General features: G+C 37.3%; 8 protein-coding genes and 1 long non-coding RNA gene across 16 annotated transcripts; 5 read left to right on the top strand and 4 right to left on the bottom strand.

The window, feature by feature from the left end:
- Positions 1–8693: 8693 nt before the first annotated feature.
- On the bottom strand, positions 8694–58218 carry LOC134661386 (protein Wnt-5-like). The gene is made up of 8 exons (XM_063517451.1): positions 57906–58218; positions 21190–21271; positions 19292–19445; positions 11260–11476; positions 10854–11129; positions 9866–10028; positions 9458–9711; positions 8694–8976 (listed from the first exon to the last, which is right to left on the bottom strand). The coding sequence occupies exons 1-8, from the start codon at positions 57977–57979 to the stop codon at positions 8799–8801; spliced, it is 1398 nt and encodes a 465-aa protein (XP_063373521.1). The 5' UTR covers positions 57980–58218; the 3' UTR covers positions 8694–8798.
- Positions 24541–25607, bottom strand: LOC134660978 (uncharacterized). Its single transcript, XM_063516866.1, has one exon. It carries the CDS (start codon positions 25555–25557, stop codon positions 24541–24543), a length of 1017 nt encoding a protein of 338 aa, XP_063372936.1. The 5' UTR covers positions 25558–25607.
- An 11606-nt stretch (positions 58219–69824) lies between the features above and the next one.
- On the bottom strand, positions 69825–81779 carry LOC134660970 (transcription initiation factor TFIID subunit 6-like). Of its 3 annotated transcripts, XM_063516855.1 has the most exons (12): positions 81349–81779; positions 80306–80594; positions 79277–79428; positions 77040–77219; positions 76779–76948; positions 76531–76687; positions 75301–75473; positions 74665–74831; positions 73363–73478; positions 72421–72492; positions 71081–71209; positions 69825–70010 (listed from the first exon to the last, which is right to left on the bottom strand). In XM_063516855.1, the coding sequence occupies exons 1-12, from the start codon at positions 81583–81585 to the stop codon at positions 69909–69911; spliced, it is 1944 nt and encodes a 647-aa protein (XP_063372925.1). In that variant the 5' UTR covers positions 81586–81779; the 3' UTR covers positions 69825–69908. The 3 variants fall into 3 exon arrangements, with proteins under 3 accessions (XP_063372925.1, XP_063372926.1, XP_063372927.1); XM_063516856.1 differs by lacking the exon at positions 72421–72492; XM_063516857.1 differs by lacking the exons at positions 71081–71209; positions 72421–72492 and having other exon boundaries at positions 81349–81778.
- A 2393-nt stretch (positions 81780–84172) lies between these two features.
- On the top strand, positions 84173–138682 carry LOC134661371 (E3 SUMO-protein ligase RanBP2-like). 3 transcript variants are annotated; one of them, XM_063517410.1, is made up of 13 exons: positions 84173–84346; positions 84424–84649; positions 110499–116011; positions 116702–116844; positions 117335–118569; positions 119251–119441; positions 126062–126202; positions 126321–126518; positions 126880–127200; positions 127582–127902; positions 135028–135225; positions 136791–136913; positions 138143–138682. In XM_063517410.1, the coding sequence occupies exons 1-13, from the start codon at positions 84278–84280 to the stop codon at positions 138188–138190; spliced, it is 8727 nt and encodes a 2908-aa protein (XP_063373480.1). In that variant the 5' UTR covers positions 84173–84277; the 3' UTR covers positions 138191–138682. The 3 variants fall into 3 exon arrangements, with proteins under 3 accessions (XP_063373480.1, XP_063373481.1, XP_063373482.1); XM_063517411.1 differs by lacking the exon at positions 126880–127200; XM_063517412.1 differs by lacking the exon at positions 127582–127902.
- Positions 128559–134804, top strand: LOC134661397 (uncharacterized). The gene is made up of 2 exons (XR_010097951.1): positions 128559–128998; positions 134272–134804. It is a non-coding gene; the product is annotated as an uncharacterized LOC134661397 (long non-coding RNA).
- Positions 138683–146351: 7669 nt separating the features above from the next.
- On the top strand, positions 146352–192375 carry LOC134660667 (uncharacterized). The gene is made up of 14 exons (XM_063516444.1): positions 146352–146417; positions 147378–147582; positions 151089–151250; positions 164129–164268; positions 165675–166072; positions 169946–170115; positions 172145–172253; positions 172609–172782; positions 175254–175358; positions 182034–182200; positions 184245–184361; positions 189206–189376; positions 191545–191854; positions 192186–192375. Exons 1-14 carry the CDS (start codon positions 146352–146354, stop codon positions 192373–192375), a joined length of 2484 nt encoding a protein of 827 aa, XP_063372514.1.
- Positions 151262–154451, bottom strand: LOC134661390 (uncharacterized). Its single transcript, XM_063517455.1, has 2 exons — positions 154158–154451; positions 151262–151817 (listed from the first exon to the last, which is right to left on the bottom strand). Exons 1-2 carry the CDS (start codon positions 154294–154296, stop codon positions 151273–151275), a joined length of 684 nt encoding a protein of 227 aa, XP_063373525.1. The 5' UTR covers positions 154297–154451; the 3' UTR covers positions 151262–151272.
- A 21369-nt stretch (positions 192376–213744) lies between the features above and the next one.
- Positions 213745–227738, top strand: LOC134661393 (methionine-R-sulfoxide reductase B1). 4 transcript variants are annotated; one of them, XM_063517461.1, is made up of 5 exons: positions 213745–213931; positions 214070–214174; positions 214252–214413; positions 226948–226960; positions 227541–227734. In XM_063517461.1, the coding sequence occupies exons 1-5, from the start codon at positions 213829–213831 to the stop codon at positions 227602–227604; spliced, it is 447 nt and encodes a 148-aa protein (XP_063373531.1). In that variant the 5' UTR covers positions 213745–213828; the 3' UTR covers positions 227605–227734. The 4 variants fall into 4 exon arrangements, with proteins under 4 accessions (XP_063373531.1, XP_063373530.1, XP_063373529.1 ...); XM_063517460.1 differs by lacking the exon at positions 226948–226960 and having other exon boundaries at positions 213746–213931; positions 227541–227738; XM_063517459.1 differs by lacking the exon at positions 226948–226960 and having other exon boundaries at positions 213746–213931; positions 227505–227738.
- An 8261-nt stretch (positions 227739–235999) lies between these two features.
- On the top strand, positions 236000–263163 carry LOC134660666 (dual specificity protein phosphatase CDC14B-like). Its single transcript, XM_063516443.1, has 14 exons — positions 236000–236478; positions 237184–237359; positions 237450–237594; positions 241284–241413; positions 243072–243197; positions 243787–243839; positions 246540–246733; positions 251006–251084; positions 255455–255599; positions 255924–256013; positions 256567–256717; positions 256928–257164; positions 260065–260228; positions 263116–263163. Exons 1-14 carry the CDS (start codon positions 236099–236101, stop codon positions 263161–263163), a joined length of 2118 nt encoding a protein of 705 aa, XP_063372513.1. The 5' UTR covers positions 236000–236098.
- Positions 263164–265176: the final 2013 nt, after the last annotated feature.

The following is a 265176-nucleotide window of genomic DNA, read 5'->3' as shown; positions in this document are numbered from 1 at the left end:
TGATGTTCATGTTTGTTCAGCAATTGCAGAAAAACAAAAGACTATCTCGGTTCGAATTATACTTTTTTTTAATGTCAATGAATAAACCTTAGCGGCCAGTAACGAAAGAAATTTTAGAAGAGGTCGTAAGATATCAATACCGAGAATATTTTGAACGCCCCTCGTAGCTATTATTGCACACCAAAATCAGAGCTCTATAAATTGCACACCTTCAATTGATTTTACAACCACTTTGTTGCCCATCCACTCCCACACCCACCGCTAAACAGCTGCCAGGCGCCCGGATTAATTAATAATGATAGTATGGCACACTAACTAGAAAGATTTCGTTGCTCTATATATGCAAACCTATTTTGGTACTTTTTCGCGAAATCTTGTAAGTAACCTGGCACTACTTTCCCCCCAATTAAAACGCCTGGAATTTTTATATTTGAATTAAATACATAATAAGCTATTATATCACACCAAAATCAGAGCTCTATAAATTGCACACCTTCGATTGATTTTACAACCCCTTTGTTGCCCAACCACTCCCGCACCCACCGCTAGACAGCTGCCAGGCGCCCGGATTAATTAATAATGATAGTATGGCATAATAACTAGAGGGGTTTCGTTGCTCTATAAATTGCATCCCTATTTACGTGGCTAGCTCTTAGACCACTAGTTACTACGTATCCGGTGCGATCAGTGAAGATGATATGTACCTAAATGCATCATACAGCCTTACATAAAAAAACCTCTATAGACTCTGTGCGGAAAGAGAAGAGTCGTGGACTCTGCAATTTCATGTGATGTTAAATATAAAAATTCTATGTCTATGTCTATGAATGTATGGGGCCCAATACAATCAACGACTTCTCTTTCCGCACAGACTCTAAGCAATAGTTTTGGTCCGTTATGGTTATGCCACTTATGACTTTCTTCCATTACGCAGTTTTTCCTTTTTTGTGTTTTTTTTATTATTAGTTAGGGGTATTAAAGGAGAACGAAAACTTGATTGATGAACGCAAATAGCGCTACTAACGACGCACGGCTTAAGAGATGCAGCCCTATAAAGATTTCTGCATGACTTAATAACTTCCTGGTGAAAAAAGAAAATAAATCTTTATAGGGCTGTACCTCCTATTTAAACCGTGCGTCGTAGCGCAAAAATAATCACATTTTAGTTCCCCTTCAACACTCCACGCACTGAATAACCTATCACATTAGGACATGAAACAATCATCATCAGAATCATATTGTTATTATAATTTCATTGCAAGTTTGAGAAAAGCACTATACAAATCTCGGCGAGAAACGGGGTTGCCAGTCGCATATCCCTATCCTACTTGGCCTGCAACCCTTCGTTTCCCGGCCTGTACCTACTTTACAAGTTTGGTACCTAAGCTAAATCAACGAACCAGCAGTATAGTGGTTAATTTACAATATTCGAGGTTCCGCAGGTTTACTACAGGACGCTACAAATGTGCCTAAACTATTGCGTAGAATTCAGCGTAAGGGATACTGGAGACTTGAGGAGACTAATAAAAGCAAATATTCTAAGTACGAACTTTATTTACAACATATCGATCAGATTGGAAGTGAGACATTTTTTTATTTCGCTGAAAATGATGAGTGACGCCAAAGTTTACATCTATCACATAACCCTAAGCATTACGCGTAATACGTATAGGTATATGCTTAAATATGATGCCAATAATAATAATAATAGCGAAGAGTCTCGACCAACATCTTAAGAGACTCTCGCTAGGTGGTTGGATCAAGGGCCAGATGCAGAAGGCGGTGATCTTGGACACGGCGCGGATAGTCCGCCGGTTCCTCTCTCTGCAACCCTGACCACCGGCAGCTTGGGCCTTGCCCCGCTGCTGGCGGCACCCTAGGTTAGGTTTTTTATAATGTGTGTATATGTATTTTGTATTGTTTTGTGTTTTTGTATTTTATTTTTATATCCATATTATAAAATAACCTAACCTAAGATCAAAAATAAATAAAGGAAATAATAATAACATCGTTCTAAATCCCTTAAAAAATTAACCCTATTTCTAGGTCAAATGCCATATATGATATAATTTGGTAGCAAGAATCCTGGAGCGGACTGAAAATTGGCCAGGTAGATGGGTAGGTAACCGTCTTCACTGTCTTCAGGACTATTCAGTTTGTTCGGGTCACTAGCATTTAGGTATGTACTTTAATATCTTGATAACGAATAAAGCTGGAGTATTTAAATAAATTGATCCTTATAGACAATTGAATAATTCTTAATTACACGTATATACAAAAATATAAACTTATTGATTGACATAATGTAATGCCATGAAAAATTGTATTTTATGCAACCGTTGTTTAAGAGAGGTCAAAAAAACCGGCCAAGTGCGAGTCGGACTCGCGCACGGAGGGTTCCGCACCATCAACAAAAAATAGAGCAAAAAAATCGTGTTTGTTGTAAGGGAGCCTCCCTTAAATATTTATTTTATTTTTAGTATTTGTTGTTATAGCGGCAACAGAGATACATCATTTGTGAAAATTTCAACTGTTTAGCTATCGCGGTTCATGAGATACAGCCTGCTGACAGACGGACGGACGGACAGCGAAGTCTTAGTAATAGGGTCCCGTTTTTTACCGCGAGTATTTTTGACTCAGTTAAGAGCCAACAGGAGTGGTCATTTCTCCATACAAACGTACTCGACTGTTTCCTCCCTGGGTTTTGAAGATAGAGCAATGATTTTTTTCAACACAGATTAATATTGTCAATATCTGTGTCGGACCGTTTTGTTTTTTTTGATATTTTTGTTTTGGAGTCGAAAAAAAATTAAACCAAACTTATGTTTTTTTAATGAGAACTTCTAATTTTCGCTACTGTCTTTGTTTATATCCCGGTTATCCAGTAATCATTATTAATTCATTATGTACGTAGTAAAAATATATCTCTTACACTCGAGGAATGTACGAGAAACCTCAAGATGCTGGAAGATGGGAGAGGCCAGCGAGCGAGAAACAGCAAGAATAGTCGGTGTATCGTTGTCAACTGTTCAGCATGTTCGTCAGCGATTTCTACAAACTGGTTCGAACCTACGCAAACCAACAACAGGCAGAAAACCCGGTGTACGACGGCACGGGAGGATCGATATCTAGTCAACACCCTGCTGCGAAATCGATATCTTACGGGAACAGCATTGCACATTTTTTTGGGCTTGGTGTAAGCAACCTTACTGCCTGGACTGTAAGACGGCGACTTAGAGACCGTAAGTAACTTGAAACCACTTAGACAAGCAAATTGTGTTGGAAAGGCACCATTGTACAGCAAGACGAATTCATGCACGCGAACACTTAGATTGGACGACTGAAGATTGATCAAATGCCATGTTCTCTGACGAATCAAAATGTATGCTGTAGTCGAAGTCAAAGATATTTTTACATTTTTCGCCTTATTACAAAGGAGAAATATGCAAAAGTGTAAACATGACGTCGACTGAACATGACGGAAGCGGAAGGGCAAAGGTGTACAGAAGACCAGGAGAAAGATGTATTTAAACTACTCGGTTATCAAAGCTAACCTAGATCCCAGTGGAGCCTGTATATAAATTATATCACAGGTATAAGTGGTGGATCTTACCAAACTTCCTGAATTGTGTTCGATCCACTGGTGGAGCATATTAAAACATGCAAGTATCACAGGATCCACCCACACCACAGTGAACTTTAGCATGCTATTAAATCCACTGGTGGATCGAGATGGTGGAGCCTACTGGACAGAGGGGTTTACTTTTTAGGTTAATGTCGTGTGCCCTTACAGGGCGTCATGGTCCGACTTGTATTTTTTAATTGAATAACATCTCAATCATCAGTAATGTATTTTATTTTAGTAACATTAAATTCAGTGGCGTAACTAGGGGGGGGCTGGGGGGGGCACGTGCCCCGGGCGCCGTCCAAGGGGGGGCGCCAAAATGGGCAAAAGACCTCCCATAGAAAATGGACCAGCCAAAATGTAGGAAACAGTCAAATTTGTTTTTCGCGACTTAGGGGTTGGTCTCATAGTAAAAATTGCACAGTATAATCCCAAAACGTCCCTGGCAACGGAAATGCAGTTATTTTTTAGCCACCCTGTATACAGGGTGGTCCAAACCTTGACGTCCAAAAAATTTTTTTAGAATCCTCGTCTTTGGTTATCAGAATATACCCCATGTATGTTAGCCGATTTTTCGTAGTTTTCGAGTTTAACTTTTAACTTTGTTAAGATATTCCGGGGTGAAGCTTTGCGTTGCTTTTATGCTTTCTAATAATTGTTCGTGGTATTTGCACTGATAACATGAAATAGCGATGGGGAAGTGATCCCATAAAATAATAGTAGAAATAACAAAAGAGGATTTTTGTAATAAATTACTAATTTGGAAGCTTTCCACTTCAGTTCCTTTGACCGGCGACTCTGACAAATTATGACTATTAAGTATTAGGTATCACTTTTTTGACCTTTTAAAAAAACGTAGGGTCTAGCAGTTTCTAAAATAACCAAAAGTCCTTGAAATCGCTTGTATTTTTTATTTATTTAGGTAGGTAAGGGCAACATCTAAGCTTGACATGCTTGAACGTAAAACTTTGTCTTTTTTCCCAACTCAGCCAAGTGAGGATGCTGATTTTTTTTAGCAAATGCGCCGTTTGTCAATGATTATGTTACAAAAAGAAATATTCAAAAAAGTTCAATATAGTTTTTTTTAAATAAATAATTGCTTCACCCCGGAATTTCTCAACAAAAGTTAAAAGTAATAAAAATAAAAATCATAATTCGAAAACTACGAAAAGTCGGCTAACATACATATTCTAATAGCCCACAGCGTGAGGAATCTAAAAAAAATTTGGACGGCAAGGTTTGGACCAACCTGTATAACACATGTCGTGCCAACATCGCTCGTTCTGTGATACTAGAATGCCGTGAAAAACCTGTGTCTGGTATTGAGAGCATTCTAGCCAGAGTTTCGGTGTGGGATCGGGAGAATTTAGTCCAATTCAATCCCACCAAGGCTCAATTTTGCGCGTTTACCGCTACCTTTTTCAAGGCACAACCCTTCCCATGTCAGGGAGTACTGGGAGCCTCGGTGTTGACAACTCCATCAGTGACGTCCAATAATTTCGTAGCCACCTTGCTGGGTAGGCTGCGCTCGTATCCAAAAAACTCGGTGTGCTTAATAAAGGGAGGCGATACTTTACTCTGGGGCAGACAGATCCATAGGCGTACCTACGCAAGGCAAGGTGGGGCAGTTGTCCCACCCTGGTCTCTGACCATAAGCTAAGAATCTCTGTTTCAACCGTACCCTGTTACAACGTCCCCAGCCTCCCCTACTTTTGCCCCACCCCTTAAAAAATGCTGCGTACGACCATGGACAGATCCCATATAATGAGTACTGCTGTCACCTTTGGGCAGGAGCACCTAGATGCCACGTTGGTCCCTTGAAATCAGTCCAAAGGCGCGCTATGAATAGTCTACGATCTCAAACTTACAAGCGATATTGAATCTTCAAGTCTAAGGAGATCTCCAAAAAAGAAGTGTATAAGTTTTAAAATGGTCGGCAACGCGCATGTAACACCCCTGGAGTGTAGACGTCCATAGGATGCGGTGACCGCTTACCATCAGGTGAGTCGTAAGCTTGTTAGCCACCGATGGACTAAAAAAACACTTATTTGTCTAAATCAAAAGTAATCTTTAATAAGTAAAAAGTAACCCTTTCGTTAGTGTTAGTTCATAGGGCGCAAATTTGGTGCCTGCCCTGGGCGCCATATCCTCTAGCTACGCCACTGATTAAATTGTCTATAGGTAATTGTCTATATAGGTTCAATTAGTTTCAATACGCTAGCTTTATTCGTATGTTAGTGACCCGAAACTATTGCTCTCGAGTCTGTTACCTAGTCTTGCCATACATTCTGTAAGTTAGGTAGGTATTTTAATACAGTAACTTTATACATTTGCGTCAAATTCGGTAGTTCGGATTTCTTGCAACTTGTTTATGATGTTGGCCCAATGAATATTCCAAGTTTGATACCTCGAGCGCCGAACGCAACTATTATAACTTGCCTTAGTTGCTAAGAGCAGGAAGAAATTTAATATAGCATAGATTGGACCTAGGGAGCCGACCCTTTCCCCACCTCCCCCTTTTTAGGGGTACCGTGCCTACGGTACGATCTCGTAGCTACCGGGCCAAATAAGCTTTGTTTGACCTTAGGAACAATCGTGCCAAGCGGCATCGTCTCGTCTGAGACAAATGTGCATAATACTCACTACACTCACTTAGCCTACGAATTCAATTTCAAAAAATTATAAATATGAAAGGCTTTTAGCTCGGAAACTATTAGAGACAATTCTAGTCTCGTATTACAGCAAATTTAGTCTAGGTACTTTAACCTTTTCCACGCCGTGTCAAACACAAAAGCTGTCACTCAGACGCCACATCATTGAAGTGTCAAAAGTGAAGTTGAACTTTATGTATATGCACGTAGGTCGATGTTGCTCTGTGGTCTGTGACCGATTAATCGGTCTTTGGCGTTGAACCTACGGTGCGGATATATCGGTCATTGGCGTCCAAAAGATTACAAACGTCTTGAGGAGGTACTATCAAAAACTAGTCCTCTAGGGTTATAATCGCCCAAATCTAAATAAATCCGAAATTTTCGGGGCTTTTTCGATTTTTTGTCAAAGTTTGCGTTCGGCGCTCGTTCATTAAAAAGCATGTATTAATGTAGGTACAATATCGAATAACCAGGAGGCAATTTTTATTAGTAACTGGGTCATATACATTTTATGTATGGTTAACTCGTTCGCGTCTTTCCTGTAGACATAGCAAAGTTAAGATCATCTAAAGCTATTTTGTATGCTACACCCTTAAAGTCAGGATTTTTTTTCAGTACTTGAGACTCAAATAAAAAAAAAGCGGCCAAGTGCGAGTCGGACTCGCCCATGAAGGGTTCCGTATTTAGGCGATTTATGACGTATAAAAAAAAAACTACTTACTAGATCTCGTTCAAACCAATTTTCGGTGGAAGTTTACATGTACATAATATATTTTTTTTTAGTTTTATCATTCTCTTATTTTAGATGTTACGGGGGGGGGGGGACACACATTTTACCACTTTGGAAGTGTCTCTCGCGCAAACTATTCAGTTTAGAAAAAAATGATATTAGGAACCTCAATATCATTTTTGAAGACCTATCCATAGATACACGTATGGGTTTGATGAAAAAAAAAATTTTGAGTTTCAGTTCGAAGTATGGGGAACCCCAAAAATTTATTGTTTTTTTTTTCTATTTTTGTGTGAAAATCTTAATGCGGTTCACAGAATACATCTACTTACCAAGTTTCAACAGTATAGTTCTTATAGTTTCGGAGAAAAGTGGCTGTGACATACGGACGGACAGACAGACGGACAGACAGACGGACAGACAGACGGACAGACAGACAGACAGACAGACATGACGAATCTATAAGGGTTCCGTTTTTTGCCATTTGGCTACGGAACCCTAAAAACGAGATAGGTACATAATGTACCAGAGTCGTTAACTTTTAGAATATTGTCCACAGAAGTGACCTTTTTCTAAAATGTGTTTGACCCAACTAGTTTCTCTATTTAATATGTTAAAGTTATTACAATTACCTACAATTAATTCATTGTAGCTTTGTACCTACAGTTAACGGGAGTGACTGAATTTATGGCTGGACTAGGTACAAAATGTAACCCTATGTCATCATGAAATCCGATCATAGTGACAATAAGTAGGTAGTATTTCAAAAATGATTGTATATATTTTGACTCTTGGACACAGTTACTTGAAAGTCGGGCAGGGTTGTGCTGTACTTCTGTATTACCTATATGTATAGATGCTTACATAGAATGGACACTCCAACTAGTTTTCTACGATTATACCTACTTTCTTGCTACCTTGCTTATATGTAGTAATTTATATTTTTGTATGGTTATGAACATGAACGACGGTACGAGATCTAGTTTGAAAGCTATAGAGCGTTGATGGATTTTAAAGCTGATAATTAGTTTTGTAATTACCGTAAAAACTATATTTATAGCATAATTTAATACTAAATATTACAACACTTTAACAATTCTTTATTGTCGATATATATCTATTGTCTAGCCTAATACTACAGAATACTTCAAAGGTAATTTACTTACTTCAAAACTATCTTTTAATCCTAAGTACAGCAAATACTTTGCATCTATTTAAGGTGTTGCTACGTCTTTTACGCTAATACTCGTATAGTCTACAGGGCTATCATATCTTATTATATAAAGTATAAAACAGCTACTTCCTACTAATCTTACGATTTGTATAAGTATTAAGAATTTAACTTTGAAATGTACTTACTTAATACGATGTAGGTATGTACTTATAACAAACATTCTGAAACATGACTAGCTAACATTTAAAAATATTATGGAATTCTTTGGTTTTCAATGCAAAATATTTCACATAATCATATTCAAATGAGTAATATCCATTACATAGTATGATTATTCGCCTGAAGCAACGTTTGACAAAGGTAGGTTAATTAAGTAACGTGAAAAGTACTGAAAATTAACTCGTATATCTTCTTCAGGTATAAGTATAGGTATTTTTTTCAATCTGTCATTATTACTAAAAACACTACGTATCGCACTATATCTAGTAAACGTATGCAAGTAGGTATTTATAGTGTGGAGCTGTAGTGGGTAATTGCCGATGCAACTAGATTTAGACAAGGACAAATAAATAAGACAATGTTTATGCTACGTCTGCTAATGGGAATGATATTGGGTCTTTAATTGCAATAGTGATCCTCCGAGGTGATGCGGCAGAGCTGGCAGTCGACGCGGCAGCACCAGTGGTAGCGGCAGTGGCAGCGCTCGAGTCGGGTGGACCGCACGGCCCGTCGCCCGCGCCCGCAGCACAACCGCCCGCAGCCGCCTGCGGCGTTGCCCGCACTTGCGTTACACCGTCTGTCATGGATTTACAAACTGATTCAGGGCACTCTAAGAACAAATTAAATTAAGTACTTTCTATAAAAATATTTTTATAGATTCGTGTTTCAGGGCACTCGTGTAGCCATAGTACCTACTAAGACAGCAGATCATACATATCTGGATTTCCTACTTAAAAGCAGTAATTTCTCTGCCGGAACGGAAACAGAAAACGTTGCATCGGAATAAAGAAAATCGGAAAAACTAAGTAGAAAAGCTTCGCGTAAGGTTGACGAAATATAAAGCGAGCCGGGGCCCGATTCGGATTTTGAACTAGATATCTATTAGACATCACTAAGATATATCAGTGTCAAAAGTGACGTTTTTGTTTGAAGAAACGTCACTTTTGACACTTGTTTGACACTGACAGATCCTGCTGATGTCTAATAGATATCCAATATTTGACGTATCTTATAGTTCGTATATGGCTGCCGATTACATTTTATTTCGTCAATTTTACCTTCCGTGCGTGCCAAGAGAGCCGGCCGCAGGATCGGGCTCGCAGTAGTCTGGACTGGGTGTGACGTAGCGGAGCCGCGGCTTGGCGCGGCGTGCACGGCGGCGCGGCCGCAGCGGACCGGCACGCGCCGCCTCGCCCGCGAGCGCGGACGCTACGCGCGCCAACGGAGGCAGGGCGCGCCAGCACGTGCGTACCGAGCATGACCCCGACACGCCATGGCACGTGCACTTGGTGCGCATCGCTAATGATACTGCCTGCGTGTACAAGCCATTTGTTATAAAAAATAGTCCATAGTTGGTACCCAGAAGTGCACAGGCCAGTGAAAACAGGCAGTATTAGTTAGGTACATACTCATGTACAGTGCAATACAAAACGTAAAAATAATGTGTGGCGCGTTTTAGTTGGTACCTTTCTGCCAAAACGGACGTTGATGAGATTGGCGGAGGCGATGAACGGGCGTAGGCGCTGCAGTCTCGTGCGCAAGTCCACCTGCGGGTCGAACCGGGGGTCGTCCGCGGCCATGCGGTACTCCAAGTTGCGGTATCTGGAACTCTGATCCTCAAAATCGTATCTGAGAATGACATTAAACATTTGTTAAGTGGTTGATGGCCCATTGATCCGTTAACTTGTTAGAAAGTTTTCAGTGTTAAATTAAATATATACTACCTACGAGTCGAGTATGCTACGAGTGCTACGCCGTAGCGTCTAGCTTGCTATTTATAGTATTTATACATCTATATGTAGCAAAATCATTTACAGAACATGATTATAGCAGTGTGCTTACGCGAAAAAAGTGGGTAAAAAAACTATTTAGCAAGTAACAATCAGACATACTTAGGTACAATAATGTAAGCAAAAAAAAAAACAAGGGCTATGAATATAATGTATAATTAATGGGCATGGACATTGTTTTCCTTATGTACAAAACTTCAGAATGATGCTAAGCCTTTTTCTATTGAACTAAACAGACTTCGTGAAATGTATAAAAATCGTAGAGATAGGTAATAAAATAATAACGTTGGTACTATCATTATTTCTTGAATAAAAAAATTGTAATGGTTTAGCAACTTTAGCATGATAGCGCCTTCCACTATTTGATTTATGAAAAATGACAATGCGCTTACCGCTGTGTTCGACGCGTAATAGAATATATGTATATAGCGCTAGCGGTTCGCCAAAAAACTCTGCAAATGGTGTTAAATGTATGAAAACCGGTACCTACGATTGATCTTTAGGTCATTTGAATCAATTTGACCCGAAGCTCCAAAAAAAAGGAGAGGAGTTACGTCGTCATATTTTTTTTTGTATAGAATAAAAAAAATATGTTTAGAAACCTATCGTGTGTGGTATTAAACGAAAGGGCTTTCTAAGCCGATTCTAAAAAATATATACACACCTTGGTCTGAACCGTTTCCTCGTGGGCCTGCCTCGGCGAGGCGAGCGCGGCAGCCGTTTGCGCCCGCGGCGTCCCTTCTTTCGCGGGCGTGCCGTCACGCTGGCGTTGTCGGGCGCCGGCGCCGGCTGGTCGTCCACGAGGATCACCACGGGCGCCGGCGTGGTCGGGTCTAACGTGGTCGGTAGTTCGGTGGTAGTCGTCTCCACTTCGATCAACTCCTCCAATTTACCATCCCGAACGTCAATCTCATGCATGTCCATGAATTGCTTGGCAAATCTATAAAATCAAGATGAATGCATTAGGTAAGTTTTTAAATAATTTTAAAACATGATCTTCTTTTATATTTCCCTTGACACATTACGGTGTTTAACACATAACAATTTGCTAATATTCTAAGTAAAACTACCTCTCAGCCCACTGAAAATTGTCCCCGCAGCCGCCCCACTTGAAACTCGCGTGCGGCTCGGCGGGCGTGACGTGCGCCTGGCGCGGCGGGCGGGGCGGCGCACGCGGCGGCGCGGCGCACGAGCACGCCGGCAGCGCGCCCGCCGCGCAGGCGCGCGCCACTGACCACGCCAACGCCGCTGCGGACATCGCGTACACGTACGCCTGCTCGCGGGTACCTGCACAATGGTCAAATCTATAATACATCATACATGTCTCAAACACACACTCACAACGAATAGAGGAGCAGATCCATATATCCTTCCAATCACATAAAAGTAAACTCTACTTTTTTGAGTTTACAGACCGCCGGAGCAGACTTCTTTCTTACCTATCCGTATAAACTCATGTCAAGCTGTAATCTAGTTGGGCATAACAAATACAAATACAACTAATAGACGATGGTCATCACCTATTATAATAGTAGGTACATTGTGATACGTGTGTGCTACGTTGGTCATTACACACGAGGTGACATTGTGCGCGCGAGCTGTAAGCGAGCGCGCAATAAGAAAGCCGATGTGTGTAATGACCAATGGACACGCGTTTCATACGACGTATTCAACACACTTGCGAGGAAAGCAAAGAAACTTTTATACTAATCAAATTTTAATTGTTAAAACAGTTAGTAAAACTCTATAATCTGTCATACTGCCTTCCGCCTCTCGACGACCCTGCCGCTGGCGGGCCGGCTGGGCCCCGGCAAGCGGTCGGCGGGGCGCCGGCGCCCGCCAGTCCTTGTTGTAAAATTTACTCGACCAATTTTAAGAAGGTACCTATTTATATTATTAGCCGTGTTTAATATTCCTTTCCTTGTTAGCCTAAAAGCGGTTCAATAACTTCCACGTTACGAGCAAGTGTGTTGAAAAATCCTTTATTCTTAATTACAAGCAATCTAATCTTGATAGAGCCCGCACGCGCGTCGCTAGGCAGGCTAAACAATAGCAGCCGCCAGGCTTTATCACATGGCACATCAGCAGGATCGCGCGCGACTGCACCGCTGGGCTTATCGCGACCCGCCCCCCGCCCGCGCCCTTGCGCTTGATTCATGCGTGTAATTAAATCTTTTGTCCGACTCGCTGTACTCCCACCCTCGCTGCTGATCGCTTTGTAAGGCCTTTTATCGATAGCCTTCTTAATTCAACAGGCTAAAGATAACTTACAATATCGTTTTCAGCAGATAACTCAATCACTATTGTCCATCAGGCTTTACGGCCTGATTGATTTGTCGTACTTTCCTGCCCTTGTGTTTCTCGTAAGGCAAAGGCTGTAACTGCTCGTACAGCAGTTCTTAGGATGAGACATCATCGCATAACGCATAAAGCCACATGTAAGAGAAGCGGCGTTACTTTTATATATTAAATTGGAAATATTTTTGTCATAGATAAATTGAGCATGTGGCATTAGTTTCGTACGTACAAACAGCAACACTCCTAACTGCACATTGGTGGACCTTATTACAAAAGGCATAAGATCCACCGATGTACAGTTAAAAGTGTGGGCGATGGTACATATGCAATATCATGCGACGTTAGACAATGTGGCATTTTACCGCTAGTGAGCTAGGTAACGGATTTTTAATAGGTACGTATATACCTATGTAAATTGTTTTTTGTATCTGACATTAAACGGATTATTCATTCAATTTTACTTTACAAATTATCAACCATATGTCGTGCGAGTGACTAAAAATACACGAGTTAAACTGTAGGTATTACATATAGCTTTTAGTATCCTTCGTTAGCCCTAAAACAACTTGTTTGACCGGGGAATAAGCCAAACTGTATTAGTAACGATGAGTCCGATGACGTGACTTTTCTTTGAACCTGTCTTACATTTCATTTCAATTAGGCTTCTCGATAAACGTTTGTCATCTTCGTTACGGCCCCAGAGGCTTAATTCTTACCTTTTTATCTAGTTTCGTTATACTCATTGATATGTAGGTAAATATACGAATTTAATAATTTTAGGTACCTACTGTAAAGTAAAGTATACTTACCTACCTTAAAGCAGTATTCTTCATTTAATCCACTCTATAAAATGTTAGAGCTCGGCTTGTAGCAAGTTTGTAGGTTCTTTCTTATAACGGTTCGATGTTATAGTCCGTCAACCAAATCTTGTCAGTAGCAATGTAAAGCAAACTAAAGTAGGGCAACACTCAAAGAGCAGTATTGCGCTAAGAAAAGCAGCAATGTACATCGAACCAACAGATTTTTTTTTCTGCTGAGCGCGCCCTTTGTACGTCAATTCAAATTGTCACTCGCGGTTTATTGAAAAAAATTGAAACATGGACGGACAATTTAAAAGCGATGTTAAAACAATGTTAATCAAAATGATGAACAAATTTGAAGATATCAAAAACAACTGCTTATATTCTCTTTGTTCCCTATCTATGTCTTCTAAGTTTACAAAAATAAAATCATATCAAAATGCAGATAATTAGATAGTGCATATATTTGTTATTTACAATATAATATGCCACTTGTTAATGTAAATTAGTGTACTGTTCTGAATGAATATGACATACCTGTATAATTTTTTTGATTGGTATATATTGTACAATATACATATTAAAAATGAAACAACTGATATTTGGGTGTTTATTTAATTTAAAGGTAAATAAGATAAGGGTCACTTTTCGACTTGGTTGCGTTGTACACGTACATAAACCGCCATAGGTATTGTCTGAAAAGATACTACCTACTACGAACGCCTTATATTGGGCAAGATTTAATCCTGCAACAAACATGTATGGATTAGGTAGATATTGCGAAAGAACGGCGATATAATCAAGGCTCTTAATACTGTTTAAAAGGTTTACCTTTGTAAATAGTCACAACTGCTGAAAATATTAGACATGTGGGCCTATGGACGGTTTCCAGGACACAATTTATGGTCTTGTTGGATAGATTTAGGCATACGTTTTAATTTTATTTATGCCTTTTAACCCTAAAACAAAAAACTGAACATAATCTTAAAAGTTCGAAAGAATTCTTCCAATACTTGTCATAACCTCAATTTTTAGTAATGTTTACCATCAACGCCAACGAGCATGATTGTACATTGTAGGCCCCTTAGCTTCGCTTATTCTTATTTAATGTATTAGTATTTAATGGTGACAGCAGAAATATCTCTTGAAACAGAAACGATTCAGAATGAAAACCAAATGAAAACAAATAAGGTGACGGCTGTCATTCACGATCCACATTCCACAGATAAAACACAGATGACACGCGTTTTGGAATTATTTGAACACAGTGTTGCTAACCCGCGATTTTTCAAATTTGCCGCCTTTTACTACTGACAAGATTTGGTTGACGGACTTTATTTCAACGTGTTAAGACTGTTAAGTAGATGGTAATTTGTTTACCTCATCATATACCTAATTTAAAACGCCCATACATATCTGTGCACCAAGCGAAGGTCTTGTACACATATGTATACATGTTAACAATTAAAAAAATATTTAATTAGGTACCTAAGCATTTTTTATTCCATACAAGATTATTTTGACTTACATATATAAATTTATAAAATAGTTGTATTACATATTTATTCTTGGTCTAGATTTTTTGTGTGTATGTTATTAGTTACAGTTTTGCAATACCCTAACAGGGTCTCATGTTGCGCCTTAATTTTGTAAGTTTTCACCTGTATTTATTTGTACCAAGATGAACGCAATAAAGATATTATGATTATGATAGTTATGTGTGTGTAAGACCTGCGTTTGGATCGATAGAAAAATTTACCTACATAAAGTCCGTCAACCAAATCTTGTCAGTAGTAAAAGGCGGCAAATTTGAAAAATCGCGGGTTAGCAACACTGTGTTCAAATAATTCCAAAACGCGTGTCATCTGTGTTTTATCTGTGGAATGTGGATCGTGAATGACAGCCGTCACCTTATTTGTTTTCATTTGGTTTTCATTCTGAATCGTTTCTGTTTCAAGAGATATTTCTGCTGTCACCATTAAATACCAATACATTAAATAAGAATAAGCAAAGCTAAGGGGCCTACAATGTACAATCATGCTCGTTGATGGTAAACATTACTAAAAATTAAGGTTATGACAAGTATTGGAAGAACTCTTTCGAACTTTTAAGATTATGTTCAGTTTTTTGTTTTAGGGTTAAAAGGCATAAATAAAATTAAAACGTATCTATGCCTAAATCTATCCAACAAGACCATAAATTGTGTCCTGGAAACCGTCCATAGGCCCACATGTCTAATATTTTCAGCAATCAGTTGTGACTATTTACAAACGTAAACCTTTTAAACAGTATTAAGAGCCTTGATTATATCGCCGTTCTTTCGCAATATCTACCTAATCCATACATGTTTGTTGCAGGATTAAATCTTGCCCAATATAAGGCGTTCGTAGTAGGTAGTATCTTTTCAGACAATACTTACCTATGGCGGTTTATGTACGTGTAAAACGCAACCAAGTCGAAAAGTGACCCTTATCTTATTTACCTTTAAATTAAATAAACACCCAAATATCAGTTGTTTTATTTTTAATATGTATATTGTACAATATATACCAATCAAAAAAATTACACAGGTATGTCATATTCATCCAGAACAGTACACTAATTTACATTAACAAGTGGCATATTATATTGTAAATAATAAATATATGCACTATCTAATTATCTGCATTTTGATATGATTTTATTTTAGTAAACTTAGAAGACATAGATAGGGAACAAAGAGAATATAAGCACTTCTATAGGGAGTTGTTTTTGATATCTTCAAATTTGTTCATCATTTTGATTAACATTGTTTTAACATCGCTTTTAAATTGTCCGTCCATGTTTCAATTTTTTTTAATAAACCGCGAGTGACAATTTAAATTGACGTACGCACGCAGGGCGCGCTCAGCGGAAAAAAAAAACTGTTGGTTCGATGTACATTGTTGCTTTTCTTAGCGCAATACTGCTCTTTGAGTGTTGCCCTACTTTAGTTTGCTTTACATTGCTACTGACAAGATTTGGTTGACGGACTATATTATGTATGTACCAATTACCGAATACTACTTATAACGTTCGGCGTATCCTGTGGGCGTATCTCTACTACTTGCCTAGAAAACTTGGTAGATGAGACAACACTATATTTATTTCGCGTATAAAATAAATGTAATTTCCTAAATGTTCTTAGATTTAGTAGTCCATATCAATTAATTTTCTTAAGAGGGCCTGGGGAACGGAAGTGGCGACCAAAAACAATGGTCGCTATTTCGCAGACGCATCCGGCAATGCCTGCCAACTGCACAATGTCGGCGACCGTGCTCAAACTAGAAAAACTTCGCCATTGTTCGCCTTCTTTCCTTCTATCCCTAACTTTTAGTTCTCATTCGGATTGAAACTGATTGATAGTGGCTCGTCGATTCAGAACTTAAGTAAATTATTTGTGTATTATCAAGTATAGGCGAGACCGAGGTGAGTTAAAACAGAGGTAGGTTGATACAACGTCAATTTTGACTGAAAGATCGCTCGGTTTCAACTCGCTCGCAGATCGCTAGTGTGATAGGGCCCTTAATGACTTCACGTAGCAAAATTTGATACTTCTAGGAGACAGTCCAAACTTTCCTCGACCTTCCCTAGTATTCGTAAATTCGTACAATTAGTAGAGGTACAATAAATTAATTCACAAAGCTTTTGTGGAGCGGATTTTAAAATGAGAATTTTGACATTTCCGTACAAATCTCGGGCCAGCTCTTATGAATCAATCTTATATAGCTTAAAAAATGTAAGTACAGTCGACGTCAAAGATATGTTTACATTTTTCGCCTTACAGGAGTAAGGTGCAAAAATGTACATATCTTTAACGTTGACCGTGCATGTTATTTGTGCAGTGTAGATACAGTCAACGTTGAGGACAGGGGCTATTAGTTCCTAAATAATAAATACCTATCAACATCCACAGTCTATAACTCTGTAGAATTGATTATGGAAGTACAGTAGGTACCAGTTCTACGCAGACGAAATGGCGGGCAGTGTCTATCTATACCTATACCTAACTTGAAATCACTAAATCTTTATAGCTACGAGCTATTTGCAAAAACTAAAAACATACATATACCTATAGGTACCGAGCGTTATTGTTTGACAATGGCGGCGAGAAGGTATTTATAGGAATACTCGTACTATTAAAGTACGCCGAGGCATTTCGTGCCTGTGTGGAGTAAGGAAGCGATCGCGTGACGGGTTCATTTATTCAATAAGGTTCTTCTTTCAGTCCGCAATAACGACGGCGACATCAGCTCTCTCGAAAAAAGGTCGACAGGTAAATTTTACGTTGTTTTGCTAATATTTTACTAGGACACAACACACTATTGTGTTCCAGTAAAATTAGGGTCTATGGGACTTAATACAATCGAGAACATTCTCGGGAACTTCTTGGGAGTGAAGATAAATTTGCCCTATGTGGTTTTCAAATCAAACACTTATAGAATGATACACTAACAATATTTCGTAATTAGGTAAGTACTCGGAAATTTCCGTTTCGGAGAATGAGCCCGAGATCAATTTCGCTATGTTGTGTCGTTCGCAAACGTGGCACATGTCTAGGCTAGTAGCTAGTAGTTTATTTTCCTATAGCTTTTAACATTCTTGGAAAGCATCTATAAAGCGTAAAGCAACTAAGCCAACTAAACAGACTAGAATCGGATGGATACCTTATAAATTAATCCGTTCAACAATTAAACGTTGAGTAAGAGGCGGTTGTCATTATCAAAAGTAATTAGGTAATTATACTGAGCCTCAATGTACACTCCGTATTCACGGTATGATAACAAAGAATTTATGATAATTTTAAAATGAAATAAAATACCCAGAGAGTAATTAATAATCATGGTTGTGACACGTACATAATAAGCGGCGCGCGCGGAACGAACGAGCGCCCGCTGAAAGAAACGGGCGCTGCCGTTCCGTTGGCCGCTCCCGTACAATGCCGCCACTGATTTAAACAACTAGACCAAGTTTCGTTCCCTTATCATTCACATTATTCTTGGGATTTATAACGTCTTCAAAATAATTTACACTACTATCAATGTAGGTAGTTAGGTACCCTACTTAATTATGGTCGAGTTTGAATTGTAATCTTTAATCATTCTTCGCGTTTGTCATTATTTTTATTAAATACAAGCTTTTATCGCTGACTGTAGACTTAGTGATATTTGAATTTTCATATTTAAAAAAAAATATAGGTTGGTATTTTTAACAGACTTTCAAATTTCAAAATGATGAGGTTTTCAATGTCCGTCCGTCCGTCTGTCTGTCTGTCCGTCTGTCTGTCCGAGGCTTTGCTCCGTGATCGTTAGAGTCTGTGCGGAAAGAGAAGAGTCGTACGGAACCCTACACTGAGCATGGCCCGACATGCTCTTGGCCAATTTTTTTAGTAGTAATGATTTATTAAATGCATAAATAAATACAGAGAAACACATATTATATTTTACGTCCTTCCGACATCCGATATCGGATCGGACAATGTGAAAACGCTCTTAAAGTTGTGAAAGAATCAATGGTGGTATCACTCATTTTATAGCCACGAGTAATATTTAAGTAAGTAGGTAGGTACATTAACCTATTACGAAAAGAAGCCGGGTTTTTATAAAGCTACGACGCGCTACAACAACGCTACGACAGTGCTACGGCTCGGCTACGGGATGTGCACAAAGTGGCATCAATTGTAGGCCCGAGTTTATTTATATACATCTTACTCATCGTGGAGGTAGGTTTAGACGCATTATAATTAATTAATTATGTAGGCGTTTGCTTACAGGCGAGCTGAAAATAAACGGAGTTCTCTAAGCTAAACCTACGTCCTGCGAGTAAGTTCGTCGTGTTTCGTCGCTGTCGGCAAATCCGCCAAGGCCCAAGACAGACTAACATGTTTAGCGAGTTTTCGGGCCAAACTTGTATGGGAGCGGAACATCATAGGGTAAACGCTGTATAAGTAGGCACATATATTAGGAGATATTAGGTTAGTAGTTACCGGTGAGCAGGTCCGGCGAGTAGTTGGGCGCGCGCTCGATAGAAGAGCAGTTCCAGCGGTCGCCGGCGTGCGCGGCGAGGCAGGCGGCGCGCGTCAGCCGCGCGGCCGCCGCCACGTGCGCCATCGCCCCGGGTTGCCGTCGGCACGCGCGAGCCTAACACGACATTTATAGCTGGTCAAGCAGATCTTGTCAGTAGAAAAAGGCGACTTTGAAAAATGTAGGCGCGAAGGGATATCGTCCCATAGAAAATTTGAATTTCGCGCCTTTTTTACTGACAAGATTTGCTTTTTACACATTTATTTGTTACTGCAGTTTTACACACTGCTTTTTAAGTATAGATGCCCGAGGAAACAGGTATTCATTATTTCCCATAAACTTGCCACGAAGTGAGTAAGTATCTACACAGTTTTGATCAGCATTCATCATTACTGACTACAAGATTATATTTTAACCTCCTGAGACCCGATCGAAGCAGCCGTTTTGTTTTTAATCGACTTCAAAACCCCACCTCAGAACCCCGTCATTTCTGAACCGAGTTGGAAAATTATTTTTTGTTTGAAAGTCTATAGTGTGGAAAAAATTAATGGGCCCTGCCAGCCTATTATGGATAGCTTTATCCATCTTTATCCACGTGATAAAATAACTGTCACTGTTTAACACCGTGGGAAAGAAAGTGACGGACACCGTTTTATCACGCTGTCACGTAGACAAGAACGACCATCATATCCGTACTGGAGAGAAATTGACATGAAACCTTAAGTTTGCTCATTTAACTTAAATTATTTTATGTTTTTAAATAAATAAAATAAATAAGGGCCTAGTTTTATACTTTTATGGTACAGCAGAATGCTGTAAAAAATATCTTTTATAGCTGTAACCAGGCTTTGTTTCTTTAGGCAACCCTATTTATTTATGTTCAGGACCATATTTTCTTTTATAAAATATAAGTTTCATCCGTCAGACGTATCGGTGAAGGCCGACCATATATAACGTATCTCCTACTACACGGCGTCTCCAAAGTTTTTATTGGCAAGGTGCGAAGTTGGTGGAGGGGGAAGTGGCGCTGATCGTCACAAACACAGGTAATCTTATGGAATGTCCGCCATTAGTACTAGCGGCAGCTGCTTGAACTAATTTTACTCCATAAGATTTAACGTAGAAAGTCCGCCAAAATGAGGGCAGCACCAGTCGTGCACCTAGCGAATATGCGCTAGCAACTATTAATCTTTGTAGCAAATAGGGTAGGTGCGTTAGTTTTCGTCCAGCTCTAGTTTTCGTCCACTTGACGAAATTGAATATAAATCTACATTGCTGCACAAATTTGGACTTAATACAATCCTTAATGTCGAGACAATATATCTATCTACATAAAAAATGTATTTGGCAAGTAGTAAATTAAATATCAAATATGTTATTTGCTAATCTGTCATGTGGACGAAAACTAGAGCATGGACGGAAACTAGCACAATGACCCTATTAGCTGCCGAACCAAGTAATAGGCAGTGTGTTGACGCTTTTAATATTGTCTGTGTCTTTTTATACTTGGTCAACCAGATCTTGACAGTAGAAAAAGGCGGCAAATTTGAAAAATGTAGGCGCGAAGGGATATCGTCCCATAGAAAATTTGAATTTCGCGCCTTTTTTTACTGACAAGAATTGGTTGACCTGCTATAGTAAGTTTTCATTTGTTGAATCTGTAATATTAGTTACTCAAAAAAAGTTTGTACCTACGTGGGGTCTCAAAAGGATAAATTAGGTAGGCACCTAAGAAATGCATAATAACACCGAAACTTGAGTCTTTTAATTTAACTTGTATTTGAGAAATGTTGACTGCCGGTATTAAGTTAAAAGCGAAATCCTTAATTATTTAACTTTGTAGATTGCTGGGTTAAATTACCTGGCCGGCCCACAGCGCTCCATCGCGCCTCGCCGTCGCGCAGTCAGCCTCCGTCCAGTTGCCGTCGCTCTCGTGCAGCGCCCTGTGTCAACCAAACAACGAATTGTGATCTATATGTTAAAAGGCCCTAGCAACAGCAAGGCACGCTTAAACAGGACAGGAGGGTGACCTATAGGTAGGTAGTGATAGGGTGATCTTAGCTAAATTAGCGGTTACTACTATCTATAATTGATGATGCATCCGAATATCACAATGCAGTAGATATATACCTAATCTAATACCTAATTTCAACATAGGCAGCCCGTGTGGATAGGTAGGTATATATACTCAGTATGGGTTTAGTATAAAAAGTAGTACGTTGCAAATGGTTCACACATTTATTATTTGTGTCGTGTTTGTGTCAATTAAAAACGGAAGAGCGCCATCTTGGACGGAGCATATTCAACCGTAGTTCAAATGCAAGCCTTTAATAGTAGGTGCCTAGGTGACTAGTGGAACTAGTGGATATAGTTGGTTAAACCAATTTGCCATTCAGTAAAAACCAGGAAAACTATAGAGACATGTTCTTTTCGTGGACCCTTCATATGTTCCTGAATATAAATAAATAGGGTTGCCTAAAGAAATATGGTCAAGGCCATTTTAATTAATTAAAAAAAACCTTCAAATTTCACCGACTTGTCTGACGGTCGAAATAAGTTCCAATGGAAAGTATACAACTTGTATAATAATATGAATCAACCAGGTAGGTGGCCTATCTTTTCCGGTCATTATTATGTGGTTGCCGTGTTTAAACAAGTGAGCACATAGTTGGACAATACAACATTCCGATTATTATGGTGGATAATCTGGGCCACCACGGCCTCTCATGCAGCCGTAGCGCTGGAAGGATCCCTCGCCACGCCAGCCTCAACGACGTCATCCGAAGGGCCCTTGTCAGTGCCAAGGTACCGTCCTCGAGCCCAACGGTCTGGCCAGGGTCGATGGCAAGAAGCCTGATGGAATGGCCAATATTTTGCCCAGCGGATCATCATTGCTATCCAGCGGGGCAATGGGGCCAGCCTTCTGGGTTCCCTACCGAGCGATTACGATTTAGGCCAAATTTTTTATTTTATAAGTTTTCAATTAAGTATTATTTATTATGTTTTGAAAATCAGACAGATGAGTACAATTGTCGATATAAACTCGCCTTTTTTAAACACGCAACCACATAATAGTGACCGGAAAAAGATAGGCAACCTAAAGTCTATTTTTTTATTTGGTAGACATTTCATAGTATGAAATGAGATTTTATATTCATACTATGAAATGTCATTTTAGTCTACCGAATAATAAAATAGACTTTAGTTAATTCATATTGTACAAGTGAAGACAAAATTATATTGTAGAAGTTGTATAGGTACTTTCCATTGGAACCAAACCAACCCAACCTTGTCAGTAAATAGGAACAAAAAAAACTATAGGTACTCATCCTTTTCTTTTGGGTGCTAGTACTAGTGTAAGACAAAGATACCTAGTATGATTCTCTCTGTCTATGTTTGAAATCAAACAGACCTTTGACACACTATAATTATTTTTTTCAATTTTTTTATTAAATAGACTTGACCATATTTTTTTTAGGCAATCGTATTTATATTTATGTTCAGGAACATGTCAGGAACATATAGAGACTACTCTTTGATATAGAGACAAACCAAAGAAAGTCTGCAGCGCAATAATTTGACATCGAATTAAAAAACTACATATGGCAATGTTTTTAAGCAGTCAGTAAACGTCATGCACTATGGTATATGTTTGTCAAAATCGTTTAAATATTCATTGTGTTTTGTGATGAACGGAATAAACATGGTGAAACCTTACAAAACCGGCGTGCGGGAGTTACTTTTCCGCATGACGAATAATTTTACACTTGTAAAAAGTCAGCACGAGGCGATTCAAGCTGAAAAACGACAATGTTTACAAAATTTGGAGTTGATGACGGGTAAGTGGAATGAAACATCTTAATACTTCACCATATGTACCTACTTAGATAATATAATATTGGTTTAGACAAAGGTTTCACAGCAAATTGAACACACCTAATAGGTATAGGCATACTTATGAACTTCCTCTAACATTTCGAGAAACTCATTGGTACTAGCCGGGTTTTGAGCTCGAACCCACAACCTCCATGCTTATGCTCACGGCATGGGTACCTACTAGTTAAAGCTAAAATTAATTTTTAATATATGTTTATTGTTTTAATGGTTTATTTCGTTTTTCCGAAAACTTTAGTTCGCAAATTGCGGGCAATTTCTCTGTCAATCTAATTACGCCTTAATGGGAGTAAAAGAGAAAGATGCTCGCATATTGAGAACTTCGGTGTTCGCAGAAGGCCCTCTGTACCTATTTACCGCCGTCGCGGATATTACAAAAGCTTATTAATTTTGATGAAGCCAAATGTCACATTCTCCCAATATTATTTATCAATATTAGTATATGTCTACATATTAATAGTGACATCTATTGTTGGAATGAAATTTATTTTACCATAAAAATTAAGCTGTGCATACAGCTTAATTTTTTCATAGACGGTAAATATGGTAGAAATTTCACAAGTATCAAGACTATTTAATCCATTTTCTGTGGTGTTGTCGCATACTGATTTTTAAAAACTACTTTTAATCTAGCGCTGCAGACTTTCTTTGGTTTGTCTCTAGCTGGTCAACCAAATCTTGTCAGTAAAAAAAGGCGCGAAATTCAAATTTTCTATGGGACGATATCCCTTTGCGCCTACATTTTTCAAATTTGCCGCCTTTTTACTGCCAAGATCTGGTTGACCAAGTATATATTTTATGAAAGAAAATATACTTGGTCAACCAGATCTTGACAGTAGAAAAAGGCGGCAAATTTGAAAAATGTAGGCGCGAAAGATTTGGTTGACCAGCTATAAGTTTCATCCGTCAGATGTATCGGTGAAGGTCGACCATATATCCCGGATCTCCTACTTACTAGTGTTTAGAGTTTTAATAAAGGATGAGTATTAAACAACACAATAAGTTTTATAATCAATTATATTTATTGAGCATCATTAATTTCGTTATTATTAAGTTAAACACAAGCACTAGCTGCGAGGTGCAAGCTATTAAATAAGTGCACAAATGGATTAGAATCAATGTTCATGACGATAAGTAGGTATACTTGATCAATCAGATCTTGACAGTAGAAAAAGGCGGCAAATTTGAAAAATGTAGGCGCGAAGGGATATCGTCCCATAGAAAATTTGAATTTCGCGCTTTTTTTTACTGACAAGATTTGGTTGACCAGCTATACCTACTTAACAAAAGCGTGCAATGTAAAAAATGCATCGTTTTTCTAGGAATGTTTTTCTGTCGAGTTTGCCGCAAGCCCGGCGTCGTGGCGACGCGCCGACTCCGGTCTCTGGCCGCGTTGGAATGCCTCGCACATTTCGTACAAGTAATTGGGAAGGAAGTCCGTCGCTCCGCCCTCTCTGCTCCTCAGCATCCTGTAAGCTGCACGTAGCGTCGGCTTCGGGGACAGCCGCAACTCCAACTCAACGGCTGACGGAAAGTGAGCTGCCAATGAGTACACGATCTCCAGATCGGAGGGCGGTGGATTCAGGTGTCTGTAACTAGAAACTTTCTGCAAAAAATATTCCGACATAGGCATCTGATGATTAGTCTCGTCATACTTTCCCAACTTCATATCATACAGGGCAGCCTTTTGCCTGTCAGCCCCCCAAAATTCATCTTCGAACGCCTTGAAAAAGTTGTCTATGTCTTTGAACTCACTTTTGAAACATCGAGCCCACATAAGAGGTACACCTTCGAAGCATGATATAATAAAAGCGAGTTGTTTTTCTTCAGGCATGTTCAGCTCAGATATGTAATACTTTGCATACTCTACAAAGTCCATAGGATGCGTGTCTCCACTATCATCAAAATGTGGTCTCTTATATGTAGAGGCCATAATCCAATCGCTAATATTATCAGATAAGGATTGTATGGTGGCTTTAGCGGAATTTTCGATGTATTTATCATCTAATTCGAGTATTTTAGGGCCACTCTCATGAGTCATGTTAGTTTTATCGAAAACTCCACTTGCTTTACCCAAATTTGGAAGTGACATATGACTACGTAGGCGTGATGAAGGCATATTTTTATAAACATCTTCTTGACTCTGAGAAAAACGAACCCCGAATCCCAACGTAGGCTTGTAGGGCGGGCGTTCGTCGAAGAGCACGGAATCCTCGAGTCGGGGGTGAGCGTCCTTGTGTGTTTCCTTGCCGACCGACGTAGATATTTTATCCACCATCTCCGACAGATTAGACACGGATGTTTTGATTTGGCGCAAATCAACAAACAAGCTCATGATGAGTTCATAGATGTGAATTTGTTATTGTTAGTAGCATTTTTTCATGACCTGTAACAAAATAAATTGAAAGTTACGAAAATTCACGGCTTAATCCATACAAGATATTACATATTTTGAATATCATACAAAGTAACTCTGTCTCTCTGTCTCTGTCTGTCCGCTGAACCGATTTAGATGAAATTTTGGAGATATTTTGAGTCCCGGGAAAGGACAGGATAGTTTTAATCCCGGAAACCAGGGATGATTTCCAGGATGGAAAGGGGTGAGAAGGGGGTGGAATTTATTATTTATATAGGTACCTAGTACATGCATATAATAATTCTACGCAGACGATGTCGCGGGCAGATGCTAGTAATCAATAATTGCTCGTTTATTCTTATGTACATCAATACGCATATAAGCATTCGCGTAAAATAAACTTAAGCTATTGTAGGTAAATAATATGAATTAATGGTATTTTTCAGGACAAAGCAATGATTTACAAAAAAAAATTTATAGCAATAACTATTTTAAATAGTTATTGGTCGATTAGTAAGTTGCCACTCTTAATAATCAGTAGTAGTAAGTAGTAGTAAACTCTTTATTGTACAAAAATACATTAAAAAGAACATACAAGTAGTGAGAAGTACAAAGACGAACTTATCCCTATGAGGGATCTCTTCCAGTTAACCTTTGAGTAGATGAGAGGAGAAAGTGAAAAGAGGGTGACGAATGCAGCAAAATGTACAACAAGGTACCGTAAAACGGGGTGAGTAGGTTTCGCGGGGAGAGGTGGGTTATGAATGGGGCGAGAAGGTTTGAGAGGGGGGTGAGAAGGGATTTTAAGGCTACTGCTACAAAAATAATGTATTCCAATTTAAAATGGAGCTATAGTAATACGCATAATAAAAAAAACGATCCAACAATCTTCCAAAATCACCTTTGTATGAAAACCCCTCTCACCCCAAATACGAGGCACTACGGGGTGAGGTGGGTTTTCCTCTTTATCGTCAAAGTTATGAAATGGAACTACCCAAAATAAAATAAAAACTAAAATACAAACGTCCGGAACACTTATTATATACACCATTCAGTTTTTATATGTAAAAATAAAATGTTATCAAGGTTTGAATTTCAGTTTTGACCCTACTCACCCCATTTTACGGTACCAAAAAGATAAAGGATATAAATACATACAAAATTTATAGGAAAAACATACATATATTACACAAAAATGAAAGGGGGAAAATACACTAAAAATTGGAAAGAATTAGAAAAATATAAAGCAAATATACGATAAAAATAGACAAATTAATCAGCCAAATCAGATAACCATAGCTTCTTTAACGTCTCCTTGAAGGACGCAACCGATTGTGCCTGCCTGAGCGAAACAGGCAGCTCATTCCACAGCTTCACTGGACGCACTGCGAAGGACTTGTTGTATCCTCGAGATATGTGAGGAGGGATGGCAAGTGATAGTGATGAGTGATAATAAGGTTTCAATTGGCTTATTTCTTTCAGATTTGTAAGGAGTGGTAAATTACTATATACTGGCCAATAATGAGTTATTGGCCACTATATATTAATGACCACTCGTGGTAGGGTGAGCCCTACTTATGCAATAATATAATCTTTCGGAATATTAGATCGCATTATTTTTTCTACCTACGTGTAAAAAATATAAATGGAGAAAAGAAAAGAAAATAGTGCAAAAAGTGCGTGCGTAGTAAGTTTGGAAGTAAATCGGGCTTACGTGCGACGACACCGACAGGGCCCACCGTACTACCCGCTACCACCGGGCGGGGAGGCCGTACGTACTTGCCGCTTTTTATACGCTCAAGTTACGGTATCTGGGTTATCGTTGCCGGAGTAATAAATTCCATTGATATTTCGTCGAGCTTGCCAAGGACATGCGTTACCGAGATTCCTATTTCCAATATTCCATAGGACGGGAATTCATTTCCAAGTTTGTTAATTTTCATTACAAACACATAAATATATGTACAAGAAATTGCTCGTTTAACTTGGCTACTGAGTGAAACACAACATATTTCACCACATCAACGTAAGGAAAATAGGTAAGTACTAATTATAAAACATTGCAAATGCATCCATCCATCAAATAAAAGTCAATTAACTCAACCAACTAACATGTGGAAAAACTCAAATATTGCATTAAATTATTTTTCACCTCAGCAGCTCGAACAAGGGTACTTTGATTCTTAAAAACAGTGAGCAAAATGCGATTTTGCTCACTGAGTGAGATAAAATGACATTCAAGTGACCTTTATAGTCAAATGTCATTTCAACATGCGGGGTCTAATAAAAGTTCGAAATACTTGGGTTCTATTATATCTGTCCCTTTCACACTGTTAGCAAAATGAAACAGACAAAAAAAAGTTAAAACGACATTCAACGGTATATTCACGGTTTATAATAGACCCCCGAAAAACTTCAGACCGCATCATTCCAAACCACGTACGAGTATGAATTCTTAATAATTAATTAATAAAAATAATATTTAAGATTTGATAAAATACTATATTTTAGGTATTTTATTGTACAATTAAAATAATGAACTCAAAAAATACACGCAAACTTAATTATTTTACTTTTAGGAATTTCTACCATACTTGACAAATAGTACATATCCGCAATTCGGACCGAATCTTACAAAGATTTTTTTTTACAAAAAAAAGTTGTCGATTGAAGTGTCAGTTAATGTTTGTTAATTCTATATTATTTTACTGGAATTTATTATTACGTTTTGTTTTTGTGTTCCATTGCGGTAATTAAACTTAATTGTTTGTATTTCTTAAGAAAACATGAGTGCAGGTATTAAGTGATGAAGAAGGATTACATTTTTCAAGTTGTCTAATAGGTATGTTCTCACTGCTCAGGTGAAAAATGTTGTGTACTACACGAGATCAAAGTTATTTACATCTCGTGCGCTTTTGAGTCCCTTACTACGCTCTTTCGCTTGCACGGGACTCAAAATATCACTCGAAGAAATATCAAACTTTGATCACTTGTTGTACAAATAACTATTGCCACTCTTGTGGAAAAAATTCAACTTTGACATCAGTTCTTGAAGAATAAACAAGCTGCTCGTAAAGGCTCTCTTTATTCTTCAAAAACTGGTGAAAACGAAATTACAGCAAGATAAAGGTTTAACTATACCAACTGACCAATTCATTAATTAATTAAATAACTAAGTTGCTGTTTTTTTTAAGTTGCTGTTACTTATACTGCCGAAATAAAATAAATAAATAACATAAAACACAACTACTACTACAAAATAAACAACATTTATGATTGTAGGTATTTGTAGTTATTGAAACTGGTCCTTATATATACTTAGGCCAAACTTAATAAAAAAAAGTACAGTGAAACCTGGATAAGTGAGACTTCAAGGGACGAGCAGATTTGTCTCACTTAAAGAGGTTTTCCACTTACCCAGGCTCTCAGTTAGCCAGGTACAAATAAATTTCTGTCTCATTTACAGAGGGTCCCATTAATAGAGGTGAGAATAGAGGATATATTTCAGTTATAGAGGTGGTATTTTGTAATTATCTTTAAAAATAAATAAGGTAAAATAATCCTTGTCCCTAAATATTTTTTAAGTCTGTTTAAATATTTCTTTGAATTTATTTTGAATGATTCTCCAAAGGAGAGATTTTTTTCAATTAAATTTGATACGGACTTCATTGCGTCTTAGAAATTTATTAAATGAAAATTTGTTTATTTGTGTTATTTATCAAAATTTCAGCTTTCGTTTCGATAGTTTTAACTACATAAAGTAACTAAATGAAACTTGAAGTCGTTTAGACACAATTAAGCAAATGCGGAATTTGTGCATAGACTAAGAGTTAGTAAGAATACGGAAATTGATCAATAAAGTCCAAGTTAGAGAGGCCATAGATTGACGTTATCTCAGATACAGAGGTCAATTCCTATAAAATTCTAAAAAAAAAAACAATTAGGAAAATGTAATCTTATAAATATAGTCTCAGTAAAAGAGGTAAAATACACTCTCTGTCTCAATTATAGAGGTAAATGTGACTATAAAATCACAACAACGAATCCCAGTTATAGAGGTTCGTTTTTTTTCACTAACAGAGGTAATTCAGTGCTAAAGTGTCGGGACCGCACCATGAGTCCCAGCTATAGAGGTTTCTCACTTATCCAGGTCTCACTTAATCAGGTTTCACTGTATTATAAATAGAATAAGTTTTTGGCAAAAATTTATTTTTTGGTACAAGCTTTTATCGCTGACTGTACTTTTCTTACGATAGACAACTAATACTCATCGAGACAATTCTAAAAACCCCTAACACAATTAGGTTGCGTTGTTTCATCACAGACTTCCTATGGCCACCTCCTGTCTCCATCATCAGATCAGTTCGACAGTACCATATTATTGTATTGTCATCAGAACTACATACAGCTGCCAATTTTCATGACGCTACGATCCTTGGAAGATGGTTAAATTAGTTACCTTCCATAGTATATTATACAGAGTGCTTCCTGTAACAGGAGCAATAAATTAAACTGTAGGCTGTACTCCTCAAACTGACCAACATTTGTTCAGCAACTTTTGAAAATAACTCGGGTTTTGGTTTTTATTACACTTTGTTTATTCTAAGACGCAATGTATTGCAAATTTTGTTATGTTTGAAGCGTGACAAGCAACGTCAAACACACTGATGTTAGCGTACATTGAAGGCAATATTTATTTTGTATGAAAAAGAGGAAGTCTAAAGGATTCATAATTTTAAAAAGTTGCTGAACAAATGTTGGTCAGTTTGAGGAGTACAGCCTACAGTTTAATTTATTGCTCCTGTTACAGGAAGCACCCTGTATATGATATAGTATTCCATTACATAGTTACATACAGGTCGACCTAATAAAAGCTTGTTAATAAAATTAACTCAAGTAGTGGGGTTTGAGCTGTAGACCTCTTGTAAGCTTAAAAATACTAAAAAAATAAAAGTACCTACCTACCTAGTACCTACTTCCTTGAGTCATTATCACAGCGGATATATAATAATTTTTTTACCTGAGCAGCTCGAACAAAGTACCCTTGTTCGAGCTGCTGAGGTGAAAACTTAATTGTTAATATATCTTAAGACAACATGAGTGAATAGGTAAGTGATGAAGAAGGAATACATTTTTCGGGTTCTCTAAAATATGTTTTCACTGCTGAGGTGAAAAGTTTTGTAAACTACACGAGATCAAAGTTATTTACATCTCGTGCGCTTTTGAGTCCCTTACTACGCTCAAGATTCTAGTATAGAATCTTTCGCTTGCACGGGACTCAAAATAAGCACTCGAAGAAATATCAAACTTTGATCTCTTGTTGTACAAATAACTATTAAAGTAAATTTTCATCATTTTGAAACGTAACGACAATAAAATCTGTTGTAAATAATGTAACTGGGTCGTTCTCGCATTTCGTGCAAATCGGTGTTTTCGGAAATTTACCAAAAATGTGGTGGCGTTTTCAAATATCTGTTAATGCAAGGTTGTAACATAGGGCCTAAAGTATATGTCTCTCCAATGAACAATTCTAAAAAGGTATGTATTTTCTTTATATGTACAATTAACACCCAATTTTTTCATCCATCTCTACATGTAACGCGTGAAGATGTAACTTTCACCTACATTTTAACCTTAAGATACTACAAATAGAAAATTCGTTGTTTGTTCAATAAATAACTTATTTAGTTATGTTTTAAATCGTATAATATTAGAAGCTAGAAATAAATAATAAAAACTATACAGCCTTATAAGTGTATGGTTCAAGTAATTTCTTCATTACCGACGCGAGAAATAGATTAGCTATATTTTGCTATATTACGAGGTATATAGCGCCTACCGCCGATGCAACACATTGTTCGTCAGTCAGTTGGCCGCGTGATCTCGTAGCGGACGCCCGTGTGCTGCTGTTAGCGAAAATATATACGATCTCTCGGGTCGGGAAGGAGTGTGGTTCTCGTTAGTCTTCATCGCCATCGCATGATTTATACAGTAGGGTAACGGCACCAGTGGCCAGCCAGGTACCAGTGGTCAGCCTTTTGAGTCGTTTATCTATATATATAAATGCAAGTGTCCTGACTGACTGACTGACTGACTGATTCATCAACGCAGAGCCGAAACTACAAAAGCTAGAAAGTTGAAATTTGCACACTAGGTTGAATTTATAAAGTGTACAAGAGATAAGAAGCGATTTTGAAAAATTCAACCCCTAAGGGGGTTAAAAAGGGGATGAAAGGTTGTATGGGGTGCAAGTTTTATTTTAAGCTAGGATTTTGAAACTTTGTAAAAATGTACTATATTAAAAAACAAGAAAACTAATTTCTGCGTTTTCGAAAATTCATCCCCCAAGGTGGTGAAAAAGGGGTTGAAAGTTTGTATGGAGATCAAATATTTTTGTGAGTGTTGGACTTGAAACTTTGTATATGGGGATATTATTATAAGACGGGAAAAGTAATTTCAGCGTTTTTGAAAATTCATCCCCTAACAGGGTTAAAAAGGGGTTGAAAGTTTGAATCCATTACAAATGCTTTGAAACTTCTTAGAAAGACATAATAGCCGATGACAAAAAAAAAGGAATTGCGACGTTTTAGGTAATTCAACCCCTAAGGGGGTAAAAAGGGGATGAAACTTTGTCCTGGGTGCAAATTTTATTTTAAGCTAGGACCTTGAAACTTCGTAAAAAGGTATTAAATTAAAAAACAAGAAAACTAATTTCTGAGTTTTCGAAAATTCATCCCCCAAGGTGGTGAATAAGGGGTTGAAAGTTTGTATGGAGATCAAATATTTTTGTGAGTGTTGGACTTGAAACTTTGTATATGGGGATATTATTATAAGACGGGAAAAGTAATTTTAGCGTTTTTGAAAATTCATCCCCTAACAGGGTTAAAAAGAGGTTGAAAGTTTGAATCCATTACAAATGCTTTGAAACTTCTTAGAAAGACATAATAGCCGATGACAAAAAAAAGGAATTGCGACGTTTTAGGTAATTCAACCCCTAAGGGGGTAAAAAGGGGATGAAACATTGTCCTGGGGTGCAAATTTTATTTTAAGCTAGGACCTTGAAACTTCGTAAAAAGGTATTAAATTAAAAAACAAGAAAACTAATTTCTGCGTTTTCGAAAATTCATCCCCCAAGGTGGTGAATAAGGGGTTGAAAGTTTGTATGGAGATTAAATATTTTTGTGAGTGTTGGACTTGAAACTTTGTATATGGGGATATTATTATAAGACGGGAAAAGTAATTTCAGCGTTTTTGAAAATTCATCCCCCAAGGTGGTTAAAAAGGGGTTGAAAGTTTGAATCCATCACAAATGCTTTGAAACTTCTTAGAAAGACATAATAGCCGATGACAAAAAACAGGAATTGCGACGTTTTAGGTAATTCAACCCCTAAGGGGGTAAAAAAGGGGATGAAACTTTGACCTGGGGTGCAAATTTTATTTTAAGCTAGGACCTTAAAACTTCGTAAAAAGGTATTAAATTTAAAAAAACAAGAAAACTAATTTCAGCGTTTTTAAAACTTCATCCCCCGAGGTGGTAAAAACGGGGTTGAAATTTTGTACGGAGATCAGATATTTTTGAGAGTGCGGGACTTGAATCTTTGTATTTGAGGATATTATTAGAAGACAGGAAAGGTTATTTCAGCGTTTTGTAAAATTCATCCCCTCATTTAAAAGGGGGTTGAAAGTTTGTATGGAGTTCAAATTTTATTTTAAGTTAAGAACTTGAAACTTCGTAAAAATATATGTTATTAAAATACAAGAAAACTAATTTCAGCGTTTTTGAATTATCATCTCCTAAGGTGGTAAAAAGGGGGTTGAAAGTTTGTATGGATATCAAACATTTTTTCGAACGCGGGACTTGAATCTTTGTATTTCGGGATATTATTAAAATACAGGAAAAAATAATTTCAGCGTTTTGTAAAATTCATCCCCCAACAGGGTTAAAAAGGGGTTGAAAGTTTTAATCCATTACAAATGCTTTGAAACTTCTTAGAAAGGCATAATAGCCGATTACAAAAAAAAGTAATTGCTACGTTTTTGGAAATTCAACCCCTAAGGGGGATAAAAAGAGGATGAAACTTCGTCTTAGGGTGCAAATTTTATTTTAAGCTAGGAACTTGAAACTTTGCAAAAAGGTATTAAATTAAGATACAAGAAAACTAATTTCAGCGTTTTTGAAAATTCATCCCCTAAGGTGGTGAAAAAGGGGTTGGAAGTTTGTATGGATATCAAACATTTTTTCGAATACGCGACTTGAATCTTTCTATTTGGGGATATTATTAGAAGACAGGAAAAGTTATTTTAGCGTTTTGTAAAATTCATCCCCTAACAGGGTTAAAACAGGGTGAAAGTTTGTATAGGGTTCAAATTTTATTTAAAGCTACAAACTTGAAACTTCGTAAAAATGTATTTTATCAAAAGAGAAGAAAACTAATTTCAGAGATTTTGATAATTCATCCCCCGAGGTGGTGAAAAAGGGGTTGAAAATTTGTTTGGAGGCCAAACATTTTTTTGAGTGCGGGATTTGAATCGTTGTATAAAGGCATATTATTAGAATACAAGAAAAATAATTTCAGCTTTTAAAAAATCATCCCCTAAAATGATTAAAAAGGGGTTGAAAGTTTGTATAGGGTTCAAATTTTATTTAAAGCTAGGAACTTCAAACTTCGTAAATAGGTAGTTAGGTAGTAGGTTTTATTAAATAGAGGACATGAAAATCTTCTTAGGGGGTTTAGAGGGATTATAACGAGGACAATTTTATTCAGTTAGGGGCTTGAAACTTCGTAGGTTGTGAAAGACAAAGTCTCATGCGTTGTATAATATTAATAATTAACAAATGATTAACCGTCCTACCGCAATCTCTTGATTCTCTTGCTGCACAATGTTCTAAGCTAATGTAGAATATATAACCACCAATATACAAATCCACGCGTACGAAGTCGCGGGCAACAGCTAGTTGGTCATAAATATCTGGTATATTCGTTTAAACGAATCGCGAGTACTCAAATAGGAGCTTTGATTCCTTATTGGTTAATAAGTCACACGACAGGTGCGGTGAGGGAACGGGGGGAAGAAATATACTCGTTCATACAGGTGCTGTTTGTCGACGAGTGCAATAGTGTCATGTCCGCCATATTTTTTACTGCACGTGGTGTTCTCTTAACAGGCAAGAAAAACTATGTTTTAATGTTAAAAGTTATTGTTTTTGTTAATGATTGGTTTATTTATTAGTTTATCTATTAAATTGCATTATATTTGAATGAAAATATCAATATTTCACTTATAAATTGAGGGGGCTGGCCACTGGATAACACTTTTTTCCAAAGAATCCAGTGCCCAGCCCCCCACGGCTGACCTTTGGGTTATTCGTTTATTTTATTATTTTCGAGCCAATGCGACCGTTAGGACCGTTAAATTTACATTTTCAAATTTAGTTAGGCATGCCCTAGTCAATTTAAAGTAAAACCCAGTAGTCAGCCGCATTTGAAATAACGTTTTAATGCGGCTGAGCACTGGGTTTCGCGGATCCAGTACTCAGCCATTGACCTTGCTTGGTACGTCACCGCCAAAAATATGTCCACATTTTTAAACCCTATCTCATTGAAATAAGGTTCAAAAGTGTATACATATTTTTGACGTTAACTATACATAACTATCATTTTGCTTTTTCCTGGTCGGTATATGACTTTGTTTATTAATGATAATTAGATCTGCACAGACTCGATTAATTATTTTTTACCGAATACCTACTAGGAACATAATTATAATTATATTACCTGATTTACCTCGTTAATTTTTGACGGATTAATTATTAGAAAATAAATATTGCGATTCTTAGTTTGCAAGAATAGTGTTAGTTAATTAAGTATCTATGGCCAACAAATTTCGTGTCATAAGAATTGTATGTACCTATAAGATTTTTTTTTATTAAATAAGTAAACAAGTAGGTAAGTAATACATATATGCAAAAAAATTATAAACTAAGATTAAAAACTACAACTAACTACAATAACGATAAGTAACAAAAATTATAAAAATATATATATTATAATATCGTTGATTTTGATATATATATATATATATATTAGTGATTTTGATCTAATTATTATGAATAGTTTATATAGGCTGAGTACTGGGTATACAGAGGCTGCTTACTGGATTTTGGAGGCTGACTACTGGAGAAAAGTGCCACTTTTTGTTTAAACTTAATTAGAGATATTATAAAGAGGATTGTTGTTTTTTTAAATATTTTGTTTTAAAACTATGATAAACAATTGATCTAACCATGTCATTTGTTTAATTATCCGACTAATCCTGTAGAAATGCCGAACGTTCAAACTTAAAAAAGTCGTTATAAGGCTGACTACTGGTGCCTTTACCCTACGTAGCAAGTGTACATTATTATAATTATACGTAATGAAGTGTTTTAGTGTCGCCTTTCAGATGGTTTATTCTGCAAAATTAAGGTCTGATGCCAACTGATGTAGGCGACAAAAACTTCCAAAACTTCATTCATATCGGTTTCATTCACTTCTTTTCCTTCCAATTTTACTGGGGAAGGTAATGAATGACTTAAGAAGGTAATTATAATATATTCGAGGCAGTGCATTTAATGGAAAGAGGCTTAGTTATTATAAATATTACGTTGTTATAAACATTTAAAACTGTATATGATAATAGGGGAGCCCAACCGGGGAGCCTTTGTAGTCTAAGATGGTCGACCTTCACCAATATGTCTGACGGATGAAACTTACATATTATGAAAGAAAATATGTTCCTGAACATAAATAAATAGGGTTGCTTAAAGAAATATGGTCAAGACTATTTTTAATTATTTTTTGAAAAAAAAAATTTTTTTCTTCAAATTTCACCGATCTGTCTGACAAACGAAATAAGTTCCAATGGAAAGTATACAACTTGTACAATATAAATCAACTAGGTTGCCTATCTTTTTCCGGTCACTATTATGTGGTTATAGGGTTGCTTGCGAAAATCCGGTCACAAATAAGGGTTGCCAGGCTTTTAAATAAAATAAGAAGGGAAGACTTTTAGCGATAACTCATAAACGGCTTAACTTATCAAGTTTGCTTTAATTTTGTTTGAATGAGTTTATTAGGCACTATTTTTATGATTTTTTTCATATTTTTTGGATCGATTTTTCAAAAGTTAGAAGGAATAACCGTTTTTTATTCTTTCTAAATTATTATTTCCGAAATGATTCACTTTATCAAAAAATGTTGTTTGCAAACTCCTATTTATTTTTAAAGACCTATCCAACGACACCCCACACTATAGGGTTAAAACGATTAAAAAAAATTACATAGGTACAAAACGCGAATGATTTAAATATATTTTGTCTATGCTAATTTTTGAAAATTTGAAAACTATGTTTTATGTGATATGGTGCGCAGATGATCAAACCGACTTAACAAACACTTGGGGTTAACAATCTCGACTTATAATGATGATAAGTAAATGGTAAATGTACCATCTAGCTTGAACATTATAAGTTGAGATTGTCAACTCCAAGTGTATGTCAAGTCGGTTTGATCATCTCCGCAGTGCTTAAGACACATGTTTTTAATATTGTTGATTTTAATTGGTGTTAATTTTCTTGAAATACAGTTTTTTTATGTTCGATTTCATAAGTTTGTTTCATTACCGTCCACTGATAAAATTACCATCTCGGCCGAATTCATTACCAGCGCGTAGTTCATTACCAGTAGCCTTATTAAATGAAAAGTAATAACGTTACAAAGGTGCCTTTAGCAGAAAAATGTTAATAAATGAATCCACAAATTGACGAAACTCAAAAGTTTACCATTTAAAAGAAAAATTACAAATCGAGAGAATCTCACCGATTTGCACGAAATGAGAGAATGACCCAACTATCGAACATGCTTAGAAAATTTCACAAGGAACGACTTGTATTTATGAAAGCATTTCTGCCAAAGCTGAAACGGAGACCTTCGTTATTAGGAATTATTTAAACTTAAGTTTTGTTACTGCGCTACATAATCATGGGCTTGTTTCGAATCATACGTTATTTACTAAATTGGTTTTGTATTAAATTAAACCATTAAGTACATAAAACACATAATTGTAATCTAATCTTACTTCATGGGTAACTAAATTAATATATTAGGTATTATATTAAGTATGTACAATTTGTCAATAAACATGATATTATACAGTGTGTTGCATTACAGGTGAATAAAGTAGCTTAGTTACAGCGAGTATAGGAATTAGGACGGCAGGTAGGTACCTACTTCACGTCATGGACGTAATTGGAACAGGATATTGCTGCAGCTCTATTAATATGACTGTAATTGCTGTGTTTCGCTTCGTAAGCCGATATTCGTGTAATGCGAAGAGGGGTGTAGAGCGGCGGCAGCGCGCACGCGACGTCATGTCATGACGCAAATGACGACCGAAAGAGCTAGCTTCCAGTTCACAGGCTAATTTGGAAACGCGAGCTTTATTTGCCACGGTTGCGCACAGTGTGGCACCGGTGCACCCGAGACCCCGGCCGTTACAAATTGGCATTCAAAGGGCCACCCGTCATAAAGCACATTTGCTTAGGTACGCACCTATCAACCCTTAAAAATGTTTATAGTCGTGAAAGGACGCAATAGCGGTCGGCTCGAGTCACGGTCTACGAGCACAAAGCTTCCGTAGCCGCGTCCATTATGGATAATTCATGCGGAATGTAATTGTTCCGTTGTCCGATTCGGCACCGGGAACATTATCGCGTTCGTCACGGCGCGCACGTGTACGAGCGATCTAATAAAATAATTCCCGTATCTAATTGTACGCGCCTATCTCGATCTAGGAGACAAAGAGTCCGCCGAGGGGCGAAGCGATACGCTCTGTCATAGCTCTTCCTACAATGCACGCGCCACCGATCTTTTCAACATTTTTATTTTACTTTGTGTTTAACTTGTGCCTTTGTGTCTGACGAGGTATAATTGTGTTGCATTCATCATTAACATCGAAATACCTATTCAAACATACATGGCATAATAGTAGGTACCTACTTTGTTAGCTACGGCCACCAACTAAGGACGAAGGAATAATACGAGTACAACTCTATACTTAGATAATGTTGTTAAAAAACTCGCTTAAATCTAAATGAAAGTAAAAACAAAGTAAATGGATTTAGAATAGAAGCATTAGCGCTGACGCGGCTGCAGCGGCTCGGTGGCGGTGCTGATTCCTGTTTAATGATGATTAAATGGAGTATGATTGTGTCGGCGACGTGCGTGCTCGTGCCCGCTGCAGCGCGCGCCGCCCCGCGCCGTCCATTGCAGCCCAGCACAAAATTAGTAGTGCTGGGCGACTGCAGTTTAAAACACTACAGGATTTTCCTTATAAAATAAAACGATAAATAGTCGGCCTCAATTAGTAGCGGCGAAAAATTGCATAGTTTTTTTAACTCGATGGGTATGCTGACGGATGTCATCTCAGTACAATTTTGCGTTTCTAGGGCTCTCCCAAGTAGCATTTCAAGCTGTATAAAAGCTGTATATAAGTTTATTTGTATGCTATAAGCTGTACACTTAGGCTGTACAAAGTCTGTATAAGCGCTTATACAGCCCTTATAAGTTAAAAAAGGGCCCAAATTATACAGCTTTTCGCGTTATTGGAGCTGTATTAAATTGTATAATAGCTGTATTATAGCTGTAATTTGATGTAATGGAAACCTTAACACTACAGATAATATCTTATAAGTATGATTTAAGAATATAAGTTGTAAATACGTTTTTAAAAAGAAATAATTTAAGAAACTAAAATGTCTTCTTGTTCATTCGTAATGGCGACAAATGTTATAAGTGGATGATAAGTCAGGGACTAGCTTTAAATATTAATAATAAAGGACCTTGGGAGCGGATATTATATAGGTACCTAAGTCATCATCATCATCTTCCTCGCGTTGTCCCGGCATTTTGCCACGGCTCATGGGAGCCTGGGGTCCGCTTGGCAACTAATCCCAGTAATTGGCGTGGGCACTAGTTTTACGAAAGCGACTGCCATCTGACCTTCCAACCCAGAGGGTAAACTAGGCCCGTATTGGGATTAGTCCGGTTTCCTCACGATGTTTTCCTTCACCGAAAAGCGACTGGTAAATATCAAATGATATTTCGTACATAAGTTCCGAAAAACTCATTGGTACGAGCCGGGGTTCGAACCCGCGACCTCCGGATTGCAAGTCGCACGCTCTTACCGCTAGGCCACCAGCGCTTCACCACCTTCATATAGGTACCTAAGTGCCGATTAATATTTATTGTGAACCTGTGTATATTTACCGGCAAAATATTCACGCGCCTGCAAAATAATCAAGAGAAACACAAGAAAAATAAAAAAAAGTTATTTTTCTAAGTTAGTGTTTGTTTTTAAGGTTAGAATGTATTTTTCACCTCAGCAGCTCGAACAAGGGTACTTTGCTTCTTCAAAACAGTGAGCAAAATGCGATTTTGCTCACTGAGTGAGACAAAATGACATTCAAGTGACCTTTATAGTCAAATGTCATTTCAACATGCGGGGTCAAGTTCACAAGTTCGAAATACTTGGGTTCTATTATCTCTGTCCCTTTCACACTGTTAGTAAAAAGAAACAGACAAAAAAAAGTTAAAACGACATTCAACGGTATATTCACGGTTTATAATAGACCCCCGAAAAAACTCAAAAGTTCACAGATCATCACGCAAAATTAATTATTTTACTTTTAAGAATTTCTATCATATTTGACAAATAGTACGTATCCGCAATTCGGACCGTATCTTAAAAAGCTTTTTTTTACAAAAAAAAGTTGTCGATTGAGGTGTCAGGTGACGCTCGTTATTTCCATATTATTTTAATGAAATTTATTATTACGTTTTGTTTTTGTGTTCGATTGCGGTAATTAAACTTAATTGTTTGTATCTCTTAAGAAAACATGAGTGCAGGTATTAAGTGATGAATAAGGATTACATTTTTCAAGTTGTCTAATAGGTATGTTCTCACTGCGCTGAGGTGAAAAGTTTTGTGAACTACACGAGATCAAAGTTATTTACATCTCGTGCGCTTTTGAGTCCACTGTAAAATACCTTTTATACAGCTTAAATCTTTTCTGACACCCTTATACGTCCCTTAAATTACTCTAAGTTCTAAATTGGCTGGTATATTGATTTTGCCGACACTTACATGCTACTTGGGCTGTATTCAACCCATATAGTTTCGCCATGGCGTGCGTTTCGCCAACACCACGCCAATCATCGTGAACTATCGTCAAGGTCGTATCAAAACAAGATCAAAACCAGAACTAATTCTTAAATAAGAATCGGTATCGTGGACTACAATCAATGGCTACGACCAAAAAGTAGAGCCGAAAAACAAGCCAAACTACAGTTTGTATCTTGATTTCATTACTGAATGAATGAAGTGCTTAAGAGGGGAGTGCATTTTAAAAATGGTTGATCTCTAACATCGCGCTGCTGCTATCGGAGAAGGCCGGTAAAAGCTAATCGTAGATGGCACTCTCGACGACGAGTACCTAGTAAAGTGTCATTCAATAGAACTTGCGAACTATGTAAACAAAAGTTACTAGTAATTTGACATTTAGTGTCAATTTTAGTATGGCGGTTTGTTTACATAGTTAGCAAGTTCTATTGAATGACACTTTACTGCCTTTTGTACGGATTTTGACAATGCCCTAAATTAGTTGCCTTCCTCATTACCGGTATAGCAATTTCATTTTTAGGGTTCCGTAGCCAAATGGCAAAAAATGGAACCCTTATAGATTCGTCATGTCTGTCTGTCTGTCCGTCTGTCCGTCTGTCCGTCTGTCCGTCTGTCTGTCCGTCCGTATGTCACAGACACTTTTCTCCGAAACTATAAGAACTATACTGTTGAAACTTGGTAAGTAGATGTATTCTGTGAACCGCATTAAGATTTTCACACAAAAATAGAAAAAAAAACAATAAATTTTTGGGGTTCCCCATACTTCGAACTGAAACTCAAATTTTTTTTTTCATTAAACCCATACGTGTGGGGTATCTATGGATAGGTCTTCAAAAATGATATTGAGGTTTCTAATATCATTTTTTTCTAAACTGAATAGTTTGCGCGAGAGACACTTCCAAAGTGGTAAAATGTGTGTCCCCCCCCCTGTAACTTCTAAAATAAGAGAATGATAAAACTAAAAAAAATATATGATGTACATTACCATGTAATCTTCCACCGAAAATTGGTTTGAACGAGATCTAGTAAGTAGTTTTTTTTTATACGTCATAAATCGCCTAAATACGGAACCCTTCATGGGCGAGTCCGACTTGCACTTGGCCGCTTTTTTACGATAACTAGAGAACTGTAGAACTTACAGACCCTTTCACTTAAATGAAAGGTAATTAAATTTGCTACAACTTTATTCATCGCAATATATCTCATAGCATGAGCGGTTGTGCCGATATTTGTTCTGAAATAAAGGAAAAACTAAAAATTTCATTCTAAGGAAAAAAATAGTATTTCTTCGTAGATACGTGGATGTGGACAGACAGATGGCAGAATATACGAAATCACACCACAAGTAATTTACCTCTTGTATATGCAACTTTAAAAGCCATAGTTTACCTAAAAGTTGTAAAATACCTACACAGGGCACAAAACTGTTTGTTCAGTGATGTTGAAAATAAATGCAGCGTCACACCGAAACCCACATCCTCTGGAAGCAGATCACAAGAAGTTAACTAGGTATAATCACATAGAAATTTCAATTTGTTACAATCAGAAGCAGTGGACAGGGGGTTTAGTCCCGCAGTTAGTGTCGCAGTAAACTACCACGCGTCATTACACACCGAAGAATGATACTGTAATTATGAACCATTCGACACACGCTGCCGGAGTAATGAGTGTAATGACTGTTAAAATCAAGATTCGAGGCTGCAATTTATTAAATCACAGAGGATTAAGGGAGCTAAAGTACTTAAGAATAGATACATGTACATTTAAGAATAGATGTAAGTACCTTTATCTAAACTGTACATATAAAGACCTCGTTTTGGCGCACGTATATCCTACAACCACCTTCCAATTGGCGTAAAGCAGTCCGAAATAATACCTAAGTAATACCATACTACAACTTGGACGATTTTATTGGTAAATTATTAGATTAATTTATTGAAATCTCGATTCTTGTTTTAATTAATTATTTGTAACCTCAAAAAGTCACTAATTACATACACTATCATGGAATCTTTAAACCCATTTGTACAATTTAATGTCAAATATACTGGGTCAACCAAATCTTGTCAGTAAATAGGAATAAAAAAAAAACTATACTCATCCTTTTCTTTTGGGTGCTAGTACTAGTATAAGACAAAGATAGTATGATTCTCTCTGTCTATGTTTGAAATCAAACAGACCTTTGACACACTATAGAATAGGTACTGTCATTCTAGGTACCAAAAATCATAAATAATTTCGATCTCAAAAAGAAGATTCAGTGATATTCATATTGGCTATGTGCGAAATACATGGTGGGGGTAAGTAAAGCGATCGCAGCGCATGCGGTGGTTAAAATTGGAACTATAGAAGGATAGAGTCTTAAACATTTCATACAAGTTATATGGCTCGAACTGGAACTTTAATTGACGATTACTCTTGAGATATTCGTTTAAATTGTATGGTGTAACTGTAATGCACCATTGTAATCTGTATGAAATGCTTAATATAACTAACGTACCTAACTATTTTCTAATAATTGATGCTGTATCCGTGTAAAAAGCTTTGCAAATGCCACATACTATAAGATCTTTTTCTAGAAGTTATAAATGGGTATTAAGCTACATGTTCGCGGAATGAGAAGGACGAAGAATCGAGGCGCGTTATTATAAATATAAATACCGACCGAAGGATGACTGACTGGGTGTCGTTGGATAGGTCTTTAAAAATAAATAGGGGTCTGCAAACAACATTTTTTGATAAAGTGAATAATTTCGGAAATAATAATTTAGAAAGAACTAAAAACGGTTATTCCTTCTAACTTTTGAAAAATCGATCCAAAAAAATATGAAAAAAATCATAAAAATAGTACTTGAAAAACTCATTCAATCAAAATTAAAACAAACTTGATAAGTTAAGCCGTTTATGAGTTATCGCTAAAAGTCTTCCCTTCTTGTTTTATTTAAAAACCTGGCAACCCTTATTTGTGACCGGATTTTCGCAGGCAACCCTATGCCACTGTATTCGCAATAAAATTAGCATCATTTTGATGTATAATTCAAGCGTCAGACAGATGAGTGCAATTATCGATAAAAACTCACCTGTTTAAACACGGCAACCACATAATAGTGACCGGAAAAAGATAGGCAAGGTTGTATACTTTCCATTGGAACTTATTTCGTTTGTCAGACAGATCGGTGAAATTTGTAGTAAAATTGTTTCAAAAATTAATTAAAAATAGCCTAGACCATATTTCTTTAGGCAACCCTATTTATTTATGTTCAGGAACATATTTTCTTTCATAATCTATCTATATATATAAATGCAAGTGTCCTGACTGACTGACTGACTGACTGACTGACTGATTCATCAACGCAGAGCCGAAACTACAAAAGCTAGAAAGTTGAAATTTGCACACTAGGTTGAATTTATAAAGTGTACAAGAGATAAGAAGCGATTTTGAAAAATTCAACCCCTAAGGGGGTTAAAAAGGGGATGAAAGGTTGTATGGGGTGCAAGTTTTATTTTAAGCTAGGATTTTGAAACTTTGTAAAAATGTACTATATTAAAAAACAAGAAAACTAATTTCTGCGTTTTCGAAAATTCATCCCCCAAGGTGGTGAAAAAGGGGTTGAAAGTTTGTATGGAGATCAAATATTTTTGTGAGTGTTGGACTTGAAACTTTGTATATGGGGATATTATTATAAGACGGGAAAAGTAATTTCAGCGTTTTTGAAAATTCATCCCCTAACAGGGTTAAAAAGGGGTTGAAAGTTTGAATCCATTACAAATGCTTTGAAACTTCTTAGAAAGACATAATAGCCGATGACAAAAAAAAAGGAATTGCGACGTTTTAGGTAATTCAACCCCTAAGGGGGTAAAAAGGGGATGAAACTTTGTCCTGGGTGCAAATTTTATTTTAAGCTAGGACCTTGAAACTTCGTAAAAAGGTATTAAATTAAAAAACAAGAAAACTAATTTCTGCGTTTTCGAAAATTCATCCCCCAAGGTGGTGAATAAGGGGTTGAAAGTTTGTATGGAGATCAAATATTTTTGTGAGTGTTGGACTTGAAACTTTGTATATGGGGATATTATTATAAGACGGGAAAAGTAATTTTAGCGTTTTTGAAAATTCATCCCCTAACAGGGTTAAAAAGAGGTTGAAAGTTTGAATCCATTACAAATGCTTTGAAACTTCTTAGAAAGACATAATAGCCGATGACAAAAAAAAGGAATTGCGACGTTTTAGGTAATTCAACCCCTAAGGGGGTAAAAAGGGGATGAAACATTGTCCTGGGGTGCAAATTTTATTTTAAGCTAGGACCTTGAAACTTCGTAAAAAGGTATTAAATTAAAAAACAAGAAAACTAATTTCTGCGTTTTCGAAAATTCATCCCCCAAGGTGGTGAATAAGGGGTTGAAAGTTTGTATGGAGATTAAATATTTTTGTGAGTGTTGGACTTGAAACTTTGTATATGGGGATATTATTATAAGACGGGAAAAGTAATTTCAGCGTTTTTGAAAATTCATCCCCCAAGGTGGTTAAAAAGGGGTTGAAAGTTTGAATCCATCACAAATGCTTTGAAACTTCTTAGAAAGACATAATAGCCGATGACAAAAAACAGGAATTGCGACGTTTTAGGTAATTCAACCCCTAAGGGGGTAAAAAAGGGGATGAAACTTTGACCTGGGGTGCAAATTTTATTTTAAGCTAGGACCTTAAAACTTCGTAAAAAGGTATTAAATTTAAAAAAACAAGAAAACTAATTTCAGCGTTTTTAAAACTTCATCCCCCGAGGTGGTAAAAACGGGGTTGAAATTTTGTACGGAGATCAGATATTTTTGAGAGTGCGGGACTTGAATCTTTGTATTTGAGGATATTATTAGAAGACAGGAAAGGTTATTTCAGCGTTTTGTAAAATTCATCCCCTCATTTAAAAGGGGGTTGAAAGTTTGTATGGAGTTCAAATTTTATTTTAAGTTAAGAACTTGAAACTTCGTAAAAATATATGTTATTAAAATACAAGAAAACTAATTTCAGCGTTTTTGAATTATCATCTCCTAAGGTGGTAAAAAGGGGGTTGAAAGTTTGTATGGATATCAAACATTTTTTCGAACGCGGGACTTGAATCTTTGTATTTCGGGATATTATTAAAATACAGGAAAAAATAATTTCAGCGTTTTGTAAAATTCATCCCCCAACAGGGTTAAAAAGGGGTTGAAAGTTTTAATCCATTACAAATGCTTTGAAACTTCTTAGAAAGGCATAATAGCCGATTACAAAAAAAAGTAATTGCTACGTTTTTGGAAATTCAACCCCTAAGGGGGATAAAAAGAGGATGAAACTTCGTCTTAGGGTGCAAATTTTATTTTAAGCTAGGAACTTGAAACTTTGCAAAAAGGTATTAAATTAAGATACAAGAAAACTAATTTCAGCGTTTTTGAAAATTCATCCCCTAAGGTGGTGAAAAAGGGGTTGGAAGTTTGTATGGATATCAAACATTTTTTCGAATACGCGACTTGAATCTTTCTATTTGGGGATATTATTAGAAGACAGGAAAAGTTATTTTAGCGTTTTGTAAAATTCATCCCCTAACAGGGTTAAAACAGGGTGAAAGTTTGTATAGGGTTCAAATTTTATTTAAAGCTACAAACTTGAAACTTCGTAAAAATGTATTTTATCAAAAGAGAAGAAAACTAATTTCAGAGATTTTGATAATTCATCCCCCGAGGTGGTGAAAAAGGGGTAGAAAATTTGTTTGGAGGCCAAACATTTTTTTGAGTGCGGGATTTGAATCGTTGTATAAAGGCATATTATTAGAATACAAGAAAAATAATTTCAGCTTTTAAAAAATCATCCCCTAAAATGATTAAAAAGGGGTTGAAAGTTTGTATAGGGTTCAAATTTTATTTAAAGCTAGGAACTTCAAACTTCGTAAATAGGTAGTTAGGTAGTAGGTTTTATTAAATAGAGGACATGAAAATCTTCTTAGGGGGTTTAGAGGGATTATAACGAGGACAATTTTATTCAGTTAGGGGCTTGAAACTTCGTAGGTTGTGAAAGACAAAGTCTCATGCGTTGTATAATATTAATAATTAACAAATGATTAACCGTCCTACCGCAATCTCTTGATTCTCTTGCTGCACAATGTTCTAAGCTAATGTAGAATATATAACCACCAATATACAAATCCACGCGTACGAAGTCGCGGGCAACAGCTAGTATATAATATGTAAGTTTCATCCGTCAGACATATCGGTGAAGGTCGACCATATATGTGGGAACTTAGACTACAAAGGCATACTCATACGCACAATATCTATTCTAGACAGTAAATAAATAAATAAATATTATAGGACATTATTACACAAATTGACTAAGCCCCACGGTAAGCTCAAGAAAGCTTGTGTTGTGGGTACTCAGACAACAATATATGTATATAATATACAAATACTTAAATAGATAGAAAACAACCATGACTAAGGAACAAATATCTGTACTCATCACACAAATAAATGCCCTTACTGGGATTCGAACCCAGGACCGCGGCTTCACAGGCAGGGTCACTACCCACTAGGCCAGACCGGTCGTCATTAAGCTTAATAATGAAGACAATTGTAGCGCACGTACCTCCGTGGGGCGGCTCATAAAATATAAACCCTCCAAAATTAAACCAAGCGTGAGTATTGCTCTAATTTGGCACAGCATCATACAAAATGGCCGATTGTATATTCTGAACACGCGTACACATTAATTTATATCACGGCACGGCAAATCCCGTTCCCAATTTAAATGTAAATAGCTATCAAGTAGGAAGCCCGAATAATTGAAACAAATGCAGGGATTACTTAACAAATTGTTCAATAGACGGCCGATTTGTCTATGTCTCCTCTCAACATATAAAACAATTATTTTACTACATAAGTAGGTACTTGATTAGGTTAGTAAACAATCGATAATTGTACTTATACTATTTAAGTACATAACTATACAATTATACATATATTTATCAAGGGTTAGTATACATATCTATATTTAGCGATAAAAGAATACTTAGCGCTTTAGTCGGTACTAAGTATTCGCAACCCCCATAACCGAGAGTGCTTGAAAGGAATCGAAACAACGGGATATTAATATGTTTTAGCCAATATAATCATTTATTTACAAACCAGATATATGTACAGTGGTATTAAATCTGACAAATAAGTGTATGGTTCACTTGTTTTTTTTTTTAATTTCATTCATTCATTCATTCTTTTCCCGTCCGTAGCCTCCATTTTTGCTACTTCTTGAATTAAAAATATTTGTTAAATTCACAATTTTATTTCAAAGTAAGTGCTGAAAAAGTATTGTATGCAACGTTGTTTAACCGAGTCAAAAAATACTCGTGGCGTCTTTATTAACAATTTTCGGCTTCGCCTCAAATTGTTACTCACGCCACTCGCCTTTTTTGACCTCTCTTAAACAACGGTTGCATAAAATACTATTATACAGTGTGGAAAGATAACTCGGGCCCTGGAGGGAAACTACCTTAAATCCTTAAGCTGGCTCATTTTAGTTTTGTTTCTTTTTAAAAATAAAGGAATGTCTCCTTTAAGTAAAATGAGCCAGCTTAAGGATTTAAGGTAGTTTCCCTAGGGCCCGACTTATCTTTCCACACTGTATATGAAACATAGGATTCTATGAGACTTAATTAAATACATTCTAAATGCGCACTTAAAAGTCTTAAAACTACATACTTTTATCTACGCACATACATATATCATAAATCAGGCGCCTGGAACCGCTTTGTGCATTTAACTGAAATTTGTTATGCAGTCGTTGATAGAACAGATAGTTGACACTTCCGAGTGCACTTGCTTGGATTATTCTGAGCTCAATCGACTAGAAGTATCATGATTTATTCGAGGATCTATTGTGGTTCCAGCAACGTTTTGTTTATTCGTAGACCGTTGTCTGCGAGCACTAATGCACCAATAAATCACGTCCATTAATTTACGTTACTAACACGCTAACATTTATTTAAGTTGCACCTACAGCAGCTATGGTTTTGCACCTACTTTTTTCTTGCTCTGAAGGGCAAGCGAAGAAGGGTCGGGCGAGGGCTTTGGCCGTGCCCTATCTTTTACGCTGGAGTATTTCTTAAGTAGCCGTAAATGCAGTAGGTACTTACCTAGAGGTAGATAATAGAAGTGGATTTTCTAGCGAGGTGATATTATTATGTTAATACTCGTAAAACAAACGTCACAGAAGCAGCAATTAATTTAGGGACCTCTATAGGTACTTAAACTATTACCTACTCGACACGAAGATTCGATATGAACGAAAAATGGCGTGAAATGTGTTAAACATTGCCGATTAGCTGAGGTTAGTAATTTATCGTTCAAAAGCATTAAACCGTGAAACCGTTACATCTTACCGGTGATACAAAATAAATATTTCCACCCATAAATATGTATGAAGAGTGAACTTGAAATTGGAGCAAATATGTATACATATTTTCACCACACCAGCTGGTAAAGGCTCTCTTGATTGTTCAAAAACTGATAAGATAAAGTTGCATTTTATCCACGTGCGAGGCAAAGTAAGCAAATCCAAATTTTGAGTTAATTTCGTATAAATGATGGTTTAGAAAGATAAATATTTATTTACATACATTTTGAATCGATTTGCTTTCATTTTGTTTGATATTTTACAGTTAGTATTTTCCTTGTGTTAGTGTGGTGAAAATTTTTGTGTTTTAGCACGAAACGTTAAACGACAACTTTGCCCCCTTGTAAAACAAATAACTAGGTACTAAAGTATGTTACAGTTGTAGTATGAAATATATCAGGAATACAAAATCGATAGCTATTTCAACCCTCTTATGATCAGTTGATGGTCACAATAATGAAGAGGAAAATGTTTTTACATTTCCCTCTTCGTTATTGTGAGCAAAGGGATCATTTATAAACAGGTTGTCGGTAATTAAATAAGCTTAGCTTAGTTGAAGCGCTTGAGCGAAGGGCGGGCGGGTGGAAAATCCGGGCGTGAGTCAGCCGCCTTGTCGTCTTGATCTAATCCAAATTTGTTTTAGATTAAAATTGTATTTGATGAACAGTTGGCCATACTCGCACTTTTTTGGTATAGATTTAGTTGAAAAGGGTGCAGAAGCACTAATACTAGTTCTGTATAAATCGTTTCATTTTGAAAATCGGCAGTGGCCGGCGGCTGGCGCGCGACGGCCAGACTGCGCGACGCATGGTTTAACCTCGAGTGTTGTTAACTACACTCGACAACCAACCAATTCTAATCCTCCACTTACACGAGCATTTAATCGTAATACTTCAGTCATACATAATTCGAATGCCATAATTAGATTAAATAATACTTGATTATATTAAGTTGATATTGCTTTGGAATCGTGTTGGTTTGTGTGCACCAGTTTCCGGTAGGCACAAAACGACAATGTTTATTTATTCAATAACAAAGCGAATTACATACATTCAACTCTGCGTAGGGGGCACCACTACCAAAATTTTAGTCAGTAAAAAAAGGCGCGAAATTCAAATTTTCTATGTGACGATGACGATATCCCTTCACGCCTACATTTTTCAAATTTGCCGCCTTTTTCTACTGTCAAGATCTGGTTGACCAAGTATACTTACAATCTGAGGGTCTACCGCAAACGAGAGAGTCGAAATGATTTTATCTAACCTCTCTATCACTCTTGCATATTCGAACGATAAAGAGGCAGATAGGTAGCAAAGTTTAGAATTTCGCGTTTCCCGGTAGACCCTTTGTAAACAAACCGCCTTGATGTATCAATGTACATATTTTATTGTCTGTGGCAATACTGTCCCATTGTTTCTTTAAATGTATTTTACTTAACCATATCTCGAAGTTAACGGAATAAATAAAAACGGTGTATATATATTTATTTATATACAGCTGTATTTTTAATATTACCTCAAATTTTAACTAGACTTAGGCGTTCGTGCTATGAACCGCAAGAAAAAAGCTCGTTAACTATTTTTTTTCCATACAAAATAATTCGGCACGCAATGTATCGCTACTTTGCCTTACTGGCGTGACGGTACAACTGATAAGTAACAGACTGACTAGACCCTTTTCTTCCATGTGTCAAATAAGTGTACGCAATACATTGCTGCTCGATAAATTTACAAAAATTCATTACGCTTTAGTGGTTAAGACTAACTTAAAATTACCTTGCAATATCGGCTCATAGTACTAAAACCTACGTTTGGTTACGGTTTGAGGTAATATTAAAAATACACGCTGTATACAATGATATTATATGATATGTTATACTCATACTTGAGGAACACAAAAAATACTTCCATATTTATTTCTGTGCCTACGAAGAAATCTGTTATTTTTGATTAATTTTCTCATTCCATCCGTCTTTGTCACACTTGTTGTTAAACATAAGGTCGTCTCTTTCTCTTTCGGTGTGCGGGAGCTCATTAGCACGTGCACATTTCTCGCTTGTCCAGCCGCGACTAAAGGCAACTTGTCCAATTTGTCACAAGGTAAGCGCTTCAATTTTGGAACGCCTATAACCTATCTTGAGTTATAAATCATTGGCTGTATATGGATTTAGTAGGTATATTAAATGTAACCCAAAATAAATAGTTAATATTTAACGTGTCGACTTGGCACATGCACCTTGGTTGAAAAATTAGGTCTGTCTAAAGATTTGATGGCCATTAAAAGGAGCCATCGATACGGATGAGCAAGTCATCAGCGGCTACAATAAAAGATAAACAGACGTCAGTTCGCGGTGAGGATGTGGGTAATTTATTGAATTTGTCAGGACAAAGTGAATGCAGCCGTAGTGTAAATAAAGAGCCCGCGGTGCGGATAAATTCGTGTCAGATCAAATGAATCGTGCGCCGCTTGTTGCGCTTATTGTACAAGATGCTCTTTCCCCGAATAAAACATTAAACGCGACGAACTTGTAGCTATGACATTATACGTATTTACTTAAGTACCTACACCTACGCTACTGATCTTACTCCACAGAAGAAATTATATTATATATATAATTTGATATGCATTATAATAAAATACATTCTTTAATATTGGTATTTTTACAAATAGTAACACAAGTTTTTTACTTACTATGAAATGTCATACAGTCAGCAGCAATAGTTGCTATTGCTAAGCGGGCGAGGTGTTCAAAATTATCTTTACGCGACTTTATTGTTAAGAGAATAAGAGCGCGTCAAGGTAATTTTGAACACCTCGCCCGCTTAGCAACTTCTGCTGCAGACTGTACAGTCAAGTGTGTAAATATGGGTGCATATAACTTACTCAAAAAGATGTCCCACAGTTCTTAATTCGCTGACATAAGAGCTATGGGACTATTTTTGAGTAGGTATGATGTGTGCACCCATTAAATGTCAGAGAAATCTGTGCCCAAACAACGCCATAAAATAAATCCAGTAAAGTGGCTCGTATTTCACCTTCGCTCGCAGAAATACCGCGAGCACGTAACCCGGATGAAAGAATTCAATAAAAATCACAATCGTAAAACTAAGACGGCATCCATATAAAAATACCTAAGAAAGCATTAAGAGCAGTCCCCTAATAATAGGTCCCGCCAGATGCACGGGACGGCCGCCTGGAAAAGTCACGCTGGGAACTCGAGCGAGGGAAATCATTTTTTTCGGTCTACCACACACGGCCCTTGCTAACTCGGCGAAACTGAGCCCGCCCGTCTCACGGGAATCACTTACACAAAGGATATTATATTTTATGCTTACTTTGCCAAAAATATTACCTACGCGGGCCGACAGTTATGGAATTTATACCTAGCACTAAGCCTAAACGAATACGGGTAGCTACAGTCGCCATCAGATATATCAGAGTGGCCGAGGTTGTCAAAAATATCTGAACACGTACTCCTCCACGCCTTGATAACAGAGGCGTGATGAGATATTTTTGAGCACCTTGGCTGCTTCGATACATCTGATGCTGATGGCGACTGTACCTGACGGTTGATACGCGTCTAGGTACCTACACTACAATGCACTAAGCAATAAATTGTATGGACACACATTTAGGTATCTACTAAATATAATTTAAAAAAGTAGAGTGCACGTTTTCGTTAGCGTTTAGTACCGTAAACCGGGGTGACTTTCAAATGCAGGGGCGACTTCGATATTTCAGTTTTTCAGCCGTTACATATTTTTATTCGGATTTTTTAGTAGTAGGTAAACAAGTATGTATAATAATCTAACTTGTTACACGAACAGTTCGAGAAAATAATGAATAATGATAATTTAGTGGCAGTTTTAAAACTATCAAAGTATCCCCAAAATTTCCTAAAGTCACCTCGTTTTACGGTATTTTAAACAAGTACCTTTCCCTCCTAACAGGTAAAGAAAAAAATCAAAATAAGATGAATTCGTGCTCGATTTCTATGTGTTTATACTTACATAGTAGCGGCATAGACCATAGACACGCTTTACATACACTGAGCACGTATTATATAGGTGGTGAAGAAAACTAACGACCTCAAGTTTTAGTATAGCTTGGGAGCCCATCAAATTACATTACACCTACCTATTAAATACCGAGCTATTATATACATAGGTACCTATATTTGAATGACTACTTAGATAGTAAACGCATGATTTTTGTTACAGTACAATTTAAGAGTCTATTAGTATAGCTTTTAATTACATTACATTGTTCTAATCTAAAATATTTAGACTTCACCTTAAATCTAGCTGATATCCGCACGGGGAGCATTATTGATGAATTCCTGGAGTGGGACGAGCTCACATTTCCCGCCGCGTTTCAGAGTGTAATCTCGGGCGAATGATTGCGGGTTGCAACGGAACAACGCCGCTCATTAGTGCAATGTACAATTAGGACGAGCGAACGGACACGCGGGCGGCCGCCACCGGGGCTCGTGTTACGGCTTATAGACTCACCTCGCTCGTCCGCTAACGACAATTGAGCTTGCGAAATGCGAGAATTACATTGTTACACATGCCATTTTGCGGGAAACGTGCGTAAACACAATTGTAACGTGGCAGTCTGGGAGTCACCGGCCACTGTAATGTGATTAAAACTGCAGCATATAGGCTGCAACTCAAAAACGCTTTGTTTTTAGCGCTTTTGCGATCAAACTTTGCCTCTAACAACCAACCAACCAACCACCAAATGCGGCGTGCCACAGTGCAGCATATTGGGGCCGATATTGTTTAGATTATAAGGATATTAACAATTTAATACCTAGAGCCACAAATATAATAATACGATACTCTTCACAAACGAAACAACTATCATAATAAAAGAGATGAATAGTGGTTTTCCATGTAGGTAATATTACACATACACTTACAAATGTTACGAAAAAAAAAATTACAATTGAAAAACCCATATCGACTGCTTGTGTAATAAAACAGGCTACGTAGTTTTGTTTATGTTTTGTATCGTTTGCGATCAATTGTCTCTGAAGCGGCAGCAACCGTAGCCTTTCACGGCTATGTATCTTCACAAATTGGATATGGCTTTTATTATGGGGCAATTATTCCGAGAAAAAATGTGTGAGAACATTACGCGAGGCCCAAGACGTAGATAGCTGCAAGCCATTATTTGAAAGAAAAAATATAAATACAGAAATAAGAAAGCTTACAGCTTAAGTACACGTACAGTGCTCACTCCATACGTTAAAAAAAACCTTTTTACAAAAAGTTTAATACGAGCAATTTTAAGTAGGAAATTTTACTTTAATTTCATCTGGGCTGTTGAAAAAGGTCACGGGATCCAGGCACTTATTTTTAAAACCCCATCTAATACCTATTACCTACTGGCCGGAGATTGTCACCATACGCTAGGCACCTGAGGTCATCAATAATCACCAAAGGATGTACACACGGCTACAATTGACGTCTGTGACTTTGTGTTTAATTAAACGTACCCCGGCCCGGCTACTTGTCCCAGCAACTCGTAGTACAAAATATCTAGTATTTATGATATTAGTCCAAACACACACACTGTAGACTACAATTACCGCCCAGAATATTGTGTAAGTATAGGTTTGTTGTTATAAGTATCACCTATAACCGTGAAAAACTCGATACCTAAAACGGTTTAGTTGGGAGTTGAATACGAAAACAAATAGGCGCAACCGGAAAACAATTGTTGATTTATTAACTGAAGTCTACGACGCCTGAAGGCGTAAAAAATAAATAGTCGCAAAGGCGATTTTAAAATTCCGGGAATTTTCGCTTGGCAGGCAGCATAAGGAGTTTGATTTACAGTCGCCTTCAGATATGACGGAGCGGCAGTGGTGTTCAAAGATATCTGAGCACGCACTGCACGCCTTAACAATAGAGGCGTGTTCAGATATTTGTGAACGCCTGGCTTGCTCAGATATATATATGATCGCGACTGTACAGTAAGCTGGAGAGATAACTGACCTCCCCTACAAACAAATTTCTATGTAGGGGAGTCAGTTACCTCTGCAGCTTACTGCACATAAATAAATAGAGAAATCAAACAAACTCAAAATACTAGTACAATGTAGATAAAACAACATATGTACTAACTTACTAAGTACATGTTTAGGTCGTGGGCTATATACCTATTAGTTTACTATAATAATTTATTTAAATGTAACGATTTCTAATCATGCGTCATTATAAGCATAAAAAAACTAGTCAACAAAATACCTACTTTAAATTGGCAAAGCCGGCTAAAGGAAATCATAAACTACGAATAATGAAGTAATTTAGGGTACTTGGTACTTACCTAGTGTCGCTTATTTTTAACCGACTTCAAAAAAGGAGGAGGTTATCAATTCAACTGTTTTTTAGGGTTCTTTGTATGTACGTTACCTCAGTGCTCCGTCATTTCTGAATCGAATTGATTTTTTTTTGTTTGTATGTAGGTATAATACCTATATAGGCTATATAGTCCTTGTGGGTCCCGTTTTTATCAAAATCAAGGAATCAAGGGATCTCTTTAAATCTTATAGGCATACATGTAATCGTAAGTTCTCAAGGAACCTTTGTGTTAAGGTCTAGTTCTGATGATGGGTTCCATGAGGTCCAACTCCTCAAATCTTGGTGGCTTGAGATCCAGACTTTAAAACGAACCCAAAGCCCAAAAATGTTTAAATGAAGTTTGGCCAGACAGGAACGAGTCTTGCAGAATGATGCATACCTATATCACTCTCGTAAGCAGGGCCGGATTAACCCTAAGGCAGAGTAGGCAACTGCCTATGGGCCCCGCCTCGGCTAGGGGGCCCCGACGGCCCCGCGCTCGTAAAAAAAATATTTGTTCCAAATAGCCAAAATTCATTAAAAAAAATATGGTACCTACTCATACCTAATGCCCAATATCAGTTTCTCAGACACAGAAACATTAGATGATTATGAACCTAAATTATGTTATTTTATAGCTTTTAAAGTCTGTAATGTCGAGCTCGAATTTCAGGCTCTCGAGGGCCTAAAACCTCATCAATGGAAAGTCAGTAATTGTCAGTAATTGCTGAGCTCGACCTTCAGCCTCACTTTTTACCTCAATTTTTGGTTTGTCTTCCCAATTTCCTCTTCTTCAGCTTAGCCTTTGGCTTCGCTGCGCCAAGCTCGGCCTGCGGCCTCGCTTTTTAATACAATGACATTGGTTGGCGTCTGTGCTCTAGCTGAGCTTATCCTGAAACACGGCTTTGACCTCGCATGAAAGCACGCCTCACTGGGGAACTTCGGATTTTTAGTCCCGGCCCTGCCTTTTTAACACGCTTTCACGATTATTTCACAAAAAATTTCGCGCTCGCTGCGCTCGCGTTTTTAGCTGCTTTTCAGGTTGACTCTGTACTCTACATGCTAGCTTGACTGGTGAATGAAGTGTCATTTAAACATGGAAAGTCTATATTATTATGTTGATTTTAATCATGTGGCTCGGCGTATGGTCTTATGGTCGGACAATCGCTGTTCAGCCTGGCAAAATATTTAACTACCTATTGAGAAAAAAAAGGGCTCTCCCCACACTTGACGCAAAAAGGAATCGGCAAAAACTAATAGAAAAAAGCTTTATGTCCACGCAATAAGAGCGAAAAAGACATCGCCAAGCATGTTCGGATCGGCCCAACAGACACCTAAAGGTTGAAATTAAAATCGCAAACTTACATCCTTGTACTGAACAACTGAACATTATGTATGTAGAATTGACTGTAAAGGGGCCCCGAGCATTGCACTGCCTAGGGGCCCCGACATGCTTAATCCGGCCTGCTCGTAAAAACAACTAAACATGTTAAATAAAATTAATCTTAATCAAAAAAGGAAAAACCTCAAAAACCGATTTCAAAAATGACAATAAAATAAAATATCATCCTGTTTTATATGATACGTTTGAAGTCGGTGCCAGACCAAATAGTTACAATACTGGTTCTTTCTTTCTCATGGAACTACACCAAGGTTAGCATGCTGGTTGACGGTGTGATTTGGCTTGCCATCGACTTCAAACGTATCATTTGCTAGCGCATATAAACCGGGGTGGTATTTTATTTTAACCTTTTTGAAGTCAGTTTTACCACAGAATAAATAATAGTACTAAAAGTACATAAGACTCACTCTAACAAAACGCGTCTGTTACGATCAGCACAGATATGGCCGCTAGGTGGCGACACCGCCACGCGCGGCTTATGGCTTTCCCCAATATTGGGGCCGAACGGATGTACTTTTAGCTACCTACCTGTAGCAAAACGACGAAATCGCGGAGTGAGACACGCCTGGTTTTACTTTCTTTTTCAAGATTAATTTTGTACAGCTATTAAACGTTGACACTAAGAATAACGGCCACCAAGTTTCTAATAGTAACAACACTGACACCAAAGATAATATTTAGATCTGACACTAATAATAGTTGGTAAGTAATTAACTGTCGCGGGCTGTCTCTTCGTCTTAGTTTTACAGGTGAGCGTGGCCGTTATTAAACTATATGGATTCGTCACTTCTTCAGCAATCGTTTTTTTTGCATTCATACTTCATAAGTGATTACAAAATATCTTAATACGTAGGTATAATTTATAAGTAAAGTTATATATTTCAACTACGCTATCTACCTATGTAATAGCTTAGTATGTATATATATTAGATTTAGTACTTACAGCCATCGAATCGCCTCCGTCGACTTCGGTAAAAACATAAACAAAAGAATCAAAAACACATTAAAACAACGCATTACAAAACAAAATAGCGCATTACAAAACAAAACGCGAAGATGTAACACGTATAATAAATTATTTGGCGGGAATACGTCGTAAAGTAGTGATAGGACCGCGACAACGGCAGCCGTGGCCGAGTGTGCCCTAGCTGCGTCCGCGACAGAATGCACTGGGTCGCGAGACCGCGGGAGCACGGGAGCGCAGCCGTCCGGCGGTCAGCCGCGCGCCGCGCCGTCGCCCGCTGTCGTCCGCGACTCGCGCCTCGCGCCGCGCGGCCACTGGTCGCGCTACGCCACTTGTTCGCCGGCGACCGGCGACGCGACTCTCACAGACTAATGCAGTAATGCCTAATGCACCTATACGATACCTACTCTAATAACCGAATCATTTGTTGCATCGTAGGTACTTATGCGCATTCAAGTGGTTTATTATTTACAACTGATTAGCGATTGCAGTTGCATCGCATGACTTACAAACGCGAAACGGCATTCTTACCGGTAGAATGTCAGTTTTGGAAATTATTAAATATGTTAACAGAAATGTCATAAAGTCGAGCAGTAGGTAGTGTAAGTACAGTATATTATGTTATATTAGGTACACAAATAAGATTAAAGATTTTTTAAACTAAACAACTTAAATAAAAATTGGCCAACGGCGCACGGAGGGTTCCGCACGATCAACAAAAAATAGAGCAAAACAAGCAAAAAATCGGTCACCCATCCAAGTACTGACCCCGCCCGACGTTGCTTAACTTCGGTGAAAAATCACGTTTGTTGTATGGGAGCCCCACTTAAATCTTTATTTTATTCTGTTTTTAGTATTTGTTGTTATAGCGGCAACAGAAATACATCATCTGTGAAAATTTCAACTGTCTAGCTATCACGGTTCGTGAGATACAGCCTGGTGACAGACGGACGGACGGACGGACGGACGGACGGACGGACGGACAGCGGAGTCTTAGTAATAGGGTCCCGTTTTTACCCTTTGGGTACGGAACCCTAAAAACCGAGTTGCAGTTATATTTTTTTCCGATGAAGTTTCTTTTTGGGCAGTTAATTACTTGACTTAGGCTTGTTCTACGACAAATATTATTATTATTATTATTTATTCAGGTAATTACAACACAATATCTAAACTTAATTACAAAAGTATCGGTAAACCAGTAAGGTTTGTCTCGATAATAGAGTGCTCGTGCGAACCGAGAATTACCCAGTAGAGGAACATGTTTGGGGATGCTTCTCGAAGCAGGGTTTCGGCCATTGCACTTGTGCACCGATACACTGGACGCCCATAAAATGATGAAAAGGCATTGTCGCCTTCCGTTTTCAAAAGTTCTCAAAGGATAAGGCTTCTTGGATCCCGCAAGAGAATAATGACCCTAAATGCCGAAGTCAGCACTGTACTGCATGAAAAACTGAAAATGGCGTCGATGTTTTGGATTGGCCCTCACAATCACCCGACGCCAACCCAGTTCAAAATGTTTGAGCGTGGATGAAGCTTAAATTACGAGGAAATAACACTCTTAGTATTATTGACCTAACTGGAGAACTGAAGTCTGTGCGTACGTCTTTACCTTGCATTTTAGCTGAAAATTTGGTCGAAATTATACCTCAAAGATACCAAAGTATTATTCATAATTCAGGAGACTGGACGTTTTATTAAAAATAAAGCATGAATATGTAAATACAATACTCTCATATGATAGTACATATTTGACATGATAACTCTTTACTTTTTTTCAAAGTTTTACCGGTCACGCTTGTGGGACTCCTATTTAGGATTAAATAAATAATTAATCTCATATAGCTAAAACGTATTAATATTTATTCTGACATAACAAGAATATCTTATATTAGACAATTAAATTGACACCTAGGCATATCATTGACTTAGCGGCCTGCTTTCGCAGGCGGAGGTAAGCCAACCGAAAAAGGTTCGCTACATCAGCCCCCCCAGACCTTTAGGGTCGATAACGTAAAGGGAACCAAACCTGACGACCAGAACGGGTCTTCCTAGGTTCGGCGGCAGGAGGAGCAGGAGGAACTATTGCGGGTGCTGTTCTACAACCGGTGCTACCACCGGAAACTGGAGAGGCACCAGAACTACCTGGTTCATCTGACAAGATGTACGCGGGTTTGACTCTATCAATTGAAACAGAAACAGCCTTTCCTGAAATGTCGATAACAAAATATTTATCGTTTCTTTTCAAAACTAGATAAGGACCGGCATAAGGAGGCTCTAGTGATTTGCGCACCAGATCTTGCCTCACAAATACATGCGTAACTTTAGAAAGATCCTTAAAAACAAATACTTTTGCAGTACCATGGCGGGCTACAGCAGACGGCTGCAGTTTTCTAATATGTAAACGTAACCTTGCTAAGAAATCAGTATAGTCAGCCAATCCGCCAACTGAATGCTCGTTGAAAAAGTCCCCAGGGAGTTTAAGCGATTCCCCGTAAACGAGTTCAGCGGTAGACGCGGATAAATCATCCCTCCAGGCACTGCGAATGCCTAGCAGTACAAGTGGAAGAGATTCTGTCCAAGTATCGCTTGCATGACACATTATCGCTGCCTTAAGCTGACGATGGAAACGTTCAACTAATCCATTCGCCGCTGGATGGTATGCAGTCGTTTTTAAATGATTAAAACCAGTTAATACCGAAATCTGACGGAACAAGTGAGATTCGAACTGTTTACCTCTGTCCGTAGTAACTCTATCTGGGCAACCGAATCGTGCTATCCATGTGGTGATAAATGCTTTAGCCACGCTTTCCGCAGTGATGTCTATTATCGGTACCGCCTCTGGCCAGCGAGTAAATCTATCAACTGCGGTAAAACAGTACCTGTATCCGTCTGAACTTGGCATCGGACCTATTAAATCCAAATGCACATGCGAAAACCGGGCTGAAGGTGTTTTAAATTCGTGAACTGGTGCATGAACGTGTCTAGAAATTTTTGATTTTTGACAAGCGATACAAGTTCGCGCCCAAGTGCGACAGTCTTTTCTGACCCCCGGCCAGACATAACGTTCAGTCACCAATTTAATTGTAGCTCTTGCACTAGGATGACTGAGCTGATGAAGAGAGTCAAAAACTGTTTTTCTAAGCTCTGGCGTTATATAAGGCCGTTTTACAGTCCCAGATACGTCGCAAAACAGTTTAATTTTACCAATAGTTACTTGTTTAAGTTTAAGAGATGAACCGGTTTTGATTAAATTTTGCAGTTCTGTATCCGCGTTTTGAGATGCGGCTAAAATATCTAAGTCTAGACCATTCGTTATGGCGTCGGTCCTCGAGAGTGCATCGGCCACAACATTATCTTCGCCAGCGATGTACCTAATGTCAGTAGTAAATTGTGAAATGAAATCTAGGTACCTAAACTGGCGAGGCGAACATGAGTCATAGGATTTTTTAAAAGCTGATATTATAGGTTTATGGTCTGTCATGATAAAGAATGGTTTCAATTCAATCATGTGACGGAAATACTTCACTGATTCATAAATCGACAGTAATTCCCGGTCGTAAGCACTATATTTAGTTTGCGCTACGCTTAATTTTCTAGAAAAGAAACCTAGCGGTTGCCAGTGCCCTTGCACTTTTTGCTGTAGGACCGACCCAATAGCAAAATCGGATGCGTCACTAACAATGGCTAACGGAGCCCGGGGGTCTGGATGGGCTAACAGAGCCGCACTAGCAATACTCTGTTTACATGCGTTGAAAGCTTTTTCCAACTCAGTAGTCCAAATTATAGTGTTGTTGCTTTTGACAGACGTCCCACTAAGCAACGCATGTAGGGGAGCTTGCATTTTTGCGGCGTTAGGCATAAAACGTCTATAGAAATTAATAGCGCCAAGGAAACGCCTTAGATCTCTAAATGTTTTTGGCTTTGAAAAATCTTGAATTGCCCTAACTCTGTCGCCAATAGGCTTTGAACCTTCAGAAGAGACCAGGTAGCCTAGAAACTCTATTTCGGGTACAGCGAACAAACATTTGTTAGGGTTTAGCAGAATACCGTGTTCACTAAAGCGTTTGAAGATTAAACGTAAGTGTTCCTCATGCTCCGCTTCGTTTGTGGAAGCCACTAAGACATCGTCAATGTACGAAAAACAACAGTCGAGCCCTCGCAAAACCTCGTCCATGAAGCGCTGAAAAGTTTGCGCTGCATTCCGTAAGCCAAAACTCATGAACGGGAATTCGAAAAGCCCGAAAGGTGTTGTTATTGCTGTCTTAGGAATGTCTTCTGGCGCGACGGGAATTTGATTATAGGCTTTTACTAAGTCCAACTTACTAAACACTTTACAATTGTAAAGATTATGCGAAAAGTCTGCAATGTTACGTACCGGGTATCGATCTGGTATCGTACGCGCGTTGAGTGCGCGGTAGTCACCACAAGGACGCCAACCTTTGTCTTTCTTAGGTACCAAGTGGAGAGGCGATGACCACGCGCTCTCAGACCGCCGCGCGATACCCGTACGCTCCATATCTTCAAATTCCTGCCGCGCAATTTTTAAACGGTCCGGTGCTAGTCGTCTAGGTCGCGCAAATACCGGAGGGCCGGGAGTTGTCCTGATATAATGCTGCGTGTTATGTTTACAAATACGTTCTTGAGGGCTACCAATGGGCCGCAATATATCAGGGTACTCCGCCAACAGTTTATGATAGGCAGATTTACCCGAGATTACTTTAATTTCCGGACAAGAAACAGGAGCAGCAACCCCGGCTGATGCAAGCGAAGTTGTATTGTCTATTAAGCGCGAGTTTCGTATGTCTACCAACAAATCGTAAAACGATAAAAAATCAACTCCTATAATTGGTTTGCTTACGTCCGCAACCACGAAACGCCAAACATATATACGTCGTAAACCAAAATCAAGTGACAAACTCAAATAACCATAAGTTGCGATAACTGTATTATTCGCGGCAAAAAGTTCGTAGTCCGTTCGACAACGTTTTTGTCCACGCAAAAAACTCACTGGAAAAACACACAAATCTGAACCAGTGTCGATCAAAAATTGAAGTTTAGTTGTAGCATCTGTGACAAACAAACGGATAGACATTGAATGACACTCACCGTTTTCGTCACAAAGTTTACCAGTCGCATGGAGCGACTGGTCATTTAGTTTTTTGGATAACTACATGGTGGGATGCACTTATCTGCTCTGTTACCGAAGGTGAAGTGATACCAGCAATACTGCCTGTCGTTGTCTGCACGGAATCGATTTCTAGACTGGTTGCGTTGAGTAGGACGGGGACGGGACCATGTTCTCGGTCTAGAGTCGCGGCGTCGCGTAGATGTTGACATCGCCTCGATTCTCGTAGTCAAGGCTTCAATTTTCTGGCTTAACTCGTCTACAGCCGAAGGCGGAACAGAAGATGTTGACGCGACTGACGCTTGAGGCGTCAATTTGTTAGTTTCGTAAGCCTTATCTGCCATTTGAGCTAATTTATCTAAAGACACATTATCATCTTGCATGGCAATCAGGCTTTGCAACAAAGAAGGTAGTCGGTTTGACCATACTGTGCGTAAAAATTCGTCTGGATACCCGGAGCCGGCGAGGTTACGCAGGTGGCGCAGAAACTGGCTCGGCTTTCTGTCCCCGAGTTCCTCCGCAGTCATAATCTGTTTGATTTTTTCACTACGCGATGCCGATGTACGGGCAATAAGCTCTCGCTTCAAAGTTGCATACTTGTTGTCGGTCGGCGGACTTACGATTATGTCTTGGACTTCGGTGGCATATTTGGCCTCCAAAACTGATATGACATGGTAATACTTGGTGGAATCTGCAGTGATTCCTGCAACCTCAAATTGGCCTTCTATTTGTGAAAACCATAACGTCGCGTTGTCTGGCCAAAACGGTGGAATTTTCACGCTAACGCGACACACCGCCGACTCGCAGTTACTTCCTACATCTGGCATTCTGTATAATTTGCTAGCAATATTTTATATATAGCACACAATATTCGATAAATTTATAACGGGGTCACCAGTTGTGGGACTCCTATTTAGGATTAAATAAATAATTAATCTCATATAGCTAAAACGTATTAATATTTATTCTGACATAACAAGAATATCTTATATTAGACAATTAAATTGACACCTAGGCATATCATTGACTTAGCGGCCTGCTTTCGCAGGCGGAGGTAAGCCAACCGAAAAAGGTTCGCTACACGCTCTTATGATCACCCCCAGGAACACCTGTTCCAAGCGGTTTGCTTTGTCTCCAAAATGCAAGGTGGTGGACCTAAGATCTCGTGCTATGAGTCACAAACTTGCATATGTGTACCAATTTTCACCTTAATTGGTCCAGTAGTTTCGTAGAAAACATTTTAAAAAAACCCGTAGGGGTAGGGTCAAAGACCAAGTAATTAAGTTCGACTCACGCTTGACTGCACATTTCTAATAGGTTTTCCTGTCATCTATAGGTAAAGAACTATTTTGTGTATATTTTTCAAAATTTTAGACCCAGTAGTTTCGGAGATAAGGGGGGAATGGTCATTTTTTGCCTATTTTCTTGAATAACTGCTAGAAGTAAGACCAAAGAAAGTCTGCAGCGCAATAATTTGACAGCGAATTAAAAAACTATATATGGCAATGTTTTTTAGCAGTCAGTAATCGTCATTCACTATGGTATGTGTTTGTCAAAATCGTTTAAATATTCGTTGTGTTTTGTGATGAACGGAAAAAACATGGTGAAACCTTACAAAACCGGCATGCGGTAGTTATTATTCCGCATGACGAATAATTTTACACTAGTAAATAATCAGAATGAGGCGATTCAAGCTCAAAAACGACAATGTTCACAAAATTTGGAGTTGATGACGGGTAAGTGGACTGATACATCTTAATACTTACCTACTTGCACCATATGTAGATAATATAATATAGGTTTAGACTAAGGTTTCACAGCAAATTGAACACATCTAATAGGTATAGGCATACTTACCTTATGAACTTCCTCGAACATTTCGAGAAACTCATTGGTACTAGCCGGGTTTCGAGCTAGAACCCACAACCTCCATGCTTATGCTCACGGCATGGGTACCTGCTAGTTAAAGCTTAAATTTATATTTAATATAACGTTTATTGTTTTAATGGTTTATTTCGTTTTTCCAAAAACCGTAGTTCGCAAACTGCGGGCAATTTTTCTGTCAATCTACCTACGCCTTAATGGGAGTAAAAGAGAAAGATGCCCGCAATTTGCGAACTTCGGTGTTCGCGGTACAATAATTTTTATGAAGCCAAATGTCACAGTCCCCCAACCTACATATTAATTTAAAAAAAAAATGGTAAAATATGGTAGAAATTTCACAAGTATCAAGACTATATAATCCATTTTCTGTGGTGTTGTCACATACCGATGTTTAAAAACTACTTTTAATCTAGCGCTGCAGACTTTCTTTGGTCTTACTCAAACTATTTCTCCTAAAATAACCGAAAAAAATTTTGAGTTACTCACAATGAGCTCTTTCATTTGATATGTAACAAGATATAGTTTGAAAAACTTTATTTTTTAAGTTTCCCATTTACACCCCAAAAGTGGCTCCCATGTTTTAAATTCATTTGTTTGCGTTACATGGCCGTCTTTGAGTCACAAACGTACATATGTGTACCAAATTTCAACTTAATTGGTCCAGTAGTTTCGGAGAATATAGGCTGTGACAGACGGACAGACAGACAGACGAGTGATCCTATTAGGGTTCCGTTTTTCCTTTTGAAGTACGGAACCCTAAAAAGACTATTAGCATCTAGCATCGAGTAGCGGAACTATCAGTACTACTACTTGACAATAGATGTAGCACCGACCGGAAAGTCTTATGCTGTTGAGATAAGACTTTCCGGTCGGTGCTACATCTATTGTCAAGTAGCAGTACTGATAGTTCCGCTACTCGATGCTAGATGTAGACACTGAAATTAATAGTCTGAACATATGTATGGAGTGAGCACTCTTGTCTTAATTTCTCTATGGTATTACAAACATATACGTCAAGTGAACAAATACCACTATACTCTTAATCGAAACTAAACCTAAGCGAACTCAATTTAAGGTTTATTTTAGATTTTATTGCCAAATATATTTTTGGAGCAATTCCGTCCTATTTTTTTAATTCACGAATAATGAACATTTTTAAATAGTTTAAAAATAATATCTACTTTTTAATTTTAAATCTAGACTTATTTTTCAACTTAAAGTTAATTACAAAAAACACACCTTAAAAAAATATTAATTCTACACTTAACCTAAAATAACCCCCCCTGCATCGTACCTGGCTCAAAGGTCCCCATAATGCCTGCAGCATTCCCCCGCTGAACTGCTATGGAGACCTGTTGGACCAAGTACGACCCAGAACGAGGATCACCACCCCTCTCCCGCAAACGCCGGCCTAATTCCCTAAATAATTGGCGGGCTTCCCTACCCCACGGCCCCGTGGTCTCTACAGCCACCGGCACAAAATCGTACGCCGAAGCCAATGCGGAGTATTTAGCGTGTTTTTGCTTAGCAGCAGTCTCCGCCGCTGCACCAGCACGACGCACGGTCTGCCCCAAATGAGATGCAGCGAAGGTGCTTACGCAAGTGGCATCCCACAAGAGGCAGCGCCCTCTCCGCCACGGAACCAACGTCAGGCCGTCCGACCTCTTCCCATCCGTGCGGCTGAGGCCCGGCGGCTCCAAAACACAGGGCAAGTTCGCAGACACCATGGCCCGCCGCACAATCTCATTGATAGAGTGGTGCCTCGGAAAACGACCAGCGCACCGCCTACAACTCAGGCCATGATGTCCGTTCTCCGCCACCCATGTCCCGCAGCCACAGCGGTGGGGCTCACATACTTTTGCTCCCAATCTGAGTGCCACAGCTATTCTCAGGGAGTCATTATCTAGCATGGTACCTAGCTGAGATGAGGGCAAAGCATGGAGCCACGCCCCTGATTCTGGCTCCACGATGGCTTTGAGACGCGCTAGATCTGCTCCCAAGGCACCAGACGCCAAAGAACTGTACACGTGCTTACTCCACGTGCTTATTATTTTAAATAATACAGCACAGATATAGGTTGATCTACGATAGCTATCACGAATGTATATGAGAAATTGTACAATTATTTAAGAATATCGCATCACCTCTCATGAGTATGAGTTACACTTAAGTGAGCCAAATCAAAAAAGGTGGGCAATATATGAAATAGGGAAATTCCGGCACATGACGATTTTTCCCTTTTCACAATTGACGGATTTGTCCACTCGCTAATTTTTTAAACACTAATTTTAACCACCCATAGTTTCTCACCAATAGATTATAACGTAAAATGGATAAAGAGACCGATAAATATGCATATCGGACAATATAATAAACATACTCATTAAGACCTAACTTACATCGTCTCATCCCGACTTCACAAAACAGAGCAGCATAGGTACTCATCTCGATATCGAGTTCGGAGCGCATCTGAACTTTTAATAGCGTATTTTTTTTCATTTACTGGCGACTAAGCGCTATCTGTTTTTGACTACTGGTATTAAATATGCTCTCTGCTTTATCGATCGAGTCAGCAAGTGCATACTGTTGTTAGAATAGCCACAAATGTTGTTGGACGGATTTGTCCCGCTGACGGATTTGGCCACCCTGACCTGACTTAATACTACGGGAAGTAGTGTGACCCAATGTATGGGAGGTGCAAATTTTGGTATCGGATGAATTCACTTGGCACAGATGTAATATACGTAAAACTAAGCTAATGGAGCCCGGTAGCCATCCGCCATCTGGCAGGACCCTCGTTTGCGTCGCGCTATCGGTTAAAAAGGAATGTCAAGAGATACAAATGAAAAACGACATATCGGTTTTAAACATAGTCGTTTATTAAATTTACTAACAGTTATAAATATGGAGAAGTAAACTGTAGTAGCACGGTTCTGTGTAGATACCTACTATTTATATTTAGGCTTATATTTAGGTTACGCTATTATGCTTATAATAGTTATTTACGATACAAGTGCGGAAAGTAGGAAACTCGCAACGAGTGGCGATAAATGAAAACACGACCGAAGGGAGTGTTTTAAATCGCCACGAGTTGCGAATTAACTATTCGCACGTGTATCGTACAACGTTTTACAGTACATGACCCTTTAAACTTTCGACATATGCACGGAAAATGCTGATTCCCGCAATAGTGCGGGAAAGTAGCGCCATATTTATAGGTACTGTAAAATAACTTTACTTAGAGATAGTTTATAACACTATCATGAAATTTATTAGAAACTTGTTTTTTAAATTAAACCTTTTACAGAAGACATGTGTAACTCCGTATAAGATGAATAAAGTCTAAGGAAAAAACGTGCCTCGGAAATCAAGAAAAAGTCATTCTCGGATAGATGGCCTTTGGCCTATGCTCGGCTAGATGGCGTTGACGACACCGTACATATTTAACAATTTAAACACAGGTATCAGTGACAGGACATAGGTCGAATTTTATAAAAATAATAAAGTCATTTATCCATATATATATATATAGTGTGTGTACTTTTTTTATAGTTTTATACATTTTTATTTTGAGTTTTAATCGGCTGTAGATGGTAGTAAACTTACTGTGACAGGACCCCTCTATACTATCTATTCTCTTTGCTTTTACTTATTTTACCTCCTGCGTTATGGACAGAATAACACATAATTGAAAAACTTGGTTAATCAATTTAACCTGCCTGCCTGGTGTGTTGATATCCGTACATTATAATAGTATTTTGCGCATGTGATTAGTTGACCCGATGAGTACGGTACGGAATAAGGTTCCTTATGATCCTTATTCCGTACCGTATTACTGGTCCTATTATATTTATTACTGGTCCTGGTGGTAGGGCACGTGAGACTCTTGATCATTAGAAAAAATACATAAACAATTTAATCCGCCACGGAGACTACCCGGAAACTACATTCGATAAGTTAAAAAAGCACATAAACCGTTCCCATATGTCATATTTTTTCTTATCTATTTACGTTAGTGTTACCTTGATTTAAAACAGATAAATTCAGTCACTTCATTTATTTGGAATACATTGTGCATAGCTGTGTATGGGCTGTGCACAAATGTAACCCACTTATAGTTGGTCAAACCAATTTGGCAGTAAATAAAAACAAAAAAAAACCATACTCATCTTTTCTTTTGGGTGCTAGTACTAGTGTAAGACAAAGATGATTATCTCTGTCTATGTTTAAAATGAGACAGTCCTTTGACAAACTATAATTGATTATCCGCAGATGTATTACCTATGCAAACGCGTAAAAGGTTGTGCCGTGGCTTCCAACCTCCGTGGCGACCTGACGTAGACCAACTGACTGACTGGCTGATTGACATACATATTTGGAACGACGGATATTTAAATTCAATATTAGACATGTCAACCACACGCCAAAATACCATCCGTTCTCGACGGACAGCCAGATAGATTGTTCAGGTTATCTAGAGGGACGTGTTGTTGTTTGTGTCAAGTTAGCATACTCATTGTCTCAATCGTGCAGCAGGAAAAAATAACGAGCATACGATGAGATTTTATCGCGTGGGGAAAATGTGTTAAAAAGCTCGCGTGATGACTTGCTCCAATTAGGACATAAAGGATATTAGTGTATTTTATCATGTCGTACTACAAAACATATTGTGTGCTCGCACGACTGTTAGCCCAATAACTCACTCTTAAATCCATTTAAGAGTGAGTTAATGGGCTAACGGTCGTAACGATGGGGTAACGATCTGGATTCCACTCAGATTTACCATCTAAATTCTAAATCATCTAAACGTAGAGCTAGAGACCTCTCGTCAAATACATATTACAAGCAATACCTAATTATGATTATCTTTGAGAAAATATAATGTCCTTTTTGTTTTCGCCAGTAGAGGAAGATTTGGATGCGGCGTGTCAGGAGGATTTGTTGTTGGGTTGCGTGTTGGCGCGGGAGGGCCGTCAGGCGAGGTGTGACAGGTCGTCCATCTCGGGCGGCGGCGGCGGCGCGCTCGCGCTGCCGCCGCGCGCGAACACCGGCTTCGCCACCACCGACACCGGCGCCTGCCCGACAACACCACGCGTTTAATCATCGTTCTACTTACACGCAAGCAACCGTACATTTAAACAAGATTTGTTCTAAGTTTTATCATAGAGAAAAAAATACATAGAGTGCTCACTCCATACATCAGTTTTAGTACCAAAAAGACTATTAGCATCTAGCATCGGGTAGCGGAACTATCAGTACTGCTACTTGACAACAGATGTAGCCACCGACCGGAAAGTCTTATGCTGTTGAGATAAGACTTTCCGGTCGGTGCTACATCTATTGTCAAGTAGCAGTACTGATAGTTCCGCTACTCGATGCTAGATGTAGACACTGAAATTAATAGTCAGAACTGATGTATGGAGTGAGCACTCTATGTATTTTTTTCACTATGGTTTTATGTAAAAAAGAACAAATCAAGAAGAGCAACTGCAAGAAATGTTGACTGTTATAAGTATGTAAAAAATACCAGTTTTCTTATTCTTACATTTTCAAAGATATAGCCATCACAGAAAAGACTACATGAAAAAATGTTGTACAAACACTTACAAAATCGAGGAATTTTCACGAAAAACTATCAGTGAAGTTATAATGTAAGTAAAGTTTATTCTGAGCAACAAAAGTAATAAATAGGCTGTCTGCATTTATCCCACAAATTCCATAAGTATCCCATATGATGTCCGTATTTTCACACACGTCTTTGGGTAATTATAATTACGGCCACTTTAATTACCACATGTTTTTATACTTGTTGATTAGTAACAGATCATTATTGACATTATTTTTTCAAAGGAATTTCCAAAGTTTAGTTATAAATGAAACGAGACTGATAACTACTTACCATTTCTTTGTGTAATATACCTATTATTGCAGGTGACTGTACATGTGGGTTTATATACTCTGGATCTTAACAATAATTTGATTAATTTGATATAAGATCATGCACAAAAAACAGCCCACTGTAAGTCGTAGAGATTTAGTTTAGCAATGTTCCTATTTAAAATTCTTAAGTCGATTGCGAACTCATTGGTTTTCTGAACGTGTCAAGATTGGAATTTTGAAGACACTGGACAGTGAAAATACGGACCTGGCTAACCTGGGTTGATGCGGCTGCGGGCGCGTGCGCGGGCGGGGCGGGCGCTGGCGGCAGGCCCACCACCACCAACTTCTGCGGCGGCGGCGCGGCGCCCGCCGGCCCGCTCGTCACCACCACCGACTACGGAAACCACAGTACATGCACAACACACGCTAACCACTACGTAACACATACATCACTAGCTCAGCCGCCCATTATATTGTAATAAGAGAAATACGTTACGCGCACTCCGAAATACCGTGCAGGAAAGACGGTCTTTCTGTCCTATGTCGCGAAAGGCGCGCTTAAGTACCTATTATCTGTTAAATCTATTTATTATTATCAAAGAATATCTTTAGTATCGGAGGGCACATCGCTTGTTTTTGGTGCCCTTAACGTAATAGATAGAGTACGCAACACACGGCATATGACATCTAATATGTATGAATAACTACATATTAGAATACGTTATTTCACTATTACTGGGATACCGGTGTGTGCACGTGAGTGTATCTTTTTATAAGGAGTGGGACCGTGCTTCATGATCGTGTTAGGGTTTATCGGCTAAGTTCAATTACAGAACTCAGATCACAACACCTCACTACGAATGCAAAGTGAGTAACTTCTTTGCTGGAGTCTAACCAAGTAACAATGGATCCTTTATTGAAAACGCAAAACGAAATTAGAAATTATCACTATGCATTCGTTACATTTTTACTTTTAGATTTGACGTTTGCCAATGTATGTATGATTGACAACTTGGCTAGGCTTCCTGTAGTCACCGCGCAGTGTTGTACTTTTATAACAATGACCTTCTCGTTCAGCCAAAGTAGGTATACAAAATAGTTACAGACGATATTCATTCTTGAGGGCTTGCTTGTATTTCATCGAACTCCATTTGAATGTGTGTTATGAGTCGTCAATAATTATATAGCATTATACTGGTAGGCAAGATACTAGTAACTACTCGTATCTACTTACAAAATAGGTAGGTAGTTAGCATTATGTTGTGGCGTGAGAAAAACTTTACCCATGATAGGGTATTGTGTTTATAAGTCTAATTATTTGCACGCTACGAGCTATCATTATTTAACTTCGATTGGTGTGCGTCATATTACAAGGTCGTATTAATAAGAAACCCGATGGTGTGTATTAGCAATGATTTGATTTCAAGAATGGATATTAACCTATTCATTCTAATGATGAATGGATCACTTGTAACTTATAAATATAATATGCACTGTCTTCAAAACAAGGCAAAACCTTTTGATGGTTCATAAACAACAAAAGAATTGAATATAGTAAGATGGTAATGTATGAGAGTAGGCGGCCTGCAGGTGCACGGGCCATACCTGGACGTTTTGCGGCCGCGCGGACTGCGAGCTGTGCACGGCCGCGTGCCCTGCGCTACTCGGCGGCAGGCTCTAGCGATCAAACAAAACAATACTTTGGTGGTGCTCTAACTCTACCCACGTTGGACATGCAAAACAAAATGCGGAACAATCATACTTTATATTAGAGTATATATTTACATACATTTTAATTGGAAATGTTCGTTTAGATTCCATGAATGCCAACACTCTTTGATTTGATTGGGGATCCGTACATAATAAAGATTCGTCAAGTAAACCGTAATTACATTTACTAATATAAACTGCGGACTCTTATCATCAAGAACAATATCGTTGTGCATACCGTATGTATGTATATGCTCTAATTTAAATATGAAAATTAAACATAGTAAATGACTATTACAACAGGACATTCTACTACAGTCTACAAGTCTAGAAGAATATACAAAAAATATTTATAATCTTTCTCAACTATCACCAGTTATTCAATTGAACGGCACCATGTATTGACATGCAGGCATGCAACTTATGCTTCAATATATGCTGTCGTGCCAAATTGGCAATAGATACCAGTATAGCTGAAATTTCAAAATGTCCCAAAAACAGACTAAATGCTTTAACGCTTTTTTATAGGCATGAGCGCTACAAAGATCGGAATGATTCCGATGATACATATGTAGTTGAAACGTATAAATTTTCATTAGGGGCGAGGCGTCATCGCTCTGGGAACAGGTGTGTTGACACCAAGCCTCCTCTATTCTATTCTTTTATTAATGCAAACAACATTCCAACAAGAGTTACGTGCAAACAACATACACTATATAAAAGCTTACCTATGTGTTCAGACCTGCGAAATGATTGGCCCCATGTTGGGTACGATATTGGTACGATGAACTTACTTGGGTTGGCTAGATGGGCGTGTGATGTCGCGCTGACACTAACCTGTGGCGGTTTCGGCTGCGACACGATGACGAACTTCTGCGGCGGCGGCGTGGCCGGCGACGGCGACTGCGGCCCGGACCCGGCGCTCATCATCACGTTTCGGGTGCCCAAGCTATCTACGGACAGACGTCGACTAAAAATAGAATCACTTGTACACAACTAACAACGTTGCAAGAAAAACTTGTTACAGTTCCGAAAGCCTCACCTCAGGCTACCCAGGGATGCAAGTGTGCACTAGGGGGATTGGTATTGTACTGCCTAAATGGTAACTGTAGAATTAATGATTCTGTACACCGTACACCGCAGTGGGCGTCAGGATTTGTTTAAGTGTATACTAAGTTATAAGTTAACTTTTGGTAATAATTTTATTTAGGTGCGATATAAATTTTTGCTGCCGTACCTACTTTGCCCTAAACTCAACGAGGTTCATTGCAGCCATAGAAATATGGCCAACTTCAGACCGGCACATTTCATTCGGTGACAATTTACGGAGTTACGTACAATGATATTATATAACCATAGATAGGTTATACTCATACTTGAGGAGCACAAAAAATACTACAATATTTATTTCTGTGCCTACGAAAAAATCTGTTATTTTGGATTCATTTTCTCATTCCATCCATCTTTGTCACACTCGTTGTTAAACATAAGGTCGTCTCTTTCTCTTTCGGTGTGCGGGAGCTCGTTAGCACGTGCACATTTCTCGCTTGTCCAGCCGCGACTAAAGGCAACTTGTCCAATTTGTCACAAGGTAAGCGCCTCAATTTTGGAACGCCTATTACCTATCTTGAGTTATAAATCATTGGTTACGTAGATATCAGTGGCGGCGCGTCCATAAAAGCCGATTCCCACCGGCTTGCCTGTTTTTGGACGTTTGAGCAGTTTGCACGACGGATCTGAAATGTATGGGAAGATCCGGGGATCCGGATCCAGATCCGGATAATTTCATACATTTCGCATCCGGATTGCAAACCCTATGTAAGCCAAATTAGCCCCGGCTTGCCTATGGATATGTTTGACGCGCCGCCACTGGTAGATATGCTAAGTTACAATTTATTCGGACTTCGGGAACTGTTTCAAATTAGACTAAAAGCCCTTGCTACACGGTCGCCGACAAGCCTTCTAACCGTCTGTCCTTGGTCTGACCTTGGTCAGTTTTGATCAAATTTTGTTGGAAACAACTGTCTACACGGTCCGTCCAGACCAAGGCCACGCGGTCTGAGGGGCTTGTCGGCGACCGTGTAGCAAGGGCTTTATACCTACCACAATGTTGTAATAAAGTTGAAAGTGATAGTTTACCAACGGTCTTGGAGGCGAGCCCGGAGTGCGGCAGATGCGGCGCGGGCAGCAGCGGCGGCGTGCACGTGACCACGGCCACGGCGCCGCCCGCCGCGCCGCCCGCCGGCGACGCGCGCAGCTTGCTCACCATCTGCTGCAGGCTCGGGCCCAGGTAGCCGTAGTCGCGCCTGCAAACCACACACATCTTTAACACCATAAATCAAGAGTGTACCCGAGTCGCACTTTGATAGTTTTTTTCTGTAAGTTATTGCAAAAGCCCACTTCAATAAAATCAATATAACATTACCAACTACAGAAGCTGGGAAAATGGGATTAAGTTCTCTCGCTAATTTTCATTTGGACGTCATGAACCGTCATTGCTAGGTGGCGAACCTACAACATGCTGCACATTTTACGTAATAAAAATTGCTTCCGAGTGTCTGCTACCCTGCCAGTTCGTTTTATTGCTTCTGTTAATTCTGAACACTTCATGTGAAGGTTCCCATTATACTTACTTTTTGGTTACCATAGAGAGGGATACAGTATATGGTGTGTAACCACGACCATGTATTTCAGAGGCTAAAAGGTAAGTAGTAGGGTTATTAAAGTCATAAGCCGAGGCGTAAGGGTGGTGTAGGATGAGGTATGAGCGGTTACTTGTAGTCGTCCGGCTGGTCGGGCGCCTGGCGCAGCTGGCGCAGCACGGGCGCCAGCACCTTGAGCAGCTGGTGCTTGAGGTTCCCGGCGGCCAGGCGGTCGGCGCCGCCCGTGCCCGTCAGCGCGCCCTCCACGCGCTCGCCCAGCCACCGCACGCGCGGTAAGATCAACACCTGCACACAACATATAGGTAGATATGCCACTGTCATTACGAGTACGGTTCAAATATTTACTCTAAGCGCCACTTGCACCATTCCACTAACCCGGGGTTAACCGGTTAAACCGTTAATCCAGTGTCTAATTGTACTGGATACCATGCTAAACCCCAGATATAACCGGTTAACCCCGGGTTAGTGAATAGTGCAAGTGCCCCTAAGACTGCTGGTTTAACCCTTTTTATATGTGGCAGAATTTAAACTTCAGCACATTGGACTTTCGGGAAATGTGACTCTCTTCAAATTAATCTTTAAAAGGTAACTACATATTTGGAATACATGTAGTTGTAGTTATCTAATTAGGAAACAAACAGTCGCATAAAAATGTATTTTTTATTTAACTTATAGATAAACCAATTAGAGCTATACTTAGTTCCATTAACACATTCAGTGCCAGCGCGAGCTACGCGCTACGAGCGTAGCCGATAACACGGGAAAAACCGTATGTAGCGAAAAGCGCCTAAGAACAGTGAACTCGCCTAGCGAGTCGCTGGCAGTTAATGTGTTAAATGTAAAATACTAATATTCATAACAAGTCCAACCAGGTCCTATTAGACACAAAAGTAACAATTACACAATTAAAAAGTAGGTAAGTATCAATTGTTACCATTAAGGGTTGGTTACAAAAATACATAGGTAGCATATAGGAATATAAGATAATCAATAATGTCAATGACAGTAAACAGTTACACTGCTATGGAGAAATTAAGCTCCGCAGAGCACTACTATATTTACCGAAAGACAGAAAATATCTTAACTTTATAAAGTTGACATTGTAATCGTGAGAGGCTTGTCTAATGAAAGTATTTCTGGCGAAATTAGGTCTACAAAAACTGATAAGTTGGTTTTTTGGGAAAATCGTCTAGTTTCTAACGATAGTGGAAAAGAGTTAAAAGCGATTTGCACGCTTTATAAAATTTATTGGATCATTTCATTAAATACTATTATTAATTTAAAAACTGAGCTGCTACATTTTGAAGAGTAAACGAATCCCATAGTAATGGTGAAATATTACCTTCACAACTTCTGGACCAAGTTCTGCTAACCCCTGTATGGCTCCATAGAGTGAAGCGAGTGGAGTCTTTTCCGACTCTTTCATATTAGCCATCGATGGCCCAGCACCTGGTTCATTATCCGTTTGAGAAGGACATTGGAGAGCCTTTGCGAATAATCTGTTGGAAATAAATTGATAATTCATATTGTGAGTTTTCCTTTATGTAAATATATGGTACCTACTGGCTGTGCCCGCGGCGTGGTACTTACCGCGTTACTCTTGTCTGTAAATTATTCGTAGAGGTATTGAAAGTCTTGCAAATTTGAGACATAAGGCGTGCAGCAAAATCCCTCAAAGCCCAATGATTGTCCATTTCAGGCCGTAAGCAAAGTTGCCGAGAAACTATGCAGGTTGATACCGACGGAATTAGCTCATGCAGCTGTAATGCACAAATAAAGAGTTTATTACCAGTAACATAATTATATATTCAGACGGGTTAGTATTTGAGTAGGTACTATTTAATTACTTACATATTTCTCCAGATAAAGTGATTGATTATCCAGCAACGCTTTCACCATCCGCATCAAATAGATCAGCAATGCTAAGTTGTTTTGCACAACATTGACTTTGACACCTTCAGAGATGAATGTACACATCCGCGGCAACATCTCGTGCAGCCCCGGGTCGCACGCCAGAGACTGCAACGCTTCCTGCATAAAAACAAATACATAATACTTACCTACTGTATTAATATAAGTACCTAATAATACCTACCTATTACCGTACCTACTACCGTTATCAAACTAATACCTATAATCAAAATACATAATAAAATTACAAACATAATTTAACATTAGGTTGTCTGTGACTTAATAGTACATTGTGCAACATGGGGCGTAAGTTAAATATTGCAAACGAGAGTAAGTTAAATCGCGACGGCTTGCTGGAGCGATTTATAGACTCGAGTTTGCAATATTATTACGCCCCGAGTTACACACAATGTTTTTCATCACACTTGCGATACAAAAATGAAGTATAAAGACAAAAATCTGTTCATTATGGTACTAGAAACTTCATTACTCCCTAGGGAAAACGCTATTTCTGTTACTCCCGCTAAGTCTGCGTGCAATTCCACATTTACTGAGCGAGTGTGATGGAAACCATTATGTATACCATTTTAAATTAATTATACAAGCCAAATTATATCTTCTTTCTTTCAGTGCTTGGACTAGAAAGTCTTTCTGACTATCTTCCTGACTACCTCAAGCAGAAAAACGTTTAAATATATTGTTTGGCAAGATGACGTTCTATTGAGCATAAAACAGATTATAAAAATATAAATAAAATTGTGGCATTGTAGCAGGAAGCGAGTGAAGATTGTAATAAGTTATTACTGTATTGTTTCTTTACTTTCCGTCCGCGTCCGTCCTGTTTTAACAGGACCGCGATAGTTAGATTTTTTTAAATTTGAGATTTGGACAATAAAGAAGAATTTCCTGTACTATTTTTGCTAAAATGAGGTGAACATTTCCGAGCATGTTAGAGAAAATAAAATCCCACCAAAAACATTTTCATGTAAAATGTTGCCAAGACGAAACCATAAGGCTCGCACTGATAAAAAGTTATCAGATATCTTGTAGAGCCAAGCATCTAACTCTACAGGCCCTACCTTCACAGACTCTACACCTTAGTCAAAATATGTGGCTTGGCCGTTTCGTGACATGGGCGTAAGGTGAAAAATTTATTCACTATTCATTATTTTTTATTATAAAATAGTTCTTGTAATGAAACGGCCAAGCCACATATTTTGACTAAGGTGTAGAGTCTGTGAAGGTAGGGCCTGTAGAGTTAGAAGCTTGGCTCTACAAGATATCTGATAACTTTTTATCAGTGCGAGCCTTATGGTTTCGTCTTGGCAACATTTTACATGAAAATGTTTTTGGTGGGATTTCACATCTTTTTGTAAGTTGCTTATGACAATCTTCCGATTTAAAGGGTTGCGGGTGATTTACTATTAAAAATCCTGAAATACGTACTTGGGGGGTATTTTTTATATAAAATCTGCTTTTTTACTGATTCCCCATACAAACTTCAACCCCCTTTTTCCCCTAACGCCTTTTTCCACCCCTTTTCACCCTTACGGGGTGATTTTGGGGTTGAAACTATTTAATATCCTTCCCCATAACAATAACTATCTACATACCAAATTTCAACTAAATCGGTTCCGCGGTTATCGATTTCCCATACAAAATTCCACCCCCCTTGGCACCCCCTTAGGGGCTAATAATTTCAAGTTTTTGAATTATTTTGTTGTTTGTGGACTAATAATATCTCACATACCAAATTTCAGCTTCCTAGGACTTCGGGAAGTACCTTAGAGGTTTTGATGATCAACAGTGAGTGAATGAGTCAGTGACGAAATCGGGGTTTTTTAGACATTAATAAAATCCAAAGTATTAGAGCTATGCAATTGAAATTTTTTATGCTTAATAAGTCCACTACTGACATCATATCCCGATTGTTTTGTTTATCTGGTATAATCCAAACCCAAGTTAAGAGGGTTCAAAAAAACGACGAAGCGCTTCGAGAAAAGGTAGCTAGTGCCCTTGCGCTTCGCTTTGCTCGTCTTGGCGGGGGCACTACCGTGCCCCCAGATAAAATTTTAAAACTTAACAGTATAAGTAAGTACAGTATAGGTGACAATGGCAAAAAAATGAATAGCAAGTAAATCAGGAAATGATTGGTAGATGTGATACGTGGTACAGACCGCGCGGCGGCCCTCGTCGCTGCCGACGCAGGCCTCGGTGATCTCCTTGTAGTAGAGCTGCTGCTCCACGCTCAGCTCGTGCGTGGCCAGCTGCTTCACGTGCACCGACTCGGACGCCTTCAACCGTGCTGCCTTCCCGCATATTGGTTTACCTGACAACAAAAATATTAGATTAGATCCTATTGACTAAACTATGGCGAAACATTAATTTTACAACTTACTCTTGATGTGGATGGTTAAAATACAGTCAAATGTAAAGCCAAATGTGTCATTAACATATCCACTTAACTTCATATACGCCAGTCAAATTAGATCCAAAAATAGCGTTTTGAGGAATTAATTCCCCGCAAGCTGGAAATCATTTTAATACTTTCATTTGGTGTATAATCCGAGTTTGCTCAATCCCAGAAGGTGTACATAAATTTTTGCTCTTTTCAGTTTTTTGCTTGTTGTCGAAAACGTGGTACATCCAAGTGGAAACATTTGTTCTAATCATGAAATCGTTTTGTTATCATTTCCAGCTTGTTGGGAATTAATTCTTTGGAAAAATCTAATTTGATTGGCGTATAATGCATTTTTGTAGCATTTAATGTAGTTAGTAATGAATGGCATGTGACATGATAGGACATTTTTTTTTTGGGTGACTTGGTTGGTTAAAAAGTCTTACTTAGTACATACTATAAACATGTATTTAAATGTTCAAAATACCTAATATGCACTAACACAAGTCACAATCACTTTTAAATTATTATGCAATAGAATACGTCTCTTTTCTTTTAATGATTACATTTACCCATTGGAAATACTCACATGTATGGAAGAGGCTAACATTTGGCGATATGGCAGATGGTCGCTAGTCAAATAATGAAATGGCGACGTTTCATGATATGCCTAGGAATTTTATGACCTGGTGGATTTTACAATTGGCCACGGACATATACATAACTACAATTCGCACAATAAAGTTCTTTAAAAAAAGGTAGAATGTTATTCCAAAAAACACTCCTTCAAGCAATATTTTTACTCTACCTGCTGAATCCTTGTTGGCAGGTTTACTGAGCTTGCTGATGGGGTCAACTGATTCCAGTTTTTGGGATTCCTTGGAAAGTGGGGGCGGGTTCTCAGGTACAGTTGGCTGCACCCCGTCTACACTCAACCAATGAGCTCTCATAGAAACATCTAATGGAATCTTTGGTGGAGGTGCTGACAAAATTTCATTTAAATCAATTTCTTTCTCTTCTATAAAATGCAATTCCCTTCCACCCCCAGATGCAAATCTGAAGGGTAATGAATCTGGCTGAACAAATCCATATTGAGGCTGTAACATAATTAAAACACTATATCACAATCTTAAAGTTGGATTTATCAAAATACACAAGATTAATTTTATTACTAACTTGAAACATTAAATTATAAACTTCAGACTAAATAAACTGCTGAGTAATTGATTGTTGAAAAACAAAAGTGTATGTCACCATAACTGAAAAATAACTACAGCTAGAATAGGGTTGTTGACACATGTTGAATTTTATAACTAAATCTAGTTAAATAGATAGAAAATGAATTTATCACAATGCATTGGAAATTTAAAAAATATATGGGAATAATAAAAAAATACAAGACCTTAAAGTTTAAATTTTTTTTTAAACTTCTAAATAGAAAAAAATAATGATACCATTTGATTTCTTACTTTTGTTTAAAAAAAATGTAAGCATCCATATACATAAACGCAATATTTCACCAACATAATCGCAATTTCCTGGTTTTCCATACATCAAAATTCTTCTAATGTTACATGGTGATTGGTGATGTCACAATGTATTGCCATTTTGTTAGAAGTGTTTCGTCAGTAAAGTGCCAGACTTTGACCATCATTTGGGACTTTTGTATTGCTTTAAGACAATGGGTCCCATACCTTGTCATTGCTTTAAGACAATGGGTCAAATGCTTTGATCCTCAAAACAACCCTGATCGACAGATACCATTCATAAAAAAAATTCTAATACCCTATTATAATTTCTGAACACTAGATTAACCTAAATTGAAAATATTTTAGATACCAATGAACATACCTCAAAATTTTTAGCCTTTAGGGCATGATCAATATCAGTGATTGATAGTTTTTGTCTTTTGGAGTGATGCATAAACTTCATAGCATCCTGCACGATAACTTTGAGTCGATATGATACGTCGTCACTGAGATCTTTAGCAGCGTCGTCACCGAGGGTCGCGATACCTACACTTTCAGCAATCACCTTCATAGACTCTGCCGACATTGTCGACCCATAAGTAATGTCCGAGTCTCCCATGTTCAATATTTACTTTTATTCTTTTTCAAAATGTAAGCAACTTTGACTTGCTGATCACATAGCGACTTCTTCACTTGTGATGGGTTTCTTCTCTTCTATCAGATTGATTTCCTCGAGCAAGACTTAATAATTAGAAAATGTAATACGTTTCCCGAGTCCGTTCATACATCTGATGAAAGGAAAAAATAATTTTATACAAGTATAACTATTAAAATGTAGTAAAAATCTTGAAAATAATTACTATTATTCATGGAATCCATGCAATAATATCACTAACAATACAACTATAGCCGCTGTGCGCTATCCAGATAGCTTCAGTTTTCTCCTCTATATAGACAAACTAGACAAAGCCAAAAAGCCAGTCAAGCTTTTCATTGCAGTCAAGCATAGAATGTCATGTCAAAAGGTGTCAATGTCATCCCATTTTTTTTTTTAATTTATTGAAGCTTTGGCAACAAGGCCATCAGCTTAAACATGAATTACATTTTGAATCAAATATGAGAATACATTAAAACTGATATAATAATAGAACCTTAACTACTTAAAAACTACACACACAACTTACAAAAAAAAAAGTTGGACACCTACAAACTTACATAATCAGGCAGCTTATAATTATATAAACATGGTTATTTTCCACCTCTTGAACGAAATTTATATTAAAAACTTGTTCCGCCGCCATCTTGAGTATACAACGCGTATACGACTCGAGTCGCGTGCGACCAGCAAGACAGTAGCGTGCGACTGTTATCATTGTTATCAAACGCGCCGTCGACGCGTCTCGTCGTGTGCGAAAAGTAGGAAATAAATATGGCGGGTACTCACAAGCGACGCGTAGGATACGCGTACGAAACACAAATCGCTTGAGAGTAGCCTCGTGAGAGAAGGGCCTAAGTGGAGTCCAGACGAGACAATTTTTCGTCAATCTGATGAAATTGTCCGATCGAATCAGGCCGTGCGGACGCAAACGCCAATTTGATTCCCCAATCAAATCAGCAGGTGCGGACACACTAATGCCAATTTTTGAATTTAGTATCTACGGAATGCAAATTGGTGATTAAATTGTGTACGTGTGAACGCTAGATGAGATTAGCGCCAATTATTTTCCTGATCAAATCGGTCGATTTGCGTAGCTCGTCGGATACGGCTTTAAGGTACTAATAGACGGTACGTGGTACTAAGGTTCGAAAGGTACTACTCTAGTTTGTCAAAGGACTGTCTCATTTCAAACATAGACAGAGAGAATCATACTATCTTTGTCTTAGTACTAGCACCCAAAAAAAAGGATGAGTATAGTTTTCCTGACAATCGGACAACGGACAATTTAATCAGATTGGCAAAAAATTGTTCTCGTCGGACAGGTCTGAAATGCCTTAAAACCCTCACCACACTCGCGTTCGCGGCTTTATTTGACGTTCATAAGCGCATTGTAATTATGCCTACTTGAATAAACTATCTTTTATCTTATCTTTTATCTTTGTTTAAAGCCCCCTCCAGAGTTCCAGACTATGTGCGAGAATCGCGGTGGATGAGGTGCACGCAGTGTGTGCGTGGGACTCCACAGGGATCACTTTCGTGATGAAGGAAATAGAAAATATCTCAACAATCTTACTTAATATATTCGCAATTACATAAAGGCTATAAGGCACATTACACTTTGTGGGTTTAATGTAGGACTCTAGTAAGGAGCGGAGCTAGAGAGTTTACTGTCCTATATATTATACTACTCTTTGGATTTTACTCAAGAATAAAAATATATATCTCTAATCGTGTGACACTAGCTTTAAGTAGCATAACGTATTTTATTCAAAATGCACTGAGCGAAATATTGCGATCATTCCAGAAAAAGCCAAATATTGCCAGTTTAAAATTACAATGATGTAAAGGGTAAATCCAATTAACATTAATGGAGGATTAAATATTATAATCTCCCAATACCGTCTAATGATTTTGTCACTGGGTGTTCAAGTTCATTACAGATCGGTTTTCCTAGGATAGCGGTGCCGTCATATAGCGGCCGTCTCCATACAAATACTACGACATCGTCGACATCGATATCCATATTTAGCCGTATTATTTAGTATGGCGACGGCCGCTATGTGACGCGTCATTCGTCATACAGTACGACACCGCTATCCTAGGAAAACCGATCTTTACTCAGATGAATGAATATACAAATGAAGTTCTATTCCATTTAACGCCAATATTCTTGAACAAACGAATTAATTCTAGTCGTATAAAGTTCGTAGAAATCCACGTATTTTTTCTTTATCATGCCTTTAGTCTGTTATGCACTTGGAGGATACAACTAAACGGAGTAGCCATTAACAGGCTTTCCCCTCTGTCGAAAATAGGCGGCCAACGGTCATACACAATGTATGGACTGACGTTTATCTGACATGGCTATTTTTACGTTACGCATACATTTGACGTTCCCCTCCCCCGCAAAAATCGGCAGACTGTTTTGTACAGAAAATTACAGACATGGCGTCTCCGTTTGATTATATCCTCCAAGGTTATGCATCAATGGTAAATTGAATTATGATCTGGCAACCCTGAACACATTACCCTTTTTACTTGAAGATACCGGAATGACGAAGACCTTTACCGCATCTTTGCTCCATGCGCTTTCTTTCGTCTATGTATAATTCGCGGTTTCAGAATATAAATAACTCGGTGTTTGATCGTGGAAATGTATAGAACGAAAAAGGATATTGATGCCCATGTGGAGAGTTTAATATCAAAATTACCATTGAAAGAGGTAAGAGCGGTTCCGTCAACGGACGGGATTATGATGTTTCAAGTGACGTGTATTTGACTAGGATTTTTATATTTCAGTTTACTTCTCGGGGCTATTCAATTGGGCGGCTGTATTTTGAAGTGGGGGATTATGTTAACTGCCGCAGATATGTGGAACAATACCTACATGTACACAGCTCGAACGCAGCAGCACATGCCCTCCACGGACAAGCATTGCAGAAGTTAGGAAAGATGAAAAAAGCATTGGAGGAGTTTAAAACATCATATGAACTATGTCCCACCCAGAACAGTTTAGTCTTGAACAGTAAGTACTACGAGTGTGTTTGCAAAGAATTATTATTTATGATTATTTTTCATTATGCTCATCAATGACAACCTAAGCTTCAGGCAATATTATTTTATGATGCATTATTTTTTGGCTTTGGTTCTTGATATTTTATATTGCCTTAGATTTTATTTACATCTATATGTCTCATATGATAAGTAGAGTCAAAACCCAGTTTTCTCCATTGTTATATGTAACAAATGTGTGCCGTGCAGATTATTTGAAGTAGGATATCATTATCCTATTAAAAAATTAATGATACAGACTACCACTTATCTGAAGTGGTAAGTAAAAAGCATACCCCGCAACGGAGCTAGCAAAACCGTAGTAAATGACAGTTTTGTGTCAGGGTTGGCGATTATGATGAACCATTTTGCTTTAACTTTATTGTATGTAAGATTAATAAAATTGATCGAGAACCCTGTTGACCCTCTTCCGATATAACTCGGTTTAATTTACTGTCAAATAATATAAATTAACAAATCAATGTCAATATTAGATGCGTTTCAATGTAGGTATCTGTTATTTTGTTTATAAAATCACTTTTTTTTTCACATTTCTTTCAAATATTAACATGGAATTTTCATTGCTTGAAAATATTGGTGTGTTTGAAAACAAAGAAAAAATATTTTTTGTAAGTACTTTAGTTTATGCGTAGTAGTGATAACCCTGACGTACAACTGCTACAGATTTGCTAGCTCGGTTGCGAGGTATGGTAAAAAGATATTGTTTAACAATAAACAGCCATAATATGTTTTTACTAAGCAGCTTGTTATTAGGCCTAGAGCTGTTTGTGAGCAGTGTTTGTGAGTGATTATAATGTTATGTAATTATCATACCCCGCAACGGAGCTAGCAAAACCGTAGCATATGACAGTTTTGTGTCAGGGTTGGCGATTCTGATGAACCATTTTGCTTTAACTTTATTGTATGTAAGATTAATAAAATTGATCGAGAACCTTGTTGACCCTCTTCCGATATAACCCGGTTTAATTTACCATCAAAATAATATAAATTAACAGGTCAATGTCAATATTAGATGCGTTTCAATGTATCTGTTATTTTGTTTATAAAATCACGTTTTTTTACGCATTTCTTTCAAATATTACCATGGAATTTTCACTGCTTGAAAATATTGGTGTGTTTGAAAACAAAGAAAAAATATTTTTTGTACTTTAGTTTATGCGTAGTAGTGATAACCCTGACGTACAACTGCTACAGATTTGCTAGCTCGGTTGCGAGGTATGGTAATTATTCATTAAATACTGCAATTAAATTTAATCCCAAAATTTAGCTACTTTCCACCAGAAAACATCATGCAAACACAGTCAACACACAAATCTTAAAGTTATGTGGTAGACTTATAGTATGCTGTGCTTTTGTTAGTTTTAATTGGGTTGTTATATCAATTTATCATTCTGTAAAGATTATGAGAAATAAGAAAATCATGAAAATTCTTAAGGGACTATGCAAAATACATGTTATAAACAGAAAATCATATTAATTATGACAAAACTAATAATAATGAGTTCCAGAGACTGGCAAATTATGTGGGAAATCATATGAAACATTGGGTTTTATTGTGGTTATTCATTCTTTAGCTAAGACATAACCTAAGATAAGACCTGATCACTATGATCAGTACATTTGTTTAACATTTCATATTTTATGGGAAGGAGGAGGTTTTCAATAGTCTCATTTTGTGGGATTTATTTTGATTTAGGAGCTTTCCTTGATTTTGAGACTATATCTAAACTGTTATTTTATTTTAAAGGGTACATATAGGTGGTCTCATTGTCATGTCATGATCCTAGAGAAAACATGCGAATTCTTAAAATATTAAATCACATCTTTACTGATTTGTGATTCAGTAATTCATGCATTTGTTTGCTTGCATTGGTTCTGTTTTTGTTCAAATGATATTATAGGCCTATTAATAACTTTATACATTTACCGTTTACCTTGATGCAGAGATTAGCAGCCGGATCGGGGCTGCGGCTGCAGCTTTTGGCAAGTTAGACCACAAGGTCCTCAGCTCACACGACTTAAAACTGGCCACTAAAATATCCGTGTATATGGCAGTCGTGCTGCCCAACCTTCTATACTCCGCTGAAACGTGGACCGTTTATCGCCGCCATATTCGCATGCTGGATCGATTCCACCTCAGATGCCTACGCAAGATACTGAAGATCCGATGGTCTGATCGTGTTCGGAATACCGAAGTGCTGCGTAGAGCAAATGTGGGTGGTATCGAGGTATACCTCATGCGACGTCAGCTTCGGTGGTGCGGTCACGTTTCGCGGATGAACGACCAGCGTGTGGCTAAGCGCATCTTTTATTCCGAGCTTGAGGAGGGCAGGCGGAAACAGGGCGGCCAATTCCTCAGGTACAAAGATGTGCTTAAGCGGCACATGAAAAAGTGTCGTATAGAGCCCGCGCGATGGGAGCAGCAGGCAGCCACACGAGCGGAATGGCGGTCTGCAATAAATGCCAAAGTAACTGAATATGAATCGCGACGGTGCTTGGAGCTGGATGCCAAGCGCGACGAAATAAAAGCCAGACCACCTGCGGCAATACATTATAATTACACAAATGGTGTGCTCGCATGCCCGCAATGTTCTCGAACTTTTTGTAACAAGATCGGCTACGTCAGCCACTTGCGAGCACACCAGAGGCAGCAACGGAGTTGAAGCAGTCGCCGTGGCCGAATCGGCCGTGGAGTCATTACTATTACATTTACCGTTTGCGTCAAATCCGGTAGTTCTAATTTTTTGCAGACATGTTTATGATGTTGGCCCAATGAATAATCCAAGTTTATGACCTGGAGTGCGGAACGCAACTTTGTCAGAAATCGAAAAAACTGCCAAGATTTTTTTTATTTGGGCGGTTTTTAAAGGACTAGTTTATTATAGTACCTTTTCAAGTCGTTTTTATGGAAGACTAAATGTAAATGTGCTACAATAGGAGATTGAATCAGGTGATGCCACTTGACACAATTGTTCCTAAGGTCTAACAAAGCTGGCCCGATATCCAAGAGAACGTACCGTGCCTATACCCCAAAAAGGGGGAGAATGAGCTGCTCCCCAGGTCCAATCTATGCTATATTTCTTCCTGCTCTTAGCAACTAGGGCTAGTTATATAATATATATTATCATTTTCATTTCAACAAAGTTACTGGATTATATTACACAAAGTGTAACAGGTCCAACCACTATCAATATTTAAAAAAACCGGATTAGTGCGAATCGGACAAGCCCGCCGAGGGTTCCGTACTTTTTTAGTATTTGTTGTTATACCGGCAACAGAAATACATCATCTATGAAAATTTCAAGATAGAGAGTGGAGTCTTAGTAATAGGGACCGTTTTTAGCCTTTGGGTACGCAACCCTAAAAACTGGCCAAGTGCGAGTAGGACTCGCGCACGGAGGGTTCCGCACCATCAACAAAAAATAGAGCAAAAAAATCGTGTTTGTTGTATGGGAGCCCCTCTTAAATATTTATTTTTAGTATTTCTTGTTATAGCGGCAACAGAGATACATCATTTGTGAAAATTTCAACTGTCTAGCTATTGCGGTTCATGAGATACAGCCTGGTGACAGACGGACGGACAGACGGACAGCGAAGTCTATAGGATAGGGCCCCGTTTTTTACCCTTTGGGTATGGAACCCTAAAAACGGATGGATGATAGGGCTCAGAATTACGGTGAATATTCATAAACAAAATTTCTATAAACTGGAGCTGGTAATAAATATCCTCATTTCTTTTAGTTTTAAAAGTAAATCAATGGCTATGCTATGCGAATGCTAATACTAATGTTTTGAACTTTAGTTATATGGTTGAATCAACGTTTTAGCGTCACTCATTGCCAGGGTTACATACTCCTGTGTCACTCTTTAAACCCTGGTAATCATAATTTTAATATCATATGTGTATGCAATGCAAATTAGGGAAGGTTTTAGAAATTCAGTGTGGTCGTGGCCTACATTAAGGTGACGGTAGAGGTGGGTAAATTTTCAGATTCTGTCATTTTACCCCATTTCACACAAGCGCACTTCACGCACACTACCTCACTTTACTGGGACAGGTCACTGACCCATCAAGTTTTTTTTTAAGATAGCGTTTTGAGTTTAGTGGCCTCCTTTTAGGAAAAGCGTTCCATTGAAAGAAGAAAGAGAAACAATACATTTAATCTTGCTTTCCTTGTCTGTTCATGTCACACGTGACGTATTTAATTTCTAATAATTCATTTGGTTGTTGACAATTTTCTACATTATGGCTTTGTCGAGATACGCGTTTTCTAAAGTTAAACCGAATAAAACCAGTTGTCATTAAGTCGGATGTAAAATTTTATTTACTACTCTATACGACTTTTCATAAGGCTCAAAATCAATTAAATGAGAATTTAAATAAATAAAGTTCCGGCAGGGTGCAAAATTTAATTAAGGCGGACAAAATAAAATTTGAAAATATATGGAAACAGTGTTGGCTAATGTACCCCTAATATCTTTACCGATTTACTTTTATGTGGTATATTCGCCTTTTGTTTCACTATTAAATTAATACAATTAAAATAAAAAATATTATACCGGTATTCCACCGGTATTATTTCAGTGCTGAAGCGATTAGAGTAAGACCAAAGAAAGTCTGCAGCGCTAGATTAAAAGTAGTTTTTAAAAATCAGTATACGACAACACCACAGAAAATGGATTAAATAGTCTTGATACTTGTGAAATTTCTACCATATTTACCGTCTAGAACAGCAATAGAACTTGCTATGTAAACAAAAGTTACTAGTAAATTGACATTCACTGTCAATTTTAGTATGGCGGTTTGTTTACATAGTTAGCAAGTTCTATAGAATGACACTTTAGATGTAACTATTAATATGTAGACATATACTAATATTGATAAATAATATTGGGAGAATGTGACATTTGGCTTCATCAAAATTAATAAGCTTTTGTAATATCCGCGACGGCGGTAAATAGGTACAGAGGGCCTACCGCGAACACCGAAGTTCTCAATATGCGAGCATCTTTCTCTTTTACTCCCATTAAGGCGTAATTAGGTTGACAGAGAAATTGCCCGCAATTTGCGAACTAAAGTTTTCGGAAAAACGAAATAAACCATTAAAACAATACCTAAACATATATTGAAAATAAATTTTAGCTTTAACTAGTAGGTACCCATGCCGTGAGCATAAGCATGGAGGTTGTGGGTTCGAGCTCAAAACCCGGCTAGTACCAACGAGTTTCTCGAAATGTTAGAGGAAGTTCATAAGTATGCCTATACCTATTAGGTGTGTTCAATTTGCTGTGAAACCTTAGTCTAAACCAATATTATATTATCTAAGTAGGTACATATGGTGAAGTATTAAGATGTTTCATTCCACTTACCCGTCATCAACTCCAAATTTTGTAAACATTGTCGTTTTTCAGCTTGAATCGCCTCGTGCTGACTTTTTACAAGTGTAAAATTATTCGTCATGCGGCAAAGTAACTCCCGCACGCCGGTTTTGTAAGGTTTCACCATGTTTATTCCGTTCATCACAAAACACAACGAATATTTAAACGATTTTGACAAACACATACCATAGTGCATGACGTTTACTGACTGCTAAAAAACATTGCCATATGTAGTTTTTTAATTCGATGTCAAATTATTGCGCTGCAGACTTTCTTTGGTTTGACTCTATCTTCGATCGTAGCCTTGATAATGTAGGTGTTGATAGTTACTTACGGCGGTAGGAGCGGCAATGAACCCCGTGCAGAGTAGAACGTGAGGTGCGTTGGGATAAGTGCATATATCTACTTATAATTAGACCCCGGATTCTTGTCGCGATCACGTGACAAAAGGGTGATTTGGGGAGTAAATGCAATGGTAGAACAAGATAATACTTAAATTATAAGATAACATAAAAAAGTACGTCATATTTTTTTGGTATACAATTATTTCGTCCCACAGGAAATGGTATATATAATATGTGTATATATTAGAATTAACTATTATCAATGATAATAGTTATCTTATAATTTAAGTATTATCTTGTTCTACCATTCCATTTACTCCCCAAATCACCCTTTTGTCACGTGATCGCGACAAGAATCCGGGGTCTACTTATAATTCTTTGGCTGGTTGGTAACCCTCTATATTTTATTTTTTGTTTTACTGTTATTAGGTTAAGGGAGTTTTAGGGAGTGAAAAAAAAATGATTTTCGTTTTATGCGCTCGCGTGATTGCCGATGGATTATAATTAGACAAAAGAACTTGTTTTCCACGCATCGAATGTAGATCCCTATGACACTTCCTCCAAGTCTTCTCCAATAATGTTTATACCGTATTTTAATTACCTACCTTAAATGTTACATTTCTAAATATTTTTTTTGTGCTATACATACTTCAAAAAAATCGCTGGAGGCCTAGCGGTAAGAGCGTGCGAATTGCAATTCCGGCTCGTACCAATGAGTTTTTCGGAACTTATGTACGAAATATCATTTGATATTTACCAGTCGCTTTTCGGTGAAGGAAAACATCGTGAGAAAACCGGACTAATCCCAATAAGAGCCTAGTTTACCCCCTATGGGTTGGAAGGTCAGATGGCAGTCGCTTTCATAAAAATTAGTGCCCACGCCAATTTATGGGATTAATTGCCAAGCGGACCCCAGGCTCCCATGAGCCGTGTCAAAATGCCGGGACAACGCGAGGAAGATGATGATGATGTGACACATACTTCCAAAAAAATCTACAAATATTTTACGTGACAACTGCTTATAAGTAAATATTATGTAGGTACACTTATAAAGTATAAAGTTGAAAATATCTTATAGGTACATAATATAAAAACCGATCATGTACGAGTAGGATTCACTATGGGTTCCACAGTTACACATTTTTATTGCATATTTTTTGTTTAAGACCAACTCACCTATTATAGGACAATATATAAATGCAAGTGTCCTGACTGACTGACTGACTGACTGATTCATCAACGCAGAGCCGAAACTACAAAAGCTAGAAAGTTGAAATTTGCACACTAGGTTGCATTTATAAAGTGTACAAGAGATAAGAAGCGATTTTGAAAAATTCAACCCCTAAGGGGGTTAAAAAGGGGATGAAAGGTTGTATGGGGTACAAGTTTTATTTTAAGCTAGGAATTTAAAACTTTGTAAAAATGTATTATATTAAAAAACAAGAAAACTAATTTCAGCGTTTTTGAAAATTCATCCCCCAAGGTGGTGAAAAAGGGGTTGAAAGTTTGTATGGAGATCAAATATTTTTGTGAGTGTGGGACTTGAAACTTTGTATATGGGGATATTCTTATATGACAAGAAAAGTAATTTCAGCGTTTTTGAAAATTCATCCCCTAACAGGGTTAAAAAGGGGTTGAAAGATTGAATCCATTACAAATGCTTTGAAACTTCTTAGAAAGGCATAATAGCCGATTACAAAATAAAGTAAATGCGACGTTTTTGGAAATTCAACCCCTAAGGGGGTTAAAAAGGGGATGAAAGTTCGTCTTGGGGTGCAAATTTCATTTTAAGCTAGGAACTTGAAACTTTGCAAATAGATATTAAATTTAAATACAAGAAAACTAATTTCAGCGTTTTTGAAAATTCATCCCCTAAGGTGGTGAAAAAAGGGTTGAAAGTTTGTATGGATATCAAACATTTTTTCGAGCGCGGGACTTGAATCTTTGTATTTGGGGATATTATTAAAAGACAAGAAAAGTAATTTCAGCCTTTTGTAAAATTCATCCCCTAACAGGGTTAAAAAGAGGTTGAAAGTTTGTATGTGGTTCAAATTTTATTTTAAGCTAGGTACTTGAAAGTCCGTAAAAAGATATATTATTAAAATACAAAAAAAATACTTTCAGCGTTTTAGAAAATTCATCCCCTAAGGTGGTGAAAAAAGGGTTGAAAGTTTGTATGGAGATCAAATATTTTTGTGAGTGTGGGACTTGAAACTTTGTATATGGGGATATTATTATATGACAAGAAAAGTAATTTCAGCGTTTTTGAAAATTCATCCCCTAACAGGGTTAAAAAGGGGTTGAAAGATTGAATCCATTACAAATGCTTTGAAACTTCTTAGAAAGGCATAATAGCCGATTACAAAATAAAGTAAATGCGACGTTTTTGGAAATTCAACCCCTAAGGGGGTTAAAAAGGGGATGAAAGTTCGTCTTGGGGTGCAAATTTCATTTTAAGCTAGGAACTTGAAACTTTGCAAATAGATATTAAATTTAAATACAAGAAAACTAATTTCAGCGTTTTTGAAAATTCATCCCCTAAGGTGGTGAAAAAAGGGTTGAAATTTTGTATGGATATCAAACATTTTTTCGAGCGCGGGACTTGAATCTTTGTATTTGGGGATGTTAATAAAAGACAAGAAAAGTAATTTCAGCCTTTTGTAAAATTCATCCCCTAACAGGGTTAAAAAGAGGTTGAAAGTTTGTATGTGGTTCAAATTTTATTTTAAGCTAGGTACTTGAAAGTTCGTAAAAAGATATATTATTAAAATACAAGAAAAATAATTTCAGCGTTTTTGAAAATTCATCCCCTAAGGTGGTGAAAAAAGGGTTGAAAGTTTGTATGGATATCAAACATTTTTTCGAGCGCGGGACTGGAATCTTTGTATTTGGGGATATTATTAATAGACAGGATAAGTAATTTCAGCGTTTTGTAAAATTCATCCCCTAACAGGGTTAAAAAGAGGTTGAAAGTTTGTATGTGGTTCAAATTTTATTTTAAGCTAGGTACTTGAAAGTTCGTAAAAAGATATATTATTAAAATGCAAGAAAACTAATTTCAGCGTTTTTGAAAGTTCATCCCCTAAGGTGGTGAAAAAAGGGTTGAAAGTTTGTATGGATATCAAACATTTTTTCGAGCGCGGGACTGGAATCTTTGTATTTGGGGATATAATGAAAAGACAAGAAAAGTGATTTCAGCGTTTTGTAAAATTCATCCCCTAACAGGGTTAAAAAGAGGTTGAAAGTTTGTATGTGGTTCAAATTTTATTTTAAGCTAGGTACTTGAAAGTTCGTAAAAAGATATATTATTAAAATACAAGAAAACAAATTTCTGCGTTTTTGAAAATTCATCCCGTAAAGTGGTAAAAAAGGGGTTAAAAGTTTGAATCCATAACAAATGCTTTGAAACTTCTTAGAAAGGCATGATAGCCGATTACAAAATAAGGTAATTGCAACGTTTTTGGAAGTTCAAACCCCTAAGGGATTTAAAAAGGAGATGAAAGTTCGTCTTGGGGTGCAAATTTTATTTTAAGGTAGGAACTTGAAAATTTGCAAAAAGATATTAAATTTAAACACAAGAAAACTAATTTCAGTGTTTTTGAAAATTCATCCCCCTAAGGTGACGAAAAAGGGGTTGAAAGTTTGTATGGATATCAAACATTTTTTCGAGCGCGGGACTTGAATCTTTGTATTTGAGGATATTATTAGAAGATAATACAAGTAATTTCAGCGTTTTGTAAAATTCATCCCCTAACAGGTTTAAAAAGGGGTTGAAAGTTTGTACAGGGTACAAATTTTATTTTAAGCTAGGAACTTGAAACTTCATAAAAAGGTATTAAAACGAAAAAAAAAAATTTCAGCGTTTTTGAAAATTTATATCTCAAGGTGGTGAAAAAGGGGTTGAAATTTTGTATGGAGTTCAAACATTTTTGTGAGAACGGGCTTGAATCTTTGTACAGAGGCATATTATTAGAATACAAGAAAAGTGATTTCAGCGTTTTTAAAAATTCATGCCATAAAATGGTTAAAAAGGGGTTGAAAGTTTGAATCCATTACAAATGCTTTGAAACTTCTTAGAAAGGCATAATAGCCGATTACAAAAAAAGCTATGGGACGTTTTTTGGAAATTCAACCCCTAAGGGGGTTAAAAAGGGGATGAAAGTTTGTCTTGGGGTTCAAATTTTATTGTAAGCTAGGAACTTGAAACTTCGTAAAAAGGTATTATAATAAAAGAGAAGAAAACTAATTTCAGCGTTTTGGAAAATTCATCCCTCAAGGTGGTGAAAAAGGGGTTGAAAGTTTGTATGCACATCAAATATTTTTTTGAGTGCGGGACTTGAATCTTTGTACAAGGGCATACTATAAGAAGGGTAAATCCACGGTGACTCACGTTACTTTGTAGTCACTATTCCTAACAATCTTGTCGTATATTTGAGATCAAGAGCTTTCTACGTCGAAAACTTGATAATAATATCACAGAGTACATTACTGCGAATCATTTATCGAAGTACTTTTTCTCCATCAAATTATAAAAATTGGAGAAAAGTGGAAAATAACTCCATGACTCACGTTACAAGAAATGGACACGGAGTTTTACGCCTTTTGTGTTTATTGATTTCCCTTTGATTATTGAATGAATTAGTTTTAACAAAATAACAAAACAATGACATAAATATGCAAGCTTCTTTAATAGTTAACCAAATGAAATCAAAGATACACCCTTATTTAAATAAAATATAAAACCTTACGAACTCACGTTACAGCGATTTCGTGAATCACGTTACTTGCGACTACCTAGAATATTTTGATATTTTTTATCATTTCTAGCAAACAAATAGCATATTTTTTACTTATTATTATTAGAATTAGAACTTTTCTGATACGTTATTTAGCTCTACCCAAAGCTTGGCGATTAATTAACATCGAAGATGAGGATGCAATTGAACTATCTAAGGCTCTTGCTTATTCAGCTTTTTTCTTTGATCTATATGTTTTTCAACTCTTTTTCTGTTTTTTTCTCTTTCATCCTTTATAAATTGGTTTTTCTTTTTTTGAGTCATGTTATCTAGCAACTTCTTCTTTTGCCTGATTTTTTTGGCGGCAAGCCTATGTTTTTTCTTATACTCTTCGTACTTTCCGTCGTCTTTCAGCTTCTGTCTTCTTCTTTTTGCCCTTTCTGCCGCTGATAGAGGCATTGTAGCTACAATATACATTCAAATATTTAGTTACTCGCTTTACAGTTGCAACAACGCGATTCACTGTGACTCACGTTACAAGTATCTCAAGTCATGTATTTCTATAAAATAACACTTATGCGGAGAAATAAACCGCGAGAATGACACCATCTAAGCCCAATCATACACATAGTTCAATATAAGTTCGTTTGTCCAAAGTTTCAGTACAGTAAATGAAAAATATTGTTTTTTACGTTACTCACGTTACTCAACGACATACAATTTTCATTCACCTCTTACATATTTTTCTTTCGACTTATGATAATTGTAATCAAAGTAACGCGTGAATAATTTAATAGACAACAGATAAATAAAGGTTACTTACCTCTTCTTTGCGTAAAAATCAATTAAAGTCGTAATATTTATAATCACTTATTTTACGTTCGTAGTTGATTCCGCAAGCAGCACTTACAATGTCGGAAATTATGACAACCGTTGACTTATTATTGACTTAAGGTTATAAAATTTGTTCTGCTACCCTCATTTGATTATTCTACATTCAAACACATTCTAAATTCAATAGTTTATTTTTTCGTTGTCATGTCCGAGTTACGCGGAAAGACCCAGAATACAAGAAAAGTAATTTCAGCGTTTTTAAAAATTCATCCCTTGAAAGGGATTAAATAGGGGTTGAAAGTTTGTATGGAGATCAAAAATTTTTTTTTAGTGCGGGACTTGAATCTTTGTATAAAGGCATATTATTAGAATACAAGAAAAGTTATTTCAGCGTTATTGAAAATTCATCCCCGAAGGTGGTGAAAAAGGGGTTGAAAGTTTGTATGGAGATCAAACATTTTTGTGTGCGGGACTTGAATCTTTGTATAAAGACATATTATTAGAATACAAGAAAAGTAATTTCGGCATTGTTGAAAATTCTTCCCTCAAGTTGGTAAAAAAGGGGTTGAAAATTTGTATGGAGGTCAAACATTTTTTTGAGTGCGGGGCTTGAATCGTTGTATAAAGGCATATTATTATAATACATAATAAGTAATTTCAGCTTTTTTAAAAATTCATCCCCTAAAAGGTTTAAGAAGGGGTTGAAAGTTGGTAGAGAGTTCAAATTTTATTTAAAGCTAGGAACTTCAAACTTCGTAAATAGGTAGTTAGGTAGTAGGTTTTACTAAATAGTGGACTTGAAAATATGCTGGGGGTTGAGAGGGATTATATCGAGAACAATTTTATTCAGTTAGGGGCTTGAAACTTCGTAGCCAGGTTGTGTATAATAATTAACAAATGATTAACTGCAGTCCCTACTGCTATCGTTTTCTGCATAATGTTCTAAGCTAATATAGAATATATAACCAACAATATACAAATCCACGCGTACGAAGTCGCGGGCAACAGCTAGTAGGACATAGGTCTTCCATTAATTTTTTGGCGTTGAACTATTTTTTGTATATGTATTTATGTAATACAATTCTGAGTTAGGTTATGGTACATTTTTGCTCACCTACTTATAATTATGTATTATATCTGATATGTCACATGATACCAAAAATCGCCGCAAAGTTAAAAGTTCATTTATTTACGTTACTCATCTTCGGATCACCGACTTACTACTTCCTTACAAGTCGGCACAAGAACGTCTTAGCGGCGGCGTAAGTGCTAGGTAATTTCGTCATTACCTATAACGAAATCGTCTAGATCCAGAAAAGTCGGCCAAGTTACTGTTTATTAAATATAACGCACCTATATTCTTACTCAAATACTAAACGTTTCGTTTTTTTTTTAAATAAAAAATACTAAAAATGTAATATTTGACGTTTTATAAGTACCTAATCTTGACATCCGCATCCGCATCCGCATCCGCGGATGTGAGCCTTTAAATATCCGCATCCGCATCCGCATCCGCGGATGTCAAAAAATCTGCATCCGCAACATCCCTGATTTGTACCACTCATTTTGTTAATTTGTCGCAGTACTTCGTACCGCAAAAATGTCTTACTTCACTCCTCTATTCATTTTACTTGATTCTAAAATTATCTTCCTCCTAAAAGTTCTATTCTTAACCTCCAGAATTGCACTCCAATTAAATGTTACTATTTATTTATTTATAAAGGAAGTGATGAATACATAAATATGTATATACATTAAATATTTTTGTCGCCGTTGGAATTAATGAAATAGTCGACGCTAAAAATATGCTAGTACCTCACCTCATTTGAAGTAAGACATTGTAACACCTCATTTTAGAAAATGAGGTACTCATACAAACTCATTTTAAATTTATGTCCTACCCATCACTAGATCTTATAAGGGAGATTATTTTCCTTGAGTGAATGGTATGCATTTACCCCAATGCACCTCACGTTCCACGCGGCGCGGCGTAATCTGGCCCCTATTTCACCACGGTGACAGGTACGACAAAAACATCACTGTTATTGACGCCATAGGCATCCATGGACTACAGTTACCGCTAACACTGATTTAAACTTTCGCGATTTTTACACATTATTAAATTGTACAACGGAACCGCAAAACGTTCAAGCGGATAAACAAGACCAAGTGCGGGTAGTTCGAAAAACTCGCGCGGTTAGAAGATGCTGATGTCAACTTAAGCCAGTCTTCTCCGAGACCACGGGGACAACGCCGTCCTCGAAACGTCGGAGGTAAATCTTAAAACTTAGATACGCGATTAAGTCCCGTTGTACAATTTAATAATACAGTTACCGCTTACCATCGGGCGGACCGTATTCGTGTTTGCCACCGTCATTGTACCTATTATTAAAAAAAAACTTTATTATATCGGATAAAACAGACATTTCTCTCGCAAAAAAATCTTGTGACAACTGTCACAAGATTTTTCAAAGAATTTTCGGTAAGTCTTGACAGGAAATGAGTTCTGTGTCGCAATTTCGATACAGTTGCCGTGTTTCTTGTGACAATTGTCATTAGCTTCGCAAAATAAGATTTTTTTAGTGGCAATATAATGGAGTTTATTTATTTATTAAAATGTTGGTGGCAAACAAGCACATCGCCCGTCCGATGGTAAGCGGTTACCGTAGCCTATGGAGGCCTGTGACGTCAGCAACAGTGATGTCGACAACTGTCGCACCTGTCACCGTGGTCGTGGTGAAATAGGGGCCAGTAAGTACCTAATAATCGCAGTGGTCTTAAGTGTCACAGACCCTACTGGCGCTTAAGTCCTTTATGACAATTTCTGCCTATTTTAAATTGTTCAAAAAAAAAAGAAACCGAATAATTATATCGGACTACCGAATTTTCACGAAAATCAGTTGAGAAATGTGATATGCAAAGGAGAAGAATTCGGACATACGAAAGCATTTTTGCCCAAGTTGAAACGGAGACCTTCGCCAACGCTCGGTCAATGATGGTTTAGGTAGAGCTAGCTGCAGAGAAAAGGTACCACCCCTGCATACAATTATCTATCTGGTCGTACCTTTTCTCTGCAGCTGACTGTACACCTATAAAAATGGTTGTCCCTGCTGTAATTTTATACCGGTACCGTACTTTGTATTTCAACCGGTATAGTTTTACCTTCAAAACGAACCGGTATTGATAAATAATAACGGTACCATACCGCTTATACCGTAAAGAAAGCATGATGCAGTCTCTGCTTTGCACAATTATTGTGTGGACAAAATTCTTATAATCACCGAAACATACATACCTACGCACATAATGTCATTGAAATAAAACATTGTTATTTTATAGTAAATTTATATAATACTCGATATATACACATAACAATAACCAGACCGCAGCGGTATTAGCCTGTAAGCTTCATCTCTTGTCTCCAAATCCGCAAAAACTAGTTAGTACTAAATGCTGGTCTTGCTGTTATTTTATTCTTGAAGATTATGGCTTGTTTCTTGATTATTGAGAACAGCACGTAATCGCACACATATAGACGGAACGAACGGCAACAAAGTAGGTGTAGACACTAAGACTTTCAGGTATTAAACGAATTACGCTTCGTATTAATAGGTAAGTAATATTTAAATGAATATATAATATTCTCTAACGTAAATACAAGATTACAATTGACATCAAATGTCATTGACGTACAGAAGTCATATACTTTTTTTTAATGACGCAAAATTGATACCAGCATAATGAAAATCAATCCCAATCAGTAAAACGAGTCTTTAAACTTTTTTCATTTTAAGCGGGTTTTGAAGGAACAAGTTACTTAAATTCTATTGTAATCGTATTGTTTTAGGATAGTTTACTGCTGTTTTCGATCGTTACGACCTGTAAATAACAACAAATCAAATTTTAAATAAATTTATTTACCCTATTTTTTGAAATACAATTTATCTACTGGTATACATTTTCGTAAGCGTATATGATGAAATGTCTAAATAATGTCAAAAACGAGCTACGACGACGTACACGTCTGCTTCGATCCAAGGCCAGCGGCCATCTGACTCGAAGAAGAATTTTGAGTGATGTCGTCAATGTATGGAAATTGTACGAAAGTTTACATTTGGGATTGAATTTCTGTGTTGTATTTGTGAGTAAAAATATAAGTACGAGGGGTATTCAAAATATTCTCGGTATGAGAATGAAAACAAACAAGTACGAAAAGTTTGATATTTTTATTTTTCAATATACTCCCCCCCTATGTTCATACACTTAAAAGATCGATCAATTATTTTTTTTAATCCCTCGTAAAAATATTTTTTATCTTTCGTGTAAAAATGCTCCTCCACTGCCGCCTTCAATGCTTCATCGTCAGAAAATTTATTTCCACGCAGATCCTTTTTAAGATTGGGGAGCAAAAAGAAGTCGCTGGGGGCTAAGTCCGGACTATACGGTGGGTGAGTAACAGTTTTAAACCCACGTTCAACAATAGCTGCCTTGGCAATATGAGCAGTATGGACGGGGGCGTTGTCATGCAGAAGCAGAATACCTTTGGTTAACTTTCCTCGCCTCTTTTCTTTAATTACATCCTTTAATTGACGTAGAATGTTAGCGTAGTACTGTCCTGTGATATTTACACCTTTTTCTTTATAATCGATTAGTAATACTCCTTCACAATCCCAAAATATCGTGGCCATGACCTTGCCAGCTGAAGGGATGACCTTCAACTTCTTGGGATGAGCTGAACCCTTAATGTGCCACTGCATGGACTCTTGTTTACTCTCTGGGTCATAATGATGAACCCAGGTTTCATCTCCAGTAACTATTCTTTGCAGCACCTCATCAGGATTTTCACCGCACAGGTCAATAAAATCGGAACAACAAGCTACACGCATGTCTTTTTGAAGCCGAGTCAGCATTCGCGGAACCCATCTTGCACTTACTTTTGACATATTAAGATGGTCATGTATAATATCATGTACGGTACCAATAGAGAGATTGGTTACTTGTGCTATAGATTTTACCTTCACTCGACCATCTTCCAATATAAGTTTTTCCACTTTATCAATATTTTCTTGTGAAGTAGCTACTACAGGCCGGCCAGGTCTAGGGTCATCTTCAATACTCTCCCTTCCGCGTTTAAACTCGCTTGACCACTTTTGAATGGTAGATAAAGAAGGAGCAGACTCACGGTAAACACAATCCATTTCCTCTTTTATGGTTTTTTGATTTTTACCCTGTTTTGTCAAGAATTTTATCACGCATCGATGTTCTAATTTAGTTAACATTGTCAATTCGCACAGGATGTTCATGTTTGTTCAGCAATTGCAGAAAAACAAAAGACTATCTCGGTTCGAATTATACTTTTTTTTAATGTCAATGAATAGACCTTAGCGGCCAGTAACGAAAGAAATTTTAGAAGAGGTCGTAAGATATCAATACCGAGAATATTTTGAACGCCCCTCGTAGATAATAATTTGCTAGTTTAGTTATCTAGCTTTCAAAATCACACAACAACTCAATTACTGTTAAAGGCAAAACTGTAATGCGTGTTGCTCAAACGGAACTCCATATTTTGATTTTTGGATACTTTTAGTGTCGATTTGTAGAGAATTACAGCAAATAAAAAATATTATGCCGTGAAGAGCCGGTACACGGCTTCTTCGTGAACAAATTTACGTATAATTTAATGCAGTTATTAAACATTTCTTGAACAAATTGATTGCACAAAGTGAGCTCTAAATCGAAAACGTCATATACCGTCCCCTTAAGGCGACGGTAGAGGTGGGTAAATTTTCAGATTCTGTCAATTTACCCCACTTCACGCACACTATACCTCACTTTACTGGGACAGGCCATTGACCGGTGACTGAATATATATAGACATCGCTCTCCATACAAAAATGCCTTCCAAAAATGACCCCAGCCACACTGACACTGACAGCTATTCCTTCTCTATGGATATGTCCCACCAGCTTTTAATTATATCCAATAAACAATTTCCCGCTACTAAAAAAAAGTTATGATTGGTCAATATAAGTTTTGATTGGCTATAACAAAATTCTATACGTCAAACCATGGTCAAACATCTTGCGCGAGTTGCGCGGCGTTACAAAATTTTTGCGTTGTCAAACCTTACAAGGATGATACGAACCATGAGGGAACCAATTCTTAAAATTATTATTTTGACGCGTATTTATTGTTAAGATTATGCATGTCTATACTTTATATATGTTTTTCTACTCCAGCACTTAAATGTGTCAATTAAATGACTGACAGTGATATCTAAAGCAATGTCATTTGAATGCTTTGTCTATAGGCTCATAAGATGACTGCTAGCAGTCATCTTATGAGTATAATACAACTGCTTTATTTTTTTTAAAGATACAAGTTCCGATCATCTTGATTGAAAGAGGTATGTTTTCATTTACAATAATAACTCTTTTTTTTTTTAAATAATAACTCTTTTTTTTTTTAAATAATAACTCAATTTTTTTAAATAATAACTCTTTTTTTTTAATAATAACTCTTTTTTTTTTTAATAATAACTTTTTTTTTTTGCTGCAGCTGTCATAGAAAAAGTAATGTATGCAACAGCTCATAATTGGTTCTTAAAATTCTTGGGTCTTTTTTTACAAAACTCGACTACGTCTCGTTTTGTAACTTCGACCCTTGAATTTTAAGAACCCTTATCACTGTTGCATAAACTACTAATATCGGTCCATCCAAAAGTTTTAATATATTATTAATGCGTAGTATGTATTTTGGAACAGTGTCGTCAGTATATACATACATAATACAGACTTTTATAAAATGCCAGTGGTCGTTTCCCAATTTTCTTTAAAACACTTCGGTAGGTAGGTATCGTTAAAATGATATACAACATCGTCACTTTATTAATTGGGTACTTTACTTAAAATAAATTATTTCACACCGTGCGCGAAATAAAGCACAAGATAATTATTAGAAAAACATAGACAGCAGTTATTTTTAAATACTATTTCTATTTAATAAAATTGATTGAAATATAAAAAGTAGGTGAGTTGACCGTGACGTCACTACACACGTTTTCATATAAATTCCATATTAGAAAATCGTTTTGACAGTTCTAAAAAAGAAGCTGATTTGACTAGTAGGAAAGTAGCCAATTATAGTATTGACACTATTTACATCCGGTGTCCTCACGTGCCCTTATTGTGCGCGGGGGTTCACCCCGAAAATCCCATGCAGCGTGCGCCAGCGTGCAGCGCCGAGCAAACTAAGAGTCGTAGTGGTCGCCATGGTCGAAAACGGCCGGAAGGATCATCTTCATCACATTATTGACCAGTACGGATATGATGGTCGTTCTTGTCTACGTGACAGCGTGATAAAACGGTGTCCGTCACTTTCTTTCCCACGGTGTTAAACAGTGACAGTTATTTTATCACGTGGATAAAGATGGATAAAGCTATCCATAATAGGCTGGCAGGGTTCTAGTTCACCCCCCAACTGAGTTAGTGGTTGAGGGGGTAGCTCAGTAATTTTTATTTTACATAAAAACAAATATTCGGAGTTGCTTGTTGCTTTAAACTAAAATGAATAGCCAACTTGCTAATTACATATGTTGCATAACGCTATCCCCATTCTGCAACCCGGTATCAAAAAGGCATAAGTCATTATGCAACTAGTATAGAGTTACGACATTTGGGTTAGCGTATTAGTCTAGAACAGTCTGTTAATTTAAATAATTATTTATCCTGATCAGGAATTACACTTACGCAAACCAATTAATTCCATCCTTTTTATTATGTTTTACTGAATGGTTGCGGCACCATTTTACCGCACAAGAAGGCATTTTATTTGGCTATCGGAATTAATTATTCTATATGTAGATCGGTCAAATCTTACAAAAAAATCTCCTAAAAAAACATTGCGTGATGTAGTTCTATATTTTTGTGTATGTTGTTTGGAGTCCTTGGAGGAATGTGACACTATGTTTTGCAAGCAAAAAAAAGTTGTGCTCCCTTCGTAATATGCAAAAGACTGCAAAAATTTCGGACTTTTTTCAGTTTTTGCACTTTTATTATAAAACTATGGGTTTTTGGTCAAAGCTTGCTATGTAATGTTGAAAGAACATTAACTATGGAACAATTTAAGCCCATTTACAGCGTCGTATGTCAAATAGTTCATGAGATATGGAACTTTAAAAAAAGGGTATTTTTTTCCTTAGAATGAAATTTTTAGTTTTTCCTATATTTCAGGACAAATATCGGCACAACCGCTCATGCTATGAGATATATTACGTGAATAAAGTTGTAGCAAATTTAATTACCTTTCATTTAAGTGCAAGAAAGGGTCAGTAAGTTCTACAGTTCTCTAGTTATGGTAAAAAAATTAAATTGCTATAATGAGGAAGGCAACTAATGTATTGTTTAAGGCATTGTCAAATCCCTACAAAAGGCAGTACCATCGACGAGAGTGCTATCTACGCTTTTACCAGCCTTCTCCGATAGCAGCAGAGCGATGTTAGAGATCAACCATTTTTAAAATGCACTCTCCTCTTACGAGTAAGCACTTCATTCATTCAGTAATGAAATCAAGATACAAACTGTAGTTTGGCTTGTTTTTCGGCTCCACTTTTTGGTCATAGCCATTGATTGTAGTCCACGATACCGATTCTTATTTAAGAATTAGTTTTGGTTTTGATCTTGTTTTGATACGACCTTGACGATAGTTCACAGTGATTGGCGTGGTGTTGGCGAAAAGCACTGAGATCACTGGAAGTCGTGTCGTTAGATGTCTAGCTGTCGCTTCTTGGTGCTCTTGAGTGTACTGTGAGTCGTGTTAATACAAGATCGCGATAATATCCTAACCCCAACAAATTGATACATCAGAATCAGCTACCATTACCCACACTAGGTATATGTTTGTGCTATAGGCATGTCTGTATGTGACTCAGACTTGTCAAGTTACCATTATATTATAACTTCTTCAGTGGTTTACCGTATTTACACGCAATATTGCAAATTCTTTTCCAATGGCTGTTAAGGCTAAAATCTATGTAGAGCTACTGCTCAGTGAGTTGTCACCATAAATACTTATTTCAGTCTTTATTGTATAAATGTAGTTATAGTCTGGACCAATTCAAAAATAAAAATAATTGGAAAATGATTGGACCATAGAATTAGATGAACAAGAACAACTGTCAATCTTCAAAAGTGTGACCAAAAATGAAATGCAAGTGTGTGCGTAAATTGTCTATGTGAGATCAAAAATAGTGATGTCAAGTTACAACATATTAATAATCTGTCGATGTTTGATTGCTTTATCGACTACTTTTTCAAATGTGTTATTTTAAACGCAAAAATTCTACGACATTAAGACGTATAAATAACACTTGCACTGCGTGTGCTATCAAAATCCTTGCAGATTTATCTTAATGTAACTCTTACTGTGTTGGAAAGTGAAGTTTAAATTTATTGCTAAACATGAGCACCTTCCAAAAGGTATTATTATTATTATTATTAAAGCTTTATTTTGTTCCATAAATTTTTAACAGTTTTGTGTATTATATTATTTGACATGAATGATAGTTTTATATGGACCCCGTTTGGGTAAAAGCCTCCAACCCATGCCATTTTACTCGATCTTTGGCTGACTCCATCCAGCTTGCACCTGCGACCTTATGAATGTCTTCTGCCCAGCGCCTTCGTGGCTTGCCTGGTTTCCTTTTTCCTTGTGCTATAGGCCCCGGCCATGTTGTTGTTTTAAGTGTCCATCTTTTATCATTAAATCTAGCAATGTGGCCTGCCCATTTCCATTTTAGTCTCAGTGCACGTTGAAGGGAATCTGTGAGTTTTGTTCTCTTTCTTATATCTTCGTTTCTTACTTTGTGTATTTTCCTTAAATGTAGTAGACTTCTTTCCATTGAGCGCTGACACACTGCAATTTTATGTTTTATTTTGTTGGTGAAAGTCCATGTTTGGCTTCCATAAGTTAGGCTAGGCAAAATGCATGTATCCATTATAGTTTTCTTTAGTTTTAGGTGGTAATCCCCTTTCAATATTTCTTTTTGTGCCCAGAACTTTTTCCAACTGCAGTTGACCCTTCTGTCTATTTCCTCCTCGTTACTGTCTGCGTTAAAGGATACTCGTTTTCCCAGGTATATATACTCATTGACATATTCTATGAGATTTTCTGATACCTGTAAAAGGTATAACATTCGTTATTATTTCAAGTCGGTTATAAAAGCTAATATCTTAATGATGTCTTGTGAAGAAATAATTACATAGCTATTGATATACCGACAAGTTATCGATACTGTCATATGAACATTTTGTCAAGCCCTAGCGTAAAGTAACAGATTATGTTTTTACACAAAATATTTTAAATTATAGACTAATATGATAAAATATTAGCACACAAAGGAAGAAAAACTTATAATGAACTGTATAAACCGGCTTCTTACACTTTTTACGCTGTTAATTTGACAAAATATCGTTATGAAAATGTCGCTCGGAATACCATAAATCCTCTGAAATGAGTATTTGCTTGGATTATTTGGCCCTGTGACACTGCAACCCGGCACACTACAAGACATTTATTTAATACTTTTCGTCCTAATCCGTGTATATTTTTCAATTTGAAAATTACCGTGATACGCTCTTGGCCGTCAGCGGCCGTCGTCAAACTCAAAAGTGGTTACGTTTTCTCATTGGTAGTCCGACTCTTTCGCACTCATGGGATGTTCATATACGTGATGGCTTCCCTTTCGCACACTTAAGCTGTCTGTCAAGCGCGAGCGGATTCTAGGTCTGTGGATTGAACTAATTTGTCAATAGAAAATACGGCAAATACACATAATTTTTTGAGTTACAAATTAGATAGTTAAGTATAACTAAAATTTTGTAAATTATTTGGCATAGTACAGCTATCTTAATTCGCGTAATTCGGCGCGTTCAAAATATTCTCGGTATTGATATCTTACGACCTCTTCTAAAATTTCTTTCGTTACTGGCCGCTAAGGTTTATTCATTGACATTAAAAAAAAGTATAATTCGAACCGAGATGGTCTTTTGTTTTTCTGCAATTGCTGAACAAACATGAACATCATGTGCGAATTGACAATGTTAACTAAATTAGAACATCGATGCGTGATAAAATTCTTGACAAAACAGGGTAAAAATCAAAAAACCATAAAAGAGGAAATGGATTGTGTTTACCGTGAGTCTGCTCCTTCTTTATCTACCATTCAAAAGTGGTCAAGCGAGTTTAAACGCGGAAGGGAGAGTATTGAAGATGACCCTAGACCTGGCCGGCCTGCAGTAGCTACTTCACAAGAAAATATTGATAAAGTGGAAAAACTTATATTGGAAGATGGTCGAGTGAAGGTAAAATCTATAGCACAAGTAACCAATCTCTCTATTGGTACCGTACATGATATTATACATGACCATCTTAATATGTCAAAAGTAAGTGCAAGATGGGTTCCGCGAATGCTGACTCGGCTTCAAAAAGACATGCGTGTAGCTTGTTGTTCCGATTTTATTGACCTGTGCGGTGAAAATCCTGATGAGGTGCTGCAAAGAATAGTTACTGGAGATGAAACCTGGGTTCATCATTATGACCCAGAGGGTAAACAAGAGTCCATGCAGTGGCACATTAAGGGTTCAGCTCATCCCAAGAAGTTCAAGGTCATCCCTTCAGCTGGCAAGGTCATGGCCACGATATTTAGGGATTGTGAAGGAGTATTACTAATCGATTATAAAGAAAAAGGTGTAAATATCACAGGACAGTACTACGCTAACATTCTACGTCAATTAAAGGATGTAATTAAAGAAAAGAGGCGAGGAAAGTTAACCAAAGGTATTCTGCTTCTGCATGACAACGCCCCCGTCCATACTGCTCATATTGCCAAGGCAGCTATTGTTGAATGTGGGTTTAAAACTGTTACTCACCCACCGTATAGTCCGGACTTAGCCCTCAGCGACTTCTTTTTGCTCCCCAATCTTAAAAAGGATCTGCGTGGAAATAAATTTTCTGACGATGAAGCATTGAAGGCGGCAGTGGAGGAGCATTTTTACACGAAAGATAAAAAATATTTTTACGAGGGATTAAAAAAAATAATTGATCGATCTTTTAAGTGTATGAACATAGGGGGGGAGTATATTGAAAAATAAAAATATCAAACTTTTCGTACTTGTTTGTTTTCATTCTCATACCGAGAATATTTTGAATACCCCTCGTATCTATACCTTATTGAATAAAAACTAGTACATAAGTGTTTCCTTTAGTTCTTCTTCTATTCCCGATTTGGTTTGTCAATGTATACACCTATGTATCTAGTTAAGACTCGTAGTAATAGGATATTGCTAGTTAAAACCCGTGGATTATAACACAAACGTATACCTAGAGTGGGTAATGGTAGCTGATTCTGTAGGGCTAAGATGGCCGGCTCTTTATCATTTGTCACCATGGCTGTCACGTTCTAACAAATATGTAAGTGCGAAAGTGACGCATGGCATGACAGGTGATAAAAATGCGACCATGATAGCTGGTCTGATGTATCAATTGTTTGTTTAATTCTATGACAATTAGATGACAATCACCAGTTTACAACCACGTTTTATTGGTTAATTAAATATCTTTCATATGATATATCATTTGTTTAAAAATGTTAAGTAGTTTTTGATCTACATACACTATACACTACAGCGTCCTCCGCCGAGAGATACGCCGCGCCCGCGATAAAATCATCATAGCTTGCTTATTTATTATCCGATTCACAAAATTCAAGAAGTAACGTATAGCTTATTAATGTACCTAAATGATTTATATGACACAATTTTCATCTAAGTGGCCGTTATCATTGTGTTTTTTGGGCTACAAAAAGTAGACAAATGTTATGTTTTCGGATTTTTGTAAATAAAAAAATAATTAATGAAATTACACTTTTAGTTACATAGCATGTTTTATTCTACATTTTATCAGCTTTCATAGGACACCTCATTTTTTAAAATCTGATAAGAACTTGCCGAGTAATTATCTAAACTTTGAAACCCGGGACCGCCATCTTTGTGACGTCACAGTTATCCCCTCCACAGTCTTAGAAAGTGACGAGTTCTTATTTCGTACTCAGTAAACTCTACCGAACACAACCATACCACTCGTCAGTAGTATACTGTCCAGTCACATCGATTAGTGTTGGAGGCCCCCTGGCCGCCTTACTATATCACTCGGTGACTGACCGCACGCGCGACACCGTATATGGCAGGATCGCCATGTAAGGTGAGGATCCGGAGCTGAGTACAAACAAGTGTTCAGCTAGAATGATGATTTATTACTGCACTAAATACATGAGTAAATGGTCCTTATATATATCCTATGAACTACGTACATAACTATATCTAGTATACACTACACGACCCATAGTTTGACAAATGCTGTTATAGAACGTACATTTGTTCGAGCTATTAGATTAGAGCGATTATTTCCGAAAATATTTAACTCCTTAATGCATTTAATAAAACATATTTGTTTAAATTTGAACTTTAACAGTTGTCAATAGAGTAAGGGTAACGCGGTAAGGGGTTAATTTATTAAAAAAATGGTTTTTAGACCCATCCAACTACATATTACGAATCATCACCACTTTAAGAGTACGAACTTAGTAGTTTGCCGGCGTGATTGATACACATACCAAAGCAGATAAAATGCAGCCTTGTCCGGGCAGTCAGACAGACAGACATGTCTTATTGACTAAGGAACCCTGTAAGTGAAAAATATTATTTTAACTCACATTTATAGACGGGTCTAACGCGAAATTTATTCAATTACCTTTATTTACCGACGTTTCCAAAAAATCGCCAAGTACACAAATGCGCAATCGCCGAACATCTTCTGACATCTGGCACAAATCACTGGATTGAGTTGCATAGACCAAAAGTTGTCTCCACTGAACGCCATTATTATCCTCGAGTTGTGCGAGAAGCAATTGAAATCAAGAAACACCCCAGGAATTTTAATAGGGAGGATGGATTAAACTTATCGCCAACTTGGGAACCAGTGATACAGAAGTTAACACGTTCCCTGTGCATGTATCATATGTGTAACATTTTAGGGTACATATGATACGTGCATGCACAGGGAACGTGTTAAAGCCAAAGGATCTATCTTCGGACGTGTGCGTTGATATTGTGAGTGTTGCTTGTCGGACTATTGACAATAATTAACATTATGTGTAGTGGGCTAGTGGGTGGTTTGAAAATGTGATATCTACCCGAAACATTTTCATACACTTTTCGTCGGGTAGTTCACAAATCTCTGTTTTGACATTTTGCTGGGACATCAGTTAGCCGCGACCACGACCAGTGAAACCTGTGTCGAAACGTCGGTAAATAAAGGTACCTTATTGAATAAATTTCGCGTTCGACCCGTCTATAAATGTGAGTATGTGATCAAAACGCGAAAGTTTTAAATATTATAAATATTATTTTATCATTAATATTACTTTTTAATTGTTGCATTCTTATTGTTTTAGTTTGTGAAATTTTGGCTGATGATAAAGAGAGCATTGATCCTGGTCGCGCTAAATACTGGTGTGAGAAGGCAGAAAAAATGTTTCCAAAGCATCCAGTTACCTTTCAACTACGTGAAAAGTTATTGTCTATTGCCAATCCAGACCCACAAGCCCTGGTTGATCTGCTGTTAGAAGAATTGGCTGTAAGGCCCAAGGATGTTCTGCTACACATCCGTCTACTGAAATTGTATTTGAAAAATAATAATATTGAAGAAGCATTTACTCACAGTTGCAATGTAGAGTTTGGAGAGAACAACTTCAATAATAATTATGATTGGTATGAGACAGTTGCACAGATTCTTCAATGTAATCCCCAGAACAACAATGACTGGCTTTTTCAGTTGCTTTTATTGACAGTCACTGAACGAATGTGTGTTTTGAGTATAACCCAGACTGGCCACAAAGACAGAAGTATTTTTGAGTCTACAGAGTTACTTCATGTTTACGATCAAGCTATAGAGAGAGTTGCTAAAGCTGGAAGCAATCCTGGTCATGGCGAATTTCATGCTGGTCTTCTAAAACATCATCGTGGCCAATTTGCCTTCATAGCAGCAACATTGTTGCTCAAGCGTGGAGCGAAACACAGCTGGCGAGATGCGCCTAGAGATGCTGAGCCTTTGATGTTAATGGCATGGCATTCCTCAGTTGCAGATGTCTCAGCTAGCTGGGTTATTTCTGCTCCAGAAATGCAACAGAAAGCTGTACGGCGCTGGTATTCTGAAGGGTCATACAGGTGTTCACAATCTGGACATTATCTGCTATCTAATTTCAATTATAAAAGCCAATCTTTCCTGGATCGTATTTCACAAAATTGCTCTGGCATACATTGGAGAGACAAGTTATACGGAAAGATCTTCTTGAGCAGATATCATTTAGGAAAAATAAATACTTCACATTTGGTCTCAACTTCTTTTGACGCGCCTGCTCTGATTTTACCTAAACGAAGTGAAGTCGAAATTCATGATGAAGAAGCTCAGAGAGCATATGGAAATTCTCTTCATCATTTTGTGTGGCTTTTGTCCAAGTACAAAGAATTTTCAAAGTTTAAATTAACAATTTTTGACATGCTTCCCCTGGCAGTTCAAAATGATGCAAATTGTGGCCCAGAAAGTTTATGTCAAATGGATGTCTATGCATTTCTTTACTGCGCAGCCTTGACGTCTCGCCAACAGCGAGATCCTGGCGTTCCATCAGGTAAGCCAAAAACGCTACCGGCTAATATTACAGATTTACTGTGTCCTTTGTCTCAAATAAAGTGGTGGGACTGTGCTTATAAGTTTAGTCAAAATGAATTGGGTGCAGAAATGACAGATATTCGCGTGACTCTCAGTCGCGGCATAGAAATTGTGCGATGTGTTGACAATCACGGGATAGAGCCAGAACTTCTGTGTGATCTAGGTCGCATATTTAGTACCCGAGCTAAGCTTATAACAGATATTGATGATAAACACAGCTGGGAGTTGCGAGCAGTTCTTTATTATACATCAGCTATAAATCTATTGGAGAAAAAGAGCACTGATGAAATTACAAGATCTGAAAAACGAATGTTTAAAAAGTTGAGTCTGCTGCCAAAAGATACTAACTCTTTACTCGAGGAATGTAAATTATACGTGGCACTCTATGAGTTAAATAAGGACGAGTATGAAAAGGCAATCCAGTTATTGTCACCATTGAAAAGTGCACAAGGTCTGTATCATCTCAGTGTTGCTTATAAAAAAATGGCATTGAACGAAAACAAATATTCACAAAGCAATGCTAATGATGAATCTAACTCAAAGTATCAGTCATTGTTATCAATGGCCCAAAAATACGCTAACGAAGCCCATTATAAACTGAAAGATCCAGAGAATAAATCAAATCATATGCTACTCATAGATACAGAAGAGTTGATAAATGAATTAGACCTCCATCTAAATGAATGGTCCGCCGGAGCACCTGATAAACATAACAAGCATTCTTCTGATGAGTATTTTTCTATACATGGCAATGAAGATGACCCTCTTAAAAGTCAATCCCACTTTTCGCGCGAATTTAGCTCTACCCCAAAACGATTATTACACTTAAGTACGGGCCCTACATCAATTCCTAATGTTCATGGTGATGAACAGTTTCATTCAACAGTTCAATTCAAAAACAAATCCAGTTTGCTAGAACGAGACACTGCAGCAATCAATGACTTAATTGACCTTGCAAGGAGTGTTTTTGAAGAAAATCGAATAGCGAGCAATCAAATTATGAGCACAATAAATTCAAATATGCAAAACACCATCGATCAATTTGCTATGCTGAAAATTTCTGTAGATCAAGTGAAATATCAAATTAATGAGTGCAGAAAGGAGTGTAAAGAAGTTACTGAGCTGAAAAAAGAAATAACTGAGCTAAAGAAGGACATAAGTAAAATTAAGAAAGCTTCTGAACAGACAATCAATGAAAACGAATTGTTTAACCTCGATGAGGGATACGCTACAAATGAAAACGCGTCCACTTTTGCAGCACAGTTGCCCTTCACTGCTCAGCAAGTTATGCCTCCATTTAATCAGCGCCTACTACCGCCATTCACTGTGCCACCTAATCCCTTCCAACTTTACGGTCAGAATTTATTCAATTTATATTCGCAATTTTCTCAACCATCATCAGTGCCTGGAGCACCACCAATATTTGATGCAGCGAGACCGCAAGTTAACTATCCAGGCGTTTTCACAAACCCCGATCAAATGTATTTAGATGTAGCGCATCTTGCTCAACAGACAGCGGTACCAGTGATTCCTGTACAGGCTTCAGTTACAGCCACAGTTGCAGCTTCCACTTTACCAGTACCTAATTCAACGGCCCCAGCCACATCAATTATGACGCAAAATGTCATAGGCAAGGATAGTACACGTTCGTTACCAGCTAATGTTGCAATAACATCATCAGATCCATTGCCGACGTCCACAACTACCCCAGCACCAGTACCTAGTGTTACAGTGCCACCAAAGCACATCAAAGGTATTCCTCACAATTATCAAATACAAATGCCTGCAACAGAACCTACTCCAGCTTTTGGTTTTCCATCACTTGGAAATAAAAGAAGTCCCAACACGAAATCTTCAAATTGGACTCTAAACACAGTATTCAAAGATTCCACCCCTACCACCAACTCTCATTCTACGGCTTCTATATCTTTTTCGCCAAAACTCGGCAACATTAGCTTAAATGAAGAAGTTTTGATTGGTGCAGCCAATGACAGTCATAACAAATCTAGAACATTGTCTGAAAAAAGTAACACGTCGATCGATAATTATGATCCATGTCCGGATTTCAAGCCCATCATACCTCTACCAGCAGAAGTAAAAGTTACAACTGGAGAAGAAGACGAAACTGTTATTTTTTCGGCTAGGGCGAAACTATATCGGTTCGTCGACAATCAGTGGAAAGAAAGGGGACTTGGCGACATGAAATTACTTAAACATAAAACCACTGGAAAAGTTCGTGTGCTCATGAGGCGAGAACAAATCCATAAAATTTGCGCTAATCATGCTATAACATCCTGCATGGAAATAAAACCTATGAAGAATGAAACAAAAGCGTACTTTTGGGTAGCAAATGATTTTGCGGATGAAACCCTTGTGCTAGAAAAATTCTGTGTCAGATTCAAAACAGCTGACATAGCGCGACAATTTTACGAAAACTTCGATAAAGCTATATCAGAGGCTACTACGACAGAGGCATTGAGTACAGGATCAGAAACTCCGGTAAACCTAACTTCAAGCAAATCTGATAAAACAGGTGCAAAAACGAATGTTAATAAAATAAAAACAATAGATATCAAAACAACTCCAGACAATAATTCACAACCTGCTAAGACGGTATTCGGTGGTTTTACTTTCAGTAGTACACCAGCGTTTAAAACAGTTGAAGATTTAAAGCCCCACGGAAAAAATGTGGAGATTACGCCAACAAACAAAGTTAATGTGTTTAGTGGCTTGAATTTCAAAACTGGACCTGCTTCTTCACCATTTAGCAATTTATTCAGTACTTCCAGTGCCCAAACTAACAGTCCTCAAACATCAGTGCAAAATGTTGAGGCAACGGATAAATTGAATACTTCGGATGCAGTAGAAGAATACGAGCCGACAGGTGAGTTCACACCTGTTGTGCCTTTGCCAGCATTAGTAGACACGAAGACTGGCGAAGAAGATGAAATTGTTCTATTTGAACACAGAGCCAAGTTGTTACGCTTTGTTGCCAAAGAGTGGAAGGAACGCGGTCTTGGTAATATAAAAATCCTCGTAAATAAGGACAACCCGCAAAAATTGCGCATTTTGATGAGAAGAGAGCAAGTAATGAAAGTTTGCTGTAACCATGCTGTTACAAAAGCAATGACATTCCAGAAAATGCCTAATGTTGACAAAGCGGTCACATGGTGTGCTCAAGACTTTTCCGAGGGTGAGCTTACACCTGAAACCTTTTGTCTCCGTTTTAAAACAGTACAAGCTTGCAATGATTTTATTGATGTCGTAAAAACTGCCCAATCTAAATTAAGAGACGACTCCAAGGCAGCTAAAGAAGAACTTAATGCGGCCAAACAAAATTCCCAAACTGGATTTACTGCTGTAAACAAACCAGCAAATTCTAATTGGGGCGATAAATTCAAACCCAAGCAAGGTTCTTGGGAATGTAAGGAATGTTTAGTTCGGAATGAAGCCAATGTCGAAATCTGTCCCGCGTGTAACAGCCCGAAGAATCCTGGCAGTGCTACAGCAAACACAAAGACGACAGAGATCAAAGCACCTAACAACGAAGTTAAATTTAAATTTGGTATTCCCCAACAATCCAATCCAATTCAGGTCTCAGAACAAAGAGTATCTAATGCACAAGTTAAATCTTCATGGGGAGGCATGTTTAAACCTGCAGCTGGAACATGGGAATGCAAACAATGTTTTGTTAGAAATGAAGGTGGGGTTGATACCTGTTGTGCATGCAATAGCCCGAGAGATCCCAATGCAGCTAGTAAGCCCATTGCCGCCAGCACTACGTTTTCAACTCCCAAATTTAACTTTGGCATTCCACCAACAAGCAATAGCAATGAACAGAAGGCAAATACTACTTCTATTTTCGACGGCACTGGTGCGCATAAATTCAATTTTGGCATCCCCGCAAACCTTCAAGTGAAATCCACTGATAACTTACCTAAGAATGATACAAGTTCTGCAAGTAATGTATTAACACTAGAGACATGCAAAACTAAAGATGCCTTTCAGACACCAACGTTAACACCAAAAGAAAAACCAGCCTTATTGCCAACCCCTCAAAAACCAAATGAAACGGCAACATTCGACTTTGTGTTTAAGCCAAAAACTCAAATTAAAGCTAAGAGCCCTGCTAAGTCACCTAGAAAAGACAATGGGGAAGAGAGCGACGGCAACGAGTATGCCTCCGAAGATGAAGGACATCACATACATATAACTCCAATCATACCTTTGCCGGACAAGGTAAGCAATATTAAAATTTAATTAACATCATAAATTAATTATATGCCTTTCACCCGAGTAAAATAATTTAAAAAGTAAAATAAATACCTGGTAAAATAATTTATTTCGACGTAAACAATTATAGATGGACAGACAGTAAAAGTTACATAAAAAAATAGTAAAAACTGCAAAAACATTTCTTATTTTATTTTTACTTAACTAAGAACCGTAACAAATTAGTCAAATTATTAAGGTAGCAAACTATAGTTATCACACATTACATTATGTCTACGCTTGTAACTAACAACAACTGTTGTCAACATTCGTAAATTACAATAAAGGTGCACAAATAAATATAGAGAAAAGGAATAAAAATAGTAGGTAGGTAGGGTCGACTACAAAGAGATGTATCCACTTTTTCACCTTATTACAAGGCAGTAAGGTGAAAAAGTGGATACATCTTTTTGTAGTCTGCTGTACATTAGGAACATGGAGGTGATTGGCCGGAACTGTAATATATAGTTTGTCAGGACTATAAGAATATAAGGGTTGTCTCATTTTAAACATAGACAGAGAGAATCATACTATCTTTGTCTTACACTAGTACTAGCACCCAAAAGAAAAGGATGAGTAGTTTTCCTGGTTCTTAGTGACTGACAAATTGGTTTGACCAAATATATAATTTATATTTAAGCTTTTTTTTATGTACAGGTGAAAGTTGTAACAGGTGAAGAAGATGAAGATGAGCTTTTTGCACACAGAGCAAAATTGTTGATATTTGTTTCTGGTGAATGGAAAGAAAGAGGACTTGGTGTAGTAAAAATTCTAAAGCATAAACATACAGCCAAATTGAGGTAATATTATGTTCTGTCAAAGATAATTGAGTATAGAGGCGGATTGTCAAACTAAATTTTGTAGTCACAGTAAATTTACTGCCATCTTTTGACACGTGATTAAAACTTAGAACGCCATTTGGCTTTAATTCTTGTTCTTTCTCTTATGTGTGTTAAATTTGTTAAATATCAGAAAAGTCACGCGATGACGCCATACCTTTGGCCTGTGCTGGAGTAGATGGTGCCACTTTTTGATATTTAACACAAGTGAAATAATAAGGATCAAAGTCAAATGAAGTTCTAAAAGTTTATATCACGTGTCGAAATATGACAGTAAATTTACTGTGGCTACAAAATTTACTTATACAATACGCCTCTATTTGAAATTCTCTTTTTTTCTACTTATAACATTTAGAAACAATAATTTTACAACATTAATACAATCAATATGAATGTCAAATAAATACTTGGTAAATGGATCGTATATGTACTAACCACAGATGTTTTTCAGAGTCGTTATGAGGCGTGAGCAAGTCTTCAAGATATGTTTAAATCATGCACTGACTCCAGATATAACTTACAATCTTAAAGACGAAAAAAATTGGATATTCGCTGCTAATGATTTCAGCGAAGGAGAATTAACTGTACAACGTTTTTGCTTGAAGTTCAAAACGAAAGAAATTGCCATGCAGTTTAAAGACGCTGTGGACAAAGCGAGAGACGGGAAGAGTAATGAAATACAACAAAATGAAAATATTTCTGTTAAAAGTGATAATGACAATGATGATGTGGAATTTATTACTGAAACACAGTCCAACTCGGAGGAAAAGAAAAAAGCATTGGAACTAATGTTACCAGAGAATTTCTTCTTATATAAAAATAAGGACCCTTGTCGTGGTTGCCGTGGTTGCGACGACAGCAAAGATTCGACACCCCAAGCTTTAAAGAGTAACATAACCCTAAGTGCTTTTACTGCTCCGACAACGTTCTCTAGTCCGCTTAAGATATCCACGGAAAATAATGCTGTCTTTACTCCAGATAAAGAAAATGCAAGTAAGAGTGCTAACTCTGTTGAACAGCCTGCTTTTTCACAATCAACCAATTCTACTAATGAAATTATTCAAAAACCGAAATTCGTTTCTGCAGACAACTCCAGTTCAATATACAGAGCACCCATGCTCAACTCTTCTATTCTCCCTGGGGCGCAAACTAGTACTACCAGTGGAGTGCAATCAGACCCTAAATCAATATTTGCTACTGCAAATTCGAACTTGTCGTCAAACAATTCAACATTGTTTGGGTTTAAACCAAATAATAACGGCAATATTGAGGTGAAGTCTGTTTTCGGGGCAGCCGTGAATGTCAAACTAAATGACGGCCAAAAGCCAGATGGAAAATCAATTTTTGGGTTTTCAAGTGGTATGACAAATCAAAAACCTTTTAATTTGTTTAATCAAAATGATAGCAACATATTTGTCAGGGCAAACGATGCGGTTAAATCTGATGAAACATCAGCATTCGCTTCGGTAGATGCACCAAATTATTTTGGAAACAGCAGGAGTACTTGGAGCTTTGACCCTAAAACTGACTCTAGAGCGTCAGGAGACAGTAAGAGTGAACTTGTCAAACTATTAAATACACCCAAAGAAGACAACAACACAACTAATCCTGCCCCGGAAATATTAGGCACAGATAGTTTATTGTCTTTTAGTACTTTTAAAAGCCAACCTGAAATAAAGTTCCAAAGTAAGTATTAATTGTTTAAATTTAAATATGTTTAGTGATAAGACACGCCTGTTTAACCTGTTGTATCCTCCGGTCAAAAATTTGACATAAAACAATCATAATAAACACATCTTTAAGTTGAACATTATATGGAGCAGATCTGCTCCTATGAGTACCAAAGGTTAACTTCTACTCTAAATACATAGAATCTGTTTGTTATATTATCCAAATTTTCGTGTTTATATTTTTAATCTCTGTGAATCTTTAAACCATAAAGTCTAAATAAACCGTAGACTACATTAGACACTAAAAGGCCTCAAAAGCGCCTGTAGTGAGCAATTGGAAGTTTTTGCAGATGTAGTGTATAATTGTTTTCCATCGTACCTATTTCCTCGGAATCGTTCGTATTTGTCATGCTACTGCAGTCAATCTCAGTACTTTTTGTACCGAGACTGAGTGAAATATCAAGCCACATTCGTACATTTCCGTGAAATAACGATGGAAAATTAAATAATTATGCACTACATCTGGCGGTCTAGCATGAGTTGCATTCTCGCGCGCGACTCCATACATCTTGCGCGACTCCATACATCTTGCGCGACTTCAAGTATGGAATCGCGCTCGAGAACGCAACTCGTGCTAGACCGCCTGTATTCAGAAATGTTTTTGTTTTCATTGACTATACGACGATATTGCTTTTAGAAAACCCTGATTTCAAATGGGAAGGTGCTGGTCAGCAGTTGTTCGTACAGGCGCCGAAAACAAAGAGTACCAGCGATGCAGACAACGAAGTGGATACCGGCAACGGAGCGGAGGAAGAGTACGACCCGCATTACGAGCCCATTGTCCCCCTGCCCGACAAAATAACCGTGACAACGGGCGAGGAGGACGAGGTAGGTCCAACTTTTGTACCCCTATGTCATGAACAGTAGTAGATTGTTAACCAAGGGTGGAAAGTGAACCATTTCACCCGAAATATTTTAGTTATTAATAGTTCGAAGGCAAGATGTTTACTTTTACCCGAGTTAAACAGTCTACTTTTCTTTTCGACTATGAGGAAAGTCAAACACGAGATAATATTTTGACGGTCAAGAGAATTAGGGACTGGAATTGGCGCCTTGGCGCCATTTACATTTTATTCGGAAAAAAAATCTAAAACGATTAACAATCCGATCGTAAAGCTTGAACACTCCAAAACGTGGGCACACATTTAGGCTTAGCACGCACTGCGGTTATTAAAAAGCGATTCCGCTACCGCAAAAAATGTAACGTACGGCATTCTTTATAAGCGCACGCACGCAACTTGCTACATTTTGACCGCAACCGCAAGAAAAAAACCTCAGTGCGTGCTAAGCCTTATGCTTATAATTTTTGTAAAGGTTGGTTAAATTTTATGTCTTTACTTAAATTAAAATCGCTATAGCATGTGGAACATGTGATACCACAATAGTTGTCAATTCTATAATTCGTTTTCTTGATAACGAGCTTTAACACCAATAGCCTTGGAAAATTCGATTAGGCTAAAGAAACTTGTGAAAATGTTAATATATCAACAATCGATTCGTTTTTGTATTTTTGAAATATCGCGGAGACGTTTATGAATGGAAAGACAACCAGAAAGCAGAAAAACACGAGATTGTAATGAGAAAAAGAAGAAACTAGGAACATACAGCATTCTTACATAAAGACCGAAACCTATATTTTCTTATGTTGCAAAAAAGGTACAAATATCTTAAATTTATGCACAAAAAGTGAAGTCAAGTTAGATTAAGAGCTAGCAAGGTTTATCTGCTCCCAAAATAGTGGTGCTAAATGAAATTTGTATGGAAAATGTAGGATATAAAAAGCGGCCAAGTGCGAGTCGGACTCGCCCATGAAGGGTTCCGTATTTAGGCGATTTATGACGTATAAAAAAAAACTACTTACTAGATCTCGTTCTAACCAATTTTCGGTGGAAGTTTACATGGTAATGTACATCATATATTTTTTTTAGTTTTATCATTCTCTTATTTTAGAAGTTACAGGGGGGGGGGGACGACACACATTTTACCACTTTGGAAGTGTCTCTCGCGCAAACTATTCAGTTTAGAAAAAAATGATATTAGAAACCTCAATATCATTTTTGAAGACCTATCCATAGATACCCCACACGTATGGGTTTGATGAAAAAAAATTTTTTGAGTTTCAGTTCGAAGTATGGGGAACCCCAAAAATTTATTGTTTTTTTTTTCTATTTTTGTGTGAAAATCTTAATGCGGTTCACAGAATACATCTACTTACCAAGTTTTAACAGTATAGTTCTTATAGTTTCGGAGAAAAGTGGCTGTGACATACGGACGGACAGACAGACGGACAGACGGACAGACAGACAGACAGACATGACGAATCTATAAGGGTTCCGTTTTTTGCCATTTGGCTACGGAACCCTAAAAACGTTTGATAATTTTTAAGGGCCTACTGCAGCCGCGTCTGGCGCTTCGTAAACCACGCCCGCTAGTTCTTCCCTCCCCGCTAACACGCACACATGGAAACGCTTCGCGCCCCACGTGAAGTTTGTGTGACCTTTTAGCACCATCTAACGTTACAGAAGTTAACTACCATTATACGCGGTCGCTGCGGTCGGCCAGAAACTTAAATTCGGAAAAAATTGAAACAGATGGCGTTGTTACTTGTTCATAATAGCAAACAATAAAATAATTAATTCATAAACCTGCATATTTATTGTTGTTTTGGAAGACGTTAACAGCATAGAAGCAGCAGCGTATATAGCATATAAGTTAAGAGTATTGATAATAAGAAAATAGCACAAGAACAGAAAAGAGATTATTTTTGATAAAATATGATGAAAACAGATTTACTTGATTACGCTCACCTGACTTTGCGGTCACTAAATGCAAATTTCAACCTTATTGTTATGGGGTTACAATACCCCTGGGGTTGCAGGCGTCCATAGTCGTTATTATTATAAATGCTTTGGTTGAAATACTTTTTAACCCTCGAATTTTTCATAGGTACAGTCACCTGCAATAATATGTTACTCTTCGACGGCCGCAAAAATATGTGACACGCTCTTATGGCTCTACAAATAAGATCTAACATGATCTACCGCAAAACGGCCTTCGGTGTGTAACATATTATTGCAGCTGACTGTACTCGTATTCATTGTTGTATAGGTAGGTATTAATATCTTTTATCCGATCGATTTGCATTTATTTGAAATAAATCACAGTGTTTAGTAATTATATGTTTTATTGAATAAGAGATTATTTAGTTATGTAAGGAATACAGGGTGCCTTTTTGAAACACTCATTTTTAGGGTTCCGTAGCCAAATGGCAAAATACGGAACCCTTATAGATTCGTCATGTCTGTCTGTCTGTCTGTCCGTCTGTCCGTCCGTATGTCACAGCCACTTTTTTCCGAAACTATAAGAACTATACTGTTGAAACTTGGTAAGTAGATGTATTCTGTGAACCGCATTATATTTTCACACAAAAATAGAAAAAAAAAATTTTTTTTGGGGTTCCCCATACTTAGAACAACTGAAACTCAAAAAATTTTTTTTCATCTAACCCATACGTGTGGGGTATCTATGGATAGGTCTTCAAAAATGATATTGAGGTTTCTAACATATTTTTTTTCTAAACTGAATAGTTTGCGCGAGAGACACTTCCAAAGTGGTAAAATGTGTGTCCCCCCCCCCCTGTAACTTCTAAAATAAGAGAATGATAAAACTAAAAAAATATATGATGTACATTACCATGCAAACTTCCACCGAAAATTGGTTTGAACAAGATCTAGTAAGTAGTTTTTTTTTTAATACGTCATAAATCCCCTAAATACGGAACCCTTCATGGGCGAGTCCGACTCGCACTTGGCCGCTTTTTCTGGATAATTTTGAATTTCAATTGTCAGGGGAGCCTACATTATTTTTTAATACATTTTACAACGACAACAAACAAAAGTACAACTTCGCCGTATTTTTATTACCCGGGTCGATCGCAACAAAATAGAAAATCATGTTTTTCAAATCTAAGCGTTATTGTAATTTATCTCAAATAACCAAAAAGTCAATCTGACTAGAACTTAAAAACGAACTGAATTATTTTAATATGTCGATTTTTCTTGGTGACCCAGGAGAATTTTTTTTATCCCATACAAAAAGAGCGTATCCCAATCGCGTATCGGTTTTGGTTTTTACTTATAAGTGTGAAAAATATATTCTACCATATACGAAGGATGTGTGTTTTTTCATGTTTTATGTGTCTTTTTGTACAATAAAGTGTTTTACTGCTACTAATATATCATATTAACGATTAACTAAAAAGGTATTTACATCTAATTTAACTGGTAAATTATTTTTTAATCCATTTTTTTAATAAAAATCTTTCTCGATGATATAAAAAAGAACATCGACAAATTATGTTCAAAGAATTAATATCAAAACAGATGTCATAATTAGGATTGGCTACTTTAAGAAAGGGACAGAGAGATTTAATCCTCTCGCTCTGCACGTTTTTCTCATTCCTCCTTGTCAAGCCAAAATAAACTATAAAATGATAGTAACACAGTACATTGTAATATTCACTTTTTCCACGGTATCATGTCATTGTAAATTACTTATGTGAAATTGTAGTGGCGTGCGACTTTCAAACCGGAGGTCACGGGTTCGAACCCCGGCCCGTGCAAGTGAGTTTTTGTAAGTAGGGACTTTTTTTAGTGGTACTTAAATATAATAACTTTTCGTATTATTGAAATAAAATATTTTATTCAAACAAACTTAATAATATAATAATTAAAACGAATAATATCAATTAGTTTATAATATTTATTCAATTATTTTAAATTATTTGAGCATGAAACATACTAGATTTATTTTTATCATTACAATAGAAAAAAAGCAAAAAATATATTCTTATAGATATTTTATTTTCAAACAAAAATAAAGCAAAAAGTTACGGTTAGATTCTGATGGCTATATACCAAACAGCTACCGATACATTTCAATATCTGTCGAAATTTCCTAACCCGTTGTAACTGACAAAGAGTATAGATTTCGACGTAGCATGACGTAGCTAAGCAAACACGCACACATGCGTAACATATAGGCCTGTAAGAAGGCACCATCATAGGTTTACCTCCGATTCCGTTACTACTCAATGGAGTTACGACTCAACGTTTATTGGATATTAAAATTTTACGTAATTCGGAGCGCTGCGCGAAGTGACATAGGTCTTACCTCTTTGAGGCACGACGGCCATCTAACATTACTGGCATAAAGGATGCATTTATGACTTTGACGCATGACAGAAAGAGAAACCGAACTGCGTAAAATGGGCGTTTGCTGTTGAATTCATGAAATCAAAAATCGATAATAAATCCATCGGTAAAGGATAATAAGTTAATATTTAGTTCTTTGAAAGTTAAGACGAGATGAAAACCTTTGCTGTAAGGTGGATTGTGCTGGTTAGGGATGTGTTTTCTAGTTGCACGAAACTAAAACCGAAAAATGAACACGTAAGTTTGGATTTATTTTCTATCGAGAAAATTTTAAGCATTCGTGTTTCGACTACTACGAAATCACTTATCATATAGTCAAGAAACATATATCCGAAAATCACTACTGTTTGTTTCCGGGGCTAGCCACTGCCACGTTTCTAAGATCCTGTTATTTTTCGATGCACGGCCTTAACGTATTTGAGCGCGTTAAGTGTTAGACGATGGTTCTATAGAAATACAAACTTCAAGCAATAACATAAAATAAAAAAGCGGCCAAGTGCGAGTCGGACTCGCCCATGAAGGGTTCCGTATTTAGGCGATTTATGGCGTATAAAAAAAAACTACTTACTAGATCTCGTTCAAACCAATTTTCGGTGGAAGTTTACATGGTAATGTACATCATATATTTTTTTTAGTTTTATCATTCTCTTATTTTAGAAGTTACAGGGGGGGGGGGGGACACATTTTACCACTTTGGAAGTGTCTCTCGCGCAAACTATTCAGTTTAGAAAAAAATGATATTAGAAACCTCTGTATCATTTTTGAAGACCTATCCATAGATACCCCACACGTATGGGTTTGATGAAAAAAAATTTTTTGAGTTTCAGTTCGAAGTATGGGGAACCCCAAAAATTTATTGTTTTTTTTTCTATTTTTGTGTGAAAATCTTAATGCGGTTCACAGAATACATCTACTTACCAAGTTTCAACAGTATAGTTCTTATAGTTTCGGAGAAAAGTGGCTGTGACATACGGACGGATAGACAGACGGACAGACAGACAGACAGACATGACGAATCTATAAGGGTTCCGTTTTTTGCCATTTGGCTACGGAACCCTAAAAAGTTTGACTTGTATGAGTTGCTAAATACATTCCCAAAGATTGCAAGATAAAAATAATGCTAAGTATCCCCATTATTTATTGGTTGAGCAAGCTACTTGTGATTGCATCAAGCGACGCCGTTAATTGATTCGCATAAGGGACATTGACTATAGAAATGTATGCAAGAAACATTTGCGAAAATTACCTAAACCTATTTTAAAGAAGCCACAGCTCATAGTTACTATTTTGGTAGCATTCATCGTGTTGTCATTACACTATAACAGTGACGAAGGGGTATTAACATGATAAACATGCCGACAATGCCAAATGGGTACTTTTGGCGGATGGTAATAAATGAAGGCGGATGGCAATGGACTGGGTCCATATCAATGAATATTTGAAAAAGACACCTGTTAAAGTTATATTATCAACTTATCCGCAAATAACTCTGGCTTGGACTACTTAAACATACGGTAATCATGTCGTGCAAAGTGCCGGTGTCCTGGTCATCACAAAGTCTGTGACATGTCAAATCCTGAGGCTGAAATGAAAGTCTAGTATATTAGCGTGATAAACTATAATATTTTCAATTATATTCAATATATATTTCGCTCCATTAGACCTTTATTTTCTATTTATTTGTAATTTTATGTGCCCACGTTTTGGCGTGTTCAAGCTTTAAATTGGAATTTGTCTGAAACAGCCTTAAGGTATGCGCGCCTTAAAACAAGTGAAACTGAATATTCATTATTATTTTGTGTAATGTTATAATTTATAATATATTACATTCAATTAACAAATATTTATGTTTAAATATCAAATACAAGTAGTATACATTTTTAAATAATGCAATGCAATTGACATTTAATTTCAATAATAATTGGTCTGAAAATGCGGAAGCTAATATGAGAGCTTTTAACTGAATAATATGGGATATATGCCCTGTTAGCTGTTGCTCGAAGTACAAATAAAAAAAACTTTCCACCCCAGGGTGGGAAATGCAATTTTCCACCCGGCTATGAAAGGTGAACTTTTCGAATAGGAGAGATGAAATAATAAATAAATGTGCCTAATATAATACTTACATATTCTGTATTGTAAGTGTAAACGTTATCATAATGCGAAGATTGCGAAACGGTACTGTTGTTACTACATAATACACTTTGTCTATACCAATGTATTCCATCATACCAGGAAAAGTTGTTTGGAAGGCGTTGTAAGCTGTTCAGATACAATGACGCCACCCGCGAATGGAAGGAACGAGGCGTTGGAGAGCTAAAAATATTGTATCACCCCGTGAAGAACACTTACCGACTGCTGTTTAGACGTGAACAGGTATGTGTACTTATAAATGTTGTCTTTGTTTACACGGTATTATTAAATTTAAAATTAATAAAATACAAAAATGTATGCAAGTGCAACATGGAGGTGTAACAAGTAGTTTGGTGGGCAGGTACACAAGGCTGTGCTGAACATGCTTGTCTTCATGGACCTGGAGTTGCTGCCGATGAGCAAGAGCGACCGCGCGTGGACGTGGGCCGGGCGCAACTACGCGGAGAACCCCGCTGGGGACCAGGAGACGCTTGCGGTGCGCTTTAAGACTCAGGACATGGCCACCGAATTCTTCGATAAAGTCAAGGAATGCGTACGGGTATGACTGTTATGCAGTGTTTTTAAGGCATACCTATAATTTTGTGACATAGTATATCCTATCCATTTAATTAAATTATTGGTATTATCGATAGCTTTGATCTTTTTTACTTTAAGTGTACTTTACTGTACTTTAAACAGCCTCCTAGCCTAGTCGGTAGTGACGCTGCCTACAAAGCAGGAGGTGCCGGGTTCAAATCCTGGTAAGGACATTTATTTGTGTGTTTATCAGAAATACATATTTGTTCATGAGTTACGGTTCGGATGTTTTCTATGTACATATATATAAGTATTTATATGACTATGATAACTATGTAAAACTGTTCTATGTTATTTATAATTTAAGTGCGGCTTTTTTTTAGGCATTACAGTCTGCAGCAGCGCAGGCCGTAAGAGAGGAAAAGAAGGTGGAAGTGAAGCCAAAAGGCATGGCTTTATTGAGGTTACCTATACATCTACAAGACAGCGCACGCGCTGATAATGCTTTGGCAATGAAAACTGATAGTCAAACTGTTGAGGCCACTGAACAGGCTAAAGCGGAGTCCGCCGAACGAGAAGTTACGAAACGTGTTCTCTTCCACGACGTGGAGCAACGTGAGGAGGCGGACGACGAACAAGCGGAGGATCACGATCACGAGCAAGTTTATTATCAAGACGATGACTACGATACCTACTATAATGAGGTAAACGTTTGTTATACATGAAGGAGGATACTAATGTACATTTGGCGCGGTTCATATGGCATTTAAACCTAGTATATCCTATCCATTTCATTAAATTATTGGTATTATCGATAGCTTTGATCTTTTTTACTTTAAGTGTACTTTACTATACTTTAAACAGCCTCCTAGCCTAGTCGGTAGTGACGCTGCCTACAAAGCAGGAGGTACCGGGTTCAAATCCTGGTAAGGACATTTATTTGTGTGTTTATCAGAAATACATATTTGTTCATGAGTTACGGTTCGGATGTTTTCTATGTACATATATATAAGTATTTATATGACTATGATAACTATGTAAAACTGTTCTATGTTATTTATAATTTAAGTGCGGCTTTTTTTTAGGCATTACAGTCTGCAGCAGCGCAGGCCGTAAGAGAGGAAAAGAAGGTGGAAGTGAAGCCAAAAGGCATGGCTTTATTGAGGTTACCTAAACATCTACAAGACAGCGCACGCGCTGATAATGCTTTGGCAATGAAAACTGACAGTCAAACTGTTGAGGCCACTGAACAGGCTAAAGCGGAGTCCGCCGAACGAGAAGTTACGAAACGTGTTCTCTTCCACGACGTGGAGCAACGTGAGGAGGCGGACGACGAACAAGCGGAGGATCTCGATCACGAGCAAGTTTATTATCAAGACGATGACTACGATACCTACTATAATGAGGTAAACGTTTGTTATACATGAAGGAGGATACTAATGTACATTTGGCGCGGTTCATATGGCATTTAAACCTTTTGGATTTCATTAACACGTTGGCAATCTCTGCGTCTGCCGAATTGTCGATATATATTTCGAATCAAAGACAATACCAGCGGGCGCAGCATGGTTCCATTTTTATCGGCTGTCACTATGCCCGTCACTTTCGCACTTACATACTTGTTAGAACGTGACAGGCATGGTGACAAGCGATAAAAATGCGACCGTGCTACCGCCGCAGCAGCCAATACATTGTTCCCTTATCGTTGTTTGTGTTTGATGCTCAAACACTTCAATTTAGCACTTTAATTGTATTTTGTGACATTATTGACGTTCACAAAACAAAGAACTAATAGAAATGAAACGTACAAGTGTTGCGCTACATTAGGATTAGTTTGATGGGACGGGACTATCTTCAAAAATAAAAATCGTAGATGCAATTTTCGACATAATTTCCTTTCCTGTAAAGGTCAAATTATTGTAATGGGCGAGGGCTCATATTCTCTTTGGAAATAAGAAAATATGGCCAATCATCCATTTAGATAGCGTTGTGTTTGTAGAAGTGTCCGTGTTGGCGACATAGGGTTCCATACTAATCCAGGCTCAGGCCGCTTTCTGTCAGGGCGCGGCGCACGGTGGGCTGAAAATCGGCCTCCATAGAAATAGAAACCGAAGTCTTAAATTTGAACTTTTTTTTATTGGAATAGCTTTTGTTAGGTTTTATTATGTCCCAAAATTAATCTTAGCTAATTTGGTTGGAAAAATAATTAATTATATTTTTTTTTCAAAATCTTTGTATGGCGCGTATCAGAAAAAACGAGTTTTCTCCGAAAATAAACAGTTAACCGTAATATCCTGACAGATGATTTTAAAACCAATTATTCTTGATTTTTCCACATAATTAGAATTTTCCTACGGGGTGCACTTTTTTTTTTAAAATCGATATATATTTTTATTTTTATTATCTTATTTTTTTATTTTAATACGGTTATACTCGTTATTTTGACTACAAAAAATGAATTTGAGTTTGATCGAACCAATAACTTACGCGTAGTGAATTTTTGTTCTAAGCAAATGTATGGAGCGTACGAGTAAAACGGATTTTTTTTTCAAAAATTAAAGGTATACCGTAATATTTTTGCAGATGATTTAAGTACCAATTATTAATGATATTTTGACATAACGCGAACTTTTCTACCGTGTGCACTTATTTAATAAAAAATAAAAAACTTATTTTTTCATGCTGAAATAGCTTTTTCTCATTGTTTTAATCAAATAAATAATAAACATACAACAGTTACAAGTAGAAAATTGAAAATAAAACCATTACATCCTTTACATTATTACCATTGTATCCTCTTTATTACATTATCTTTGTACTTAATGAAACAGTATTTAACAAATGACACATTGACAACTTATGAGTCTAAAATTAATGATCATTAATGAGGTCCGGTTACAATCGTTAGTAGATATTATGAATGCAGTTTAATCATTAAGGTTTTAATCATTATGCTTATAATTAGACGTAAAACTAGAGACAAACCAAAGAAAGTCTGCAGCGCAATAATTTGACATCGAATTAAAAAACTACATATGGCAATGTTTTTTAAGCAGTCAGTAAACGTCATGCACTATGGTATGTGTTTGTCAAAATCGTTTAAATATTCATTGTGTTTTGTGATGAACGGAATAAACATGGTGAAACCTTACAAAACCGGCGTGCGGGAGTTACTTTTCCGCATGACGAATAATTTTACACTTGTAAAAAGTCAGCACGAGGCGATTCAAGCTGAAAAACGACAATGTTTACAAAATTTGGAGTTGATGACGGGTAAGTGGAATGAAACATCTTAATACTTCACCATATGTACCTACTTAGATAATATAATATTGGTTTAGACTAAGGTTTCACAGCAAATTGAACACACCTAATAGGTATAGGCATACTTATGAACTTCCTCTAACATTTCGAGAAACTCATTGGTACTAGCCGGGTTTTGAGCTCGAACCCACAACCTCCATGCTTATGCTCACGGCATGGGTACCTACTAGTTAAAGCTAAAATTAATTTTTAATATAAAGTCCGTCAACCAAATCTTGTCAGTAGTAAAAGGCGGCAAATTTGAAAAATCGCGGGTTAGCAACACTGTGTTCAAATAATTCCAAAACGCGTGTCATCTGTGTTTTATCTGTGGAATGTGGACCGTGAATGACAGCCGTCACCTTATTTGTTTTCATTTGGTTTTCATTCTGAATCGTTTCTGTTTCAAGAGATATTTCTGCTGACACCATTAAATACCAATACATTAAATAAGAATAAGCAAAGCTAAGGGGCCTACAATGTACAATCATGCTCGTTGATGGTAAACATTACTAAAAATTGAGGTTATGACTTGTCTTCGAAAGAGTTCTTCCAATACTTGTATTGGAAGAACTCTTTCGAACTTTTAAGATTATGTTCAGTTTTTTTGTTTTAGGGTTAAAAGGCATAAATAAAATTAAAACGTATGCCTAAATCTATCCAACAAGACCATAAATTGTGTCCTGGAAACCGTCCATAGGCCCACATGTCTAATATTTTCAGCAATCAGTTGTGACTATTTACAAAGGTAAACCTTTTAAACAGTATTAAGAGCCTTGATTATATCGCCGTTCTTTCGCAATATCTACCTAATCCATACATGTTTGTTGCAGGATTAAATCTTGCCCAATATAAGGCGTTCGTAGTAGGTAGTATCTTTTCAGACAATACTTACCTATGGCGGTTTATGTACGTGTACAACGCAACCAAGTCGAAAAGTGACCCTTATCTTATTTACCTTTAAATTAAATAAACACCCAAATATCAGTTGTTTTATTTTTAATATGTATATTGTACAATATATACCAATCAAAAAAATTACACAGGTATGTCATATTCATCCAGAACAGTACACTAATTTACATTAACAAGTGGCATATTATATTGTAAATAACAAATATATGCACTATCTAATTATCTGCATTTTGATATGATTTTATTTTAGTAAACTTAGAAGACATAGATAGGGAACAAAGAGAATATAAGCACTACAATAGGGAGTTGTTTTTGATATCTTCAAATTTGTTCATCATTTTGATTAACATTGTTTTATCATCGCTTTTAAATTGTCCGTCCATGTTTCAATTTTTTTCAATAAACCGCGAGTGACAATTTGAATTGACGTACGCAGGGCGCGCTCAGCGGAAAAAAAAACTGTTGGTTCGATGTACATTGCTGCTTTTCTTAGCGCAATACTGCTCTTTGAGTGTTGCCCTACTTTAGTTTGCTTTACATTGCTACTGACAAGATTTGGTTGACGGACTATATGTTTATTGTTTTAATGGTTTATTTCGTTTTTCCGAAAACTTTAGTTCGCAAATTGCGGGCAATTTCTCTGTCAATCTAATTACGCCTTAATGGGAGTAAAAGAGAAAGATGCTCGCATATTGAGAACTTCGGTGTTCGCGGTAGGCCCTCTGTACCTATTTACCGCCGTCGCGGATATTACAAAAGCTTATTAATTTTGATGAAGCCAAATGTCACATTCTCCCAATATTATTTATCAATATTAGTATATGTCTACATATTAATAGTGACATCTATTGTTGGAATGAAATTTATTTTACCATAAAAATTAAGCTGTGCATACAGCTTAATTTTTTCATAGACGGTAAATATGGTAGAAATTTCACAAGTATCAAGACTATTTAATCCATTTTCTGTGGTGTTGTCGCATACTGATTTTTAAAAACTACTTTTAATCTAGCGCTGCAGACTTTCTTTGGTTTGTCTCTAGTTATAATAGCAATGATATACTCGTAGAATGGTGGTGTTCATTAGTACTAGCAATAAATAGGTAAGGGGTACATTTTATATTTTAGTTCATCTTGAGCTTCTTAACCGCTAACTTACACGACCATAAACCATGGACAGTCTTATTACGAACTTGGACTTGTTTGTTATCCTAAAACCTCAAGGATCTAGTTTAAATCACGAAGCTTTTTTTGAAATAGTGCTAACTAAATCAAACCTTAACCTATCAGAAGAAGATCGTGACACCTTGAAAGAATTTTGCCGAAGATTTACAAGAGCTGCTACTGACAGATGGAAGAAAAGCCAACGGAACACAGAAAAATTTAGAACAATGTATGGATCTTGGTTAGAAGCAAATATTGACTGGCCAAGTTGCTTTTATCTTCAGTTGGATCTTCAGTTAGCCCACGCATCAACCAGCAGTGATCTCATTCCTCATACACTAAGCACATCATCAACTGGAACCATGACGCGATTGAAACGTAAACCATTCGAAGACCTCGGAACGAAGCAGAAAAAAAACAGATGCAGCGATCTAAGCGTTGAAAACACAGACGGAAGTGGTGTTTTCAGCTGTAAAGCTTTTAAAAGAAGATGGTCGGGGTGAAATTGCATCATTGATAGAATATATGTTAAAGAACCCAGAAGCAGTCCAGAAATTCACTGCAATCATCAAGAAGCCTGGTTCTACCGCGTCACTTACAGCAGAGAAGGCTAATAGGTCTACTGATTTCTTTGAAGTTAAGTAAATGGCAATACATAACTTTACGAGAGACAGCCATCAGAGAGGGTGCTTCAAATTTATACCCATCGTATTATAAGGTGCAGAAGGCTAAATTAGATTGTTATCCACCAACGCAATCTGTTACTGTAACGGATTTTTCGTGTGAGATAACATTGCAAGCTTTGCTGGATTTAACAGTTACACGAATTTTGAATAGTTTACAGGAACAAGTAGAAGACATGCAGTTAAGTTTAATTTCTAAATGGGGATTTGACGGTGCTTCCAGTCAAAGCCGGTACAAGCAGAAAATTGGTGGCAGTGAACAAGATGACTCAAGCATTTTTATGACGACTTTAGTGCCACTAAAGCTTATCTCTGGCGACAAGACAATTTGGACAAATCCAAAACCATGTTCTGCTTCATATTGTCGTCCAAAGCAATTTACATTTACTAAAGAGAACAAAAACTTTGTTCTAGCTCAAAAGAAAAAAATGGACGATGAAATCAAAGACCTAGTGCCCACAGAACATAGGAACAACAAAGTGACACATAAGCTGAAGATGACGATGGTAGATGGCAAAATCTGCACATATCTTTCACAGGCTAAGTCAAGTGCAACATGCGTTTTATGTTTAGCTAAGCCTAATGAAATGAACAATATAGACAAAGTTTCGAAAAAAACAGTGCCTGATACTACCTTATATGAATTTGGACTATCATCTTTACATGCCCGGATCAATACCATGGAATGCCTTCTTCATATAGCATATCGATTGGACTTTAAAGAATTTTATGCAACTGAAAAGAGGGGCCTTAAACAGAAGATGGAACTACGGAAGAAGATTATTCAAGATCGCTTCAAAGACGAACTAAATCTTTTAGTCGATGTAGTAAAACAAGGTTCTGGAACAACGAATGATGGAAACACAGCACGAAAATTTTTCGAAGATCCCGAAAAAACAGCTAATATCACTGGACTGGACAAACAACTGATTCGGAGATTTGCTGTAATTCTGCAAGCTGTCACATCAGGTGAAGTAATTGACACTGAAAAGTTTAAAGCCTATTGTAAAGATACAGCGGACGACTATATTAAATTTTACAGTTGGTATAAGATGCCCCCAACAGTGCATAAATTGCTGATCCATGGCACAGATATCATTGCACAAAATGATATTGTACCGATTGGTCATCTCTCTGAAGAAGCATCCGAGGCACGCAACAAAGACTTCAGAATGTTCAGAGAGCATCACTCACAAAAAAAAACGAGACAAGATTCGAACAGGGATGTTTTTAATATGTTACTTTTGTCTTCCGATCCTGTCCTTTCTTCAATGAGGCCAACAATAAGTGGAAAAAAGAAACAGGCTTTCTTCCTTGAAACTTTAGAATTATTCATTTGTCTGGAACCTCAAGAAGAAGAAGTGACAGATACCTCAAATGTGTACCCTGATTCTGAAATGGACACGGATTCGGAAGTAAGCGACCAGGAAAACTAAACTTTCAGGATTCCAATATTAGCATTAGAATACTTTTAATTAGGATAGCATTACATATACTTATTTCTGTTTTTATGTAAACCAATTATTGATAATGTTACTGATATTTATTTAATTAAGTAAATTCGTAGTATCTACTAATGATTGTCACCGGACCTTATTAACGATCATTAATTTTAGACTCATCAGTTGTCAATATGTCAAATTTGTTAAATATTGTTTCATTAAGTACAAAGATAATGTAATAAAGAGGATACAAAGGTAATAATGTAAAGGATGTAATGGTTTTATTTTTAGTTTTCTACTTGTAACTGTTGTATGTTTATTATTTATTTGATTAAAACAATGAGAAAAAGTTATTTCAGCATGAAAAAATAAGTTGTTAAATAAGTGCATACGGTAGAAAAGTTCGCGTTATGTCAAAATATCATTAATAATTGGTACTTAAATCATCTGCAAGGATATTACGGTATACCTTTAATTTTTGAAAAAAAATCCGTTTTACTCGTACGCTCCATACATTTGCTTAGAACAAAAATTCACTACGCGTAAGTTATTGGTTCGATTAAACTCAAATTCATTTTTTGTAGTCAAAATAACGAGTATTACCGTATAAAAATAAAAAATAAAATAATAAAAATAAAAAATATATATCGATTTTTAAAAAAAAAGTGCACCCCGTAGGAAAATTCTAATTATGTGGAAAAATCAAGAATAATTGGTTTTAAAATCATCTGTCAGGATATTACGGTTAACTTTATATTTTCGGAGAAAACTCGTTTTTTCTGATACGCGCCATACAAAGATTTTGAAAAAAAATTATAATTAATTATTTTTCCAACCAAATTAGCTAAGATTAATTTTGGGACATAATAAAACCTAACAAAAGCTATTCCAATAAAAAAAAGTTCAAATTTAAGACTTCGGTTTCTATTTCTATGGAGGCCGATTTTCAGCCCACCGTGCGGCGCGCTTTTTCTTTTTTTCGTGTTGACGTTGTACGGTGGGGTTTAAAGAAGCTTCTGTGACAGGATGAGGAATCTGGCACGTACTTCTCATGCGACTGCGAGGCAGAGGTGGCGCAGGGCAGCGCGGTGACGTCGTGTGCGCAGGCGCACGTGCAGGTGCTGTTCGACCACGCCATGTACTCGCCCAAGATCCAGCTCACCAACATGGCCACGGGCGAGCTGCTGGCCGATATGCTCATACATGATGAGACTGACTTTCAGGTAACACAAATACACTAGCAAACACTATTGTTCATTTATAAGATGCTAGCGACCCGCCTCGGCTTCGCACGGGTTAACAAATTATACATAAACCTTCCTCTAGAATCACTAAGCTCTATCTATTAAAAAAAACCGCATCAAAATCCGTTGCGTAGTTTTAAAGATCTAAGCATACATACAGACGGACAGCGGGAAGCGACTTTGTTTTATACTATGTAGTGAAGTGGTTATATTTTCTACGACACTGGCTGTTGAATAGAAGTAATAGAACCCATCGGTTGCCATTGAATTATGTCCAGATTTAATTTCGAATACGTTATAGTATGTACAAGTTAGTTTACGATAAGTGCTAGTGCCGCACTCTGGCGGCAGAACATTGCAGTAATATCCCTATTCGATGTTATTCTAATTTTAACCCGTCACGCCAATAAGATTTTAGGGAATGAGCTGATGAGATGTTTAGAAATGTACTTAAATTGCGTCTGACTAACCAAAACATCTCTAGAGACAATAACGGATTAGTTGGCAACAAATTTCGCCATCCGAACTGCAAAATTGATCGCACAAAATTACCAATTTGTACCGAAAACAAGGAGTGAACTTAATTTTTTGACCGGGAGAGTACCTACTGTGGAATTGGGGCCTAAAATCTAATATTACTTATATTATTTGGGTAACGTTAGAAGTATATACATAAATAGCAGTAAAAGTATTTATAATAAAAGAATGCACTTTTAGCAAATTGTCATAATTTAATGTTTATTCTATAAAAACAAAAAAGCGGCCAAGTGCGAGTCGGGCTCGCCCATGAAGGGTTCCGTATTTAGGCGATTTATGAGTTTTATGACGTATTAAAAAAAACTACTAACTAGATCTTATTCAAACCAATTTTCGGTGGAAGTTTACATGGTAATGTACATCATATATTTTTTTTAGTTTTATCATTCTCTTATTTTAGAAGTTACAGGGGGGGGGACACACATTTTACCACTTTGGAAGTGTCTCTCGCGCAAACTATTCAGTTTAGAAAAAAATGATATTAGAAACCTCAATATCATTTTTGAAGACCTATTCATAGATACCCCACACGTATGGGTTTGATGAAAAAAAAATTTTGAGTTTCAGTTCGAAGTATGGGGAACCCCAAAAATTTATTGTTTTTTTTTCTATTTTTGTGTGAAAATCTTAATGCGGTTCACAGAATACATCTACTTACCAAGTTTCAATAGTATAGTTCTTATAGTTTCGGAGAAAAGTGGCTGTGACATACGGACGGACAGACAGACGGACAGACGGACAGATAGACAGACAGACAGACATGACGAATCTATAAGGGTTCCGTTTTTTGCCATTTGGCTACGGAACCCTAAAAACAAATTGTGTATAGATATTTATGAGATTGTCGACGCCACGGGCCATGTTGACTTCAATATTTGTATCTTTATACATACTATTTTTACCACAAACTTGTAACATTTAATTGATCAGTGAAAATATGATGTAGAAGGGCATAATATAATAGTAGCGATTGCAATAGTTGTAATGTATTTTGTGTATGTCGGCAGCTGTCGGATGCGACGTGCAGTTGGACCGGCACCGACTACACCAGCGACGACCCGCTCCACACCACCGTCACGCTCGCCTTCCCCGACAGTGAAACAGCCATGCAGTTCTACGAGAGTTGCGAGGTGACCGTCTTATCCTTTATTCTCAATTAAATGAGCCATTCCATCTAGGCTTATGCCTGCTCGTTCACTACAGACAGAGAGCGCTCCGCTCTCGGTCAATCGGTCAAATGAACTACTTCGGTCGTTTAGTTCCGTTAGTTAAGTTCGGTTATTGAACTTGTTGAGAGCTGGAATGAATAGGAATCGGTTTTACACTCGATTTTTTTCTAATTTGGTAATTAAATATAATTCAAGTTGTACGATAATTATGATTATTTCGATATTAAACATTAAAACACAAATTACAATATATAGTAAAATATTTGATTTTGCCGTGTGCTTTGGATTCCTCCGAAAGCGGTGCCGTCATATAGCGGCTGCAAAAGACGGCCGTCTTTACGGTGACGACATGTGGAAAGTACCACGGCGTCATAACACACCGTCAGCCACCAAGGTCAAAGCGGCAAATTTGAAAAATGTAGGCGCGAAGGGATATCGTCAGAAAATATGAATTTCGCGCCTTTTTCTACTGACAAGATTTGCTTGACCATTTATAATTTACTTGGAGGATGAAATATCATCAGAAGAGGAAAATAATCGTAGTACGGAAGATATTTATTCAAATCTTGTGTCATTTATTCAAAATGGCTTCACCGCTATCTAATAAAACGTTCACGAAACTATCGACACCGTCATGACGGCCGTTATGCAAATGACGGCACCGCTTTTTTACGTTACGTTGACAATCAACGCCGTCTAGTAAACCGCGCCATCTTGTTTACATAGACAACGTTCTAGTGACGTCATTCAGCGCTATATAGCGGCCGCTATATGACGGCACCGCTTTCGGAGGAAACCAGAACTTTACGTCGTTCTTTGATCTCGTTCGCACTTGTGCATGTTTCATTTTGTCCGTTTTCTGTTTCACTCAGTCAAGCGCTCTCCAATCCCACCGAACTAAAGGACTTAAAGACCGATTAAGAGCGCGCAAAAAGATTAAGTTCCTTTCGGTCCTTAACGGGATTTCATTCCTAAGAGTTCTTAGTTCATGACCGACACAAGCCCAATTCCGCAAGAATATCGTTTATGCACCTTAAATATTCAGATTTTCTTTTAGCTTTTATTGGTTTGCTAGCATTTTCAGACGTATTAATAATCTTAAATGCATGCCATGTCTGTTTAAATATGTTTTGAGAGTAATTTTAGGAAAATATTCACATTATAATTAGTCTCATTGTATTGTTTTTCAGTCAAGTAAAGAACACAATTCCGCTGAAGATGCTGACACAGAAGCGTAAAACAGATTCTTGATAATTCTAACGTAAACACGAATAGTATTATTGTATAGCCAATTTGAGTTTATATTGATTTAACAATGTGAGTTCCTAATCGGAGCCGAGTTTCTTAGTTTTATGATGTACTTAGATTATAAGCATTTCTCAATCATTTTATTTAACTGCGACAGTTTTGTTGAATCCATCTCATTGTCACAATAAATGTTTGTTATACGTAATCACTACCTGTCCCGCGACATACAATAACAATGTGGCGTTGACTAACTGATGTGTGTAAAATTGTATCTGTGTGTAGAGACTAGAACACTTAACCCCAGTGTTAATACGAAAAAACGTGTATAGTTCTTCTATCATAGAACATAGGATTACTTTAAAGTTAAATTGTTTTTATTTGTTACGAGTTTTCATGTTTGGCGAACAGCAACACAAACTTTGTTTAAATTTGTATAGAATTTTGCTAATTAACAAAATCAATATCCTTTTGGTGATGTCGAATGCTATTGCCAGTTGTAATCGTGACGCCACGAAGGTAGGTAATTATACTAATTATGTCATAACTCATAATAAATAAAAAATAAATAAAATAAAAATAAAAATCGTTTATTTCAGACTAAGTATGTCCATAGAGATGTTAGTTGTATTACAAACTTAAAAAAGGCTATGTTAGTTAAAAAACAGCAACAAAAAAAAACCAAAATTAATTTGAAAAAAAAGGTTCCACTGACAGGAGCAGGTAGTAGATATTTTTATTCACTACCTGGTCCTGCCAATGACAACCTCCACCCAGTACTTGGTTAGCGGACAGTCCAGGCGTTCCGCCAACACCCTCAGCATACTGTTGCTGCTGCCACGCACCCGCCTTAGCATCGAGGCAATTCTTTTCCGCCTTATAGCGAAAAAGTCATCCGCCCGCGCCTCGGCAAACATGGCTGATGCACTGCAGTGCTTCGGCAGCCTCAGCAGCATCCTGAGGATGTTATTGTACTGCACCCTTAAGGTGTTATAGGACCTCTGCGTAAAGCTTACCCACAGGCTGCACGTGTAAAAAGTTTGACAATATGCTCTAAAGAGCGTCAACTTGACTTGATCGTTACAACGTGCAAACCTGCGGGCAAGCATATTCCCCCTCACTGCCATCGCCCTTCTTTCCCTCTCCAGGTCCAGATCGTCATTTAGTTCAGCAGTTAGCATGTGGCCCAAATACTTAAACTGGTTCACTATCTTAAGGGACTCGCCCCCCAGCATGATCTTAGGCGGGGTGTTTGGGTTATATTTTTTTGCCTTAAAAATAAGCACCTCACTTTTATTCGCATTATATTTAAGACCATGCTGTAGAGCGTAGCCCTCGCACACTCTAAGTAATCTCCTAATGGAGTCAACCGACGGTCCCAGCAGGACCATGTCGTCTGCATAACTTATGTTATTGAAACAGATATCACCTATATGACAGCCGACATGCGTCCTGCTGAGCCGTACTATCAGCTCATTCACATATAGGCTAAATAGGACGGGGGATGACAACCCCCCCTGCCGTACACCACATTTCAGCCTGTACACCTCAGAGTCTACCCCAGCCCATCTTACGCGATTGACCTGGCTGCTGTACCAATATTTTAATAAAGCCACGCACTCCCTAGGTAGATCGGTTTTCTGCAGCTTGTCCCACAATATGTCGTACACAACCAGATCAAAAGCTTTGGACAAGTCTAGAAAACACGCATAAATAGGCGTGTTTCTGTCCTTGTAGTACTTGACAGCCTGCTTAACGCACAAAATCGCACTTTCCGTCGACAGACCTGGCCTGAAGCCGAATTGAGCGTCGTGATGCATCTTCCCACTTGAATATGATAATATTGATAATGTGTATTATAGTATAGTATTTGTAGGTGGTAATCAGGAAATTGCGAACGTTAAACTGTTAGAAGCCCTATGGCAAAGGATAAGAGAAATCCCAAGTTTACTTTCTTTATCGCATGTCAAAAAAACATATTTCATCTAATAAGCCATATGTTATTAACTTATTACAAATAGCTCTAAATATGTCAGTTTTAGCTCGGAAGTTACCGATCGAGTGTATTGAAAAAAAAAACTATTCTCTGATTCTCTGCAATAGACGAGCTCAAACGTATTCGCTACACAAAGTTTTGGTGTGGTCGATTCTTAGGTACTACGTGTGTTGGAAACGTTTATGGGACTTCGTTTGAAAATCAACAAAATGAAGTATTTATGTTTCGTAATATTATTACTGTAACTAGCGACCCGCCCCAAACGAATTTACACAAAACCTTCAATCACTCTTATTAATAGGTCAAAACCGCATGAAAATCCGTACAGTAGTTTTTGAGTTTATCGCGAACATACAGACAGACAGACGCGGCAGGGGACATTGTTTTATAATATGTATTTATATGTACTGATAAAGCGCCACGAAGGTTCCTTTCCGTCTTTCCATATTTACCAACCAAATTAAGATTTGTATTTATAAGAAGCTTATTATTTTGCGGGCTTGTTCGCCATTATATACATACAATTAAATTTGTTGGTTCTCTCACGGCAGCTCCGATTACTTGTCAAGCCGAATTCTATCCTTCGCAATCTCCATAGTATTTGAAATAATTTGAATGGCCAGTAAAGCGGGGGTACCCTAGAGACCATGTATCCAAAACGATGCATTTTTACAGGCTACTCTAATAATTATAAACTCTTCGACTTGCGGGGTTATTTAGGGCAGCGTTTTTAAGTGTTGTGTCTCCTGTGAATATTTACCGGAGAAGTCATGGCTATAAATTTGTACGGTCTATTCCATGTGTTAGATAATAAGTCTTGTTTGAAATGTGAACAAATCAAATCTGATACAACGTTTCCAACATCTAAGCAAATAATGTATTCGCTTTATAAGTAAATTACGTATAAAAGTGGATTATAATATAAATGGCAAAACCTTTTAGTGTTTAACGTTAAAGTGTATCATTGTCTTCTTTACCAATATTGGTGTTATAATGGTGTCAAACATGTTTGAACAAGTAATCTATGTAAGAAAAGTTTACCAATATTGGTGTTATAATGGTGTCAAACATGTTTGAACACGTAATCTATGTAAGAAAAGTTTACCAATATTGGTGTTATAATGGTGTCAAACATGTTTGAACAAGTAATCTATGTAAGAAAAGTTAATTAATCCCTTTAAAATCTTAAAAGAAAATAAATGATTTCTGATTGCAAATTGTATTGACTTTTCATAAATATATCGTTTTAGACAGGTGTTTCACCACCGACGAGAAAGCCACTCATCATCATCATCATCATCATCTTCCTCGCGTTGTCCCGGCATTTTGCCACCGCCGAGAAAGCCTCATCATCATCATCCTCGCGTTGTCCCGGCATTTTGCCACCGCCGAGAAAGCCTCATCATCATCATCCTCGCGTTGTCCCGGCATTTTGCCACCGCCGAGAAAGCCTCATCATCATCATCCTCGCGTTGTCCCGGCATTTTGCCACCGCCGAGAAAGCCTCATCATCATCATCCTCGCGTTGTCCCGGCATTTTGCCACCGCCGAGAAAGCCTCATCATCATCATCCTCGCGTTGTCCCGGCATTTTGCCACCGCCGAGAAAGCCTCATCATCATCATCCTCGCGTTGTCCCGGCATTTTGCCACCGCCGAGAAAGCCTCATCATCATCATCCTCGCGTTGTCCCGGCATTTTGCCACCGCCGAGAAAGCCTCATCATCATCATCCTCGCGTTGTCCCGGCATTTTGCCACCGCCGAGAAAGCCTCATCATCATCATCCTCGCGTTGTCCCGGCATTTTGCCACCGCCGAGAAAGCCTCATCATCATCATCCTCGCGTTGTCCCGGCATTTTGCCACCGCCGAGAAAGCCTCATCATCATCATCCTCGCGTTGTCCCGGCATTTTGCCACCGCCGAGAAAGCCTCATCATCATCATCCTCGCGTTGTCCCGGCATTTTGCCACCGCCGAGAAAGCCTCATCATCATCATCCTCGCGTTGTCCCGGCATTTTGCCACCGCCGAGAAAGCCTCATCATCATCATCCTCGTGTTGTCCCGGCATTTTGCCACTGCAGAGAAAGCCTCTCGTCATCACCTTCCTCGCGTTGTCCCAGCATTTTGCCACCGACGAGAAAGCCCCTATCAAACAATTATATATCATTGCTATCAAAGAGAATTGATTGTAAACTTGCTTTACTCTTTGGTCTGGGGTCTGGTCTGGTCCTCTCATATATATATTATACTACTCTTTGGGGTGCGCCATGTTACGGAAATTTGTTGGTACTAATTTCTAGCAATGGCAACAATTTTAATAATAGACAACATCTACCCTCTATGATAGTTGTCAATAATGACAATGTAAACATTGCTTTGTCTAGTTTCGTGTGAATTATTATTAGACTGCAATAATCATGCCGAAAGTTTCAGATTTTACAGAGAAAAAAGTTGTAAATAGTGTATATAGTTATTTATTGGAAAAAAACGTGCGGGAGAGAAATTTCTTCCATTAAAAAACATAACGAAATTAGCATCTGAATTGACGGGTAAGTTTCAAACTTATGGACAAATGTCACTATAGTTAGGTCGTCACGATGTGGTTGATGTCTTGTAATAATTTTATTTGTAAAATTATCTATATAAATTCTTACTTATAACTCTTGCGTTATTTATTGACTTTACGCTATTCATTTTATCTAAATCGAGTCAGCCATTTAAGCGTAAAAACCGAAGAAATATCCAAGCATCAAACTTCGCACTTATTAAAGTTGTCGGAATAAAACAAAAATCATCTGACAATTTCCATTGTCCCCACTATACAAATTGTTGCTATATAAAATTCAAAACGAGCGCCCTCATGACAATACTCCCAAAGTTCAGCCAGCCTATTATGGATAGCTTTATCCATCTTTATCCACGTGATAAAATAACTGTCACTGTTTAACACCGTGGGAAAGAAAGTGACGGACACCGTTTTATCACGCTGTCACGTAGACAAGAACGACCATCATATCCGTACTGGTTTACCTTATATGTTGTTCCTAGGAAACGAACAAAAAGCAGTAATGTACAGTCGCCATCAAATATATCGGAGCGGCCAAGGTGTTCACAATATCTGAACACGCACTCTAACGCCCTGACAATAGAGGCGTGTTCAGGTATTTGTGAGCGCCTTAGCCGCTCTGATATATCTGATGGCGACTGTACATCGAACAACGATAAAATGTAAACAAACCGGTTCCACGTTGCTAACCCGCGATTTTTCAAATTTGCCGGCTTGCGGTAAAATGAGATAGCAATATCACTTGCTCCCTCTAACGCATAAATGCGTCCCTTGGAGTGGCCGGCGCTGGCCCATCGTGTAGAGGAGCCATGACGCTGTCATGTGGTCACGCTGGCAGAAATAGTTCAAATGTTAAGAAGAAATTATTCGTGTTGTTTCATTGTTGTTGACGTCACGATTGACTTATAAGTATGACATTCATACTGATTCATAGTAAATAAGTTTAAAATGTCATGTGGCTGTTTAAAATATGGTAAGATTAATTTTAATTTCACATCTTTAGATAGCCGGACAACGCGCTACTAATGCCATTCTTATAATTATTCAATTTTTAGGGTCCCGTAACAAAAAGGTACAAAAGGAACCCTTATGGTGCGACCATAGTGGTGCGACCCTGTCTGTCAGAAAAATCGCTAAATATCTCGAGAACTAATTTTAGCTATTGCCAACTACTTATTGCTTTGAAATTTGGAATAGTCTTCAACAACGCTAACCCAAACACATTGAAAGTATTTTTTTTTATATGAAAAATGCCCCATTATGATTAGGGGGCCAAATTTGAAAGTCCAATTATTAATAAGTCAAGTGGGGTACCTATCATTTGAAAGAGCTCAATATCTATCGAACGAAATCTCTAATGCTCGTCAATTTTTAGCTAATATTATAACAGGATTAACCGGAACTCTATTTCAGCTCCTTCCGCTTATAATATTAGCATTGATATAGTATAAAGAACTGGATACCCAATCAGCCGCCAAAAATGGCCCCACAAAAGTGATGTCAAAACAGATCATGCATTACTTTTTCGTTTAGTCTTGTTTGAAACGCTCAAATGTGAAGTTGTCAACAATTACGAAATGTGCCGTTAAAATATGTAAAAATAACAATGATAAAACAAGGAAAAAGGATGGAATGTATTTCTTTCGGTTAGTTCTTTGGATAGCACTACATAATTTATGTAATCTGGTGGTAATTTTATGGTTTTGAATAAATTAATTTGTTAGTACCAAAGAAGGGATGTCAAGGAACAAAAATCTAATGAGTCGATGTGAGGTCAATATTTTTTTATATTTTTATATGGAATTCATAAGAAATAATATTATGTTTAAACTCAAGATTTCCAAGAAAACCTATGCGACGTGCAAAGTGGACTGCTATTTAATTATAGCAAGAAATAGGGGTGATGCAGTTTTAAACAAGGCAAAACGGCACTTGTGTGTTCGGCCCATTTCCTTGTTTCCGACATATACACCACCAATAAGGGCTTATATCGACTAACTGTAAATGCTAAACCTGTCGGAACACAGTGACAACCACAGGATTTTTTTTTATGAAGTATAGGTAGGCTTTATAAAAAAAAATCCAATCAGTATCTAAATGTCCCCGTGCACCCGTGCTATGAGTAAATGCAGATCTTAAATACACAGTTATTTAATAAGTAGAATTTATTTCAAGGAAATTCGTATTTAAAGACGTATACTTACGAATTAAAAATTTAATTTGTTTGAATTTGAACCACGAATTAATTTTATTTGAGCTCCCGATTAAATTATATTTCTTTTATTTATTACTTCAATTGGTTTTCCTGTACAGTAATACATATTAAAGTGTACCAAAGTGACTCCATTCGTTCATTATTCTCGTTTGACGTTGTTTGACGTAAATACGTAACGTGTAGTGCCATCGGACTAATTTTTTTAACAGTGTTGGTACTTATGTTTGCAAATTTGACACTTAATGCTTACGACATTAAGCTCTTTTCTGTACGAAACATTTATCTTGACTCAAAATTTACGTAAGCGTTTTTATCATCAATGCAAATGGTGCGAAACGTCATTGGGATCCACATTTCTTGACGTTTTTGTTCTGCTTTGTGTGTCTATTTCTTTTATATTAAGTCAGTGAATATTAGTTATAAATTGCTTTAGTAGTACATGTTTCGTCAGTAGCGACACTTGTGACATCAGTAGGGCTATGATGGCCGGCTCTTTATCATTTGTCGCCATGGCTGTCACGTTCTAACAAATATGTAAGTGCGAAAGTGACGCATAGCATAACAGGTGATAAAAATACGACCATGATAGCTGCCCAGCCAGCCTATTATGGATAGCTTTATCCATCTTTATCCACGTGATAAAATAACTGTCACTGTTTAACACCGTGGGAAAGAAAGTGACGGACACCGTTTTATCACGCTGTCACGTAGACAAGAACGACCATCATATCCGTACTGGTGTCAAGTAGCGGTACTGATAGTTCCATAGGACTAGGTATTTGACGTTAGATGTCGACTACGGTCTACGAAATAATTCGCGCTTTGGTAAGAAAACTGATGTATGGAGTTACCACTCTTTCTTTACTTATATTTCTCTATGATTAATATGATTATGCTTAGTACCTAGGTATACTTCTGGATAAAAGTCTTTTGTGTTACATGAGATAATTGAAAGTTTGTACGGAATCCTTGACCGGTTTTTTATTACAGGATTGACTTTATCTCTCCTATGCGTAGTTACAAGTAAAAACCCGAAGAATTTAATGGAAAGCGTGCCACCAGCGGATTCTCCCGTTAAAGTAACGGCCGTTTTCATTAACTGTGAAATAGATGTAAGTCAACTACATTTATTATACGCTAAAAATTAAGTCATGACACTGAATTTCGTGTAGGTATCTCATTTTTAAACTTAGTCGTTCTGCTTAATTTATAGGATATACAAAAAGAATCGAATGAAGAAGATAATAGATTCGAGCGTGAAGAATTATTCAAACATAACGCTCTGCGTAATTGCGACAAGAAATTGGCGCTTACTATCAAGGTTACCACCAAATCTGCCGTGAGTATTTAGTACTATTTAACCCGCACATTGACCAACATGTATTCGTACGGAGATCCGGATCCGGGCCCATCAGGTCTATTGCTATTGCTGGCCGTTGTAGCAGTAGGTACTTAGTAAATTAACACGTTCGCTGCCTAGTGGACGCTCGTAACTTTTGCTCAGATGCCACACAACCCACTAGACGGGTTGTTGCTAGTCATAGGTAGTCATAGATCGGTACCGAAATCGAAAATATCTATAGTAAATGAACATCTCATTTAATAGGGACTACGTTTGTATGGAGAACCGGTCGTCCCCTTTTCTTTTTATTAATTGTGTACAATCAGAAGCAATAGTTGCTAAGCGGGCGAGGTGTTCCAAATTATCTTGATGCGACTTTATTGTTAAGAGAATAAGAGCGCGTCAAGATAATTTTGAACACCTCGCCCGCTTAAAAACGAAACTATTGCTGCTGACTGTACGTGTTGAACGCTAAATGAGATCGAAGCCAATTTTTTTGTGATCAAATTGGTCAATTTGATCATCCCATCTGGACGAGCCCGGGCCTTTAGTTTTTACAGCAACACTGACTGACCATCGCCGGTGGCAGACTATAAGTTTACCAATTGTCAGTTAAGCTTTTGGACGCCAATAACGGATATATTTGCACCGTAGATCCAACGCCAAAGACAAATTAATCCGTCACAGACCACAGAGCATAATATAGACCTACGTGCATAACATGCATAAAGTTCAATCTTCAGTGACGTGATCCGAGTCATCCGAGTGACAGCTTTTGTGTTAGACACGGCGTCGAAAAGATTAACAATGTGCATGATGAAGATGATACTATTAAGTATGTTTTTATACTACCTACTTAAGCATCGAGTGACATTTTTAGCGGGATAAAACTTGTTACCTAGATGCCTTCACTATGCAATGGACCGAGAATAAGTGACTGACGTTAACTTACACAGCGATTTGTGTTACGGTTCGAGTTAGTCACGTAACAGATCACCGTAGCAGTCATTATAACTTACTTCACTTGCTATAAAGTTTGTAAGAACCTATTACTTTGAACAGAATTCAGCAGATGAGTATGTGCCTATCGATCACGTCGTGGACGGGCGCAGCAAGAGGCGCGTGCGGCTGCTGAACCCCTACGTGCTGCGCCTGCGTCGCGACGCGCCGCTCGAAGCGTACAAGTTGAAGTTTGTTGAAGTAAATACCACCTTATATTATTCTCTTTACCTGCTTCATAGACTGGAAATCAATTTTTTGATGATAGGTATATAATACCTATATGTACCTATAGGTATGTAAATCATTTACAGACTGTAAGCGGATTGTTGGCGACCTCAAAAGAACAGAATCGTAAATATGCTAACGAACAGTCAAAAAGGGTAACTTAGTACTTCGTTTTTTAGCATTCGAAAGAACTCCACAGAAGTAAGCATGCATTTTTTATCAGGCTCTTTAATTGTTAATAATAATGGAATTATCTATTGTAGCATGGTCATTGGTCAATACTTATAATTTACATCAAAATTTACTTACTTAATGGGGTAAGTGTGGCTGGCCTTCACATAGGGGCCTATTTACCTACACATTAATAATGTATTTATAGCTAGTTCATACATTTGCCAAACTGCCACTAAACTCAAGTAGAAAGGAGCAACTGTATCTATAAACTCGCAATAAACACTAATAAATGTGTAAACAGGCCCCAATGTGAAGGCCAGCCACACTTAACCGTATACCACACTTTATATATTAATATAACCATTAACCCCAGAAACTTACAAGCAATAAAAGTAATAGGTGACTACCGATATTTCAGGGAGTAATATACCTACCTATATATAACCACTACACACTACTCCCGGATCCGTGGGAGTAATCTAGGCTGTAGGCCATTATCTGCCAGTAATCAGTAGGTACGACTGCGTTGAACTGCAACTACGAGCTAGCAGCGGAGCAAGTGTGATAACTGATAAAAAATCATGAGCTCAAATAGTATTTTACACAATCGTGATATAATGGAGAGTATAGTATAGGATAGTATATATAAGTAAGGTACGAGATGGAAAAGCTTGATTATATCACTATTGTATACAATACTTTCTTTCTATCCGGTGGCGAATGCACTAGTCCCAAAACGCACTATTAGTCAATACACTCTAATTTCGAAAGCCCCTCTTCTCATAAGAAACTAGGCCCAAAATACCATATTTCCAAAAAGGCTCATTCTCGATTTACACGAGAACCATTGAGAACTAGTCCCAAAATACACCTTTCCCAAAATACCCCAAATTGTGTTCACCTGTGCGTGGCGTAATACTTTATTCTCATAATGCGTAGGTCTCAAAACACTCTAGTTCCAAAATACCCTATTTTTTTGGAATGTCTCTTTGTGACTGCTTTCAGCCGTAATCATTACCCGTTTGATGCCTAAAATATTTTTTTCAAAAATAGGATTTACGTATTTAATTATTATTTTGAGCTATACAGGGTGTAATCGTTAAGTGTTGCTCGGCGATAGTTCCGTAAATATAGCAGATATCAGAAAATTTCAAATTGATATCGAAAGTGCATATAGTGAAAGTGAAGGGCAATATACACACGAGTGTTTTAATGCCTGTGTTGATAAAGCAGTGTATGGAACTATCATAATTAGGTGGGCGAGAAACTACCCTCATTTATGGCATTATTTAATTATTTAATGCCATAAATGAGGGTAGTTTCTCGCCCACCTAATTATGATAGTTCCATACACTGCTTTATCAACACAGGCATTAAAACACTCGTGTGTATATTGCCCTTCACTTTCACTATATGCACTTTCGATATCAATTTGAAATTTTCTGATATCTGCTATATTTACGGAACTATCGCCGAGCAACACTTAACGATTACACCCTGTATAGCTCAAAATAATAATTAAATACGTAAATCCTATTTTTGAAAAAAATATTTTAGGCATCAAACGGGTAATGATTACGGCTGAAAGCAGTCACAAAGAGACATTCCAAAAAAATAGGGTATTTTGGAACTAGAGTGTTTTGAGACCTACGCATTATGAGAATAAAGTATTACGCCACGCACAGGTGAACACAATTTGGGGTATTTTGGGAAAGGTGTATTTTGGGACTAGTTCTCAATGGTTCTCGTGTAAATCGAGAATGAGCCTTTTTGGAAATATGGTATTTTGGGCCTAGTTTCTTATGAGAAGAGGGGCTTTCGAAATTAGAGTGTATTGACTAATAGTGCGTTTTGGGACTAGTGCATTCGCCACCGGATAGAATACTTTTTCTACGAGTCAACAAAAAAAATACTTAAAACTAGTAGAAGAATCATATATGTAGGTAAAAAAACCAAAAGTATACAGCTAAGATGCGCAAGCAGCCGCGATACCTTCATACTCGTACGCGGCCCGGCCCCCGCGCCCCGCGCCCCCGGCCGGTTGATCAACGACACCTTCTCGTAACTCATGAGAAGACCCCGTTATCTTGTCGTACTGACATTGCTTTTCCGTAGAGCGTGAATGTTTTTTTTTATCAACAGTATCTAAATGTCGATAGAGAAGAACTTAAAGTTATATGTTACTGATAATTTCAAACCGCCGGCTTACATTCGGTTTGCGGGGGATTGCGTCTGTCAATGTGACATGCAGTTGCAAGTAGGTACTTTTAAATCATTTATCTAAGGTTATCGCTTCACGTAAGACGAGGTTATCACTTATTTTTAATCAAGAAGTTTTCATTGAGATTGAGCAAAACTCAATTTCATTATTGCATTATAATCATTATATAAACATTGATATCGAGATGGTCGATAAAAAAAACATTCACGCTCTACGGAAAAGCAATGTCAGTGCAACAAGATAACGGGGTCTACTCATAAGGCCCTGGTACTTGCTTCGCGCTTTCGATTGGTCAATTTCATTATAGTTGACTAAACTGTATCGAAATGAATATTATAGTTGACTAAACGGTATCGAAATGAATATTATAGTTGACTAAACTGTATCGAAATAAATATTATAGTTGAGTTGGGGTGCCATAGTGACAAAAGTATGCGATTTCACATTGGTAGGTATACGAAGTCTTAATTCAAGCATTGCAGTTGACGAGTAGAAAAACCCAATTACTTTATGGTATTATCGTTAAATTAAATTTCCGGTATATCCACGTACAAGAGTTAAACCTATGTGGTTTAATACAGGAAATAAATAAAATCTAAATCTACATATCATTTATGAAATGCTTGCTTATTTCATACTGGATGTCACTTACCTACCTCCGTATTTAAGTTTTTCACTTTAAGCACATAATGTAGTGGCGACAGTACCCATCACACTGAAAATAAGGGTAAAAAAGAAACCGATTTCTTAATGTGCTGTACCTGCACACCACAGTGTCGTGTATTAGGAGTTCGGTTCCCTACCACTATTTTCTTGGATAAAAAATAGAAGTGTCGGTTACTGGTTCCCTGTCGGTCACTGGTGCCACTACGTTACTTGCCACAAAACAGACTCGTCGCGATACTAATGGAGGTCTAAATATTATGGATGACTGGCATTCTTTAGTCGGTTATGCCTGAGCCTAGGCACATGTCCCCCGCGAGGGTGAGCTACGCGGTTCGGCTTGCGGGAGCGGCGGCGGCGTTCTCCGCTGGATCCATCCTTGCGTCTTCTCAGGCCCGTGGCGATAATGGTAAATAAACTCTAAAAGATCTGCGAGAAAGTGTACAAAAAACATATTCATCACTAATCAACTTTATTTGTAAATACAGAACAAAGGCAAGGCAATAAGATCGCTGAAGATTTAGTGTCCGCGTCGCTTTTATCAGCGAGCCCACGATTCACGCTGAACATGGCGCGACGCCCCTCGCACGTCACGTTCCGCCCAAGGAATGCTAATCGAAGTGTAAACAGCGCGCCAAAAACTAACCCAGGTATACCTTCCTCCTAATTGCTTCAGTAATCGTCAGTGATTACTTCACACTTAATCTTATTTTCGCTCGGAAGATCTTCGCAGCTTTGGTCGGGGGATCCTGTCTGACGAGACGATAGCTGTTCCTCCGCGTCTATTATTACTGCAAATATATTCTTTTTCACTTGGGTTTGCATCCAAGGCGGCATTTCTCTTGTACTTTTGAGAATACAGTTGAAGAAGGATTCTAAAGCATCGGGGTCTTTTCGAAAACTGGGTGCGGGGTCTGAGTCGACGGCGCGGTCGGGGCACCGCCGCTTGGCAGGCGGCGCTGCCGTACTGGGCTCTGTACTAGGAGAGGCCGCGCTCACATCTCGCAGTCGCTTCGATCCACTGTCACTTATAGGTTCCATGTCAATATGCTCCGTAATACGATACTTCATATGTGGTTCGAGGAATTGCATTTGTTTAGCGTACTTCCAAGTGGTTATCTGAGCCGGAAGTAATTTATTCTTTCCTAGCTTGGCCCGTTTTAAAGCGTCTCGGTGGTTATCACGGAGTTTCTTCCATTCTGATTTTGCAATTTGTACTGAAACAAACCATAAACAATAATTGCCTTATTCATCTTAGCGGCACAACAACAAATTTAGTAGGTACTGAGACTGACTAAAATAGCATGACACGTTCGTACGTTTCCGTGAAAATACGATGGTAAATAATTATGCATATATCGCATCCAATATTATTATGGAATCTAATACCTTTAAACGAGCAATTCTTGTTTATTTATGTATTTATTTATATATATATATATATATTTCGGGGATCTCGGAAACGGCTCTAACGATTTCGATGAAATTTGCTATACGGGGGTTTTCGGGGGCGAAAAATCGATCTAGCTAGGTCTTATCTCTGGGAAAACTCGCATTTTCGAGTTTTTATATATTTTCCGAGCGAAGCTCGGTCACCCAGATATTTATGGAATAATAACATCAATAAATTGCTCTGATAATTAGCTTAAGATAATATTTATGTTAACGATTCATAAGTGCTTGTTGCTAGGCCTACATGAATAAAGTATATTTTGAGTTTGATGCACTACATTTGGAGGCCTATAGTTCATATATAAATGTAGGTACAGTCTCGGACTTTAATTGCTGTGCCATTTAGAGTTTACTGTACATTAGACATTTCATACCGCTCACGGAAGAAAGAATGAGCGCGCCGCGCTCTAAGGGGAAACGGCATGTGCCTGGATTAGTATGGGAACCTATGTCGCCAACACGCTGTCACAAAAATTGGCCATATTTTCTTATTTCGAAAGGGATTATGAGCCCTCACCCATCAAAATAATTTGAACCTTACAGTAAAGAAAATTATGTCGAAATTGCACTACGATTTTTATTTATTGTAAATAGTCATCTATGCTCTATGCCTTTTACACTTGCATGGCTTTTCCAAGAGTGAATGCGATAGGATAAAATATTCGACTATGACGTTGACACATGCGATAGGGATGTGCATGATTCGGTGTGATATCGATAAACGCTTATTAATAATTAGTGTAAGTACACGTAAACTACTCAGTTTTTATACATATGTATACTATATTTTCTGGCGAAGATTAGGCTAGGTGCTCGTATTGAAAGCAATCAAGCCACCAACTACGAATATAACTGTAAGCAAGTATATAATAAATCCTTAGCCACAGGGCGGACACGCCATACACCAAAAATTATTTGCGTTTATATGTGTGCGCGGCACGTCTGTACACGCGTCAATGTGCATGTGTGGGTAAGTCGCTTTACTGAGAGGACGCCAGAAGTCCGCCAGATTCATGTTGCAGCCAGTCGCGGGGCGAGGTAATGCGAGTCGGGACGGGGCGGTGCGTGGCCGTTCTGTATGATTTTTTGCACTTAGACGGAGTGTAATAATACACTAATGCGGATACGAATGCTGCTCTGATGTACGAGCGAGATAGCGCTATGCACGTTTTTACCGGAGCATGGTGCGTACTCGCATCCAATGTGAAGACCGCTTTTAGATTTGTGCAAGAGTGTGGAGCGGGCTTTAATAGGGCAAATACCCGGCAGTAAAATTATGTGACAGCTTAAAACTGACACCTTACCTACTCTTATTTGATAGAGAATATTGACAAATATGCATCCTGGGTAGTTACTAGTTGGGTACAATACTATAAGAAAAACTTTAAATCAAATGATGCATTGAATAGCAATAAATAAGTACATATTTTGTACATAATATAAAATGTGCATAAGGGACGACTTTTTGGATATTCTAGAGGAAAACAAAAATAAATTACTAAGAACATGTATGAACATAAACAAAACGAACTGTGTATTTATACAAACATCGACATCGATAACATTTTTGATATGGTCCTCGCACTGTGGCCGAATAGCGCACCCGTACATGACTTTTACGCTAAGTAGATATCAACCTTATCTCATTTACATAAATTTGATTTTTGTACTAAACAATCCAAAAATCCTTGCGGAAACCGAAAATGTAAAAAATATTGAAATAATACTTACCGATGATATGAAATGCCTCCATGTCTAATATTTTTTTGTCCCGCTAGTGTTTTTACACTCCAAAATGGAGCAGCACGGCATATTTGTAATTTTAACTGGAATCGTTTTCACATCTGACATCTCATAAGCGCCATACTGAACTGACACACGACTGACAGTAGCCTGTAGTGAAAGTGAGTTTAGCTAAACTTAATGCTTAACGTACGTTTCGCTTCTATTACTTCTTTGTTTTGTGATACCGCTCAACAACTTAAAGTCCGTGACTGTACCTACGAAAGAGTAGTAACAATAAGATTCAAATGCAGACGCAGAGTTGCAGACATTTATAGAGAATAACAGTTTCATGCTCGTAAGGACTCATTTTATGAACTCACTGTTAGGGATAGAAGGATCGTTGTTTTGGTCTACGACGCATTGCCAGGCTTCGTCCTTCATATGCATTTCTCTGTAGTCAGGGTGCAGTGGGTTCCAAAGACAGGGTTGAGTGCGAACGCTTTCTATAAAGGCTTCCATGTCTGTTTATTGTCCGAAAATAGTACGTGGTTAACGAGACGCTAGCGGGCCCAGACTGGCTCGGCCGGACGCGCGCCGCTAGCGCGGCCTCGCGCCGCCTCGCGCGGGACCGTTCCCCGCCCCGCCGACCAGTTCTCACCACCCAGGTTCTTTCAATTGTACTTGTTTGAGCGTAAACCGGTTTCCACACAATAAACTACAAGCAAGTTATGGCTCCTTAGTAGTCCGTTTGAATCTTATTTTAAAATGTCACTATACAAGCTCCGTTCGTGATTCCTGGGCAGGGTTCAGTAGGTTGAGGTTTAACAAAAAAAAAAACCGAAGACGGCCTGAACACTTTATATGTATATGGGCGACACTCACGGCGAAGTTACTACATAATTATAATATTTTATCTTAAATAGAATGTCGCTCACTATACAGTTCGTATGAACTCACAGACGAGATAATATACATGTATTTTCATATTACAGTAGGTATCTTAAGCTATCGAAGATGCCTAGAGATGCAAAGATGTCATTATCTTTATCTTAGAGTGAGAGAACCACACACTTATTGGTGAAACCTTTAGCTCAGTGTTTAAAATCCTTTAAAATTTAAATCTAAAGTTATAATTTTAAAGGTCGTTAATGTACATAGGTATTAATAAAACAAATCATTATCAGATAGGTAAACTGTATTTTAAATCTTTTGCTAGATGGGGATATTCAGCCAAAACGCATATGTAACTGAGTGAATGATAGAAAGGTGCGTTCCAAACACTGGTCTGTGGTTCCAAATTTGTTATAGGTAGAAAAACATAGAAACGGAGTTTGGGGGTCGCGAAAAATTTTTAGTGGTCATAAAGGGCCGTGACACCATAAAGTTTAAAAAACACTGCTTTAGCTGGTTGGTGTTTGGCTTGATTTAAAGCTAGGAGTAAGTACTTGACATTTTAATGTTATTTTTATTACATGCCTACAGTTTGTTGCAACCTCTAAAGAAATATTTTTGAAGTGAAAACTTCTTTAGCGGCGCTGTGCACTTTTTGAGGTGGGGAATAGTTATTTGTATAACAAGAGATCAAAGTTTGATATTTCTTCGAGTGCTTATTTTGAGTCCCGTGCAAGCGAAAGATTCTATAGTAGCGAGTGAATCTAATTTAGAATCTTGATCGTAGTAAGGGGCTCAAAAGCGCACAAGATGTAAATAACTTTGATCTCGTGTAGTTCACAAAACTTGTCACCTCAGCACGGCTAGCACATGATGGGCGCGACAGTCGACAGGCGAGAAAATGCCGCGACATAGAGCTCTCTCGCGAATCGGTAGCATAAGAGCCGCGCGACAACCCGCTGTCTCGCGGACAAATGTCAAAGCGACATAATTTTGTCGTTTGACAGTTCCACGCGGGATACTCTCGAAAATCGTAGCACGAGTGTACTATGGGAGACAAAATGTCCCGCGTTTGAACGTCAAAATGAGAGAAATTGTCTTCGAGGCTCGACGGTCGCGACTAGGGTTTGCTCCCGGTACTGAGTTTGGCGACAAGCGCATTTGGTCGAAGTTTTGTTGACTTTTGTTCTAAAAGAAAGATAATTTTCCATATTTTATATTTATTTCATACTACAACACTTTTTTGTTTAAGTATAATTTGAATCTTGAGTTTCATGATCATGCCATTAATATCCAAATTATTATATTTTTTCACAATGACTTGTTTGTTCTCTTAAGTTAAACGAAAATCCGACAGAAAAAAATCTAAGCCTAAGATTGTACGATCACGACCACATCAACAAAGCAAACCTTTGGTGGCGAATTGACTGGGGGATAATTAATAGAAACATAAATAATTGATACAAAAATATTACATTGCTAATCCGGGAAACAATTACGTGCTATCAATCAGTGCTAACCCGTTATATTTACACGCGTATTTTTACATGCAATTATTGTTGACAACCTATATTATGTCGCTCCTTAGGTGTTTCCATTCATTGTGGGATATAAACAACACAATCCCGACCTGAATATTGCGATCAACCTCACTTATAATAAGTAAATGCAAAAGTAAATCTGTACCTATGTACAGTCAGCAGCAATAGTTGCTAAGCGGGCGAGGTGTTCAAAATGATCTTGACGCGACTTTATTGTTAAGAGAATAAGAGCGCGTCAAGGTAATTTTGAACACCTCGCCCGCTTAGCAACTATTGCTGCTGACTATATGTTACCTCTTGACGCTTAATCCGCCGAACCGATTTAGACGAAATTTTGTGAAACAACATTCCACAAAGAATGCAAATAATGAATCTGGCAGCTCAACTCAAACTCCACCTCACAGAAGACCACAGCCGTAATACTTACTTTGTAGTGTACGAGTTGGTACTAGCCTAATCCTTAAGTTACGATTCCTACCGACCGGCTGGAGTTGGGCCGCGCCGGAATGCTTTTTCAGTGTACCTATTTACATAATGTGTGGCAGAAGCGATAGAATCCGTCCGGAGCCATCCGATCCGCAAGCAGCCGACCGGCTTTGGGCATACAAATGTGAAATGCGCTCCGACTCCGACGAATCGTACTTAAATCTGAGTACCTATCTCAAAAAGGTCAAAGTAAATAAAATCATTTAAAGTTTTTGGTAGTATTTATTTAAAAGTCACATTATTTGAGAAGTGTTATCAACACTCGACTGTCCTTGCACGGAGTAGGTTCCCAACTTGAGCCCTTCTATGTCCTCCGTGATGGCAGGAGGGCTGCGGTTAGCAGCAGCATGCTTAGGTGTAGAGAATACCTCCGTGTTTGATGATAGGCTTGTGCATGATTGTCATTCAATCTATCTTCGAAGCCAGCAATGCAGCGGCTAGCCAGCCATAAGGGAGATATGTCGGGGATTAGCATAAGATATTTAGTCTGTAAATAATATTTAAAAGGAATGTAATTTTTTTGCAAAAGACAACGGAAAAGAGCTTTATGAAGATTGAATTGTGTACGTAAGTACTTACAACTTGACTTCTTCGTAAAGATGGTATTTTGTTAGCCAAAACTTTTAACAAAACGCCAATTATTCGTAAGGAGTTGTATTTTAATGATTAGGTAGGTAATCTTTAGATAATTATAATAATATATTCCAACTTGTAACGACAAAGCGAATCAAATTTTGATTGACAGTATTGACACTGACATTGTCGACTTAAAAATAATATTTGCTATTTCTTATTCTTCATACTGCGAGAAAGAGACAAAGTTATCGTGACTAGGGACGCTCCGTTTCTAAGGCTGACTATTCATTACTTATCCGATTATTATTTTACCGATTCAGTGTTGCCACGAATGAAAAGTTTGTTCCATGTATAAATGGCCACATTGGCTAAGTCGCGCGCGGGATGGCTCTCTCTCGTGGAACTCTTTTCTCGATGTGCGAACTCATGCTGCCAAAATCGAGGAATTGACAGATAGAGATAGAAATTTGTGACGGGCGACTGCCGTCTTTCGCGGCGCGAGCTATCCCGCGGGTAATCATGTGCTAGCCGTGCAGCAGTGAGAACACATTAGACAACCTGAAAAATGTAATCCTTCTTCATCACTTACCTATTCACTCATGTTTTCTTAAGATATACTAACAATTAAGTTTAATTACCACAATCAAACACAAAAACAAAACGTATTAAATTTCAGTAAAATAGGTAATATATGGAAACCATAGATGGTAGTATTTCTATAGATGTGGCCTACCGCGTGCCCCCGTAAGGGATAGACATAGATGACGTCACAAACCCGGGGATACCATATAGGTAAAAATTACCCCAATATTATCAAATATTGGGGTAATTTTAATCACGTTCGCGAGTTGTTCGCCTACGTAAGACGCAGCGATAAATAAAATATCAATGGGCCAATTTTTTTTTTAATTTATTTAGTATACAAACAGCTTTTTACAAATAAGTCTTACAAAAATGACTAAAAATAGGCCTAAAGTTTCATAAGTTACTAAGTTGACTATTACAATGAAAAGTAAATAGGTTACTTAATTATAAATTACCCGTAGGTATAGTTGTGAGTTCAACACGCAAATAAATTAAGAAAATAATGCAAAATATTTACTTGAAATGAAACAATTTTTCAATTACTAGTAAACAAAATATGCCGAACTTTGTTCTTGAAAACGGACAAACTATGAACAAAAATGTCTATATCATTAAGCGATTCATTATACATATTACAAGTACGCCTAAAGAAAGAATTTTTAGCATACTGTGTGCCACAGGAAGAAATAGAAAAGGTAGGTTTTCGTAATATGTAATTGTAATTGTAATTGTAATTTATTTATTTGCTAGAATCATGGTTAACACAGATGTTACATAGAGATATGCTTTGAGCATATCCGGCAGTTTTGCGTCGGTGCCCAGTTTCTCCTTCCGGTTGCTAAAATCCATTTAGCACGCGTGCCTGCATCTTGTGGAAATCTGGAGGTAATAAACGAAATATTCATTTTGTAATCTGTCACTCTTATTGCAAAATTAAGAATTAGTGCCTGCAGCATATCATAGAATTAGATTATCTGAGTCGTGGCAAAACCCGCTATAACGTTAGAAAGAATATAATTTACATTCTAATTTAAACACAGTTCAATTTTATTGTTCGTATATGTTTTATTGTGTTATTCTACAGCAAAATTATTTATAAAAATGTTATTAAAATACAAAATACCCGAATTTTGGGGTAATGATATGCATCGCGGGCTGCACGGCTAGCACATGATGGGCGCGACAGTCGACAGGCGAGAAAATGCCGCGACATAGAGCTCTCTCGCGAATCGGTAGCATAAGAGCCGCGCGACAACCCGCTGTCTCGCGGACAAATGTCAAAGCGACATAATTTTGTCGTTTGACAGTTCCACGCGGGATACTCTCGAAAATCGTAGCACGAGTGTACTATGGGAGACAAAATGTCCCGCGTTTGAACGTCAAAATGAGAGAAATTGTCTTCGAGGCTAGAGGGTCGCGACTAGGGTTTGCTCCCGGTACTGAGTTTGACGACAAGCGCATTTGGTCGAAGTTTTGTTGACTTTTGTTCTAAAAGAAAGATAATTTTCCATATTTTATATTTATTTCATACTACAACACTTTTTTGTTTAAGTATAATTTGAATCTTGAGTTTCATGATCATGCCATTAATATCAAAATTATTATATTTTTTCACAATGACTTGTTTGTTCTCTTAAGTTAAACGAAAATCCGACAGAAAAAAATCTAAGCCTAAGATTGTACGATCACGACCACATCAACAAAGCAAACCTTTGGTGGCGAATTGACTGGGGGATAATTAATAGAAACATAAATAATTGATACAAAAATATTACATTGCTAATCCGGGAAACAATTACGTTATTTACACGCGTATTTTTACATGCAATTATTGTTGACAACCTATATTATGTCGCTCCTTAGGTGTTTCCATTCATTGTGGGATATAAACAACACAATCCCGACCTGAATATTGCGATCAACCTCACTTATAATAAGTAAATGCAAAAGTAAATCTGTACCTATGTACAGTCAGCAGCAATAGTTGCTAAGCGGGCGAGGTGTTCAAAATGATCTTGACGCGACTTTATTGTTAAGAGAATAAGAGCGCGTCAAGGTAATTTTGAACACCTCGCCCGCTTAGCAACTATTGCTGCTGACTATATGTTACCTCTTGACGCTTAATCCGCCGAACCGATTTAGACGAAATTTTGTGAAACAACATTCCACAAAGAATGCAAATAATGAATCTGGCAGCTCAACTCAAACTCCACCTCACAGAAGACCACAGCCGTAATACTTACTTTGTAGTGTACGAGTTGGTACTAGCCTAATCCTTAAGTTACGATTCCCACCGACCGGCTGGAGTTGGGCCGCGCCGGAATGCTTTTTCAGTGTACCTATTTACATAATGTGTGGCAGAAGCGATAGAATCTGTCCGGAGCCATCCGATCCGCAAGCAGCCGACCGGCTTTGGGCATACAAATGTGAAATGCGCTCCGACTCCGACGAATCGTACTTAAATCTGAGTACCTATCTCAAAAAGGTCAAAGTAAATAAAATCATTTAAAGTTTTTGGTAGTATTTATTTAAAAGTCACATTATTTGAGAAGTGTTATCAACACTCGACTGTCCTTGCACGGAGTAGGTTCCCAACTTGAGCCCTTCTATGTCCTCCGTGATGGCAGGAGGGCTGCGGTTAGCAGCAGCATGCTTAGGTGTAGAGAATACCTCCGTGTTTGATGATAGGCTTGTGCATGATTGTCATTCAATCTATCTTCGAAGCCAGCAATGCAGCGGCTAGCCAGCCATAAGGGAGATATGTCGGGGATTAGCATAAGATATTTAGTCTGTAAATAAGATTTAAAAGGAATGTAATTTTTTTGCAAAAGACAACGGAAAAGAGCTTTATGAAGATTGAATTGTGTACGTAAGTACTTACAACTTGACTTCTTCGTAAAGATGGTATTTTGTTAGCCAAAACTTTTAACAAAACGCCAATTATTCGTAAGGAGTTGTATTTTAATGATTAGGTAGGTAATCTTTAGATAATTATAATAATATATTCCAACTTGTAACGACAAAGCGAATCAAATTTTGATTGACAGTATTGACACTGACATTTTCGACTTAAAAATAATATTTGCTATTTCTTATTCTTCATACTGCGAGAAAGAGACAAAGTTATCGTGACTAGGGACGCTCCGTTTCTAAGGCTGACTATTCATTACTTATCCGATTATTATTTTACCGATTCAGTGTTGCCACGAATGAAAAGTTTGTTCCATGTATAAATGGCCACATTGGCTAAGTCGCGCGCGGGATGGCTTTCTCTCGTGGAACTCTTTTCTCGATGTGCGAACTCATGCTGCCAAAATCGAGGAATTGACAGAGAAATTTGTGACGGGCGACTGCCGTCTCTCGCGGCGCGAGCTATCCCGCGGGTAATCATGTGCTAGCCGTGCTGGTATCCCTCGAATAATAGCTATGCGACTAAATTGAATACACGTTATTAAAAGGGTGACGGCTTACTGTCAATATGCGTACGTAATTTGGTCGGTTAATTTATCAGGAAATATTTATAGGTTAATTTTTTTACCCGAGTTATTATTTACTGTAAATGCTTTTTCTACTCAGATTTTAATTGATATAGATTGTAGGATGCTGTTACTAAGCATGATAATGTGACCGAAGTATAAAATACTGTATTTACCTGTGAAATGTTACGTTGTCCTGTTTTTGCCGGCAGTCACTTGTACAGCGCAAAACTGAGCAATTCACCATATTTGTTGAATTGTTAAGTACTACTACATGCACACGAAACACTGATTTCAATATTTTTCCTGATAATCTTTGCACTGTTCATATGTTTCACACCAATTTGACGTTACGCATTGTTTGTATCCCACCATAAACTACGGTGGGGAATAAAAAAATATGAGACTCCGACAAAGACAAACAATAATAGCGCTTTCTCTGCTACTCCTAGTGAAAGATACATAAGACTATCCCGTTCTGTCAGTTATCCCCACCACTCATGCCATGCCCTCGATGGAAACAATTATAACGACCATCAATTGATTGACACTTCAATCCACAACTTTTTTTTGTGAAAAAAAAAACATTGTAAGATACGGTCCGAATTGCGGATACTTACTATTTGTAAACTATAGTAGAGATTCTTAAAAGTATAATTATTTATTTTACGTGATATTCTGTGTATTTTTTAAGTTCGTTATTTTAATCGTACAATAAATTACGTAAAATATAGTGTTTTTATCAGTTTTTATCAAATCTTAAACTTTATTTTCATTAATTAATTATTAAGAATTCATACTCGTATGTGTTTTGGATTGGAACGATGCGTTCTGACGTTTTTCGGGGGTCTATTATAGCTGGTCAACCAAATCTTGTCAGTAAAAAAAGGCGCGAAATTCAAATTTTCTATGGGACGATATCCCTTCGCGCCTACATTTTTCAAATTTGCCGCCTTTTTCTACTGTCAAGATCTGGTTGACCAAGTATATAAACCGTCAATATACCGTTGAATGTCGTTTGAACTTTTTTTGTCTCTTTCTTTTTGCTAACGTCGTGAAAGGGACAGAGATAATAGAATCCAAGTATTTCGAACTTGTATTGGACCCCGCATGTTGAAATGACATTTGAATATTAAGGTCACTTGAATGTCATTTTGTCTCACTCAGTGAGCAAAATGCGATTTTGCTCACTATTTTTAAGTAGCAAAGTACCCTTGTTCGAGCTGTTGAGGTGAAAAAAATGTTTCACTCGAGAAAGATCACGTGACCGTAAGACGATCACGTGACCGTAAGACGGACACGTGACCTGATCGAAAAACTGTTACATGTAATGTCATTGAGTTTTTCTTTATTCATTTAAATGCCATCTAGTGAGTTTCGCTCTAACTGGTATTAATATAACTCGAGTACTAACAGTGATGTGCTTAGGGGTTTCAAGTAATGCGACGAAATAACGCTAGATGGCGTTAACCTCAATTATACATAGTGCATTTTGCACTAGTCATTGAGTTTTCACTTCTGCCGGCACTCCCTGAGTGCAACCCGTTGTTTTTTTTATTATATCTATTTTATACCCTTTACAAGGACTTGTTAAATTGTTCATGCCATTACTTTGGCGGTACCTAACACAAGGTTCTTGTTGAACACCATGCCTTCTACTCTATGAAGGCTCATCGTCATCATAATCATTAATAAGTACCTTTAAGGTTCATTTTCTTTAGTATGACCTCTACTATCTGAGGACTCATAGCTGATCTGCAGGGTACTGCAGAACCTTGCTGCAACCTGCTAAACTTTGTAGTGGGTACAAGGATAGAGGACTCATAAGCATAGGTACTTGTACTTGTACATGTACCTACTACAAGGTTATTTCTAATAGTATGACCTCTACTCTTCGAGGACTCATAATACCTCAGCTAAGTACTAGTATATCCTCTACAAGGACTCTAGGTTGCTACTGAAATTCTGAGTTCTTAGATTGATAAATCGGATTCCAATTTCATATATGTTTTTTGACACTACCTACGTTTTCGTTTATAGAGAGAAACTAATATTAAAGTAAAGCAGCCATAGTCAACAAATTACGACGTTATAGGGAGTGAATCGTTATATCGAGTGACGTTATATGGAGTTTACACTGTACGTTACTCTATAAAGTACTTGCAAAACAAAATCCCAGCATCTCCACCAATTTGTGCAATATGATTTGATTACACATAACACCTATGTCATATTTCAAGTTTCCTGATTTTACTATAGGTACTTACTTACTTTTATATAAGTGACGAGAAGTTGAGTGACTTTAGTTTGAGAGATTCATATAGCTTTCATGAGCTTACTAAATAGCTAAATACAATCGGTGTCAAGAGTCGTAGATGACACCATGATTCTGATCGAGAGCTCCACTCTGTGGCATATGTCTCTCTACAGTGATCAGACCCATTGCCACCACGATTTCTCTACTCTCACCATCTAGGGCGATCTTATGGTTAAACTCTTAACACACTGTCTGAAACTGAAAGCAATAATAGTTATTTGTTTTACAAGGGGGCAAAGATGTTTAACCGCTCGTGCTAATATTCAAAGCACGAGGGTTAAACAAAATTTGCCCCCGAGTGAAACACAAATTTTTTCACTACACCAGTTGGTGTGGTGAAATAGTAGATTGTTAACCAAGGGGTGAAAGGCACTCATTTCTGCCGAGGTAGTTTGGTGCTCGAACGCAGCGAGTACGTACCTCAACGTGCCTACATATAAATATTTTATTGTAGGTAATAATTGTTTCCATTTTGGCAGGAAACAAGATAAGCGTGCGTCATGCCGGAAGAGTTAAGCGGCAGGAGAAGAATGTAATCATTGAGGAAGATGATGGCGTAGATTGGAACAAAGAAATCACAGAGCTTTCTCATGATTCTCACGATTCCCAATTGTCAAAGGTACTTACACTTACCCATTGTACTTATTAGAGCAGCGAGCAGCAGTCATTTTCAGTATTTATACTCCACTTCACAAGCATACACGCCAATAAAATTTCAACTTTAGTATTCCGATTTAAGGTTTAAATTAGATTGCACTTTAGGGAAATGCGACTTGTCTTCAAATGAATCATCTAAGCTGGATTAATTGGAATATATTTGGATTATTTGAGAAAACCTTGTAGATTGGTGCAGCCTGGAAAAGGGTTAATTATAGTGATTTTACCCACAATTATTTCTAGCAATCAACATAATTGACAATATTAAATTTTTTCATGTGGGCTATTTATGTTATGCATCGAAAGAAGAATTATGTACATTCTATTAGTGTATACGTGTTTTTTGTTTCACCTGAAAAGCAACTTTTCATTTAAAAATTTCAAATCTAAATATCAAAGCACCGAGTTCCAAAGGTTCGTAAGTGTAGTATGACGTCATTACTACGGCTGAAAAGCTATAATAGTTATTTGTTTTACAAGGGGGCAAAATTGTTGTTTAACCGCTCGTGCTAATATTGATATCCGAGTAAGCGAAAGATTCCTAAATTGAACGGTTCGAAAAATGGAATCTTGAGCGTTGCGAGGGTTTCAAAGCACGAGGGTTAAACAAAATTTGCCCTCGAGTGAAACACAAAAGTTTTCACCACACCAACCCGAAGCAAATATTAAATGTAACATATCAAACAAAATCAAACCAAATCAAATCCAAATGAATGTTATTAAATATTGATCATCCAAAATCATCATTTAAAAGTCAATTCTATCAGCAAACATAACAAACCAACTCAAAATTTGCATTTGATTACTTTGCCTCACATGTGAATAAAATGCAACTTTGCTATCAGTTTTTGAAGTGCAAAGTAAGCCTTTCCGAGCTGGTGTGGTGAAAAGAATATTTTTCTCAAACTTGCAATTAAATGTTGACATGTCGACTTACTACCCTACTTAGGCACTATGTTGTTGACTACAATCGACGTCAAAAATGTGTACACTATTGCACCTTACTCCTTTGTAATAAGGCTAAATATTTAAAGATATCTTTGACGTGGACTGTACATAAAGGAGGGTGGGCAGCTGGGTAGGGTTGGGGTGCTGAAGCGCGACTGTACCTACCTATTCCTTAATAGGGTATCTGACTATATTTAAAATAAATTATTTCACACCATGATGCATGCAATAAAGTACCAGATAATGATTAGAAAAACATAGCAGTTATTTTTGAGCACAAGTCCTATTTAATAAATCGGATAGAAATACAAAAAGTAGGTGAGTTGACCGTGACGTCACTGTGTAATGTTTCATATAAATTCCATATACCTAAGCAAGTCGTATTGACGGCTTTAAAAAATATACTGAGTTGACTAGTAGGAATTTACCCTATTATTATGTTGCTACTGCATCGCTGCAATGTTACTCGGTGTTATGACTCAACTATGTGATTATTATTTTGTTATTTTTATATTTCATGATATTTGTAAGGCAACCGATGATATTAGAAAATGTGACAAAAACGAAATCATCAACACAAGAAAGGAAATGGACAGTGCTTTTTTGAATGCCATTAAAACGAACTGGAACTATACACCTCAACCGCAACGCAGATATAAAGATTATGATTATGTTGGTAATTTGGAGAAAGAATTCGCTTTGTATAAAATAGAAAAACCTACTTTATGGTTTTACGTCCATGTTCATCTGTTTGAGAAATTAAGTACACTTAAAGGAAACACTCTTTGGAACGACATTACAAAAGGCGTGCCAGTCAGGTAATTGCAATTCAAATATTTTTACAGTACCTACATATGATCCTCCTATCCCGCATTAGTGCAGGAATAAGCACTTTCCGTGCGTATGTCGAAAATTTAAAGGCCCATAATATGAACTATAAACTTGTACAATATACGTGCGAATAAGTAATTCGCAACTCGTGTCGATTTAAAACACGACCGAAGTAAAATTTATCATCACTCGTTGCGATGATAAATTTTACTACTTTCCGCACTCGTATACTAAATAACTATTTTAAATATCTATGACATTTCTAACTGTACTGAAAAATCATCATACTACGATTTACAGAACCTATTTACCTATTTATTATGCAATCAGGTACTTAGAAAGTCAGTACTCAGTACTCACACACTGTATAGAACCAAAGATACTAACGCGCCATAAAAGGTTGCTGGACTTCATTTTCACGGGATATTCAACCGATACTTGTTTGTTGATACTTTGTTTTTGAGTTATTACAAAAAGTCTTCTCTTAGTAAACATTCGTACAAAACGCTGCGAAAGTACTCCCTTTTGCTTGTAATGTAATTACTAATAGCCCACGTTTAGCCTATTATGACAAAACGGTAACTACGAAACCCTACACTGAGCATGGCCCGACATGCTCTAGGCCAATTTTTATTATGTCGAGACGGTCTACTATATTGATGAAATTTTTTTTTTATTTTTTTTATTTAGTAATTAAAACTAACTATCTATTTAAACTAAAGGATTAGTAAGTTACAGACCTAACGACCAATATGGAAAGGGGTAACAGATTTTTATACTCATCTATAAATTTATGTTTAGGTACATATAGGGTAATTCGCCAGTAACGGCCACTTTTAGTAACTGGCGGCCCTAAACTACTGGCCCGTTACTGGCGAATTAACCTATATGTACCTAAACATAAATTTATAGATAAGGTCACTGCGGGCAAGACCGTCTACAGGGCAAGTCCGTCAACACGTTATAACTTTTGAATTTGAAGGCGTATGCCGCTTTGGAGTCTAGTCGATTAATCAGTTTTGCGCGTTAGTTCCCTCACTCTAAAACACATGGCGCTGTGACAACCAATTTCAGAGCAATCCGCCTAAATAAGTCACTTCGTGTTTTGAACTCGAAGTCATAGTTCGACAGCCGTTCGAAAAATTTTTATTAAAAATAAAATCATCAAAATCAAAATCAAAAATGTCTTTATTGCAAGATTATGGTACATTTACAATAGTAAAGATGTTACAATGTTTTTATCAGAACACATAATCTACCCATCAGAGCATGCAATAGGTTCGTCTCCTTCATCTCTTCAGTACTGAATAATATAGTATCTAAAATTTTTAGATATAGAAACAACATTAATTATTACATGAGATCATTAAAATTAAATTCAAAGTATTCATTCAAATTATAAAAACTTGTTTTTAAGAGTATATTCTTTAAAGTAGTTTTAAATTTTGTTCCTGACATCATTTTAATGTAGTTTGGCAAGTGATTGTATATCTTAATACTATTATAATACATCCCTTTACGTACCATTGTTAATGTTGAGTCCGGAACTTGTAAGTTAAGCAGATACTTATTTCTAACAGGCCTATTTGTTTGCTTAACATGAAATTCAGACGGGTTGTTTTTGATAAAAATACAGCATTGCAAAATGTAAATACTAGTTAGGGTCAGTAAACCTTGGGTTATGAATATAGTCCGACATGACTCGTCGTCACTCAATCCAAAGATGATTCTAATACATCTCTTTTGTAGGATGAAAGTTGATAGAGCACTTACAGAGTTTCCCCAGTAAATGATTCCATAGTTTAGAATGGAGTAGATATAACCATAGTATGCTAAAATCGCAGTTTGTGTGGTTGACACATTTACAAGTATTTGCAGTCCATAACAGAATTTCCTAATTTTACTATTAACCATCTCAATGTGTTGTTTCCAATTCAGATGACTATCAATTACGACGCCCAGAAATTTGTATGATGTAACTTCTTCAATTTGGGTACCTTCGTAATTAATATTTAGCTGGATTGGTTTAGCTTGTTGAGGTCTGAATTGGATATATTTCGTTTTGGACAAGTTTATTTTAAGATTAAGACTTGATAGCCAATGTATAATTATTTCTAGGGTCTTATTTATCGTTGCCTCATGTTCAGATATGCTTAGTCCCTTTCCCAAAATCAGTACAGAAGCGTCATCTGCATAAAGTGTGCTGAGATGCGGAGTTATTCTAGAAAATTGATTAATATAAATGAGGAAAAACAGTGGTCCTAGGATGCTGCCTTGCGGTACTCCAATTTTATTGTTCAAAAATGTGGATAATTTTGTCTGAAAGCATTTTTCTCTTTTATCATAATATGTTATCTGGGTAGCTTGTACACGGTTCAGCAAATAAGACTGAATAAGATTGTGCGCGACACCTCTTATGCCCACCTTTTCAAGTATGTTAAGTAGTGTTTGGTAGTCTACACAATCAAATGCCTTAGACATATCTAGTAGGAGCACTACTGCAGGAGATTTTTCATCTAATTCTTTTCCTACACCTTTCATTATTTTCATTAAGGCATGAGCTGTCGATAATAATAGTTTTTGAAAAGATTGTGCATCAGAAAGTACCTACGTAAATAGCATAAGAACCAGTTATCTTTATTCTGTGTTTAAAATATCAGAATTTGGCTTAGTTTTGTAATTATACGTTCCACCATTTATCACATTAAAATTTGACTAAGTTTGAAAGTCCGTCTATTATTTACAAGGCAAGTCCGTCACTTTCGTTAAATCAGAGATTACCAACTGTTTTTGCGATTTTAATATTATAACGATCATTTGATAAGGTATCGACAAATCCTCCTGACATTACGCATGATGTTAGTTTCCTAAATTTTCATCTCAGTAAATTAAAAGAAACGAATAAAGTACATTTTAAAATTTCTATTGGTCTTTTATTTCGGAAATCCAAAAAATGATTACGTGTAATTATTAGCCATAAAAGGTTTACCACCCCATTTTCGTAGTATATGCCGGACTTTGCCTTTATATTAGAAAAATGGCGTTTATTTCGAACCAGAACCCTATATTAACAAGTTGAAAGTACACTTTTCATTGTCTTGATTCATTCTTTTTAGGAATTCGACTACGAACATATACGCACCCATAGATTGGCTGATATCATTACTAGACGGACTTCCCTTAAACTACAAGGGAAGTCCGTCTACTCGCCGATTTTTTAAAAATACAAATGTTTTTGCTTAATTTATGATTAAAACGATCTGTCACTATGGCTAAACTATTAATTATTAAATTCTACGTCGTATGCGATTACAAACGGTAACGTAGGTGAATAATTAACGCAACTAGATCACTCCAAAGTAGAAAAAAAATAAAGTATGCCGGTCTTGCCCGCAGTGACCTTAGTGATGTTTATACAGTGTGTAAATCCAATACGGGCGAATATTTAAACGGTGGTTAGCATAGGACCTAAAAAGTATATTGAGATACATTTTAGTTAGAAATGCAATGAAAATTTTAACCATACAAAATAATTCGGCCCGCAATGTAATACACCACACGATACGGGATACGAGCTTTTTAAAGTAACTGTCAACGTTTGTTAGCAGTTACAATAAAAAGCTCGTATCTCGTAATGTCATGTCATCTTCTGTTTCTTAATGTTTGCAGTACATTGCTGCTTGGTACATGTGAAAAAAATTCATTACGGAGTCATATTAAGTGTAACTTTAAAAAACTTCTTAATTAATGATTAGACGGGTAAATTGTTATATCTGGTTTAATTTATTGCCCGTATTGGACTTACACACTGTAGACTTAATATTTACAAAATTTTGTTTTTATTATATATATAACTTCAGTGTTAGTTCGATGACCCCGGAGTGGAGCAGCGCAGACATGAACGTGCGGTACAAGCCAGTCGATAGTGTAGCGAGAGAAGATTTTTTTCTACCTAAGAGTAGTTTAAGTTTATTAGTGCCTGTATTAGAAGAGAATGTGAACGCGATATCAAACAACATGGATTCCCTTGGTACGATTTAGAACTTTTTATGATTCGACCCTTATCGAACGAGCGAGCGAAGGTTTTACATTCAACGCTTCCTAGGGATGTTTTTTAACTGAACTATCAGAAGATCAAACAAACTCGGCTCCATTCGGCTCAGCATTGAGCCGAGCAATTATTAGGGTTGACACAACTTGACGTTTCTTTTGCGTGCACGACCACAGATAAGATAATCACTTGAATTTTGAAAACCCTAAATAGCCGAAAGGGATAGTGCCATAAGTTAGAAAGGGATATCTTGATTGGACCCTGAAGCGCTGTCAAACTTTGGTTTTGTAGGAAGTGTCCTTTCTGTACGGTAGTACTATTACTTATTCTGTCTCCATAGTCAAAATTGGAATAGGTAAACGACTGCCATATTGAATTTCTTCATTTTTGCTCTAATTATGATGAAAATGTATATCTGAGGATTCGAAAGGTTCTTGTAATAGGAATCCGAACCAAAATTGTTCAAAATGGCCGCCATCTTGAATTACTTAATTTTGTCCCGATGATGTATCGATATGGGTATAGTTTGTAGCTTTCTAATAGAGCCCGAAGGCTAATCCTATTGTCTATTGTTAAGTAAAACCGCTCGTGCCACGTGCCACAACCACCTGCATAAAAAATCGGTACTTCGGTTACCGAGTGCCGGCGAGTCGAACGCTACAGCTAGAACCAGTCTAAAATGTGTCATCGAGATGCGTAACAAAGGCGCGTTATCGGAGAACGCACCTACACTGGTTTTTTGAGCGTTGGACTAGCCCGCGCTCAGGTGCCAAATAGAATAAATAGGACCCTTTTTTGCAGGTAAGTAGCACGTGCGGTTTTACTGAACAATAGACAATAGGATATGCCTTGGGGCTCTACTAGAAAGCTACAAACTATACCCTTGGCTTACCTTTGGCTGGAGCCCTTTGACTTATACAGTATGTAACAGAACGAAAAGCAATTACTCAAACCCGTTAATGTTTAGGTCATACTAAGCAACTTTTACTATGGGACCAACCCCGAAATAGCGAAAAAAAGTAAAAGTTGCTCGGTATGTCCTAAACATTAACGGGTTTAAGTAATTGCTTTTCGTTCTGTTACATACTGTATATAGCTGGTCAACCAAATCTTGTCAGTAAAAAAAGGCGCGAAATTCAAATTTTCTATGGGACGATATCCCTTCGCGCTTACATTTTTCAAATTTGCCGCCTTTTTCTACTGTCAAGATCTGGTTGACCAAGTATAATATCCGTAGGCAAAATTGTTCAACGCGGCAGCCATCTGCCATATTGATATTTCACATTATTCGTTAAGGGCCCTCCACAGTCTCCACACTCGTGCGCGAATCGCGGCGCGAAGCCGCGAACGCGAGTGTGGCGTCGATTTTGCAGATTGTTCACGCCTTCGCGCATTGTTCCCCGTTTTTTGTCGGTTTTTCGGCCCGCGTCAAAGGAGGCGCGAAGCGCGAACTAGCAAGACTCCACATTACTCACTATTTTGGCTCATCAGTTGCAAGATAAATATTAATTATATTATATAAAGCGGCTATAATTTACGGTTTTACAACAAAACAAAATGGAAAAATAGCCACAGCAAGTATGATGCCGTAGATAAATGACAGTTAAACTCGATCAGCTGATGCTTTTCCGCCATCTTGGCGCGAACCAAACTGCGAATTTACCGTGAAGTGTGCGAGTGTGGACTGGAGTCATACGTCAACGTCGCGATATGTTCGCTCCGCGAAGTCGCACCGCGTTTCACGCACATAGTCTGGAGGGGGCTTTAAATCGCGTTGAAATCTAATTGATGTCTATAAACTCTATACCTAGATATAGTTTATGGCGAAACGCGAGTTCTCAGTTCGGGGCAAACTATATAGATATACCTACTATAGTCTTATTAAAAGTATTCTAATACCACGTGTTTCTTGAAAGGGGTAGCTCAATAAACTGGGTGTGAGACTGTTTTTTTTTGTAAAAAATTTATGACTTAAAACTTTACATTTAGAGTGTACGTTTCAGTGCAGACGACGCCAACTATTTACTGGTTCCAACAGAAGATGTTTTAAATGTGCATAAGACTGACAAATCATCAATGACTCTTACGAATGTTTCTTCTAATGGTAAAAAAGAGGTGTGATTCATTAGTTCCTTATTATTACCAACTCCTGAGAATATCCTAACGTAGGGTTGAAATTTACAACGGGAATGTAGAAGGCGAAAACACCCACGCATCAGATTATCCATAAGTCAAAATATTAGTCAACGTAGAAAACACCCTACATTAGGCGTACTTACCTAACGAACCCATACGCTCATACTTCTCCGGAATATGCCGGGTAAAGTTAATGTCTCAATTGCAATATGTGCGTTTCACCCAAAGTAGGTAAACTAGGTACTTACGTAGCAAATACCTACCTAGTTACAATTTGTTCATGTTTGATCAAATATCGAATAGACAAACTCTAGAACGCCTATATTGTTTTTAGAGTCGACGAAAAGTAATTGTACGTGTTGCAAGAGCTTTAAACAATGACATGGAAGACAAATTAAGTGTTGTAAGTCAGGCATCGGACAAGTTCCTAACAACGCAGCATCGGGGCACACTCCATGCTCAAGTTGATTTGGAAGCACGAGCAGATGACAATCAGCTAGTTCACGAAAGGTAAGTGCCGTCAGCAGCAGAAGTTGCTAAGCTAAAGTGGTCAAAATGATCAAAGTACTACAACCTATTATTGAAAGAGTAAAAAAAGACCATGTGTACCACTATGTGTACCTACTACCTAATACGTACCTATATACTCGTAGGTATATCATTATGACCACCTTAAATCGGAATCGGGAATTAACCGCTTAGCGCCACTTGCACCATTCCACTAACCCCGGGTTAACCGGTTAAACCTGGAGTTACCATGGTTACCAGTACAATTTGAGACTAAGTTAACGTTTTAACCGCTTAACCTTGGGTTAGTGGGATGGTGCAAGTGGCCCTTAGCGGTCTAAGCGGTTAATTCCCGATTCGCCAGATTCTTGTTTCGCCGGATTCCGGTTTCGCCGGATTTACTTTAGGACGTCACAATCCGACGATACAAGAATCCGGTGAATCGGGAACCAGCCCGCTAAGCTAGGTAGGTACTTCAGCTGCTAAGCTAAACGTACCTAATACATATGTAGGTACATATTAACAAGCTTTTATTAGGTCGACCTGTATGTAACTATGTAATGGAATCTTGCAAGTTAAATTTGATCCACTTCCCGGTTTCCGATTTAGCTGAAATATTGCATACACATGTAAGTCGGGTGACAATGGAATATTATGGTACCATCGAGCTGATCTGATGATGGAGACAGGAGGTGGCCATAAGAACTCTGTGATGAAACAACGCAACCTAATTGTGTTAGGGGTTTTTAGAATTGTCTCGATGAGTATTAGTTGTCTGTCGTAAGAAAAGTACAGTCAGCGATAAAAGCTTGTACCAAAACAGAAATTTTTGCCAAAAACTTATTTTTGAATCTAATTTGATTGGCCTGCTAAACGTCATAAAGATAGCGTAGTGGCACCAAAATGATCGACATTTTTAGGAGTGGGGTTCTCTATAAAATTAAGAAATAATGCGTCCAAAGTTAAAACGGCCGTGATCTTTCTCTTTTGCTCCAATAAAGGCGTAATTAGAGTGACAAAGAAAGATGACAGCAATTTGCGAATTTTTATTTTCGCGGTTATAGCCCTGACTCTTTTCTTTCCGCACAGACTTGCGAACTTCGGTGTTCGCAGTAGAACCTCTCGCAATCAAGCAAAGCAAAAGGAATCTTAAACCCTTGTCAAATGAAAAATTATCGACACGTGTCGTATCGATTATTGGAACAGTCACGTTTGTGAAAACCAATATATAATCGACACGAATAATTTCTATCAAAATCGTTAACCTGCTTATACTTTCGTTACCTACAACTGCTATACCTAAATAATAATATTATTTAATAATAATAATTTATTATAGGGCAGGGCAGCTTGTGGCGAGCTGTTGGGGAGTAACGACCCCACGGACCCGAGTGCTCCAGAGAGTCGGTCAGGGTCTCCGTCTCTGGCGTGTCTTCGTCGGTCGGAGTGGACCCCAAGGGGACCCGCAGGACTCTCGGCTCTGGCTTGCCTTCATTGGCCGTCCAGAGAGGAGTCGTTAGAGCTGTATGCTCCAGGGGTGGAAGTGAAATTTGCGTAAGCGCGAGTTGGCACAGTGGCTGTTTACAGCCACTGGGTAGAAAGCGGTGTACACCTCTCGACACCCCTGAGCCGCTCACACCGATGTTGCCCCTGGTCGTCTTTGCGACGACAGTTTCAGGGGCCCATCTAGTCAGCGGCGAGTCACCACCTGCCTCGATAACGTGTGTTAGCATTGTTATGGCAGGTGTCCGGACTTCTTTACAATAGCCCAGTATCATTGTCCACCCAAACTTCAATCCATAGAACGATATACTGTTTACATTTTCTACAATAGTCCCAATGCCTGCTGCGACCGGTTCATGAGTGTCTATTATTTCACCTGTGAACGGGTTCCAGCAGGCGTTCTACATGACATCAAATCTCTCCAAGGGGCCTCTACGTGTTGGATCTATATCCCCACGCAAGCCTATCAAAAGACCGGGATTTATAGGCCCGTGATCCCAAAAAAGGAGATACAAATAATTTATTAACTATTATATAATAATATTATACGTCCCACTGCTGGGCACAGGCCTCCTCTCATGCGCGAGAGGGCTTGGGCTATACCTAACAAAAATAAATTTTCGGTGAATAAATCCCATAGTTCTTATAATAACCCGTGGAAAACATCAAATTCTAGTAAATCACATTACATTTACATTGGGATTATTAACAAAAACAACTCACTACTATAAGACATTTTGTTATTTTCACCAGATTTCTAGCCGTCCATTTTCAAACAAAAAGATGGATATCGCTCTTTTAATGGTTGCCAGTCAGCAGTGTGCTCCCTAGTGCACAGTGTTGCAAAATTAAGAAATCGGTTTCCATCCTACTCGTATTATCTTAGGTCAAAAAAAATATCGTTTATTGGTTCTTGTCGGTCATTATTGGTGCCTCTCTACGTTAGCTTATTTGTTTCTAAAACATTCTAGTGCACCCGGCCGAATTGCAATTATTGTTGCTGATAATACTAGAGGCAGTCGATCAACGTTGACGGTGCAAGTAACCAACACGGGTCTCTTCGTGGCGCGATTTAGGTAAGTAAGCAGAAGCACCTGGGGGCCTAGCCAAGATGACAATCGTAGGTATACCTACAATATATAACGATATATCGACAAACGCCGAACGAACAAATTCTACGAAAAGTCACGTGACTATTTCCATACATTATTCAAGTTTCGATTGGCGATTTCTTTTAACGATAATCATGAAATAAAACTACGGAAACGGGTTGTATCGCATATAATGAATTTATATGTCTGGGAGACCTTTGCTCGGAAAACATAAAAACTGAAAAATGAGCTAGCTAGCTAGATCGATTTTTCGCCCCCAAAAACCCCCATATAGCAAATTTCATCGAAATCGTTAGAGCCGTTTTCGAGATCCCCGAAATATATATATATATATATAAATAAATAAATAATTAAATAAACAAGAATTGCTCGTTTGAAGGTTTAGGTAGGTACTTGAAAATAGTTGTAATGTATACTGTGGGTATTTTGCACATTGTAATAGGCCTCATGCATGAAGTTTATATTTGAACGAAATATTGTTATTAGGATGTTTGTTACCGTTATAGTGCACTGCCTTATGGGAATATAGTTCAGATCCGGAAACCGCTTCCAACTTTTAGTATGTTGTTGGGAATGGTATTGGGTCTCCAAAACTGCCGGGAGACAGCGGCGCCGGCCATCTACTTCAGCGGAATGACGTCATAAAAATGACTCCCGCCTCGTTGCGAATATTGCATATTGCACCCAAACTATGCATTGCACATACACGTGTGGGGTATTAAATGAAAGCCAATTAAATATACTGTATTTAATTTATACAGGGTGTACCGAAATAAACGACAGTTTAAGAGAAATTTACAAAGAAATAAAAATGACGAAAAAAATATTGGATTATTTGGGTTTTACAACCAAACCAAAAGTCGGGCATTAAAATATTTTTTCCGGTGTTGAAACGATATAAATAATGATTTAAAAAATAAAAAAAAGTCATGCTTGAAGCTAATTTTGATAGAGGTAAGTAAATATTAGGCCCGTAAGGCAAGAGGTAAAAATTTTGACAAACCATGGGCGGTAATTCGTAAAGCCCCAGATCGCATATTTCTGACACCTTCGATCTGGAGCATTCACGAATTCACCTCCTCACCTCCATGTAATTAGGGATTGCAATCCGGTCTGATTTTGAATCCGGCCGGATCCGGCCGGAAGGATATTTTTAAGAGCCAACAGGAGCTGAGATTTAAATATTTTAGGTAAATATACCCGTCTCACTAACGGAAGCGGCTCCTAAAACTAGTGCGATAAGGACAAGGCGAAAAATCCTGCGTATAAAAATCTCAAAAATCGAGGTTTCGTACTCGACTGTTTCCTCCTCCAAAACTTAACCAATCGTAATCAAATTTGGAAATCTAAATGATTATGACATTATCTGTGTCGGACCGTTTTGCTTTTTTGGCTAATTGATATAAGTTTTGAATAGCGCGCCTCTCATTGCGGCATAGTCAATTAGGCTATTTTGGCCATTTTTGAAGGGCTCTAGCGCCTTAAAAAACAAAAATATCAAAAAAAGCAAAACGGTCCGACACAGATATTGACAATATTAATCTGTGTTGAAAAAATCATTGCTCTAGCTTCAAAACCCACGGAGGAAACAGTCGAGTACGTTTGTATGGAGAAATTACCACTCCTGTTGGCTCTTAATGTATTAATAAAACGGCTGTTTTAAGTTGCAAAAATTAACGTTTTTATTACTTAACCCATAGAGAAAGAAATACATAGAGTGCTCACTCCATACATCAGTTTTAGTAGCAAAAGACTATTAGCATCTAGCATCGAGTAGCGGAACTATCAGTACTGCTACTTGACAATAGATGTAGCACCGACCGGAAAGTCTTATGCTGTTGAGATAAGACTTTCCGGTCGGTGCTACATCTATTGTCAAGTAGCAGTACTGATAGTTCCACTACTCGATGCTAGATGTAGACACTGAAATTAATAGTCTGAACTGATGTATGGAGTGAGCACTCTTGTCTTTCTATATTTCTCTATGCTTAACCACTAAGTCTTATTACAATTATCAGTGTCACAAATTAAAATCTTCTTTTTCTCTTAAAATATCTATAGCCCAACCCATATTTCACATAAAAAGGTGCTTTCAATTCAACCATTTTAGTTTGAGCAAACAAAATCAATGAACGTGCATATTTATACAAGTGTACATTAAAACATTTATTCACACAGTATATTTTCCAGCTTTATTTAGTAGCATAATAATAACAAGATAACATCATAATAAATAAACATTATAGGACATATTTACATAAGCCCCGCGGTAAGCTCAAGAAAGCTTGTGTTGTGGGTACTCAGACAACGATATATATAATATACAAATATGTACTTAAATACATAGAAAACAACCATGACTCAGGAACAAATATCTGTGCTCATCACACAAATAAATGCCCTTACCGGCAGGGTTGGGCAGTATTTCAATTACATGTATTTGAAATACGTATTTGAAATACAAATTAGTATTTTGTATTTGTATTTCAAATACTACCTCAAAAGTATTTTGTATTTGGTATTTCAAATACTGCACTCACATGTATTTAGTATTTTGTATTTCAAATACTTCAAGCTTCAAAATACATTTCTATAAATACATTTTATTAAATTCTATAATCCTAAAATGTCTAATCTCTCGCACAAGCTGTGAGCCGACCGCGAACCTCCGATCCAGCCGAGATACAATTTTCATTGGCTGGATACTGGATCTATATTAGGTCAACTTCTGCGTGGAACTTTTCGTTTAAATGTAGGGGATAGGGTCATTGCAGTAGTTTCCGTCCATGCACTAGTATTCGACGACTTGACGGATTATCAAATATATATTTCATTTTTAATTTACTACTTTTTGCGAAATCTTCATCTTCCTCGCGTTGTCCCGGCATTTTGCCACGGCTCATGGGAGCTTGGGGTCCGCTTGGAAACTAATCCCAGTAATTGGCGTTGGCACTAGTTTTTACGATAGCGACTGCCATCTGACCTTCCAACCCAGAGGATAAACTAGGGCCGTAATTGGAATTAGTCCGGTTTCCTCACGATGTTTTCCTTCACCGAAAAGCGACTGGTAAATATCAAATGATATTTCGTACATAGTTCCGAAAAACTCATTGGTTCGAGCCGGGGTTCGGACTCGCGACCTCCGGATTGCAAGTCGCACGCTCTTACCGCTAGGCCACCAGCGCTTCCTTTTTGCGAAATATCATTGTTATATGTAGATAGATATATTGCTTAGACGCCTTAGACATAAGGATTGAAATCGGTCCAAATTTGTGCAGGAATGTAGGTATATATTCAAATTTCGTCAAGTGGACGTAAACTAGAGCTGGACGAAAACTAGCGCAATGACCCTATAAGTTTATATGAAAGGATATTCGTTAACGTTAAAACTAAATGCTAAACAAAAAAATAAATAAAGGTATATTTTGTAATTGAAATACATTATTTTAAACACTGTAATTTGTATTTTGTATTTCAAATACCCGTCACCAAAGTAGTTTGTATTTTGTATTTCAAATACTTTTAAAAATGTATTTTGTAATTTGTATTTCAAATACGTGGAAGCCAGTATTTTGCCCAACCCTGCTTACCGGGATTCGAACCCAGGTCCGCGGCTTTCACAGGCAGGGTCACTACCGACTAGGCCAGACGGGTCGTCAAAAGTCAACAATTCAACATACATTCCTCTAATTACTTTTAATTCGACAAAACATTTAACTTAACTGCTGAAGTGCTGAATGAAGTTTTATAAATATTTATTCATTATATTTTAAATGCAGGTAGCACTTTAGTATAACTGGGCTATAATGGTTTATGCAAAATAAAACGAAACAACACGTACATTTAATTACAATGTAACAACACAATTAATTGAATATAAAACAATTCAGTACTTACGGTGCACGGGAATCTCAACACTACGACGACACATATTTCATCGGCTAGAAGACTGGCGTCAACTAACAAACAAGTTGTTGTGTTGCTGTTTGCGAGTGAGAAAATAGAACTGCAACGTCGCAGCCGCACCGCATATATCGCGCGCGTCGAGCGACGTTCGAATATTGGCGAAAACTTTTAAATTTTAGCGTTATTTTATATCTTTGATTCATTTTACCGGATCCGAGACCGGATCCGGTGAATTTTGCCGGATCCGGTAGCTTGAAAGATGTGCCTGATCCGGCCGGATTACCAGATCCGCCGGACCGGATTGCAATCCCTATATGTAATGTACTATTTTTCCTCAATCACCCGTTGACCACGAATCCACGAATGCTGTAAAGTAGTGTAACGGGTTCTTAACGTCGGGAAGTATACTTTTAAAACTAAACGGGACTTAATCGCGTAAGACTTACGTTTATTTATGGCCTGACTTTTCGAACGTGACGTGTTAAGTATCGTGTTAGTTTAAATCAATATGTCGGCAAGTATTATAAAGTCATTATACGCGATATAATCTGTCTCCATCAGTTTTATTTCATGAGTACCTAACTATTGCGGTAACCAAAGACTATATAACGGTAAAGTGTCATTCTATGAAACATTACATATATACAGTGAACGCATATAAACCATGGAAGTATTCTGTCCGCTCAATTATGACCCAACGTAAAGTATTCGATTGTAGGCGGTGCTTACAGAGTGTTCGATTGGCAACTTCAGTTCGGCCGAGATGACAGTCAGTGACGGATGGCTAAATTAGTTTATAAAAACTACGTTTTTTTGTAATTAAAAATGTCTTCATGGGTCGTGAAGTGGTGCAGAAGTTATTTTAGTTCATATCAAGGACAGTGGAATCACTTTTCACTTGTAGTAAACAGATAACTTCAGTAAAATTTGGAATAAACATGACGACATTTTTTCAATACTATCGTGCTAAGCTAAAACGTAATAACTGCATACGACTTTCATAACAACATACGACTTTTTAAATTGCGAGGATAATAGGGATGGTTTTATGCCAAATGAAGTAGACTATTTTATTAACTTATGTTTGGTTTAGGTGTTTTCTATATAATTATAAATGTAGTAATAAATTCCTTCTTACAGATTTGTATTTTCCTTTTTTATTTCATGAGATGGAACTATAAAAAAAACTACCTAGTTATTTCAAATTAATAATCAAATTTAGTATTGTCATTTTACATTACTTTCCATTCAGATTCCCACAAGATGCTATTCGCAGAGAACTATGGAAAAAAGCTGTCCAATTAGAGAGATATGTACTAATTGAGGATTATGATGCCTGGCAAGATATCTAGAATATTATGTTCTATTCATGAGATAACCCGTGAGATAATCATACCCGGTCTCCTATATGTAGATACATTTTTTTCTATCACGCTTTCACTGAATTAATTTAACAAATACACACATTATCTGAAAATGTTGATCATTTGAATCCACTCTCTACTGTCACATATATGTAGGTTCTCTCTCAAGCCATTTCCGTCAGTAGAAAAGAGCGGCAAATTTAGAAAATGTAAGCGCGCGAACGGTTATGGTCCCATACAAAATTTTGCGCCTTTTTCTACTGACAAATTTGCTTGACCGGCTATATACATAATAAAATATTTCCATTGGAACTGAAAGTGGGGATTTATTGTGACTCCGCCTGTTCAAATGTTTTTGACCCGATTCGTGTACCCATGTAAATTTTGCAGGCTGTATAGCCTGTCCGATTTCTAAGATCAAGTTCGCCATACATTTACTATGGCGTACTTGATCTTAGAAAAACGGACAGACGATACCAGTACGGCTACCATCAGTTTGGCACTGACATAAACGCCGTCGAGAACGTAATTTACTTTCTATACATCTCGCTCGTACTCGCATATTAGTGCAAACGAGATGTATAGAAAGTAAATTACGTTCTCGATAGCGTAAATGTCAGTTTTGACACTGTCAGTGACTCATGGTACGGGCTCTGAACGTGACTTCACACTGCCATACAGATTGATAATAAAATATACAAAATACTTATTATAGCGGAATACATTTATACAACAATGAATATTTAATTATGTTGAGTTAGTCTGTCATTTAATTTCATAACAACATTTTAACTAGTTATGTTTTAATCTGCATTAAATTATTATACGTGAATTATTTGACTGGTTCTTCAATGTATGGCATAAACCTATCCCTGTCCAAGTCATATTCTAATCAAATATGAACCGCGAACTCTCAGCGGCCAGTACGTACAGCAAGAAGGTTATTAGCGGATTAATGTCGCTGATTGGTAGTTATTGACATTATATGCATTTCATCTACACTTAGCTGTGTACGTTAGTGTAATAGAGACAGGCTCTGTAAACGTATCGTCTTATTTAAATGTAGGCGTAATTGTGTATGTGTGCTAATTTGGCCCGAGAATTTGAACGGTAATGTTCCCAAAGGCGGTTTCCAGTTATATGCTTTCACTGCATATATATAGTTGCTAACTATGTAAACAAGCGCCACATTAAAATTGTCTCTGAATGTCAATTTACTAGTGACTTTTGTTTACATAATTATTAGCAAGTTCCATAGAATGACACTTTAGATAATCATCTTAGCTATTATAGAGGCCCTGGGGTAGGTATTATATTTCATTAATTGCTGCATTCCTTGCAATTGACTTTTTCCTATGATCAATTCTAGAGCACAAATACGAGATTGTAATTCGGGTCTGATGCAGCTCTCAGCAAAGCAGAAAGAGGACCTGACCTCTGAGGCAGTGTGTTTGCCGCCACGGCACACGCGGCGCCTGCAGCTGCGCCTGCCAGCGTTCCCTCCCGGCGAGAATGCCGAACTCCACCAGTGCACTGGTACCTATCTATCTATAGCCTTTTGTTCAGATTTGTTTCAAATACGCAAATAACTTTAAAAGTCGCAGACTAATGTATTATATGAGACTATCAATCTCGAGTGTCTTATATGACACCACTTACGATTAGCGATGATTCTGATCCATATGCACTTTGTATGTTAATAAAAGAGAGACTGGTAGTCTATTTAGCTATCTCGCCCCCAATCATGTGCTAGCCCGGCTGATGGGGTAGGTACTTTGTCGTATTTTATAAAGAGATGTGGTGATAAGTTATTGACCGAGTGAGAATAGACAGAAATCGTGAAATTATAAAGACAAGGCTAGTGCACAGGACCCATCTTTCGCCGATCGAGGTATAAAGTCAACTAACAAATGTATGAACTCGCACTAATCAAAGTTTTTAGGGTTCCGTGTTTTTTGTTTTTAGGGGTTTTTAGGGTTCCGTACATGTCTGTCTGTCTGTCACATTGCTAGAAATATCTCGAGAACTACTGAAGCTATCGATTTGAAAGTTGGAATAGTTATGAAAAACGCTAACCCCTTAGGCCTCCTACTAACGAGCGCTTTTTCAACGCGCGTTAAAAAACCGCTTTAATCCGTCCACACGCTAAATTCGATTTAACGACCAACGCTTAAAGTTGAAAATCCAACAACGCTTGATAAAAAGCGCTACCGCCATCGTGTGAATAAATACACATGTTTCCATTTGTGTCATTCAAACGCTTTTTTAATGCTCGTTGAAAAAGCGCTCGTAATAATGAGGCCTTACATTGGAAGTGTAATTTTTTTTTTGATAATTATGCAAAATGCCAAAATTAAAGAGGGGTTAAAATTGTAAAGTTTAGTTACGAGGTCGAGTGGGATATCATTTGAAAGAGCTCGAGTTGAACATTACAAAACAATAATCATTCCTAGTGAAAAAAATTAACTTATGAAGGAAAATATAAAAAAAAAATACTTCTGGTCAAAATTCTTTCATTATTATAGTTACATGCAGAGACTTGTCATTTTCGCGCTCGCGCTTGACAGACAGCAGAAGTGTGCGAAAGGGAAGCCATCACGTATATGAACATCCCATGAGTGCGAAAGAGTCAGACTACCAATGAGAAAACGTGACCACTTTTGAGTTTGATGACGGCCGCAAACAGACAAGAGCGTATCACGGTCATTTTCAAATTGAAAAATATACACGGATTAGGACGAAAAGTATTAGATAAAGTAATTCAGTGAAGATGGTGTCTTGTAGTGTGCCGGGTTTCAGTGTCACAGGGCCAAATAATCCAAGCAAATACTCATTTCAGAGGATTTATGATATTCCGAGCGAAATTTTCATAACGATATTTTGTCAAATTAACAGCGTAAAAAGTGTAAGAAGCCGGTTTATACAGTTCATTATAAGTTTTTCTTCCTTTGTGTGCTAATATTTTATCATATTAGTCATAATTTAAAATATTTTGTGTAAAAACATAATCTGTTACTTTACGCTAGGGCTTGACAAAATGTTCATATGACAGTATCGATAACTTGTCGGTATATTAATATATAGCTATGTAATTATTTCTTTACAAGACATCATTAAGATATTAGCTTTTATAACCGACTTGAAATAATAACGAATGTTATACCTTTTTGAAGGTGCTCATGTTTAGCAATAAATTTAAACTTCACTTTCCAACACAGTAAGAGTTACCTTAAGATAAACCTGCAAGGATTTTGATAGCACACGCAGTGCAAGTACTGCAAGTGTTATTTATACGTCTTAATGTCGTAGAATTTTAACGTTTAAAATAACACATTTGAAAAAGTAGTCGATAAAGCAATCAAACATCGACAGATTATTAATATGTTGTAACTTGACATCACTATTTTTGATCTCACATAGACAATTAACGCACACACTTGCATTTCATTTTTGGTCACACTTTTGAAGATTGACAGTTGTTCTTGTCTATTCTAATTCTATGGTTACATGAGGAAATTGAAAGTTTAGTACGGAACCCTCGGTGCGCGAGTTAAACGAACTTGCACTTGACCGGTTTTTTTTGTGGCCATAGTTTACCTCTTAAATGAGGAGGGCGAGTCGGTAGCAGTTCGGGATGCGCTCATAAAGAAAGGAGATCACTGCTACTGCGTGTGGCATTGCGACTGCATCTGTTACGGTATGTTAATCAAAAGAGCTGGCAACTTTCATAGGAGCTGGCAACTGTCAAAGGAGCTGGCAACTGTCAAAGGTTTGCAATAGTTTGCATAGATGGCGCCATCATAGCGTTCCCGTCTCTAGGTCTAGGTTTGTCCTATGAGATTTGGCTTAAAGGGCTGGTATCCAGGGCATAACATACCATATACAGGGTGGTCCAAACCTTGACGTCCAAAAATTTTTTTTAGATTCCTCTAGTCGTGGGCTATCAGAATATACCCCATGTATATTAGCCGATTTTTTGTAGTTTTCGAGTTATGAATTTTTGAAGTTTTTTTTGGTGAAAATTTTGGGGGTGAAGTAATTAACTCATTAAAAAAAACTATTAGATTTTTTTTAAATGTTTCTTCTTGTAACATACTCCTTAATAAATGACGTAATTATTAAAAAAAAAATCAGCGACCTCACGTTGATACAAGTTGTAAAAAAACATGACAGAAGAAATTTTGCGATCGTGCGTGTGTGCGTGCGTGCGTGCGTGTGGGTGTGTGTGTGTGTGTGTGTGTGTGTGTGTGTGTGTGTGTGTGTGTGTGTGTGTGTGTGTGTGTGTGTGTGTGGGTGTGGGTGTGTGTGGGTGTGGGTGTGTGTGGGTGTGTAAAGATGTGAACTTATTAAACAATAGTGTGTATGGAGACAGTAGTCGGCGGGGTGGGAGTAGGTAAAAATGAACCCTTTGTAGATAACAACCCGCCGCGACACGGGTCCAGTTAAGATAATGATTAAGCTTACCCAAATGATGATTCGCTTATCGCATGTCACAACATTGACTCATGGTGGTCATTTCTGTGTTTTATTAAAGTTAGGAATAATAAAACCGTATTTTTTTGTGATTCACTAATTTGGGAACTTTCGACCTCAGCTCCTTTGAGTGCCGATTCTGACAAATTTCGACTATTAAGTGTCACTTTTTTTTACCTTTTTCTAAAACACTTAGGGTCTATCAGTTTTTAAAATCAGCAGAAGTCCTTGTAACAGCTTGTATTTTTTTTTATTTAAGCGCAAAATCTAAGCTTGACATGCCTGAGCGTAAAAAAATTTCTTCTGTCATGTTTTTTTACAACTTGTACCAACGTGAGGACGCTGATTTTTTTTTTAAATAATTACGTCATTTATTAAGGAGTATGCTACAAGAAGAAACATTGAAAAAAAATCTAATAGTTTTTTTTTATGAGTAAATTACTTCACCCCCAAAATTTTCACCAAAAAAAACTTCAAAAATTCATAACTCGAAAACTACAAAAAATCGGCTAATATACATGGGGTATATTCTGATAGCCCACGACTAGAGGAATCTAAAAAAAATTTTTGGACGTCAAGGTTTGGACCACCCTGTATAGCTGGTCAAGCAGATCTTGTCAGTAGAAAAAGGCGGCAAATTTGAAAACTGTAGGCGCGAAGGGATATCATCCCATAGAAAATTTGAATTTCGCGCCTTTTTTAGGGTTCCGTAGCCAAATGGCAAAAAACGGAACCCTTATAGATTCGTCATGTCTGTCTGTCTGTCTGTCTGTCTGTCTGTCTGTCTGTCTGTCTGTCCGTCTGTCTGTCCGTCCGTATGTCACAGCCACTTTTCTCCGAAACTATAAGAACTATACTGTTGAAACTTAGTAAGTAGATGTATTCTGTGAACCGCATTAAGATTTTCACACAAAAATAGAAAAAGCCAATAAATTTTTGGGGTTCCCCATACTTCGAACTGAAACTCAAAAATTTTTTTTCATCAAACCCATACGTGTGGGGTATCTATGGATAGGTCTTCAAAAATGATATTGAGGTTTCTAATATCATTTTTTTCTAAACTGAATAGTTTGCGCGAGAGACACTTCCAAAGTGGTAAAATGTGTGTCCCCCCCCCCCCTGTAACTTCTAAAATAAGAGAATGATAATACTAAAAAAAATATATGATGTACATTACCATGTAAACTTTCACCAAAAATTGGTTTGAACGAGATCTAGTAAGTAGTTTTTTTTTTATACGTCATAAATCGCCTAAATACGGAACCCTTCATGGGCGAGTCCGACTCGCACTTGGCCGCTTTTTACTGACAAGGTCTGCTTGACCAGCTATATTAACTCACATTTATAGACGGGTCTATCGCGAAATTTATTTAATTACCTCTATCTCTATTTACCCTCCTTCGGTAAATAGAGGTAGACCCGTCTATACATGCAAGGTAATATGTGTACAAATCGCAAAAGTTTTAAATATTACATAACATACCAACAAGAATTTGACACAATTCTGGCACCATTTGTAAAATACCTTTACCGGTCAACCTCTTGTTTTGCTCGACTTGACGGCCGCCGTACCATCCTTTTCTCGAAGCCATTCAGGCCATTTTCAATGTCCTGTAATTTTGTGCTGGTTAAAGCTAGAACCCTGAGTTTTCAGTGACATATAAAATAAATAAATAAATATTATAGGACATTCTTACACAGATTGACTAAGTCCCACAGAAACCTCAAGAAGGCTTGTGCTGCGGGTACTCAGACAACGATATATATATATATATATATATATATATATATATATATATATATATATATACATATATACAAATACATAAATACATAGAAAACACCCAAGACTCTAGAAAAAATATCTGTGCTCATCAAACAAATAAATGCCCTTACCGGGAGTCGAACCAGGACCGCGGTTTCACAGGCAGGGTCACATAGGGCATAAGAAAATTCAATTTAACCTTGTGTTTAAGAATTATTGCACGTAACAGTTCCTTAGTTTTGTCACTGACACACTCAGTCTAGGGTGGGTCGATTATGTGACATTTTTTTTTTTACTTAAATTGTAGCTGGCTGGGTTTAAAAAAGTGCGTTTTTATTTATACTTTTATGAAATGAAAAAATAAAATGATTTTGTTATATGTTTTAGCCCTCTACAGGTATTCAAAGTTTCATAATTTTAAATTTATTGTAATTTTTATCATTTATTTAAATAAAATTATATTACATTACAATATCATTAAAGCCCATTTACAAAAGTTAAAATAATATAATATTTCATAAGGATGGGGTTTTTTACAATTTAATGTTGAGAAAATAAAAAAATAATTAGACTGTTTCAAACATGCATTTTTATTACATTAACAGTTGTATTGCGCCTTGTAATCAAATGATGGCATAATTGATCTAGATTCTAGTTTGGTCCGAATGATTCCATCCCGAGCATTTTTTGATGCCACCGTGATTGATGCTTCTGTCACAAGTTTTATGCAACGTTCTACAGCCTGTGTGTGACAGGGAAATTTTGGGAATATTATATCTTCTGCTGGTAAGTCTTTCGCTATCATCTCGTCCAAATTCTCCTCGGATATATGGCTCATTATTGGCGGAGGTGTTACTTGGCACTCAGCCCAGATTATCATATCTATATAATCAGTTGCATTAAAGTTGAGCTTGGGTAATTTAAACACTCTAACAGAACTACCTACTGTTTTTCTGACGTCTTGCCTGTAAAATTATTCGAAGAGCAAGTTCCCTTACCGACCTCCTCTCATCCGATATCATAGCCATTAGTATATTTTCAGGATGAGAAAATCCAGAAATCCAGATCTTCTCAATGTCGCAGCTCACAATAGCAAACACTTCGGTAATTGATGGTTGCTTTCCGGAATTGATATCTTGTAAATTACGTCTTACATAAAGTATATATTTTATAGTGTCTGATATTGTAGGCAATAATCTCGTATTAAGATCAGATGGTGGTCCAAACAAAGGGCAAGTCACTTCACTGCGCGTTTTAAAGATATATGGTTTACTAGTCATTTTTAAGAACAGAATTTGAAATTCCAACACTATTTATACAGTGTACTAGGTATAAATGTTATCTAACTCAAAGATTAACGAATATTTACTGAAAATCTTTCCAAATAAGTATGCATAACGTTTTATTTATACGACAATATTTACATCAAAACGTAAGTAAGAAAATTGGCGGGTATAACGAAAATAAGGTTGACAAATTTAAGTCTACCTTCATTTTGATATGAAAAAATATGTTTAGGTTTCGTTCCATTACTCGCAAATAATAACAAAAACAACATAAAAGTAAAAACAAAATATTTGAATACATTTTAGGTACAGTAATATTACTCATCGAAAAATAATTATTCCCAAATATTGAAGCTTCGGTAGAGGGCTGAAAAATATATCGATTATTTTTCATATAATTTTTCTGACACTAAATGATCTAAAACGCAACTTTTGAAACATACCCAACATTCATTATAATTATTTTACAAAATCGACCCACTCACTCAAATCACTCACTCACTCACGATCATCATAATTTTAAGGTACTTCTAGCAGACCCACAAGTTTCAAATTTTAAACATAGTAAACAAACGTAGTTTTTAGCTTATTAAGCCATAAAAAAACCTAAAAAGATTGCAATGTCAGTCACGTTTTAAAGATTTAAGAACTGCATAAGTAAGTTTGGAACCCCATATACATATATGCTGTTACAAAGTTACTTTTGCAGTTCATACAAATAAGTGGTAGCTGATACCTATATAAGAAGTAGTAACTAGTAGTACCTACCCGAAAAGAAGGATTACTTACAAAAAGACATGGGATCCCAGAAAAAGCTAAATTTGTACGTAACCGATTTGCACTTCGCCGGTTTTTTTACAATCCACATTATCCACAACTCCCGCGGGAACAATATAGGCATTTGTCCTTCAGTAGGTACGCCTGCATGTAATAAGATCTTTTTTGAGCAAGTGTGATGAAAAGAGTCATGCTGAGCAAATGAGAAAAAAAACGCTCCTCGCTTATGGTGTTTGGCAGGCGATAATCCTCAGCTGCCGTGCCAGGAGATGTCTGCGGCGAGGCAAGACGCCGCGGGCTTGCCGGCACGGCGCGGCGCCCGTTTCTCTCGCGCTTGCCACTATGCTGATGTGATAACGATTAATATTTCAGTCGTTATTATTGGTGTTATTGGGATGTTACTCTTTCTCGGTATGTCTTAACGTAAACTGCTTTTGCATTTATCTACTAATATGCTAATCATTTATTTATCTAAAGTCCGTCAACCAAATCTTGTCAGTAGTAAAAGGCGGCAAATTTGAAAAATCGCGGGTTAGCAACACTGTGTTCAAATAATTCCAAAACGCGTGTCATCTGTGTTTTATCTGTGGAATGTGGATCGTGAACGACAGCCGTCACCTTATTTGTTTTCATTTGGTTTTCATTCTGAATCGTTTCTGTTTCAAGAGATATTTCTGCTGTCACCATTAAATACCAATACATTAAATAAGAATAAGCAAAGCTAAGGGGCCTACAATGTACAATCATGCTCGTTGATGGTAAACATTACTGAAACAAACAAACAAGTACTGGAAGAACTTTTAAGATTATGTTCAGTTTTTTTGTTTTAGGATTAAAAGGCATTAATAAAATTAAAACGTATGCCTAAATCTATCCAACAAGACCATAAATTGTGTCCTGGAAACCGTCCATAGGCCCACATGTCTAATATTTTCAGCAATCAGTTGTGACTATTTACAAAGGTAAACCTTTTAAACAGTATTAAGAGCCTTGATTATATCGCCGTTCTTTCGCAATATCTACCTAATCCATACATGTTTGTTGCAGGATTAAATCTTGCCCAATATAAGGCGTTCGTAGTAGGTAGTATCTTTTCAGACAATACTTACCTATGGCGGTTTATGTACGTGTACAACGCAACCAAGTCGAAAAGTGACCCTTATCTTATTTACCTTTAAATTAAATAAACACCCAAATATCAGTTGTTTTATTTTTAATATGTATATTGTACAATATATACCAATCAAAAAAATTACACAGGTATGTCATATTCATCCAGAACAGTACACTAATTTACATTAACAAGTGGCATATTATATTGTAAATAACAAATATATGCACTATCTAATTAAGTAATTATCTGCATTTTGATATGATTTTATTTTAGTAAACTTAGAAGACAGATAGGGAACAAAGAGAATATAAGCACTACTATAGGCAGTTGTTTTTGATATCTTCAAATTTGTTCATCATTTTGATTAACATTGTTTTAACATCGCTTTTAAATTGTCCGTCCATGTTTCAATTTTTTTCAATAAACCGCGAGTGACAATTTGAATTGACGTACGCAGGGCGCGCTCAGCGGAAAAAAAAAACTGTTGGTTCGATGTACATTGCTGCTTTTCTTAGCGCAATACTGCTCTTTGAGTGTTGCCCTACTTTAGTTTGCTTTACATTGCTACTGACAAGATTATAGAAATGAAGTAATTAGCAAAGAACGAAAAAATACCGTTTCCGTTCCCATACAAAAAATATCGGTATCCGATCCCTGGTTTGTATACCTACACACTAATCTTCAAACTGCACTGGTACTTCTATCTGTACATATAATGCCAGTGACTACTTATTGGAGAATCGTTTTTTTGACATGAAGCACGAACATTTGTGCAAATATTTTTATATGTGTATGTAGTGGGAATTAGTGGCTACTCATGCATATTTTTTTTGGAGGTGTATCTCCGCGAAAAGTAAAAAAAAAATTGGAAAGAAAAAAATATTTTTATTTTTTGCAATGAAGTTTAAGGACAGGATGCTGGTAAAAAATATGCATTTTGTAGTTTTTTTTTATTGTTATCAAATATAATTTTGTTTGGTTCATGTAACTTGAATCGTTTATAAAATATGACACTTTCAATGATACCCTAATTATTTTACGTTATCCTGAATAACTCGCAAACAAAAGAGAATCGAGGTCTGATGTTAAGCATGGAGGGTCCTTAGGACCTAACAGTACACTACCAGAAATATCGACAAAATCCGTCGTTGGGGGCACTTCTTGTTCGCTTAGCCTGCTAGACCCTTTGGCGAAAGGTATTTGGCCCAAACGAAAGTACACCGGTTCAAGCATCTGCCGGGTAAACGGGGGACGCTGGTTCGATTCCAGCCTGGACACCGGAGGCCTTGGTCATGTTTTCCTTCGTATATGACATTTATTTCGGTTTATAAGAATGTTAGTATTTTTTTCAGCTGAGGCATCTACATTGTTAATCTCTCATTCATTTTTGCTAGAGAAAGTTCTAGGCATAGATGTACTTACTAAATTATGAGTTTCGATTTGAATACGGTTCTCTGTCACGCAGGCGTGTTGAAAGGTCTGTTGGGGCTGGTATGGCCGCGAGCGGGCGTGTGGGGTCTGGACTGGATCCTCGAGGAGCCGAGACACATCGACCGCTATCGCGAGCGCAGCTTGCGCGCTCGCCGGGTGGTGTACGACACCAAGGGCTGGCCGGTGCATCCGGACACTCGCAAGAGGACAGTCAGAGTTGTCAGCTTGTACGTTTCGTGCTCAAATTACAAGATTACCAAAATTAGATTCCAGCGTTTTGGTTTTATGTACCCGAAACATAAAAAAGTAAATAAAAATTGTGATAAGAAAGTCCACGGAAATACGTAACAATATCTCAATTTACATATATTATGTATAAATTTAAACACTAAAAATAAAAGGTTAGGCACGTTGAATTCTTATATTAATATCTGGGAGACCGAGCTTTGCTCGGCAAACATATAAAAACTCAAAAATGAGCATTTTCCCAGAGATAAGACCTAGCTAGATCGGTTTTCCGCCCCCGAAAACCCCCATATACCAAATTTCATCGAAATCGTTAGAGCCGTTTCCGAGATCCCCGAAATATATATATATAAACAAGAATTACTCGTTTAAAAGTATAAAATAAGATAAGTTATTGTAATAAATACTAACTTGTAAAATATTTTCCAGACTGGTGCAGTTTATATTGAATGTTATATTTTTTATGGTGACTCCTGGGTTGGTAGCAGTAGACGTATTAAAGCATTTAACGAAAGGCAAGTCATGCCCCGCTTCTGTAGCCGTTGGCAAGAACAATGCAAACCTGCCCAAATGTTCGCAGGAGACATTAAGCCGCCGTCAACAATCGCAGGTATTTTGATTTTCCTTCATAAACCCCGAGGGCATACCACAACATCGAAAAATCGGACAACGTTATCGGCCATTTTTTATTTTATTGTCGTTTTTTTCAATTTTTCTCCGATTTTAATAAAATTTGGTGGGTAGATAGAGTTAATTAAAATTCTGTAAATATAATTAATATAAGCGCAATTTCACCGTGTGTCCCACAAAATCTTCCACTGAGTTACGAAAAACGTACATATGGTTAAATTCACCGTAAGAAACTCAAGATTTTTTGTACCAAATTTGGATTTCGTGTAATTATTATCAAAATCTGAAAAATCACATGGAAAAAATTAAAAATGGCCCATCTTGCATATTCGGGCGTCTGAAAGGCAGATAACGTTTTTCCATTTTTCGATGTTGGCGGTAGGACTTCTGATTCTACGTCAACGTCTACACGTTGTCACCTCTAGCAAGGCCACTTCGATGTTTGGTTTTGGGCTTATTTAGAATGAAACTAATCTGGGCGCACGGCAGTGCCCCTGCCAATTCGAGCATATATCTTAGGTAGTAGATTTATTAATATTAACCCTTTAACCGCCAGAGTCTGATATATAAGACATTACATATCCAGCTCATTTCGCCACAGTCTGATAAATAAGACAAAGATCTGATTCGGTTTTTACAGCACATTTATAACTCCCGTAACTATGCCAACCTTACTCTGCGTGGTACACTTACTGTCGGTGGCGACACGAGCACGCTTGATCAAAAATTGCTGGCAGTTAAAAGGTTAAAAAACTACTTACATAGAATTGTCTCTATCTCTTATAGGTAATAAATACATACAGTAGTCACATCTGAAAATATCGATACGGACCAAGTGCCAAAAATATATATTTACACTACCATAATATATGCCTTATCTGTCATATATATATATTTTCATATGTGTGGGTAGATGAATAAAGATTCAACCAGCTTACGTGTGTTATTTATTCCTCCGTCACAATACATATGTTACATGGCGCAGTAGGTAGGATACGAACGTAGGTTCCCAAAAAATACCAGATGTATTTTCAGACGTGACTGTACTAAAATATACTAAAAAAATACCTAAGGTTTGATTGTTAGGTGGCGTTGCTATATGTGTGTGGCGTAAGGTAAGGTGGGTAAGAGAAACACTTGTAGGGATAGGTAGCTAATAAACAGTCAGAGTTTACTGAAAGATATTAAAAAGTAATATAATAATAAATAAGTAAATTAGATAAATAAAATTAACTTAAAAATACATACCTAGAAGGCTTTTCTCATAGGTAAGGTTTCACTTGCCCCACCTGACCTTACATAAAATGAAACTATATGTATCTATTTAATTGCACGTGGCCCCGCTAAGAATAAAATTATCACACTACATCGCGTTTTGTGATTTCAACGACAATAAACAGCAAGGAAATGCACTTACACGATTTAATGAGAATCAATTGTCTGAGTATATCATTTTAGTTGTCAGTGAAGTGCACTTCCTTGTTCTTAGGGCGACAGCGTGTTCACGCGCCACCAGCGGCTGCCCCGCCGCAATTGGATGACGCCCGAGGCCGAGGACCTCGCGACGACGGTATGGAAAAATAATTCTACAATTATTGCACGGAATAACGTCAGAAGTGTAAGATCTATCGCTTTACACATTCAAGGCATATTAACACAATAGGGTTTCTACCCTAGAGCGAAGAGCGCAACGTAATTAAGGGCGGGTTGCAGTTGCACCGTGTCTTAGATTAGGTACTTAATTTGCGTTAAGACAAAAACACATTGAGGATTAAGGCCGTTTACTTTGGATAACCATGTTTGAAGGATGACTCACGCTATAGTTCGTTTTTTTAGCATTAGAAAGAAGGTAAGCGATCTTGACATGACTTTTTATTAAAAATCACCATTGAAAAATAAGTCACAGCAAATATGTTAGAATTATAAATCATATACGATCTTTTACATTATTTTGTTTTCATAAGTAATATAAACTATTTTTTAAAGCGTTTTTCAATATTTTTTAATAAAAAGACACGTCTAGATTGTTTACCTTCTTTCTAATGCTAAAAGAACGAACTATAGAACGATTGGAGTCGAGGCTGAGGCGTCCGGTACTTTAGTTAGGGAGGCGAATAGGGGAATTTTCGGCAATACTCGAGCGTGGCAGTTTAAGATATGAGAGATACCTTAGACCTAATAGAACAACCTTGTAAAGTATTTAGCTCTATATGTAGTGACGCGCGCCTAGGATAGACGATCAGATTAGTAACAAAAAATGGATAGTCTGAAATACTCGAGCGCGTCAGATTAAGATATTGGGAGTTGATTTTAGTGTTTAAGGGCCTACTGCAGCCGCGTCTGGCGCTTCGTAAACCACGCCCGCTAGTTCTTCCCTCCCCGCTAACACGCACACATGGAAACGCTTCGCGCCGCACGTGAAGTTTGTTTTACCTTTTAGCACCATCTAACGTTACAGAAGTTAACTACCATTATACGCGGTCGCTGCGGTCGGCCAGAAACTTAAATTCGGAAAAAATTGAAACAGATGGAGTTGTTACTTGTTCATAATAGCAAACAATAAAATAATTAATTCATAAACCTGCATATTTATTGTTGTTTTGGAAGATGTTAACAGCATAGAAGCAGCAGCGTAGATAGCATATAAGTTAAGAGTACCTATTGATAATAAGAAAATAGCACAAGAACAGAAAAGAGATTATTTTTCATAAAATATGATGAAAACTTGATTACGCTCACCTGACTTTTCGGTCACTAAATGCAAATTTCAACCTTATTGTTATGGGGTTACAATACCCCTGGGGTTGCAGGCGTCCATAGTCGTTATTATTATAAATGCTTTTGAACCCTCGAATTTTTCATAGGTACAGTCACCTGCAATAATATGTTACTCTTCGACGGCCGCAAAAATATGTGACACGCTCTTATGGCTCTACAAATAAGATCTAACACGATCTACCGCAAAACGGCCTTCGGTGTGTAACACATTATTGCAGCTGACTGTACTCGTATTCATTGTATAGGTAGGTATTAATATCTTTTATCCGATCGATTTGAATTTATTTGAAATAAATCACAGTGTTTAGTAATTATATGTTTTATTGAATAAGAGATTATTTAGGTATGTAAGGAATACAGGGTGCCTTTTTGAAACACTCATTTTACGGGTTCCGTAGCCAAACGGCAAAAAACGGAACCCTTATAGATTCGTCATGTCTGTCTGTCTGTCTGTCCGTCTGTCCGTCCGTATGTCACAGCCACTTTTTTCCGAAACTATAAGAACTATACTGTTGAAACTTGGTAAGTAGATGTATTCTGTGAACCGCATTATATTTTCACACAAAAATAGAAAAAAAAAATTTTTTTTGGGGGTTCCCCATACTTAGAACAACTGAAACTCAAACATTTTTTTTTTTCATCAAACCCATACGTGTGGGGTATCTATGGATAGGTCTTCAAAAATGATATTGAGGTTTCTAATATCATTTTTTTTCTAAACTGAATAGTTTGCGCGAGAGACACTTCCAAAGTGGTAAAATGGGTTCCCCCCCCCCTGTAACTTCTAAAATAAGAGAATGATAAAACTAAAAAAAATATATGATGTACATTACCATGCAAACTTCCACCGAAAATTGGTTTGAACAAGATCTAGTAAGTAGTTTTTTTTAATACGTCATAAATCCCCTAAATACGGAACCCTTCATGGGCGAGTCCGACTCGCACTTGGCCGCTTTTTCTGGATAATTTTGAATTTCAATTGTCAGGGGTGCCTACATTATTTTTTAATACATTTTACAACGACAACAAACAAAAGTTCAAATTCGCCGTATTTTTATTACCCGGGTCGATCGCAACAAAATAGAAAATCATGTTTTTCAAATCATGTTTATCTCAAATAACCAAAAAGTCAATGTGACTAGAACTTAAAAACGAACTGAATTATTTTAATATGTCGATTTTTCTTGGTGACCCAGGAGAATTTTTTTTTATCCCATACAAAAAGAGCGTCTCCCAATCGCGTATCGGTTTTGGTTTTTACTTATAAGTGTGAAAAATATATTCTACCATATACGAAGGATGTGTGTTTTTTCATGTTTTATGTGTCTTTTTGTACAATAAAGTGTTTTACTGCTACTAATATATCATATTAACGATTAACTAAAAAGGTATTTACATCTAATTTAACTGGTAAATTATGAAAGTCCGCTAAAATTCATATATATTCAAAAAATATTTGTTAATATGTCCCAAAATCATGGGTCATTTTTTAAGTCTCCTGACTTACCAAACATATCGCAACGAAGGCAAGGGTACAACGCAGCATCATGAACCTAATAACGTAACGTTTCAGTTACTTTTTTAGTCGCCGACCATTTTATCCGAGGTACGAAAAGAGGTATTAGATCTATCCTGGGTCTAATATGTTATAAAAACATAGTTTTTTGAAAAATGTTCGTAGGTAGTACACAAAATTTACATTTTCTTTTAAATCTGATTTGGGTCATCGTTCTCCCTGGTGACTTTTCTGGTGACCCAAGAGACATCAATTTTATTATGACTCAGGAGACTTTTTTTCTATGCACTTTGATTTTTTTGATGCGCTAATTTTGTAATATAAAATAACTTTAAACTGCTGATATACTTATATCACTTTGCTGATGAGTGGAAGTGGAATTTAAACTTAATTTATTGTTCTCTCCCTTGACATTTTGGCATACATTTGACATGCTGCAGTGCACTCCTAACGTTAATAAAGACATAATTTTTAGAAAAAGCTTTAGGAAAACTCACTCTTGAGCTTAAAACGATTAAGTCCTTATCATATTATGTTAGATTTTTAGTACAGACCCCAAATCAGTGAAAATGTGTCTTAGCCAACTAAATTTGTCTCTGGGAAAAGTACGATATCCCTAAAAATTGTACGTACATTTCGCATTTTTCTGAAGGAACGGAATTCATAAATTGGGTTATTATTATTTTTTCAGATTATTTGATTGCATTGACATATCACCAAGATAGATAGAACATTTAAGTTACCAGAAGAAAAGCATTTGTGTTCTTTTATACAGTGTGGAAAAAGTAGGTTCGATTCCCGGGCGCGACTAAGCGAATTAAAAAAAAAACAACGTGTTGCATTCCGGGAGTGCCGACAGAAGTGAAAACTCAATGACTAGTCCAAAATGTCTGCAGTACTATGTATAATTGACCCATCCTCCTTTCTATTGAAAACTTTTGGTTCCGAAATTGCTGGTCAGTGAGCTTGTTTAAAATTCGAAATTCAAATTTATAGCGTTAATTGTTTAAAATTCGAATAGAAATTGTAAAGTTACCTTGCAGACCTCGCATCTAAATATATTTGGTCATGATATTTTGAGTTTTATTCACCAGTACTAGAGTTCACTTTTATTAGCGATTTCATCAAGATGTAGCTTTATTGAATTATATTTGAGTGATATAAAGTTATAATACTGTGAGATCCTCGTATTTCAGCCCGTACAAGATTATAACCTTTTTCATGTAATGTCATTGAGTTTTTCTTTATTGATTTAAATGCCATCTAAACCTTACGGTCACATGATCGCCTTACGCTGTCTCGAGTTTATCATTTTTTCCCCACTTCAAAAAGTGCCTAGCGCCGCTAAAGAAGTTTTCACTTCAAAAATCTTTGAATGCAGTTGTTTGTTTAAAAAACAATAATGTTTCATTTAAGTAAAATGAGCAAACTTAAGGTTTAAGGCACTTTCCCTCCAGGGCCCATAATTTTTTTCCACCCGGTAGTAGGCAACTATTTTTTTCGACTAAATGAAGTTTTATTAGATAAATCGTTGATCACATGGTTCGTTTCACACATCACATCAAATCGTTTGTCATCACAATCAAAATTTGTCAAAAGTAATGAAATTTATGCCAAAAAAACATAAATAAAACATATAAATTCAACAATTTTTTTTAATAAAAATCTTTCTCGATGATATAAAAAAGAACATCGACAAATTATGTTCAAAGAATTAATATCAAAACAGATGTCATAATTAGGATTGGCTACTTTAAGAAAGGGACAGAGAGATTTAATCCTCTCGCTCTGCACGTTTTTCTCATTCCTCCTTGTCAAGCCAAAATAAACTATAAAATGATAGTAACACAGTACATTGTAATATTCACTTTTTCCACGGTATCATGTCATTGTAAATTACTTATGTGAAATTGTAGTGGCGTGCGACTTTCAAACCGGAGGTCACGGGTTCGAACCCCGGCCCGTGCAAGTGAGTTTTTGTAAGTAGGGACCTTTTTTAGTGGTACTTAAATATAATAACTTTTCGTATTATTGAAATAAAATATTTTATTCAAACTTAATAATATAATAATTAAAACGAATAATATCAATTAGTTTTTAATATTTATTCAATTATTTTAAATTATTTGAGCATGAAAAATACTAAATAATTTTTATCATTACAATAGAAAAAAGCAAAAAATATATTCTTATAGATATTTTATTTTCAAACAAAAATAAAGCAAAAAGTTACGGTTAGATTCTGATGGCTAAATACCAAACAGCTACCGATACATTTCCATATCTGTCGAAATTTCCTAACCCGTTGTAACTGACAAAGAGTATAGATTTCGACGTAGCATGACGTAGCTAAGCAAACACGCACACATGCGTAACGTATAGGCCTGTAAGAAGGCACCATCATAGGTTTACCTCCGATTCCGTTACTACTCAATGGAGTTACGACTCAACGTTTATTGGATATTAAAATTTTACGTAATTCGGAGCGCTGCGCGAAGTGACATAGGTCTTACCTCTTTGAGGCACGACGGCCATCTAACATTACTGGCATAAAGGATGCATTTATGACTTTGACGCATGACGGAAAGAGAAACCGAACTGCGTAAAATGGGCGTTTGCTGTTGAATTCATAAAATCAAAAATCGATAATAAATCCATCGGTAAAGGATAATAAGTTAATATTTAGTTCTTTGAAAGTTAAGACGAGATGAAAACCTTTGCTGTAAGGTGGATTGTGCTGGATATGGATGTGTTTTCTAGTTGCACGAAGCTAAAACCGAAAAATGAACACGTAAGTTTGGATTTATTTTCTATCGAGAAAATTTTAAGCATTCGTGTTTCGACTACTACGAAATCACTTATCATATAGTCAAGAAACATATATCCGAAAATCACTACTGTTTGTTTCCGGGGCTAGCCACTGCCACGTTTCTAAGATCCTGTTATTTTTCGATGCACGGCCTTAAAGACTAAATTTAACTAATCTGACGATAAGTCCTTGACGCCGCCGAGTTATAGGGTCGCGAACTTGTAAAAAAAAAACGTTAATCCGGCATTCTCAAGCGCGATTTTTTATTTTTTTATTTTGAAGAATATAATCTAAAACTTACTAAAAATACAAAATCTGCCGGTTTCCGCATGACCGGAAGTGTGGAGGAGCCATTTCGTCTTCCTAAGAACGCGTTGCGGCATATAAGTCGCGAACGATACATTTTACAAAAAAAAAAGTTTAAATAAACAAAAAAGGTAATTTTATTTTACACAAAAAAGGTCTCTTTACATTTTTGTCCAAAGTTAAAACTTTTTGACTTGAAGCATCAAAATTAAAAATAATTAAAAAATTAAAATAAACAAAAATAAAACCAAAATTAAATAACTTAATATATCTTTTTTAAAAAAAGGGAACCGCCTTCAAAAAACCAACCCACTGAAAAGTACAAAATAATTTTTATATGGCACCCCTTTACGTGTCCAGTCCCTATCCCACGGCGTAAAGCAAATTTTTGCCAAACCAAAAAGTAATTAATACCTAATAATAAGAAAATTAATAATCACCCGGGTAATTACTTAGTTTTTGAAGTCGGTGCCAAACCAAAATTTTTGAGAACCGATATCTTATACAACGAAGAACGCTGCACTTACTTGCATTATAAATACATACTTAGTTTACTCATTAATTTAGTTCTTGTAGGTTAAGTACTACGTACTCGTATTGTTTTTCTGATTGGTAGTAAAGACTGTTTTTGTTGGTTTGGCACCGCCTTCAAAAACTAAGTAATTACCCGGGTGATTATAAATTTTCTTATTATTAGGTATTAATTACTTTTTGGTTTGGCAAAAATTTGCTTTACGCCGTGGGATAGGGACTGGACACGTAAAGGGGTGCCATATAAAAATTATTTTGTACTATTCAGTGGGTTGGTTTTTTGAAGGCGGTTCCCTTTTTTTAAAGAAGATATTATACTAGTAGTTCGCCCCGAACGGAGAACTCGCGGTTAACCAAAAATTATATAGCGATTGACTTTGTTGCACCTACTTAGGTACTCGTATAGTGCGACATAAAATAATAGAAAATAAATGAGGGCGCCACTTTCTACGTACCTGTCACATTTTTGACGTAAAATGCTTACACATGACAACAATTTAGTATGGACATTTTTAAGTTCCATTTTATTTAATTTCTACTATTTTATGTCGCTCTATAGGCGGCAATGGATCAAAGATCGCGTGGATTTATTGCAAGGTCTGTGGAGCCCTTAACTGGTTGATTTAAGCAAAGAGTAGTATGTATAATATAGTTGGCCAAGCAGATCTTGTCAGTAGAAAAAATGTAGGCGCGAAGGGATATGGTCTCATAGAAAATTTGAGTTTCGCGCCTTTTTCTACTGACAAGATTTGCTTTTTTGCATCAATTTTGAAGCGCCATTTACAAGTTTAGCGTTAAGTAATATAGATGGCGCTATTTTTTCGAATAAAGGGCTTCGTATACGGCTGTCCCTCCCCTGGATTTAAGTCACCACCATAGAGATTAAAATAAACTGTATCTGTGCTAAGCCGAAATATTTCTTGTCAAATGTCACATACATATATTATGTTTATTCTATTTTATTTTTATCTTGCTAATTATTTCAAAATGGTAAATTTAAAAACGATATTATGAAAGTGTAAGTCGAGCACTTTCATTTGATACTAAACTCGACCATGTTTCTTGCAAAAAATTGACCAGAATAGCAAGACCCCTCACAAACAGCTTTTTGGCCTTCTAAGCTCTTCTAGCTCAATAACCTCTTGATCGGGCCTGCTCATAATTTAATGACTAAAATATAATGCCCTCGACTACACGTTTACCCAATTTCATTTAAATTAGAACAAATTTACTTAAGTTATTGAGTATCAAACTATCTTCTGACAGTTCAGCTTAAAAACATCGAAATGCCGAGACGTGCCGCTAGCCAGCCGCGTGTTCAAAGTCGAATGTAAGAACTTCGCTTCGCTTCGCTCGCTCGTTCGATTAAGTTATTTTATTTTGGTTTTATTTTTGTTTATTTTAATTTTTTAATTATTTTTAATTTATTTTATTTTATTTTTTACTTTTTAGTGATAGGTAGGTACTTCATTTATTTTAGGTTTTGGGCTAAAATACTACTTTGTTAGGCTCTCTATTTAGTCTATTAATGTTGGTGATGGCCTAATTCGATGATAATCGCGACACACATAATATGACGTTTTGGTGCTAAACGATTTGTATGTATATTGCTCCCACTCCCACTCCCATTCCCAGTCCCAGTCCGAGTCCGACTCCCACTCCCACTATTTTATCTAAATCGGTTTTAGCAACATAAATTTGTTGGTAGGTATACCGAATACCGATAGCATGGCCACCTACCGGGTCCAATTGGTTTTTCAAACCATCCATGTACTGTACACTAAAACCTTCTCCAGAATGTAACAAACACTTTTCTGAAAACCGCATCAAAATCGGTTCAGCCAAACGCGAGATAATCACGAACAAATATACACACATACATACGTACATACATACGGGTCAAACTGAGAACGTCCTTTTCGAACGAGCGAGCGAAGCGAAGCGAAGTTCTTACATTCGACTTTGAACACGCGGCTGGCTAGGGGCACGTCCCGGCATTTCAATGTTTTTAAGCTGAACTTTCAGAGGATAGTTTGATACTCAATAACTTAAGTAAATTTGTTCTAATTTAAATGAAATTGGGTGAACGTATAGTCGAGGGCATTATATTTTAGTCATTAAATTTTGAGCTGGCTTGAACAAGAGGTTATTGAGCTAGAAGAGCTTAAAATGCTAAAAAGCCATTTGTGAGGGGTCTTGCTATTCTGGTCATTTTAATTGCAAGAAAGTATGGTCAAGTTTGGTATCAAATGAAAGTGCTCGGTTTACACATTTACTAGTAGTTCGCCCCGAACTGAGAACTCGCGGTTCGTCAAAAAGATCAATTGAATGCAGTGCTACTTAGTCAGAGATGGGCATTTCGTAATTGAATCCTGATTCCACGATTACTTGAAATTACTTTTTAATCTGATTACCGATTCCCAGATTAGGTACTTTGTAATGTAACAATACCGAATTACTAAGTACAATTCTATTTGAGGAATCAGGAATCAATTTCTCGAATATTACAATTACTAGTAATTGGAATCAATGTCGATTCCTCATTACAGGAATGCATTACTTGATTCCTTTCAGATTACATTTCGTACTACTACTATCAAAAGTACATTTCGATAGTAGATATAGACGTTGTTGACTTACTAGGATGCATCTATATCTTATTTGAAACAGGTGCGCAGATTTCGAAAATGATGACCATGACCTATAAAACGGCACCCATGACGACTTTTATGACATACTGCATGGCCGCCATCTTGGAATCCAGAATAGTCATCATTTTCGAAATTTGCGCCCCCTAAAACCTATAAAACGACATCCATGACGACTTTTATGACATAGTGCATGGCCGCCATCTTGGATTCCAAAATAGTCATCATTTTCGAAAACTGCGCCCCCTAAAACCTAAAAAACGACATCTATGACGACTTTTATGACATAGTGCATGGCCGCCATCTTGGATTCCAAAATAGTCATCAGTTTCGAAAACTGCGCCCCCTAAAACCTATAAAACGACATCCATGACGACTTTTATGACATAGTGCATGGCCGCCATCTTGGATTCCAAAATGGTCATCATTTTCGAAATCTGAGCCCCCTATAACCTATAAAACGACATCCATGACGACTGTTATGACATACTGCATGGCCGCCATCTTGGATTCCAAAATGGTCATCATTTTCGAAATCTGAGCCCCCTATAACCTATAAAACGACATCCATGACGACTGTTATGACATACTGCATGGCAGCCATCTTGGAATTCAAAATGGTCATCATTTTCGAAATCTGCGCCCCCTAAAACCTATAAAACGACATCCATGACGACTTTTATGACATAGTGCATGGCCGCCATCTTGGATTCCAAAATAGTCATCTTTTTCGAAAACTGCGCCCCCTAAAACCTATAAAACGACATCCATGACGACTTTTATGACATAGCGCATGGCCGCCATCTTGGATTCCAAAATGGTCATCATTTTCGAAATCTGAACCCCCTATAACCTATAAAACGACATCCATGACGACTGTTATGACATACTGCATGGCAGCCATCTTGGAATTCAAAATGGTCATCATTTTCGAAATCTGCGCCCCCTAAAACCTATAAAACGACATCCATGACGACTTATATGACATAGTGCATGGCCGATATTTTGGAATCCAAAATGGTCATAATTTTCGAAATCTGCGCCCCCCAAAAACTATAAAACGACATCCATGACGAATTTTATGACACAGTGCATGGCCGCCATCTTGGATTCCAAAATAGTCATCATTTTCGAAATCTGCACCCCCTATAATCTATAAAACGACATCCATGACGACTTTTATAAAATACTGCATGGCCGCCATCTTGAAATCCAAAATGGTCATCATTTTCGAAATCTGCGCCCCCTAAAACCTATAAAACGACATCCATGACGACTTTTATGACATAGTGCATGGCCGCCATCTTGGATTCCAAAATGGTCATCATTTTTGAAATCTGCGCCCCCTAAAACCTATAAAACGACATCCATGACGACTTTTATGACATAGTGCATGGCCGCCATCTTGGATTCCAAAATAGTCATCATTTTCGAAATCTGAGCCCCCTATAACCTATAAAACGACATCCATGACGACTTTTATGACATAGTGCATGGCCGCCATCTTGGAATCTAAAATGGTCATCATTTTCGAAATCTGTGCCCCCTAAAACCTATAAAACGACATCCATGACGACTTTTATGACATAGTGCATGGCCGCTATCTTGGAATCTAAAATGGTCATCATTTTCGAAATCTGTCCCCCTAAAACATATAAAACGACATCCATGACGACTTTTATGACATAGTGCATGGCCGCCATTTAGGAATCCAAAATGGTCATCTTTTTCGAAATCTGCGCCCCTCAAAAACTATAAAACGACATCCATGACGAATTTTATGACACAGTGCATGGCCGCCATCTTGGATTCCAAAATAGTCATCATTTTCGAAATCTGCACCCCCTATAATCTATAAAACGACATCCATGACGACTTTTATAAAATACTGCATGGCCGCCATCTTGAAATCCAAAATGGTCATCATTTTCGAAATCTGCGCCCCCTAAAACCTATAAAATGATATCCATTACGATTTAATGACAGTGCATGGCCGCCATCTTGGATTCCAAAATTGTCATAATTTCCAAAAAAAAATCTTTAAAAAAGCAATATTATAAATGTGTAAACTGAGCACTTTCATTTGATACCAAACTTGACCATACTTTCTTGCAATTAAAATGACCAGAATAGCAAGACCCCTCACAAATGGCTTTTTAGCATTTTAAGCTCTTCTAGCTCAATAACCTCTTGTTCAAGCCAGCTCAAAATTTAATGACTAAAATATAATGCCCTCGACTATACGTTCACCCAATTTCATTTAAATTAGAACAAATTTACTTAAGTTATTGAGTATCAAACTATCCTCTGAAAGTTCAGCTTAAAAACATTGAAATGCCGGGACGTGCCCCTAGCCAGCCGCGTGTTCAAAGTCGAATGTAAGAACTTCGCTTCGCTTCGCTCGCTCGTTCGATAATATTGCTTTTTTAAAGATTTTTTTTTGGAAATTATGACAATTTTGGAATCCAAGATGGCGGCCATGCACTGTCATTAAATCGTAATGGATATCATTTTATAGGTTTTAGGGGGCGCAGATTTCGAAAATGATGACCATTTTGGATTTCAAGATGGCGGCCATGCAGTATTTTATAAAAGTCGTCATGGATGTCGTTTTATAGATTATAGGGGGTGCAGATTTCGAAAATGATGACTATTTTGGAATCCAAGATGGCGGCCATGCACTGTGTCATAAAATTCGTCATGGATGTCGTTTTATAGGTTTTGAGGGGCGCAGATTTCGAAAAAGATGACCATTTTGGATTCCTAAATGGCGGCCATGCACTATGTCATAAAAGTCGTCATGGATGTCGTTTTATATGTTTTAGGGGGACAGATTTCGAAAATGATGACCATTTTAGATTCCAAGATAGCGGCCATGCACTATGTCATAAAAGTCGTCATGGATGTCGTTTTATAGGTTTTAGGGGGCACAGATTTCGAAAATGATGACCATTTTAGATTCCAAGATGGCGGCCATGCACTATGTCATAAAAGTCGTCATGGATGTCGTTTTATAGGTTATAGGGGGCTCAGATTTCGAAAATGATGACTATTTTGGAATCCAAGATGGCGGCCATGCACTATGTCATAAAAGTCGTCATGGATGTCGTTTTATAGGTTTTAGGGGGCGCAGATTTCAAAAATGATGACCATTTTGGAATCCAAGATGGCGGCCATGCACTATGTCATAAAAGTCGTCATGGATGTCGTTTTATAGGTTTTAGGGGGCGCAGATTTCGAAAATGATGACCATTTTGGATTTCAAGATGGCGGCCATGCAGTATTTTATAAAAGTCGTCATGGATGTCGTTTTATAGATTATAGGGGGTGCAGATTTCGAAAATGATGACTATTTTGGAATCCAAGATGGCGGCCATGCACTGTGTCATAAAATTCGTCATGGATGTCGTTTTATAGTTTTTGGGGGGCGCAGATTTCGAAAATTATGACCATTTTGGATTCCAAAATATCGGCCATGCACTATGTCATATAAGTCGTCATGGATGTCGTTTTATAGGTTTTAGGGGGCGCAGATTTCGAAAATGATGACCATTTTGAATTCCAAGATGGCTGCCATGCAGTATGTCATAACAGTCGTCATGGATGTCGTTTTATAGGTTATAGGGGGTTCAGATTTCGAAAATGATGACCATTTTGGAATCCAAGATGGCGGCCATGCGCTATGTCATAAAAGTCGTCATGGATGTCGTTTTATAGGTTTTAGGGGGCGCAGTTTTCGAAAAAGATGACTATTTTGGAATCCAAGATGGCGGCCATGCACTATGTCATAAAAGTCGTCATGGATGTCGTTTTATAGGTTTTAGGGGGCGCAGATTTCGAAAATGATGACCATTTTGAATTCCAAGATGGCTGCCATGCAGTATGTCATAACAGTCGTCATGGATGTCGTTTTATAGGTTATAGGGGGCTCAGATTTCGAAAATGATGACCATTTTGGAATCCAAGATGGCGGCCATGCAGTATGTCATAACAGTCGTCATGGATGTCGTTTTATAGGTTATAGGGGGCTCAGATTTCGAAAATGATGACCATTTTGGAATCCAAGATGGCGGCCATGCACTATGTCATAAAAGTCGTCATGGATGTCGTTTTATAGGTTTTAGGGGGCGCAGTTTTCGAAACTGATGACTATTTTGGAATCCAAGATGGCGGCCATGCACTATGTCATAAAAGTCGTCATAGATGTCGTTTTTTAGGTTTTAGGGGGCGCAGTTTTCGAAAATGATGACTATTTTGGAATCCAAGATGGCGGCCATGCACTATGTCATAAAAGTCGTCATGGATGTCGTTTTATAGGTTTTAGGGGGCGCAAATTTCGAAAATGATGACTATTCTGGATTCCAAGATGGCGGCCATGCAGTATGTCATAAAAGTCGTCATGGGTGCCGTTTTATAGGTCATGGTCATCATTTTCGAAATCTGCGCACCTGTTTCAAATAAGATATAGATGCATCCTAGTAAGTCAACAACGTCTATATCTACTATCGAAATGTACTTTTGATAGTAGTAGTACGAAATGTAATCTGAAAGGAATCAAGTAATGCATTCCTGTAATGAGGAATCGACATTGATTCCAATTACTAGTAATTGTAATATTCGAGAAATTGATTCCTGATTCCTCAAATAGAATTGTACTTAGTAATTCGGTATTGTTACATTACAAAGTACCTAATCTGGGAATCGGTAATCAGATTAAAAAGTAATTTCAAGTAATCGTGGAATCAGGATTCAATTACGAAATGCCCATCTCTGACTAAGTAGCACTGCATTCAATTGATCTTTTTGACGAACCGCGAGTTCTCAGTTCGGGGCGAACTACTAGTTTTAAAGGCAGTTAGAAAAAAGTTCATCGACCCACCTAGTGGACCTCTGCAACATAGGCAAACGACGACAAGTCGGTTAACCAAAACAAAGTGTGCCTATGTTGCACCAAACCTAAGTTCCACTAGGTACAGCAAGGGTTTAGCATCAGCTCTATCTTGGGTACTGCTCTCCCAAGTGCTCATCAAGATGTGACAGATTACCAAAATAGCGTGGGCCTATGTTGCACCAAACCTGAGTTCCACTAGGTACAGCAAGGGTTCAGCATCAGCTCCATCTTGGGTACTGCTCTCCCAAGTGCTCATCAAGATGTGACGGATGGCCAAAATAGCGTTGGCCTATGTTGCACCAAACCTGAGTTCCACTAAGTACAGCCAGGGTTCAGCATCAGTTCTATCTTGGGTACTGCTCTCCCAAGTGCTCATCAAGATGTGACGGATGACCAAAATAGCGTGGGCCTATGTTGCACCAAACTTGAGTTCCACTAGGTACAGCCAGGGTGAACCCTGCCAGCCAGGGTGGTTTGGTGCATCAGTTCTATCTTGGGTACTGCTCTCCCAAGTGCTCATCAAGATGTGCCGGATGACCAAAATAGCGTGGGCCTATGTTGCACCAAACTTGAGTTCCACTAGGTACAGCCAGGGTGAACCCTGCCAGCCAGGGTGGTTTGGTGCATCAGCTCTATCTTGGGTACTGCTCTCCCAAGTGCTCATCAAGATGAGACGGATAGCCAAAATAGCGTTGGCCTATGTTGCACCAAACCTGAGTTCCACTAGGTACAGCCAGGGTTCAGCATCAGCTCTATCTTGGATACTGCTCTCCCAAGTGCTCATCAAGATGAGACGGATGACCAAAACAGCGTGGGCCTATGTTGCACCAAACCTGAGTTCCACTAGGTACATCCCGAGTTCCACTAGGTACATCCAGGGTTCAGCATGAGCCCTATCTTGGGTACTGCTCTCACAAGTGCTCATCAAGGCGTGTCGGATGACCAAAACAGCGTGAGCCTATGTTGCACCAAACCTGAGTTCCACTAGGTACAGCCAGGGTTCAGCATCAGCTCAGATTTATGTATACTAAAACCTTCTCCAGAATGTAAGAAACACTTTTCTGAAAACCGCATCAAAATCGGTTCAGCCAAACGCGAGATAATCGCGAACAAATATACATACATACATACATACATACATACATACATACATACATACATACATACATACATACATACATACGGGTCAAACTGAGAACCTCCTTTTTTTTTGAAGGCGGTTAATAAAAACTCAAACTCCCGGTCAGATTAAGAGAACCCACCAACATTTTTGTCAGATTAAAAAAATATGCTTTCAGGATACCGAGATAAACCTCCCCTATGAAAATCTGACGCGCTCGAGTATTTCAAAAAAACTTTTTTTTTTTTTTTGCATTTTCAAAAATTCATCGTAACTAAAGCCCTTGCTACACGGTCGCCGACAAGCCCCTCAGACCGCGTGGCCTTGGTCTGGACGGACCGTGTAGACAGTTGTTTCCAACAAAATTTGACCAAAACTGACCAAGGACAGACCAAGGTCAGACGGTTAGAAGGCTTGTCGGCGACCGTGTAGCAAGGGCTTTATCGTCACGCCGAAATCGTCAGTTTTTTTAAAGGAAGCTTCCTTGGGGCCTACTTAACACCCCTTCCGAAAATCTGACGCGCTCGAGTAAATTTTTTTTTTTGCATTTTTGACTACTTTATATGCCTACCCCCACCACGCAAACCGGCAGATTAGTATACCGTTGTTATCAGAGGCACTCGGGGCATACGTAGTATGAATATCTGACGCGCTCGAGAATGCCCAAGTAACTGTTTTTTTAACATTTTTGAAAAACCGTACACGCCAAACCCACCGCTAAAATGGTTTTTGCCATACGAGCTTTTCTTTTCGAAATTATTTTATCTTTCGATTTTGATAGGTCTCGACGGCGCCGTTGAATTACGCCATTTAGCTACCTCGCCTCCCTAACTACTTTGTTTCCTATGGAAAGTATCACGTGATTACCGAGAGGCTTCCTATAGAAAACGAAGTGTCGGTCGCTTCACCCAAACCCGGATTGATCTAGCGTGAGTCATTCTTAATGCGGATTTTGGGTCTAAATGGCTACTCCTGCACAACATGCGCAACTCGCGTGCACAACATGTGTGTCACACAAACAGCAAGGAAGTTACCTATTTGTTTTCCTTGCAGTTATTTCCTTTGGAGCCACGCCAACGGCCTGAGTTAGGCCCTGGCCTTGCATCAGAGAGTAATTCCGACCAAGAAGACACAGCCTTTGTTCTCATGCGCATGAAAGAGAGTTCGGAGTCACTTGCTGTAAGCTTACAAAGATCATACTTAAGTATACGTATAATATTAAAACTGTAGACCCTACTGCAAAGCGCATCCTCTAATGCTAAATAGTGTAGCGTGTTTTGAAATTCACATGTTCTAGACAGATCTATGAAGGTAGGTACTTACCTACCTCAAGCACGTAGATATAGAAAGACTAAAATATGCCCGTTAATCAGATTGGTTTAAGGAAAAAATGTGATGGATTCTATTATTAAAATAATAGTATATTATATTACGATAAAAGTGCGAATTACCTTTTCGCACGTGTAATTGTGCAAGGTTTTACAGTACATATGGCTCTTTACTTGACTAAGGCGGTAAAGTAGCACCGTATGTGTATGTATGTACCCATATGTACCTACTGTAAAAGTCTAAAAGATCATTTAATTCCAGAGAAACCAAGTCAAACTCATCACTACTTCTTACTCACCGATTGACGCTACGACTACAGGCCACGTGACAGCCACGCAGCCAGCTCAAGCTGCCAGGGAAGAATTAAATCAGCCTTAGTTTTATTTCAAACAGCTACACCTACATTATTAGCTACATTACATTCAGTATTCAGTAATGGATACTAGTTGGGATTTCATGTTTATGTAACATGTAAAGCAAAATAGTTTTTAATAAAACGACTGAAACGGATTATAGTTATTTTTAAGGCCCGTCCAGGCCGGACAAACAAGTTGCCTATTTAATCGGAAATTAAATTGGCAAATTGTTTGTCGATCTCATATAGTCCGTCAACCAAATCTTGTCAGTAGCAATGTAAAGCAAACTAAAGTAGGGCAACACTCAAAGAGCAGTATTGCGTTAAGAAAAGCAGCAATGTACATCGAACAACAGATTTTTTTTTCCGCTGAGCGCGCCCTGCGTACGTCAATTCAAATTGTCACTCGCGGTTTATTGAAAAAAATTGAAACATGGACGGACAATTTAAAAGCGATGTTAAAACAATGTTAATTAAAATGATGAACAAATTTGAAGATATCAAAAACAACTGCTTATATTCTCTTTGTTCCCTATCTATGTGTTCTAAGTTTACTAAAATAAAATCATATCAAAATGCAGATAATTAGATAGTGCATATATTTGTTATTTACAATATAATATGCCACTTGTTAATGTAAATTAGTGTACTGTTCTGGATGAATATGACATACCTGTGTAATTTTTTTGATTGGTATATATTGTACAATATACATATTAAAAATAAAACAACTGATATTTAGGTGTTTATTTAATTTAAAGGTAAATAAGATAAGGGTCACTTTTCGACTTGGTTGCGTTGTACACGTACATAAACCGCCATAGGTAAGTATTGTCTGAAAAGATACTACCTACTACGAACGCCTTATATTGGGCAAGATTTAATCCTGCAACAAACATGTATAGATTAGGTAGATATTGCGAAAGAACGGCGATATAATAATGGCTCTTAATACTGTTTAAAAGGTTTACCTTTGTAAATAGTCACAACTGATTGCTGAAAATATTTGACATGTGGGCCTATGGACGATTTCCAGGACACAATAATTTATGGTCTTGTTGGATAGATTTAGGCATACGTTTTAATTTTATTTATGCCTTTTAACCCTAAAACAAAAAAACTGAACATAATCTTAAAAGTTCGAAAGAGTTCTTCCAATACATGTCATAACCTCAATTTTTAGTAATGTTTACCATCAACGAGCATGATTGTACATTGTAGGCCCCTTAGCTTTGCTTAATCTTATTTAAGGTATTGGTATTTAATGGTGACAGCAGAAATATCTCTTGAAACAGAAACGATTCAGAATGAAAACCAAATGAAAACAAATAAGGTGACGGCTGTCATTCACGATCCACATTCCACAGATAAAACACAGATGACACGCGTTTTGGAATTATTTGAACACAGTGTTGCTAACCCGCGATTTTTCAAATTTGCCGCCTTTTACTACTGACAAGATTTGGTTGACGGACTTTATCTCATCTAGCGTCTACATGACGATGGCGTCCACCCACACGTACACAATAAATTACATCTCTCTTTGGTTGAATCGGCGAGCCAATGACCTCGAATTTCAATTTTGCGTCAATACAAATACATATACTTGGTCAACCAAATCTTGTCAGTAAAAAAAGGCGCGAAATTCAAATTTTCTATGGGACGATATCCCTTCGCGCCTACATTTTTCATTTTTACCGCCTTTTTCTACTGACAAGATCTGGTTGACCAGCTTTAGGTATAACTCCACACCACACATACCTACATTAAATGGTCAATTTAATCAGATTCAGCGAAAACTACCTAGTCTGCGCGGAAAGAGAAAAGTCGTAAAATGTATTGTGTCCCATACATTTCACGACTCTTCTCTTTCCGCACAGACTCTACCAAAGTATAGTCTAGCAACCCATCGTCAATAGCAATAGGCGCGAAAAACTAATTTTGTATGGGAGTTCGACAGTTCCAACCTTTCATTCCTATTTAGATTTTTCAAATTTGCCGGCTTTTTCTACTGACAGCTAGAAGGGCCCTCCACACTCGTGTGCGAATTGCGACGCGAAGCCGACTTCACACCAAAGACTCCACACTCGCTTTAAATTGGCAAATTGGTATAGTTTTAATGTGGGTAAATAAATGGTAAATATAGCTGGTCAACCAAATCTTGTCAGTAAAAAAAGGCGCGAAATTCAAATTTTCTATGGGACGATATCCCTTCGCGCCTACATTTTTCAAATTTGCCGCCTTTTTCTACTGTCAAGATCTGGTTGACCAAGTATAATAACCCAACCAAATTACGTAAGTTGTTTTTGTTATGTTGTCAGGAAATTTATGTTCCTTCTGTCCCTCACGGGCGCACGCGTATAGCTCGTCTACAGAATCCTACCATCTATGGTGTCGCTTGTACCACCCATAAGTGAGAGCGAGAAACAGATATCCCTTTCTCGCTCTTACTTATGGGTGCGACGTTCTAATAGCCAATTTAGACTCTCAGCTCGCGGCTTGGCTCGCGGCGCGTCTCGTGGCTCGCCTCGAGCGCGTAAGCCCGTCGAGCTACTGATTACACTCTCGCCTCGTGGCTCGGCTTGTGGCTCGTCCCGTGGCTCGAGGCTCGTAAGCTCGTCGAGCTAATCTATTTTAAACACTAACAGCACGGCATAAGGTTTATAACCGAATAACAAGCCGAACGCAAGTGTGAACGCAAGCGCGCGTCCCGCGCGAGCCCCTTTGGCTCGTGCCCATAAAACCGCTCCTCCACGCGAGCCAGGCGAGCGCGAGCCGAGCCGCCAGACGAGCCACGAGCCCAGCGCTTACACTCTCGTCTCGTGGCTCGGCTCGCGGCTCGTCTCGTGGCTCACGCGAGAGTCTAAATCGCTTTTAAGGTCGCGATGCGGTGCGATAGTGTGTTATCACTTTAAAACCCCAAAGAAAAAAACAGCTGTCAATAAAAATACCAAATGAATTTATATTTAAGAACGCTACCACCTTTGGCGACCACACGATAATTCGGATAATTTCCATCATCTCATCTTTTTAGTATCTACCCCTAATCTATTTCCAGTGCTTGAACTGCTTGATGACTATTATAAAGGCAACGTTATCTTATCGCTTTTTAAAAGCATTTGTTGCATAACAATATTCATGAATTAGACGAAGTGAGTTATGCGCATTCTACTCAGGCCATTTATTGCGTCCAGACAAGTATTGCGGCAGCAACTAAATAATAAAGTGATACCAATAAAGCTAAGACATCCTTTTACAACAGGTATGTATCGCTACCCAGGGCCTCTTCCGCCAGCGGTGTGAGTTGTGACTTTGACTGTAGTACGAAATAACCTCGTCGCGTCAGTTTGGCAGAACGCCAAACTAAACGCTCTTCTACAGTTTAGTTCCGTATTTACAGCGTTAGTGTGGAGAGCAATGGAAGATAAAGAAGCCTTGAAAAAGCGTTTAACGCCACTGCAATACCATGTCACTCAAGAAGCTGGAACCGAACGACCATATACAGGTAAATAAAACACTGTCAATACGTGTTATGTATGAAACATACGTTTCTATGTTTAATCACACACTGTTTAATTTTAGGGTGCTACAATAAATTTTACGAAGAAGGAATGTATGTGTGTATAGTCTGCAGACAGGACTTGTTTAGTTCTAAAACCAAGTTTGACTCTGGTTGTGGCTGGCCGGCATTCAATGATTGCCTAGCTAAAGATAAAGTCACTTTGCACCAGGATACAAGTGCAGGTATGTTTTGATTACGAATCATTTCAAATAATTAAATTGCTTGGGAATTGAATGTAACTAATACTCATCTGTATCATAAATTTCATTGTACCATACCCTAATACCTACTAGCTTTGTACTATGTCTATTCAAGCAGAACATTATGTTCAATGTCACAGCCAATGCCAGGAGAACTCATTGTATAACCGGATTCCAATTTGAATCATATCACCGTAATTATTAATGACCAACTGGAAAAAAAAACTATTGCAACACATTTTGCATTGCATTTTAAACAGAGCTTTATTAATTATGTGTTTTACCTACTCAATCCCAATTATATGTCTGATCCATATGCTAATCTTATCGTTCTATTTTTGAGTGAGATGTAAAAATAGTATGTAATAATTTTTTGAAAATCAGTAAACTATATTTATATTTACTAGGTATCTAAAATAGCTTTGATATCACCCATGTACAATCAATTATGCCCTAAGGGCAAAAACCCAACAATGCAACATTTATAGCTAAGTTGAACATTTTCAATTTATAATATAGTGTGCTGGAAGCATTGAGAAATAGAACAAATGCATTATAATTAAATCATATTTTGTAGCCTTAATGCAAGCACACAAAACAATAGAAACAATAGATGTTTTCTATTATTATGTAAACTATTGAACTAATGTTACAATTAGTAGATATGTATGTATAAATACCTTAGAACAATGCTATCTGTAAATTGTGTCACTGCAATGTACCTATTTTTTTTAATAGGTTGACTATCAGGTCCCAGTTTTTTTTTGCATTTTCAAGCTTTCACAGAAAGTTCTCACTTATCAACTTGTGATATACATGTTGATATAGTATATTATTAATCACATAAAAATCAATACATGATAAAACATAGAGTACTTAATGAATATTTTTATAAAAATTTGCCAATATGAGTTGCACTGGGTAAGTTGAAAACAGGTAAGGCTAAAAGTATATCTGCATCACATGTTTTCATCTTACCCTAACAGTCCTTTCATATACAGTGTGGAAAGATAAGTCTGGCCTTGGAGGGAAATTACCTTAAATCCTTAAGCTAATGGAGAAATTCCTTTATTATTAAAAAGAAACAAAACTGCATTCAAAGTATTTTTCTTTTTTTCTTCAATTTGGCTTGTCTAAAAAAATCTTGAGTACTAAATATTACATTTTATGGATTTTTTGTACGACAGACGAGTTTAAGACCTAATGTTTCTGGAGAAATGTTATCATTAACATTAACTGTATCGACTAGTAGAATAAAATTGCTAGTTTTTATTTTTTGGAATTTTTAGTCGGTTCGAGTCCCGGGCGAGGCAAGCGAGGTTTAGAAAATCTTTGAATGCAGTTTTGTTTCTTTTTAAAAATAAAGGAATGTCTCCTTTAAGTAAAATGAGCCAGCTTAAGGATTTAAGGTAGTTTCCCTCCAGGGCCCGACTTATCTTTCCACACTGTATATGTTTTTGAGTGAGGCTCTGATAGGATATTTACTTTAAACAAAATGGCATCAAGGTAGTGTAGACATAGTCACAGGTAGCAAAAGTCAAAGGATTACGTCTACGCAATAAAATATTTTCGGCGATTTATCCATGTAAATATTTAAGACCTTGAGTGTAAATAGATGACACACTAAGACTTATTGTGTAACACTTACAGAATAAGTGTTACATACTAAAATTCGATTTTGAAGCCTAATATTGTGCTTTTTTTGTGTTGATAAGAAAGAACTCGCCACAGTTAGTCTTGTCACGAAAATTCTGACCATCAATGATTACATCGTCAGGAGACAGCCGAAACTCACTAATAATTAGTACCACAAGTTCAGAGCCATATTATATTAAGTGAATGGTATGTAGTACCAAAACAAGGCTGATTTTTGTTTAATTATTTTTTGCAATTAGTGAGTTTTGGTCGTCACCTGGCGATATAAGATAATAATAATATATTTTGAGGTCTAGTTTATTTCTCCATTAGGTTATTTATAACAGAATCAAACCAAATTTTCATCAACAGTTTTTGGGTACAATTATTTAAGATTTTTCCACACGATTGGCAGCTAAATTAAAAAAAAAACTGGTAAGCAACTAGGGTGGAATCACATCTGTCAGCATCGAGCCGCATTTTATATATGAGAAATTGCTCGTTAGTATGAAGATGCGTACGCATGCTTACAGCTTTCCGATGCGTACTCATCTTCATACTAACGAGCGATTTCTCATATATAAAATGCGGCTCGATGCTGACAGATGTGATTTCACCCCTAATTGTAATAATAGCCCGAGCAAGGAACGGTTGCGCTAAACATTAATTAGTAATAGGCATTTTTTTTTATATTCCCGTTTAGATCATTTTAAGATACTTTATTTTCGAATCCAACAAACTTTCTCTCCGGAAGTAGGTAAAAAAAATAGTAAAAAAAAGAGCCGATCTTGTTTGTTAAAAATAGTAATAGCATTTTTATTTTGTAAACGTGACAAATATAATATATATAATGAGTCGACAATGGAATCAGTCAAAATATTTACACGGAAAATAACTAATTCAATAAATGGCGGGGCCTTACGGATATACGTCGTAAGTTGATAGATAAAAATAGTAATAACTACGTCTTTGATTGAATTGCCATAAAACTACCTCATTAAGCTATTTATCCGAAAATCGTACATAAATAATATTTGTATTACTTGTATATATATTTACGCCTTAAACATGCTAGAAAAAATGGTTATAGATATAATTTCTTGCAGACTTTGTTCTGATAACGTTCAAAGTGATATCAATTACATAATCACACAGAAATATGGTCAAAGTAATAAATAAGTGCATTTTAACAAATTCGCTAAATGACACCACCAAATTTGAACTCTTTGCGCAAATGCTAAAGATTAAATTTCCTTGCGGCGCGCGGGGACAGTTTTGATGCGGGCGGTGGCGGGAGTTCGTGCCAAGGACGCGTGGACAGTAGGTATATAGGTATGTACCTACAAGTGACGTGCGCGGGCGTCTCGCTCGCACCAAATACTTGTGCGGCCAAGTCTGAGCGAAATGAACGCGCGCGTGAATGATAGCTAATTAAAAATAACTGATATAATTTCCAATATTATTCTAATATTGGTTGATGTTCAAATTATATTCGTAATTATATACCTACGTCGATTATGAACCACTGCAAAAATAAAAATTGCGCCTGACTATCGTTCTTATTTAATTTCAGAATGGTATAGTGTGGAGTGGCATTATAAAAGGAATACTTATTATCGTAGTCATTTGACACTTTTGGTGACACTTTCACATTCTGTCACAGCGAAGTGTGTGTAAGCCCACTCTAGGAATTTATATTATAGTCTATCCAACAACTTTGTCAGTAGAAAAAGGCGCGAAATACAAATTTTCTATGAGACAATAACTCTTGGCGCCTACATTTTTAAATTTGCCGTTTTTTTCTACTGACGGAAATGGCTCGACAGACTTTATATTTCAAGAAACGCATTATATTGATTTATTTCTATTCATAGTCTACGTTCCTAAGTTCCGTGATAAGTATAAAATAAGAACGTTAACCAACACAACAAATTTTCTATTATAGTACGAGATCCTTCTGCAAATTGCAGACTTCATTATTTTTGTAGGAATAAAAAACGTGCATGGCAGATAAGAATTTTATTTTAACCATGTATGTTAAAATAAATGTTATTTGTTATTATATTACTGTAGTCGCAAACAAGCACACAACTAAAGTTTTGACAAACGGACGTCCATTAGGCATCTAGATAATTATGTACGTGCACTTGGCCTGTTTTGTAAACATAGGGCTTATCGCGAAATGTCGTTATCTATGTCACTTGTATATTTGACAGACAGATAACGAAACTTGGATTTTCGATGCTCGTGGTAGATCTTCAATTTTTGATTATTTATGGGCAATTCAAGTAGTTGGAAATTGTTTTGGTTTAAAAGAGGCTAAAACAATTACGTGATTAACAAGGGAGGTGTTTAAACCACGAGCATAGCGGGTGCTTTAAATAATGGAACATTGAGAGTTGCGAGACTTGCGAGGGTTTCAAAGTACGAAAGAAGAGCAGCTGCCGAGTGAAACTCAAAATTTCTAGGGCACTATGTGTGGATATAGGTATGATACATTATCTAGACACGCACACCAAGTGTTAAGCTAAGTTCAAAAGAAGAGAACTGGCGACGCAGCTGCCCTATGTTGTATTACATGGAGCCGCTTTTGACCCCTACCATAGAGAAATAAGTAAGACAAGAGTGCTCACTCCATACATCAGTTCAGACTATTAATTTCAGTGTCTACATCTAGCATCGAGTAGCGGAACTATCAGTACTGCTACTTGACAATAGATGTAGCAGTACTGATAGTTCCGCTACTCGATGCTAGATGCTAATAGTCTTTTTGGTACTAAAACTGATGTATGGAGTGAGCACTCTATGTGTTTTTTTCTCTATGCCCCTACGTACCTCAAAGTCTATTAAACATAAACATTATGTATATGAAATTTTGTTGATTTCTTAAAACCTTTAATGCTAACTATTTTTATGAATATAACTCAATCGGTTATTAAGATACAAATACCTAAAATCTGGATTTTTTTCACTGACTGACTAACCTAACATCAAAAAAATAACTCATATCCAGATGGCCTAGCAAGTTGAAATTTGTACAAGATGATGTTGAACTAATAATTTCTGTACAAAAAGTAATGACATTCCAACAAAAACAAAAAACAACGGGTTGCACTCAGGGAGTGCCGGCAGAAGTGAAAACTCAATGACTAGTGCAAAATGCACTATGTATAATTGAGGTTAACGCCATCTAGCGTTATTTCGTCGCATTACTTGAAATCCCTAAGCACGTCACTGTTAGTACTCGAGTTATATTAATACCAGATAGAGCGAAACTCACTAGATGACATTTAAATCATTAGAGGAAAACTCTGTAACATTATTAAATTGTACAACGGGACTTAATCGCCTATCTAAGTTTTGAGATTTACCTCTGACGTTCTCCGAGACCACGGAGACAACGCCGTCCTCGAAACGTCGGAGGTAAATCTTAAAACTTAGATACGCGATTGAGTCCCGTAGTACAATTTAATAATGTGTAAAAATCGTGAAAGTTTAAATCAGTATTATTACATGTAACAGTTTTTCGATCAGGTCACGTGATCGTCTTACGGTCACGTCATCTCTCGCTAGTTTAACATTTTTTCCCCACCTCAAAAAGTGCACAGCGCCGCTAAAGAAGTTTTCACTTCAAAAATGTGAAATGAGAGCCAAGTTCGATATTAAGAATATGCGTGGTCGTTGACTTACGACGGTCATTGACGTTGATATGCGGCAAAAGAATTGAGATACGTATATATGGCTGCCATGTTCTAATTCACTTGATATGTAATTGAAGGGATGTTTACAAAAACAACATAACTGACTACACTGGTTGACACCTGAAACGATTGACAATGTTCTTAAAAAAACCGGCCAAGTGCGTCTGTCTACTATCGTACGCACCGTTATGACGGATTCAATTGTAGACAGTATCTCAAATACTACGAAATACAAGGCCTTATTATGGCTCCTCTACACGATGGCCCAACGCCGGCCACTCCAAGGGACGCATTTATGCGTTAGAGGGAGCAAGTGATATTGGTATCTCATTCTACCGCATGGCTGCGTCCCTTGGAGTGGCCGGCGCTGGCCCATCGTGTAGAGGAGCCATTAGCTATAAAGCGTTTATCATTGCGGAAAGGTATTTCGGACAGGTTTAAGACGATAGTGGACGACGGGCGTCACTGTGGTGTGGTTAACATACAGTCGAAAATTTTAATTTATGACCCATTTTGTACCTTGTCACAGTGACAATAGTATGAGATATCTAGCATACATTAAGAGGATAGAGGACGATCGATTTTCCACACAAACATATACCTAGTCCTATTTCCCTTCCTAGAGACTTATTGACATTATGGATTTCTTTTTACACAATTTGATATATTTTAATTATAGCTATGGCCGAACAATAAAATAAAAACGTCTGTTTGTGTGTATGTATGTTTGCGATAAACTGAAAAAATTCCGGCTAGAAAAGCCACAAACAGAGGTAAACTTTTGCCATACAATTTGTATGAAAATGAAAACTTATTTTTCATGCTATTTTTGTATGCCAATCGATTCTATTCCTATCTAGTATCAATAGTTTCTTTGGGGTCAACTTACGGTAATGTACTAAAAAGCCACAAATTAATAAAAACTTTTTCCATACATTTACTATGGAGATAATGTGAAATTTAATTCACTATTTTCTATCTCTTCCATCAGTCCTACAGCAATGTCTTTATAGTCCTTAAATGTAACGAGTAACGACTGATTGGCCAGATAGAAAAATATGAATTAAATTTCACGTTTTGTCCATAGTAAATGTATGGAAAAGATATATTTAATTTGTGGCTTTTTAGTACATTACCTACCGTAAGTTGACCCCAAAGAAACTATTGATACTGGATAGGAATGGAATCGATTGGCATACAAAAATAGCATGTGAAAAATTAAAAGTTATCATTTTCATACAAATTGTATGGGAAAAGTTTTCCTCGATTTGTGGCTTTTCTAGCCGGAATTTTTTTTTGGTTCCATACAAGCTTTTGATCCTTAATAGGAATGGGACCGATTGGCATCAAAAAAAAGTTTGTTAAAACTTACCTTTTTCCCGCACCCTGTATGTTTTTTCCAAAATCTGTAAAAGCCAATCTTCATTAATTTGAAATCGAGGGAAGGTCTTCTAAGACCGTTTTCTTGTCGCAGCACGGGATCTGGTAGCTGCCCTCACTGACCCAAAAAGAAAATCCACCCTGTATATATTTATGTATTGTCCAAATATTTATAAATAAACATGTCCCGGTCTTTGGTAAATAAATTACCGTGTCAACTGCACATTCTGTTGTATTCTGCTTCGGTTTTGTTTTTATGTTCTGTGTTGTTTTGTGTTTGTTTTAAGTGTCAATGGGTACACTGAAAATCAGCGTCGTAACACAACTCATTTGCCGAGTGTTATCCTTTTCTGGAACCCCTCGCAGGCCTCGCAGCACTGTTACTTACCTACTAATTTACCTAGATTTAAGCCTATTTTAGTGTTGTTGTGTATGTGTGTTTCGAATAAAGCATCATTCATTCATTCATATTGCTTGATAGCTGTCCGGTCCCTTATTGAAATCTATACGTAAACTACCTACTTGAATACTTTGTAGTTGGATCTCAAACTATATATTTCAAGTGCTAGGTATGCAAATTAGTAAATTGTGCCAATTCATTTTGAAATATTTTATTTAAAAATATCAGCAGTCATCATTCATTTTTTTAAAATAATCATTGAAAAATCACTTAAATCCGAACTGATTTATTACACGTTACGTTTTGTCACCGCTATCACACTATGTGAAAGATTTTTTGGTAATTCTTATAAATCATTAATTAATGTAATCTCTACTACTACCACTACTAAACTCAGTCTAGGTACGCACTAATTCACAATTAAATTAAAGGATAAACAAGTATTAAGTAGTGTTAACTCTTACTTAGTTTGCCGGCTGCCGCGAACCGCGAAAGTTAATCAAACAATCTAACATTTCATTTCACAACGATAATAAAAAATGGTTTTGTTTTCGTCAAATTCAAAATCTCAAACAAAATACTTGATTTGGCCGAGTCCTTCTCGTATTATTAAAAAAAAAACATTATAAGCTTTACAGGAGCTTTATTAGAGTTTTAAATCTATTGCAGATGAAGAAAATCATATTCGTAAAAATAGGTATTAGTGATAAATTTTCGACAACTTAAATGCAACCGCGGCGATCGGCCACGCGGAGCGATCCGAATTGTTCCGAAGATAGCCGAAAGCATCGCAGAGCGAGAGCGAGCGAGCACTGAGTGCGAGTGCGAGCGAAATAACAACACAATGATGGCGTGACTACCTGGCGGGCGAATAAACATGACACTATCACAAGCTGTATTACACATTACGCGCTGTGAGTAGACTTGAACTGATCATTCATATCGGCGCGTCAATCTATGTGGAATTGAATACATTATGCGCACTTCGGCCGGTGGTTGGCGGACGCGCGCTCGCGTAATGAATGATTTTTGAAGAGATTATTACGAGCATTACTTACACATGTCTACAGTTGACAGTAGAAAAAGGGCGGCAAAATTAAAACATGTAGGCGCGAAGAGTTGACATCCTATAGAAAATTTTATTTTCGCGTTTGTGTATAGCCCGGACTTTCAGTAAGACGGAAAGTCTGCAATTACATAAAATTTACTTTCTTATTAACAGCACTCTTGCCCAGTTTAAAGCTGATAATTTGTTCCAATCTAGTCTTCCATGTTTTTTGCGTTCACTGGTACATATGTCTTGAGCGAGTAAATATATGTGATGTTATCTATGAAAAGGGACGTTATTGTCGATGGCGGTTACGCCATTATTAACGATGCTCCGATGTAAATACAATGCCGCGCGACGCTGTGCGGCGTAAGCGCCATCGACAATAAGGTCCCTTTTCATAAATAATGCCCCATATTAAGATTAAGGTTTTAGGTAGTTTATTATAACTGCACTACCACGATACTTTTTTAAATATTCGCGCTTGGGGCGATGGAAGTGTCATCGTTCCGTTCCGTCGCCCCGCTCCATGCAACGACCAATCGCGTTAGCTCGCTGGCTCGTGCGCGGCAACTTTAAAGCAACGATAACGTTTTTTGATGGTTTTTTGTGTTACGCATCATATTACAAGGCGATTTTTACAGTATTCGACGACAGAGAACTCATAATGAAAATCCCATATGATATTGATCTATTACCATTTTTAACCAGGCAATTAATTCATAACCCCATAAAACCCACCATACGGTATTATTTAGTGTAAGATTAAATTGCAACGCTTGTACTTATTATAATTTGGAAATAATGAGAGAAAAAATAGCCTATTACCATTTTTGGGACGGGAATATACTGAATTCAATAAAAACCGTAGGTTACTTACTTTAAATGTAGGATACATAATTATGTTTTGTGTGATTCATGCTGAATGTTATAAAGCAAATATTTCTCTATGTGTATAAATTTAAAAAAAGTTATTAATATTTTTTACAAATTTTCTGTGAATTTTTATATTTTTACATTTTTTTTAAATATCTTAATGTAATATTTCTATTTGGATTATGTGTCGACGTAATCACTAGATTTATTATCTGTCCCTTACATCTAAAAGTTCAGCTATTACTAATTATTTCCATTGCGCCATACTAGCCGACCGTACCTTGCTCGGGCTATAACCAGAGATCGGACAGATTGGCGTCATTGCTCGCAATAATGTGGACATGACTCAAAATTTGATTAAATAATTAATCATCTAATTATTTTTTTACCTGAGATTTAATTTTGTTCCCTAGTCAATAAATAGCACTTAAATAAATTTTTGATATAAAAGAATGAGTAAGTACCTACAGAAAAGTTTGGAAAACATACAGATTTTTTTTTAATAAATTTACTTTATAAGATATTTTTGTGTTATTCATTGATTAGGAATCAAAATTAAAGCTCAGGTAAAAAATTAAATAAATGATTAGTTATTAATCAAATTTGGAGTCATGTCCACATTATTGTGAGCAATGACGCCAATCTGTCCGATCTCTGGTAATAACAAATGTTGCTGAATAAGTCCCTACATGTTAAACACCTAATTTAATATTTTGTATAAAATGAATTGCTAGCAAAATCTGTTCACACTGACAAAATAAATGATACAAGGTCAGCCGAGTTAAATGCGTCACTTGAGTAAATGCGTCTTTTAAAGATTTCTTCTAAACGGAACATTTTAGAACTATTGGAACCCTCTCTGTTTGAAGTGTGATCACTGAACTTTTAATGCAGACGGCTATAATAGTTATAATATGTTGCGTTTCGAAGATATCTTCAAATGACGCATTTACCACAAGAGACGCAATTACCTCGGTTGACCTTAGTTGTTGGATTTAAATCTGCTTTTTTATATCTGGCATTGGCTATGCAAATATATATAAACTACAGGTATCATGTTCACACGTATTTTAAGTTTGCTTCTTAATATCTTCTTACATTTCACACATTCAAATAATATATTTATTCTACCTGTTAAAACATCTATATTCATGATAAGTATACAGAGTTGTTGTATACTAATCCTAATTAGTCTAGGTAACAGTGGCGAGTTTCCCATAGCACTTGATTCCCACCCTTGAGGTTAGTAAGCTCATCAATTATTACTTATTAAGATAGCTCCCGCTTCGGTTTAACTACGAATATTCTTGACGCGCCGCCACTGCTCGGTAATTCATAATATGTTAAAAGAAAAAACATATTCGTGTAAAATCATATTATATCAGCTGCAAACCAGTTTCTAGCACTTTTAATTTTTGATAATATTCAATTTTAACTTCTCACAAAACCATACGACAGAACTAAACATATTTTAATAATTGTAGTGCAGCTGTAGACAGGCTAGACAGACGGACAAATGCCAACATCACCTATTGCCCCCATCTAGCTACTAATATTTAATTACCAACCTGGCTTAATACTATTACAACCTGCTATAATGCTAATCGTGTATACTCACTGATATCCGGAATTATGAAGAGCAAGCGGATAGCAGTTTGATTTATTTATACATATACATACCTACCTAATAATATCATGTTGAAAAGGCATGGAGCCACGTAAATAAAACATATTTCCGCAACTGTCTGTTTGACTCTTTCTAATTAATCTTGGATAATATGAGTATAAGTCTAAGCAAATTGATTGGACTACCCGTAAGTAAGTAAGTACTCGTGAGCCTGCCTATATGTACGTAACTACAGCACGGGTTCAAAATGGGGTAGGGGTTATTCGCGTGATAAGCGATTGTTTGTAAATAATGTAATAATCTTGTCATCGCAACATGTTCAGGGGTTTTCGCTGCTCTTTTGATCAACTGACAGGTGTAGGCGTTTAGTAACTATTATATGTACATATTCAACATAAGTTTTAACTTCAATAAAATTCAGATTACCTACCTACCATTTATCTAAACAAAGATGACACTAATGCACAACGGCTGACTTTGAGACACAAATTGGCGCACAGATAGTTGTGAAAACACTATTGAACTCGCCATTAACGAGTAGGTATATAGACCAACTCGCGGGCAGATGATAGCCTCCATATTAATCTTTTGATAGATGAGATTATGTTCAAATCATTTTGAAGATACACTTTTTTGGGTTGTTATTCTGTCCCGTTGTCCGATATCAGAGTTTTAAGATAAGATGTATGAACTGTACCTCTACAATCGAATGTATCGTAGGTATAAGTACCTACATACATTATATACTTACTTTATTTTTATTTAATTTTGATCTTAGCAATAACTACATGATTTAGGACGTTGTTATTACTTGTTATTCTGTTCCGACTGGAGCCGATGAAATTGGTATTAAACAGTGACCGGAGAAACATTCCACTTACGTCCGCCGTTTTAATTTTCTGACCTAGGTTTATGGAATTCATAAATTTTGATAAACCTATGAAAATAGATATTCTGAACTAAGTGGCAGCTGACTTAAGTGGAATAAGTCCTTCTATTTAGTACAAAAGTTCTTATGTATACGTTTAGTTCTGTTAGTATTTATGTATGTACATAATGTATGTGTGGGTTAAATCATGGAAGCTAAATTTGACCCGATTTCCGATTGAGCTGAAAATGTGCATCCTACATAATAATTATGTAAATCGGGTGACAATGCAATACTATGGTCAACAATACTATGGTCAATAGTATGCAACCGAGCTGATCTAATGTTGGAGACAGGAGGTGGCCATAGGAACTCTATGTTGATACAACGCAACCTAATTGTGTTTGGGGCTTTTCGAATTGTCTCAATGGGTATTAGTTGCCTGTAGTTAGAAAAGTACTGTTGTACCAAAAAATGAAATTTTTGCCTACAACTTATTTTAGCTCTGGTTTGCTGCGGGGTATCGGTATCATATCAACATGTTATTTTCGCGGTAACTTTCATTATCACATTTGGACGGCTAAACTAGCGGCCTAACCCCTTTTCTGAACACGTGCTGTACTGATACGTTAGCAACTTGTTGAACGTCTGTGCCTATGTCAGACAGGTTTAGGGCTGGTTATATACCTAACCAAGAATCGCTTCGTCTATTTGCCTCTATCGCTTGAATACGAAAGGGCGATAGAGAGGCAAACAGTCGATTTTCGTTTCTCGCCCCTCCTCCAGGACAACCCTTTATTCTTTTTTTTGCACTATACGGTACTTATGTATATATTTATCATATACATATTTCAACAAGTACATTTTGGTGACGGGAACGTGGAGTTTTGGTGCTAATATATTTTTGTCTTTTTTTCTGTCTGTCTTCCCGTACCCCTTGAACACCTTCCGACACAATCCTGAACCCAACGCAAACGTAAGTCGTCCCAAATTGGTAATTATAATTTGACTGTCTTCTTATGCTTTTTCGTCGTTACGTATAATCTTTATTCCATTATGCGTCGCCCGTACTAACCCGAGCATTGCTCACTTATCTTTCTTTTTTGTCTTCTCTCTTCTCGACTTCCTAATAATTTCTGTTACTACATCACATGACCATTTTCTATTTAAATTGCGAATCACACACACACTAATTTACTATGTATATGATTATTATGTTTACGTTCACTCGCTATTAAACGCATCTCATCTCATGAATGTTGGAATGCATGAAATCGGCACTGCATAATACCGGTCCCCCGCCTGCTCCCGCTACCCCGCCCCGCCCGGCGTCTGCCCCGCCCCGCCCCGCCCGCTGCCCGGACGGCCGTCGGTTGGCTGACTCCTGCGACGCTGCGACAACGCGCCTGCAAATTCACGACATCAACTCTGCAAATCATTTCGGATTATGTGCTCATGGCATCACGCAATGGTTAAAATCTGTATCTGTGTAAATAAATGGTGATGTGGGTGAACGGATTGTGCTTACGGAATTAAAGTTGGAGCGAATATATTACTAGTTTTAACACGGCCAGGTTTGGTGCGAACCGAGGTGCGATGCTCCAAGTGCTCCGCTCACCTGGGGCACGTGTTCGATGACGGGCCGGCGCCCACCAAGAAACGTTTCTGTATTAATTCCGCCTCGATGGACTTCATACCAGCCGAAGAAAGGAAGGATTAGCTTTTCTTCAATATTTTCTAAAATAATACGGTATGTCGATATGTTACCGATACTATAATTTTTTATTATATATATAGGTAAATGTGTAAACAAATAAGACAAGTTAGAGTCTGGGTACTGAAATATTACACAAATTATTGGCGAGAATTTCAATAAATCTTGGGCTGGTCACACTTTGTGTAGTAGGAATTATAGTTTTGATACTAGAAATTATTTTAGATTTTCTGTGCACACGTAAGGTACCTAAGGAAATAAGTTAAATATACGTTGACGTGCACTCAGTCAGCAGCGTCCCAAGCAACGTGTAACTCAAACTTGAGCGACTCCAAATCATTTAATTCAAACGATTCAATATATTTTTATTAAATAATTTGATTGTCTTGTTACATAAAGACTGTACAGGACAAAATCCGGGCATGCATGATATGATAAATCTTTTAAATGTGTGTGCATTATCAAGCAGCACTTTTTTAAATAATTTGTGGTTATTAAACTACATAATCAAATTACAAACATAATTTAACATTAGGTTGTCTATGACTTATTATACAGGGTGACATTTGAGTCGTGATCAGTAATATGTTTTACTAACTCCATAAACAACGAGCAATTTAATGCCCCTACTCTTACTAAAATCAGACAAGATTTTTTTATTTGTTTGTTTATTTTTTGTCATTTATTTTACTTCTCTGATTTTAGTAAGAGTAGGGGCATTATTAAATTGCTCGTTGTTTATGGAGTTAGAAAAACAGACTACTGATCACGACTCAAATGTCACCCTGTATATTCCACATATATGTTTTGATACACGGTCTTCTGACAGTCTTTGCCAAATTCTCCTATTAAAAACATTTTATTATTTTTAATTACACAAGTCAAATTATACCTCATTACATTATTTTTTCACAATAGTTAAAACTTTTTTAATTGTATCAGATTGAGATAGTTTTGAGGTGTTTTAAATTTAGTGAATTTGACTTAAAAAAAACATCTCATATAAAAACGACTTTCAGTGCTTGGGAGTCGAAAGTCTTCTCGACTACTTCAAGTAGAAAAGAGTATCTAAAAGTATGTTTTTGGCAAGATGACATTCTAATGAGCATAAAACAGCTTATAAAAATAAAATTGTGGCATTGTAACAGGAAGCAAGTGAAGATTATCAAAAAACGCTGGACAAAAAATTAAAGCTATGATGGAATATATTCAGCGAAAACTCACAGAAGCGCATTTATTGTAATATGGTTGTATTTTCAGTAGATAGTACTATAATTACAAATTATTTAAATAAAAGAACCGCTTAAATATCATGGTTCGGCTTAAATATCAGGACCGGTAACGAAAATTAACCATGTAAGTCCTGTGTATTTGAATAGTCATGTGTTGTATTTATTTATTTATTGTACCTGTTTAATTCATGTACATGTAGGTAAGTTTATAGCATACGCCAACACACTCCCCCCATGCATATAACCTAAATAGAAACTGAAACTGAATCAATTTACTTAAAACTAATTACAGGCCCTTAGCCTCAGAATAAATAATAGTACTAAGTACAGAAGACTCACTCTCTAACAAAATGCGTCTATTACGATCAGCACAGATATGGCCGCTAGGTGGCGACAGCGCCACGCTCGGCTTATGGCTTTCCCCAAAATTGGCGCCGGAACGGATGTACTTTTAGCTACCTGTAGCAAAGCGACGAAATCGCGGAGTGAGCCACGCCTGCCTTAGCTACGCACAACTTCTTTGCACTTAACCCTCATGATATTCCTTTACGATAATGCTACTTTTCCCTCTACTCTACATAATAAAAGCTACTTATGCCACTACATATATAAAAAAAAATGAGCGTGGTCTAGCTTCTGTATGAATTAGAGAGAGTACAGCTGCGCCAGCGTGCTAAGGCAGCCTGGTGAGGTGAAACATATATATATATATATATACTAGCGACCTGCCCCGGCTTCGCACGGGTTAGCAAATTATACATAAACCTTCCTCTTGAATCTATCTATTAAAAAAAACCGCATCAAAATCCGTTGCGTAGTTTTAAAGATCTAAGCATACAGACAGACGACAGACAGACAGCGGGAAGCGACTTTGTTTTATACTATGTACTAGTGATATATGTATATATTGCGCCACAATACTTGATGTACCCCTATATACCTAATTCAAAATGGTCTTAGTCGCGATCTTGGTTGAAATTGTATAATCTTGTTAAGTCTGCAGCAGAAAGTAGCGAAGATGAGGTAGTCAAAATATATCCGCAAGGTTCTTAGTCCCTAACAATACAGTGTGTGGCCTACAACACGGGCGAATAATTAAAACGTAGATTCTACTCCTCAAACAATAAAACTTTTGTTCGACAACTTTTTGAAATTATGTAGTCTTAAAATTGTCCCTTTTTCAAACAAACTAAATAATATTTTCAATCTACTTTAAATTCCGTCTAATTGACATTGCCCGTCAGTCTTGTCACCATACAGGCATAATCAATTTCGTAATACATTGCGTGTTCGAATAAATTTTAAAGTGTTTTAAAATACAAACCACAAGTTATTTTTAAAAGTCGCTGAACAAACATTGTTTTGTTTGAGGAGTAGAATCTACGTTTTAATTTTTCGCCCGTGTTGTAGGCCACACACTGTATAGGTAGTGCTCATTTGAACACCTCGCTAATCTCTGCTGCACTCGTGCGATCGACCGACGGCTCACAAGTTCACAACCTTCTGGATACATAAATACTTCCGTACATTTTTAACAAATGTTGATATTACTTTTCTTTAGTTACAATTTCCTAAGGCAACAACAATTCAGTCAGATAATGTACCTAGTGTAATAACAGTCATCATAAAGTTACCACAATTATTAAGTCATTGTTTTTTACTATTTTATCTATTTCATGCGTGTTTGATTAATTTTAAGAGCAATTTTTAACAATAATACCTAATTAGTGTTAACTATTTATTTAATTAGACAGAGATGTATAAGTTTTGTCTAATAGATATTGTCAACATAATTGAAATAAAATATTTTTATGTATCATTGTATTTTTAAATAGACGCGATGCATTTTGCAACCCCGCTGTGACACAGCTCTGAGGGCCTACCGCAAACCACGTTCGACGTGTTACCTCCCTGTCACACTTACGTACGAATTTACAAGTGCGACAGAGAGGCAACACGTCGAACGTGGTTCGCGGTAGGCGCTCTGTAGCCGGCCGCGGACCCACCAACACTCATCCTCCTCCTCTATCGAAGGCACAGACCTATTCGGCATTCAGCCACAATTGAAAATTGAGTAATAATATTTTTAATAACGGCTATACATTAATCAAATTAAATATTTTTAAAAATAATCAATAATACTGAATTATAAACGTTAGTATTTAAAAGTACGTTTCCAGTAACAAATTAGTATAAAATAGTGTTTTTCCTCGACTGCATCAGTACGGCTACCATCAGTTTGGCACAGATGGCCTACCGCGAACCACGTTCGACGTGTTGCATCTCTGTCGCACTTGTAAATTCGTACGTAAGTGTGACAGGGAGGCAACACGTCGAACGTGGTTCGCGGTAGGCCCTCTGACATAAACGCCGTCGTCAACGTAATTTACTTTCTCGCTCGTAGTCGCATATTAGTGCAAACGAGATGTATAGAAAGTAAATTACGTTCTCGATAGCGTAAATGTCAGTTTTGACACTGTCAGTCTGTCAGTGACTCATGGTACGGGCTCAGAAGGAGGATAATGTTTTTCGAGCGTGGGTATGTATATGAGTGTGTATATGTGTCCTTTTATTTGGCACCCCCTACAGCCCAAACGGCTGGACGGTTGTTTTTTGTTATACAGGGTGGTCCAAACCTTGACGTCCAACATTTTTTTTTAGATTCCTCTAGTCGTGGGCTATCAGAATATACCCCATGTATATTAGCCGATTATTTGTAGTTTTCATGTTATGAATTTTTGAAGTTTTTTTTGGTGAAAATTTTGGGGGTGAAGTAATTTACTCATAAAATAAAACTATTAGATTTTTTAAGATGTTTCTTCTTGTAACATACTCCTTGATAAATGACGTAATTATTAAAAAAAAAATCAGCGGCCTCACGTTGATACAAGTTGTAAAAAAACATGACAGAAATATTTTTTTTACGCTTAGGCATGTCAAGCTTAGATTTTGAGCTTAAATAAAAAAAAATACAAGCTGTTACAAGGACTTTGGCTGATTTTAAAAACTGATAGACCCTAAGTGTTTTACAAAAAGGTAAAAAAAAGTGACACTTAATAGTCGAAATTTGACAGAATCGGCAATCAAAGGAGCTGAGGTCGAAAGTTCCCAAATTAGTGAATCACAAAAAAATACGGTTTTATTATTCCTAACTTTAATAAAACACAGAAATGACCACGATGCATCAATGTTGTGACATGCGATAAGCGAATCATCATTTGGGTAAGCTTAATCATTATCTTAACTGGACCGGTGTCGCGGCGGGTTGTTATCTACAAAGGGTTCATTTTTACCTGCTCCCACCCCGCCGACTACTGTCTCCATACACACTATTGTTTAATAAGTTCACCTCTTTACACACCCACATACACACCCACCCACCCACACACCCACCCACACACAAACCCACACACACACACACACACACACACACACACACACACACACGCGCGCGCGCGCGCACACACGCACACGCATACCCACCCACACACACACGCACGCACACGCACACCCACCCACACGCACGCACACACACACACACACTTTAATGCGTGTGTGTGTGTGTGTGTGTGTGTGTGTGTGTGGGTTTGTGTGTGAGTGGGTGTGTGGGTGGGTGGGTGTGTGTGTGGGTGTGTAAAGAGGTGAACTTATTAAACAATAGTGTGTATGGAGACAGTAGTCGGCGGGGTGGGAGCAGGTAAAAATGAACCCTTTGTAGATAACAACCCGCCGCGACACCGGTCCAGTTAAGATAATGATTAAGCTTACCCAAATGATGATTCGCTTATCGCATGTCACAACATTGATGCATCATGGTCATTTCTGTGTTTTATTAAAGTTAGGAATAATAAAACCGTATTTTTTTGTGATTCACTAATTTGGGAACTTTCGACCTCAGCTCCTTTGAGTGCCGATTCTGTCAAATTTCGACTATTAAGTGTCACTTTTTTTTACCTTTTTGTAAAACACTTAGGGTCTATCAGTTTTTAAAATCAGCCAAAGTCCTTGTAACAGCTTGTATTTTTTTTTATTTAAGCTCAAAATCTAAGCTTGACATGCCTAAGCGTAAAAAAAATATTTCTGTCATGTTTTTTTACAACTTGTATCAACGTGAGGACGCTGATTTTTTTTTAATAATTACGTCATTTATCAAGGAGTATGTTACAAGAAGAAACATCTTAAAAAATCTAATAGTTTTTTTTTATGAGTAAATTACTTCACCCCCAAAATGTTCACCAAAAAAAACTTCAAAAATTCATAACTCGAAAACTACAAAAAATCGGCTAATATACATGGGGTATATTCTGATAGCCCACGACTAGAGGAATCTAAAAAAAATTTTTGGACGTCAAGGTTTGGACCACCCTGTATAAGGTGTGGTTGAATTCGTCAGAATTGTGGTAGTGACATAGGCTATATAAATTTTGAAAATAGCTCCCACTAATGAAAAAAGGGTGGGGGGATTGTTTTTTTTTCTTACTATAGCAATATGGGTACCAAATGAAAGCTAGTGAAAATACCATTTCAAAAATATATGTTAACAGTCGGGCTTTTTGTTTGTTTTAATAACAGTTGCAGTTTAATGTTACAGAAAATTATACTGTTTTTCAACTTGATGTACTTTTTTTATTTTTTGATATATCTGGTTAATTATTTTTTATCATTATATAGAGAATATACACAGTCACTTGGTATGTATTTTGGCCTAATCTATTCAGCCATTTTCAATTTAGAGCACTTGAATTGAAAGTCAACTGTGGATTATGAAATTTTTGAATTTTTTTCAGTCGGGTTTTTTGTTTGTTTTAATAACATTTGCAGTTTAATGTTACAGAAAATTATACTGTTTTTCAACTTGATGTACTTTTTTTATTTTTTGATATATCTGGTTAATTATTTTTTATCATTATATAGAGAATATACACAGTCACTTGGTATGTATTTTGGCCTAATCTATTCAGCCATTTTCAATTTAGAGCACTTGAAAGTCAACTGTGGATTATGAAATATTTGAAATTTTTCTAATAATTTGTTTGACCAAGTAGTTAAAATGTTACAGTATGTTATATATTTGTGATCTACTCACAAAGCCCTTTCATTTGGTACCCCACATGGTATATTTAAAAGAAAAAAAAAGTTTGTACTGCCGACTTTATGACGTCACAGCAACTACCCCCACCACTTTCGCGCTTGTCATCTCATATTTGTGTTCAGGGCATTACACTGAATGCATGGATACCATATTCACCCATATCTGAGACGACATGAGCGAAAACTAACCTAAAGCCTGTGCGGCCGGCCGTCTACTACTCCATTTGGTTAGGTATATCCTCTAACTAAGAAGTCAAGGTATAACGGAGTTTTACTTTAATCAATTTCAATTCTTTATTGATAAAAATATAATTTTACACGTCAGGTACATACAGTGCTTAATGCTAAGTCTTATAATTAATTATTGTATTTACATAGTTGGGCAGGCAAGGCTGAGCCAGCGAACTAGCAGTTGTTTATTTTTATAAGTTAATATGTAGGTATGTATATACTTTTATCTACTTGGTACAGTGTTGGGTCTCGAAAAAGGCATCAATTGAGTAGTATGCGTCAGACACCAGTTCAGATTTAAGTTTTTTATTGAAACATTGGTCGCTGGTGGTTTGTTTCAACTCCAGCTGTATTTTGTTATATACTTTAGGCCCTACCGTATGTATACACTTTCTGGACTTGGCAAGTCGCGTCTTGGGTGGATAAAGTTCAATAGGCCTCCTGGAACTCGCACCTCGGGCGTTACCACGAGTCGGAAACTGTGTTATGTTGCGTCTTTCGTATTTTGCCACTTCGAAGATGTATAGACACGGCAGGGTAAGAATTCCTGTTTGTTTGAATAGTTCCTGGGGTGGGTGGTCCCATGGGACCCCAGATATACGCCGAATCGCTCGTTTTTGGAGTTTGAATGGCCTTAGTCGGTCCGCAGCGTCGCCCCATAGGTCGACTCCGTATGCTAGTATTGAATGAAAGTAACCGTAATAAGCTTTCTTAATATTATTAATGTTTAGACTGGGGCGGAGTCTGCCCAAGGCGAAGCAAGCGGATGACAGGCGGTCACATAGCTGATCAATGTGCGGACTCCACAATCGATATTAAACTTTTGTGAGACATATTTTAAACTGTTTAGATGACAACGGTTTCACTCACTTGAATTTGTAGTCGCTATTAGCGACATGTTTCGGGCCCTTCGGGGGTCCTTCCTCAGGCTCAAGTGCTCGCAGCGACTGCAACTCGTGCAGTTTTACTTTGAAAATACCGACTATAATACTATTATAACTCAATATTTTTGTTTATGTTCAAAAACATTGTGTGTAACTCCGGGGGTAGGAATATTTTAAACTCGAGTCTGCGGCTGTCGGGTCGGGAATTATAGACGTCGTCTACAAAATCTCGCTTACCCCCATGTTGCACGATGTACTAATCTATACAATGTGTTACACCAGCCAGGCAGCCACTGAAAATGGGGTGGATAACCGTTGTAGAGGTTATACTGAGTAACTTTTACTATGGGACCAACCCCGAAATTGCGATAAGAAAATTGACACTCCCATACAAGATATCAACATCAGCCAGCCAAAATGTATGGGAGAGTAAGAACAATTTAATGGAACCGTACGTCAACGTCAGGGCTATAATTGCATCAATCGAAGATCGCAAATTGCGGGCGTCCCTCTCTGTCACTCTTATTACGCCTTCATTGGAGTAAAAGAGAAAGACCCCCGCAATTTGCGAATTTCGGTCTTCGCGGTAAGACCCCTGTTTTAAAAATATTGATTTAATATTAATCGTTTTTTTTAATTGTGTTCTCGTATAATGCAATCGAATTTCGTATAATTGCAGGCACTGAATCGTATAATAAAAAAATCTGTACTGGCAGCCCTGGTATGATTCTCTCTATGTTTGAAATGAGACAGTCCTTTGACAAACTATAGAAACAGAGTTACAATATTACTGGCGATATACAGGGCATTATTACCGTATTCCCACCTAACTTTTTTCAATAAATGCCTGTCATATAATGTCACGTGTAGGTACAACTGTTTGTAAATTTGTTATATCTCAGTGGCATTTGGCTGGATATTTTATTTTTCTTATAAAATGTATTTTATAATAACTTCAAACAAAACTTTGCTATTGCAAGATGTCGCGTGGTAGCGAGTTTGTGTTTAAGACAGAGTATATTAAAAACATATTATATTTTGCCAGTTTGAAAAATGATGAAAAAATCAAAAGTAGGCCAGATACACATTATTTTAGTATCGATAACGAACTAGTTTATGAAAATTACTTCTCAGACTTCGGCCCCCTTAACCTTGGTTGTGTTTATAAATACTGTAAATTGTTGAATGAAAAATTGAAACTATTTTTGAACAATCAAGCTATTGTGCACTACACGTCGTCAGATCCGAGGAAAACGGCCAATGCAGCCTTTCTCATGGGCTGTTACGGAATACTGCTCTTGGGCTTATCTCCGAAAGACGCCTTGAAGCCTCTTACGATGAATGGATCAATTACTTACCGGTTTGTACCTATACAGTTTACTCGTAGTTATTGAATTGTATTGTTTGTACCTTTTACCGGTCACTGTACCCTAGTGGGTAGCGAACATGTCTGCCAAGCTGCATGAACACCACCTGGGTTTGAATACCGGTAATCTAAGGAAAGTATATTGTAAGGATTCAAATCTGTAGGTACCAGCTAAACAAAGATATTCCAACTCCAAAAATTACGCTTATCTTCCAAAACTCGTAACGTTTTACAAGAAAAGAACTGACAGCACAAAATAGGTGTAATGTCATCGTTATTTTATAGTTTTTATTAGCAGTTCAACTTCACTAAATGTCGTTTTCAAGTCGTAACACACCACCGCACCGCGACCTTGTTATACTTATGGTTTTAATTTCAACTGGATACCTCCACGCGTTCCCGGATAATGGGTCTTGACTCTTGACAGACAGCCGAACGGGCAAAGTGATCCTATAAGGGTTTCGTTTTTTTCTTTCGAGATACAGAACCCTAAAAACAACCAAATCACTAGGCGCGCGTGTGACTAATAAACTAATAATATTTGAAGAATTTCCTCTATTTCTTCAGAATCCCGTCATCATAAACTGATGACAATGGGACCATCGAGACTATTCGGGACCAACTATGAAGTACATTCTTAACACGTCGTAAACGTGCCGATAATATCTCACAACTGCTATTAATTATTTTCTGTTCAAGACCTTTTCAAGATGCATCTGACGGGGATTCTATTTTTACAATAACTATACTAGATTGCCTTAAGGCCATCAAGAAAGCTCGGGACTTGGGATTCTTCAACTTAAAAGATTTTAATTACGACGATTATAATCGACTGGACAAGATAGCAGGAGGTGATCTAAATTGGATAGTTCCAGGTAAACGAACAATTAAAACTTGTTAATGATATTGATATAAAAGTTATAGGTACCATTAACTTTTAATATCCTATTCATTGTGATTTTCAGGAAAATTTTTAGCTTTCATTGGACCGGTTGATGTCGACTACAGCGTAAATCTATACCATCCACCTGAAATTTATATGAATTATTTTCTAGAGAATGATGTCAAAATGGTTATCAGATTGAACAAGAAACTTTATGATGGAGATGTGTGAGTTGGTATTTATGAATAAAGGCATTTTGCTCGGGTTTAGCCCTCTTAGAGTAAAACTGTATTTAGCGATCTTATAAGTACCTAGTGCAGGGGTAGGCGTTTGATCTAAGTCTATTTTAGTAATAAGTATCATAAGGCGTGTTAGGCATGATTTGCGAGTGAGATCGAGATTCATTGTCAACAATGGGGTATTTGACTACTAGTCAAATCAGTTTCTTTTTTCGAATTGTCAAAACGATTTTACTACTATGAAACTCTAGCTTGTGACGTCACAATCAAATTACATACTCTTTATAGTTTTATACGGGTTTTAAAATAGAATTTGTGTCTAAAAATAACTGCAGTGTATGTGTTACTAATAGTTTCTATTAATCTTCTGGTGCTTTATTTCATGCATGGTGTAAAATAATTTATTTTAAATACAGTCAAATACCCTACTATGCTGCGATATTTGCGAATAACAGTCGCATAAAGCGAAGTGTATTGATGCAAGCAGCACAGTACTTATACATAATAATATACCTAGTGCCTCTATAAGGACTGTGTACTTACAGAATATAGATGGACGGAATATGAAGTCCCTTAAGTTTGCGCTTCCACAATTTTATTAAGTATTTCAGCTATGAAAAGTTTTGTACAGTCGCCATCAGATACATCGGAGCGGCCAAGGTGTTCACAATATCTGAACGCCCTGACAATAGAGGCGTGTTCAGATATATGTGAGAGCTTTAGCCGCTCCGATATATCTGATGGCGACTGTACCAGGACAATCAAGAGACGACATGACTTAGGTTGACTATAGTACATTGTTGCCGAGGGATGGAAAGAAAGGTATTTTCTGACGAGGTAGGTACCTAGATGCCAAAGTCCGAGTCGGAAAATCCCAGTTTCCATTGAGGTATACATAGTAGTGCACTGCCTTATGGGAATATAGTTCAGATCCGGAAACCGCTACCAACTTTTAGTATATTGTTGGGCATGGTATTGGGTCTCCAAAACTGCCGGGAGACAGTGGCGCCGGCCATCTACTTCAGCGGAATGACGTCATCAAAATGACTCCCGCCTCGTTGCGAATATTGCATGTTGCATCCAAAATATGCATTGCACATACACGTGTGGGGTATTAAATGAAAGCCAATTAAATATACTATATTTAATTTATACACTGTGTACCAAAATATACAACAGTTTAAGAGCAATTCACAAAGAAATCAAAATGATGTAAAAAAATATTCGATTATTTGGGTTTCACAACCAAACCAAAAGTCGGACGTTAAAGCAATGTACTATAACATTAAAGATGACGTCTCAAGCGTTACATATATATCAAACATTTTTAAATCTGATCAAAATTGTGGAAATTATGCATCAAAATGTAGGTATTCGCTAGAACAAATGCCTTAAAGTTTAAAAAATCAAAATTGGTCATTTGCAGGACAATCCGCATAAGCTCCTAGTATGTTATTAGCAATATAAATAGGATCATAAAACTGCTGGGAGACAATCTCTACAGTGCCTTAGTGATAAATAATGGCGTCATACATTAGGCGAAATTACTGAACTGATTTTGATAAACGAGGTGTCAATCTGTTCTACTTTGTACCCCAAGTGACAAAAAGCTAAATTTTAACCGACTTTCAAAGGAGGAGATTATGAAGGAAAAGAAATCGTTATTTTGCATATTTATCAAGCAAATTCATTTTATTAATTATTATTCCAGTCAAAAATGTCATTTTCATGTATTTTATTTAATGTCCTTCCATTTAATACCGGATAATTAGGACTACTCTTTACATAATATGAGCGCATTGAGGTAGAATTGTTGGCGCGCTCTAGTTTTTTTTGTACAACTTCCACAGTTTTTATCGGAAATTTAAAATTTAAGCTGTGACCTATAGTCCAATAACTGGTGTCTTTAATATTATATACAAAATTGTTATGACGTTTTTAGTTGAGCTATAAAATATATAAACACGAACTTTTTTCAAAAAAAGTGTTATTTCTTTGGTTGTAGCTCCTAAAATATACAATTTTTTTTATAAATAATGTATTAACGAATCATAGTATATTTAATCATCTTTCGTTTGATGTAGCACACGTGTATGTATGACTCATGGTATAGTTATAATTTAGATTTTGCAAATTTCGGCAGTGGTCACATGTATGACGCCATTATTTATCACCAAGGCACTGTAGAGATTGTCTCCCAGCAGTTTTATGATCCTATTTATATTGCTAAAGTAATAACATACTAGGAGCTTAGCTGTCTGATATATATGTAACGCTTGAGAAGTCATCTTTAATGTTCTAGAACATTGCTTTAACGTCCGACTTTTGGTTTGGTTGTGAAACCCAAATAATCGAATATTTTTTACATCATTTTGATTTCTTTGTGAATTGCTCTTAAATTGTTGTATATTTTGGTACACAGTGTATGAATTAAATATAGTATATTTAATTGGCTTTCATGTAATACCCCACACGTGTATGTGCAATGCATATTTTGGGAGCAATATGCAATATTCGCAACGAGGCGGGAGTCATTTTGATGACGTCATTCCGCTGAAGTAGATGGCGGGCGCCGCTGTCTCCCGGCAGTTTTGGAGACCCAATGCCATGCCCAACAACATACTAAAAGTTGGTAGCGGTTTCCGGATCTGAACTATCTCTTCGACCGTTTCCCATAAGGCATAGTACTATAGTGCTTTTCTCAAATTATGTGAGGAAATCAAACCAATTCAATTTAGTAAAGCGTATTTCATAAGGGGTAAAGTGACGCGAATACAATCCAATAAAATAACGCATTTAATACTCAGTAGGTACCTATTGTACATTTGAGCATTGAGTATATGCCCCACAATGTAGGTGGCTTCTTAGTTTTCGCTTGGCCACAGAAATACGCTAAAAAAACACCTAAGGTGTTTCTTGCGTTTTGGCTGTCCTTCCATATAATTTGACATATTTGTCTGGTTGAACGAATGGTTTCAGTTGGCTGAATGCAACTTTTAATTTATATGCAAGCGGAATAAAATGGGATTTCATACGATTAAGTATTTTATTCCTAGAAGTAAAATGTTACTATGGAAACCCATTTTATTCCGCTGTGTTTTCCTATATTTGAAAAGATAAAAATTGAGCATTTTGCGTTTTCAATTTACGAACAATACTTATGCGACCATTTCCGAGCATGTTTGAGAAAAATATTTAAGCCTTTATAAGGCACAGGGAACTGAGGGAATATATTTCCCACATGATTTTGGACTTCGTTTCAAAGTGATAGGGTTCAAGTTCGCATGATTTCTGTCACCCTTATGCCTTATTTATGGTTAAAGCCAAGTTACCAAGATCGCCCCGAGAAAAGGTTTTTCACATACCGTGCAGTTTGCAACATACCTAATGTCAGTTTGTAGACAGGCAATTGGAAAGGATGATTGTTTGTCTGTCTTGTTATTGGTTCCAATCCCTGCTGCTGCGGGCGCTGCGGCCCTGTTGCACCATTAATAGTTAGGTACCTAATTATCCGAAATGTTGAAAATCTGCCACCGAAATTATATGGTTCTCACTAAGGTTATGATTATGACATCAAAGTGATAGACAGTATCAACTACCTACTTGAACGTATGATTACTTCTGTTATTTGTTTTATTCACAATTGAATACAATTATAACAATTGTATGACGTGTAGGTTCACCCAAGTCGGTATCGCCCACCAGGACCTGTTCTTCTCAGACGGTTCGTGCCCGCCGCGACACATCCTATTCAAGTTCCTCCAGATCAGCGAGGCCACTGCTGGAGCTATCGCCGTGCACTGCAAGGTTACGGGTTTATTATCTAAAGCCACCTGCTGGCTATTGTTCGGCTTAGGTATAGCTTGAATTGACTAGTCGTATGATTATCGAAGTTCTCTTCAACTTTATGATGTAATCTGCTTTCAAGCTAACGTGGTAATTTACATAACACAACTATGTGTAGGTACTTACCGCGAGTATTTGTTTTTATGGGTTTTCGATATTGTGGTTGTGGCCCGGTGCTAAACTATTTACACTCCGATAACTGCAGAAGTGCTGTGAGTTTTAATTGTGGTCTACGCTTACCGCAGTGCACCTACATATATATATTTATATTATAAAGGGAGTGGCAGATTAGGTTCACCTGTATCATTCGCTAGGGCAGACCCAGGAGATGTAGGTACCTACCTACCGTCTGATCCTTCCTGATTAGGGCTTGCAATTCGAATTAGTCGAATATTCGACCTGTTTTGATATTCGAATATTCGGCCGCTCAGGTTTCGAATATTCGAATATTTTTTATTACTATAAAAAAATCTATGTCTATGTTCGCTGTAGTTACAGTTTCTGTGTCTTGGAGGATATAATCAATCGGAGACGCCATGTCTGTAATTTTCTGTACAAAACAGTCTGCCGATTTTTGCGGGGGAGGGGAACGTCAAATGTATGCGTAACGTAAAAATAGCCATGTCAGATAAACGTCAGTCCATACATTGTGTATGACCGTTGGCCGCCTATTTTCGACAGAGGGGAAAGCCTGTTAATGGCTACTCCGTTTAGTTGTATCCTCCAAGTTCTGTGTGTTTTACGGGTATTTACAGTGAATGAGGAACGGTAGGTACCCAAATACGAAGGAAATAATATTTTTAGTGTATTCCTCTCGATAGACTTCGTGAATACAGTGAAACCTAACTCAATTTAAAAGAAAACGAAATCAAAAAGTATGTTATTTTTACGGTGCGTAAGTTTTAAGTTAAAGGGTCATTCTGTTTATTCAGTACAAGCGTACGTTAAGCGAATTTTTGAAGTCTAAACCTTGCCACTTATCGCAATTCTCAAATTTAATCATACCAATCCTGCCCAACTTGGTAATCTAACCATGCACCTTTAGCTGACGAATAATCCACCCAGTCCTCAACTAACTTTTTCCCTTAAATAATCCAATATTATATAATTAGCCGACCATTAGGAATAATAACTTGCCAAAACAAATAAAGTCAATAAAGATTCAAAATACAATGAAATTAAAGGCCTCTGAGTGATTACAAGTTAATTTAAATCGGAAAATAATTACCTACTAAAAAATATCTTGTGTTTGGATGGTTAAAGTTATATTATTTCACGCAACGACGCATTTATAATAAGTTTTATCTAGAAATATTAAATAGGTACGTCTAATTTTGGCGTTTTACTTGTTTTTATAAATGAGGGCATCTTATAAATAGTAGGATGATAAAATTAGTCAATTAAGTGGATTTCTGCCAAATATCCTTAGTTTTAGCAATATGTGAAAAAAGCTTTTGAATAAAACGATAATAAACCGATTTCTCGTTCCTTTTCTTATTTTTTATAATATTCGAATAATTATTCGAATACGTCGTCAGAAAAAGTCGAATATTCGAATATCTGAAAGTTTCGAATATTTGCAAGCCCTATTCCTGATATCTGACTTAGGATTTGTTTAGGCAGGTCTAGGGCGCACGGGGTCACTGATCGGCAGTTACTTGATCAAACACTACCGGATGACCGCGCGCGAAGCGATCGGATGGATGAGGGTATGCAGACCGGGCTCGGTCATCGGCCATCAACAGGTGACTAATTATATGTAGAATGTAAATTTCATCACACTTATCACCCTCTGACTTCGTTAGCTCTATTTAAATATTACTTACCACACAAACTAAGTTTTTAGTAATATTACGCGGCCTTCGTAGCCGAAACCAACGCCGAATAAGTCTAGCGCTAGCGGTTCGCCAAAAAACGCTGCAATCAGTGTATTCATTTGCATGCCATTTGAATCAATTTGACCCGAAGCATAAAAAAAGGAGTTACGTCATCTTTTTTTGTATGGAATAATATTATTTTTGTTTAGAAACCTATCGTGTGTGGTATTAAACGAAAGGGCTTTCCTGAGCCGATTCTAAAAATATGTCACATCATTACATTTTTTTAAATTATAATCAAAATGATTTTGCAAACATACCAAGTTTGGGCAAGTTTTTATACAAAAAAAAATTACATCATAACTCCTCGTTTTTTTAGTGCTTCGGATCAAATTGATTTAAATGGCGTAAAGATCAATAATAGGTACCGATTTTCATACCTTGTAACACCATTTGCAGCATTTTACTGAATTTCGCGGTGTACCGCTATCACTAGTCTTAATGTGGTGTATTACAGGAATGGTTAGAGCAACTAGAATCTTGGCTGACAAAGCAAGGAAACATCTACAGGTAAATATATATATATTTTGCATTTAAGTACTTCAGCCGGGCTAGCACATGATTGGCGCGACAGTATCTCGCGACGAGACAGACTATCTGTCTTTTTCTATGTTAATAAAAGGGGTGGAGTCGCTGATGACTAGAGTCGCCGGCACTGTTTGTTGAAAAATTGTCCAGCTATGCTTGCAGAATTCGCCTAAATAAACAGATGCTAAATAATATCGCAGTGTTACAGTAACACTGTTACTTAGGTCAAGAAATGAAAAATATCCCAAGATTAAAATTGTTTAATTAAAATGTTTTGTTTAATCTGTGCCTAAAGCCCTAACTGTACCTACCCAGGGCCGGATGAAGCATGTCGGGGCCCCTAGGCAGTGCAATGCTCGGGGCCCCCTTACAGTCAATTCTACATACATAATGTTCAGTTGTTCAGTACAAGGATGTAAGTTTGCGATTTTAATTTCAACCTTCAGGTGTCAGTTCAGCCGATCTGAACATGCCAAGCGATATCTTTTTCGCTCTTATTGCGTGGACATAAAGCTTTTTTCTATCAGTTTTTGCCGATTCCTTTTTGCGTCAAGTGTGGGGAGAGCCCTTTTTTTCTCAATAGGTAGTTAAATATTTTGCCAGGCTGAACAGCGATTGTCCGACCATAAAACCATACGCCGAGCCACATGATTAAAATTAACCTAATAATATAGACTTTCCATGTATAAATGAAACTTCATTCACCAGTCAAGCTAGCATGTAGGTACAGAGTGAACCTGAAAAGCAGCAAAAAACGCGAGCCCAGCGAGCGCGAAATTTTTTGTGAAATAATTGTGAAAGCGTGTTAAAAAGGCCGGGCCGGGCCTAAAAATCCGAAGTTCCCCAGTGAGGCGTGCTTTCATGCGAGTTCAAAGCCGTGTTTCAGGATAAGCTCAACTAGAGCGCAGACGCTAACCAATGTCCATTGTATTAAAAAGCGAGGCCGCAGGCCGAGCTTGGCGCAGCGAGGCCAAAGGCTAAGCTGAAGAAGAGGAAATTTGGAAGACAAACCAAAAATTGAGGTAAAAAGTGAGGCTGAAAGTCGAGCTCAGCAATCTCCACATTTTCTTTCATTTTCATTGACTTTCCATTGATGAGGTTTTAGGCCCTCGAGAGCCTGAAATTCGGGCTCGACATTAAAGACTTTAAAAGTTATAAAATAACATAATTTAGGTTCATAATCATTTAATGTTTCTGTGTCTGAGAAACTGATATTGGACATTAGGTATGAGTAGGTACCATACAATTTTTTTTATTGAATTTTGGCTATTTGGAAGAAAAATTTTTTTACGAGCGCGGGGCTCCGGGGCCCCCTAGCCGAGGCGGGGCCCATAGGCAGTTGCCACTCTGCCTTAGGGTTAATCCGGCCCTGTACCTACCTATAGTAACGGCACCAGTCATGGCCGTCATGGGACATTTTAGAGGAAATTTGGAGTATTTGTGATATTTCCGTGATACATGTAAAAGTTCTAGCGCTTAGCATGTTAAAAGATGAATATCCTATCCTTCTTTCATGTTTCAGGCGTGTTATATCAAAGATACTGCAATTCGTTTCCACATACTTAACAAATTAAAACTACGTTTTTTTTCTCCAGTCATGGACACCAAAGCTCCAGTAATGGAATCCCGGTAATGGACGTGGATCCAGTAATGGGCCCCCTATAATGGACATACCCTATCAGTATAAGATATTGGAATAGGGAATAAGTTTTTTGGAAAAAAACTAGTTTTTAGTAATTTCTGGTATATAAGCTTTTATGTAAGAATGTATTTTTCTTTCCACAGCCAACTAATACTCATCGAGACAATGCTAACAAACTCAAACACAATTAGGTCGCGTTTATCACAGAGTTCCCATGGCCACCTCCTGTCTCCATCATGAGATCAGGTCCATGTTATCATAATATTGCATTGTCATCCGATTTGCATACGTATCCAAAATTTCAACTCAATCGGAAATCCGAAAGTGGCTCAAATTCAACTTCCAAGATTTGAACCACACTAACTAGCATACAAACTAATAGGGCAAGTAAAATAAAATTTTGTAAAAACGATTTTAATTTATCCGAAATCCGAGGAGACCTCCTGACATAAGTAATTCGTAACTACATTATACTTCTGTATTGTTTAAACATGCCATGGCGGCAAGCATCATTATGTAAATTGTCCCATCATAGGAGGTATGCAGTTTTACAGCTCCTATAATGGGATTGGCTAAAATTTACCTATACATCTCTAGAGTCACAACATAGTGTGTTGTATACCTTATCTGATGGTAAATGCAATTAACAAAACACATTCTAGTTAACACCAAGTAATAATTAATTACAATTTAATATATGAACTCGCCTCTCTTAGCGAAGTTGTTAAGAATTCTTACTGGTTATTTTTTTCATTGACACGACAACTTTTGGGTTGACGCCAATTTCTTAAAAAGTAACCGAAATTAATAAAAAGTCTAACTTAAACAGCTCTATGACTCTTATTTATGGTAAAATATTGCCAGTGTTTATAAGTAAACTTCTTTTAGATACTTATTTTAGAGGATTTGTGGTTTTATGTATCCCACTACCGGTTCCACGTCCATTATAGGGGTGTTTACTATATAGATACGATACGAATAGTAGCTTCGAATTGTCTAATTTTGTAATAATATCTTAACCTTAATGAAGTTTGTGATAGGAAAAAGTGCTTTAATGATGAGGATCGTATTCCGGTGCACAAGTACGGAGTGTATTCGATTGCCGAAAAGGCCGTAAAAGGGACAACCGGCACAAAGATTTTATCGAAACGCAATCCGTCAAGTCCGCCGCCGCCCGTCCAGTGGCACATGCGCTGCGCGCCACCAAGGCCCCGGGCTTCCAAAGTTCGAGAAGGTAAATATATGGGTCATTCCTGAAAAATCGCGTTCTCCTGGCTATACCTATTCGCGCCAAATTCTCAGGAGATTCGGATTTATTAGCATCTCATTTTTGGTGACTGTTTAACCGGTGCCAAGTTCCATCTACAACCAAAACTGCTTAACGGCTTAGCGGAATTTCCCGGGAATTTGCAAACGGGTATAGCCAGGGGATGAGATTGTTGAATGACTCTACAGGAAATCAGGTCCGGGTTTTGTTTGGTTTGGGTATTACTGGTATTAGTGTTTAGTATGAGTTTCTCATGAGTTTATACATTTGCTACTAAACGCAAGTACTATCTCGGACGATCGATACCTATTCGAAATGTCATCGTTTTCAATTGTTTGGTGGATTTTTAAATATAATGTCCGCGTTACAACAACGCTGTTAGCGATTATTGTATTTTACAAAAAAAAATAACTATGCCATTCAGTTTCCTTAAATGCACCCACTTTTAGCCATACCCCGAAGTATTAAAGTTTTAGAATTTTAATATTAAAAAGTAATAAAGTTTTTAACCTTTTGAACGCCAAGAACACCCAAAGTCGTCGTTACTAGTCGTGCCCTAGGGGCAACTATAGGTGTTATGAGTATGACGTTCCACTGGTACGCTGTTAAACTAACCTCCTCACTTTCATTTCAAGTAAGGTTTACGTTAGCTCGCTTGCGCCCGGGTCATTATGGCTCCTTTACACGATGGCCCAGCGCCGGCCACTCCAAGGGACGCATTTATGCGTTAGAGGGAGCAAGTGATATTGCTATCTCATTCTACCGCATGGCTGCGTCCCTTGGAGTGGCCGGCGCTGGCCCATCGTGTAGAGGAGCCATTATTTGATTTGGTGTAAATTGGCATGTCAACGGTAAAAATCTGAAAAATCTTTAATTTAGGTATTTGTTTGCCCATAATCAATGTTTAGGATGCAAGGATTTTGAAAAACGTTTTGGTGCCTTTCTGTGAAACTTATCTCCTAAGATATAAACCTCGGAATTTTAAAGTGTCATGGTGATGACATTTTATGTGATTAGTTCATACTAATACATGGTAATGACAAATTATCATTTTAACCTTATAAATAATAATGTATTTTTTCTCACTTTAAGTGAAATATTATAGTACATATATGAATAAAATACAAAATAATAATAATATCTCTCCTTCGGCAGATCCTGTTAAAAGTGAACATAAACAATAAAATAAGTTTTTGGCAAACATTTAATTTTTGGTACAAGCTTTTATCGCTGACTGTATTTTTCTTACGACAGACAACTAATACTCATCGAGACAATTCTAAAAACCCCTAACACAATTAGGTTGCGTTGTTTCATCACAGAGTTCCTATGGCCACCTCCTGTCTCCATCATCAAATCAGTTCGACAGTACCATATTATTGTATTGTCATCAGAACTACATACAGCTGCCAATTTTCATGACGCTACGATCCTTGGAAGATGGTTAAATTAGTTACCTTAGATTCCATTACATAGTTACATACAGGTCGACCTAATAAAAGCTTGTTAAAAAGGGTTCCATGTCCTTACCGTGGAGGAATAGTTATTACCGTGGTCGAAATATCCACGGTATTCCGTGGTAATGACTACCACGGTGATGACAAAAACTAACATTTTGTCTCATAACCCTGAACATAGTTAATGCTCCAGAACATTCTTCCAGTTACGTCATAACAATTCGAATAAGTCATCGTATCAAATAGGATTCGTATCAAAATGATTTCCACTTACCGAGAAATAAGACACACAGAACCTGACAAATTTTTTGAACGAAACCACGGTAATCGTCTTATTATTTGAAAATAAAATATATGGGGACACAAATGTTGAAGTGTGTTCCCACTGTCGATTACTAGGCGACGAAGGGCACGCGGGGGCAGCGGCAGGATCTCAACACTGCTTTCTATTGGTCAGCTATATGATGTGCTAGTAGCATCCACGGAATGACGGTACCGCGAGGGCCGGTAAAGTTCGATGGTGCCATTTAGTTCTGGAGGACACAATTTAATTTGTGCAATCAATAATGAATGTACTAACTAATATAGTTTTAGGCACTTAGTAAATTCTAGTCATAAATTTACATTTCAATTGACTTTTAGCTCATGTTTTGATGAAATCTGACCAAGCGACACGCGTTGGTAGTGACATTTTGACCCTTTGGAGCCTTAAAAAACCGGCCAAGTGCGAGTCGGACTCGCGCACGGAGGGTTCCGCACCATCAACAAAAAATAGAGCAAAACAAGCAAAAAAACGGCCACCCATCCAAGTACTGACCCCGCCCGACGTTGCTTAACTTCGGTCAAAAATCACGTTTGTTGTATGGGAGCCCCACTTAAATCTTTATTTTATTCTGTTTTTAGTATTTGTTGTTATAGCGGCAACAGAAATACATCATCTGTGAAAATTTCAACTATCTATCACGGTTCGTGAGATACAGCCTGGTGACAGACGGACGGACAGCAGAGTCTTAGTAATAGGGTCCCGTTTTTACCCTTTGGGTACGGAACCCTAAAAACATAGATCTTCTAAAGATATCGTGAAATGGAAAACGACATGTATAAATATTTTTTTATTTACTACTTATAATATAAGTATAAGACACGGTAAAGATCCAACTTCGTTTATTACCGAAAATAATGACCCAAATTAAATAATGACCCGGGTGACCTTGGGGTGTCAGTCACGTTTTTGTTTATAACGTAAAGCGTTCAAGGGGTTAATAAGTAAATATTATTTCAACATAACAATAACAAAGAGTACTCATCTACCTTTTACACGTAGGTACCCTTGTAACGTATGCGGAGTGAAATCTGGACAAATTTTTGAACATGTAGGTAAAAAGTAAACAGAAATTTAAAGTCTATAGGCGCGACTTTATTGATAAGAGGATAAGAGCGTGTCAAGATAATTTTGAACACCTCGCCCGCTTAGCAACTTCTGCTGCTGACTGTATAATTTCTAATAATTTTGCATCTTTTCTTCTTTCAAGAAAACTACCGCTAGAAAGTCTGGTTCAGGGTCTTCAGGGAAACATTTTAGGATTAGCTAGTTTTCTGGGAGAGATCCATTACAGAAAATGAAGCCCAGCTGAGTCACAAAATCTTACACAGAGGTCACGAGAACATTCAAATGTTGCAGTAAAACTGTTTAAAAATATCTTGAAGATATGGGCATCGGCAAACGTTCAAGACAAGTTAATATAAGCCCAGCACCGTCTCCGAAAATAACTCTTGAAAAAAAAACAACTGTTTTTACATTGTGGGATTTATGGGGATTAATCATGTCACTTAATTAAAATGGAAATTCATGGCAAGGTAACTATTATTTTGAGAACACCAATGGTCCAACGGACGAGAATGTGAAACATGTCGAGCATACGAAGTTTCCTGAGGAAGATAAATTTGTAACTAAAACAAATGCCAACATTTGTGTTATCAACACCGATAGCTTTAAAGTACCAATATCTGGGAGACCGAGCTTTGCTCGGAAAACATATAAAAATTCAAAAATGCACGTTATTACAAAGATAAAACCTAGCTAGATCGATTTTTCGTCCCCAAAAACACCCTCATAGCAAATTTCATTGAAATCGTTAGAGCCGTTTCCGAGATCCCCGAAATATATATATATATATATATATATAAATAAATAAATAAATATACAAGAATTTCTCGTTTAAAGGTATAAGATAAGATATAACTGCCGTAGAAAATCTCACATTTGAATAAACTTTATCTTGCATGTAACGTTTGTTCATTAAACAACATGAACATTTATAGAATTTATGGAAAATAACCTCGTTGTTTTGATTTAATACGACCATAGACCATATATGAATACGACATTGAATTTTGTCCACATTTCACTCCGCATACGTTAATTAATGTACCTGTATGTGTAAAATAATAATTGATGTTTTGTGCTGTATTTATTTGTAGTTTTAGTATATAAGTTAGTTTATAGGTATTTATTGTAAATTATTTATTTATATGTTAGAGACTTATTCAAAATTTTCATTTCATTTATTTGTTGTAAAATCATGTACATAAAATTAGAAAGGTGTTAAATAATCAAAATAATGTCGATTTAATAATTGAATTGTTAGTTAATAAATACGTTTGTATTACAGGCATTAATGTACCTACATAATATTTTTTTATCAAGTAATCCCAAGGACCAAATATTTCTCCCTTGTCTAGTCTTGGGTATGTTTTTATGAGAATTGTTTTTTTGTAACAGCCGTAAATAAGCCGCAGATGGGAAGCGATAGTAGCACGAAGTCGTCTAAGCACAGTTTTCAGAGGTGTTTCAGCAAAGGGTAAGCGTTTCTTTTTAAAAGAATTATGATCATATGAATTCTCATAAAAACACTATTATGCGGCGCCTAGCCTTGACTAATCTTGAAACTATGGTCCCATCCGGCAGGAAGCATGATACTTGGCATGAAATGCAGCATATTCAGCTACAAATTTAATTGGTAGTAGTAGTCTTAAATACTTGCTCTGAAACTATAAAGCAACATACGTGTAACATACTATGGTAAACGAAATATGTGGGGGACATATCTCCCTCAACATGGTTTAGGTTTAAGCTAAGAACCCGAACTATGATAGTTGTCTCCTTTTTATAATGATCGGTAGTACCACTACCCAGCACGAAAAGATGACTTACCCCCAGAAGATGAACGTTTGGCTTTAAAATCGAAATAAATAAATCCTGACGTACTTTACGGGCTAATTAGCCTAGGCTAGTATTATTTACTAAAACTAACTCTTCCCCGAGGTTAACATTTCAGTTCTAAGGCAATAACGTGAGTGGGCGCCGCGTACAATCGTACATGTTTCGCGCCAAAAACATAATTTGTATCCAAATCTTATAGTCGAGAGTGGAGGCCCTAAACGACGGCGTTGCATGAACAAATGATTTCCTTTGGCAGGATTGGTCCTTAGGACCCAAGGATGGATTTAAGAAGTGGAGCCGCCGAGATTCTTGATGTAAATTTTTAGGGGGGGGGGGCTCTCAACTTTATCTTGATATCTATATCATTTTTGTTACTACTTAAGCCAAGTTTGGTATCGTTTTCCTATAAATCGGGGATGCCGAATTCATTTATGATATCACAATGACACCATTCCGAAGTAAAAACACATAAAATACTAGCTGTTGCCCGCGACTTCGTACGCGTGGATTTGTATATTGGTGGTTGGTTATATATTCTACATTAGCTTAGAACATTATGCAGCAAGAGATTGCGGTAGGACGGTTAATCATTTCTTAATTATTAATATTATACAACGCATGAGACTTGTCTTTCACAACCTACGAAGTTTCAACCCCCTTAGAAGATTTACATGTCCTCTATTTAATAAAACCTACTACCTAACTACCTATTTACGAAGTTTCAAGTTCCTAGCTTTAAATAAAATTTGCACCGTAAGACGAACTTTCATCCCCTTTTTAACCCCCTTAGGGGTTGAATTTCCAAAAACGTTGCAATTACTTTTTTTGTAATCGGCTATTATGCCTTTCTAAGAAGTTTCAAAGCATTTGTAATGGATTCAAACATTCAACCCCTGTTTAACCCTGTTAGGGGATGAATTATACAAAACGCTGAAATTACTTTTCCTGTATTTTAATAATATCCCGAAATACAAAGATTCAAGTCCCGCGTTCGAAAAAATGTTTGATATCCATACAAACTTTCAACCCCTTTTTCACCACTTTAGGGGATGAATATTCAATAACGCTGAAATTAGTTTTCTTGTATTTTAATAACATATATTTTTACAAAGTTTCAAGTTCCTAGCTTAAAATAAAATTTGATCTCCATACAAACTTTCAACCCCTTTTTAACCCGTTAGGGGATGAATTTTACCAAACGCTGAAATAACTTTTCCTGTCTTCTAATAATATCTCCAAATTCAAGTCCCGCACTCTCAAAAATATTTGATATCCGTACAAATTTTTAACCCCATGTTTTACCACCTTGGGGGATGAATTTTTAAAAACGCTGAAATTTGTTTTCTTGTATCTTAATTAAATACCTATTTGCAAAGTTTCAAGTTCCTAGCTTAAAATAAAATTTGCACCCTAAGACGAACTTTCATCCCCTTTTTAACCCCCTTAGGGGTTGAATTTCCAAAAACTTTGCAATTACTTTTTTTTGTAATCGGCTATTATGCCTTTCTAAGAAAACTTTCAACCCCTGTTTAACCCTGTTAGGGGATGAATTTTACAAAACGCTGAAATTACTCTTCCTGTATTTTAATAATATCCCCAAATACAAAGATTCAAGTCCCGCACTCTCAAAAATATTTGATCTCCGTACAAATTTTCAACCCCTTTTTTACCACCTTGGGGGATGAATTTTTAAAAACGCTGAAATTCGTTTTCTTGTTTTTTAATTTAATACCTTCTTACGAAGTTTCAAGGTCCTAGCTTAAAATAAAATTTGCACCCCAGGACAAAGTTTCATGCCCTTTTTTACCCCCTTAGAGGTTGAATTACCTAAAACGTCGCAAATACTTTTTTTTGTCATCGGCTACTATGCCTTTCTAAGAAGTTTCAAAGCATTTGTAATGGATTCAAACTTTCAACCCCTTTTTAACCCTGTTAGGGGATGAACTTTCAAAAACGCTGAAATTACTTTTCCCGTCTTATAATAATATCCCCATATACAAAGTTTCAAGTCCAACACTCACAAAAATATTTGATCTCCATACAAACTTTCAACCCCTTTTTCGCCACCTTGGGGGATGAATTTTCGAAAACGCAGAAATTAATTTTCTTGTTTTTTAATATAGTACATTTTTACAAAGTTTCAAATTCCTCGCTTAAAATAAAACTTGCACCCCATACAACCTATCATCCCCCTTTTAACCCCCTTAGGGGTTGAATTTTTCAAAATCGCTTCTTATCTCTTGTACACTTTATAAATTCAACCTAGTGTGCAAATTTCAACTTTCTAGCTTTTGTAGTTTCGGCTCTGCGTTGATGAATCAGTCAGTCAGTCAGTCAGGACACTTGCATTTATATATATAGATAGATAGATGAAAAAAAAATACTTTTTTTAATCCCTCTTCACGCTTAAACTGCTGAACCAATTTTGTTGAAATTTGGTATAGAGATGGTTTGAGTCTCAGGGAAGAACATAGGATACCTACTTTAAATCTCACAAATAATCCCTTAAGGGTATAAAAAGGGAGGTGGAAATTTGTATGAAGATTCAATAATCGCTGAACCGATTTAGATAAAATTTGGTATAGAGATAGTTTGAGTCCCGGGGAAGAATAGGATAGTTTTTATTCCAAAAAAAACCCTTAAAAATGAAAGGTAAGGTGTAGGATTGTATGGGGAATCAATAAACGCTGAACCGATTTGGATGAATTCTGTCTACATCTTTGATTTAGTTGAAAATGATACTTACTAAACTTGACTTAGAACCTAAACTTAAAGAATCATTAACCTCAGACGTCGCAGACGCTTAAAAACCCCCCACCCCCCCACCTACATCAAAAATCTGGGTGGCTTCACGTCTTCCATCCTTGGGTCCTAGGGACCAATCCTGCCAAAGGAAATCTCTTGTTCATGAAACGCCGTGGTTGACCTTTTTATGCTCTGAGCACACTCGACTACGAGGTATATGATGATTTTCTTTTAAATATTAAAATATGAAAATTTTGTTGCTCAAGTTATGGTTCCAATATAGTGCTTATAAACCAATAGATGAGCGGTGTTCAACTTTTAGACAAACCTAGTTTTTTCAAATGCCGTTATAATTCTCCGGAAAAAGGTAGATACCTAACATTTTCATGTCTCCATCTGCTAAATAAGTACCTAGTTGATTTTTTTACCAAATTATGAACGTAACTTTTTATATCTAACACGGTTACTTTAAGGTTTGTTTGAGTTGGTTTATCTACTTCTACTCATGACCAAAACTTGAACGAAGAAAATTACTAGTTCAACTTTTAGCTTTTATTCCATTAAAAATTAAGACTTATAAAAACATTCAATTAATTCATTAAGTAGGTATCAAATAACGCATTACACCATTTGCTTTTGATTCCTGAAACTAAAGCAATCGCTGATTTCGTCGGGTGACAAGTAAAAGTCACTAAGTAATATCAAAAAATTAAAGTAACAATGCACTTTATTACACTTGTAACACGGTTTATTGTCCAATAATTTCAATGGTGTTAGTTATTAACTTTTACTTGTCACCCGACGTTTTGTCGCTGAATTTACCAATTTTGTTCGTTGTTCGAGAAAAACGCAAATGGACAGAATAGTCCCTATGACGGAATTAGCCACATTGACCTTAATGATAAGATATTTCGGAGTCGTTTAATCTCAACTTGAACTTGATATGTACATAGTTATTTAATTTCAGATTAAAATAAATTTTACTTGATACCTATATATGTTGAATCATGTAAACAAATTAAAGTTAATGTAAACGCGTTCTAACATGTAGAAAAAAAAATCTAAAGTTGGGGTGAATTGTTCATCTATTGGTGCCACTACCCTATCTACATATTTTTATGGGCAATATAATTTAAATTATCTCGTGAAGGCAAGGCATATTAAGTGCACATGTGCGTACAATACTATGTTAACTTTAGGTATAGGTACAGGTACCATCTATATTTTTCTATACAGGATAATAAGTGGATTCACTTTAAACAGAGACCAGAACGAACGGAGCCGAAGCACCACGCGGCGCGGCACAGAGTTCAGCGAGCGTTCCATGAACCCGTCTTCCTACGCTAACTCCAGATGCATGACCACGGTGAAAACCAACAGTAGTAGAGGCAGCACTAATCTCACCAATGTTAGTTTAACCTATTGATCTCCACTTATTGCTGTACATGACGATATTGACAACAAGACCTGTTTAAAATTACAACATGATAGTAGAGATGGTCTACTTTAATCGCCATACTTTTTCTACTGACAAAGTTGTTTTAAAGATTATAGTAGGTACATGATGTATCTAAGCATATTACCTACCATAAGATAATAATTTTAAAACCTAAATACCGTTTCGAATATTGGAGTAAATTAGGCACATTTTATACTATCTAAATCAAAAATAAAAATAACAAATGATGATAGTTTATCTACAAAATATTCAATGCTAGATTCGGTATTTCAGAATACAAATATATGCGTTAGAAATGTGCAAGCTTCACGTCCTATTAAACCCTCTCCATCGCCATCCAAAAAGACAGCAGCTGATAAAAAGGTAAATAACTAAAATCTAAAATGACAATGTTTCGAAGTGGTATTAAACACATTTAACTGATTTACAAGACCGAAGTGATCCCATAAGTGTACCGCGAACAAAGTTTTGTGCGGTACACTAAAAACCTGTGTAAACTATTCGAACTTCTAATAATTGTATTTACTTACCTATTTGAAACAAAATATACTAGTTTTACATTTATATTTAAGCATAGTTAGATTTTCAAGAACCTTATTACGTTTGGGTAAAAACAACCACCTATTCGGAAAAGAACTTTTTCACACCTCCTATTCAGAAAAGAGCTTTTTCTTCCCTGCTAGGAGGGATCAAAGTGGCACTTTTCTGTTCAAGCACACTATTTTTACATTTTTTTTGCGCATTATTTTTTTTTAGCTTAATTAATCTGTTTAAGCGTCAGATTGTGTCAACACTAAGATTTTTTTATTTTCCTCATACTTAGTTGATGTGGAAAGCAGTACCTATGTGTCACACGGTATCATTAATTCATATTTCCGCTATGTCTGCTTTTTTTAGGCTTTTAAAATGTTTCCAGAATACCTCTGCAAAGAGCAAAGAAGCAAATATTACCGCGAGTAGATACGAACGACTTAATAAATTATGCCATGCCCTCACTGTGACTCCGCATAATGCCAACAGAGTCATTTCCCGCGCCAACGAAAAGGACTCTGCAATGTACAGCACAGGTATTAATAACATTATAACCAATTTTAAACATTTTAAAATATAGTGTTTTTTTATAAAAAAAACAGTTTTGGTTTACAGTCAAGTGTAAATAGGTATATTGAAATTAATTTGAATACTTACCAGGGACTGAGAACGTGTCAGGAATATTGTGAGAGACAGCTACATCCTTTAGGTCATCTAATTTAAGTAAACTTAATTTGACAATACAGCTGCATCCCGCGGCTCAGTCCAGTCGAACCCGCGGCGCAGGCTCGGCCGCAGCCCGAGCCCCAGCCCCAGCCGCAGCCCGGGCCCCAGCCCCAGCTGCAGCCCGGGCCCTGGCTCCAGACCGGCGCGGGTGCTGGAGCACACGCGCGCCACAAACACACCGCGCATCAGCAGCGGAGGATTTCCCTCCAGAGATGACTCCAAGACTTCGTTGAGGAAAGCCCTGTCTAAGCTTAAATGTTAGTTTGACAAAAAAGCACATCGAATAGATCACGGACAGCGGAACTTCATTGCTGTCGTTCAAGTTCGACGTTTGATTTTGGATGCAATGACTACGCGTCCCTATTTAATCCAGGCTAGCTGAGGTCTTGTAGGGATAAACTTGTAGGCTCTCTAGCATTAAAAAAATAGTTTGTTATTTTCATGTTATGTTCATGGTTCACAGTTTTACACTCCCTCTAATAACGGTGTCACATTCTTATTTCTTGATTGAAAGGTATGTTGGGATAAGTGCAGACTATTTTTCACAGTTCATGTCGTTTCCTCAGTTTAGTAAGGATTTTTTTCTACTCCCGTACTTTTATTTGTCATTTAAAAGGTCGTACACACACCTTTAAACCCCTATGTTATAGTTGTCAAGACAAGTCTTTAGTCTATTCCCCAAAAAAGTATTTGTGCATACACGCAGTATCTTTTTGGTACTTTTACGATACTTCGTGTAATCACCACTTAAAAAATATTGTATAAAATACATTGTTGCCAACCTAATTTTAATTGTCATCTCTGACAGATGGGTACTAAGTGCATTGCTGCCAATTTACAAAATATTCATTAGGTTCTATAGTAGAAACAATAAAATTGCTTCAGAAGTCATAAACGCGCATGTGACACCCGTAATATAGCAAGATCCATAGACTACGAACACCGCTTAGCGTTGCTTGTTAGCCTCCATAGGCTACTGTGGCCAAAATCGAGAAAAAAACTGTCCAAAATTGTAATTTATTAACTAAGAGCAAGTACCAGGGCCTCATGAGTTACAAGAAGGTATGAAGGTACCTATCGCGATACCTTCATATTCGTACGCGACCCGGCCACCGCGCCCCGCACCCCACGGCCGGTTGGTCAGCGACACCTTCTTGTAACTCATGAGGCCCTGGTACTTGCTCTTAGTTAAATTACAATATCGCGGCTGCACGCGTGTATACTTTTGGTTTGTTTACCTACATATATGTCCTATATGATTCCACTTGTTTAAATTATTATTTTTGTTGAATGAAAAATATTTGTTAAATTTACAAATTTTATTCAAAGTAAGGGCTTGGTCGTAGAAAAAGTATTGTATGCAACGTTGTTTAACTGAGTCAAAAAATACTCGTGGCGTCTTTATTAACAATTTTCGGCTTCGCCTCAAATTGTTACTCACGCCACTCGCCTTTTTTGACCCCTCTTAAACAACGGTTGCATAAAATACTATTTCGAAAAGTTATGCTTATGTAACAAGCATACTAGAGTAGGCATCTCGAAGAAAATGTTTCCGCACCTCAATGAAGTGCCGACACTCCACTGCATTTAGTACGTCTCCGACTACTTATGAGATGCCAATGATGCCATAAAATGTCATTCAATAGAACTTGCTAACTATGTAAACAAACTGCCATACTAAAATTGACACTAAATGTCAATTTACTAGTAACTTTTGTATACATAATTAGCAAGTTCTATTGAATGACACTTTAGACATGTATCGAAAAGTTAAAAAAAAGGAAAAATGCCTTTGTGCGTAATAAAAATGTATTCTAATAATATCTACAACGTGTTACGTCAGCCACTGAAAGTCATTATATAGGAAATACTGAGCGACTTTTACTATGGGACCAGTCTCGAAATTGCGAAAAGAAAATCGACACTCCCATACAAGATATTAACATCAGCCAGCCAAAATGTATGGGAGAGTCAATTTTTGTTTCGCGATTTCGGTATTGGTCCCATAATAGTAAAAGATGCTCAGTATGACCTATACAACGTGTACCCATCTCACTTTCAGTGGCTGGTGTAACAAGTTGTATGCATAAACAAATTAACACAAAGGCAAGATACCTATCTGCCGTCAGGCACGTCATAATTTTTTTTTTTAATAAACGCGTTGTTAGTTAATATAAATTTTAGTTCGACTTGGAGAATATACCTACACATACCAATCTACGAAAAAAAAGAAAGCTGATAAAAGTTATTCCGTCTCTTGTAAAATGTTAATTCTTTGGCTGATCTTAGATTAACTCTGCCACAATGCCAAACTATTAAATTCAGTTAAACCCGTTGCTTAAAATGTATGCGACTGATAAGGTAGTAAAAAAACCGGTCAAGTGCGAGTCGGACTCGCGCACGGAGGGTTCCGCACCATCAACAAAAATAGGGCAAAAAAATCGTGTTTGTTGTATGGGAGCCCCCCTTTAATATTTATTTTATTTTATTTTTAGTATTTGTTGTTATACAACAGAGATACATCATTTGTGAAAATTTCAACTGTCTAGCTATCGGGGTTCATGAGATACAACCTGGTGACAGACGGATGGACGGACAGCGAAGTCTTAGTAATAGGGTCCCGTTTTTTACATCCGCTTCCGCGGATGTCAAAAAATCGGCATCCACAACATCCCTGGTCCCTATGACGGAATTAACCACATTGACTGAATTATCCGTATTTATCCCAGATCCGCACTTATCGCAATAACCTAACTGTTTAGTAGTTAAGTTATGATGTATTTTGTTTTCTTTTAGTTAGTAGGTATTAGGTACCTATAAGTAGGTATTTAGTTGATATTTATTTCAAAATAATCCGTTAAGATATTTGCGGGAACAGTAAAATCTATCTATCTATCTAATCTAATACCTTTAAACGAGCAATTCTTGTTTATATATATATATATTTCGGGGATCTCGGAAACGGCTCTAACGATTTCGATGAAATTTACTATAGGGGGGTTTTCGGGGGCGAGAAATCGATCTAGCTAGGACTTATCTCTGGGAAAACGCGCATTTTCGAGTTTTTATATGTTTTCCGAGCGAAGCTCGGTCACCCAGATATTATACATAATGAGCGGACTTGTTGGTTATTGTCAAGTGTTGCCAGTGTTTGCAGGTGTAGCCGGTCCGAGGGACGGGTCGGTCGGCGGGCACTCGGTGGGCGCGGCCTCGCTGGGCGCGCGTCGCAAGGCGCCCGCGCCCATGCTGCAGCGCTCGCCACGCGTGCGCTCCGACGAGCGGACCGTCGCCACGCAGGGAGACGTGCTCAATAGCATAAAAGTAATACATTAATTTATAATAGTTATTTTAACAATTTAGCTTTTGCTGCAAGTGTTAATTTTGAGTCCGGAAAGATTTTCTAATTATATTCTAATAAGAATTTATAATTAGGATCGAAGCGTAGCGAGCTAGCGAGGGACAATAAAAAATCGTCTCATATTTTCACCTCTGCAGTAAGAACATATATAAGAAGGAAAAATACAATCCATACTCAATATTAACAATGCGAAAGTGTGTCTGTCTGTGTGTTACCTCTTCACGCTTAAACCGCTGAACGGCTCCTCAGGTCCATATAACTTGCCTAGTTCCTAAGAGTAGGAAGAAATATAGCATAGATTGGACCTAGGGATCCAACCCTTTCCCCTCCCTTTTTGGGGGGTAGGCAAGGTACGATCTCGTGGCTTCCGGACCAAATCAGCTTTGTTTGACCTTAGGAACAATCGTGCCAAGCGGCATCGCCTGAGACAAAAGTGCATACTCACAGCACTCACTTTGCCTTAGAATTTAATTTCAAAAAATTACATTTTTGAAAGGCTTTATCTCAGAAACTATTCAATCTACAGAGATCAAGTGTCATATTGTAGCAAATTTAGTCTTATTTAAAAACGCCCTGAAAAGGTACTATCAAAAACTAGTCTTTTAGGGTTATAATCGCCCAAATCTAAAAGAAAACCGAAATTTTCGCGGTATTTTCGATTTTTGACAAAGTTGAGTTCGGCGCTCGAGGTCACAAACTTGGATTATTAATTGGGCCAACATCATAAATAAGTCTGCAAAAAATCAGAACTACCGGATTTGACGCAAACACAAAATGTATAAATTTACTGTATTATATTCTAAAAATCGATTTTCGGTCAAGTCATCTCGGATATGGGTCTAATTGGTATCAACGCATTCAGTATGATGTCCTAAAGAAAATAAATAAACTACCCGACAAAAGCAGCTTTTTCTTTTCCATTAATACCTATATGTACAGTCAGCAGCAGAAGTTGCTAAGCGGGCGAGTTGTTCAAAATGATCTTGACGCGACTTTATTGTTAAGAGAATAAGAGCGTGTCAAGGTAATTTTGAACACCTTGGCCGCTAATCAACTTCTGCTGCTGACTGTACATACTAAAATATTTTAAGTTAAAATTTAGTTTCCTTTTAACTAAGTCATTATTTCGGTGGAATATAAAAAGATTTTGAATAAATATGGGCAGTTTAAAATGTTTAAATACCTACCTAGAATGCTACAAAAGTTTTTTTTGTCACCGGCCACACCTTTGTTTACATGAATTCCGTGTGAATTAAGATATATTGGTACCTAAGTATAGTACTGATTTAAACTTTCACGATTTTTACACATTATTAAATTATACAACGGGACTTAATCGCGTATCTAAGTTTTGTATGTATGTATAAACTCTTTATTGTACAAACACAAAACACAAATTTATGGCACAGGATAGGCAGTACAAAGGCGAACTTATCCCTTTAAGGGATTTTAGGGGTTTTAAGATTTACCTCCGACGTTTCGAGGACGGCGTTGTCCCCGTGGTCTCGGAGAAGCCTGGCTTAAGTTGACATCAGCATCGTCTAACGGCGTCTTAGATACGCGATTAAGTCCCGTTGTATAATTTAATAATGCCTAAGTATAGTATTTAGTAGGGATAAAAAAAACAAAAAAAAATCCTCTTCACGCTACAAACGCTGGACCGATTTAAAGTTTGGAGAGAAAGAAAGAAAGAGAGAGGGAAGGACATGGGGTACTTTTTATAAAAATCATCCCTTAAGGGTGTGAAAGGGGGGTTGGAAATTTGTATGGAGAATCAATAACCGCTGAACCGATTTAGATGAAATTTGGTATGCTCTACATCTTTGTTGTAGTTTAAAAATATACCAAACTTGGCTTAGTGCCTAAAACTTAAACAGTTATTAACCTTAGACGTCACTGAAGCTGATATGGAAAATTAACTTATGAAATGGGGAATGGGCTTTTTCTAAAATAAATATCGAAAACCCGATTCTTTCAAATCTGGACATTCTTGGGCTCATTCTACTCAGAATCGACAGCACTCCCCATCCTACCATTAAAAAAAGATGTCCCAAAATGTCCATTCCATTACGGCACGTTTTTAGTATGAGAAAAATTTTCACTTGTATGCAACGTGACGTAGAGGAATGTACAATTTTCATACAAAATTTTGGGACAATTTTTTTTATCATCAGGATTGAATATGCTAGTGATTCTGAGTTGAAAGAACCCAAAAACACCAGGATCTGGGAGAATCGGGTTTTCAATATTTATTTTAGAAAACGCCCGAATACGTTTGTATTGTAGAAACAGCGGGCCTACCGCGCTGCCCTCCTAAGGTAAAAGGCCGTATTTTCACATAGTGTTCTTTGAAAATACGGCCTTTTACCTTAGGAGGGCAGCGCGAACCACGTTCGACGTGTTTCCTCTAGGTCGCACTTGTAAATTCGTACGTAAGTGTGACAGGGAGGTAACACGTCGAACGTGGTTCGCGGTAGGCCCTCAGATGTCCACTATCGTCTTAATAATGTGTTGATATCGGTGTATTAGACGTAGTAACTATTTATTAATCTGTGGTATTAGGTAAATGTACCCATTGGTGTACGTCCCTTGAGCAAGAGGCGGGAAGAAGGAACAAATGCAACTACATACTCCCTTTTTCCCTGCTAGGGATTTGTCATAGGTACTTAAGTTATTAAATTAACATTAAAGGTTCCGTCACACAGGCGCGTTTTCCGGGCGGGGCGTGATCGTTTTATATGTAAAAGCGGCGCGATAGCTCACGCCGCGCCCGGAAAACGCGCCTGTGTGACGAAGCCTTTAATGCTTTGAGGCGTTGCTTTTTTTTAATAAACTATTTTCGTCTTTCAGATCCAGAGAAGGTTACTAAACAACTGCAAATGTGATGACAAGTGGTAAATTTGATCTTTAAATATTTATTTGAACTAGTTTGTTACTATAATACAATTTAAACTAAAATTAAAAATCAAATTAATTGTAGCAAACCAACAAGAAATAACGAGGGCGAGAGTAGTTCTCCGAATAGAAAAATTCCGGTCAAGTGGGAGTTCGTTTAACTCGCGCACCGAGGGTTCCGTACAACCTTTAAATCATCTCATGTACCTATTACCTAACTATAAACAGAAAGACTTGACCAGAATATACTAAGCATAATTGTGTACAGCGCCATCTATCGGCAAATTGGCTAACTTGTGCTTGGCTTGGCTTGGCTAAATTGTTTGTGATACTTGGTCAACCAGATCTTGACAGTAGAAAAAGGCGGCAAATTTGAAAAATGTAGGAGCGAAGGGATATCGTCCCATAGAAAATTTGAATTTCGCGCCTTTTTTTACTGTTAAGATTTTTTTTTACAATGAAAAAATAAATTGTTCTAGAATCCTCAATTTGAGCTCTTTTAAAGGATACCCTAAGGGTCGGTTGCACCAAACTGTTCGTATCGTTAAAGAGTTCGCTAAATTTATATAAAGTTTCATAGTAAGTGCGCTGGGGCGCGCGGGCTGACGTTGAACAGTCTGTCAAATGTGGTTGGTAAAACTGGCCCTAAATCATGTAAAGGTGGAGGTTCGGGCCGCGACAGAGACAGAAGACCGCGACCGGAGACCGCGACCGTCACTTGACGATAGGCAACATATAAGCGACAGAATCTTTCTGTCTCCTGTCTCTGTCTCGCCGCAAACTGTCGCTTATATGTTGCCTATCGTCAAGTGACGTTCGCGGTCTCCGGTCGCGGTCTTCTGTCTCGGTCGCTTGTCTCTGTCGCGGCCCGAACCTCCACCTTAACATTTTTCTGTGGGTCTCGAATAATTAATTACGGCAACGTTTACTTGTTGAAACAAGCTCTATATCACAAAACCCCTTCGGCAGACCGGGAATGACAGGCCCGAGCAGTAAGAGGCCTTCTTCTAAGGCGTATAGTAAGCGACAGTCCGAAATTACGCGTAAACGTTAGGAGCCCATCTAGCGCTAGCGGTTCGCCAAAAAGCGCTGCAAATAATGTTAAAGGTATGAAAATCGGTACGATTGATCTTTAGGACATTTGAAACAATTTGACCTTCGGGGCACCAACAAATAAAAAAAACGAGAGGAGTTTGGTGCAACCGACCCTTAGGGTATCATTTAAAAGAGCTCAAATTGATGATTCTAGAACAATTAATTTTTTAATTGTAAAAAAGAAATTATTTATGAAGGAAAATGTGAAAAAAGTACCATTATTATTGACTAGCTGTTGCCCGCGACTTCGTACGCGTGGATTTGTATATTGGTGGTTATAAATTCTACATTAGCTTAGAACATTATGCAGCAAAAGATAGCAGTAGGGACGGTTAATCATTTGTTAATTATTATACAACGCATGAGATTTGTCTTTCACAACCTGGCTACGAAGTTTCAAGCCCCTAACTGAATAAAATTGTTCTCGATAATCTCGATATAATCTCTCTCAACCCCCAGAAGATTTTCAAGTCCACTATTTAATAAAACCTACTACCTAACTACCTATTTACGAAGTTTGAAGTTCCTAGCTTTAAATAAAATTTGAACCCTCTACCAACTCTCAACCCCTGTTTAAACTTTTAGGGGATGAATTTTTAAAAACGCTGAAATTTTCTTGTATTGTAATAATATGCCTTTATACAACGATTCAAGTCCCGCACTCCGATAAATATTTGGGTTCCATACAAATTTTCAACCCCCTTCACCACCTTGGGGGATGAATTATCAAAAACTCTGAAATTAGTTTTCTTTTATCTTAATAAAATACCTTTATACGAAGCTTCAAGTTCCTAGCTTTAAATAAAATTATAACCTATACAATCTTTCTACCCCTTTTTAACCCTGTTAGGGATGAATTTTTAAAAACGCTGAAATAAGTTTTCTTGTGTTCTAATACTATGGCTTTATACAAAGATTTAA

The sequence above is a fragment of the Cydia amplana genome, chromosome Z (genome assembly GCF_948474715.1).
Source record: "Cydia amplana chromosome Z, ilCydAmpl1.1, whole genome shotgun sequence".
NCBI lineage: Eukaryota > Metazoa > Arthropoda > Insecta > Lepidoptera > Tortricidae > Cydia > Cydia amplana.
Note: the sequence above shows the minus strand (reverse complement) of the source record. Positions and strands in the feature narration are given on the sequence as shown.

Coding starts and splice junctions, on each gene's coding strand:
- LOC134660978 (XM_063516866.1), bottom strand. CDS start 25,557: ATGAGCTTGTTTGTTGATTTGCGCCAAATCAAAACATCCGTGTCTAAT.
- LOC134661386 (XM_063517451.1), bottom strand. CDS start 57,979: ATGCGTTGTTTTAATGTGTTTTTGATTCTTTTGTTTATGTTTTTACCG. Junction 9,712..9,865: donor ACGTCCGTTTTGGCAGAAAG/GTACCAACTAAA, acceptor TTGTACACGCAG/GCAGTATCATTAGCGATGCG. Junction 8,977..9,457: donor TCTCTTGGCACGCACGGAAG/GTAAAATTGACG, acceptor AATCCATGACAG/ACGGTGTAACGCAAGTGCGG.
- LOC134661393 (XM_063517459.1), top strand. CDS start 213,829: ATGCGCATTCTACTCAGGCCATTTATTGCGTCCAGACAAGTATTGCGG. Junction 213,932..214,069: donor AAGACATCCTTTTACAACAG/GTATGTATCGCT, acceptor CCGTATTTACAG/CGTTAGTGTGGAGAGCAATG. Junction 214,414..227,504: donor GCACCAGGATACAAGTGCAG/GTATGTTTTGAT, acceptor ACGGAATTAAAG/TTGGAGCGAATATATTACTA.
- LOC134661371 (XM_063517410.1), top strand. CDS start 84,278: ATGTATAGAACGAAAAAGGATATTGATGCCCATGTGGAGAGTTTAATA. Junction 118,570..119,250: donor ACCTGAAATAAAGTTCCAAA/GTAAGTATTAAT, acceptor TATTGCTTTTAG/AAAACCCTGATTTCAAATGG. Junction 135,226..136,790: donor ATGATGAGACTGACTTTCAG/GTAACACAAATA, acceptor GTATGTCGGCAG/CTGTCGGATGCGACGTGCAG.
- LOC134660666 (XM_063516443.1), top strand. CDS start 236,099: ATGTCGCGTGGTAGCGAGTTTGTGTTTAAGACAGAGTATATTAAAAAC. Junction 241,414..243,071: donor CTATCGCCGTGCACTGCAAG/GTTACGGGTTTA, acceptor GGATTTGTTTAG/GCAGGTCTAGGGCGCACGGG. Junction 256,014..256,566: donor AGACAGCAGCTGATAAAAAG/GTAAATAACTAA, acceptor AAATGTTTCCAG/AATACCTCTGCAAAGAGCAA.
- LOC134660667 (XM_063516444.1), top strand. CDS start 146,352: ATGTATTCGTACGGAGATCCGGATCCGGGCCCATCAGGTCTATTGCTA. Junction 164,269..165,674: donor ACGATTCCCAATTGTCAAAG/GTACTTACACTT, acceptor GTTGACTAGTAG/GAATTTACCCTATTATTATG. Junction 191,855..192,185: donor AAGAAAGTCCACGGAAATAC/GTAACAATATCT, acceptor AATATTTTCCAG/ACTGGTGCAGTTTATATTGA.
- LOC134661390 (XM_063517455.1), bottom strand. CDS start 154,296: ATGGAAGCCTTTATAGAAAGCGTTCGCACTCAACCCTGTCTTTGGAAC. Junction 151,818..154,157: donor CGATCCTTCTATCCCTAACA/GTGAGTTCATAA, acceptor GGTTTGTTTCAG/TACAAATTGCAAAATCAGAA.
- LOC134660970 (XM_063516855.1), bottom strand. CDS start 81,585: ATGGGAGACTCGGACATTACTTATGGGTCGACAATGTCGGCAGAGTCT. Junction 76,949..77,039: donor CACTTTATCTGGAGAAATAT/GTAAGTAATTAA, acceptor TGTGCATTACAG/CTGCATGAGCTAATTCCGTC. Junction 71,210..72,420: donor CGCGGCCGCAAAACGTCCAG/GTATGGCCCGTG, acceptor TGGTTTCCGTAG/TCGGTGGTGGTGACGAGCGG.